The 288,358-nt window shown below is 40.1% G+C and overlaps 1 protein-coding gene across 2 annotated transcripts; it reads left to right on the top strand.

The window, feature by feature from the left end:
- Nucleotides 1–157,913: 157,913 nt before the first annotated feature.
- pcdh11 (protocadherin 11) lies at nt 157,914–282,033 on the top strand. 2 transcript variants are annotated; one of them, XM_070963513.1, is made up of 7 exons: nt 157,914–158,645; nt 164,231–164,811; nt 171,041–173,548; nt 210,174–210,233; nt 233,633–233,668; nt 239,043–239,241; nt 280,443–282,033. In XM_070963513.1, exons 2-7 carry the CDS (start codon nt 164,272–164,274, stop codon nt 280,901–280,903), a joined length of 3,804 nt encoding a protein of 1,267 aa, XP_070819614.1. In that variant the 5' UTR covers nt 157,914–158,645; nt 164,231–164,271; the 3' UTR covers nt 280,904–282,033. The 2 variants fall into 2 exon arrangements, with proteins under 2 accessions (XP_070819614.1, XP_070819615.1); XM_070963514.1 differs by lacking the exons at nt 210,174–210,233; nt 233,633–233,668; nt 239,043–239,241; nt 280,443–282,033 and adding an exon at nt 178,146–180,301.
- Nucleotides 282,034–288,358: the final 6,325 nt, after the last annotated feature.

Genomic DNA, 288,358 nt, shown 5'->3' with positions numbered 1-288,358 from the left:
AAACTGCGACAGCTAACTAAAGCAGAGGTAGAAGAGGGAGAGACAGTTGTGAATCGCAACAGTTCATTGAAAACAACACCTGCAATAAATTGATCTTCAGAAATACATCCTGTCTAAAATTCAACAGTATGGCTGAGGAAATTCTCCCAAAAATCTTCCCCAAAGCTGAACACACCCAACTCTACAGATATGTACACTCACACACTGACTGAACATGAAGCCCAGAGCCGTCTTGATCCCTTCACACTCACTTATACACACACTTCCATCCCCTGCTTTCATCCTGCATGTGTTTATCTCTTGAATACATTTTTAATGTGGAAGTGTCAATAATTGTTACAATGCACAGCTATGGCAGAGGGCGCAGAGAGTTCACATCTCACACATCACGGCTTACTTATAGGTCAGCTGACTGTGTTTGACAGTGATTAGTACGGCCTGTCTCCATGCTGTGGCAGCCTCAGATTCTTTGTGTAAGGTCACGTAAATATGGACCATATTAATGTAATTATGCAAAACCATCGGGTGCAAAAGCTGTCCAGAACTGACATATCCCATTCAATTAGAGGGTACACTGATGTAACTGATGTACTTACTTCCTAGGAAGTGACACTCATTCTCAACAACAGATTTCATTGCTGTGGGCCAATTTGATACACTTCCAGTTTTGCAGTGAGAGAGCATGTATGGAGTGACATGCTGCAGAAGAACCCAGTGTGATTCTGAGAAAGCACGGGATTAGTGGGTTTTCTCTGCCTCTGTTCTTAATATATCCATCAGTGTGCAGGGGACATAATTATTCCTGAAAGGTGGAACAAGGAAGTGGCTTTTACGCTTGCAGAAAGCATTCCTCAGAATGATGACCGAAGGAAGTGAGATCAGAAGCAATTAACTACTGAGGGAGGAAAGTCACAGGGCTCTAAATCTTATTGCTACGCAGCATTTGGGTTTGTGTTGTTGTTAATTAGCAAAGTAGCTCACACAAGTGAAAGAAAATCAGCATTTTTCTTTCTTTCTTCTTTTCTTTCTTTCTTGGTTTGTCAATACTGGTGTATTTTACAGGAGAGCACAGTGGAGATGCAGATTTTACGCAATTGTTTTTTTCTCATAGCAGGCTGAGATAGCAACTTTTGACTTTTCTCAGTTGAAAAAAAGGCCAATTTAAACTGTGTGAAAGTTCATCATTCCTAACCTCCCACATGAAACATTTTCAGGACTGCTGTTGTAGCCCCGATACCCTCTGTGGTTTAGATTGACAAGCGTTAAATAGCTTGGCGGCAGCTCCTATATGCTCTATTATCACAAGAGGACATATCGACTGTGCCTGTTTAATGCATCAAGACTCCTCCTGTAGCACCCTGTCTCTGGCCTTCATCTATGATTCATTTTTATTACCCATCATTCCTGGGACACAGGCCCCCTGAGGCTTCTACATGGCATGTGGGGCGGAGCGGAAGTTAGCTGACACCTAATCTGCTCAATGGTGGACCGGTGTTATTTATTAGATCTCTCTGTGAATCCTGATTCAATGACAAATGGGGCTCAGAAGAGATCAAGCATTCAGTGTACGTAGACAAAACACATGATGTGGTGAATGTAAGGTATGGGGACGGTTCTGTTTGCATCCTATATTGAAAAACACAATTGAATAGAAATTCATAGCATCCCTATCGTACCCCCCCTCCCCCCCCCCCACCCTGTGAATATATCGGAACAAGTCAAAACCCAGCTACCAAACACTTCTGTATTTCTCAGATTACTTTAAACAAAATCACTTTGACCAACACACACTGATTCTCTATGCTGACAACTCCCCTGCAGATAATTTCCCTGTGTGCCTCTGTGTACATTTTCCCTTTCTTCGCCCTCTATCAAATTTAATCAGTCTCAGCTTTCCTCACAAGATGAGGCGGCATGGCCAGTAAAAATGCAACACGACTGACAACAGCAGACCTCTATTAATTCCTCAACCACCATGGCTGCTGGTCCTGTGTAATATTTGTCTTAGCTTGGAGGGGGGAGTAGGGTATGTAAATTGGATGGAATATGTTTCAGAATATCAACGATTAGAGATGCTTTCCCTGTGGCAGTAACCTCTTTATCTATACTGTACTGCATCTGTGTTCCTTTGCTCAGCGTGTATTTTCATTTTACTCAACGGCAGAGGTCCGCTTGTGTACGAAATATGAGATATTTGGCATTTTTACAAACAGTTTCTTTCATATTGTCTTTATGAACCATGTTGCAGAAAAAGGGATTAGATAGCAAATACGTGGATTATGGGATAAATGTATATATAGATACATATATATATATTCACATATGCGTACATGTATAAATGTATATACATGTCTTTTTATATCAGAACTTACTAAACCTTCCTCTTTGCAGACTGTTCCAGTTGTCATATCATATAACAGCCTGCATCCTGTATGACATATTAATTCATTGCTCCATACAAAGGCACCTTAATTAATTAGACACGGTCAGGCATTTGGTCAATGAATGGCCAGGAACTGTAAGCCAATCTCCAAACCACACTTTGCTGGTTTTAACTAAATAATTAAACCTACCCTCCCACTCTCTCAGCACACACACACAAAAAAACTCATATGCTGACATTTCCTGACTTACAAACAACTGCTAATTTGTTTAGTTGTTGTGGTATTTATTTCAACCTCCTTTTTTCAGCAGTTCATTGCGTGTATTGATTCATTGTTGCAGTCATTTTCTCTAATGGATATGCACCAGACTGAAATAACAAAGGAAAAATATCATCCTTTTTCCTCTAGATGCTGTGCTCTACTGTTTTTTTGACTGAAGACCATTTGGGTTAATGTTTGTCATCATGATGCATGTACTGTATGTACAGTATTTCCTGGACTGCGAGTGCATTTTAGGCTTTGACTCAATAAATGGCTTTCAGAATCATAAAATTTGTTTTGTGCTATGCAGTTAGGGGAATGTATATCAGGATAAATTGTCATGCTTTAGACTAAAAGCTGCGAATTAGTTTCACTAAACCCAATACTAATGCATGTACTGTACCACCTCACTCACTCACTCACTCACTCACTCACTCACTCACTCACTCACTCACTCACTCACTCACTCACTCACTCACTCACAACAAAGCCTTCTTGGGATAAAAGGTGTTCAAATGTAATTGAAATATGGAAGCACCCCCTTTAAAGTCACTCTTCAAGGACACACAAGTTTATTTCACATCTCTAATAGTCCCTCCAAGCTCAAGACCAGAAAGGGCACATATTGGGAGGATACTTTTGTCTAGAGTGTTTCAGGCTTGTCAGGTTTTGACAGCAGCAACAATGAAAACCAACCAGAATGGGTGCAGGGTGAAAAGAGTCTTTGCAGGTTTATACCTTCACTCTATCTTCCTCCAGAAGACAGCATGGAGGGATGGTGTGTCATCCAAGGTGGCTTCTTGCACCTTTCATTGTCAGATTAATAAATAATCTGTGAAAATGTAGCATTATTGAAATGGCTTTCAAGAAGCCTGGCTGTGATGCTGCAGCTGCATTGGCAATCTATCTCTTTAAAAATGAATATGTTAAAGAACAGGGGGCCATTTGCTGTCCTTTGCCTTTCCATCCCACCTTGTTCTCTATGCCTCATGCACTCAAGCTTAAGTGTTGTGCATACTCAAAAGCACCCAAAGCAGAAATCTGTGGGGCTCTTTGGAAGATTTCTTCAAGTTGAAGCGCTGCAAGAATGAAATCTGTAGTGAACTTTCAGCTATAAATGGCCTATTTAAAGCCAAATAATGATTTCATATGACAGGTGGTACCACAATTAACAGATTTGCTGGAGACATGCCATTTTGTCCCTCCGTGTGGAAACAGGGTTTGTCCAGTTTTGCGCAACAATGAACGTTTTCCTACAGCGAAGCAGCTGACTGTTCTGACTGATATAAATATCAAGCTTATGTTCTTTGATAGAAATGATGTGCATTAACCAGCGTGAAAAGCTGCGAACAATAGGTTTCCGTCAAGCAAACAAGAATAGAAATGTCACTCCTGTCAGCATGGATACTGACCAAAGTTCTCCCTCTGTCTCTCACTGGCTGGCTCTCTCTGTCTCCCTCTTGGCAGAAACTCACTTTGACGATTTGAAAGGAAGACTCTGTTCTTCCATTATTCAAATATTTCAGAGCTTGATATTAGTGTGAGACCCGAACACCCCCTTTATGTCAGTGGTGGCCCTGCCTGCATGTGGAAAGCCAGAGCCCAGAATGCACTGAAACATTTATGGTTGGTTATTTCTACTTCAAGGATTTTTTTCCCCCTTTTTTCTTATTATATTTCTGATGCAACATTGTGCAAATTCATCTGGCTGAATTATTCATTAATTGAAATAAAGTCACTGAACGCAGATCAGCCTGGCCTTCATCATACTATCTTAAACATTTATGGCACAGTATCTTATGTGTTTTGTGTGTTTTGCATTTTAGGAAAACGCCCATGCAACACAGTGCTACTGACATTAGGGAAAACATTAAGGGCCGGGAATAAGACAGTGGTAATTCATGAAACTGCATTATTATTATTTCTGAATGTTAAGTGGATGCATGCAGAGAAGCATCATGCTGCATTGTAACTTACATTACACCATTGCTTTTTGGGGAGTAATAAAGAAACATGATTAGTCCTGCCCCAGAGAGCTGACTTGGAGTTTTGCCTAATTCTCCTGTATGCTCGTACTGCACAGTTATCACCTTAGGGATGATTGGAAATGTTTCGTTTTTCTCTTTGGGCATCACAAATCACTTACGCAGTAAATTAATAGCACAACAGATAGTGAATAGAAAATGAATGTGCTCCTAACGCTTTGCATATTCATTTTCAAAATCATTTAATCTGCAAATGTGCAAATCACTACACTTGAATTGGTGAAAATCAAGCAAATTATCTCAACACCATCTGTGCTCATTCTTAAAACAATGCATCAAGCACATGGTGCCACATATCCTTTGTTCTCTTGGCTTGATGAGCATATAAATCAAAGCAGCACAGTATATGCAGGGTATGGAAACAGTGCAGTCGTTGCCCCTCAGACCTTATAGGAGGTCTGCAAATAAACTGTAACATTCAGTGAGAGATTTGAATTAACACTTGTGTCAGCAGCCAAGAAAAAAAAAGAGGAAATGCCTCACTCTGTGAAGTACATCATCAAATTCCTCAAAGCATACATTAGACGATTAAATGAAAATTACTGTAATTCTGCAAAGTGATTCTAAGGATGCTGGTGGAGGTGAGTATTGGTTTTGACAGACACATCACTGCCCCTCGTGGCGTTAGCTTTGCACAGTCACTCCCTTATCTCTCACAGTTTTCATCACGCACACACACACACACGCACACGCATGCACACAACACGCGTGCACGTAAAGCACGCTTGTGCTTTGAATGCTCCAATAGGCGAGGATAAGCTATGGTTTCTGTCACACATAACAAATGCTTGAAACGGCAACAGCAACAAAGGCTTGCGACATCCAGTTTTTAGTCTTCAAATAAGGATTTGACAAGGACAACAGTAAAGGGAGAGTGACAGGCGGAGAGCCACATGGCGATAGCAGGATAATTCTTTACAACCTTTATTATCTCAGGGCATATCCTTGATAAAGAAGATAATGTAAACTGCATATGGCACACATGTACTGTTTGATGTTCAAATGTTTCAATGTCACTATTCGGAGGTGAACCCTTGCTGCTAATTCATCAGTCAAGCAGAAAAAAATGAATATTAAACTTGTCAAGTGACTCACATGTGGACAAACGGACATGTTACATTATCATTCCTGTCTTCTCCGTTTGCTGTGGGGCCGTGGCTTGTTTACTGTCACAGGCTGACATGTGGGGCATCAGTTATTTTAATGAGGATTGTAAAATGTTGACAGCAATGTCATTCAGATAACAAAAATACTTTTTTTCCCCACACAAAAAGCTTGTTTTAGCATATATTTAAGATTCATCATCTAATAAACTGATAAAATAATAAAATGATGTTTATTCGATAGAATGTGCTCTCAAGTGTCATATTAAGATCATTTAAAACTAAATACACTAGGTAGGCAACTTTTAAAAAAATATCAAATGGAAATACGAGGCTGTTGTAAGAGATCATTATTAATGTCAGCAAATCTCAAATGACCCTGAGTGCAAAGAGCCTAATGGAGCAAAGTGCCAGTGCTTGATGATGATGATAACTTCAGAATCGAGCTAAAACTGGCATTAAAAATTAAGTGACTTACACATCTTTCACATTAGCTTCAGTCTCAGAACATTACCATGGTGATTTAAAGTGTGATGGCGTAGTGCAGCTTGCAGTTCCTGACCCTTTGTACATGGGAGTGTCAAGCCATCGGCTCACATCAGCATGTCTGATCTCAAGTTCATTTCGGGGAAATTAGCAGCAGTTTTAATAAAGCTTGTTTCCTGTGAGGTCAGTTAACTGTCTGACCATGCAGATGCGACAAATTTGCTGTCATTGCCCGCAAGCTGCTGCATAATGAGCAAGAATTACACCCAAAGAAACCTGCATCTGCCTTACCCAGTCTTATTAGGCGTACGGCTTCCTGCTGTATGTTACTTTCAAGGTGCCTTTCAAGACATTTTGATCCACGTATCCAATAAAGGCTCCTTGGAGGTTTCCTCCAGCAATGCATGAAAACAACTAATCCAAGCCAAAAATGTTGTTTATATGTGGCCACTGTGCAAGTGTGTGATCACAATCTGCATGCTGAATCCTGAGCTGTTCTTTATGCTATTACCAGAACTAAATGGACTAAAGTACCATACAGAACGCAGTCACCAGAATATATTTTGCTGCACGATTAAAGCTGAACTGCAGAATCTTCTATATTATCAAACATGGGCTCGTTGATGTGTAGCTTATGCAGACATGTAGCGTTTTAGGCCTCACTGACTGTTCATTGAAGAAGATTTTTTAGAAAATCTTGCACCATATTTTGGAATCTCAGTAGTTTAAAGCTTTAAAGCTCCCACAGGAAGCTTCACTTGATTGACAGGCAAAGTGGTCCAGATTAAAACTCAAGGTATGATCACTTAATCTGTCAGTGATTTCATTTTTCCCAAACAATACAAATTACTGTGTAACATCACACGACATAGAATATACGTTATACTGGATTTACATTCCATTAACAATTTGCTTTAAAGTGTCATTGCACTCAAGATGCATTTGCATGAGCACACACTGGTGTTAGGAAGCTAACTTACTACATTAGTATAGTAAGAAAAATACTACATGGCACAAATGGTATGTTGGTAGAGCAGGCAACCATTTTCCACAGACTTCTCTGGTTTTCAGAAAATGTCTTTCTTCCTAATCAACACTGAATATCAAAGTTTTATTTCACTCATGTCTCACATTCAGGTGTCTGTTTAGTGCCACTGTACTTATTAAAAGAAACACAGCCTTGAACAGTGAGTAGATCGAATCCCTCCTTCTTTAACCTCTTTGCTTGTAGTGTGCAACATGTGTTCTTGAAAATCACATTACTTGAAAATTTACTGAGGGGCTGCAAAAAAAAAAATACAAACCCCACAGATTTGTTTCTTTAAAGTGTCGCTGATGTTTTTCATTAAAGAGATTTGAAGGTCTGCATTCAACATTCATTTAGCTGGCTTTTTGCTCGCCTTCAAAAGAATAAAAATAAAATACAAACGGCGTTTTCCACTTTCATGTGAAGTACAGCAAAGGGAGTTTAGCACTGTACTGTACTGTACTGTACTGTACTGTACTGTACTGTACTGTACGTCGTCAGCCGAGCGTGAGCAAATCTTACATTTGAAAGGGAAAGCAGGTAACGAGTTAATGTTGGAAATGTAGGCTTGAAAAAGGCATTTTAAATAAAGTATGATGTAATGGTTGCTGGGTAGTTCGGCTTCATGTGAGCATTCATGCTTAATAACCAAGCGTGAATGGGAAACAACCAGCCTCTCTGGGCGCTTTGTGTGCCGTAATTCGAACAGATGATCAACTGCCCCAAAATTTAGCGACTGTATTGTTTTGCTTTGCCATGCATCTATTCTTACGTAAAGTATTTTTTCTGCAATTTGTTCTGTATTCTAAAACCACACTACAGTAACATCTCTGTAGGGTTTGCTTTCCATTGAGACTGCAAGGGCTCCCTCTTGCACCAGCTGCATGAGACCATGTCCACTAAACTTTCACATTTCCCCGTGACATGCTCTGGATTCACAGGCAAGACTGCTTGTAATGGAGAGGTGAAAATTACGGCCAAAACAGCTGAGCCAAGGCCATCCCAGTTCCCTCTCTGCAGCCACAATATTTGTACCGTTATCTGTCGCGCAGCAGACCAGTTCTCCTTCGCCCATGTCCCAGTTAGACAACAATGAGTGTAGGCTTTCAGCCAAGTGAGCTGCTGCGGGGATATCCTGCATGCATGAAGTTTCCAGACATTGGGACTTCAGGGACCAATTTCTTGTAATAAAGTGGGCAGACTCATGTTGGGAGTCATGTTAACACTGGAGCACATATCTGTTGTAGCAGCAAAAAGCAGATGTCTCCTGCGTACCTCTCTTTTAACCGTCTTCTCTGGTATTTGTGTGCTTGCTTTGGAGTGCTGCTGTCAGATCTGTGGACTGTGTTCTTGAAGGCTTCTCTACTTTTTTTTATATACTGTCTGAATGATGGGTTATCACAGTTTAAATATCCTCTGACTGCATTTGTCAGTGTCACCATTTGTCACTGTCATGTTTATATTTTATGGAGAAGGCAAATGTCTGAGCCACCTGTCCTGAGCCAGATGTTGAGAATGGCAATGGACTGTATTCCAAGATTGGAATAAAAGCCAGGACCTGTGCCAGGAGAGCAGTGTTACTTCCCAGGTCAGAGAGTAGTATATGTGAGTGTATTAGAAATAACATTAAAGTATAGAAAAGCCATTACAGTACACTTTTACTTTTTGTGCTCGATTCAAAGTGTGCTTGACATGTACTTTCAAAAAGTAACTAGATGTCATTAAGTTCCATTTAAATGTATTAAAAATGAATGTGCTAATACTTAAAGTAGTATTGCAAAGTATTAATAAAGTGTATTTTATTCTGTGTTTAATAAATTGCACTTAAGTGTACTTGTATTTATTTCAAATACTTTTAATAGTAATAAAGTATACTCATGGAAAGCCTACTTATTTTCAAATCCTTCCTAATACATTATTAGCATGCTTAATTAAAGTGCAGTCTTTAATTTCACTTCATTTTAAGTATATTTGAACACCTCAGTGATATAATACAATTCTACTGCAAGTGTGCTTTGAATGCTCATGAATCCTGATTTCCTCTTCAGCAAACTTGAAGTTCGTAAAACGTTAGCAGAATATTTGCACCTCAAGGGGCACCCAAGGACCACTTGAGTACTCTTAAATATACTTGAAGGTGAAAAAAATGGCACAAAGTGTGCTTCGTACATTCTTCAAAAAGTATAATTTAAGTGTAATATTTCTTCTGGGTTTGTATGCTAGCTTGATAGAAATGAATTTAAATAGAAATGATTAATCTGGATGTAACTAGAATGCTATTTGCAGGCATGGGCCACGTGTGTTGGATTCACAGGTTGACATTTTTAAAGTTCTAGCACAGAAAATGGCTTTAATGAATGTATGATGTCTTTATTTAAACATTTTCACCGAAAAGGAACACTTGCTCATGCACATCATTTACACCCCTGCAAATTCATTCACAGTCATTGTAGCTATTTTTGAGTCTGCAGAAGATCTGCACTGATGAAATGAATAAAATTTAAATGACAGCCAACAGACTAAAAAAAAAAAAGGGGGGGGGGTGTAGAATGATAATGTGGAGAATCGCGCTTATGATCATGAGTCTGATGCAAAATGTAACTGATGGTCTCCTCTGAACTCTGCATATAACGATTTGCTTTGTGAGAGCTGATGTGGCTCAGAAAACCCTGACAGTTGATGCTGATAGCTCAAAGAGGTTGTAAGTTACAATCCTGTCTGAATCTTCAATCTGTAATTGTCTCTTGAACAAAATGACATTTTGTACAAGATATGGAGAGGCCGCGTTATGCTGTGCATAAGGCGCCAACTGGCTTTAGTCACTTTTTGTGAAGTAACGTGTTGATTTGGGTATTTTGTCACACATGTCAGGGCAAAAATCTGTATTTTGTTGTTAGAAAAAAGACTGAAAAGAGTTTTTTTTTTGTTTTCGGCAGCTCTTCTGGGACATACATAAACAAAGCTTTGCTTCAGCATAAAAATAAAAGCTTCAGCGTACAGTTTTGAGCACAGGTCATCTGAGAGTGGGAGATGTCTCAAGGGTCACAAGGTGCCACTAACAAGAGATTTATTTTGAAGTTCTGTGTTCTTCAGTGTTTGTTTTCTCGTGTGTAGCTGCCAGACACATGACATGCTGTCATCTTTTATATCCTGTCAGCGTGATACAGGGTTTGCAAACCATTATGTCATTGCAGAAGCATCTGTGTGCCTGCCTCTGTGTGGATCATATTTTCTGTGAACGCGACAACTCAATAGACACATGATAGTAAGTGCCCTCTATAATGTAACCTCATTAGATTTTTGAGTTGCATTACCACATATACTTGCACAGGATGGATATGTGGGGGGAAATGTTGATTCATTCTGCAGATTGAACTCAAGAAGAGTATATGAGTACATGCTTTCACTTCTTACATCACAGGTAGCGTCTATATAATGGCGGAGATCTGATTTGATTCTTGAAGCGTCTTATGAAATAGATTTGCATATTAATGAAAAAAGGCAATCCAGTAGCTCGAGTGACTCTTATTTTTCCCACAGTACATACAAAATGAGACTGTCTCACCACAAACTTGTACATTGCTGTCGTTACAGTTCTTCCCATGGACTTCTGCCAGACTGCTCCGATGAATATTGTAACTTTTCTCGTTGTATACCTTTAAATCGTCAAACTGGCTAAAAGTACTTATTTACATGCAAAACACACACAAGTACTATCTCCTTATCTTATAGCCCGGTCCCCACAGAATTCCTCATTAAGAGTACATTTCAAGTAAGTGTATTACTAACATATTTTGCATTTTGTATGCTAAAATCACGACACAAGATGGAATTTGCGCACTAATTTGGAGGCAGAATATTGGCTCTATAGGAGAGCATAAAGGGGCTGTGCCAATTTATCAGTTTACTGTTTATCAGTTAAGAAAAATCCCGTAATGAATCTTTAACTACTCTGTGTGTAGCCATTTTAATTTTTCATTTTCATACCAGAAATTAGCTACAGCAACAACATTTTCTGTTTCGTGTTCTGACCTGCTTTGAGGTACATTACAATATTTATCTAAAATGTCCTGCAACATGTCTGTCTGACAGCCTGCCCAAGGTTGCTGCTCTTTAATTTGGCACAGACTGTCTAATCAGATCATTGTGTGAGAAGATGGCTGCCGCTGATGTCAAAGAAAGGACGGCTGACAGGGACACAGAGGTTGATAGACAATTGAAGGTAGTGAATAAATACTGGAGGCTTTTGAGAAAAATACGAAAAGAAGGCCACTGCCAACAATCACACAGTGCAGCCTGAAAGATTCATAGAACTGATATTGCTGTTTAAATGAATGCATTGTCAGTAATTTGCGGGCTCGCCATAACACGCATAGATGCTCGTTAGCAAATCTGTGCAAGAGCTTCATTTTCTTTAATGGAAAGAAAAACATTATGTCTTGATTTTAATGGCTCCTTATTGTAATTATTAAATGAGTTATAAGGACGTATAATCTGCATCACACTTTGTAAACATTCTAATAGCCCACATCGCTCCTGGTGTTTGTGTCAGTGGCTTTCAACATGCCTTTTGAGTGCATGCGAACCCAGCGATAACACATTTCTAAATGGACATTTTGTTTGCACTTGCATCGAGGAAAAGGTCGGTCCTGTTTAAACATTTCACACTCTGAACTTGGGGCCGCCTCTCATCCAAAATCCTGCAGTTCTATCACATCAGCAGACCGTATTACTATCATCTGAATCATTAAGCCAAATTAATGATGCATAATATTCAGTGTGCTTCTCTGTCCAAGGTTCTTTCTTGTGGAGGTTAAACTCTACGAATAATGAGTGTGTGTGTGCGTGTGTGTGTGTATGCGCACTCAAGTTTTAAAAAGAAAAAAAAAAAAAAACGGTCAAATCATGGATGGGGTTTATTAGATATTAACCCTAGGAAAGGGCTGATCTTAATTATATCTATCAAAGTAGTTCAAAGGATTTTTTTGATTTTTTTCTAATCTTTTTTTTGCGTGCTTTGGCCTATAGCTACTTTGTCACTCACTGGGAAAGTCTGGACTATAAGGCAGTGTGTGTATATGGCTAGTTATCTATGTATCTGGTTGTGGTTTTACATTGACACATATACTCAAGTGACCTCATTAGCGGTGCAGTTTCACCAGTTATCTGAAAGCCTGCCTTGTAAGAGATGTAGGGCCTAACACGCTGTATCATCAGCACAGTTAACTTCGGAAATGCCCCTTTAGATTCATGTCTCAGTTTGCTTTGCAAGTCAAGGTCATGTCAATGATAGATTGGACGGTGCTCTTGTGCCTGAATTTAGCCCCTTTATCTCTTTAAATCACTGCCTTAAGGCTCCAAATTGAGAAAACAGCCAGGGTCTCATTTCTAAAACCATCTGAGCATAATAAGTATGAGCTGTCCAATGGCATTTATGTGTCGATCTGCTGGAGTGCAGAGATGGAGTGCATGTGCCGCCAAGGACCCATTATTTCAGACCCCCACAGTTTCAGGGAATTGCGAAGGTGCCTCTCCACACACCTCAGCACATTTTCATTTGCTGCATTATCATAAAATGTGTGTTTTAACCCATTTGTACTCAAATGGTACTTTAATAGATATGTATGTATGTAAACGCGCTCAATGATACAGCATATGTTCAGTTACATGCATCTATCATTTGCAGTGTTGAATTCACCGTTTCTAAAAACATGTTCATTGCATATATAGATGCAAATGAGGTGATATATTAGATCCAATTTTAATACATCCCGTATAGTGACCGGTAAAATAAATCATGGTCAATATGGAGCTTTTATCAGGACAGCATAAACGGATATGGAGTCTTTATTTTCTATATAAAAATTACTCTATGTCCATAATTCCCCTATATGTGTTCCCTCAATCTCCTGTTCATTCTCAATGGAAAACACTCTGATATTGTCTTTAGGCATAACAAAAGACATACTTGAGATATCTATCCCGTTCAGATGAACTCTAGGTGCATTTTTTGCATGAATTTGTTCAGTACTTTTTCACATTTCCACTTCTTTCAATGAATTCTATGAAACAGAAGCACAACATCTTCTCATATGAATACTGGTATTAGTATTTTTATGGGCAGTAGTATTTTAATTTACATAGTTGATTTTTTACTCCAGGGACTGTATACCTTTTATCTTGACCCTTCTGTGCCACTGGTTTTGCTTTTTAATACTTGCTATCTGTAACTACTGAATTTCCCTGGTGTGGGATCAATAAAATCTTATCTTATCTTGTCTTATCTTATTGCATCTTTCAGGTCTCCAGTACTTTCTGGTTTGCTGTACTGTGTCTATATTGCAATGGGTTATATATAGTACAGAATGAAGATTCAAGGCTGATCAAATAATTCATAGCACCTAATCAGAGAGCACCACAGATGCATTATGACAAAATATTACATCAATAGTGGGTCTTCACATCTATGTATCTACTCTGTTTCAAAAGTAAAACTGAAAATATCCTCATCTGTTTTCATCTGTCCGTTTCTATGATTTTCTAATTGGAGTAAGGGTTTGCAAATGTTTTTCCAATTATCTCCATGATCCATGAATGGAGTATGGTGCTGTTATAACAACAACAAGCAACCCTACATATATTCTTAGATGTGATTCTTATCCCCTGACAAGTAATAGTGCTGCCCTGAACATTACAACATAGAGTGTTAAGTGGGTTACAAAGTTTTTTGTTTTTTTTTTTTCTAAATCCTGACACAAAAGGACTCACACATCATGAAAAAAATGCACACAATGTAGGCTGTAGTACTCCAACACAAAGAAAGTTATGACATGTTCTCTTTGGCTGCTGCAGAGGCTTTGACCCACCTTGCCTTGTCTCACACCAGTGGGTTCTTCATGTTACTAATGACAGGCCTGGCCTAAGAGAGGGTAGTTAACCAACAACTGGCATTTGGCACTGTTTTATCATTAGACACGCATGTCTCTAAAATGCAAGCTCCAAGGAGCAGAATAATTATACAAACCAATTCTGGCTGTTGTTAATTAGTCTGATCTAAGGCTGGGATGAAGTGTCACCACCGCAGGTTGGAAGATGCAACTTCCTGGTGGAGGTTGATGGAGAATCTCAGCATGCTACTAAGAAGCCGGTAAGTGGTTCTACAAGCCCATATGCTTCCTGAAACCATGTCTGACTCATCATTGTCAAAATCACATTGCAGGTGCAAGTTTTGTCTGGTCTCATGAGGGTTTTAATGCGATAAATTTGGAAATGCAAGATTACATGAGAAATTATATGATGGTAAAATGTAACTTGATCTGTTTTCAGTATAGTTTTGCAGTAACACTTATGTATTTAAGTTATATAAAGTAAGTACTTTATTTATTTATTTACAATTACAGCAATATGCAGAAATATTGTAATGAGTTTAATTCATGACAATGAGGAACAATAGCTCGACAATTAGGCCTAAAATCTTTTTAAGCACACTTGTCTTGTTTGCATAGTGGACCAAAGAGGACAAGCTCTGCATTTATATTATCACAAAATAATTGTTGTTGATCAACAATTATGGCAGGTGTTCAGTGGCAAATACATAATAATCCACTGTTATTACAAGATCACAAAATATTCATTTTGGGGATGTTAAGAAAACAAGTTGGTTACACTGAGAACATAAAATCACTTTTCTAAAATTATAAACAAAATTTGGGCTACAACTGATACTTATTTTCACCACTGATTCAACCAATTAGTTGGTCTATAAAATGTCAGATGATAGTGGAAAATGTCGCTAATAATTTCCCAAAGCAAAGAGGGGGTCTTTTTTTTTTTTTTTTCGTCCAATCAACAGTCCCATCTAAATGTCACTAGTTTATAATGATGTGAAAAAAGAGGGAAAAAGTAACGCGCCCTGGACTGGAAAGGTATGAACCAGAGAACGTATTATATTGTTGCTTTAAGACCTCAATTAATCGGTTGCCAAAATATCTCCTGACAAGTTTTTAAATCTTTGTTCATACTATAATGTTGAGCACTGTATAGTGTGCACATTTCTTTCAGGATATTCTGTCAGAAGTGAAGAATGCCAAATATATTTTGGATTTTGACTGACACTGTCTGCATTATACTGTAATGTGAGCACTGTATAGCAAATTTCTCTCAGGATATTCACTCAGAAGTCGGATAGCAAATATATTTTTGATTTTGACTGACACTCCATTCCTTTACATCATATGAATTAAAATTTGCCACGGTCATTTTCTGTTAACTCATATTAGCCATCTGAATAGCAGCCTTGGAACAATTTGCCCTGCCCACCTTTGTTTGATTATGAATTCAAAGCCTCAGTTGCTGAGCTGGTGTTATGATAATGCATGGCACCCCTCTGTGATATACAAAATTGGTTTTGACAACAGGCTAGCTTGTAGATTCACACTGCCCTCAGACCATAGATTTAACATATAACACACATCACACAGACTCCTCTCCCCTGGTAAGGGGGTGGGGGGTGTGGGGGGGGTTGTGAGCGGGGTGATGGGGGGCCTAACTATTCCTGAAAGATGTGCATGGCCAAGAAATTCATAAAACACTGTCGTTTTCCCTGACACACACACTTGCTCGCTTCTCCCTGCGGATCTCCCCTCTAGTTGAGGGAAATGTGCCCTTGACAGTCCTAACGTCAGCTGTGATTTTGTCACTCAGTGGGCAAAATACATTGTGGTGCTGCAAACCTCTTGGATGCTAATAACTAGAGGGGGCAGTCTACCCTCCTGATAACTCCACAGTCTAGTGAGAGTTACCAGCTCTTTAACAACTTTAACAAAGAAACCCCCACAGTATTTTAGGTGGAAAATGGTTCCAGTAGACTCCTCTACATCTGACTCTCATTATATTATCTGTTAAAGGCCATATAGTGTTACATGGAATCTTAACTAGCTCATTATTTTTGCAGGTACAGTGAGTTTCCTCTTTTTAGCTACAAACAGCTGCGTACTGAAGAAAATTAAAGCAACAGCTCTCAAGTGCATACACAAATGAGGTTGCTGACATCGGTGGAAGGGGATGTCTACTTCACTGAGCGGCAGAGGTGAATCAACAGATTTGGCTTCTAATCGAAGACTGAAAAAAGACAGACATATACAGACACGCCAACCTGTGAGAGGACATCAGTAATGGGCTCACATTTTCCTAATCTCCTTTGATGGATTCAGGCCATGATTTTCATTTAGTCCAAAAGAGATAACCAAACTGTCAGCTGTGCTGCTGCTTTGCTTTAATCTCCGCCTGCAGCCAATAATCACCCTGCAACCCGCAACCCTTTGTCAATTGTTAATCTTGTATTGAAGACATTTAGATGCCAGGATGGTATTCTGCATCCTAGGATAATCCAGGAGGGCACAGAGGAGAAGAAAATTGGATTCATTATTAAATTTTTCATTATTAAAAAGACAAATTAATTGAGTTCTCAAAAGAATTTGTGGAATCAATTTAAAAATAACCATTAAAATGCAGATGCATATAATCTACATCAGATGGACAGAAAGATTAGCAGAGCAATCTATGCACTTAAATTAAGGGTCCTCAACTACATTTGTCCAAGCAGACACTGTGGGGCCCAAAAAAAGGACATTTGTTTAGGCCTTATTGGCTTATTATTGTTTATGTTTTTCACTTTCTTTTCCATAATGATAACTATACTGAACTTGGAAATTATCTAAGACCATGAATGAGTCTTCATCTTATCTTAAAACTCCTCTGCAGGATCCCAGAAAGTAAATATAAATACTCGGTTTGAAACTCCATTCAAAAGTTGGCCAATGAAAATAAACCTCAGTGATGCCTCTCATGTCTCACAGACAAGCTCAGTGATTCTCTGACAACTCCAGAGTTACTACCCACAGTCGGGCCAACGCGCTGCTGTCGGCTCCAGGGATCGTCCAGCCTGGGAGCTGAGCGGCTGGGTGGGACGTTGTGGCAGGCCAGATGTGGCCACCAGTTGACGATCGCTTTTTTAAATACTTAAACAATCTTCACTGTTTACTAGAATTAAATGCAGCAATTTATCCAAAGGAATTTAAAACATGCTTATGTGTGTTAATTGTGACATCACACGTGTTTTTTTGGATGGATTTAATGGATTTAAATGACAGCAAATACTGTGTTGTTCCAAAGGAGATGTGATTCTCATATATCCCTGTAGTTTATATTATATATATATATATATATATATATATATATATATATATATATATATATATATATATATATATATATATAGTTAAAAACAATCTTTGGCCTTACTACATTTCTAACATATTCTACATTGCATTTGAGTGAGAATAAGCATTTGCAAGGTGTTAAATAAAAAAACAGAAGACTGGAACTTTTGTGCGCAAATAACACTGTACGGCTGAAATATACAATGTACTTGAACGAATCTTGACATTCACAGATAAAGATCTGCAGACATCCTACAAGTTTAGAAGTGCAGCCCATGTGCTTCAGTTAATGGAACAACAGTCTGTGGTTAAAATGAATCAAACAGAGATTGATTGGAGGGTCACTCATGGCAATTTCTTAGGTGATTGTATTATCAGAGGCCTTCACATTTAAATGAAAAATCTTAAATAACTTCCCATTTGCTATTTGCCTTCACTGTGGAGCATACAACACAGGATATGCCGAGGCATGCTCAAACAGAACAAAGGCAAAGGAGCCTGATTAAAGTTTATCTTTCAGGGCAATAAGTCTACTGGCATTCATTATTGCTTGTCAGATTGTAAATGGTCTGTGGGAAAGACATTATGCAAGCTCACACGCGTATGTTAAAGGGAATGATTTAGTCACGCTGTCCAACCACGCTCTAACCTGTTTGTCCCTGAGTGTGTCAATGATCAGTCTGACTGGAGACAACATCTAACAGGGGAGAGCAACAAAACATTACACATGGACGCTGTCTGCAAGAGGTGCCGTGCATCACATCTTATGTGTTTTATTCATGAGAGGAAATTAAATAATCTCTCTGTAAATTGGGAAAGCTTGAAGGAATTAAGTACCCATCCCCAATGACCCTAAAACAATTATTTTTGAGAAATTTATACCAAAAGGCCAGTAGCTTTATTATGACAGGATTATCTTTGTCAAACTATTAGAAAGTGCTAAGGGAATTCTACCCATGGATGTCAACCAATGAGTGAAAGTCACATCTGCACAGTATAATACTCTACAGGTGGAGCATTGTAGGTGGGTCTAATGGGCCTGGGTGCACGTGCATCAAGTGCTTCAAATAAAAAAAAATAAATAAGACATAGAATAAACATAAAAGGAAGAAAATAGAAGCAGCAAAGGTTTCCAAACAATCATATTCCCTCCATACAGTGGCAGTGAGCAATGCAAAGTAAAGTAAAAGTGAAAGACAACATATATTAAGGTACTGATACACTGCTGTGTGAAGTCTGGACCAATTATCCAAACAAGATAACATTTCCTTAAATGGAATTAAAATGTCAGTGTTCTGCATGAATGTATTGGTCTACACAATCTACAGCGAAAAGTAAACACAATCTTTCATTTCCACATGATCTGAGCAACATGTCTGCGTGTGCCGCTTGTCATAAACACAAACTGTTGCGGGTAAATAATAAGCGTAAAGCGTAATAAAATGTTTTCATACAAGATTTGAAAAGTGTCATGTGCAAGCAGGTGCACTTCCACAGCCATCAGTCATTTCTGTGTTAGCGAGACTACCAGCTGGAAACTGTCAATGGAGGGCAAATACCGTTAACTTCTGTTACAAAAAGATCTAGCCAAAATTTCTTTGGCCCATCCAAAATTGACATCCTGGCACTGTGCCTGATACTCTACTCTAAATGTGGTGTTGGTGTACAAAATGTTGTGAATTACCAAGCTATCTGCACCGAGAGAACGTAGAAAGGTGTGGAAAGGTCAGCTAGGACACAGTGTGCTCAATAAAAGTCAGTATGACACCAAGAATACTGTCTCCATGTTGTAGTCTTTCAATATTGTCATAGTTATTGAGCGCTTACCTTCAATTCACACACCGTTTACATTTTGGTTGGAAAGGATGAGTTAGCAATCGTTTTCTGATGCTCTGCTTGGTAGCATTCAAATAAAATAATATGACATTATATACACCTCAGGTGATAATGCTGATTTGCTTTAAAATATCTCCTTCAAATCAGCACTTGCCTGCATGTAAACTCAGAGTCCTGCAACCACCCTGCAAGTCTCTTCAATTCTACAACCAAGTGGATTATTTTGACTATCAAAGCAATGCATGTTAAATTAAATTCACAGATAGTGTCCGTCTGTATTTTTTGAAGGGTTCCCTGTGAGGAATCTGTTGGTGCTTGATCTGATACAGGAATGTAGTTTTGTGTTCTTGCCTATTTCCACTTTAAGTCAATTTCTCAAACTCAGTTGCAAGCCCCTTTCATTTGTGATTGTTAAATGGGATATAAATTCCATTTATGTTACACATTCCTACTGCTGTGATTGGATTCTTAGTGATTTTTTGCCTGTTGCATGGTGCTTGTTTGATGTCATATACAGCATAAACAACAGCATACCATAGCAGTGACAGCAGCGGTAAAAAAAACAAAACAAAACAAAAGAAGTGCAGTCAACATCCTCATGTGCTGTTGTTGAGTAAAGTGGCAAATTTAAGCTCCATCACTCCTTAAGCTGACAACAAAAAAGGACCAAGAATCAAAAACTGTCTGTAGCATCAAGAGGGGATATAAAAAATGTGTTAATAATCCGTGTGCTTGCATCATTGCTCAGACAACCACTGTACAGTAAATACATCAAAGAATTGCACAGCTGGAATGCACAAATCCCACCTGGTCACTGGCAGTGTGCACAGTGATGCTGAAATATTAAATCTGAAAGAACACGTTCTCTTGCTGTGCGAACATACGTTGCTTTGCTTTGTCCTGGAAAGAACAAGGTGACAGAAATTCTAAAATCCAACCTGGCCTGAACTGACTGGTTTTGATTAGCTGTGTCGTCTGAAGAAAGAGAGCTCCCACAGTACAGCTGCTTGATAAAATCTCATTGTCCCCAGGAACATAATGTTGAAGTTTACCCAGCACTCCGGTAGTCACTCTCTCCCATAGATTTCCGTAATGTAATACTTGTGGCAATACTCACATCATATTTGGCCTTAGGAAGAGACTCATGCATGTCTTTCAAAGAGAATTGTGCTTTGAACTTGTTTATTATGTTGCCTTGTGTGCTCCTTCCTTATAAGCTTGGGACCCACCTGCGATTAGTCTTGCAGACACTGTGTGAGTGTGAGACCCTGCTGAAGACCCTGGAGCAAGTCAATAAAACATACAAACAACAGGTCTGTGCTCTGATTATCGCTCCCTTGGCTTCGGGGGCATACAGTACAACATGCTGGACAAATGTTTTGGTAAACATTCACAGCCAATATGTCAGAGCTGTGGGCACAACATGTTGTAAAGAGCTACACCTGCAAATTTAGTGTTTTCTACTTATTTGAAAAGGGAATTTAGTTGTGGGACTGAATGTGGTGCAAGGATTTGACCACAGCTACAGGGCATCAACTGTAGAGTGTTTCATACAACCCCATAAATATCAATGAGGTATCATGCGGGTATTAGTAGACACCATGCATTCAAATTTGACTGCTTTCAGGCCAACACAAAGTCAATAAGAAAAGGAGTGCTGGGTATCTATTGGTACTCATTTAACAAAATATTTCAAACTGCTGAAAGTATTAATGGTCAAAATGAGTTTTAGCCCTAAAGTCAGAAAGGTTTCTAGATTTGAATCAGGCAGGAATTAAATAAACATAAACATTTGATAATTAGATTTGATTTTCTGTTTTAAGATAAAGTTTTAGCAGGTTATTATTTTTTTCTTTTGGGAGGTGACAAAAGTGGCCATGGACTAGGCTGAAGGAAACATGGCCACGACTGACGTCACACTCAAGGGGTGGTGGCTTTGGCTCATTAGGTGCCAGGACTTTGACCTGTGGGGAAGAGATTTCCGGGCTTTTGTAGGAATTGGACATGCCGAGAGGAAGACGCCAGAGGCAAGACATCGTGGAGACAAACAGTGAGAAAACAGAGCTTGTCTCACACCACAACAAACAGTTTAAAATATAAACCTTTTAAACTGAACATCCACAACCAAGAGCGGGATGGCTGACCAAACCAATGGAGTGGATTGGGGTTGAGAGAGTTCACCTGGTCTGAGGTCTGAGTGAGCAACCAAGAACTGTGACCTGGCCATGAGTTAACCCCACACACACACACACACACACACACACACACACACACACACACACACACACACACACACACACACACACACACACACACACACACCTCAGATAGAAACCTAATTAACAGGTAAGTGAGTGCATTTAAGACAAACTGTATTGACTCCACATTCTTGGGTATATGGTTGAACTACATTCCAAGGAGGTCGTGGTGCACAGGTACAAATGAAATAATATTAACAACTTTCCAATGGCAAAACATTCTTTCTAAAATGTTTAAAAGATGCCACTTAGGTGTTTTATAGTATGTAAAATTGGAGCTCTACAGATGAATTTGTTCATTGTGTGACTTAAACTGAGATTATACTGTGAAATGTAATCCATTATGTAAACATTCTCCTCTCTCCTAACTGCTCCAATCACTTCCTGAAACTGTAAACTGATATCCGTGGATTACGCCCCCGACCAGGTCAACAAAAAACCCAGCGCCTCTTTTCTCTTTACTCTCTTACTGGCTCTGATGGCTCTCCGTGTCCAGAGAAGACACACCAAAGAAAGGATAAGAAAGGAGAAAGGATTACAGCAGTGACAGGAAAGCCTGTATGAGGTTCCTGGTTAGCACTGTACTGCACCGTTAACTGAGATCAAACAAATTGAGCGCCAGCAGCTACCACACAAAGTCTGCCAGCTAGCTTTACAGGAAACATGAGCGACGAAAAGCTCTGAGCTTTATTGCTGTGAAACCCTTGTGGTCAAGTTGGGTTGAGTAGCTAAACTGCTAAGTTGATGTTAAGTTATGGTTCACACAGATACTCATAGTGGTGGAGTTACACGTCCTGCATGCAAACTATCCTACGCAGGTTTTCCCACTCCAAGCTCAAACTCCAAGTTCCCGCTGTGACATTTAGTGAGCCTCCGATAACCGAGCCAAGTGGTTTGATGGTGGGTCCACAGAATAGAGAGGATGGAGTTGGAGAATAATCTGATTATGTAGGATGGGTGAACTCTAATAATAATAATAATAATAATAATAATAATAATAATAATAATAATAATAATACATTTTATTTGTAACGCAACTTATATTCAGGCAATCTCAAGGTGCTACAGAGTAAAATTTAGCAAGTTTAAGATCAAATTCAAGGTCAATAAATAGTTTAAAAAAAAAAAGAAAAAAAACTTATATAGAACAATTAGTAAAACGCTTTTTTAAAACCATATGTTTTAAGATTTTGCTTAAAAACATCTGTAGGCTGTGGGGCCCTCAGATGGTCAGGGAGGGCGTTCCACAGCCTCGGTGGTACGGAGGAAAATGCCCGTTCACCCATGCTGTGGAGTTTGGTTCTGAGGGCTTGGAGAGTGTTGGTTGTTGCTGATCGGAGGGTGCGTGAGGAGTTCTGGGGGGTGAGGAGTTCCTGTAGGTAAAGGGGGCGTGACCGTAGATGCACTGGTGGGTGAGGAGGGAGACCCTGTATGCAATTCTGAGTGGGACAGGGAGCCAGTGAAGAGATTTCAGGATGGGGGTGATGTGATCGTACATGTGCACCCTCATCAGGATCCTAGCAGCACTGTTCTGGATGTTTTGCAGTCTTTCGATGCTCTTGCCAGAGATCCCTATGAGGAGTGCATTACAGTAGTCCAGCCTGGAGGAGATAAAAGTATGGACGAGCTTCTCTGCATCTGCCAGGGTGAGTGTTGGACGGAGTTTGGCGATGTTCTTGAGGTGGCAGAATGAAGTCTTACAAAGGTGTTTGATGTGGGTGTCAAATGTGGGTGACAAACTATCAATTGTGGACTTTTGGGTTTGTTGACCGGGAAACTATTCCATGAATACTCTCAGGATGGACTGGACTTCTTCCACTGGTGAATGACATTAGCTGGGCATGTTTTCTCAATTCATTAATAGTCTGCGAGCTTGCTGGGAAGCTTTGGCAGGCCGGCTGAGGTCTGCAGGCCGCGAGCTGACAATCCCTGGCATAGGAGTACAGGGGTAGGGTGTGGTTGGGGTTAGGGTTAGGAGAGCCCCCTTTACTGCAGTCATATGGACAGAAAGCTGATAGGTCTGGAGACCAAGGCCACTAGTTGAAGGACCACCCTCCACTTGATAAACGTAACTAGGCAAGAATAAAATCAAAGACAGAGAAGTAAAATAATAAAACAACAATTTTAAAGTAGAGTTCAGTTAGTAAAGTTTACTGTAATACGTTAGGTTGAAATAAATGTATTCATTTTTAAGCTGTATAATATGCTTACGTTTAAATTCAAAAATCTCATAGCTGCACTAGACTTCTGACATGAAGGCAGAAATTCTCTGAAATGAAAAAAAATATTTATTTTTTTAACAAACAATAGTGTCGAAACTTTCTGCTCAACCACCTCCGTCTGCAGCACACGTTAGCCTCTAAACAATGAAACTGATTTTCCATTACTGTAGAAATAACCTCTGAAACTTAAACAAACTAACACCCCTGCAGCTGAATGCACTACGCCCTTGCTAGTAGAGCTTGCAATGTTCCACAAAGACAGCTGTATGAGATTTGAATAGGGTACACTGACTGTCTTCCTCAATATCTTGTAGGAACCCATGTACAGTGCCAGAATTTAAATCAGTTCATGAATATGGAACGGTCCAGTTGGAATTTCCGTACGGTAAAGCAGCTTGTCACTCAGAACGTCAGCATCAAGTTTTGCCCTCACAAGCCTGAAATACAAAATTCAGAGACTATGATAAATCTGGCAGGCCCGGCTCACTGACAGCTATGTGGGGCTCCAGAAGAATGACCTGCTAACTGTGTACTGCATGTATAGGAGGTTCTGATCCACTGCCCCTCAGACAGAAGACAGAGACACACGCAGACAAGGGAATTGGGAGGGTCTACATGCGAATACAACAAACCAAGCATGCGTTCAACTGCATCCCTTGGGCTTGGAGGTTGTCAATGGGCTTGTTTTCCACCCTTCAGGAATGTAGTTTACTTTTTAAGATTAGAGAGAAATAAAATGGTGCACATAGAAAAAGAAAGTTGTATTTTTGAGTTGTGTTCTAATGTGCCAACTGCAGTTTCTCATAGTTTGATTCTTTTTTAGTTCCAAGAATAAAAATGACATTGGGAGGAAATCCTCGATTTTGACGTTGAACCTTTACGAAGGGCAGATGAAGGTCTATCCGAACTCCAGTATGCTACGGTTTGACTGCAAACTTGACTCAAGGATCACTTTCTTTCATATGGGGAGATGTTGCTTTCACAAGATAAGCCATGACGCGATCTCACAGAGTGAAACTACTGTACTTCCCTCTTCTTCGTCTAATGCAGATTATTGTATTTCTGGTTAAGACTGTCATAATAATTCCTCATGTCAATAAGATTACATTATGCAGCTGATCCAAGTTGATCCAGAAATCCTAATCCCAAAGCCCAAGAATGCTCGGTTTCTAACACCCCCAATCTTCTTAGAAGTAGTATAACCTACATCCGGGGCTGTAACAGGGCTGTGGCTGCCTGGTGGGAAAGCCAGTGCCTTACTTGTTCTGGGTCTTCTGGGTTGGGGGGGAGGGGGTCAAAGCATGTTCCGCCATTACGTATTCTGCACCCATCCGTACCCCAATAATTAGACTCATTCCACACCCTGCGAACTCAGAGTGACCTGTTTTGCAGAGGGAATCAAGGCTGTAGGTTGTTCTTGGGATATATCCAATCCAATTGAGTGGATGAGAAGTGACAGAGGCATAAAAGCCCAGAGAGCCATGCTGCAGATTCTGAACACGTAATTAGCCCTGTCCCAGGAGGACGTGCCGTGAGTCTGCTTATTCCAAACCATACATTAGCAATGACATCCTTCTTCAAGTAGACGGGCCAAAAATGAACATTCCTTTACAGAAGGGCAAAATATATAAAATAATTAGCACATATTAGCATGAAATTCAGGTCTTAGAGCCATAAAACTGAGCAAACTTCATATGAATGGTTTTGTTTGATTTTTTCTTTCCATGGCGTTCCTTCATAAAGTGGAAAATGGTGCCTGCGCTTGCACCAAAAAATGTGAAGAGCATAACAGATTGATTAACTGAGTGAAATTAAATCATTGCCACAGGTTTGACAGCAAGCTTACCTCCGAGATATGGCTCATTCTAAAAGCAATCAGTCCTTAATTGTTCCACTCCATGAACACATAACAAAAAAAGAAGTGCAGATTAGCATGGCAGCAACAGTGATTATGTTTTCATTAATTTTCTTTCATAAAACTATCTGCTTAATTAAAATGACTGGTTTCTTTACCAATCAGCCTTTCTAAAAAAACACCTTCCCCCTGTGTTTGTTTATGTTCACTGTATATTATGTGTTGTCTAATGTGAGTGGACTTGAAATAGACTGAAGTGGTCTTTAATTTGTGATTGTGTCTCAGTGCTCACTTAGCTTTTTGTAATCTCTTTAACCTGTTGTACTGTGATCAGAAGGCTGTTTCTTTGTTACAGCTGAGGCTTTGGCCAAGCTAGGGAAGCATCCCTCAGTTGGAGATTATCCTTTACCCTTGAGTGGTATTCTTCACTGGAGGGATTCAAAGACGGGGCTTGAGGGACACAGATTTCCATCTCGTTTTCAGCTCTCCTCTGCCCCTTCTCTCCCCTGCTTTCTCTCAGTTTTGTCTCACTTCCTTTTAACGTTGACTGTGAAACATGGAGCTTACTTATTCAACCCATACCGTGTATGAATATGTTTAAAAAGGTACATCTTTAATAATGCACACTAACGGCTCATCGAAAAACCAGCACGCGATAGAATTGTACTGTATATGGAGAATTCTGCTTAAATTAAAGAGCTCTTAATGCCTGAGCTGTATCTCATTTACATACTCCTTTGGACCAATGCCATTGAGAAATCCAGGCTGACTGCCAGTTCACAGCAAGCAGAAATCTGTTTTAGTGCAAATAAAGGTGTGAGTGAAAGCAAGGATATCAATGTGAACAGCAAGATATGCTTTTGCGTTTCAAAATAAGCTCCCTGAAACTACAGGCAAGTTCAAAACTGCTGCAATGTTTCAGTAAAGCCATACTGTACTACAAAGCATGCACCTTCTTTTTTTTTCCCGTTCTCATTGCCTGATGGCAGTTGAGGTTGTCTCCGTGTTGACGTTAATGCTAATCCTGGGCGTCAAACAAATTCAACTTACCGTCCACTGTACAGAGGGGGAACTAAGAATATTATCTCTCGACACAAACGGAGGTGCCACGGTGTTCATCAGTGTGAGCCCTGCTTAAATATTCAGTTCCTTCCCTGCACATGGGGAGGTTCGTTTGATGTTTACGGTAGAGATTTCATGTCATGAGCAGAGTATCAGAGGAAAGGTTGGCTGTAGGTAGAGCATAATAATAGGCATTATTGATTGTGAGCATATTGGTGGCAGTTTGAAAGACAGTGTAAGCATAATGTTTTTCTGCAGCAAAGACATCCAAAGATAGAAAAACAGTACACATGATACCCAAACAGTTTGGGCTTCACGCAGCAGGGGGCTGAAGATGCAAGACTTACAGACATACAAAGAAAATGCAACAGCCATGTGTGCACTCTCACAAGGCTCCAGCTTGCTTCTGAAGCCATTTCTAATGTGCATCAATCTGTGCAATCTCCAAAAAGTCCATCTCACCAAAAGGAGATGAATAAATGAGAGTGTCTGACAGAGCAGTCATAGTCAAGATCAAAGAAGAAGGAGATAATTAACAGCAGACTAATTGGTAACCACCCCAAGTTTTCATCAGATATGAAAAAGACTGCAGCTTTGCTGGGTATTAATTGGAGGAGAATGTGCATTAAATATGTCAGAGTGAGGCATTTTCAGTAGTAGATGGCTTGACACTATCACACTGCACTACAGTATCATGAATATTGAGTGAATAGGAGTTAAGGAAAAAAATCAATGAAATATGTCACAATGGCAGTACTAAGCAGTTTTAAATGGAAATAAATGTGACATTTTGTGTGCTAATGTTGTTTAATTTTACATTGCACAAGATATTACACGTCATGGCGATATAATGATGCGTGTATGCAAATATGTTTGTGTTGTTAGTTGGTAGAAAGCACATAGATTAGGGTTTGATATTTTTGAAGAATGCTGAGATGGCCAGAGGACACTTTTTTGTATTTACTGAATTATCTGTCATTGTCTTCAGATTTCTATGTGTCTTCTCACAGCGCTGCTCTTCAATAATTGTGGTAGGGGCATCTTGCTCTAACTCTCACAATGCAAAGCCACGCATTGCCAGTATATCGCTGTGTGTAGCAGTAGATGTGAGCACTGAGCTGTGTTAGAAATTTACAGTCCTCGCCAGTCATGCCATTCATCATAAATGTTAGCGAAATCTTGTAAAAATGTTAATGGACAAATTCATTTGAAATTGTGAGCTAGAATTGGAGGGTTTTGCAGTGTTTGCTTGCACCTTAAATAAGTGTGTAGAAGCTCCAGTGCATGTATGTTCTGTCTGACAGGTCCCACAGCACCGAGTACCAGAGCTGTGAGCAGAATGGCAGCTAAATCAATAATGGACATGACCCATGAGAAATTTTAAAAGTACTATGGTACTTTTGACAGCATGATAGCATATTCAGGAAGTTTTCCCTTTCACACCCAAGTGGGAGGAAGACACAGTTGTACATGAAAGGAGTGATCCAGTATATAGGCCTGTAGTATTAATGAGTCAACACAGGCCTAATAAACAGCGTGCATCAATTTATCATTTTATCCGGCAACATGTGTAGAAATACAGCCTGGGGGAGACAGAGCAACAGTCTCAGGTGGGACATTAAAAGCAGTATTTATAAGGCTGAAAATGTCTCATTCAGCTATGAGATATGGCATTGTTAGAGGCTCAGAGCAGCAGTATGCCCCGTGGTACTATTGTGAAGTAATGCCCCGCAAATAAAAGCCTTACATAGTAAGATCTTGGTAATCTATTATTACGTTGTGTGAGCAAAACTTACAGGGTAACTTAATCTTCTTGAAGACACCACTACCCTGAAAATTACAACACGTAGCCATGTATCAGGCCGCGTTTACGACCATCTTGACATACACCACAGGTCTGGTGAATGTAAGTCTCCATCTATAGATAAATTAATCTGTCTCTACTGGAACGTACTACTAGTTAAAACAAAATTATTACCTGTAGTAATGTGCATTTCAGAGAAAAAATGCATGGGCTTTGGTGAATAATGCTGGTATACATAATCATGCACAAAAAATGAAAACAACTGCAGGCTGGAACACAAAGAAGTCATCTGTACATAGACCCTGTATGTTAAGGACTCGGGCATTAACCAAAGATATTAGTCAAGTGCTTTTAGGAAAATACGGTTAACAATGTGTGTGCTTTCATTATTGGAAAAGAAATGAAAGAGAACAATCACAGTGAATATGTTGTAGATCCAATATGAACATGTTGCTGGCAATTATTATTCTGGCTTCACAAACGAGGTAATGTATTAAAGTTATATTTATATTGCATTTAATCACATTCACTGACTCTCTTCCTCACTCTATCATCTCATGTTGCTGTGTTGCCAGTGAAAGGCGACCAAATGAAACGTGCTGTTACCTTGAATAAAATTATCGATTTCTCTGAGCTTCAACATTGTTGGAAACATTTGGGATAAAGTAAGTACACAACTCAGCGACATATATGTCATAGATTTAGTCATTTTTAGATATTTTCATGGTGAAATGTTACAGTTTAAGATAACTGAAGATAATTCTCATGTTGCTATGACAATGTGACATGACTTCACAGAAATACTCAGTGATGATAGATTTTAAAAGTGTGACAATGCCAGAGCAGTGAAAATGCCTTCCATCATATCTATTCTGGTGCATATTTCAGCACCATGGACAGAGAGTAGAGGTCTAATTACCATTAGTCATTTGTTTAAACTTCACCAAAAATAAAGAAATGCATTGAATTACATGCTCGTTTGTTGTGTTGTTGCGTTCAAAACACAGCAGAACAACGGGCATATTTGGCACAAAAGAGGTGAATCTATTATAGTTTCAAAGAACTAAGGTCTGACTATGCAGCCTGATTGCAATCTTGCAACATGTTTCAATTCACTGGTTATCAGAAAAATCACCTACAATCACGCACATCGTTTGTAGAGGCTTCTGGGCACTTATCTCAAGCGGCTGGGAAAATGCTTCAATAACACACTGTCAGAAATCATAAAGGAATGAACAAGTTCACTCACTGACTGGCATATTGGACCTATTAGAAGTCTGTTTTCTTCTCACAGACAAATGGGCCTGAATGACTGCATATTGTGCATACAGTAGACACTGTATTAATACATGCAGACTATGACCACACAGTGCAGTACTTTCAGTTTCAGTCAGTTCTCCCTTTCTCTGGGACTCTGCACCCACAGTCATACAGTTCACAGTGCACAATGAAACAGGCAGCATAGGCCTCAGTCAGTCCAACATATTAATCACGTCTGATCACTTGCTCGCTTCTATTGCAACATCAGTATGCTTTGACTAAGCCAACAATGGTTAACTATAGAATCAGGCTGCTGAAGGCAATCATTTGCTCTTTGCACAATACAAATGTTAGTCAGAAGATTAGGGGGAGGAGGACATTCCCATCTTCTTACGTTCTGGTACTGTGTGCTGCTTTTGTGTTGCCTTAACAGGGCAAAGTCTGTTCCCAGACTATCCTTTATCAGTGTAGACTCCACAGCCGTAGGCATGAGGTGGGTAAATCTGTCATTACTCGTTGCTCTGAGTTTTTGACACATTAAAACAGAAAGCAATCTCATTTCATCTCGTTTGATGCTCATTAAATGCAAACTAACTAGCCTCTGATTTTTCTTCCTGCCACTAATGATGTATAGCTGCATAACATGTGACACAGTCACAAACATGCACACAAGCAAACACTCCAAATTTGTGATATTAGTAGACTACGTACATAAGCTGCGTGTGTCTGTGTGTGTCTTTATTTGCCTCTTGGGGATAGATTTGATGAACAAAAATGATCAATTTTAAGGCAATACAAGTCAAATTGTTATTGTACATATAAAGACTCCAAGACACCAAACCTTGCCATAACCAATTGAGTCCTCTGCGTCCATGGTGACGCTCTTTGTGGCTGCAACAACAAAGCCTCTACAGAAAAGTGAAGAGTCTTAATTCCAGGTGCAGGCTGTATTTGGCTTTTGAAGACTACAATGTCATGACCTCGGTGACTGTGCCATGGGAAATGTCAGCCACTTACTCTGTGCTGAATGGACTTGGTTAATATTGCTATGAAATATCTAGTAGGGGGAAAAGAGATATTTTTAATATTTTTTTTTTTAGTTCTGTTTAATATTTATCCTAGCTAATATTTGATTTTAAATTGTTACACAGCTTTTATGTTATCTTATTTTTGGCAGCGTTAGGATTCTATTTTATACAACAGACAGAGATGTAAACTATGCATGTCACAATATGCACAGAAATTAGTTCTAGCATTATAGAGGGTAACCTAATCACGGTATCATTTTTCTCTGCGTGACACGTACAATTTAGAAAACAATACCTGGTGGTTTCTTGTCATTTCCACATAATTACAAGTTTGAGGTAGCCATTAAGCCGGCAAGAACATCAAGCTTCATCACTGCAGGAACGTTGATCTGTCGACGCAGGGACAATATGTGCTTAAAATGGTTCTGGTACTCTTTGTCAAGCTAATAAATATAGTGACAATATTTCCTCCTCCTCCCTGCAGATGTGCACAAAACAAAACGATGATCAATTATATAAAGTAATATTTGTTTATGCAGCATATATAGGACAACTGCAACTTGTAAACAGATCATGCCTCCATGTTCTTTGAAATGCCTTCATTTCCTGAACACTTGCTTACAAGCCAACAGCGTAATAACTCTCCAGGGAATTCTCCTTTGCCCAATTGCAGAGGTAAAAAAAAAATGTTTTCAAAAATGTTAAATTAGGTATGTGGATTATTCAGGTAGAAGTGAAAGCCATAGTGCTTGTACTTGACAGTGAGTTATTTAGTTGCAGGTACACACAAACACAGTATTACACGCTTACAATCCCCACTGGGAGCTGCGGGTCTAAAAATGAAAGGCCTAACAACACACATTTAAATCTCGGAGGGACGCAGATGTCTCCAGTCTTTCTTGAACTGCACTGGGTCTTGTTACATTTCCCTCTGAAGTTGTGTAAGTCATTGTTTTCTGTATTTTTTATTTTTTTGTATTGTTCACAATATTATATAGCGTGTCTGAGCTGTGATCCCAGATGTCCCTTCGACGTGGTGGAGGTAAGGCCTCAGGGACCTTGTGAACTGATACAAAAACACCTGCTTGTTTGCACAGTTCCATATACAATTTACCTCTCCAGATATACCCACTGAGATTGTCATAAAAGTTCAAGAAAGCACTGAAGGGGAGGATTCAGGTAGTAGTTAGGATAGGATGCTACCTAGTTCTGGCTAGGTCACTGACTCAGTTCTCATTACCAACAACATCTTGCACAATCAAAGTCCATGTACACTGAATCCACACATACAGTAGATGCACCAGTTGTGAAGACTATGTGTTACATTTTCTCATCAAGTACTGTAGCTGGTCAAATAATGGCACGTAAGGCAACAGCAAACTGTTTGGCTACCGCAGAAATATGTTGGGTTGTGGAATTGAAACACAAGGCAGGGTCTTAGTTGGGTATTTCCAAAGATTTACTGAGAATATATCTATATAAGCCACACTATTTGCTGCATACTGCTTTCAATATCTGAATTCATATCCAATGAAAAATTGCTGTTTCTGAAGTATCCACAGTGCCCTGCAGTATAGAAAGAAAATATCAGCGCAGATATTGGAGAAACAGTCAAACAGACATGTTTAATCCAAGACCAGGACAGCAGAGCACTGTTTGAAGTCAGAGTGTAAAAGATACACTATTTAAATAGTTCAGCGTTTTGTGAAATGTGCTTATTTGCCTTCCTTTTGAAAGGGAGATTGGAAGTTTGATATCAATCTTCTGTCTGTGTGTTAGGTGAGGACCTGGTGGCAGGACAGTGTCAGCCGAGCTTACCGTAGCATCGATGCTAAAGTAGCAGGAAAAAAAAGCTTGCTGCTTAAAGTTAAAAAATGAGTGTAAAAACTTCCAAATAATATTTTTTTGTTTTGTTTTGTTTTTCAATCCATGCACAAAGACATGCTTAGAAACATATATAAACAATCATTTGTGGTGGTTAGGAGGCTACTGTAATCTGTCATAAACTGTAAAATATGTAAGAAACATTTTATCCATTCACCTCATACTTGTGTGCACTGTGTTGGTTGCCTGATAAAATCAGTGAGCACAGTTTTATTTTTGCATAGATGTCTGTATAGGCACAATGGCACCAAACCTGGCAACCTTTGGAAAGCTCCCCACAGTCACAGTGCCTGGCTTTTGCTTGTCAAGGAAAAATTACAAATTGCAACTCCCCCTAAAACTCAAAATGATCATTTTCACATTCATGAATTAAACAAACAACACCTTGCTGGTGTTCAGCCAAAGAGTTCATTTGCAAAACTTCTGCTGAGGCACATGAACAATGTCACAAGTTCAAAGCAAAAATCCTTGGCCTCTCTTGCCTACTACCTGGCAAATCTGAAATCAATCAACCAATCAAACAGAACAACATTTGCACAAAAATGGAGCTGATAGCTGGAGGCAACTTTCTCTGCATATCCAAACCTACGCAGCACATCAGAGACTCCTGTAGAGCTGCTGCCCAGTATTTTCATTCACATTCCCATTACTTCCTATTTCTAGTTTATTATTTAAAATGTTTTTGTTTTGTCCAAATTGCATATTCATTTATTATCTACTTCAACAAACAATGCTCCATTATTTTTCTATTTTTTTTAATTGACTATATCATGAGTTCATATTTGATCAACACTCATCTACTAAAAGAATTAATAGAATGACACCAGGCCCTCAGTTAGCCTGTTGAGAGATTAATTAGGAGTTAAAACTATCGCCAACCAACAAGACATATAATTTTTTATTTTTTTTTAAATCTACTGGGATATCAAAATAAGAATTCTACTATCAAAGTGCAATACACAGGCTGTTTCTGAACAAAGACTATGAAATAGTTAAATGTTCACCAGAGATGTTGGTTTGAACAGTGTGATGGAACGTGCCAATGTTCACAGATAGAAGACAAACAGTCCACCACGGCATTGTTGTCAACAAAACGGCAGCAAAAGCTTTATCTTTTCAAATGCCGGTGCCACGGTGAGGACAGGGCAGAATATGGAATTATAGCACAATAATACAGATTGGCTGGTAACAAGGTTAGAAGCTGATAGGATTTGGGGAGAACCTTGTGCTGCATTTCTGTGCAGGGGTGACTGGAGTATCATGCCCTGGTTAAGAATAATGGTTTCCCTTCAGGAGGATGTGAAATTGGATTGCTCATACAAAGTGCTTGCTGAGGATAAACCTGTGTTATCCAATTATCCACCTAAACTACATTAAAAAAAACGGAAGGTGTGGAGTCCTGGCAACACTGGTGCCCTGGACTGAAAATAACAGAATTACAGGAAAGAAGAGAATAATACACAAATGGAAAGCAAAGACTCATGCTTGCACATCAAAGTCACAGTGTTTTATATAAATAGTGAAAAATTACCCCTGTGGAGAATGTGCATTTACTTATTTTCTACAATGAATAATGTAACAGTCAGGTCGAGATGTCATTCTCTCAGTCTGTTTCCTCTGATAACCTGCTCACTGCATGTCAGAACCAATGCAGATAGCACCATTGCCCAACAGAGGGCAATAGTTTATTGCATAATGCATTTCACATCCGAGCACACATTTGTAAATTAATTTCTCTTTAACTTAGTAACTCTTATCTTCACTTTCAAAATGGTCATCTTTACAGCAGCTGTGACATTATGTGCAGACTCTCTTTGATTAGTGTTGCACTGCTAACAAAAGGTTGCTGCAATAGTACAAAACTGGCCTTGAACAATCTTTGCTTTTCAATGCAGCAAGAAATATCTGCTTTTACACTTAATATTAGATGCTTTAAACGTAGGCATTGATGTGACACGGCCGGGAGCATTGTTTGAGCTGTTGCTAACAGAGCCTCGTGTTGTTGCAGGGATGCGTGCACAGCCTCTGTCCTGTTGTTCTGACTGTCACTGACATCCATTTTTCCTGTTTTGATCCTCAGTGATGATCATGGTATCCAAGTGGCAAAACATCAAACATCAGATAAAGTGACATTGCCTGCCCTGATCCCATCACAGATGTACTGTGAAACAGCACATACACCTGTTGGCATAGTTTCAAAGTGATCAGCTCAAATATCCTCTTTAATGACAATTTTCTTGCCTGATATCAGACAGAATTGTCAACCGGTTACACACACACACACACACACACACACACACACACACACACACACACACACACACACACACACACACACACACACACACACACACACACACACACACACACAGAAAAATGCACATTTCTGTTGGGAGAGTGGGATTTTCAATAACCAATCACTTGAGACCAATGTATCAACCTGAATGTAAAATCATTTAAGTTGACACTTAATTGATCTTATGCCAACATCCTGGCTTTGCCAGGGTTTTAAGAGTGGAGCTGAGCAAAGGCTACAACGCCAGGTGAAGAATAGCCTCGATAGCGGCTTCTATCTTTTGTTTAGCTGCCGCTATTGTTATTACTCTTTCTTCGTTCTGGCGCACAGCTTGACAACCCTTGACAACAGTCCACAACAGTGTCAGTCCTGCCCATGGCGCTGATTGGCTACTTGTTAGTACCCCTGTGGCGCTCATTGGAGCGTCTTCTTTTTCAACCGAGGAATGGAGCTGTTTTATGTCATGATGCCAGACGCATCAGTCTACCCGGTGGAGTGGGCGGATTCAAAGGTCTGGACCCAGGAAACAGTCACCATCATGGAGCTTGAACTGTGCAAATGTGGCACTGTGATGATGTACATACATAGCAAAGCTGTTGTAAGTTGCTTTTACAGCTCATTTAGAAGAGGAATTTCCATTTCCTAATGAGAGTGATTCTCAATAGGAAATACAAAAGCCTTTCTACTTCTAAAACAGTCAGTCAGCACACATTTGCATAAAAAAGCCTTTGATTGCGATAGATATTGCCTGCAGCCTCAAAAACACTGGCCTGGGGTGGTTCTCCAGTCAGTTAGCCTCCAGTTATGGCTGATATTGTTCTCTGATATGAAAAATTATGCACCATGTTTCTGTGCTTAGAAATGTGGAAGTGACTCGCCTTACTCATGTTCAAATTATTGAAGATTACATTAATTAGATACTAAACCAAACACAAACACACAATTATAAAACTTTTTTTGAGTTTTTGAGCATTTGCACTCTAAACGATAAATGAAAAGATGCAATGAGTTCATAAAGGCATTTTTATTGTTGGCAGGATATATAAAACATCTAGCATGGGACTCAGCATCCAGACAGACGGACTAAGGAAAAGATTAAAAGTGAATCTTCTAATGTGGAAAATAAGATGAAAACCACTGGGTTCTGAAAAAGAGAGAGGACCAATGAATTAGTTATCAACCATTACTGACAAACCCAGCCGACTTCATGCCTCTTAAAACGCAAAGAAGACGGGAGCGGGGTGGGAGGATGAGGAGGTGGAGGAAGGGTGGGGGGTCGAGGAAATTAAAAAAATATTCTACATTTGCTGTCATGCTCTTTGGAATATATTATTAGGTACAAATGGGGAATGTAAAGCAGTGCAATCCAAGGAAGGCATCACCAAGGCAAAGAAGACCAAGTGCTGTAAGATGTTTTTTTTCCTTTCTTTTTTCTCCGTAAGTGACAGTACCCGTAGATCTCCCACTGCATAACAGATTGTTCTTAAATATAGTAATTAGTGTGTCTGACGCTGTGAATACACATTTATTAAATGTAGGAGGGCTAGGTTTCTGGGGAGCAGAAGTCTGGCCCTACCTAGGCCCTTGGCCCCCTGTAGGGGTGTAGAGTGTTGGTAAAATGCTTAGCAGGCATGGAAAGCACCCTGTGCCAAGGGTGGTCTGGTGGAGAGAGGCAGCAGCACTGCAAGGAGCACTCTTTGAAGGGCGCGGCAGTAATGACCTGTCCTCACTGTGTGGCCTCCAGTGGCGCCAAACCCTGCCATTCTGATGCTCCTTTCAGATTAGGCCTGCGAGTGCCACTGATGAAAGGGGGGGCAGAATCACAGGCTCCGGGTCACTCTTGTCACACTGGAGCACCGGGATCGTACTGGGCCTCTGACAGGTCTGGTGTAGGCGGAGGACATAGAGGGGAGTCCAATAGCCCGTTGGCCCCCTGACACCCACCACCACGTAGACCCGTGATTCCCTGCAGCAGAGGGATGATTATCTGCATGACAGAGGCTGGTGCATTTGCAGCCAGTGACTATGATAGTCCCTGGCAGCAAGCGTTTTTTAGTTCACTGTCTCATGCTCCTGTTAATTTGATGACAGGGAATCCTGCACAGCTGTAGGAAAGGGTGTGTGGCTGCATTTCATAAATAATATCACTTAGTTAAACCACTACATGGGATGGATGTAATGCAAAAAGAAAAGGATCACAACGAAATCCACCAGAATATGGAAAGGTGATTTAAATTTAATACTCCTGTGTCAGGTTTTTTAGTCTGCTGCTTTTACCCTGCTGGATAAAGAGTACAGAATATCTGCTGTAATGTGTACGCTATCATGATTCAAGTCCCTACAAACATAACATGGGCTCTCCAGAAGGGTGCACAACATCTTGGCAGCATGAAATTACAATGTAATGACTCATTTTCTGCCATCGGCTTTGTATAAGATAAGTATAATGGAGTTTTCATACCATGAGGAACACTGTGAGGTGAGGATGCTGGAATCTGTTGATTTCTACAGTTTTTCAGATATCCTTTAGACCAGCGTACAGAAAACTGGGAATGGATAACATTTTACAATGTTTACAAGTTTACAATGGTCATGCTCATCTCACATTCTGCATCTCATATTCTCTGATAAGAAAGAATTCATAGTGGCGAATCATCAGAAGTGAAACGAAGAAGAAAAATAAATGTCATTTTCTACAGTTATTCTGTCAGAATAAGTGATAGCAATTAAATAATAGATTGTTGAATTTGAAAGGAAATGGGTTCATTGTGGGGAAGCGTATGTGATTACAAAGAGATGAAATCTTTCTTTACATGAAATGAGAAGTGTCGTCACTTTGCCCAGGCTGCAAATCCTAGACAGGTCATAGCTGGAAAATTCATTTCCCCGCGTCCCAATTAGCCCGGAGGATCCCAAATCCTACTGTGATGTGATATGGCTTCATATGAGCTCAGAGGCAAGGCCCCATACCGCATACCACACAACACCCCGGGTATGAACAAAACATCAGCTTCTGATTATGCTTTCTGGTATTGCCCTGAGACAACTTGCAGTTCTTTTGAGGAGTTTTCTGGCGATGCAGATGTTTCAGTGCTCACGAAGCCTGCGGTGATGGTGTGAAAGAGGACTGAGCTGCCACCAGGGATGTAGCATGTTTTCTCTACTATACTTTGTCAAGCGCTATTTTGCATCTCCAATGCAAAGAAAGGACTAGTGTTTTAGACTCAAATTCAGATTCAAGAACCAGGAAATCAGCATGAACTGCATAGAAAATTTCCATCAGCACTTGATGTATTTTTTAAATCTGTTCCCCATGTGTCCCATGTTATCCCAGATTGAATGTGCTGCATGTGGCAGAATGACAGCATGATGAATTTAAAAGCACCAGTATATTGTCAACTTGTTAGACTATGATACATGTATATAACATATAGTGTATATGTACACATTATCTTCGCTGTCTTAGTATAGTCTAACACTGAACTGGAACATTTGTTAGCCAGCACCCACTTCACTGCTATTACTGTAAGAAACAGTGAGCGTACATAGTTGAACCTATCTTGGTGGACAATGCCAGTGAAATAACAGTTCTTTCTTTCTGCCTAATGGTTTTCAATCCTTCTACCCAATCAACACATCTTGTCGTTGAATGCCTTTTTTAAAGAGTAAGAAAGATGGTAACATCATGACAGCCATCTCCAGCGTGTGACCAGTGATGACGGTGGTCCTCCCCTCCCCATCGATTGATCTGTTTAGTGAACTGACAGTTGCTCAGTCCACAATAAAGAAAACCTCAACAGAAGCAACAGCCATTGAAGGTCTGCTCGATCTGTTCAACAAAAAAACCTGAAATGTGCAAATACGCATAGTCTAGACATCTAAAGCAATTTGATTTACTGATGCGTTTCTGTAACCTTTAGATCTTTCTAATCTCTCTTGATTCCACTGGACTACTTTCTATGTCTCCTTTTTGTGTCTACCAAGGACCAGTACAAAAGATATACAGCAGAGACCTTAACAAATCACATTTAAATAAAATCCTGTGAATGTTCAGAAGTTGAATCACATAAAAAGTGATTAAACAATGCCAAAAGTGACGGGGCTTTCTTGTGCATTGCTCTCATGTTGGCCATAAATAAACAAGCAGTGCTGGAACACAGGAATCAGCTGGCCGGGGGTAAAAAGAGTTATTTGTTGCTCTCTGAATGACAATGCATCTCAGACAACATAAATATGATTAATGTGGGAGACTAAAAGGAACACTGTCAAATGGAATGCCAATAACATTTCAAAGCAATTTCATCTCTTTTGTGCAGGATGCTTCAAAATACCATGAAGAACGTACTGTAGGTCATGCGTGTTTGCTTGCGTGTCCCACAATTACCTCAACAGTGATTTAACATAACAAGACTTTACTGGATGACATTTTTAGCAATGCAAATTAACAATATGCTGCAGAGCAATACTTTTGTTCAAAACCTGTCGAATCCAAGTGAAGATTGTTTACACTTTTAATGAAATTTAAGCGGATAATTAGATGTGCATGATTTAGTTTATTTGCCACTTAGTGTGTGCGGGGAGTTCAGAGATATCTGATATTCAGAAACTGAGAGTTTTAACATATTTTTACCATATTTGCATCTCAAGGATGTACTCTCTAAAACACTTAAAAGATCAAACATGAAAAAATGATTCACTGTTTAAGTTAATTAAACACTTTAGATCTCCAACAGCCTATTTTAGAGTCTGTCTCAGACCTACACTCACATTTGACTGGAATTCATTCATTACAGTTCATTTCATCTGGCACATTTTCAGCCTGCTGTCAATAATATGTTACAAATTTACTGGCTTGCGGTGTTCGGAAAACAAACCATGCTGATCAAATAAAAGTCTTACAAATCTATTTCCTAGGTTTTTCCTGAGAGGGATGTGGGAAGGATAGAAAGCAGAGAGCAGGTTGGCCATTGTAAATCCAGGACAGTTACTGCTTGATACCATCAACAGGGGCAATGGAGGTATAAATGGTCCCAATAAAGGTTAGAGGTTTTTTATGGTTGTGTCTATGGCAACCAATTGGTTACAGAACAAAATGTCTCTCATCATCTATGCTCTAGCAACACTGTAGACAGTTCCTTACAAACGGGTTTCTTATCAATTCTATTTGTAACAATTACCACTGTAAATGCTATACGTTGCTTCCCATACCTTTCAAAACCATTATGCTTTACTGATGATGAGATGTGTAAAGCTAAAACCTTTCAACGTAAGCCACTGAATGTATTTCACATCCTGACATGTCAGCGCTCTTAACACTTTCATGATGCATTGTCTGGTGAACTCTGTGGGATAATCTAGTGCTTCTAGCTAGCTGTGTGGAAAATGTGGCACAATAGCTAATATTCTTCCCAGGGGTTTAAGTGGGATTTGGAAGACTGGGGAACATTAAGAACCACTGGTGGATGATGCAGCGGGGGGAATTACTTACCTGAAAATAGCTGTTAAACTGGCTCTCACAGTAAACCCTGACAATATTGTAAAATATATTACAAAATGTTCGATGGGTGGTGTTTATTAGATTTCAGATCAAGTTCTTTCCAGATGCTGAAGAGACATGCGGGGAGTGGCAAATGATAGCATCATCACCCCTCCAACGCTACCTGGACCAATCACAATCACAGCAGTGAACTGGAAGGCATAACTACTTCAGTGCATTGTTCTAAATGACCAGTAAACTCAACGAGTCTTTCCAAAAGTCTGTTTTTTCTCACCAGGCTACTTAATTACAAATAATAATTAAATTTACCACATTTTTAATATGTACTCAAATGCACTATGTTTATTATGGTAAACCATCACCATTTAATTGGAAAAATATGGCGTCAGGTAATTGAATTTCAAAAATAAATTGAAACAGAGTGAAAAAAGCAGTGATTTTCTTTTGAGCAAATACCTTCAAGAATCACGCATTTCTTTATAGTGTTTGCACCCGTGTGTGAAACTAATTCGCAATAACAGTAAAAACTATTAATGCTCTTAACACAACAACCTATGGAGTTAATGTCAGCGGAGACTGTCCTCCCAAGATAGTCCCCTACTAGTTGCCGTAGTAATTACAACAGGAACAAAGGAGGAAGTAAGGCAATGTTGTTATTGAGTGACAAAGTCTGTTGTTGTTGGGAGGATGGGGTGGATGCATGGGTCAATACAATCAGACTTTAAGGCAGGAGGCTTCTCTAACCTTAACCATTTGTCTATTATTGTAGTCATGATGGCGGAACTTCCTTCACCTTCTTGAGACAGGCATATTAACCCAAACCACTATGTTTTTGAGCATCACCCTAATCAAACCTTAGTCAATGTCATTTATTTTTCATCAATGAATTGTTCTGGATGACACAGAGAAATGATTCATCCTGGATCAGATCAGAAAATGATGTGTGTCATTCAAGGGGGCATGAGCGAATGGCGTGAATTGTGTCTGCTAGCCAACGTTGCTCGTAAAAAAGCTTGTAAAAAATGTGTGTTCTGCACGCAGCATTTTTTGGGGTAGGTGGTGCCACCAGTAAGCTGAAGTAGTAGCACAATTCACTAAACACCAGCGACTGTGAATAAGTTACTATTATCCTACCATGTGTATGCAGAATTAGACACAAAGCAATTAGTTAAACAGTGCAGAAGATAGTAACTTGTACTCTGTGTGCTGATGATTTTGCAAAACGAAACCCTGAAAACTGCTGTCTTTTTGCAGGTGGGGAGCGTACAGTTAGTCATTATTGTGATATTGTGATTTGCTGAGCAAGTAAAGCAGCCAGAAGCAACTCTGGACTGCAGAATAGAAAGAAAAGGACATTATGAAACATTTTAGATGTATTAATCAAAAGTGTTGGAACAGCAACTGAAACGTGATCGTACCTGTTCAAGCGCAAAGTTGCGTATAGGCTGCAGGCCAGTGCTACATTGCTTTTCAGCCTTTAATTGTCTCCTTCAGATTGAAAACTGATGCTCATGTTCTCCCTGGTTTAAATGGGCCTTTTCTGCCGCACATCAGGCCTCTCTGTACTTTCAACTCTTATTGGGCTCAGCTATTGTGGCTGCTATTACTTTTCTGCAGTCTCATCTTGATAGCCACAGCTCACTGCAGGCTGTGTCCCTATGACATACTTGCACAGCAAATGGCCCAAAACATACCCCGAAACATCCCCAGTACTATTAAAAAGCCAATTCAGGCAAATGGGGAAACTTTGGCACACACAAGGTGGTAATCAGACACAAAGGGCTAACGCATGATAATATTTTGAGAGAGAGTGGATGGTGTCACTGAACACATCTCATCTATTTATCTATCTAAAGAGATTATCAGAGATTATTCTGTATCTGCCACATATGAGAGTTATCTCTTGTTTTCTATTTCTTTTATCAACATTTTCCTTACTTACACTACTTACTTAACTTATTGCTTTTCTATCTATCTATCTATCTATCTATCTATCTATCTATCTATCTATCTATCTATCTATCTATCTATCTATCTATCTATCTATCTATCTATCTATCTATCTATCTATCTATGGATGGGGTTATTATCTATCAGTGAGAACTTGACCAAGTTTGGGTTGTTTTGATCCAGCGTTAGCCATTAGCTTACTTTGTCTATTTGTGTCAAGGACTTGTTTAAGTAATCTACAATAGAAACAAAATGAGTAATAATATGAGTCACATGTAATTATGAATGATAAAAATAGAGTGGTGGTAAATTTAGCAGTGAGCAGGCTGACAGTTCAGTAGAAAATATCTTCTTTGGGTAGAGTTTATTTTCCTTTTGCTTTACTGCTATAATGGCTCCACATTGCAAAAATTAGACCAGAAGTAAAACATCATCTGAGCTTAAAAACTGCACAAAAGTGGGAAATTTGTGTAGTATGATTGTGTGTGCTTTGTGCTGCCTAAACCTGACTTTCAATGAAATTACATGAACTACCAATATTCAAAATAAGCATAATAAGCATCTCAAGTGCCTAACATGACTCATTTGCTTAACAAGACTTCAGTGGTGGCACAATGGAAAACATTAATTATTCGTAACACCTGAGCTGGTAATTTGTAAGAGTTTCTGTGTCTGGATTATGTTTGGCTGTTAAAAATACCTCAGCAGCTACACCGTACACACTGCAGGAGTGGATTTCATCAACATGGCCTGCTGTAAATCCATGGCTCAGCAGAGGCTACAGTTTATCACAAGCACAAATCTGCTCCCTTTTCTTACTTGATCCATTCACTGATACGCAAAGGAATTCAATCAGGCCAAGCCTCCTGACATAAAAAGGATTTCACATTGCAGTGGTGGGACTATAGTGCTGAACCGACTTCAATCGCTCACCAGACCTTTAAGGATGGGCTTTTGTTGCGCAACATTAAAGGTGACCCCACACCTTTATCCCTGTGATTGAGCAAGTGCTAATACTCATCACAGGTCTGAATTGAAAGATTGCTTGGTGACATCATACTTCATTGAGGACAAAATGGGCAGTATCCTCTTATTTTCTCAGTTCTCAACCAAAATGACTGCAACAGAGTGTCTTCCCTGATTTCAATCTGCAGAATTGCAATCCATTTAGGCCGGTTTCATTGTGTTTCCAGCAGATGATGTTCGACAGTTTACAGTAATACACTTCAAGTCATTTAAGAGCAAAAGTCAGTACAGAAGCCTGTCTGGATGAGATAGTTTTGTCCGTTATTAATAATTTGGAGCTTCTGTCCGGCAACCTTTGTCAGTTTTGAGATCCGTTCAGCTGCTATGAGTTTGCAAAAACCTTTGAATGACAGGGTCTGGAGTATGCTAATATAGAATGGTTACTGGACGGCTGTGGCTCAGGAGGCCGTCCACTAAGCAGAAGATCAGAAGTACACTTCCTGGCTCCTGCAGTCTGTACTGAGATACTGAACCCCAAATTGCACCCGATGCTGTGTCATTGATGTGTGAGTGTGTGTATGAATGTGGTGACGTGTTGTAGAGCACTTTGAGAGGTCATAGTAGACTTAGAGATGTGCTGCTTGAATGCTGTCCATTTACCATCTATTTCAGTTACAGGTTACATATCAGCAAGATGCAAAGGTTTCCCATTGTTCAGGAGTTTGTGAATAAGGTCATTGAGGCTATCAATTCTTAAACCTATCGCCAGAGAAGAACTTCAATATTGGACTATTCTGCAAAACCCTGATTTATGTATGGTATGGTTAAGGCTACAGACAGATTGTGGTTCTGGAAAATATGGGTATTGTTAGGGTTAAGCAACAAAAATGCTTAAGGTTAACATTAAAGTGTGGTTAGGTAACTAAAACATTTTGTTAGGACAAGCTCATGCTTATGATTAGCTTGACTTGACTGCAGGTAATGAGATGTAAACTGGTATTACATTTAACTCTGTACACGCCCATCCACTGTGGGAGAGAAAGCCTGTGTGAAAAAAAGTGACCTTTTAGATGGTAGATATGACATAGAAAACATAATAGTGCACTCCACAGTGGCTCAGTGTTCAAGAAAGTGTGATGTGCCTTCTAGGCTGCCATACATGCCAGAGAACTCTGTGCGCTGGTGCCCCACCAGCCTGGGCACATTAACACTGAATTAGACATTAACTCTAAAGGTTCATTTCAGCCAGGCATATCCAATCACAGAGCTATAATTCTGTCATGTACAGTGGGGGGAGCCAAAGATTAGGTTTTTGAGGAAAGTGTGAAACAATCTGTAGCTTAAATTCGGGTAAATTCGACATCGATGCCAAAGTGATGGACAAAACATTCAAGTGATTGTCATATTATTTAAGAGGGTCCCATGTTCAATGTTAAGTAACATTTACGATATGGGGAATACAGAACAGCAAAGACTCCGAGAACATCATTCACACGATACTGGGCTCAAATTTCATGATGAGAAATAAGGATTTAGGATGTTGAATCATGTTATGACTCCATAATTCTTAACTCCACATGTAGTTTATCACTATATTTCATTTGCAATAAGGGCAAGTTTCTGCTTATTACGCTCCAACATGCAACATTAACAAGCGTGATAGCCACAGGGAGAGCAATTCCAGTGACATCATGTTTCACAATCAATACACATCTGTGTTCCGATAGGTGTTTTGGGCAGAGGGCGATGCTTTTCATAGTGCTGCAATAGTGAAGCAATTTCCTGCTAGCAATTCAGTCAGGAAGGAAGAAGCAAAGGTTTAAACTGGATCAGTATCACAACAACGGAAAACATGCTTCCATAAATATTGATTCTTCATTTGTGGAATTCTACAAAACACAATTTAACTTTGGATGGATAAACAGAATAAACACCAGTGGAAGTACATAATCTCACAGAGACAAGGTACATTGCTGGGTTGAAATCTTATTTTAGATGATTGTGGGATGAGCAGGTCAACAAAAATGTAATGCTTTTATTCAGAATCATAAAAAACTTTGATTTTTATTGGAAGCTCATCCCACAGGTGTAGTTATGAGTTACAACTCCCACAGGCAATGAAAGTGCTGAGAACTTAGGTTCTCTTTTGTGTTCTGTACATAAAGCATCCCTATTATTGTTTCCTTCCAGGCAAAAAGGAGACACAGCTCACAAGAAACTTCTACATTCCAGCTACAAGTCCCAGCTCTGCCGACAGCTTCAAAATGAAACATTTCCTCTCTTTCTACTTTCATTTCATGCCTCATATTTGCATTAAGAGACACATGATACCTCATGTAAATATGTTTCTATTTCTAGCATTTCTCCCATGACATGACAGGCAAAAGTCAAATTCTTCTTTTAAAGTTTTTTTTTTCTTATTTCTGGTTCTGCTGATGAGCCTGAAGTTTCTCAACTTTTCATCTCCCCATGCTAATAAACATCAAGCCAGGTTGTGAAATTCGTTTTGTCTAGAACAAAATCATTAGCACAGAGGATGACTTCCGAGCTGCAACCGTCCACTCTCGCCTTTGATTAGGCAGAATTTCCAGTAATAAATTGGTGAAGAAGATGGATAATTCCCTGTCTTTTTTCTTTTTACGTTTTTTTTTTTTTTTTTTCTCATGTCGTTCTTTGAACACATTTTTGCCATTGAACTCAATAGTAAGTCAGGTCATTAAGAAATAGCAAGCAGTGCACAGGGCACAACTTGACTTCACATGCTGCAAAACAAAAGTAATTGGTGCTGATTGATATGAACTTTATTTTCTAATGTCTCCAAACTTTATGCACTTTTAATAGTACAGATTTGCATGTCAGGTTTGACTGCTTGTTATTGAGAGAAAAAAGGGTATGGACTTTAATTCCCATACTGCCTAAGACCTTGAGAGCATTCTGTGCCTGAAGCGTTCCTACTGTCTGTGGGGCGCCACAAATGCCAGTGCCTTGGACACTTGTTTTGGCCAAAGGCTAAATTGCACATTAACATCCAGATTTATTCACAGCAATGAAAATATTTAACAATGGTAGTCATGTTGACATTATAGCTCGCTCGCCCATCATTGATCACACCATTTATCCGCTGAAATGTTCCTCCATGCCTCACCTAAAAGAGGAACTTATCTCAGAAGCAGCGCCAAGTAGCATAATTTGATTGCATTAGTGCCTTGGCATTTCAAACTGCTTTCTTCTAACTTTCCCCTAAGCGATTGCATGCTGTGCGTGCATCTGTAAAAAAGATGGCATGCCTTAATACAGCACTCCTGTTTTTCATTCCTTTGCTCTATTAACATGTGATTCATTAACACACAATTTACCCAGTTTAGTGGGTCTCTAAGGTCATAGCACTGATCGTGAACCGCTGGCTACGGGGATACAGGCTGCACGCGACGGTGGCACGAGTGGGTGATAGAATCCTGCCATGATGGGCTTGAGAACAAAAAACAAAGTCAAGAGGTGTGGCTGGGGCTGAGGGGGCTACTAACAACAGAGCACCAGCCCCTGCTGTGGCCACCATGCTGGCTTTATTAGTTTAGCGTCACAAGTCTCGCTCCGTAGAGAGCGTGTATGTGGCAGGATGGAGGGGAAGTAATGCTTTGTTTGCCTGTGCCATTGTGTGTGTGGGTCTGTCTCCTCGTATATCTGTTTGTGTTTGTTACGGAAGAATTTGTGCCTGCTGTACAGACAATATGCAGTTTTGTGCCTCTATTTGTCTGTGTGTGTGGGCAGGGGGTTGCATGTGTGTGTGTGAAGGTGCATGTGTGGGTGTGTGCATGTGTGGACTTGTATTACTCACGCTGTGGGGACTTGTTTTTCTTATGGGGACACTACACAAGTCTCCATAATGTAAATCATTAGGGTCAGGCAAGTAGTGGTCATAGTTATCGTCTCCAGGAAATGAATGTAAGTCCATGTGATGTCCCCTAAATTGATGGAAACATGACTCTGACCCTATGATTTTCCCAGCCTGTTCCTCAATAGACATCATTCTCCAAGAAAATAAACAGTGACGCAAAGCCCTTGCAAAGTAATAGCCCGTGAGGCCCAAAACAAAGAAATATATATATAAAAACCTTTAAATGGCACGTTCCAAAACAATGCTCCAATAAAGAGGGCCGACCCACTGAATTCTAATTATTGCTTTAAAAGGCCTAATTTGAATTTCCTGCAACCTAGAGGTTGTTTTCTAACAATGCGAGGACTTAACTGCAGCAGCATTTCCAGATGCATACATCTTAGGGGGAGAGACAAGGCACCAAGTGCACTTCTTCAGGCATGAACACCAAATAAGAGAAAAGGTAGGGTAGGTGTTGCAAAATTGAACAGCTGCAATAGTAAATAAGGTTTATGTGGCAAGGGGAAAGCAGTCTCTCATCGGTCACCACGGTAACTGTGAATGTTGTTGATCCCTTGGGGAGGAAGAGGCGTCTCTGTCTTCACACCAACACGCTCACCTCCACTGCTCAAAGTAACGCTGCATCCAACTCTAATCTCGAGAGCTAAACAAAGGTTTCTTCCATAATGCAAACAATGCAAAACATCAGCGCTCAATTAAAGAGTTTTCTTTTTTTAATCTATGCTGTGAGGGAAAATGAAACAGGCAAATGTGTTTCATGGGATATAAGATTTGGTTGTTGACCGGGTGACAAGAAAACTAAGAGACCTTGATTCAAGTGGGCTTAAAGCAGTCAAGCTGATAGTTAAACACAGTGTTGCTGCCAGGAGAGAAGCAGTAGGGAGCCAGCAAACTATCTTCTTTTCAAGATGTTTGCCAAGGAACTGGCTTTGGACCAGAATCACATTCTTGCTGTGAATCTGAAACAGCAATTATTTTCAGTTTGCGGTGTGTCTTATCATGCGTACAGTGGTATATTTTCAGAAAACACAGATGGAAAGAATGAACTGTTAAAAGTTTTGATTTTGTTTCAATGACACCTTCTTTGCTGTGATTTTGCTTCTAATAATAACCGATTGTCATGCAACAAACACTGCCGTGTGTTATCCTTTATGACTGAAACAAATACAAGACAAGGGGAAGCAAAGTAGGCAAAAAGTTTGACTCCTAGAGACAAATTTGACATAAAACTATGTGAAGTTGCCTTTCATTCATTAAACGTAACAGTGTTTTGGGGATCAGCATTGACTGTCAAATCAGTGCAGGGGAAAGCAGAGGATACTGGCTAGAACAACTCCCCGAGGCGGAAACGAATGCTCCTCTTGTTTCCCTGTTGATCTCTCCCTGGTTGACATGTCCTGTTTTCCTCTCCGGCTCATTCAAAGGCTAACAGGCTCATTTGAGCCATTTCTACAGGGAGACATGGATGTAGTCATTTGAATAGAGTCGCTTGGACCAGACTCATGGTGGCATGGCTTCCTGCGCATTCAGGCCAATTCGTGATTGCCGTGCAGGGAGCCATTGTAGATTTCTCCACTATCTTTTTCATCCAGGACAAATCAGCCATTCAGTGAGCGTGCGCTTTTGAACTTCATTTACCCTTTGAAAAGAATAGATGCTAGAGGAACGTGCCACAATAAAATGAGCCTGTTAAACTATTCTGATGTAAATGATTCACGCTTTTACAGGCAGGTGGTTGTGTGGTTTTATTATTACACTTTAACAACAGGTTCAAATCTTGCTCGTGCCATTTTGTCTTGTGTTCTCTTTAACTGGATTCTGTCGGAGGGAACAGCTTTTGTTGAGTGCTATCTAAACTTGTAGTTTCTATGTGGATAATGTAGAATAATTTAAAATACTAGTAATTCCATCTAAAGGACTTGGGGCTGGCAGTGCACCTGAATATATTATTTCAGGAGGCCTTGCACCAGCTGACCTGACAGCGCTTCAAGAGCCTTTTCTGCTCTTTCTATCAGTTTGCATTTCATCATACACCATACAAGCAAGGTTATATTGAGAGCTGTGTGCATGAACTGACATCCTGCCATTCAAAATTAAATTTGATTTCTCGAGATGTTGCTTTTGAAAGCAAATAAACAACACTAGCCTCAAACAAGGCCTGTCACCCATTCTTTTGAGAAATATTATCTCTCTCCAGTGTGTTTGACTGAGAGTCCCTTGCTTTGGCGATGCGAATAACTGAAGTGACATGACAGAAAATCATGCAGACTTGTGTGGTATTACCTAAATGCAGTGGATGTGCTGCTGGACATGAGAAAAGTTTCAACCTGTAATGCCCTGCGTTACACCCATGCAAAACAGTCAAAGTAGCAAAGTAATGAGAAGGGAAAACAGTTGAAGTTTTGAGGGAAATGTAATTATCTTAATTCCTGGCAGAATTCCCTCCAAAACATAATGGAGGCTAATCTTGTTTATGCTGTTTTGCAAGAAAAGAAACAAAATTGTTGAATCATAATATTCACGGTTCATCATTACACTAATCATTTGCATACTCTCCTCTTTTCCAAGGTATTTTGCCATCAGCGCAGCGTCAAATATGTCTTACAAGGTCAAAGCTCTAGGCTACACCTGCGCATTTGAAGCCACATGGTAAGTAATTTATCATTATAATGATTCCTTTGAGATTACAAGCCAATGCATTGATAAATAATTTATTTTTGGTGATAAAATAGAAGGCAATGGGAAAAACAGCATTTTTGAGCATTTGGTTGAAGGACATAAAATAAGCTAGCTGCTCTGTAGCTTGTTTTTTGTGCCCCTGGCCATGTTGTAATGAAAGTTCTGGCGTTCTAAATATATGGTGAAGAAGAATTGTGATTAAAATTGGATGGTGGTATTTCAGTGTTCATCTGCTTCAGGGTTCCCCCACTCACCTGGACAACACTTTTGCTTTTCACAGTGGCTATCAAGGCCTCGTCTGGTGGAGCTCAAGGACTCACCATTGCCGTGCTTTGAGAGAGGACAGCACTATGTCAAAATTAGACACAAGAGGTCTGTTTTTTTTTTTCTTTTACTCTTCATCTTGGAATGTAGGTGAGATCATTCATTTTAAAACTGCTGCTACATCAAATATCCATCACAGAGTTTCCTCGGGATGTGAAGTGATGATCCTAAGAGGGAGAGAAGTCCAGAAAGCTGAGGCATATTGAGGAATTTGAGTGCTACATTTTAATAAATAATCAAGCGCTTTCAAGGTCATCCATTTACTTTCAACAGTTTTTAAGGTCTCACAACCCCAACTCCAAGAAAGTTGGGACACTCTGTAAAATGCTATCATTTGCAAATAAACTGTGTACGGCAACTGTTTTATGAAGTGCTCCCATGTAGAAATATCTTTTATCCAATCATGTGTTCACAAAGTGGTGAACCTCATTCCATCCTTGCTTGTGACTAACTGAGCCTTTCCAGGATGCCCCTTTCACACCTGATCATGATGCTATCACCTGTTACCAATGAACCTGTTTACCAGTGGACTGTTCCAAACTGGTGTTTTTGGAGCATTCCACAACTTTTCCAGTCTTTTGTTGCTCCTGACTGCTGGTATCAAATTCAGAATAAGCATATTTTTTACAAAAATCAATGAAGCTGATGAGGTAAAACTTTTAATACATTGTCTTTATACTGTTTTCAATTTAGTATTATGTCAAAAATGATTAGTAAATGTTTCACACAGCATCCTAACTTTTTGGAATCAGGTTGTAGTTTTCTTTAGTTTTTCTCAAATCTACAAACTTTCAAGGATTTTCAAAGCCTGTGGAGACCCCAAGATACTTTTGTGAGAAGAGGATTTTTTGTGCCTTGGTATTATTGTGTTACCCTGCTTGCTACTTTCTTGAAGTTAACAAAACAGAATGATATAAAAGTTTTTGTGATCTGTGAAATGAGATGGTAGAGTGTGCCAGCATGCATCTGAAGATAGGACCTGGAGCCTTGGAGATACGATCATTTAAACAGCTGATACTATTCCAGTCAGCGTTGTTGGAGTTAACATGCCATACTAGTCTTTCCTGATCCATCCCAGTTGTTTTATGCACAGTGGAAGGACTATACAAACTCAGATTTGCCAAGCATATCAACTTATCTTATACACATTCAACAAACTCATTGGAGCGTGCCCATGCTTTCATTATGGGTCTCAAACAGATTTCTGGAGAGAAAGCAGGGTTTTAAACAGAGTTCAAATTCTAATGCAAGCTTATATATTTTTGTTTAAGAATTTCTGTATGTGCATTAGCATAATACAACACTCTGGGTTCAACCCATTAAGCCACTTCTGTTCTCCTAACTCACTTTATCCCTGCAAGTCTGACTGTAGGATATTAACAATTAGGCAGAAACACAGGAAATAAAATTATAGCTTTTAATTGCCTTGACTTTATCACTGAGTTGTCGTCATGGAACTTGAAAGCAGAGTTTTAGCTGGTGCTTTAATAATCAGCCAATCACGGATAAAAAGCAGCATTCACATAATTTAATTTGTAGTTTACCACCAACTTATGTGCCTCTGACTGTTGCAAAATCTATGCTGCAGCTGGCTATATCATGTTTTGAGCCATCTTTACTCCACCTCACAGAATGGATTTGGTTTGCTTTGGTCAGTCTTGTTTTTCCCAGCTAAAACACTGTATGAGTAATTGGTTGGTAAATCTTTTAATGCAAACACCGGCTGCCTGTGTTCAAGCCCACTCAACAGAACGAATAACATCAAGCAATGTCAGCCCGACCTGTGATTCTAAAACTGAGTGCTCCAATCAGCCTTCTCATTACGAACTCTCAGCACATCAGAGTGGCTTCACAAACTCAGAGTTGAGAGGAAAAACAAGCAGGAACTCTTTATTTTCAGATGGCAATTCTGTGGAAATACTGAGCAAAGTTTTTTTGGGGAGAGGAAGGGGACATTTTTGCCTTTATTCAACAGGCACAGGTAAAGAGGCAGACAGAAAACACAGGAGGGGGGGTGTGACATGCAAGAGAAGTCACCGGATGGAATCAAAAAGCCGACGTTCGTGGCCATGAGGCTGCAACTATTTGGCTACCAGGGCGCGAAAAAACTTTTTCTTTTTCAGCGCTGGTTTGAGCTGAACTAAGCACTACTGTAGTTTTTCTGGCATGACACATAACAACAAAGCCACGGTACAAATAATAGTATACTGGCAGAAGTGGCTGACATGCAGGGTTCCACTTTAGAAAGCTCACTTCACTTCAGCCCCGAGGAAATTTTTTTAGGGAAACTTTGGTTTGACCTGATTTTAGTGTGAGGGAAACAGGAACAGTGCTTGGAGCCGCTCTTGAAAGTGACCTCTTCTGTTTCTGCTCTTCTTTTTTTTTATGATCCTCTCTCTTGTGAAATGTTTTACCGTCCCCCGCCACAGGGAGGTCAAAGGTCAGAGTGCAGGGTCAAATATAAAGCCATGGCCATGTAGTCGGGAGGATTCTGTGTCTTACTCGAGACACTTAAGCAGGACAGGTTACAGGGCTGATTATAGGATGGTCCCTCACCAACACATCACCGTACTGACCATAAAGCTTACAATGACCTTTTGGAATGTCATGCCCCAAACGCCACCACGGTGAGATAATGGCCAGCACTGTCAGAAAACTCAAAAGGAAAAAAAAAAAAAAAAACAGACCACAAAACAGCCCTGTAACAGGAAGCATGCAGAAATGAAAATGAACCTGTGCTGGGAAACATCAGCCAAAACGTAATCCTGACATGAATCAATAGTCAATCTGCCAATCACTCTCAGGATAACAACTCTATCAATATGCTGACGCTGACAATGATCCAGACGCTTGACCTTTTCTATGGCTTAAGTCTTGGCATGGGGGCTTGAGAGGGTCTGACAGTAGAGTGCGTCACAGAGCTGAGAAAGATGGGATGAATCACAATTTGGATTTTATTGGCAGGGTCAGAAATTAACAAGAGTGCCGGGGGGGAAAAAATACCCTTGAAAGTTCAGAAAATGCCCGTGAAATTAAAAATGAAGGGGAGGAACATGCCCCCTTGATAGTAATGGATACCCTCTTTTGTGTTTCGCCGCTTTCACATTATAGTCATTGAGCTGTCAAATATTCACATGTGAATGTGCCGACTGAGTCGTTTGTGGTGATTTGTAGCAACCTATAACAACGTGATTCTTTCCAGCGCAGCTTGGACAAGAATAATGGAGCTGTTTTTAATCAGAAAACAACAGAGCACACACAGATACAGCCTGCAGCGAATGTTTGATTTTTAACTGATGTGATGGCGTATTGTCATTTAAAGTGTAACAAATCTCAGTGGTACCAAATTGAATGTTTAATTGCCAATGTGCAATGCAAATAAACTGAAAATACAACATATCCAGTGAATGCATCACCGCAAAACATGCTGGTAAAGTGAAAACAGGCAATAAATAGCTCCTCATTGATTCTGCTTTCTAAATATACACACGTCTCAAAGGAGGGGATAGAGAATAAGAGAAGCTGACAAGTTAGAGAAAGACTTCAAGATTTGGATCAATTGACATGTATTTGCACAGAAGGGGTGGCAAATGAGCATCAGGACATTTCCCCTATAAATTTGGTCAATCATTGTATTATTTCATAGCTCACACAAATTACCCCTGAAAACGATCAAACGTGTGTGAACAGGGGGTAGTCAGATCAGATCAGATCAGATCAGATCGGCTCCACATGGGAGGGAAAAAGAGAGCGCTCCCTAAATCGACAAAAAGCCTTGAGAAGAATAGCAATGATTTACTATCACGAGTCCGGCAAACTGGGCCATCACGCTCATCACTTTTATTTTTACCTCCACATACAAGCTGTAATTTTCACCACAGTCGGATCTGAACCAGCTTGCTTTCATTATTCTTGTTTTTTTTTTGTTTTTTTTTTTACAGCAAGATCCTGTATGTGGAGGTGCATCAAGCCATTGCAGGTATAGTTTATGCGGTGCGTCGGCTGATGGATCATTTCTCTGCACAATTCAGTCATAATTAAACATCTGAATGCTAAACAAATGTGTGAAAAAAATGGAGGTAAATGAGTTCCAGCTAACAGCAAAGGAGACGTTACAGAAAACAGAGGAATATGTTGGCAACATCACAGTATACGTAAGAATTTGTGCAGCTTTAATCAGGCATTGCTATGCACTTATAAGTGCAGCATTTAGTGCTGTAAGTGAAGGTAATTTTATTCTTCCCACCAACATTTGCAGTTTCTTTTAAATGTTTGTGTATTGATTCTCAACATGTGAGATGCTCTTTCTTTCTTTCTTTCTTTCTTTCTTTCTTTCTTTCTTTCTTTCTTTCTTTCTTTCTTTCTTTCTTTCTCTGCGACCTTGAAAGTGTCGATGTGACAACATGTCTCAATCAAAGTTCCTTTGAGACAATTTATCCTTGGTGATGTTTTCTATTGCTCTAAATAGACAGGCAACCTCTTGGATTGCTCTGTATTTGTCAAAGGTCACTGAAGAATGTGTCATTAACCACATGTGAATATCCTGAATTTATTGCAATGCGCCTGCATAATAATACCTTGCTGACGGCGTCACTTCCAACCAGTTAACACGAGGCCACAAGGCCAATTTCAATACACTGGTTTAGTGCGTGCAAAGACACGTACAGCTTCACGGAGCACACACACACATACTCACAAACACACTGGAGGGCCACGAGACAAATGCAGGTGAATACCTGATATGACAGATCCAATCCTACTTGTGTAACATAAACAGGGATGGATAGGTGCAGAGCTAAACAAAAGATTAATAAAGAGTTGTGGTTCTGAGATGTGACGAGAGCTCCGGCATTACACTCATTCATCTTTCACTTTGCTTTTCCTCCAGGCCATAATATTTCTCATCAATCAGCAAGTTAGGTGTCAAGTGAGAACAATTCAGCACAAAGTGAATGTCAAGCTCTCTTCACTGCCCATTTTCCAATCTGGCAAATGAATGGCTCTCCGATGCTGATGAATATGTATCGATGTGTGAAGATGGTATGCAACAGGGGCCAGATGACCTGACATGCTAATGTGCAGGAGACATCTTCCCTTGGTAGAGGAACAAATGAAAATCTTGTCCTTTGCATGCAAAAGCACTTAACTGCTTCTGCATACATGCTAGCATCATTCCACATAATTTTCACTGAGAGTGTGTCACATTCTGTCATTTCTTTTTTTCATCACCTTTCGCTCGCTCTTAATTGCTGTTCCACAGTATGTCCATATATGAACGCAAAGCAACACGAGTGTGTCGTTGCTGTGCTCATTAGCAACTTTGCCCTAAAACAGTCATATATACAATGCGATACCTTCGGGATTACATTATTGTTTAACTTTTAAATTAGCAAAGCAGAGCTGGTTTGCCTCTCTGCTTGATCGTCACTTTTTAATTATGTTTTAATGTTAACAATTAGTACTGAAGTGGAGTCAGCAACACTTGATTGGTATCCTTCACAAACAAGTCTGTCTAAATACGTCTTACTTTTGGTGAGTTTTTAGTAATTCAATAAGAAAAAAACTTTTTTAACTATGGGGAATGTTTATCTATCTGACAGATGGACAAAAAACAGATGGACTATGTTTTTTTTTTTGTTTTTTTGTTTTTTTGCTCCCCCCCCCTTTTTAAGCAAACTCCGGTGTGTTTTGTATTCATTCATTCCAAATCTTCAAGATTTAATTTGTGGTGCATGAATACAGGAATGTCCAGAGTGATAAATGAAAGCCCTCTGAAGATGAAAAAATAATAGCACTAAGTAGGCTTTGAACTACAAGATACTAACACGCTGTGTGAATGACACGTAGTCATGACTAATGGACGACTGTCAGCACTTTGCAGAGCATATGAATTATTGTGCTGTTTACAAATCAACTCCTGACAAACATCAATACTTTATTACCTGGGAAATTATTTGCAATCTATTTTTATGGCGCTTATGCTGTCTGATTAAGCTAAAAGCTGCTGTCACTGGACAGCGGCCCCTAACATCTCCAGATGAAGCCTTTCATCATAGATCTTTGCTCTGAGATTTGCAGCAGCTAGGTTCAGTCCATCGGCATATCTATATAGAATCTCGGGGATCCCAGAACATGTATTTTCAAACTGCTTGCCATTTGTGAGCAGCACTGCACTGCCACAAATACATTTTTTTTTCAAAAGGGAATAATACTAATAATAATAATAAGAAGAATCTTCCGCTAGTCACATGATTGTGGATTTGAGGCTATTTAATTTGATTTAATGTGATCACACAGCGTTACGTCCTTCTGCAATCCTGAAATTATGAACAAGAACATGATCAAACAGCTGTTCACACGTCGACCTCAACATGGCGTCAGGTAGCTGCTCTCCACAGGTAAGTGATAACTCTCTTGTCGTGCGTGTTTAAAGGTTTGAATTATGAAGGCCGCATTGCATTTTTACATCTATAAAGAAAGATAAATACTTTTTGTGGAGAGTGGTTCATATATAAATCACAAAATGCATGAGTGAATCCTTCTGTGCACATTCATTAATAACGAGACGCATCTGATTCCATGTATGTCTAATCATATTCTATAGAAGGCTGTTCGCTGCTGCTCCAGTGTTTAGGTGTATATCAATATTAAATATCTTAAACCAAAGTGTAAGTGTGTATCTTGGGATAGCCTTAGCCTTGACCGTCTCATGTACGCCGAGCAGTATGTACCATCACTCTTGAATTCTATTTGAGAGATCATTTCTTGGCTGTCAGCAGCACTCTGCTCTGCTTTCACTCATCACTCAGAAACACATACATTGGGATAGTGGGAGAGGATTGGTCATTTGGCGCTGTCACTTTCTTTTTACACTGCCCGCTTACTTCTCACCACGTCACTCTGCAGAATAGCAAAGTAAGTGTCACCAGTCGAGTGTGTTCCTCTAACCTAACCGCACACCCACCGGTCCACCCACCAATCCATCTCATCCATCCATCCGTTCAGCCATTCAATATATGTCATGTGCAAAAAAAATAGAGAGAAGCGTCTGACAATGACATGGCGGCCATCTACTCTGTTAAAATGGAAAATTTATTGTGTGTGACGATGGAGATAGTTGTTAAAGTGGAGGTTATGGGCCTGTATTATCTAATTCAATCTTTAAGAGAAGTCAGTCCAAATCATTGTACAGCATAAAAAATGATCTATCTATCTATCTATCTATCTATCTATCTATCTATCTATCTATCTATCTATCTATCTATCTATCTATCTATCTATCTATTTGTCTGTCTGTCTGTCTGTCACAGCAAGCATGTCTGGTGTTTGATGAGAACATCACAAGTTAAGTCTTTGAGTGGAACCTTTTTGATGTAACCCTTGTCAATAAATGCTGGTGTTAAAAGACAGTCAAAGTTGTAACTGGTTAATTCAATCTGACACTGACATCATGATGAATTTAACGACCAAACCTTAACCAGACTATGACACCAGGGGTGGCTCACCCCATCCACCATGGAACACAGCATGAAAATCAAGTGGAAACATCCTCTTTGGGCTTTTATTTATTTTTTGCTTTGCTTTGCTTTGGCAAGTAATTAAAAAAAAGAATATTTCTGTTTTGACCAAAAGAGAAGAGAGGGTTGAATTTAAGTGATTTAAGAAATCATTATAGGGCAGCAGAAGTTAGCGTTGTTTATGTGGACAACTAAAAAGACGGATGCAGTGTGGGTGGTAATGGAGCAAAATTCATGTCAAAATGTACTTTTGGAATCTTCCATTCTTGACTGAGAAGTCACAGAGGAAACTCAGGCTTGTTAATGAATGGACCAGTGAAAATATGGTGAGGAGCACGAAAGAAATGAAAACTGTCAAATTCCATCACTAAAACAGCAACAAACCCAGATATTTTACCACCTGTCAGGAACACAGGTTATAACAAATGGAAAAAGGGAACAAACCATGAAGTCATTTGAACAACTTGCAAAACACCATTAAACCTACGACACAGAGGTAATTTGATTGGAAGGTGAAATTGTGGTATTTCAACACTCCATCCATCACTTCAATATACAGCAAAACATCTGAACTATGGTGGAAGGGTTTTGGACTGGTCTGGGATATTTTGGGAAATTTTGGCCAAAACCTCTGATTTTCTGGAAGAATTTTCAGAAGGAAATTAAACAGGTGTTGGGTATTAACTTTAGTTTGGATCCAGCACTGTTCATACTGGGTAGACCCCCCAAAAATCGATAATAGCTGATGCTGCAGCCCCGCAGCATAAGGCAAAGGAGAGTCAACAGAAATCAGAAAAAGCGTTATTGCCAAGTACGATTTTACACATATGAGGAATTTGTTTTGGTGAAGTTGGCGCATGACAAATCTACTAAAAAATACTATTAAAAAGTAAAAAATAATATGGCAGCAATACAGGTAACGCCATAAGTTTAGACAATTAATTTGAGTTATTTCATTGTTTTTATTTTTATTTCTTTGTACTTTCATTTTTAGTACTTTTGCTCTCAGATATAAGCCACACTGTATGTTTGCTTAATTCTGCATTCAATGTAAAAGTCAGATTTTTTGCTGTTCAAGTCTATGTACAAAAATGTAATTCTCAGATTAGAATACATTTTCTGCAAAACTTTGTTTTCAGAGTAGACATAACAGGTTTTTGTATTTGTGCTTGGTTTCCTCATCCCTGCTGTAGAAGCTGCTTTCCACCATGAAACTGCTGTGCTAAGTCTACCTGTGAGTACCTGTGGAAAGCAGCTCTCTCTGATTTCAACTTTGTTGTTTTGACCCACTGTTTTAGAAAAGTGTATTTTCATATTACTGCTCAGTTGTTTACCAAAACCAAACTGAATGCTGCAGACAAGCTCAAGTTTTGTTTTTCCCCAAAATAATAGCTCAAAACTGTAATGGATATACATACTGTTAACAAACCTGTAAGTTTAAAAAGAGCTACAGTAAATTAATTTGAGTTAAGATTTAAAAGCATTAACATGTACTGCAGATGTAATGCAGAATTGTCTCTTTCAGATTTGGAAGTACAGTAATATATATAGATATATAAATCTATATATATCTAAATGTAAATCTGTATATAGAGAGAGAATTATAATGTTGCAGCGAACTGAGGTGGAGCTCATTTTAAGGGTTGGAAGGGTTACAACAGGGCACAACATAAAAAAATATCTATCTATCTATCTATCTATCTATCTATCTATCTATCTATCTATCTATCTATCTATCTATCTATCTATCTATCTATCTATCATGTACGTATATGCTGTAATTTCATCACACCTCCTCATTCCAGCCCTTTAACATATTCGAGAGCTGCTGTCCAACCAGAAATGCAGTTGAGCTGGCAGTTAAAGATTAAGTGCAATGATTTTAATTCCATCAGGAAATGCTTGCTCTGTCTTTCCACCACGAGCAGTGCTTTTGATGGCCCATTTAATTTGTCACTGTTTCTCTGCGCTCAGCCAATTTTCATTAGGTTGAGGCAGTGTGGCCCCGGCCGACACGCGTACTAACACCCATTTCTTGTTGCCCAGCATGTCCGAAACATAAGCATCTAGTTTGTATTCCCTCCCTCTTGCCTCAGCGTCTGCCTCGCTCGCTCACTCGCTCAACCATGACAGACCAAATCCCTCGCTTTTTGCTCATCTTCTCCACTTAACTTTAAGTGTGAAAGAATAATTTGCATGTTTGAGATCAAGAGATAGTAGAGAAACTAAAAAAAAAAACAAAAAAAAAAACACGTCATCATTGTCATCTTATCCCAGAATACTTTGCTGTTGCCAGTCACCAAGGCAATCTTCCTCCTCCTCCACTGCCTCTGTGCTGTTTGACAGAACACAGGACAACTCTTTAACAATGTATAGTACTGACCAATCAGACCGTTCGTTAAAATCTGGGTATATTTCAGGTCATTTTCAGGCCTCTTGAAGGAGAGTGGGTCAGTGTCTCTCATTGCACTTACATTTTAATGAGACTTATTGATGACCATGCCGATGATATGTGCACAGCTCAGACAGATTAGCTACATTTTTTTGCAATTATGTATAGAGGACCTCTGCACACTTGTGTAACATCCTGCTGATCTGCGCCGCCGCTGTCACATTTTACATTCAAAGATCACCATAGAAACTGTAACTTTTAGAAACTAGAGTCACATAAATTCAATTAAACGGACCTAAAAAAAAAAAAAAACTATGGCAAATGGGGTGAGGATCAAGGTAAAATTGTGGATTTGTGGTGGTTTGGATCCAAATAGGCCATTACTGAAGCCAGCCATGGTAATGTGCTATTAAATTCTTTGGATAGCCACTTTGCATTTGGAGGAACTTTCTATGCATGCTTGTTTAGGAAACGCTTGTTACTGAGTGGGGTCATTAGTTCCAATGCAAAATAACAAGTGTCAGAGATTCATTATTATCTAAAAAGGAAGCACTGTTTATTTACATTAAAATCAAATATGCACAGAAAACCATTTTCTAATCAAGTACAACAACAACAACAACGAGCTGCATGCCAAAGAGGAGAATTCACATCTGGAGCCACAAAGTTTCGCCTGGGTTCGTGGGAGCCAGACACAATTTGGGCTTGAGTTTATTGTTTGTTGGGATCCCTATTAGTTGTTGCCAAGGCAACAACTACTTTTCCCTTATTCAAACAGGATACACAGTCCACAATGTTTGTGCTTACAGGCCATACAGCAAACAATACAGTTTCAACATTAACACTGTACCAAAACTATACACAGTCAAAACATTAAAACGACTAGAAAGTTTCATCTACACCAGGTTCCACTAACAGCCAGCTTCCGTTCACACCTGCTATTTACTACACGTTTTATGTTAATATTTTGATCATGTTTCATAATAGCATGCTTAAATTCTGAAAGTTGAATTAACAAAAAAAATCGACTTTTAGGTAGAAGTCACCTTTATGCCAAAAAATGTATTTTATGGCATTAATGTCTTTGTCATGTAATCCTCTTTGAAACAGAGGAGAGAAATTGAGGCAAAAGCATCTCATGAAAGCTAAGCCAATCCCATTGGGATTTTGCTTAAAACCTGGCAGGAGTCTAACAAACTCTGACTAATAACTGCCTCTTGCAGATGGAGTTTTTCGAAGGACAGCGAGTGTTGAAGGAGAAACTCACATTCAGCAGATTAAGCTCAACTCTTGAAGCTCAGTTAACAGTTCTCTTCCATTCCAGGAAATTTCACAGTGTAAAACTCTTTGAATACCATCTAAAATTACTTTACTCACAATCAAATGCGCAAACACAGCCGACCATTATCGGACTGACGTGTTTATATGGATCAAATGCATCTCTCAGAGTCGAAGAAATAAATAGCCTTCAAAATACTGCTTATAAAAAAGTGAGTTAACTTTTTTGGGAAAACTAAAGGCCTGCATATTGTTGTGGTTTGGCACGGTGCTTATGCAGTTATACGCCGTGGGCATGCTACTAGGCAAATATCCTTGTTTCCTGATGCCTTCTCTATTGAGCACCGAGTATTACAGCAGGCAAGGCCAGAGGCCAGGCAAATATTGCCCATCTAACCTATTCACATGAATTATAGAATAAATTCTGCATGAGCATAGCTGAGCTGGCTGATATATAAATTTGATGTGTAGTTCTTGGAGGCAGTTGTACAGAGTGAGAAGTGCATCATTCATAACAAATAAAGTAATGGGCTGAGTATTTAAATAATTGAAGTTGCTATCATCTCAAAGCTCAATTTTACTTCCTCACAGAACGGTGAAGTTTCCTGCCATTTGTAATTGAAAATATACCTCAAAGATTTTGTCAGAACAATACATTAGTGACATAAATTCACAAAAGGCTTTTATTAGAGGAAATAAATCAGTGTCAGTGGAGAGTACATGTACGGTAAAGCCAGATAGTACGTCATCAGCATATTTCCATAGGGAAATGAAATTGCTCCATTCTTCTGAGTTCTAGGTGAGAAAAGATAGAATTGAAACCTTCCTCTCTTTCTCTCTGCTTCACTGGTTCAAGATAACCATTGTGGAGGCCAGTGCTTTTGAAATCACCCTGGATGCCCTGTAAGACTACCAATACTGGGGAGTCCCTTGATTTAAGAGGTGACAGACAGTGAATAGAGCCAAGCCTCACTGTTCTCACTGAGCCCAGAATGGACAGGGCATAGCTGTGGTAAAGACAACCAGTTAAAGGGCTCATTAGCTCTCCATTGACTGGATTAAATGACTAATTTTCTATTGAAAAAACAAACATTTTTTTTGTAAGTGTTTTTTCCATTCTTAAACTAAAATGGGATATGTGTGACAAATGTTTGACATCTCCAGGAATCCTTGGTCGCTTACAGTAGCATGTCACATTTCACTTCCTGTACTGTACAGTACATGCACGGACACATTTCCTACAGTGGGGAGCACTGATTGGTTCCACACATCTGGTGACACGCAGTAATTCAAGATAGTTTCTTTCACTTGACTTTTTCTGTAACCATTTAACTCACAGAGTGCAGTGCATGGATTACAAGAAGCCTATCCCCACCAGAAAAATAGCCGTATCAGTCACCCGTGTACGTGGGTTATTGTGACTGATTAGGTGGCAGCCTCTAGTTGCCATAGTTATTAGAATGGGAGCAAAAGAGGAAGTCAGGTGACACAGCATTGAGAGCAAGAAAGTCTGCACATGAGAAAGGTGGGGTGATGGATTGGTCAAACAAAGATCTATGAGATCGATTTTTTCTCAACTTGTTTTGGTGCCAAAATGTGAGCAAACTGCGACCATTTCACAACGACAACTAAGTAAGGATGAAGGTCCGGCGTGTCATTGGTACTTTACAAAGGTGATTTAGTACGTCGTTATTGGAGTCAATGGCAATTGAGCTTTTCAGTAGTTCAGGTATGAGCATGTGTTGATTAAAACCGCATCGAGCCAATGGGTGTTTAAGGGCCCAAATCTACGACAAATTTCTCCCAGTATCCGGTCTCTTCCTCCTGCCCCCCCTGTCCTCACCTGCAGCTCATTTTCTCCAATAGAGCATTCAGTATATCCCCCAGCTCCCTTTCACTTGTTAGCTGCCAGATTGTCTAATGCGCTCAGCCTAGCTATCCAGCATTATCTTTGTTCCTGGTTCAGCCTCACTTGCCTGTGTTTGATCCCATTGGCCTGTTTCTTGTTTCTCCTGCGTTTGGTTGCATTTTGGACTGATAATCTGCTATTCTGAGTTCTGCATGCCTTGACCAAATAAACTGCACTTTTACACCACTATAAGATGTCCTTCATGCAGATACACAGAGCAGAAATGTTGACCTTGGATCTGTCGTTATGGACAGTACAGATAGAAAAGGTACAACAACCCTCGACATGTGTTTTTAATATAGAGAATTCATTCTTTCCTCATTCCTGTTTCTAATTTCTGTCTTTTCCTCTCCACATACAGTACAAGGGCACAGTGACATGCCCAGCCCCTGGGTGCACACCGGGACTCCCTGATTGTAGATTCAGCCTCACTGTATGCGAAAGAGGATATAGCCAATGCTGCTAATCAGCGTCAAACAGTTATATTTTTTCTCTGAAAATGAGCGAGCCAAGGATGAAGTGAAAAGAGCTCCTTGAATTGTTCTTGTATTCCAAGATTCCAAACTTCAAAGAATAAAAATCATAAAACAAACCCTAGTGCTTAAGTATGAGAGTGGTGAACACTCACAATGCTGCTTGGGAGCTGAATTTAATAAATTCAAAAGTTGTTTTGTTGATATTTGTTCCAGCGATGCCAGCCCTCCACTCGGCTGACTGGGGACAAATGTCAGTGTGCCTCCAGTCACCTCTCTAATGAAAAACACTGCCCTGAAAGCCTATTGTGATTTTGTAAGGTGTCTGAAAAATCACTACAATGTTGCATATTATTTTAAGAAAAAAATATTGCAGTAATCACTATCACTTAGCTTTGACTGAAAACACCTATAAAGAAGTCCCTGAGTTTGCAGATCTTTTCCTAGATGCTCTATTTCCTATTGAATGAATGCGTCCAATAACAAATGTAATAATTGTGTAATATCACAACCTCATCTTTTGTTCTTATGTATTCTGCTGTTCAACAATTCCAACTGGTGCAAGAGGATCTTAAGATATAAACGAAGGCAGCACTGAAAGAGTGCCTGAAGGAAATTAATGACAAGCTCATGGTATGTTGCTGCTCTGAAGCATAGACATGAGTGGAGAAAGGGAGTGTGGGAGAGAGAGTTAGATCCATCAGTCTTTTTATGTGAAGGAATAAGGTTAGATTATAGTTATGTAAGGGTCGGACCTGTTTGTGTCATGTTTGTAAAGTGCAGCTCAAATGTACTGGAATGGCAGCCAGGTATTTATATTCTCCAGCATGTACTGAAATGCACCCTTATAATACCACAGTAAAATTGTTGGGGTAACAGAGAAGCTTTGTCCTCCTCATAATAGGGTGACTAATTGTCTTCTGAATTTACGTACGCAAAATTACATCAAATGGGATTGTGTGCCCAGTGTGTGTTTAGGGTCTGTAAATTAAACATGTTCAGCTAGTAACGCCCACTTAGCCTGGCAGCCTATCAGGGCAAACTATTTGACAATCTTATCTCATCACCATAATGTATTTTTTGCAGAAATGATCAGAACAATCGGTAAGATGTCAAAGATAGCATATTGTTGTGTCTAACACCATCTGCCTACTCAGTTGGCCCGATGAGATTGTGCATGACCTGACAACTTACTGTACTGCCAAATCTGAGTAGCAAAGAGTGCCTAACATCATGGAGCATCACAATGAGGAGGAGAATACTGATGAGTATGAGGACTCTATAGACTTAAATTCCAACTGAAATCAAATACAGTCAAAAATAAGTAAGTAAATGGTGAATATATAGCGCCATTCTAGTCTATTTTGACCACTCAAAACACTTAACAAAACATGCCACATTCACACACACCGATGACACAGCATCAGGAGCAAGGGTTCAGCATCTTGCCCAAGGACACTTTGGATCGCACCACTGACCTTCTGAGCGGTGGACGATCTGCTCTACCTCCTGAGCCACAGCCAGTATTTGGGGAAATATCAGAAACGCTCCTTTCGGTCTCAGCCGACCAGAGGGGCGCACTGTGTTTGACTGACAGCAGCTACAAGAGTGCTGGCGTTACACAGTAGGGAAGGAAAGACAAAGTAAACAAACCTGCCCTGTGACGACAAATCAAGACGTTAGCGGTGCACTTTTCCCAGGTGAATGTTTGGTCACTTATTCAATAAGCTCAGGTTCAGGACAAGACGTATGTGCATGTTTGTAAGTTAGATAAGGAGTCTTAAGCGGGAAAGCTAAAGTGGGTTGTTGTTCAAAGTCTGTGGCTCTTGTGTTGCGTAGCAGGCTGCTGGGTCACCGCCAGTTCTGCTCAGAACTCTGATGACACTGCTTTATTTAAGATTTGATTGGCTGTAGTCTCCATCTACACCTAACTTTTTTTTTCTGTCAGTGCAAAACTAGGGGGTCCCAGATTTACCTATTTACAGATTTGTGCACAAGTTATTCTAGAGACACATTACTAACTTGTATGAGCATATGATAAAAATAATACTTAAAATAATACCTAAAGGCTATTGGCATTACAAGGTAAGGTTGGGAGGATTCATACATGCTACATGGTTACATGTTTCTTGCATTATTGTGCAGTGTTGAGTCTTGCACGCTTGGCTGGGTAGAAATGATAAGATATGCTGTAAAAGAAAATAAATCATAAACTTATTTTGTGAATCAGTAGCAGCCAGAATATCCCAAGCAAACCATGTATTTGAAGCCATGTGAGGAGTTGTGTCAGGGGGTTGAGAACTGTATAAATTCTCCATCAGTAATCAGTGAAATATTTGGTTTCAGTTGCATGTGGTAATCTCTTGTAGTGTGAGCCGGTCTGGCCTGTCAGTGCTGGAAAAAAACATCTTATTTTCTAATGTTGCTTGAAAAAAGCTGGTCCCAATGCATCATGTGGCTGTACTGTTTTAGTCCTGCAGCATGATTCGTATTGTACAGTGTATTTATCATACCTTCAAGTTACTGGACCAGCCTCTGTAGACTAAAAATACATATGTTATGCATGCTGTGGATTAAACTGTAAAACACATAGCTGCAAGTTGGAAAAGAAATTAAATTAAAAAAATCATAAACCACATTAGCATTCGCTAAAGAATTGAGAGGCATCATAATGGTGTTGTTATTATCTCTAACCTAACCTCCTTAATCAAACAGTGCTTCATCATAAAACAATAATGTCTGCATCCAACATCCAAGATGCACTGATGATGCTATTTTTTTATTACTGTTACCTTATGACCTTCAGAGGAGACCTGAGATGCATTTGCATTAGCAGCAAAAAGTAAATGCAGTTTTAATATATCTCCAGTTCACATAAGAGCTACACAATTAGAACATTCAGGGAGTTTTTGTTCCAAAACGGTGTACAGGTTATAAAGTGAGTCCTCAGAACTCGAAATCCTGCACTAGTCAATGAGTCATTGGTATCGATCTACAACCCTATTAACACCCTGCAGGTATATTGTGGTCAGCATGAAAACAGTGAAAAGTTGTTGCTCACAGCTGTTTCATCTGATCATTCTGCACTTGTGCTGTTAGCATTGTTCATCGCCTCTGGTTTACCAGTTGTTGCAAAAAGACTACCTGAGATTAATGCCATGACAGGAGTTAAGGTTGATTGATTGATGGGCAGAAACATACTCCACTGGATAATGACCTCAGATTGGCTTGAGTGTGTCGTGGTCTGCCATGAATTCTGCAAAAAGTAATCTCTTGTGACAAATGATCAGATGGAAACATCACGATTTATGCATCCCATTTTCCCACAGTTCCATAAAACTGATTTTTTTTTTTTTTTTTTTTTCATTTTTTACATTTGGATGTACACATTACATCCAGTTTTCCCTCACTGACCCCTCCTCCCTGCCCTTTCCCCTCCCCCCACACATGCTTTTACACACATGAGTGGAATAGAAAGTGACATTTTCCAGCAAGCTTTGTTACCCATCAGTCATTGTTAGTGTGTGTCATGGAGAGAAAGCCCTCAGAGCGCTGAGGGAGTCTAAGCTGGAGTGGGGAACCGGGGCCTTTGAGTGTTGGGAGGAGACAAAGGAACAAGGCTGGTTTTAACGTGTGCCAGCGTGCACATGCACACAGCCACCTCGCCAATTAAAATGCAGAACAGCTTTTGTCTTAAAGTAGAAATGCATTTGCCAAAATCACATTTTCAATTTGAAGGCCATCAAATAAAAACTTAAGTCTTTTTTTCACCAAAGTTGAAGAATTTGCAGTGCAGAGGAGTTTGCCTCATCAAACATTAGCTGAATATAATGCCGTGTTGACACCTTGTTAATGTTTAGCTTTACTGAATACAAATCACAGCTTTATATTTCCAACTAGCTACTTTTTCTTACTTTTTGTTACAGGCGCCGCCCCTTCAGATAATTCGCCAGTGACTCTACAGTATGGTACTTTTGTTAGCTTTATGTTGCTGTAACTAAGGCAAAGATTTTATGTCCACAATTAGAAGCTGCCCTTGTTAAGTCCATGCACTGATTCCAGTGATGGGATCCAACACCTTCACTTGTTTGTACAACCTATATAATGGCAAGTAAGCAAGGAGCCTAAGATATTATCCTCTCTGTCTACAGGATCTGTAGGCCAGGAAATAAAATATAGAGTGGTCTTACATTTTATGCACGTGGTTGTTCTTCTACACTTATAAGTTCAGCTTATCAATATATTATCAATCAAATGCATCAACCCTGCAAGCCATGTATATTTTACCAGAAGCAACTGTCCATAGAGAATCCCTTTGAAATGTAGAGGCTTGTTATTATAAGGTCTACATATTTCATGATATTCCTGCATATGCTGGGACCCACAGAATAGCATTTTAAAAATTTCATGAGACAAATCATATGTAGGTTTGCCTAATTAGTGACTAAGACTAAAATGATGCATTTCAGGTGCCCCTTTAATAAAGCATAACAATACCATGACCTCTCAAATTCCACTTGGTTCTCGCGCTGCTTCATTAGCATGAACAGCAGGCTTTTCCCCCTCAAACAGTGGTAGGCTAATATTGTCAAGTAACTGTCAGCAAATATTGGCAGCTTGATTGCTTTGATAGCCTCTTGCTTGTTCGTTCTTTCTTTGGTGTTCGCTCACCACTTCTCAAATGTGTATAGGTGCTTAACCAGATGAGATAGAGGGGGAGAAATACATTTAAGATTTGAACATGCAGGGAAGGGAAGAGTCTTGTTTGCACAAATAGGGGGGGGGGGGCTTTAGACAAAAAAACAGCATCTTTGGATTTGCACATTGTTATCAGTGGTGTCAGTGCTGTCAGTGCTGTGACTGTGACACAGAGAAGACGATGAAAATCTTTACTTCTAAACAGACACAGACATCCTTAAATTCAACTTGCCTGACATGTTTTTTTTTTTTTTTTTTCCCCTCCAAGCACACAAGTAAAATTTCCATCCACGATGATAGCTACGTTTGTTAGAGGGGTTCTGTTCTTGAAAATTAATGAACACCCTTCAGCCAATCAGAATAGCATATTCACCCAGGCCGTGTTATAATGTAAAATATGTTCTACAATCAATGCATATGCACGCTGCAATAACCATAATGAAAATGAAGATAATAGTTCAGTCTGGAATGAAGATGGTCTTCAGATTGCTGCCGGACCAGATCCTATCATCATTATGACAAGCAGCCAGAGAGTGAGATTGGGGGAATGCAAGAGAAATAGATTTGGAGAGACAGCGAAAAAGAGAAAGGGAAGATGAGAAGAGGGAAAAGGGGAGATCTACAGCATCGACATTATTGTTAAATACATACAATCACAGCCAGAAAAATGCCCAAAGACCTGCTGGAGTGTCAGTACTTGACTCACCACTCTTATACCCTCCATCCCTCCAGAATCACTTTCATAGCGGGTGTACTAGTGCATAAAGTCTTCCATGGCTGAGACCTGACAGGCTCAGATGCCAAAAATCCATCTTCCAATGCAATTTAGCACAGAGGGAGCTGGGAAGATGGGGAAATTATACAGGACTCGAGTCAGAGTTTTAAGGTAGCAGCAGAGGCCCACAGACACATTTGAAATGATGACAGGTTGCAAGAATCTGACAAGTCAAAAGTTAGTGACTCCAAAAATAAAATTTCAGTCACTTTCTTGAGGCCCTTGTGACAAGGGAAAGTATTGAGGTGCTGTCGCGCTCCTTGTCTTTGTTTCCGTAGGCTCAAGATAACTAGCCGCCTGGCCAATCTTTCTTTGAAGCCTTCTCATTTCTCACCTCAACTGTGGAAAATGACAGAGATAAAGTAAAGCCAATTGTTGAAAACTGACTCAGTGGAATCTTATTGTCAGTACAGTATGAGTGAATTATGAAAAAGAAACTGTATGAGTTCGATGTGTGGATGCATCTTTTCAAATGACAATGTGTTTTCAGGACTGTGTGTTTCTCAAGGTTTTGTTTAATGTAAGCTTTTCTCCTGTTTTGAATGCAGTGACAAGATTGGAGGCATAATGCTCGGAAATACTCAGATGCAGTACAGTTACAGTTACAATTACTTACAGTTATTTATCAATAACACCCCATTGTACTTGTAGCAATGAAGAATCCTCAAGGGTCTCTTACGACACACGTGAAAGAGGTCCTGTTGAGGGCCAAAACCAACTGGTGAGAGGACCCTTTTGTAATGCAAGCAATCATTATTCTTTCTTTCTATGCCTAAGCCAGTCACATTCCTGAGGGGCTTAAGCTGCTTGAATACTTACCAAACTTTGCACATGCATTAGAAGTAGTGAAATTATCTATTTTTATGGGTCCTAGGCATCAATGTGCCAAAATGGCTCGATAACACCCTCTACCAAATTTCAACAAAGAAGCCCTTGTGGTACATTCATCTATAGATTTATCATGTCTAAACTTAGAAAAAGGCCAGCGAGAGGCATACCCTAAACCTAACAGGAAGTCAGCCATTTTGAATTAACTCTGCAGTTTCTGAGCAGTTTTGCCATTTACCAGTAATGCACTTAAACAAACTCTTCCTGGAGAATTAATGACACCAACTTCAAATTGGGTCTGTGCAACGTTAAGACCCTCTCAATGAAAAGTTGTGAGAAAGCTTAGATTTTTGCTGAATGGCGTGGCTGTGGTGTGGCGTCAAATTTCAATGTTTCACCATGAAACAGGTCGCTGTAACTCACGTGTACATGGTGACGTCTGCAGCAAACTTCTACATCTACATGCCAACATTCAGTCGTAGTCAAGACGCCACCTACTGGCAACAGGGAATAACATGTTTTGTACTTTTATGCGCTCCTGCTAGCAGGTTGACCAGGTCCACCTCAAATCTGGGCAGAAAGACCTGAAGACCTTCACAATGCTTTATTGTGAAGCTTAAGTTTTCACCGAATGGCATTGTGTTGGTGACAAATTTTGTGTAAATTAAACAGGAAGTTGAAAACTCTTTCAGTGACATGACCCAACAGGCAGTCAGCCATTTCAAATTTCCCCGGAAAGACCTCAACAATGAAAACTTGTTAAGCTTCTGAACTTTTGAATTTTGATGTTCTGCCACAAAAATTTGTCCCAAACGTCATGTTTGATAAGTCTGGGCCTAAGGACAACGACATGTGAAGTAGGAGTCGTAGTCATTATGCTTCCTACAGGCGACAAAAAATAAGTCTTTTGTGACAATCATCATTTGATTTACATTATATTTTCATGATGTGGTCAACACTTCATATACTGGAACAAAATGTATCATTAGTGGGTGTTCTAAAGTGCCACTACCCATTACCCAAAGCATAATGGGAACTGCAGTGCTAAAGCTCAGAACACACTTATCTTGAATATGAAAAGAAGAAACAGGAGTGACAATATCCAAAAATATTAGGTTTTTGTGCTAACTACTAGCAGCAGATTTTTTATTTTTTTTTCTTAAAAGGTACAAAATGCATTAATTTATAACCAGGGATTTGCTCCATGTTGAAAATCAGTGAGAAAAAAAAAAAAAAAAAAAAAGGTTTTAGAACCACTAACATTTCAGTTAATGGTATTTCTAAGCAGCCCAGCTTATCCTGAAAACAACAGTGTATGATATGAATAGCTAATAGAGAGCACAAAGTACTTCAGGCCACTGTTTGCTGTTTGCTGCTTGCTGCTGCCAGACATTGTTAAATCTAAGACAGATTCAGGGACTGATCAGCCATTTCCTTAATTTTATGCATTAAATTGAAAATATTTCTCAAAATGTAATTATTAAAGTCTAACTTTCATATGCAAATGTCATCAAGCCCTTCATCTCACACCTTTGTATCTCTTCAGCAGAGAGTGAAATATTTTTCATTAAAATGTACAATCTTGGTGAAATCTTTGCACATAAATCGCTGTTGTTGTTTGATGTGAGGAAACTATTTTAAATATTTACCCCTTTTTGAAGTTTTGAAGAGAGCTCTTCATTAATTTAAGTCTTGACGCTAAAAATACCACTAGTTGAGTGTATTTTGGAACTCAAACTCTGTTTATTTCATTTCCGAAGGTAACAGAAATGATGTTCATTGCAGACAACATCTTGGCTGGTGTGAGTTGAGGATATTACTGCAGATCAGAGGGAGAAAAACACCTCATTTCACATAGTGGTGATAATGGCTGGGCACAGTCGGACTGGATATCAATGATACAGTGTGGTGGTCAACAGAGTAGACAAAACTGCTGAAAACAAATGGCAATTTACATTAACACACACTTCAATGGCTGTTAATTTTAACATAAAATACAAGCTTTCCTTCTGGGGCTCACCACAGCAATCTGTGAGAAAGCAAAGTGTAATGTGGGCAAACTGCTCGTGTCCCTCAGAGGAGCACATGATCCAACTGTCAGATGCCAAAATGCCAAAGGCTTGATTGACAGTCTTCTGTTAAACTGCATGTTTGAACTCATTAGCACATTAAGGCTACATGGAGGACCTGCAGTCATTGTGTATTAATGATGTCCTCTTGATTCTTTCAACTCGTCACTCAACACAGCACCCTTGTGGAAACATGAAAATGTAATGGCAGCACATTTTCAAAAAGCCTTCAAAAAACGTTAGTCATCGACACTTCTGACGTTGTATTAATTTCTAAAAGAACAGGTTTCGTGCCGTACATACACTGTGCATACAGGCCATTTAGCTAAGTAGAACAAACACACACATTTGCATACATACTGTTCATGCATGAAGTGGTGCTCGTGCCCAGATAGACACACACACACACACACACACACACACACACACACACACACACACACACACACACACACACACACACACACACACACACACACACACATATACACACACATATACACACAAAGCCCATCAGTCAAAAGTCAGCAAGGGTGCTTTCTTCACAACAGCTGTAATTCCAGTCTCAATCATAGCACAGTGCTGAGAGCTCAACATCAGTCAAGTCCACCCACTCCTATTCTCACATCTGTCACATCAAACAATCATGTTGAACTTTAGGGTTCAAAGAATCTTTCAAGCTTTGCTACAAAAAAAGAGGCTTATCCAGAACTGTAAGGGACATATAAACATGTGTTCGTGCCAGGCTTGTGTTTGGTCACAAAAAGGTTAGCTCCGGGACAGAAGTGCAAAAATATGCTAATGCACCTTTACTGTGACGAGTAGACGGTAATACCTTGGCACGGCGCAGGTTACAAAAAGGGGTTTTCAAAGATGAGTGCTTGCATTTTCCTTTTTAAGTTGTGACTGTCACCCTGATGCATCTTTCATAAAAGTGATTGACGTATGGTCTTATCATCCTCAGTGGCATTCTAAAGAGGGCTAGTGGCAGTCTCAATGCACTCTTCATTTTTAACTAATAGGGACAGCACATAGCTGGAAGCTGTCGCCTTGTTGGTCCCTGTTTGACAATGATGCATTTCTATCCCAACTGAAAAGGCTTGGTCAATAGCCAGCCTCTGTATATACTGTAAACTGCACATACTGTAAGGCAGCTTTTTTTTCCATTGAGCTAATTCCTCCTGTGTGCAAATACAAAATAAAACCTTGTCCTTGTATTTTTTTTGCAATATGAAATATTCTACTGTCGATGATTTTTCTGAGGAGGATGCTCAGACAATTTAGTCCAGTGAGTGACAAGAAAATGCCCTTTAGCATAATGAGATGTTGACAATTAAATTCTACTCTGACACACTTTTCCACACAGGTTATAAATAATTAATTTGGAGAAGTAAGCAGTCAAGAGAATGTCATATCTCATTTGGCTTCGCTGAGTGACAATGACGAGCCTGAAACATGTGGCTTACAGGATACTGGTGGAAGGCTGTTCAACATATCCTGTTTCACAGTGATACAGATGTGTTAGTGAATCTCCGTAAGAGAACTGATGTTCAAAGCAAGGATTTTATTTTCTTTATTCTGTTTGCTCACATTAAGCATTAAATGTTTCATGTGTGCTCTCACTTTTCGAGACTCTGAAGCAGTGAAAATGAGTGACAACGTCACAGAGGAATATGTCAGGAAGCTGCCAGTAGTTTAGGGGAGATTGAGTACTAGAAAAGGTACGTGTCTGATTGATTAAGTGTAGTCCAATGTGCCTCAGTTGTCAGTGGTACAAGCATATTTTCCCCATACTTAATATTATTATTACTCATTCTGATTAGGTTTTGTTCTCCAAAACAAGAGATGACCTCAAAGACAAAAAGACATAATCAACTGAAATGGTGAGAATGAGTACATACACTCACCTTATGAGCCTTGACGAGTTGTTGTCATGCAATTGAAAGCATGTCAGATGCAAATGACTTGCGCACTATTGTCTTTCACAGTGGATTTTCTCAGAGCAATTCAAACAATCGCTCTTTGAAACAATCTTTTTCCCAAAGATCTTGGGAGTAGGCTGACTGTATTGAGCCTTCAGTATAGATGAACATCCCTCTAACCCTCCATTCAAACTCACTGTATGATGCAAGTCAATGCAAGTCAATATTTTACGGGATTTCACTGAAATTACCATGCACGTCTTACAGGGTCAACATACTCCAAAAATCCTGAGCTTTCCCTGCCTGTGTGAACAGCAGATTCTCCCTTCTACCCCCTGCAATTTGATGATGGAAATATATTCCTCTTTCAGGCTGACATAGAGTATCGTACAGGTCATATCAGTCTTTTGATCCAGCAGCCATTAATAATCATGGGGCATGAAAAAACTAGACTTGCATATAGTCGGTCCCATTAATAAATGATAGCTCTGATCCAATTAAAAGGCCTTGCAAAGAAGGGTTTCTCGGGGTGTCCTCACAGAACATTTTGTGAGGGCACGCAGGCCTGTAAATAATCAAGCCTGGGGCGATCCAGCCCTCAGTACCCAGGAGATGCAAGCTGTGTCAACAGTGTGGCACTGCGCTGTCACCACATATCACTCCTGAGCCCTCTCACAGCCCTCAGCCGTGTGAAAACACCACAGCACTTATCTTTTCCCCCCTTGCCATGCCGCCATGTTAGCTGCAGAGCATACACACCGGAGCCAACCAACTATACAGACTCCCGTTTTTCTTTTTTGTTTGCCTGCTCCATTTGGCTTCCATTCTGTGGTGTTTTGAGCTGTGCAAACAGAACACAGAGTTTTGAATTGGTGGATCACCACGAATAAGAGGAGATATTGTACAACTTAGCAACTTGTCCCTCTCTATTACAATTAATCCCTTCCAAATTTACAATAAAATTTGTAAATGTAATACTGTTATCAGTCACTCATGAATAAATACATTGTTCTGACTGTGTCTAAGCCACTAGTCTTGCTGATATCCCTAAGAGCTTTACCCAGAATATAAGCTCATCACTGTTCTTGCATCATCATAAAACACTTTTCTTCTGCCATATTTCAGGATTGAATTAATGTATCAGACTCCTTTTAGCTAACAATTATTGTCAACCACTGAATCTGTCACTGGATATATGTGATTAATGTCACTGTGGCTGTTGCTGGTTACGCTTCTTTTTGCATCCAGTGCACAGACTGGTCCTTTAATAGGAAATACATGGAGATATGAGGACTAAGATGAAAATTCATGTGACTTGCCATCATTAGTGGAACGGACACGCTCATCCAGGTTGGCGTTTAGCTTCGTGCCTGAGGCTCGATGATGCCCTAAAATATGAGCCATGGTGTGTGTAGAGCAGGCTGTGACCTTCTTATACAGAAGCGTTAATACTCCACAACAATATGATGGAACATGGGAACAAAATGATCTTAATTAGGAAAAGAACTCATTCTGTCTGACACCAGCAGAGCCACCAGTCAACCAGTCCACTCTCCAGCACCTTATTATCACATAATGACTTCCATTGAATTAAACATGTCAGCCCAACTTTAAATGCGGAATGAGAGACAATAGCAAATATAATGGACTGGTTGGGGACAGTGCATTGATGCTGCAGCCAGGATTGAAAGTGATTAGGTATGAGGAGTTTTGTGTTTTGCTCTCTCTCACTGAATGAAATATTTAGCATAATATTGCATTTATTTCACCATTGTCAAATCATTAGCATTTCTCACTTAACAAAACATGAAAATCTATATTTTGAGCTGTGAAGGACTGCCACTCAGGCATCAATTTGACAGTGTCATTACTGCTAAGAGTGGCCTTGACTTTCAAATTAATAAAATTCCATTTTGATGACAAGCAAGCCATTAAACAGCGCACGTAAATGGTAGCCCAGAAAATGTTTCATCTTTGTAATGTGCCACAAGCTGCTGAGCAAACCCTCAAAGGTAAAAACAATGACACCTTTGCAGAACGAATCATTTCATTGCATTGACACAAGTTCATTTGTACGGAGCCACTAAAACCTAAAATGAAAGTATTTTCAGGGTTATGTAACACAATGTTAATAATCAAAGCATCGCCTTCATGATTCTTATGCTTCTGCTATATTTTAATAAGTGCTGGATGACAAGGATGTGAGCACTGCAAAATACATGTTGTTTTGGATGAATAAACTGAACTCTGGACAACACAGCCACAAGGGCTGGGGTTCTCTCTCTCTCTCTCTCTCTCTTTCTTTCTATATATATGCACACACACGCACGCACGCACGCGCACACACACACACACACACACACACACACACACACACACACACACACACACACACACATATATATACACACACTTCGAATCATAACACCTTCTAAAAAAATCTGCTCTCAAATTTATGCTGATTTGATGTGTAAACAACAACATATTTTAGCTCTCAATCAAAATTGAAATCACCTTTTTCTTTTTTTTTTTTCCGATACTTACACCAGTGTAAACTCATTGAAATTCATGTGATAATATACCTGATTACAAGCACACACAGTTGCAGCCAGGTCTCCAGTACAATTAAGATACTTGCTCTTGATGACTTATTTGCCCCATACAGTAATTGACATATCTGGTAAATGCAAGCAAGGCATTAACTCAGGGACAAAAATAGTCCTGAATGCTATGTATGTATTGATGAAATGATCATCAAGCTGCAGTTCATTAGACCCTGCTTTATGTTTCAGTTTTAATTATTGGCCCTGGAAGATGTAACATGACAGGATCTTTAATCACCTGAGACAGGGGCTTGCTTCAGAAGGACACCTTGCTGACACGCTGAGCAGGGAATGTGTCTGCAATGCAGATTCACTGATCTCTATGAGTACATGTGTCACATCACCTTGATAATTAACAAAAGGATGTGTCAATTACCACCGGGCAATCAGGAAAGCCGTGCCAGCAGGTGGGTTCTAAGGATGGGAATTTCAATCGCAGTTCAGCCATCGCTGCTGCCAATCAAAGGTGAAAGGTGTACTCACCTCTCTATACAGGGGGGCGTGGGGTGGGGGGCAGCAGCACCAGCAGCATTCCCACAGCAAATATTCAAAGAAGGGCAAATTGGACTCAGCTCAGTGGAGCAAAGAGGGCACACAGAGAACCCTTCTACTGCCTTATTGTGCACATGCGTATTGCATGTCTTCTGTTCCCACAGAGATAATCTGCATTTCAGCCTCATATGACTCACCTAAGACTAGAGGTACACGACAAAACCTATAAATCTTAACCAGTTTTGAAATGCATTGCATCACACACAATGAGACATTTCACAGAGAATCACTGTGAGATTTGTTGTTGTCTTAAATATGCTCGCACCAGAAAATGAGCTGTTTCTGCTGTCTGTACCTGTCACTGATGATCCTGCTGTGACTGTTGACTGTCTAGCAGGAGTGCGCCTGATCCAACATGAATAAGCATATATTAGTATGCACTTCAAAATGAATATGGAATTTAGGCTAAGCTTTGGCTAAAGAGGCCCAGTCAAATGTGCACATTTCAGTAGAAGTATAAGGGAGCAAACACAGAGGAACGAAGGTTATAGTGCTGCTTTTAAATGCATAGTTTACGAGTTTTAGGGAAGGAGTTTCCAAATTGTTCTCCCTTTTAATGTAATCATGATTAGAATTGTGACTTAACATTTCTGGGTCACTTCATTCTAATCTGGGCTCTCATTTGCTGTTGGCAGTCCTCACTGAAATAAATCTCAGACCAGTGCAGAAATGGGCTGCAAAGCTTGTGACCAAGGCTCCAGCTGAACAGAAATACACGGTATATCACACTGTGGATTTGTCCAGGCAGGCTATGCACTCTACAGGCTTGGCCACCTACTGTACTTATGCAGTCAATCAGTGTGATTTTTTTTCCTCAGGACTGCTGCAACCCCACAATGTAGGCAATTTTCATCCAGAGCAACACAACATGGAGACATTTAACCCAAGTTGAGGATGACCTCATCTGAGGTTCATGTAATCGACGTGATCTGTGCATGTCGGTGCCCCGCTAACTTCCTTCAACTCTCAAAAGTCGCTGCAGGTTACTGAGGGCAGCTATCGGGCATTATGTATTTCTCTACCAGTCTAGATGTATTACTATGGCGCCAGTAGATTAGAGTAGTAGCGGTGTGATGTCACAGTCTTTAAACTGCAGGTTGAGCAGTGTGGGACCCTTTTGCCTCTTTCCATGTCTATGCTGTAAAAACGCCTGTGGTCGTTGAGGCATTAGCTCTATCTTATGATGCAGTGCAGTTGAGGGCGAGCCTGCGTGAAATAGGACTTGAGCACATCATTTTGTGAAATGCTGATGAATCTGTCAAACTTGTTGGACACCAACTAAAACCCAGTAAATTCTTTCCATTTATTTTTTAAAGATAGAGGAGGTATGTATTTTGTGTATTTTAGAAGCCTTTTTTGTTCCATTTGCTGAAATACTTCAGAATCTGTCTCACTGTCTGGTTTCTCCAACACTACCATTTCCAGCTTCAAGTGACATGATGTATTCTGTCTTTGATTTCCTATCTGCGTCTATTTATTCACAAACGTCTGGGATGAGGAGATGTTTCAGCAGGTTGTTCTTCAGGCACTCATGAGGCTGCAGCATCATTCAGGTTCAGTGAAATATTGCTTCACTGAGAAACTGTGCCACACAGCTAATTAAGCCAACATCAAGTCTGGTTTGATTTTTGTCAAAGCGACATGATTCTTGGATTGTAACAAAGTTGAGGGAGTGGACTAAGTTTGGTGCCTTCGCTTGCTGCTCAGAAACAGCGTTACATTAATTAGCATTGCTGTCACACGTTCAGCCTGTATAACTGTTAAAAGTGCATGTCACGAAACGGATTATGAGTCATAGTTTTGCAGATCTACAACTTTACACAAAAATCAAATTAACATGATTTCGCCTTAATGAGAGATTTTCTAGATGTATTTGTGTTAAATAGAAGTGAGGGGCTGGTGGGTTGGATGGATCAAGCAGCCGCTGTGGCAGCATACTAACGTTTAAGTAACTATTAATAGTTGACGTGTATTTAGTTTAAAAGATGCTAAGTGATACACGAGAGAAATCCCTTCCACTATTTGAGATGTTGACATTTTCAGCTGTATATCTTAGGGTTTATTTTCTATTTGACCCTCCTGTCTTTTTCTTCCCAGAATGCCTCTATTTCCCCCCAGGGACTGTTAAAGTTTCATCTCCCTCTTTCTCTCCTGATCTCGCCATCTCTCCTTCTTTTTCTTTCAAACAATGTTCAATATTATTAGTTTACTGCCATGGATTTTTATGCTGGCTCTGAAAATAAATCATTTTTATGAGTGGGCTCTTAAACCATTGATGACAACCAAGCAGGCTAAGTTAATTTAGAGTACAGTAGCTATGCAAGTACATAGACTGGCAAGTAAAAGCCACATAAACGGCCCAAAACTACTGCATAAATGAAATATGTCTACTGAGGACATGAGACTCGTTCATTAGCCACTATTTCAACAAATAATAACACAGAAAGATAAGAAAGGCAACATCTGATTCATGAAATGAAAAAAAGTAAAATAAATAATTTCAAACTTCAGTATGTATGTGCTGGAAATTGTGTGAACCAAAGAAAGGGTCTTGTTTCATCTCATGTTCCATATTACATCAGGTCAATCAGTGGATTGTGTTATATGTGCTAAAATGCTGAAAATAAATCAAAAAGCATTGGTAAAAAATATGTTTTTCATTTCCTCATCATAAATTCAGTTCTATTTGGCATTCAATTAACCAGAACCCTTTTCTATGAACATTACAATTTACATTGAACATTACAAGTACATTAAAAAAATACAAAGTTGTAGCACACTGTTGCATTAGCAATAAGATCAAGCAGGTCAAGCATTAAATCAAGACGGCCAACTGGAAGGGAGCGTATGTGGAAGGGGTTATTTTGAGTTAAACAAGTTAACTCTTTATTTTTTTGTGTGTTGCCTGACATCCATTTGCATTTCGTGAGAGGGCAGCACATATTTCTGGCATCCGTGTGGGTGGATGTGTGTCATTGATAAACCTCCATGACATATCCTTCACATTCATTCGAGACTTGAATGAGGGGGGAAAAAAAAGGAAAAAAACTTGCAACAGTGCTGTGTGACAGCCAGTTAAACAACATAATTGACTTGAACTCTCACGTACATAAAAAGCAGGAGGAAGTGCTGGCATACCAACTGGTCTTGTTAATTGAGTGAACTTGTTGATCAGGTGTCAGAGGCACATGTAACTCTACAGTTTGTGGAGAAAAATTATATTCAGTCTTATGAATATCATTTACATCAAGCTGTATCAAGGAAACAGGTGCATCCAAGTGTTTATTTCCATTTATTTTCTGCAACACTCAGATGCATGCTGTCCAAGAAACTTGAAAAGCCATTTACTCATTTTAAGCACTTAAAGTCACAAATCATAAATCTTTCACTATCAAACAAGATCCATAATTCTAAATGAATCCAGCTCTGAGATACATTACCCAGAGTCCCCAGCTGAAGGCCTGGCTGCTTCACAAGTGGAAAGCTGTATCTTTGAGGAGAACACAGCCTCCTGTACTCATTCTGCTTCAGGGGACAACAGTGAGCTGATGCAGTTCCCCATCTGAAGTGACAATCCTGACAGAATAAAAGTAATGGCGGCTCTAAACAGTGGGCAATGGATCTGACAAACATTTAGATGCTATCTCCCAGTTACAGTGAAAAACTGCGCTGCCACTCCTACCACACCAGTGTAGCCACTGGCAACACCAGCCAGACATGTAATCCCTTTGGACAAGAGAGCACCTCATCAAGCACAGGCCCAAATCAAAGTAATTGACAAAAGCAGGGAAATAATTAATAAACCGCCAGTGGATAACCAAGCATTTTTATTGGAATAAGGCCTTCCGCTGCGTGTGCTGTCCAACTCAACAACAATGAAGGCAGTGATTTGGGAAGTTAAGATGGCCAGAAGTGTAAAAAGATCTAAAATGTAAACATGTCTATTCATTTATATTTGCCAGACAAAGTATTAGCAGTTATATATGTGTTAAAATAAAATACATATTCAATCCTGTATTTTTATTACAGTGTTGTCTGTTTTTTATCTTTTTCATACACTGTAGTCTTGATAAATGCAAACAATCAAGTGAATGTGTCGGGCTAAAATGGCTTTACTACTGCATTCTTTACTTTTAGTCCGCTTGTTACCCTTATTGTACCAAGCAGTTGTGAGGCACAGCAAGCCTAACAGTATTTCCTCATCTCGTTTATGTCCCCTCTGGGTCACACTGAGTATCTGGGCAAGGACTTCATCACAAACACAGCCTATTTACAGATGCAATTTTATCCCAGCTGCTGCAAAGATAACTCTATGTTGCTTGCTTGATCGTGTTTTCAGATCCATTTTCATGTCTGCCTGTGTCGCCAACCCCCCTCTGTGTGTCAGCAAGGCTGAACCGAAATTTTAATGAGGTCAAAAAGTGCATCGCCTTAGAAGGGGATTCTGAGGTTCCTACCTTAGAGACATGTTGGCCATTTAAAACCAATTTCCTGCTATTTTACAATAGACTTGCATATTTTATGTCCATCACAACCTCCAAAATTGACTTATTGTGTAAAAGTTCGAGTCGTCACATCAGCCTGGTGGTTTGGTAATTGGGGTGCCAGTTGTTTCTTGAAATGTTTTAATTCTCTCTGGCACCTCTCTGAGAGTTAGGCTCTATGTGGTTACATCATACATTCGTGTGTTAGTCTTCAAGAAATCACGGTCCAAGTTTTTAGTCCCAATCCAATGTGTGCTTGTTCTGAACCCCATGCAGTAGAATGAACCCGCTCTAGACTGGTATGCATGAACCCAGCTTTATGTCCATAGAATTATCTTCATTTTCAGCTATTTTGCACCAAAATAGGTTTTGGTGGAACGCACCCCAGTTACTTTTTATCAGGCAAAATCTTCACTGTTCATGTTTTCCAATTTTTTCCAACTATGTAGTAGAAATGTATCATGACTTTTCCCATACTCATGCATGCGGACATGCTGCCTTGTGGTCGTGCCCAAAACACTGCTTGTCAAAACACCGCAGTACCCGCTTAAGAAAATGTTCCTCCACAGGACCAATAATGGGGAAAAGCTCCACAGGGAACCTTGAATGCCTTAAATGTGAAGTCACTCTGCTTTCAAACATAATCCAGTTAAGACAGTAGACAAGCTAATAAAACAAAGCTCCACTCAGTGCAGGACATAAAATAAGAATTAAATTACACCTAGATTTTTCACAGCTTAAATAACATATCAAATTCTTTACCAGGGTTAGCTTTCATTTTTAGATTGAAAATATTTGTGTCTGCTAATAAATTTTTTGCAAAAAACTCAACTGTAGGGGGACTTCAGGTTGGACCTCTCCTTCAGACAGAGACGAAAGATGCCGAAAATAAAATAACCTTGAAAGACACATCTAAGTTTCCACTCAAGGCAAGTGTAGAGATCACACAGGTTGAGGTGTCTCACTTCTTTCTCTGGCCTCAGTGTGGCTTTCATGCAATGTTTCACCTCATTACTGTAAATGTCCTCTAACAACTTCAGCAATCAACCCATATCTGTCTCTGTGCATGCACTGGTACGGTAAGTTTCATACATTTCCCTTGCAAAAAGCTCATGTGATACAGTTGCCTAATCTGCCCCAGTTTCAGAAGTATCACTTGATGGTCCAAAGTCAGTGAGGGAGAGGAGCAGAAGAAATGAAAGAAAGCATCTGGATTCAGCTTTTATTTTCTTGTTTTCTTTAGTGAACTTTTGCAGGGAGAGCAAAATGAACTAAACTTGTTTACCTCAAATGTACAGCCGCAATGTTTGTCCTTGAGGAGAAGACAGCTTTACTCATTTTGCACATTCCAGGCACTAGCGCCTCAGTCATGAGACCAGCAGTCCAACGACTTCACCAACATATCAACACCTCCAACAACTCGGCCACATATGTGTTTAGCTGCGTTCAAAACTAAAAATACTTAATTGCTGCAAAGAAAAAAGGCTAATAATGTGATTGTTGAAAAAGTGCATTAAGGATTATAAAGGTAAACATTTAAATAATATTTCAACGCAGGTTAAATGAAAACCATCATATGTAGTGAAAAATGGTGAAATCATGATGGCAGATATAGAGCACCTCATCAATATTGTGAAGTCTAATTTTGTTCCCATAATAGGATATTAATTCCAAAGTGGACAGATGGCACCATTTGCATGTCTACCAGCACTCTTAAGGATCAAGCAACAATTTTGCACTTCACTGCAACTGTCTCATAAGAAGGTCATCCATTAAGTTATGCAAGACTTTAAAAGCCTTTTCATGTATTATGAAATTAATTTTAAAAAGGGGGTAGCACGTGTGTCTCATTCTTCACTGGACCAGATATAGCTGAATTACCACATTTAGTTGTTTTACACTGAAAAAGAAACCGTTATTATGATAAAACCATTAAGTTATTCAGTATTAGAAATTATCTTTATTCCAGTATCCAGTGACACACCAGCAATCCTTGCAAATAGTGGGTGCGCTCAGGAATCGAAAACACCACCCTGACCTTGAATAGTCCTTTCAGCGCTATCTATACCCTGCACCTCTTTGGGGGTAATGTTGAGGACTTCAGCTCATTGTCATTACAGAGGGGGAAATGTTTGGGGGATCATCTACAGCTCTGATTTAATGATGCATAGTGAAATCTTATGAGAGTCACTTATGTCCCATAAAATCCCTGGACAAAGCTGTAAAATCAATGACCTGTTTTGTTACTTAATGAGTAGCTCGACGGTGGAAAGGTTGGACCTCTGTGATTCTTTTGCTCCGCCCCTTAAAGTATAAACTTCCAAAATACATTATTATTATTATTTATGTTTTCAACTGTATGTCTTGCCTTTACCAACACTTAAAGGCACATTACATTGTAGTCATAAGATTGCATAATTGCACAAATCTTCAAGTGATATGGTACAATTATTTAATCATTTTACCTATTAGAAATTGTATAAGCAGGTTTGGATATTTTGCTGGCCATTGTACTACAGTGCTGTGGATGTCTTCCATAATATTGTACCTGCTAATCTCTGTGGGGTATTAAAACTGGAATGATTGGTATGCAGCCTTAATGTGGGAGAGTTAAGAGTTAGGGGTGAGAGAAAGGATATAAAACCAACCAGGGGAAAAATTAATATGAGGCAAGGTAGTGGAACTGATAGTATTCTATAATGTGCTGGCACCGAGATTGGAGGAAAAAAAAAAAAAATGTCACCAAATATAAAGTGATGAAAGTTTGTGGATTGCTTGGAACATTTTCTTATAGCACAACAGAAGATACTATGAAGCTCACCAGAAGGGAAACTCTAAACTGCTAAGCTGTTTGATGATACTCAGCGAGCCTGTTTTCAGAAAATACTTTAAAACAGTGAATTAAATTGTTTTTCCCCCCCCTTTTTTTAAACTTTCATGGTGGAGGTAAAGGTCCGTAGTGAAGCTGTAGATCCAGGTGAGGAGTGATTATGTATTCTACCCCATCCTTTTAAATCCATAATCATTAACATCTGCTCTAGCTTTCTTTATTGAACTATTTCGCCCATGTGTGGTCCACTTATCCTCGTTAACTCCACTTTAGCCAACTCAGCACATAGATCGAAGGAGAGATAGAAAGGAAAAAGAGGGAGAGACAAACAGGGAGGAGAAGGAGGGACAGGAGGGCACCTTTTGGAAGATAAAATAAATAACTTCTGGCTCTATTTTAAGCTTTTAGGTCCAGGCGTGCTCGCTACAGACAAGGCTTACTTGCCTGTATTTTGTCCCAGCAAGTAATTCCTTAGCCTACTGTATTTTGACCCATGGATTTGCTGTCTGGTTGCAGGATGTCTTGAAATAATATCTATAATTGCCTCTCTACAATATTGATTCAGACAAGGATAAAATAAGAGCACAGCATGTATATTGAGAATTTGTTGACTGCTGAAATTAAAAACTCATTAGAAACCCCAATGACCTTGTCCCAAAGATAACTTTACGGTAAAGGCAGCGTTTGGAGTCAAATACGTGAAGTGATGTCCTGTTTTATTATTATTAGTACAAGTAACAACAGCTGCAGTAAATGTCAAAGTAGTAGCACAGAGGCATTGTACAATGAGTAAGAACTAGTCACCTAAAGAACCAGTCAAAGGTCACTCCAAACAAATGGGAGCAGCACATCACCAGAGTAACTGCCAACTGTTCACCATACTCTCTGCTGTGGCTACTAGCTGCTGTTACCTAGTAAATTCACTTAGCCATGCAGCTAGCAGTCATATATGAATGTATGGAACAATGTGAGAGTCAAAGTGTAGCTGGAAGGTGCAGGTACTGGTGTTGCTGTGTATGCATTTGCCTTTGACACCTGCATCCTGGCTTTGTCTCATACTGGCAGTCAGCATTGACATTTTCCTTGTTTGTCTATGACCCTAAACTTTGCCTGACCTTGACCAAGTGGTCTGATTGCCTAACCCTGTGATGATGCAGTCACAGCAACTGAAAAATTCAGGCAGTCTGGACAATGCGAATTGCATGTTTATTATGTTGGAAAAAACACAACATGGGTTGCACTAATTTTCCAAACACATGTTGTAACAAAGGCAAAATAAATGCATATGTATTGACAGTCAGGTTGTTCAGTGAAACCCCTCATTGTGGTAGTATTAGGGTTTAGAAAAATTATGGATATTACACTGGACTTCCAGGTGACCTTTGGGAAGTACAGAGCAGCACTTTGATGTTTCTGCTTTGATGTTGCTGGACTGACCAGGTTCAACAACCCCACATAAACAAGTATGGGCTGTTGTACTGACTAGATGTAACAGAATGATAGCTGGTGCTCATTGAAGAGACACAGAGAGAAAAACTGCAAAACACTTATTTATTGTAATAATGAAGTGGCTGCAGCATTAGCACACTGCTGTTAATAACTATATTACTGCCGCAACTCATAACGCATTAATAACAATAATAAAGTTGTTTTCACTATAGCTAAGAGACGCGTTGCTTAGACACTGTGAAATGTAATATATGAATTCGCATTATTCTGGGCTCAGTTTTCACAATTTATTTCTTAACAATCCTCTATTCATGATGCGTTCACGAACAGAATGCATCAGTTTCTATGTGATAGTGACTTTCTGCTATTGAAGACCCAACCGATAACAGCACATGTGAAACCCTGATCTGACTACAAGCTGAATGATGTACTGCGCAAAACATTTATTTATCCAACAAAATGTTCCAAATTATTATCCAATTGTTAGAGAAAGAACGAGTTCCAAACAAGTGACTGCCGGAACTATTCAGCCATTGCAATCACAAACACTATTTTAGGGCACAGACCCTCGATACATCACAATTTTCTCGAATGGACAAAAATGTTACACAATTCAACCTAAAAGGCTAGCTCAGTATCATTGCACTTTCATGTACACTTCTCCTAAATTGCCTCTCAATTCACCAAAAAAACAAGCTTTGAGCGAAACACATACGTGAGTTCTCTTCTCTCCAGCAGCCCATTCCTGCCTCTCTCTCACTCTCGCTCTCATTCTGTCTAGCAGGTGATCAGGGCCATAACTAGAATATTATTTACTGGATTGGCAATGTTAAAGTTAATGTTGCAAAAATTCCCTTTCTACAGTCGGATTCCGGCTCTAATGAGGCTTTACTGATACAGCGTTGATGGCTCTGCAGAGGAGACGGGCGCTTCTGGAGGAATGTCAAACACCTACCTCTACATTCTTGTGTATCATCATTAGGGTCATTTAGTATTTCCATTGGATCGCACAGCAGAAACCAGTGGCAGCAAAGAGCAGCAGGCCCATGAAAAATCACCTTGCACCTTGCTCGTGTAAGGGTCTCAAAGTGTATTTGCATGTTTGAGAGGGAGAGTGGACGCTGTGTGTGCCTTTTTGAGCTTTTAGTGCACCCGAATGTATTGATTTTAAAGTCATTTCAGTGATCAGAGTCACTCTCAGGGCAGCATTACATACCATGAAAAGCTATTTTGAAGTCGTCTGGTGTAGTAGAGGAAGGATTCTCGCTGAAGTGATTTTCATGTTTTCAATCTCCTGGTTGCTTTTAGTGAGTTTATATTCAGTGTTGGTATTATCCTGCTTGTGTGGTATGCTCTTTAACGTGACAGAAAACCTTCTTTGAAAAGGTTTTCAGGTATCATCATTTATGAAAAATCCACTTGTTTGTATTAGGTTTGGTCCATTTGCTCACGTGAAGGCATTTTAAAGGCAGCGTTTTGACATGTCAGGCCAGTCGGACAGTCATAACATTTTCTCCGCGCGTGTGCTGAATCTGTGAGGAGGATTGCGAGGCCGTTGACTGACATTACAAATTAGCAGCGGCTGGAGGAAAACACCTTTTGATGAAAAAGTTAAGTGGACAGTCAGGCAAGTCCTCTACAAAAGTAAGGCAGTCTCCATCACTCCTCACTCTATTTTGATTGACTTTGAGATTTCATTTTCTCTTTGCTTGATTTTATCAAATCCATTTGAGGATAGGAATGTCTGTCTGCGCTGAACTCCTGCTTGTGTGTGACCCAGGGACCCAGTAGTTCAAAGAACAGGTGAGATTCTCTACTTTATTTTTTTTCACAGGTATGATGCCATTTAAAGGAAAATGTAATTTTCTGTCACCATATCTCAGCGCGGCACAGCGACATCGCGCCGGCAATGGATTCTAAGAACCAATCTCATCAAAACGGTTTGAAAATCAAAATTATCAGTGAGAAAATTATATCTTATGCCCCTTGTATCTCGTGTTCCTTTGAAAATGGAAGACCTGGACCCCTAAGCCACCCGTAAAAGACCCTCCCATCCTACACACATCTGCATTTTCTCAATTGCAATACCTTAAAATCCATTGAAATGACCACGCTCTGTTGTGCTACTGCAGGTTAGAATGGCAATTCCTGTTGAAAACCTGCCACTAAAACCAGACTACAGGTTTTCATCTTGATAGAGTTTAATAGGGAAATGTTGTTGGTCATTTTCATGCACAGTAACTTGTGTGCCAGTGTTTCAGAACCCTTTTACGTGGCATCTAATTGATGTGGCCATTAATAATATCTTGCCAGTGAATCATGGATTACACGATAACTCATAAGTGTGTTCAATCTATATTAAATTCAAAGTCCACAAGTCATAAAATTTGCACAGCTCTTGATAATGAAGGGGGCTGGTCTCCATTGATAAAAAGCTCAGGATCATGTGTTTCATTAATGATGATTTCAGAATATCAGAGGATTGTGCCACATCTGTAGGAGGGGGACTTTGATGGAGGTTGCGTTATGATACAGTCAGGAAACGTTTCACCACCTTCAATGAAGCAGCTAAAATCCATATCCCAAAGCTCTCCAAACTTTTACCTGCTGGGATCTGTCAGAAGTGTTTAGAGTTTTAGCTTTTACACTTCACAGAGAATTATGCATGGGGTTTTCAACAGTGTAGGCTCAACATCATACAGGCCTAATACATCCATGTTAAACAGTTGTCAAGATTAACACTGCCAAATATGTTTACATATCTTGCCTTCGGCGGGGAGAGGAACATCTAAGCAAAGGTTTCAGTGTGTGACTTTGTGATGCCTGTGTGATATTGCTCGGCATCATGGGAGCTCCTTGGCCTGTTGATGAAAAACTGCCAAATCTTTCATTTTCCTCTCGAAATGCACGGGCCTGAATTTCCCCTTCACTCTTTTCATGTTGTCTGGGGGACCTGTGGCCAAAGTGAATGATCTTGCCTCGAGGCAACATCTTATGCTCGTGGAAGTTTGAAACTTTTCACTTGGCAATAATTTTGTTTTGGACAAGTTAATTTATATCCTTGAAATCAAGTTTTAAAACCCATAAAAGACTGTAACTGTCAGCAGGGTGTGTGTTTATTGTGCATGCGTTTGTGTATGTTTGGCTCTCTGATGGTGTGTACATGTATCCCCTACAAACACAATTCTCTGATGCCTCATATGCCCAAAAGCCATCATCAAACTCTTTGTGTGTACTGCATTGTCTCTGTCATTAGTCATACATTTCTATAAATATTCAATCAGCTTGACTAGCAGCCGAACACCAAGTTTCCAGAAAACAATCTCACCACCCGCTACATTATTTATTTCTGTGCCCTCTTATGAATTATTTTTCTTGTTCAACTATCATGCCTTCCTATTTTATGTTGTACTTTGTTGAATATAAACCTCAGGAAAATAAAAGCATGCTCCAGCTTATAAATTCGGTCATAAATTCACATGTTTGTGTGCCTTTGAATGTGGATGCTGCTCTGCAAGTTTACATGAACTTTCTGATGTACACAGGGAGATATTTGGTTTACTGGGGCACAGGAAACAATGCTCGACTATTAATATTTGACTTGCAAAGGAGTGAACATAAAGTGAAGAAAAATAATAGAATATTTGATTTTGGAATGTCTCCCTTCACGTATGCCATATCGTGGATAATGGAACTTTGAAGGGAACCTGAGTATTTGGGTACGTTTTTCCGTTCTATCCCATCGTATTTAGCTGTGAATTTGTAGAAACAAAGAAAGAAACAAAATGCTCATGTGTCATTTAGCCTGACTTATTAATACCTTCTATAATATGTCAGCCCTTTGAATACTATTCGCCCTTGTTTGCTTGTTAGGTCTGTGCTCCATCATCAGTGGACCACAAACATGAGCCCATTGTTTAAGTCTGCTATTCAGCCTAGCAGGTCATTAGTCCCTGTCTGTGTCATTGCTCATATTCAAAAACCCATGTTCTTTTCATCATTCAGCCCATTTAAGCTCCATTTTCCTCAGTCATTTTTGGTGATGAATTGGCCCCAACAGTGGCACTTCAATCAGGCCTGATTTTCTATAACACGTTAGAAAATGAGAGAGAAAATGATATGGAAATAAATCACATTTTTCTTCTTGATCAGAACCACAGTCTGAGCCTGAGCTGCTCTCTGCCTTGAGTCAATTACTCATTACACACAGCTATTGACCTTTCTTCCAACAGGAAGTTCAGTGAATATCTCTGCAAGGATTGTAATTGACAAGATGTCTCTTTTAATAGAAAAATGCCCACATTTCTTCACAAGTTAATTATAAATTCAATAGCGGACCCAACGGCCACAGCCACTGAGAAAGGTTAGTGTAGACATTTGTACCTGCCAGGCCACCCATACATGAACACATAATTTATTCCTGACAGAGAACCCATTAACACATGTACTTTTATGCCATTTAATACTTGACAGTGTCACAATTTGAAAATCTAGATCCACATACAGTACATAATTCCAGGAGCATGTGACATGAAAATAGACACTTTTAAGTAATTTGTGCACCACGAAGTAGCAGACATACTGCGGCCATGTTTAATGTTAGACTGAGTGGGCTTGTCAGTGCAGTGCATACTTCACAGAGCTTCAATTTCCAAAGTGAAAATGATGTAATCGCTGAGCGATTTAAAGCCGCATTATGGGACAATTTAAGAATGGCAGTGCATCCATCAACATAAGAAAAACATGACAAGTCCCTGCTATTATGCACATAGATGTGCCCTTCATTTGCCCTGGAGCCTCTCCACGAACTCTGCTGAGCAGTATAGGAATGATCAGCACTCAGATGGTAAACAATTTCTTTGAAAGCAGTTCATTCTTATCTGTGAAAAACTTGTGTCGCATCCTGACACATGAACTCCAGGGGTGCCTGGATGTTTCTGAAATCCCATCGCCTCAGACATCTCAACCTTCACAGCCCTTTTCGCTTATCTAAAGTGAGGCTGATGGGACAAAGGAGGAGATGACAGCTTGTGCATGTCTCCTTTAAAAACAATACACAGACATTCACAAAAGCCTGAATTTTAACATTTTAAAATTAATGATTTGACAATGTTTACAAGCAAATGAGCTTTTTGTCCGTGCACCCTTTTTGTCTATTAAAGCAGAAAGATATAAAGGAGCACTTAATGGTATCATGCTGATGATAAATGAAGTCAGCCTGAAGACTTGCAACTGGGAGCCACTTTGCTGACTGGCACCTCTGAATTCAGTAAGAGAAGAGAAAAAATAAAAACTCAAACTGAGCCAAAAATATTTTACAACAATGAATACGAGCCACGTAGGAACGCATGGCATTAATCATCCTTTTTGCTGTAATCACGTTAATGGATGACACTGAGCTGCACTGCCAATCTTCATCATTTCTCTTCTTGTGACTCACTTAGACATTTTCTCAGCACGTTCGCCAATAGATGTGAATTGGTCTGTGTAAACTCTCTGTTACTTTCTGCTTCTCACATTTTAAGATTTCATTCTGCTTTATCAAATATCCCACTGATAGATATCCGTGTCAATCTGCAGCCATAATTCATCCGTGCGATTTGAACAGTGCTCCATTTTTGTAGCCGTGTGTGATGGTTTACCATTCAGGCAATAATTTTGATATCTGGCTGCAAATTCCAACTGGCACATGAATCAAAGACAGCAGCAAGAATAATATAATTCATTTTGGATTTGATAGCTGCATTTGTGACATAAATAGTGCCAAGTGAACACAGATTGCCAGCTGTCATTTGTAAAAGTGTGTAAAAGTTTTACCTAGCCGCATAAACTATCAACCACAGTGTCTCTGTATTTGTATGGGTATTTTAGGATAAAATATAACTGTAGCCAGTAAAAAACATTCCTTCAATATTAATCTACATTTTAGTGAGCTTTTCCACGAAAACAAAAGGCGTTGGAAAAATGACATAACCCAGTGATGCAATACAGCCATTGGCCTTATAGAGTTCTACTTCTTTCAGCTGAAAGGGTTGCTGTGGTGGAATAAGGAACAAAACACTCCACTATGATTGGAAATACAGATGAAACTTGGTTCCTGCTGTTCCAGACTGATGAAAAGACTAGAGTATGGAGGAAAATCCACATGAGTACATGCATCAATCACGCCACACATCAGGCCGTGGCACTGTGATGTGTGGTCTTTTTTTCCCCGTGGCACATATTTGGGCCCTTGATAAAAGAGAAGCGATGGTTCAATGCCACAGGATAGCAGAGTGCTATTGCCAATCAGGTGCATCCATAACAGCATGGAAGCACTGCTGTGGGAGGATTTTTTCAGCAGGGTAATACCCCATACCACATGAACAGAATTGTCCAGGAACAGTTCCATGAACATGACAGTAAATTCAGCTTACTGCAATAGACTGCCCAGTCACAAGATTTCAATCCAATTGAGCATCTGCTGGATGAGATTGAACATTTGGAGTAGAGATCTACTTCCAGTCAACTTGATGCTACTGTGGGAAGCACTGAAGTCAACATTGGCTCACATCCCTGTGAAACCCTTTTGACAAGATGGGGAGGTTATTACCTAATAAGCTGACTCTGTGAAGGGGAGCAAGAAGGGACGTGAATCTAAATCAATATCGTCTTCCAAATGTTTGCACCATCTATAAATTAAGTAGTGGAAACACATGTCATATAACCAAAGCGTGTGATCCCCAAAGGAGTGTTTAAACTACTTAAAATAAATAACTTGGCATTTTGGGAAATATGAGTTGTCACTCTCTTGCTGAGTATTTATCTTAGTCGAGCATTGCCAGGCAACCAGTAGACATTCCAGGATATGCAGCAGCACCCCCATCACCACCACCAACTTTGGACAGAGTCAGGGTGGTGCTTATATTCCCCCGTTTCTGGTCGTTATGCTAAGCTAACTGGCACAAACATCAGAGCAACATCCATCTTCCAACTGTCACTACGAATGCGAATGAGCGTATTTCTCCAAATGTCCAACTGTTTCTTCCACGTTCCATAAAGCAACCACATGAGAAGTGTTTCTTGATTAAGAATGTGTACTCATGTACATCTGTAATGGATACTGATATCCCAACCAGAACAATAACAACATTTGCTCATAATAGTGAATATGCTACAGCTGCATTATCTCAACAATATGTGCTGTGCTTTTTTTATAATAATAACACCCAATAACAGAGACTGTCTACTCTCAGTCATTTAAGTGCGGTAAAGTGATGATACATCAACATTAATCTTTCTTTTCAATCGCATGCTCTGGAAATGCATCTCTTGGGATGTTTAGGGAACCTCTTGACACGCTGTTTCCTCTTCATTACCCAACCAGCTGTTGTTCCTAATGAGCCTAAAGGCAATCTCTCATTCTCTTATATCCATGGGTCCTGTGCAACTGGTGACATATATCGTCTGCCCACAGACTGAGGACCAGCCACCAGAAAATGAAGTTTGTTGTCACCACCAGTTTGCCCACATTTTTCTTGAGTTTTACTGAAGCGCAGCAAGAGGTTTAGCAGACGAGCTAAGTACAAGCAGTGTGGATTTATTCAGATGTATTCAAAAGACGAGGACATCTGTTGGATTTTTAATATTTCTTTTAGAGTTTGGAAAGACTTTTCTTGATTATTTTGCACTATGTTTATATATATGTTTGGTGGCACGGTGGTACAAGCTGTAACACTGTCGCCTCACAGCTAGAAGGTCCCGGTTCGAATCCCGCTGTGGGTACCATGCCTTCGGTGCCTGCTGCTCGAGGAAAGGGGCCTTTCTGTGTGGAGTTTGCATGTTCTCCCCGTGTTCACCTGGGGTATCCTCCATAAAATCCTCCTGGTCTTTCGCAGAGGAAGGACGGACGAAGGATGGGCAAGTGCACGTTGTGTGTGTTGCTGTGTTCACTGATGCATGGCATGTTGTGGGGTGATCAATAAAGTACGGATCATCTTATCTTATTATCTTATCTTATAAGAGAATTCAATGCACTGTAACTGAAGAAAACACAAATTCAGACAACCCAGCCAAATGCATGCACTGCAAATAGCTGCAAAAAGAGAAAAAACAACAAATACTAAAACACCGGTGTTGTGTTTCCAGTTGTTACCGCGCATGTCTGTATTTGGTTGTTTCCTGTCGTTGCAGCTTTTTTTTTTTTTCTTTTTTATGCTGTACATGTGCTGTCAAATAAATGAGGATATTTTCTCCATTTGCTTGTGTTTATCCTATTTGCACGTTTTCTCAAGATGCAGCGCGTGGAGCTTTCAGGGCCACCGTATATATGTGCAGTGTGGCTCTGAGTCACGGTGCTACTCACTGTTGCTAAAAGCAATTCTGCAAGCAAATAGCCCCAACATCATTGCAGAGTAATCGCTAACAATGCGACAAAATTAGTAAATGATTTGCAGACAGTGTCTAACAGCCCATCTCAGCATACTGAGATAGACAGTACATCGGTGCACAGCCAGTTAAAGCAAACTTAATTTTAAGGCTTTCGTACATGAGCGCGATCACTTTGTAGTGTTGCGCTCTGAACGGGATATCCCAAATCATAATGACTTAATGCTGCATGTACAAAGGGAACTTTCTCACCTGTACAACCTGCATTGGGAATATCAACACCTGAACAATTTATCTGTACTTAGTCACACAACTCTTCGCAAATAATCAGCATCAGTCCCTGACATGGGGCTGCAGGTGTAGATTAGCTCCCACTCAGATTACAGCCTCATGAATCCTCATAGATAGAGTATGTACCCTGACGCCGAGTGAGTGAAAGTGCTTGTGGTGTGCCAGAGGAGAATTACTCCCCTGATGTATCACATTAATATGTGATAAACAACCTTGCATTGCCAGATTACAATAAATAATTCACTGCCCTTCAGAGGATGTGATATGTGCCTGCACAGATTATTTACAGCTTTGAAATTATTCTTTTAATCTCGTACAGCAAGCTGCCAAGGTGAACCCGGAGTAAATAATGCATGGTAAAAGTTTATTCCTGCTATATATTCTTTTTTTTTTTTTCTTTTTTTTGTCTGGCTATATTTTCTATTATTTCTCAGTGAATGGGTGAATGGCTGGAGAATTGTGTGCAGGGTGTTTTGGGTTGTTCTGTTTCTAATCGAGTTTGGGATAATTTGAGGGTTATTTAATATTCTTCCAAGTTACTCCACAGGGTTCATGCTCGGTCCACAACTAACAGAACTGTAGAAAGCTGAATACAGATACTCTCTGAAAGAAAAATGTTTGAGATTCTTTAGCAGAAAGAGACCGTTGGGTTTCTAAGAGTTCAACCACAGAAGACGCAAATATATACTGTAGGTTCAAGTATGCTGCATGTAGACCGTTTATCTGGAGCTGGAAGTAGTTGCTTTTTGTACCACCCTTATTGATGGGGTAATTTTTTAAAGCATCAGAGAATCTATGAAGTGCTTCTGATTGAAGCAGATTTCAATGCCTATTTTCAGCCGGTGGGGAACAGCGAACAAGTTTAAGTGCAAAACATACAACATCAAGTAAGCAGGAGGGACATGACATGTGGGGAAACCAGAAGCTTTCCTCTTTGCAAATGAAAATGTTATCCCTTAATGAGCAAGTTCCACACATCAGTAGACTTTTCCACCCATCTTTAAATGACAAGCTTCCACCTCAGGAGTGCCTCTGTGAACATCCTGGGGGAAAAAAAGGAAAAAATGTTGTTTTGTTCCTGTTGCGTCCAGGAGAATGGAGGCCAGAGAACAGCTGCTGCCTAGCAGTATGTTCTAATCTCGAAGCTCTACTGCAGACGTTATGATTCACAGCTGGATTGCAACATTTTCAGCATCCTCCCGCAGTAATTAAGAAAGAAGTGGAGTCTGATGAATTTGGATATGTGTTGCCAGAAACAGGACCAGAGAAAAATATTACATAGAGGAGTTGGCGACACTGTGGTGATTGTTGCAAATATCAAAGACAAATGAAGAGGGTTGTTTTTCTTCAGTGTTTGAATTTACTCCATCCTGTATATCCCATCTGAAAAACATGGTGGACTGAGATGTCAGCAACACATGTAAGTGACCAAATGCTGCTAAATAAATTGAAGTCCTTGTAGATTTTTGGTAGCTCAATATGCGACTGAAAGTGGGTTTCTATGAGCTTTTACAGGAGCTTCCCATCAAGGTTAAAGTAATGCAGCCCCTGGTTGATGTGGGTTCTCCATGGCAACTGACATGAAGTACATTCGCTCTAAGAGATTACACAGTGCAGTACATATTACCATTAACTTATTTGTTCTGGGCACCTTATCAATACACTAACAAATCAAATGGTGTATAAACGTAGTTCTGTAAAAGCTTTATACGTGTATGTTTTTGCTGTGAGTCAGTGATGTATGTTGTTAGTTCTGACTACCTCTCTTCATTAGGTCAAGTTCCCGCCGCAGTATTTGTCACTCATCATGGAGAGCAGCTGGAGGCAGAGGCATCCACAAATCCACCTGAAGTACTGAAGACAATAATCACATTTGGGCTCTTTTCTAAAAGCATGCTATGACAGATGGATGCTTTGATCTATCCTCAATAGTGAATTTGCTTCCCTACGGGCTACATGCAAATAAGATATACACCAAATGTTACTGAAAAGCCAATTTTGGATTAAACATTTTCATATATATGGGTGTATTCCGGTAGCATATTTTTTATATATGCAAAAAAGCAAAAGGAAAAATTCAGAAGGGTGATCAAAAAAGCTTTGCTCTTACGTGTCGGTAAAAGTTCTTGTGTCTTATAAGGTGGCCCGAAGATTTTCATGGTCCACAAGTACTCATTAGTTCAAGTCATTAGTGGACTAGCCGTTGCACACTGATGATATCATTTTATTTATTTATTTTAATTATTTTAATATATCATTGGGGGGCATGCACAAAGTGAGCCGACAAAGTTAATGGTGAAAGTGCACTGGAGCAGCCAGCAAGGAGAATAAACATTTTGTTCATTTATTTTGACACGGTAGATCGCACGAAACATGGCAAAGACATAACTTCCAACAAATACTTGCAGACTTAACAATACGATCCTCATCACTCCTCTCCTGCTTCACATCCCTGTCCCAGCCTCAACCCGCCATGACATGGTCATCCTTGGAGTCAAAGCCACTGTGAATCACCTCCGTACTATATTCCCTGGTTCCGTTGCCCCCTCGCCCGCCTCCGGCTCTGGTGCTCATTTCAGCATCAGCATTCCCCGCTGAGTCCCCCCACCCTGAAAGCTGCTGTGCTAGTGGTGTAAATACCAATACAGTACTCCCCCTGATTAGCAGCAGGGCAAACTGAGCTAACTAGCAAATGGCAGTTTCCCCATGTTACAAGAGAAAAGGTCTTTTTCGCAAACGTCCACCTGCCGCTTTTATTCCGGCCCTAACGACCAGGCTCGGCTCCTGGATGGAGTGTGAGGGTTTTTTGCTTCTTTTTTCTGCGCCAAACTGACCAATGAAAACTTGGTTTGGTTGACTATCAGGGGACAGCCCAAGTGCATTAGTTAAACTGCAACACTAATGGTAGTAATATACTAAACGTGCTGAAAATAGTGATTTTTACATTTATGTTTGATGTCATCATAAAACCAGTAACCTTAGAGAGGTGAGACTGACAGGTGGATAAATCTGAAGCTTTACAGCCACCAAACCCTTAGGCTACTTAGGCTACTCATATCATCCTCCCCATGAATCTGTAAAGCAGAGCACCTTCACTGTTGCCATTTTTTTATGTACAACCACCTTGGTTGTTCGGTGCCTTAAGCTACTGTGTTTTAACTTCAGGAAACACTGCTGCCATGTTTCAAACCTTTCAGATGGGAAGATTAGTGTGTTAACGCCTGAGGATTACAGTCAGTGCTCCATCAGCAGTTTTCTGTCCATAGCTATTCACCTGCATGCTATGGCTGTTCCTACCTTCCACAAGAATCCACACAACAACAGATTTTGAGAGGGAGGAAGCTGGGTTGCTTTATCAGTAAAGGAAACTGTAAATTAAGTGACTTACAGCGCATCAAAACTATATATGTTCGAGTTAATTATCATTATTAACATCTGTTAAGAACTGAAAAAAACGATTAGATTTAAGACAATAACTTTTAATGTTCTCACTGTTGCCCTCATATTTCATTTTACATAACAAATTGCTTACATGATGTATGACAACAGCATTAATTCTTAATGCACTTGTTCCTTCTTCAAGGAATGTCATGCTCTCAAATGTATGCATTACCAAAAAACAGCTGTATCAGATGCCCAAGTCTAGATGTTTTACATACATAATTCTTTCTCTGCATTTCAGCATAAGAAACATTTGTTTTGTTGGAAAACTTCACAGTTTAGATTCTCATTTAAAATAAAGTTCAGTACATCTGACCTATGCCTGGCCATTCATTTGTGATAATGATCTGTCAGTGGGAGAGAAGAAGTTGAAGAGTTTATTTACTGAATGGAAAGGTCCCAAGGACGTCTGCAAAAGATACTGTGCATGTGTCAATGACTCATTCAATTGTATTAATAAATGAAATGTATCTAAATAGAAATCATTTCTAAACAGAGAGATTTATTTCATTAAAAGGCGTCACCATGGCTCACTGTGTTGCCATAGGGGTCTCTGTTAACACAACCCTCAAGCTCACAAAAGGGCAGCAGTGTTGACAGAAATATTTTGTAATGAATGCAGTAATTAGCTTGATCAGTCGTCTAATTATCTTAACTAGTTCAGCTCAATATGATCTCCATTACAGGACATTACAGAGGTGAACTGTCTTTTAGCAAGTTAGTTTAATTAAGATAATTCTCAAAAAACTTCAGTAACGGTTGTTAGTTCCAATGCTTCAAGTGAAATTGTGTGAATAATTACTGCCCTATTAAAAGCGGCTGTAGTATGATGTTCTCACACAAGGTAAAGCCTGTAAAACTTCTTATGCAGGAGGTCAGGGTGGATGATTGGGACTTACCTCACATTAGCAAGATCTGCAAGTGCTGCACCTGTGCAAGTCTGCATGATAAGTGTGAAACATAGAAACAATTAGACGTGCCAGTCTTTGATACTTATTCATCAGATGCTGATGTGAAACATCAATTCCCATTGCCAATTTTAATTAGTAATCTCTCTTAGTGTGAGCTCTGATATTGCCGTATGTCTCCTTTATTAATTCACATAGGTTCCTCTAATGTCAGCATATAAAATCTTGACAAGGGAGTCATGTTTCAGTGGGGAGTAAGTCAGACAGTTATTAAAGGGACATCATTCATATTGTCAAGTGGTAAGAAATGTTAATTCAGCATTTGGTACATAATGAAAGGTAATTTATTTTATTCAACGGGCAGTTCTATGATGGTAAGAAATCTCTGAGGAAAAGCATTCAGTATGTGGTGTTTTGGTAGTGTATTGTGTATTTTTGTAGACACTATTTTTCAGAAGCGGCAGGTGTATTATCTTTGTGGGACGTATTCTTTGGCTCAGAGATTACCTAAGGAATAATGTTCAATGATTTCAGAATTTATTCACACCCAGATGCAGCCAGAGAAGGCCACGCCACTTCAGAAGACAATTTGCTCGCCTTAAAAAGAGGAGAATGGTCACATCTCCAAGGGCTTGACTCCTCACCGTAACCCCCAAAAATGATGACACAGTAATCTACAGAAAATCCCACACCTCAGCATTTTTCTCAGTGTAACTTCAATTTGATGGTAGCCTTTCACACTGTGACAATACAGCAGAGAGGGATTCTTTAAGATATGGAGATACGAGGAAAGGGGAAAGAATGGGATGTCAGTGATGTACAAGCACACCTTTGCACCCAAACTGTTGTGGATTGATAAAATATTTCATTTTTTTTTTTAATAACCTCTAAAGAAGACAACTTTGAGACCACAGTGCATGAGATAAAGCCTTCCAAAAGCATCATACCATTATTTGTCCAGCAATTTAAATATCTATTCCATTTGCCATTAATAATGTTTTCCATCTATTCATCATCCCATCATGTATTTCATGAGTCTCAGGCCTTAGGGCAGGTGAAGAAGGCTGCTCTCTGACAGATGATTAGCAGTGCTTTATCCCTCACAAATCCATCTTCCTCTGATCAGGGCAAAATGTCTGCTGCATGGGTTTACAAAGGGTCAATTTTATTCTTTTTTGTGGGCACTCTTTCAGGATCATTAACAAAATCTACTCTAGAGTAGATTTGGTGAAAAACAGTTCTGCACAAGACAACATTTCCATTCAGCGTGTCCGCTTCAGGACAAGATCATTTTTCCAAAGGTCCTTCACCCGTAGACATCGTGCCGCCGCAACTGATTTTAATCACCACATTTCATTCATACAACAAAATCATACAACAAATGGATCGATGTTCTGCGCATGTCAAAGCAAAAGTTTCTACTCTCCTTCACAGTCGCTGCCAGGATAAGACGGCTGACGGCGACAGCCATACAATCTTCAAGTACAAATACAGCTAAGCCGCTAAGCTGATGATTGGTGTGGCAACACAGTATGTAAGCAAATGACTTTGAGGAGGAGGAGAAGGGCCCTGCTGATTTCTCAATTATACTTCCTCCTCAGGCTTGGGAGAGACAAAAAAGCTAAACTGCATCATTGACAGTCAACTGGGCCAGACCAAACTCTTACCCTGAGGTATTGTGGTCCAACAAGAAAGAGTAATAGAGCTTGTTCCATGTGAGGAAGGCTCACACTGCTGCAGGACCACAGAGAGCAAGGTTACACATTTAGACAATGTGACAACGGCACACACTGGCTCTGGCTTTAAAGACAACTTTCATCTTTTGTGGAGCATGAAGATGGAGTGATGTGCGGATCTGACGCCGTTTCTTCTCCATGAAATAAAAATGCACAAATATGTATCCTGCAGTGTTTGTATTGCACAGAGTAAACATACTGCATGACGCGAACACAGACGACGGAAGCCATAAGACATGCAATTACCACATGAAACGCTTCAGCGGTTAGCGTACACAACCAATTGTTAAAAATTGAAATATGATCATTTATATTTTTTGGTTTCTTTTTCTCTTTTTTGCATCAGGTCCCTCCCGAACAGAGCCATATGTGCTGGGAACAGACGTGTGAAATTCAACTAATGTTTTAAACATGCAGGCACACTGTAATAAACATCAGCATTTGCATTCATACTGTGGTGATAAGTAGGTTACCCTAGAATAGGAATACATCCTCTGTGGTGCAGCATTGTTGTTAAATACTTAATGGCGCTGCCAGTATCTTCAAGGAGCACCTGTCCCGTTGTTTTGTTAGTCTGATTAGAGTGTGAAAGAGCTGTAGGGGAAAAGAATCAATAGGGAGCTCCGTGTTAAGTCAACTCTGCGTGAACATACTTTAGAAATGGCATATTTGTTTCTACAGAAAAATGGCCCCACGAGTGTTTTTCAGCCATTATCTCATCAGGTGCTTAACTACGTTAGCATCGTAAGTAAGGAAAGTCTATCCACTGAGTGATTACAGTCCTGAAAATTATTGATCCAAAGCAACTTAATCTTAGTGCCTCACTTGCCTGAAAATGGCACACGCGGAATCAGTTTGTGCCTTGTGATGTTTGACAGTGTATACAATTACAATTAGTCATTTGGCAGACGCTTTTATCCAAAGCAATGTACACACATGAATTTACACACCGATGGGAAAGCATCGGGGTTCAGTACCTTGCCCACGGACACTTCGGCATGTGGACTACCGAGGCCAGGGATTGAATCGCCAACCCCCTGATTGGCAGACGACCGCTCCAGCTACCAGTCCATGCAGTGGAGTTGCTGGACGTATTTTCCTCTTGCCAACTCAGTGATCACTGTGTATTGTCTAAATGACAAAATGATAACATTCACAGCACTCGGTAATACACGCTTTGGAGTCACATTTAATTACACACGTGCTCTAATATTCAGTGATAGAGTGCACTGTTGCTATGAATAAAGCAATTAACAGAGTAGTGATTTCTACCTGAGGTGCACTCTACACGGGTGCAACTCTTCAGCAGAAAAGTATGAAAAGGTTCAGCTCAAAGCAACACTCTTTGAGCAGAAGCTTAGCTGTTATATTACATTTATAATCCCAATAGTAACAGTGAGATTGCTGCTGCTGTTTTTTGTTGACACTGAACTGTACCCGTAATACAGCGCGGATCTGATTTTACAAAGACAACAAAAAACAAGTGGAAGGAACAAGACTGGTCATGGTCAGCAAGCCGTTTTATCAGGGAGAGATGAACATCTCAGCCATGGTCTCACAGTCAAAGTGCAAATAATGGTGAGTTATGACCAAGACCAGCTTACTGCAGAAACTGGGTTAAGAGCTGAATTCTAATGTAATGCAGCAGGGTAACAGCAACAATGAGCTCATATCTGAGACCTAAGCGGTCGTCCAATGGGAATATTCTTTACGTACTGCCTCAGACTAATCCCAAATACCTCTTTCAGTTTAGCGCTACCCGTTCGAGTGTGTATAGACATGTGTTTGTTTCTATTGAACAGATCAAAATATCATTGAAGTGCGCAGAGATGCTGTATTCAGAAAGGCACCATTCAAACTCCCGGTAGAAAGTACCTGTCATTCTCCCTCTGTGAAGGGTGTGGGAGTTCTCTCCCTCCCTGCTGAGCTCTTGTCTATTTTCAGTGATATGGTTTCCAAGCCAGCAATCACATAATTAAGGCCCTTCATCATATTTATTCATCCTCAAAGGTTTCTGACAACCTACAACTGTTTTCCACCCCCACTGCTAAACCTTGTACAAACACGAATACCCTTGGCAGTATTTGATAATTTGATGCATTTTGTTTTTGGCTTGATTCATCTTTAAGAGAGTGAAAACACTCACTCACACTGTATATTGACAGCACTGATAAATAAATGAATGAAGGCTTTCTTTCTGTTGTCTTATGCAATGCACAGTAAAGTTGTGTAGTATATGCATGACAAGACTCACCCATTCGCAGCTTCAGCTCTGTGCAGGCAGAACCTGCTTCGCTGAAAGCCTCACACTCAGGAAGCTGCAAGTGGTTTCAGAACACGACTAAGACCTAATCATTAATGTATAATTCCAGTATCCCATCAGAGTAATACACTATCATTGTGCTTACTATTAAAAGTTTATAAGTCTCTGTCTGTGGCCACCTTAAGAGCTTTCATGGATTATTTAAGAGTTACCAAGGAGCAATATAAAGCCAAGCTTATCAACTTCACTTCACACGGTTGTATGGTGTCCATCTGATGCCTCTCACATGTGAAATATTGAACTCAGTTTATAATAGACTCAAAGCAGAGTCCCCAGCAACAGCCAACTCCAATCTGTGCATCTTTTATGTCTGAGTGCTGTGAAAACCGAGACAGTATGTGAAAATGTATTACTTCCATTTTAGGTCAATTTGAGGTAGAAATGGGGACATTTTATTAAAGGGAGAGTCAGCAGTGAATGGGAAACCTGTAGGCTAAATGGGTGTCGCGAAAGCTCTTCTTAATGCTCTCCTCTCCTTCCTTTTTTCTGATGGTCTCCGGTCCTGATGTGAAAACGTTCAGATGTCCATCATCATCATCCATTTACGTGTGTGTGTGTGTGTGTGTGTGTGTGTGTGTGTGTGTGTGTGTGTGTGTGTGTGTGTAAATGTAAAATAGCAAGGGCTCTGTGCATGCATGTGTTCGTTATATGTTAGTGTGATTCATATTGGCCATCACACAAAAGACAACTGTTTTGCAAAGTGTATGGCAGTGTTTGTAGAGCTGCAGCATTAGTACAGTCAGAGGACAAACTGAGTTGGAGATGTGGGACACCCCAGTCGAACTGTAAACCCAGTGCAGCTGCATTTCAGTGCAGCACTTCAATCATCTGTGAAGCCAGTGGAGTAAAGGCCTCATTTATATCATCTAATGTAAACAAATTAAAGCCCAAAGAGCAAGTTTGATATAATTAATCTGAGTAGATCACAAGAAAAATGCTGCACACACAGCCCTAATGACTGTGGGGTAAACGACTAAATAAATATGCAGCGTTTAAGAACGAGAGTGGGTTCACTTCCAGTTTTCTAGTGTGGTGCGCCATAGTTCTGGTGGCTAGGCATGCTGCCAGCACAAACTCATGAGGGTGTTGTGTCGTTAACAAACAAGCCCCACACAGCTCCATTCTTTGCCTCCTACAATTTAAAACACAAGATGGGAGACTGTGCCAATGACAGAGCAGGGAGTGATGCCAGCAACTGCACAATGTGGGGGAAGTGCTAATGATCAACAGTCCCTCCTAAAACACGCAGCTGGAGCGGGAAGGGATGGGGGGAATTGTGAAAAAAGAAAAAAAAAAACTGTCTTGTTCTGATCTATGAATTTATTAACTATTCATTGTGAAAATGCTGTCATTTCACAATATCTATCTATCTATCTATCTATCTATCTATCTATCTATCTATCTATCTATCTATCTATCTATCTATCTATCTATCTATCTATCTATCTATCCTTGCTCTCTCTGTCTGCATATGCATTGTTCGTGTCCCTTTAAAGAAAGAAGAATTAGGAGAATGGGGACATACATATTAAATATTTTACCGTTTCAGTTCTTTCTTCTTTTCATTCTTAATTGGCTAAATTTCAGCCAGGTTTGCTATAAAACTTTCTCTTATTTTTGTTTCTTGTATGTTGTGATTCCACTTCAAACCCATGAATTAGAAGCTGAAGACGAGCAGCTGCCCAGACTCCTGATCCTAATTGACCTCAGCCTCGTCACATATCACTTGCATTTGTCATCTCTCTCTTGTCTGGAACAACCTGCTATTTGGGGCAATTACCCCAGAGGACAAAAGTGTTTTCCAATACAAAAACAAAGTGAATTGCCATTGTTATGAACAATTTTCCAAAACATCTGATGCATAAACACAAAGTCTATGTATAGTCTTGGGCCACTGACTATGCAGCAGGATTAATTCATCCCAAACTTCAAGACAAACAGCATTCAGAAATATGCACACACAACAACTGACATTCACATACTCTGCTGTCTGGGCTGAAGGGAAATTACTATTGTGTGCTGAAAGCAATTCTTGTTATTGAGATGAAGTTAATTAGAAACAAGTCTTCTGCAAACAATTTTTCACTGTAACTGTGCTCTGCAAGGGACAGCCTTCACACTCGAAGGTTTTACTTTTACTTCAGTCTAAAGATGTCTGTCACACTACTACCTTAATACAAATCATTATGGAACCCTCAGCTTCACACCGGCAGACCAATAATGTGTCTGGTGAATTTATTACCATGATAAAGTTCTTGAGTTATCACGTTATCTGTAAAGATCTGTATGTCTTCTTGGTAAATCAATTCTGTGTCATTAAAAGTCACTCTGCTTGCTACTGTGAGATGCCTCCTAATATTGCATTTTTTAAAAGTCAGTTACGCAATCAATAATGAGAAAATGTTTTAAACGGGATATTAAGAAAGATAAGATGCCACGCTGTCAATATTATTAATAAAAATTTTGACCGTGTCCCTATGGATATATTGTTAAACGCGCTGAAATGCTCATCTCCAAAAGAAGATTCTGACACAGGTGGCAAGTTCTGTACACTCTGTGTGGCAGCTCTGCTGTGATTTTAACCGGGGTTCATATAACTGCTGAAGTCAGGCTTCTTCCAGAGCATCAAGTTTAATTAGTTGGCTGAACAGGGGGTGAGGAATGAACTTGTGTTTAAGAGTAGGAGTGTTACAGTGACATGCTCCCTGATCCCTGGCCCCAGTCATCACCTGAGGGAGTCCCTTTCTAAGACACAGGAGGTGAGAGAGTCTACTGATTGCCCTCAGGAGGATCATAGCGCTCTGCCTGCAGCACTGGACATCTTGTTGAGGCTCAGTGGCTCACGGTGGAAATGAATGGCCCCCCACACTTGAGTGGGAATTTCAGGATAGGACCATGGCTGCCTAACAAGCCAATCACAAAAGCCAATTAGGGCCGAGGCTTTGCTTTGGGGGATACAGAGATTCCTGGGCTTGGGGAAGAGATTCTCGCACTGGCCCCAGTCTATAACCTGGAGGAGAATTTCAGTGTTGTCTGCAGGAGAGCAAACTCTTGCTGTGGATCAATCTCACCAGTGGACCGAATCAGATTTCCCTTGGTCCAGTGTGCATGGACTGAATGCAACATTACTTTACTTAACTTAGTGTTTTGACAACTTTCCAAGGCTTGTCAACAGGATCTTGTCTGTGAGTGTACAGGGGTTCTCAGTTGGTCTCTCTTTATTGTTGAAGGCACTGCTGAAGAAAGTACAGTGAAGTTTACCTGATTTGAACATACAGAGTAGAGGGGCATCAAAAGGGATCATCAGAAGGTATCATGTTGATCTATTTCCAGTCTTTCATTCCTTGACAAATCATTTGTGGAATTTTGTGCTGTTATACTGGAAGTTATTTTGACACCTATCACCTCTATTCAAGATTGTCCTGAGGGTTGCAACTTTTCTGTGAAAGTCTAGCCTCCTAAATATCTGTGACACCTTCTTGGGGATCTCTTCACCTTGGATGTCTCTTCAAGCTACAACAGTGGGCACAGTGGAGGAAGAGTTATGGACAGATAGGTGTAGTGTGTTTGCAAGTAGATATGCTTTAGAAATTTGTTAAAAAAAATTCAGAAACAGAAAAAGAGAGAGAAAAAGAGTGCACAGAAGCCAGAAAGCAGAGCAAAAACAATATTTACAAATTCTATTATTTATTAAAATATACAAAAATAAAAATAACTCTATTTTTTAATCAGTGACTCTACTAATTTCCTTCAAGTTGACTACAAAAACATGAAAGATTATGTGTAAATTTGTTTTCCTGTTTCAAGTGGCACATATCTGTATAAAGAAAGAGTTTGAATGGGTTTCTTAGGAAAATCACCAAAACAGGTGATCAGCTGTAAAAAAAAACAAAAAAAATCTTGCCTGTGATTTGTAGCTGAATCGTTTTAAAGGCAGGGTTTTGCCTGAGTACTATTTTCAGACATTTATATAAGATATTAGGCAGGGGAAAGGTGATATCCTCAACTCGTCTGTTTGGTGTATAATCCAACTGCACATGGGTTTCCTCTTTAAAAGCCCTGCCCTTGTAGTTTTTCAAATGATAATCATTTAGAAGAGGTGAGGTCGACTCATTAAAAAACCTCAGGGCAGCAGCATTTTGGTGTGATTTCACAAAAGGCTTGTTATAAATAAAGACTATACCTGTTAAAGACTCAAGGACTTATTAAAATTGTAATACAGAAGTGGACAAAACAGGACAAGACTTAAATCGGCAGTTCAATTAAATTATGCAAACACAAACACACATACACACACAAAACGTCGCGTTTCCATCACTTTTGGGGACCTTACATAGACTTGCATTCATTTCCTGGAGGCTTACCTTCATCAGAACCATAATAACCAGCTGTTATTTCATAACCCTAACCTTTAAACCTAATCTTACACTAACCATACCTAAGTCTTTCAGCTAAAGCGGAATGATTTAGATTCAAGATTCAAGATGTTTTTTTTTTCAAGATTCAAGATTCTTCATTGTCATGTACTTGTGACTATGTAACATCGTCACCAGTAATGAAATGTTTTTGTCCTTAGTGCCAGCTCAACTTCACAGTGCAATCTCATAAAAAAATACATACAGTACATATAAATAGAGGTAGCATAAAAATAGAATAAAAATAAAAACAGAATAAAAACACTTGAGTAATAGAGGTAGCATAAAAATACACTAGAGTAATGACAAGGTGCAAGTGTGTGTGTGTGTGTGTGTGTGTGTGTGTGTGTGTGTGCGTGTGTGTGCGTGTGTGTGCGTGCGTGGCAGTTCAACTGTTTAGCAGTCTGATGGCTTGTGGGTAAAAACTGTAGAGGACACCAAGTGACGGCAGCCATCCTCACCGGCACCATCTTGAATGAATTAGATTATGGGGACTTGCGTTTTGGCCCCATAAGTAATACACATCCACACACACACTCACACACATGAAACATACAGCATAATATCCAACTTTCCCTTGGTTTCAATGCTTTCAGTTCTTGTTTTACTTGGCCAGATGTTAAGATACCTTCTACTGTAACCCCAGTACAATTGAGTTGAATTAATGTTCATGTTGTTCAAAGCCTTGCTAAAATTACATTTGGAAAACTTAACAGTGATGTGCCATTCAAGAATCAGAAATGTCACAGTTTGTGCAAAATCATCTGCAGACCACTATTTCACGGGGGAACTATTTTCTACGGAACATAAAAACTTGTCATCGCCACAGCTGCTGTACCCTCTCCTCCATTCTCTGTCCTCACTCCTCTCTCCGTGCTCTCTCTGACTTTGCTATCTGTTTGGTTTTTTCTGGCTTAGCCATTCCTTGGTCTTTTCCCCTGTCCTACACACCTGTTGCTCATTCTTCTCAGGGTTGATTTGCTGCTTGTCTTCCCAGCTGCTCCTAATTTTTAATTAGTGTCTGTGTGTCTGTGTGCATGCACAGGCGCTTTTTGTGTTGTTTGTCACACCGCCTGTCAGCATGCTGTGTTACTGTTTAACTATTCCTGCTTTCCTGAAGCCTGCCAGTTACCTGCTTCCATGTTCTGATAACCTGTTGCTGCTGACCCCCTTCCTGCTAAGTTCTCTGCCAGCTCTGTGCTGACTGTGAATTAAACATGGACCATGTTGTTTGCCTTTAAACAAATCCCCTGTGTCATTGTGTGCACCACAGTCCACTCACCTGTTGCGCAGTTCGTGAACTGTTAAAAAAACAGCGAAAAATTACCACAATGAGGTTACGCAGAGAGCAATGGAAGTAAAGTAAATAATAAAACAGCAAATTTATTACACACAGGACTTAGTCGAAGTCACAGGTGAAAACTAGCAATTTTATTCATTCTTGTTTATGCAAAATGTTGACTTTTGCCCTCTGATTCTTCAGAGCCTGCTGTTGCTTTCCAAGAGCCACTTACCACAGGAGCAGGCAAAGTGATGAATGACAACTATTGACCACCTGAGGTCAGGGTGGAACTCACAATACTATTATTGCTGCCTTGAGTCGAAAGGTTGAATAGTGCAGCATTAGGTGTAGCATACCTATTTTCTACTTGAAAGTACAGTACATGATTGACCTATTGTCTAGATCTGCTCAGCTTCATCCTTAGAATTATTTTCACAGCCTGGGTCATGCTGTCATGTTGTCACTGCTTTGGCCAAAATACTGGTAAGTTTGCACTGTATCAATGCCCCCCACTATCATTGTAGAGATTGCAGACATTCTTGGTATTGTCTACCTATGGTATGTAGAATTTGCTGCCGTCTAAATAACTGCAGAGTGAACTAAGCGGTATTCCTAAACCCCTGTTGCTACATATGCATTCTTTTGTAGAGGTATGCTGGTACTTAAAAATAGACTCTGGCATGGGTCGTCTGGGAGCCGGAACTGTGTGAAGTGGTGCTACAATGACAATTTGCCACAGACAGCCAGTAGAAATAGCCAACAGAAGAAATGAACCATGACAAAGAACAACAGTGATGTAGTCTATTGGTTTGCCAACTATCTCCATACACAGTTTGTAACTGGGTTTGCTTTGTCTGAGTATTCTACACACCTCCCCTTGACAGCATGACTTGGTTGACTTGGGATTTGTTAAAGTTTAGACATAATTTGAGGGTCAAAACACAACAATATTTTAGAAAACACAACATTCTAAAAAGTACAAATGTTGTGTTATCTGGATTCTGTGCTGTTTTGACCCTCAGGGTCACCGTACTACACAACATAATCAAGGAAGGACTTGATTTCATACTGTAACATTTTTTTCTTTGCTTTTTCTTCATTAAGCCTTCCTACTTGTCCTCATTCCACATTCTGAGCATAACTGAAGCGCCGGCCGGTTATCATGCCTCCATTCATATTGCAATATACTGTGTCTGTCGTCTCAGGGTGAACCTCTTTAGGGAAGGCTGTGTTTATGTTTGGAATTCCTTAACGTGAAGAGCATTTTCATGAAGGGATTAGAGGTGATTGAGTCATCTGTGCCTGCTTATATTATTCACTCAGTTTTTAGTTAAGACTGGGGTAAGATTTTCAATTTGGAATCAGCTGAACTAAGTAAGACAAGCATGGAGCCCTTCCTGCTGATGCCACACCGTTACCCCTGTTCTGTCTGTCGTATTATCCAAAACTTTGTTGTTGACCATGAGAGCAACTCAATGTTGTCATCGCTTGTGCACCAACATCTACTCAACAAAAGACTTCCAAAAGCCCTTGCCATGGTTCGATCCTAATAGTCTTAGCAGCATTAGACTGAGAACAGCCACAAAAGGAAGATCACTCTTCCCACCCCCACAATTAAAAAAAGATTAGGGGCATGCAATCCACTGCATGGCTAACATGTGAGCCATGCTGAGTGTGCCTGCTGCACTGAACAGAGGAACCTCACACCAAGACAATGTCGACATGTTTCTTCTGAAAGAGATGCCACTATAGTCTGATGTTATGAGTTCTTCCATGTATTTAATTACACACTTGGTTTAACAATCACCCGCTTTTTGTCTAAACCAACAGGGCATAATGGCCAACACTACAAACCTGGAACAAACCATTTTATTTTATGCTCATTGCTTTTATATCACCAGGAAAATTGACCTGTGTGAAAAACAATAGACGTACTAGACCAGTTAGCATGTCAACAAACAACAGTGTTTCAAAAAGAGAAATCTCAAACTTGAATGTGAAAGACTGATAAAACTATAACATTATAGGTATCAGGAACAGCGCCACACTTCATACAGCCGTATGGGACTTAAATATTTTAAATTTTGTATACATGGTGTTTGAATCTGATGATCACTTAAATCTCTACGCGTTTAGTGAAAAGAGCTCTGGGGCATTTTAGCTCGATGTCGGGTCGGAGATCATGGGTTGGCAGTAGGTATAATGTAATCTGTAGCCCCATATAATAATATAGATAACTGAGCACATTCTCATGCATAAGCAGAATACAAGCTTAGCTCTGTAGAGAGTTGGCTATTTTGGCGAATATGCTAATGTTTGCAGCTTACTTTCTGGCAGAAGTTACACTGTTTTCTCCATCCCTGATGCTTATGCTCTCATGTTTTTGGTTTTAGAACCATGCATGCCAGTTTTGGTATGTGGAGAAATTAAAAGTTCGACAGGCCTGCCTTGCCTTGTTACAATTACATGGCTATGACTGAACCTCGTGTTTATGAGGGCAGAGTTTAGAGAACGTCTGTCACTTGGTAGAACAGTGTGAATAAAGCAAATGAATACTTTTTCCAAGAAACTTGCCTGATGATTTTTACTTGATTTTTAAGGCATGGGACCATAGTCTGTTTTAAGTTTAAGGGCTTTAGTATCCATACAGAAGCCTCCATCAAATAATTATTTCTGCCTTCTCTGGATTTATAATGCAAAATACGATTTAAAACCCCATAACCACAAGACACACAAGAGATCTGATGCCAAGTAGAGACCAAGCACACTGTGCACACTGACGTGAGACCCCCTACACCAAAAGGGTGTACGAATGTAGCCATAGATAAATGAGATAAAAAACAGAATGATGAAAAGTGACAGATGGAAAAAAATCACAAGGCAGAAGAAACAAGCTGAAGTGACAACACAATTTTAAATGAAATGAAAAACAGTTCTAGACCAAGATAAATTTCATCTAATTTCTAGTGAATGCAAATTATCGCAACGATTCCAAAGCACCAAGCAGCAACCAAGGCCATTATTTGGCTTCAGCTGAACTGGGCCTGATGAATCATTCATTCATGACTCAAAATATAATGCTTTGTCTATTTTAAATGTAAAAGAGACACAAATGAAAGCCAAGTTTCCCAAGACGATAAATAAGCTGTAAGCACAATACCATTTTTGCAGATTAATCATATAATGAGTGTAGGTTCCACAGAGAATCACAAGTTGCTTTTTCTTCCCATGTTCACTAGTTTTATCAGAGGTGTTCCGAGATAATCACAGATAATCATCATGTAGCAATTGGTACTTAACTGAAATAGTGATTTTATACGTTTCATGTATAAAAAAGCTTTTTTTATAGCTTTTGCAGCAAATAAATCTGAGCATTAGTGACTCCAGCAGTTTAAAATTCAATTAAATGTGTCAATCAGATGTTTTCCTTTAAAAGTTTCAGAGGAGCACCTGTTTTTTTTTTTGGTTTTTTTTTTCCAAGTACACAATTAACTGGAGGGTACATCAAAACTACATTGTCCTTATTCAAATCCTATATAGGGAATGTCCTTTTAGTGTATCGAGTGTATCAGGCTGGGAAAATTAAGCTTTCTTTCAAGTGGCTGCGGCTGCCTCTGTCTCTCCGTTTGAGCAATACAAATTCACAGGTGCTGCTCTTTATAATGCAAGCCAGCAGTACAACAGAGGAAACATCAAGGGGTGTGAACAGCTCACATTTAATTGAACATCATTTGGACCACAGTTCACTCAGTTTGTGTGTCACACGGCATGAAAACCCAGGGCAATATCTATATGTCTAAATGCACAAAATGATTCCTTCTGCATGACAATTAAATGGACAAGTTGTTCAGCAATACTGGGACGAGGGCCAATATTATATATTTCCAGAAAAAAGCCAATATGTAAATAAATATTTTATTGATCAAACATTGTGTAAACACAACAGTGTATTGTGTTGGGGCTCATGTTTTGTCTAAATTGTGTGTGTGAGAATACTATACTCAAGTAAAGTAGCCTGAGTGGAGATGAATTGACACATTAGTGCCGGGGCTCTTTAACGATTTGTCAAAGGAAATTAGAGCGACTGCTCTTTATGATGGTGCTGCATAGCAAAGTAACTGGGGGAGAATAATTCAGTCTCAATTCATTTTACGCTGAAGGCAGGTCAGGGTTGAATTGCACCATTTGGCTTTCGAAACTAATGTCCATGCATATCTTGATTGCCTGAACAAAAGCGCAGGGTGGCCTTTATGGGTCCTAGAGGATGGGTGTGGGGAGGGCTTAGCCTGTAATGCTCATTGCAGGAGATGATCACTGACAGCTATAACCTTAAGGCACTATTACCACCAGCAGCAACCATCATTTGGTTATTACATTCAACAATGTAGTCTAATGGGTATGCCATTGTAGCTGTGCTACAGTATGCTGCCTTAACGGGGAAGGGATTTGCTGACAACTTTGTTCCTCCATACTGAATACCAAGTAAATTAATGATATCAAAGACATTTAAATAACAACTGAAATGAAGTCCCACATTATGAAATTACATAGTAATGGACCTCCTGACAGCTGGTTTGCTGGTTGCTTGGTAAAACTGTGCTCAGCTTGTGAGTCAACATAAAAATTAAATATTCTGTAGGCGACATGAGCTGCTGTGAGGACTGCAAGCTGTAAAGCTTTGAGAGAAGACATATGGGTTTTCGATGTTTGGATGAAACAGTCAGAAATGTTGTTGCATATTGTAATGCTTGACTAACCAATTACGTGTCAGAATCACAAATAAAACTGAAATCACTGTTTAGAGACTCTCTCGTGCTTTAAAGCCTTAGCATTCTATATTAAGCAAGTAGATTTTCAAGTATTTTAAAGGCAATGGAGGTTCTTGTTCTTTCTGCTTCAGCACATTTCATTTCGAAGATGAGAAGACCAATGCGCCCACTGCAGTCTACGATTAGAATTCACCCTTCACATGGTACAGAACTGGGTGATATTGACTGCTTCCACTTCAGTGGAGTTAGTTGAGATTGACACATAATGAAAGCACAGCAGGGAAGAAAAACGAGGAGAATAGTATACATGCTGTCTGTGGGTTTGCTAGCATCTGATTTCTATACCGTTAAATGTAGTTCAAAAAATGTTTACTATCATTGTGAGCCAACCCCCTTACTCCTGCCCCAGAATGCATGCACCAATGCAGACTGGTACTGATTATATAAATCGTCATATTATCCCCAAACCAGCATTAACAGAATCAGAACCTGGGGGATGAAGATCTTATGAAAAGAGGTTACAATGACCAACTTGGAAAAAGGCATATGCCCTTTTACCTTGTAGGGACACCAAAGTAGGTCATGTTAACAAGAACCATCACATCTCAATACCTCCTTAACAGGACAAGGTGCAATTGGGACTACATTTTTTGTGGTACCTGAAAAGTACTGGGCTGTTGGGTACACACCACACCAAGAAAAACCTAGAAACACTACCTACTTGGAGCGGTACATTCAAAACATGGCCAGCAGTGGTCATCAATCATGTTGTCGTGCAATGAGGTGGAAGCAAACGATCTTAGATCAGCAAGATTTCACAGTTGTCTCAACCACGGGTCTCTTTGAAACACAATCCATCCTCCTGCAGTGGAGAAACACATCACCTGCCTACCTGCAAACATAGAAGCACTGAGCAGGTTCATGTTGCTGCAGGCTATAGCTGTGTGGAGGTAGAGTTTATTCAGATATTTTATCATCTCTTTATTACATTACTGCTGGAGAAGCAGACCACCTACTGCCTGACCAGCTAGCTGTAGTAGGGACAACATGCACCACACCTTTTATCCAAATAATCAATACCAGAGTGGAATCTGGATTTGCTTGTCAAAAACCCAGGTTGGATTTTTTGTGACCTCAATAGACATTGAGCTCACAAAATTCCAACCTGGGTTTTTTAGCTGCAAAGTATCCTGCCAGACTTTCTTGACCAACTGTCAAACCTTGGCCATGAAAGGAGCATGAAACGCCAACATTTCTGAAGTCCGTCTGAAGTCACATGCACCCAGAAACATGGGGCGCTGTTCGGACAGAGATCTATATGCTGGCATGAGGAGATGAATGCACTCTGCCGTTGCTGAGATATTAACTGGGAAATCTTTTTGCAGGGACAGTGGGGGAAACTCTCTGAAATCTTCAGTGGGTACAGGAGAGGAAGGGTGCCTTGCAACTCACTTCAAGGTCATAATCTTCTGAAGGCGACTGGAGAGACAGCTGGATGTTGCCAGCAAGCACGTCTTGTGGAGAGGCAGGGAGCTCAGTGTCGTCACCGCTATGCCATAAGATCTTCAGCATCAAAATCTTTGCACTGCTGCAGCTGATGAATGTACAGAAACACCCTGCAGTTGAGGCAGAGAAGACTCTACAGGCAAATCTATAAACCTCTGTTGGAGGGTGAAGCCTTTGTGAAATAGAGCTGCCATAAGTGTCTATGTGATTGACTCTGGTAATGTACAATGTATGTGGGCTCAGAAATCCTGTGCTGAAAAGGATTAAATCCTTAATACAAACAAAATGGATTAAGCATTAAAAGAAGTATGCCTAATTTTTCATTAATGTTTTATCAGTCTATCAGGAAACTGACCTGCTGTCTCAAATTACTGCAGATGATACAGTCTGAGGTGTAATTAAAAAACAATTAGGAAAATGTGGCAGGCTAAGAGCACCTTCACCTCCCCTCAGTTAAACAAGGTCATTAAGCATGCTGGATATGACTTTTAGGCAATATCCAGGTGTGTGTAGGCAGGATCCATAACAGTCCAGCAAAGAGCATCTAGCGTTCAGTGCCGCAAAGCATAAATATTATGATGGGGAACAGACAGAAAATGTGTGAAAACAGTTGATGAAAACATAATCATTGCAATGAAGAATGCATTTTTTAACCTGTATGTTTAATTTAATTTAAATACATTTGGTTTGATAACAGCATAGGCAGTGCAATTACAAAATACTTTTGTTTTTTCTTGTTCTTTGCAGTGTGTCAGCATTTGTGTCAGCACAATTAATGATTAAAACATGAGAATTTGCTGCTTTTCTCTGTTTTGTCACTGTAAACTGAATATCTTCTTAATTTTTGAGTCTTGGACAGACAAAACAAGACATCACCTTGGACTCTGGAAAAATTTCATTTAACGCTCTTCAGATTTTTTTTTTTTTTTTTTTTTTTTTAATACTTTATAGCCCAAATAATCTAGAAAATAATGTGAGAAAGATATTAATTTAGGTGACAGCCTATTCCGTTTCAGTACCTCAACAGTGACTTGTAACTTCCAGTTATACTGCAACTTTTACATTTACACTGGGGGTTAGTGTTGGAGTTAGGCTTCTCCGGACATTAGCTGTGACAGTTACATTGACCAGTGCATGGCATGTGATAAATCCTGCAAACACTGGATGATGAACAGAGCTTTTTCCAAAAGCACCACTGCTATGCTCTTATCAGGACATAAGATGTAAAGATGCATATCCATCCATCCATTTTCTATATAGCCTATCCCTTTTGGTGTTGCGGGGGGCTGGAGCCTATCCTAGCTGTCAACGGGCGAGAGGCGGGGTACACCCTGGACCGGTTGCCAGTCGATTGCAGGACAATACACAAAACAAACAACCATTCACGCTCACACTCACACCTAAGGACAATTTAGAGTCATCAATTAACCTAATGAGCATGTTTTTGGTCTGTGGGAGGAAGCCAGAGTGCCCAGAGAGAACCCACGCCTGCACGGGAAGAACAGGCAAACTTCACACAGAAAGGCCATGCCCGGGGATCGAACTGGCGACCTTCTTGCTGTGAGGCACGTGCACTACCTGCTGCCCCACCGTGCCGCCCAAAGATGCATATCTTTTTCCAAAATTAAGCAATTATTTGTATAAACAACACATTTGATCAGACAGATCATTATTTAGAGTAGTGAAGGCACTGTTGTGATAGTGAAAAGCATCATCAGTTAATCTGCCAGAACATGCTCTGCCAGCTAATTTTTGTTCTCATGTGTAAAAGATAGTGAGGAGCCCTCCATGTGCTACCAGCACAAAGTGCAGACTCTGCCTTAAGGGCATTTAATTTGTATTTTGGTGTGCAAGTGAAAGAGGCAAAAAGTCTACTTCACTGAAAGTTTTTGCGAGCATGCACAGTGCCAACAAGCTTTGATGTGTGGTTGGAATTTGCACAAAACTCAGATGGAAACACGATTCTCTAAATCCTCCATAAAACAACAGAGACATTTTTTTTCTCTCCATTCAATTTTGTGTTATCCATTGATATCATTTACAGGTTGGTCTTTCAGCACTTGTTTACTTTTTGCTGGATAGTTTTTTGCTAAGGGCAAGGGTAATTTCAATGAGTCACTTCAGGAAAATAATAATTTTTATTTTGATTTTGGATCGAAATTCATTCATATACTTCAGGTTTTGGCTATTAAATACAACACTGTTTCACCTTTGGCATCCATGAACCATATACATGTGATGACAGATTATTTCTGTCAAGTGATTCACACAAATTATAAATTCAAGGGTGCAAATTAAGCAATTTCAGGGTACATATTATCACCTACGCCCAAATTATCAAGAAGTTTACCACTAATACCTGCCAGGCTTTGTATTTTTCTTCTTTTTATAACTTCAGACAATGAAAAGCAGCTAAAAATATAAAGAAGCAGTCATATTACTAGTCACTCTTATGCATTGCTTGGAGGCATTTTAAGAAATCTTTGGAGACTTTCTGTTGAAACCAGCTTCCTTATTGCCCTCCTTGTTTAATTTCTCAACCCAAGGAGATGAAGAGTAAAGGTTTTTTTTTAATTCCTCTTTTGTCTGTTATTTTGGTCGGTGTCTATACCCTCCAGCTCCAGTAAGGTCCATAATTTCACTGGTGTATCGCATAGCCTTCTCTGTTTACTGGCAGTTCTTTTAAATTAAAAGTCACAATCTGGCTGTCAAGCAGTTGTTTCTGCCTTGTAGCAATAAAGTCATCATTTTAAGTGAAGATGCACCCTGTTCCCTGTAAATGGCAATTGTCTTCCAATATTACTTTGCATATAGTCTTTATTTGGTTGATCACAACATGCTCACACATACCCAGGCGCAACCTGGCTCCTGTATATGTATCCACCATGCCTTGCAATACTGTACTTGCACTATATATCTCACACAAGCTTGTTTGATTTTGATGGATCACAACTTTTGTCAGTGATCTGTTCGTGCCCTTTAAGCCTCTATTCAGCCACACAGTGTACAGTTCAGACAGTGTAGTGACATGACAGTGACACAGCTGGTGTTTCACAGCAGGACCACAGGCCTACAGGGAAGCCATAATATCACTCTGATTTTATAGTCAAAATTACTTTGAAGATGAAATCCATGACTTAAACATTATCAGCTTTTAGTTTTCTGTTCTTGTTCAGTGCATTTTGGAAACTCTATGAAGTTTGAAATGATGTGGTAATGATGATATTAGTGCTCCAAGTAAGGATGTCTAATCAAAGACTAATGCAAGTGGATTCATTTAATGATATTCATTAAGAGTTATGTTTCAGTCACTGCAGTCAAACTGTTACCCAGTTCCATTTGTAAATACTAATATATTGTTATGTGAACTACTTCAGAGCCAGACTGGTAGGTTATGCCATAGGTGACATTCCTGCTGGAACACATAATTTCATGCAGTGTACTTTTAAAAAACAACATAAACTTTGAGATGATCTAGTCAGTCCTCATCATAAGTGCCATGTGAGGGTATTTTCTAAGATTTGGAAAAGAAATCATATATACTGTGTATACACCAACACACACACACACACACACACACACACACACACACACACACACACACACACACACACACACACACACACACACACACAGGTGTGCCATCAGCTTCCTTTTAAAAGACTCCTCAGAATCAGCATTTCATAGTTTGGGTGCAACGGCCTCAAACGCTCTCTCTCCCTCAACTGACAGCGAATTTAGCTTATTTGACCAAAGACAGCAAGCGGATGTGTAAGGGTGAAGTAATTGAGCCATATATGCAGGGGCTTGGCCATGCAATGCTCTGTAAGTGAGTGAAAATTTTAAGCTGGATCCTATACGCAATGGGGAGCCTGTGAAGAGATCTAAGTATAGGGGTGATGTGAGACTGTTTGACCTAGTGAGTAGCCTTGCGGCAGAATTCTGGATTGCCTGCAGACAATCAAAAGCAGACACAAGTGAGGAAAAAAAGTGTTACAGTAGTCAGTACAAGATGAGATAAAGGCATGCATAAACATCAGTTCAGCAGCTGAAACCACAGATGTCACTTTCCTTTGTTAAGTCTCATTTCTTTCGTGGAAAAAACAAAATCTGGCCAGCTGCTTACCATGGCTGACTAAGGACAAGGATTTATCAATTATCTCTGCACAGGTTGGTGTGTGCAGTAGTAGCAAGCAATACTTTGCATGATCATGGGGGCTACGTTTTCTAGGGATAGTGCAAGATCCTCCATAGGATAGTGCAAGAAGTGTCATCTGTCTCAAGTAACAGACAACTAAGAGCCTGAAAAACATAAGAGCCTTATTAGGTTTGAATGAAAAGTGGCATAGGGGCCCCAGAACTGAGCCCTGTGAGACACCACAAGACAGTGGAGAGGAGTCAGACACAAGTGATACTGTCAGTGAGGTAGGATGAAAACCAGTCCAGTGCTATTCCTGATTTGCCCACCCAATCAGATAACATTTCAGGCAGGATATGATGGTCTATTATGTTGAACAGAGATCAAGAAGTACTGTCACACAACAGTCACCCACAACAGAGGAGGTTAGAATATTGTTAGATACCCTCATAAGAGCAGTGCCAGTAAAACGCTCTTTCCAGAACCCTGAATGAAACTCATCATAAAAAGTTTAGATATAGTCCTCTCCTCTTCAGCAAAGCACGTTCCAAGTTTGTCTTTTTTAAGTAGGGCTGGAAAGTGCCATGCTAAAAAAAACACAGGGACACATCCTAAAAAAAAAAAAAAAAAAAAAAAAAAAAAGATAACTGAAACACAGGGGCCAATAATTGGCATTTAAAAGTAGAGAAGATATTACATTCAGAGGGCTGGAAGATAGCTTTATCTTCTTAATTTAATCATGTGAGCTGATGGGTTGGAAGGAGTCAGGAACAGTAGGAGATGGAGAACGGCTAGAGAGAGAGGGCAAGTCCCATGATGAATACAGGACCCAGTAGCCATTACCCTATCAATAAAGAAGGTAAAGTACTTGCTACAATTGTCACATGATAATGTGGAGTGTTATGATTGTTATGATTTGTTGCACTTGTTTGGTGTATCCTGGATGCTGTGTGTCATCCTGGGCACAAGAGGGTGTGTGTATGTGTATGTGTATGTGTATGTGTGTGCTCTACTCTCTCTGCCCTTATTACAGGTCGGGAGGCGTGATTGGCCGGTGCTGCTACTTAAGGGGGAGGTCGGTGGACCGTCTCCCTCTCCTGCTTATCCTTCCGCTTCCAAGAGAGGGCTGTGTCAGATGGTGTTGCTGTGGCCGGTGGCTGAGATTGTGTGTGTTCGTCAACTGTTATTGTGATTATTGTAAATACTATTAATATAATATTAGTATTATCTTAACGGGGTGAGTCGTATAGTAGCTGTAGGGGAGGGAAGCCGTTTAAGTTTACTTGATTTTTCTCCTGTTTTGGTTAGGGAGGATTAGAGTTTTGTAATTTAATTTATTTTACTTTGGACAGGTAAGATTCAACAAAATGGAGGTCTTTTGTTTGTTATTTAGACTGCAGAAAGTTGTGACCGGCCTTTCTTGGGAGCTGGGAGGAAGAGGGGAGCCCTTTTGTGTTGTGTCCTGGTTCCCCTAGTCTGGGACATAACAGGAGAGTGGTGGTGAAACATGTTATTAATAGTACTGAATATGATCTTAGTATTTCTTTTTGAAGAAGAAATTGTTAGCAAAGTAAACAGTCTGTGCTTCCATTACTAATGCATAAAGGAATATCAGAGATCATGTGGCAGTGCCTCATGAGCTCTGATGGTCCAAAGAAGTGAAACGTCACTTCAGTGTTAGCCCTTTTATAAGAGGTGTTTACATAATCATATGCGCTGCTGCGGGTGTTGGTGGTGGTGTTCAAATGTGACCGGCTGCCAATGTGTCAAGTTTGGTTGTTTGCTGGGAGATGATATAACAATAAAATGGCTTAATCAAACAGCATGCTGCTTTGAATTACATAACTTTCTTTGGTGCATAAATACAGGCAGTGGATTCAGGACGAGCAAAGGCAATACATGTGTTACCATGGAAACCCTGCAAACAGAGAAGCACTGAGGAAGTGAGTGGGAACAAGAGAAAGTACTTTATCTTGTCTCATTTTCCCTTTAATAGGAACCTATAGCAATGTTAAAGACACAACAAGCTGCTTCTCAAGGTTCTAGGGCAAGGCCACAGCAGAATATTCTAAAGCGTTGGTGAGTCAAGGCAACACATCTGGGACGTATGTTTTGACCTAACATCTGGGAATCTAACAATCCCAGGACTAACAACAAAACAACAGGTAGTAATTATAAGTCAAGTTGAAGAAAACACACAGGTACGTACGTCATGTTCTGCAGCTAAGTATAGATGACACTAAAAGCAAATTCCCAAAGGGAACACGTTGTTTTATTATCGAAGAGAAACAATGGATTTTATTTAGTGCTGTCAATCGATTAAAATATTTAATCGCGATTAATCGCATAAATGTCATAGTTAACTCGCGATTAATCGCAAATGAATCGCACATTTTTATCTATTCTAAATATCCCATTAATTATCATTTTAATGCTCTTATCAACATGGAAAAGTGGATAGGCTTGCTTTGTTCAAATGTTTTTTATTGAAAACAATGTGTAGAGTTATATTTCACACTAACATTCTCACTTTGAGCAGTCGTTCACATTTGAATGAATCAAATCTCACTCAATTTAACACTGTCAATAAACAGATGACAAAAAAAATAAATACTTGGTTACAAAAAAGCCCCATCAACAACCCTTTCTAAGGGATCAAAACAGGGTGATACAAGATAAAGTTACAAAGTGCACATCATTGTAAACTAGGACTACAGTTAAACCATGGCTGAAACTTTCCTTTCTTAAGTTTCCTCTGAACATACAAGCAGTCAGACTATGATGCTCTTCTGTTTATTCACCAGAGGCTTATCAGCCCAGCCTCTTATTTCTCTCCAGAAAGAATGAACATTACTTGTCTATGGCTGCAGTAAGCTTGTTTTTAGTTGCGGTATCCATATGCCTCTGTCCAAACTTTGGTCTTGTCAGTCGACCCATCTGGCAACATTTTGAAACTAAACTTTCTATTCAGAATCTTGTTCGCATCTATTTCAGCGTTTCGCGCTTCACATCCGCCTACACTTTCACAGCTAGCGAGCAGGCGAGACCAAAACATGCGTGGGGCGTGCCCATTATTTTGTTTCCGGTTTACAATCGGATCCTGTAGTTTTTGTAACGTTACTAGCAGTGGCCACAGCTTATAAAAAACTACAAGTTCACTAGGTCACAAAGAGCGTTAATCGCACGATAAAAAAAATGACACCGTTAAAATGGATTTGCGTTAACGCCTTAATAACGCAATATTTTTGACAGCACTAATTTTATTATATATTGTTCAATTGCCATTCTAGAGAAACAAATATGTTGTAGAATAAAAGAGGCATTCCTTTTGATAATTGGGACTCCAAAAGCATTACTATGCAATTGAGTATCTCTGTATCAGAGACAATTTGCTGCATGTGCTTTTAATTCCCCTCAAAATGTACCACAGACTGACCATATTAATGTACAAATTGGGTTATCCTTCTTTCAAGGTCTCCAGCCTTAAATTAATATGACATCTTTGGCAAGGAAACCAGAATGGCTTTTAAAAGAATTTAATAAAAAGCATCACTGATGAAATTAGCTAATGCCCATTGACATTTTATCGTGAGCATTATAAGAATAACTGGATCCAGTGATCATATTGCCCATGGCTTCTGATGCTACCGTCTGACAGATTTCAATTTAATTTGAAAGTGAAAAGTTAGTCTTAAGGTCAGGTGTGGCACCAAGGCATGCACACTCCATTTGGAAAAATATATATGTATGTTTATATATAAATTTGCCCTCTCTAGCAGTAGATCCTAGTTCTGAAATATTGTCAGGAAAGCATTTAGCGGGGTGATTACCCAACTTGGAGACAAGATTTTCAAAAGAGAGCCTCACTCTGTTATATTCTGATCTCCAATAAACAGTAACATGCATTCACAGAGACGGCTCACAGCAAACAGCAATTACGAACATGGGGTCCCTGCCATCAGTCGTGTCTTACATTCTCCACGCACTTAACAAAAACTAGTATAAACCCTTTTGCTTGTTTTATATCACATGTCAGCTATAATGATGGAGGCCCACACAGTAGATTCCAGCAGACAAAGCAGTAACCGTATGTCTCGGTAAACCCACGAGAGCAGCAGCCTGTGAAACATAGCAGCTTTCACTTTTATCTCCTTTTTTTTCTCTCTGTGGTTGTTGGGTATAGTTGCAAGTAAATTTGCCATTAAAATGGCAGCAAGAACCATAGTTTTAGAGCTTCTCAATCCATTTGAAGAATTCTTGCTGTGTATAATGGTAGGAATGCAAGGCTTTTTATATGCAATGCTGTTGCTCATGGATGGATGAAAGCACTGGGTTCTTAGAACTTTATTTATTTCTTTCCTTTAAAGGTCTATTTTTCTCTCTTATTTATCCATAAAAAAACAAAAACATGATGCATGCTCCAGCTTGTTTACTCTTCAAAGACGCAATTGTTTTACTGTGATTTAACTGGATAAGGTCATGATGACGACAAGGCTGAAGGTGATACATTCACGCCTGCTCGCTTTATGCATGTCATGCTCATTTGATGACACATCATCCGTGGCCTGTAATGATGCACCATTGATGTCGGTGTCACTGTGGTGTTGATGTATTGCTTCTGTACTTTTGTGAGGTACGCTCAAACTTTTTTTTTTTGACACTTAATACAGCGTTGTTCTGAGTCAAATGACATATTGCCTTAGTATAATACAACTTTACAACTCTTTTTTTTGCTTCAGTATTATTCCTACACTGACAGTGTTGAAAAAGTAACAGTAAGTTTGTCGCTTTTAAACAAGGAGGAAAATCAACACTTTTCTTGTAATAGTCTTCAAGGAGACCTTATTAAAGCACACTTCAACTGTATGGTTAGCTGACTTTGAGCCATCGTATCAAAGAATTTGACAACTCTCCTCCAAACCTGATTCTACATTCACTGTCTCACTGAGGTCCAATTAGTGAGAAGAAAAGAATCCTACATCACACAGTCAAAAACAAGCATTGTATTACTGAAGGGTAATAATATGTATTCAGCTGTTAAAAACTATTTTATTTGTTCATCTTTCTAAACAGATGGCAGAAATTGGCATCTTAGCCGCTATGTCCAGGCTGTCTGTGACTATTGAATGCACAAAAGTAAATCTTATGTATGTAGTCGTGGCATACATTATAGTAACGTTAAGAAGAGTGGAGAAGTGTTTATTGCGCTGAAACGAAAGATGCTTCATGCATTTAAAATATGTCTGAGAGAGGAAAAAAAAAATAAACAAAGAGAGCCAGCTGCTCGTCTGGCTGTGAACTGAGACAGGAGCGTTTGAATGCCTTGGTTTTATTGACTTGTATCGGGTGTCATTATGAATAACAAATATGCAAATGTTAAATTAACACTGAATCTTTTTGGCCAGTTTTCCTGGCACACAATTTCTAGTTGACCATGTCTTGGCAGGTGAGCTAAAAAGTTAATTTTGGACACTGTAACTTGCCAAGTTCATCCAATGCCATTATCATTAACCTCAGCCATCTTTTATGACTAATGTATACATTGTGTAGTATGGTCGTAACAGCTACTAGGGACAGGAGGGACATGGCCTAGACGCACGCACACACACACTTTTTAATCCAGTGAAACCCCATGGTCGCTCTCTGGCATCTGATATTTTCATGTTGGGTCCACATGATGAGACTACCATCCCAGTGTATACTATATTAATTTGATGAGACAGCAGGTGCAACACCAGCGTATGCCAGGATGACATGAACATGGAAAACATTTGCCAAGAGTTAATCTCTGCAAATGAGTACAGAAGGCATGTTTTTGCTTGTTTTATGTGAGGAGAAGACAGAGGACAGTATGGAAGGATTGGTTTCAGTTATATAACATGTTTGATGGGAGGAATTGGGGAGGAGAAGAAAGAATCCTCGTAATAAGTAAACTAGATACTGGACTTAAAACAACACAACCAAAGCAAATGCGTTCATTTACACTCACCTTGAAAAAAAAACTATTCACAGGCTGTGACTTACTATGTCTTCTATCTTAAAGCTGGTACAGACCCATACTCTTTATCTACAGAGACCCAACACATGCGTGACATGTGTTTTGAGTATCATACTCTCCGTATCTGGGTGAGCATTTATTTATTTACTGAGTAAGTGTTCAGCTGACACAACAACAGCTCATAAGCATTACAAGCAATTTGTGCAGCATGCATAACCCTCTGCTCTGATAACAAATGCAATAATATGTTATCATGTAAAATGAGAGCTGCATCCCTTTCTTTCTTTTTCTTGTAAGGTTGGCACAACAACAACATTAAAAATGCTTAAAATTCCTACGTTCAGACATGAGGTTTGTAATGAGCGTTCATGTTAGTGTTAGTGGGTTTTTTCCATGCAGCTCACGTGCACTCCTGCATGTCCATATTTGTCTGTCAGCGTATAAACCATGTGATAGACTGGCAGCATATTCAGTATATGTCATGAGTGTGTGCTTACCTTCTGTCCGGTGCATGTTCCACTGCTTCACAGCCAGACCATGAATAGGAATGAGCATGTAAAGGAAGTGAAGGAACATATGTGAAATTTTTGAGGATTTAACATAAGACTCCCACACAAATAAGGCCATTATGTAGACAAAGGTTTCTTCCAAAACATATTGTTTGCTGTGTATTATATCTATTTCTCCATTAGGATATTGTTCGACAGAATCAGAATCAGAATCAGAATTCCCTTATTGATCCCCGAGGGGAAATTGTTTAACAATTCCAAAGTGAGAAAACAAACCAGAACTCCCTCGGCCAACATGTTTGGAGAGGGCACAGCTTCAAAATGACGGTCATAAAATTGCAGGTATTAATATTAAAGAATAGAGCAAAAGAATTTGTAAAACTAAGAAAAGAAACAAGAGCAACTGCGACAGGCTGCATGCACGGTCGGCGCATGCGCACTATTAACACTGTCCAGCTGGGTGACTCTTCCAAGTGTTTGAGAAATGCATCATAATGTGCATACTGCACCCAAAAGAGCAACGACAGCTGTTAAAAACACATACATACATTCATGAATAAGGTTATGGTTCTTGTTTGCATGTTACACAAAGAAGAGGAGCAGCCGCACATGTGCCTGTGAGGCCATGTAGAAACATAAATCAGCAATAAATAGATTACTCTGCAGTAGCACTTGAGCTCTGTCTGGCTCTCTAGCACAAGACAACACATAATTAACACCAGTCACAGAAACCAAGGTACCCTTACAGCTGTTATTATTGTTCATGTGAGCACATGCACCCATCCAACCAGATAAAGTGTCACCAGGGCAGAAATAAGTGGTGAAATGACTTAAGGTTCACAGTGAGGTAAGGGACACATTTCTGTTTATTATGATTCCAAGAATAATAGTCACATAAACTCTGTGATAGCCACCTAAAACACCTGTAGAGTCAATTTACCAATTATTCAGCAGAAAAGCATGATGTAGTTAAAATATCACCATGTAAGTATTGGGGAGGAGGTTGTGGTAGATGGCTAGCTATATGAATTGTCTGATTTTTGACATCAGAGACCAGAGGCCTCATGTGTAAAAGACTGTGCAGCTTCAATACTGAAAGATGGCATACATGTGTACAGACGAGTGTGAGATCGGGTTGCTGATTACTGATGTAGAGGGTAGAAAAAATTTATTATTTTGTGGTTTGTAGTTCGGAATAAGTAGCAAAGACAAATTGACGGAGTGGCAGTGTCACAAAGGCTGTCAATGCTACTGCCTGAGAGACCTGTACAATGGCTGAAATTTAAAAAAAAAAGTTTTGACATCAAAGTGGTTGTCAATTGGATACCACACGTCAGTAATTACACATCATCCACCGGATCAACTATGCATCATACAAGACTTAGTTCGTATGTTCTGCCCACCCAACACTCTGTTTTGTTCTCAGGGGAGGTGGATTTGCGTGCCTCGCCTCCTGTGCGTCACGGATGTCTGTGCACCTCCGCAACTGTGCAGTACCTGACGTGTGTTAACATCCACATGTCACATGAGCAGAGAAAACCATCCCGTTTACTGGCGATCCTGGTTTTGGCACAGAGAGTAGGCATGTCATCTGCGTGAAATTAGTTTCAATAGGTTTTCATTGGACTCAATAAGCCAGAGGTACTGAGGCGAGGCGGAGGGCGCTCAAGCCATGGCAGCGACATAGAGGATTCAGACAGCGTTGCCTGTATCTATTTCTTAAGTGTCTTTTTCATCAACTTGACACCCTCATACAGTATTTAGGAATTTTTTGGAACTGATGCCATTTGAGATTTGGCCTTTCTAATTTTAAACATCCATGTAAATAATCATTCTATTAAGGTGTATCAGCAGATATAAGTATGGATCTACTTCATTGACACTGCCAAATAACTGGAGCAGAAACTTCTAAGTGCTTCCAAAGGTGACATTTGGTGAATTTCAGTATTTAGGCTCTGTCAGTTGGTGAAGCCAAACCGACAAGAGTTTGCAGGACGGGCTGTACATTCTCATGTTTTATGCATTCAGCATGAAAACCAACATATGCAACCTTTCAGTACATGCACACTGTTTATACAAGAAGCCCCAAGGCCTTGACCTCCCCCTAATAGTCGGCTCATTCTTTTATTGATGATTCGAATTTAATCAGGATCACATTTTTAGTTTCAGTTGTCCAAACTGTAGAAATGTTCAGCTGAAGTGATGAGGTTAACAAATCAGTAAAAGTTTTATTTAGTTCATATTGGAATGCAATGAAAAACAACATCCAGTATTTTGTTTTCTAGATTTGACAGACTGCTAGTTTTCAGAATTAGACAAGCATGTGTGTGTGTGTGTGTGTGTGTGTGTGTGTGTGTGTAAGAAAGTATGAGGGGCCGTACAAGCCATAATTCATTCTGGTCCTCTCACATACACATATTTTCTCTCATACTCACATACATTCTCCTCTCACACACATACGTTCTCCTTTCACACACTCCTATTTTCACGCTCACGCACACATACATTCTCCTTTCACATACATATATTGTCACTCTTGCACGAACATACATTCTCCTTTCACATACATATATTGTCACTCTTGCACGAACATACATTCTCCTAAATAAAAAAGGCATATATGTATATGTACAAATAAAATATATGCATGTGAGAGAAGAATACATGTATGTGAGAGAAGAATACATGTATGTGTGAGAAGAATACATGTATGTGTGAGAGAGTATAGTGGAAAAGGAAGTCTGTATAGTGGAAAAGGAAGTCCATCATTTATTGCGCGGTGATTGGCTGAGAAGCTCAAGCGGGTGGGTCACGTTTAGGTCACAGTCAGCATGGAAAGTGGAGAAGAGTCTCGAGCAGGGCAACAAGCCACTGGGGTTTTAAGAAATATTTCATCATCCCCAGAAACGATCGCATCCATATCCTCGTCGCTTGGGCGACAGGTGACAGGTTCATCTGCACCAAACTTTACTCACAGCACGGTGGAAAGTGAGATGAGACAGCTTTTCAGACCCGCAAACTTCCAAGTCGCTTCAGCAGGACGCTAACGCTAACACAAGGCCAAACTGGAGGATTAAGGCAGCAGTCTTTGCGATATCAGACTCGGACACACTTCGGCAACTGGAACTCCCGTCCAAGAAAAAGGTGAGTACAACGTACTGAAAATTTAACTGCAAGTTGTCAGTCTAACTAATGCAGGCGGAAGGACCAGCATGCAAGCTAGGCTTGTCACTACTAAGGAGGAGATCAGCAGCAAAACCTGTTTTAGTCATATAACTAAATAACGACAAACCTAATAAATCAATCTTAATGCAGGGTGACCGCGGGTCCTCCTTAGTTCGCGGGTCTGAAAAGCTGTCTCATCTCACTTTCCACCGTGCTGTGAGTAAAGTTTGGTGCAGATGAACCTGTCACCTGTCGCCCAAGCGACGAGGATATGGATGCGATCGTTTCTGGGGATGATAAAATATTTCTTAGAACCCCAGTGGCTTGTTGCCCTGCTCGAGACTCTTCTCCACTTTCCATGCTGACTGTGACCTAAACGTGACCCGCCCGCTTGAGCTTCTCAGCCAATCACCGCGCAATAAATGATGGACTTCCTTTTCCACTATACTGACTTCCTTTTCCACTATACTCTCTCACACATACATGTATTCTTCTCACACATACATGTATTCTTCTCACACATACATGTATTCTTCTCTCACATACATGTATTCTTCTCTCACATACATGTATTCTTCTCTCACATGCATATATTTTATTTGTACATATACATATATGCCTTTTTATTTAGGAGAATGTATGTTCGTGCAAGAGTGACAATATATGTATGTGAAAGGAGAATGTATGTGTGCGTGAGCGTGAAAATAGGAGTGTGTGAAAGGAGAATGTATGTGTGTGAGAGGAGAATGTATGTGAGTATGAGAGAAAATATGTGTATGTGAGAGGACCAGAATGAATTATGGCTTGTACGGCCCCTCATAAGAAAGAGAAAAAACAACTGTTACAAACCTAAATTAAATGAACTTTAGATGCTCTGATTAAACATGGATAATCCCCAAACCTTGGTTTGGTAATCCAATTAATACCACTAGCGATTGTGCTGAAGGGTAATTGGTCCCCTTTTGTTAAACATTAAGCATGGACTTACAGTACATGTTTCAGTGCACTTTCATGAGCTATTCTCTCAAACAGCACTTGTTAGTGAAGATAGCTGAAAAAAAAAACAAAGCCTAAAATCTTTAGACTTGCCAGCATGACAAAAACCTAATGTCAACAAATAAAGAAAACTGTGACTGTGTACAAACACTCGATATTATTTCGGGTCTGTGAAATTCAGAGGATTAAAAATATATGTTTTCCTTGAAGGGTCAGTTATTTATGAGGATAGAAGGCACTCCAGATACACTTTAATAGCACATTTGAATTGCACTGTCTTTTCAAGCCATGATATGTGAACATGCATGCCAACCAGACTGCTGTCAAATCTGAGAACAATCTACTTGGTGTAGTGCATGGGTTGTAGTTGAGAAATAGTGCAGATAAATATAGATGTTAGCAACAATGTACCCACACTGTACTATTTGAACTGGTTTGCAGATTTATTATTGTTTGGCTTATGTACACTAATCGAAAAAAAGATTTGCCACACAAAGTGGGATGCCAACAAAATGTGACAGGCCTCAAAGTCAGCGGAACACTTTTGGACAGTGTATGCAAGTCAGTTTACACTTTATACTTCTTGTGTGTTTGTTTTATTTTTTAAAAGACATTTCAATCCATTTGCAAAATGCAGGAGGCTGAGAAACCCATAACTGGACATAGAGTCCTCAGCATCACAGAATTTGAGGTCATCTTTCATTGCGCTTCTGTTGCCCTGGTTTCTCAGGAAAGCAGATGCCTTCAGAATCTGCTCCAAGATACCAGGCATGAAGGTAGTGGTAGATTCCAGAACATAAATTACAAGGAGAAAAACATTATAAATAAATAAATAAATAAATAAATAAATATATATATATATATATATATATATATATATATATATATACACACACACAGAGAAAAAAATAGCAAGAAAAAGGCCTCTGGGCAAATGTCTGTTTTACACAGGCTGAACCTCTGGGTGGCTGCCGGCAAGGTACTTGACAAATGACAGCACTTGGTTGGTTCTGAAGAATCGAGAATAGTTGCCTTCATGTGACAGGTTGTGTATCCATCTCCACATTCTCAAGAAACGACTGGCTGTAAGCATTTTTTGGACACAATTAGTGGTAAGATGGCACTCTGGCAGATCTGCTTTGTAGTTTGTACTTTTGGGCGCAATTGCCTCATCAGTTCTTTTCTGCTGTCTACAGGTCAACAACGGGTACAATGTCTACCATAGAAAGCCCGCCCTTACCAGAAAAGCAAGGTCAACTTTGCAAATAGGTTATTACGACCTGTATTAATGTTTATTGTTTGGAGGCAACCTCTATTGCTTGTAGTGATTATGGTGGGAGCAAAGGAGGAAGTCAGGTGACATAGTGTGAAGAGCAAGAAAGTCCACATATGGAGGAAGGTGAGGTGCATGGATGGGTCAAACAAACACAGGACTTTCACTCAGGACGTTGCTGTTCGTCAACATTTACCCATTTTAAGTTCTATAATGTACCTCAAGTTACCCCACATACATTATAGTAACATGCTTAATTAAAAGTAAGTAGTTTTGGTGCCTAAACCTAACATCTTAAGACTCTAATTAAGTGGTCCGCCCATCTGTTGACACAAATGCTACATGCCATATGACATTGGAAAACTAAGATTGTTGTGGTTTGATTGCTGCAAACCATTTCACACAACATCAAGTACAGGCAGCACCAACAACAAACAAACAATCAATTATAAAATTCATGCAACTCGCCAATGAAGTCTCCTAGTAATCCACTGATCAATAACATTCTGACAAAAACCATCTGGTCACACTGGCAAAGCTCCAGACAATCCAATCCAGTAAAAAATTTAGTCTAAAATCCTTATTTCAAATTAGCCAGCCAAGGGCTAATCTTCCACATTTTGTCTTTTTATAACTAGCAAGCATGTACATGTAGGCAACATGTTGGTCTCAAACTGGTCCCTGCCCTCAAACTTTTTGATTGACACCTTACTGAACCAATTAGGGTCATTAATGTCTTGTTCACAGTTGACAACAGCCAATGAGAGTCTGCACTGAATTGAAGTGCATCATTCTCTTCTTTCATGTAAAGATCACAGCAATTGCAGCTGATTTTCACGACCTTTGCCCTCACGTCAGCTTGTGGATGGAACTCTCCAATAGTGATAAATGTCATTTTAGGGCTCACTGGCCAACAACCTATTAAGTTGCTTAGGTACGAGGCTCTGTTGGCCATGGATAAGGGATCAGGTATTTTCAGTATTTTTAACACTACAGGTCTGTCTATAATCTGTAATATTTCTACCTACATGGATCACATGTGCTAATCAAATGAAGAGACAAGACACTCAAACCTTCCATCTGGTGAAAGCCCATAATTGAGAAGTTTGTATTATGAATCTGGTGCACCAAAGGGAACAATTCATTTTGCCTTTGACAAATCCATTCCCTTGAGGCATATTTTTAATCACTAGTTGAACAAAGAGTAGAGCAGATGCCTGCATAAGACCATCAGATAAAACATCAAATTGCATATTTCAATCAGTTTTTCAAACATTACAGAATCAGGCGCAACATTAAGACAACACATATGGTGCCATGAAGAACCACAAAAGGATGCGTCAGGCTGCATGCACAAACAGCCAAGTGCTTGAAAACTCTATAGAAGCCAATAGCAGCTCTTAAATGGGACACTGTAGGCACCAACAGTGACCATCCACCAGCAAAAAATTGAATCAGTGAGGCATTGTTCCTTGGAGAAACTCTTTCTGCTCCTGTGCTTCTGTCTTTTTGGGGACAAACACTAAATTTTATGACCTGGCAAAGGTTCTGCAAACACCTCCCCTCCAGTGACTCACTCACACCCATGCTGTCTGCAATAAACAGGACAAACAACAGCCTGTAGCAAGTATGTGCTTTGTGGTAATTGGCTGTAATCATAAAAAGTATGTACATCTACATAGGGTAACAATGATGCAGTACTCCAGTATATTTACTAGCTTGTCTTTTGAGCAAACACATTGCTGCATTCTTGAATGCAGAAGATTCTCTCTAAAGATATATCATTTCAGCTTTTCATTTTTCAAAACTGATGCTATTATTTTGAATCCAGATGCTAAACCTTAACACTAACACCATGCTCTACAATATGTATCTAACAATTACCTGTTCTTATCATTAAATGCACAAAATGAAAATTAAATGCTGTATTAAATGTATGTAAATTCAGAGGAAACTGACTAATCAGTAGTATGATGATGACTGGCTGATGAGTGAAGTGAGAGATCAGTCAGCTCATTCATTTCTACACTATGGCCGCTGTATATCGCCTGCTGTAGCTGGATAGGGAATTACCCATCAGCAGCCAGCTGGTACTCAGCTTCTGACCCTGTGCTCACATCTTGCAGTGTGGATGATGTGCCCTCTCTATCTGCAGCAGTCTTCAGATTTCTATCCTCCTACATGTATATTATATTCATAAAGCTCAGGCACATGCATGAGTGCTCCAGACTGGCTTTTGCACATCTGTATGTAAACCAGCAGGGAAGGGCTCAGATGCGTAGATCAGGCAGACGCACTGTAGCCACTGTCACAGCTGTAGGCTGAGTCCCTTAGGGAGCGCTCCACCAGCCACCCTGTAAAAAAGTGCCACAGCACATCTGGGTCCCAGCAGGTGCTCTGTAGTCCCATGATAGATTGTTGTTTGCTACTAAACCTTTGGACTGGTGTGCTTGCGCATCACTATGGAGCTTTACATTCAGTGTGGAATACACCTCAAGCATTGGAATAAAGGCCAGAAAATACAGGATGACATATGCATAGAAGTAAGTACGATATCAGCCAATAAGAACTGTAAGTGGAAATGTATTATTAAAGGAGTAACAAAATATCTCGATACTAAAGATGTGATTGTGGATGGCCGAAGGCAAATATCAGTCCTTGGTGTGTTACAATGTGTTTTTTTTTTTGTTTTGTTTTTTTTTGACATGTTTTTCCCTTATTTTCTCTACAATTAAATAATCAAATATGACATGCTGTCCCCTACCATCCATCTATGTAAATCATAATACTGTTGTGTCAGGAGTTTTTGGCCTTTAAGGACAAACTGTAAACATTGTTTACATTTTTATTGAAGTGGGGAAAGGACAAAAGAAGGATAGCCAAATGTCATCTTGTCTCATCATTATTCTGTGCTTGCCATGTGCCAATATCATCAGAGATAAGCAAGCGCAGAGTAATTGCAAAGATAACTTCCATGTAAGTAAGCTCTAATATTCGTCTGTGGCTCTTAAGTGTAGATGTGCTCTACAGAATGTCACTGACCTTCGTATCTCCTATTATTTATCGGTGAAACCATCAAAATCATATTTGACAGTATCTGTGAGGAGCAGTCATAAATGATTGATTCTGGAGTCACAGCGTCTAATTACTGTCTTATTACTAAATACTGAAAAACAAGAACATGTTTTTGGATGGTGTGCAAGATACGCTGCTTAAGTGAAAAACACACCTCTTCCAAAATGTGTTATTTAGCTACGTCTTATAAAATAACAAATCTGTGTCAGTTTTTTGTTATCTTTGTTTACTGACAATCACGCACCAAAACCTGGATGCTGTTTCCATTAACAATTAATTCACGAGTTCAGAGTGTTAATACGAGTGCCGGCTGTGTATGGGGCTGAATCTGCTAACAAGTTGATTTTGAAGTATACAGGCATCTGTAAGCCCTATTGTACTGTTTAAAAATGCATAAAATGGAAAACATAAATTAATCAAATGGCACAGAGAAGCATTTTATATCCATGCACACACACTGAGTACATTATGAAAATGTAAACTACAGCCAGAGCTTCCAGCTTGCTGCATTTCATGTGATACATATAAAGTATGTATTTAGGGGAAAACAAATAGTTCAAGACAGACATTGCCCTTAAGCAGAAATTAGGAGCCAGTCTGAAGTCTCGCAAGGCTCTTCTTTCATCAAATTAATAGTTTTACAGGAGACTTCCGCTGGCATTGGGGAATTCCCAATGAAGAATTAGTCCGAAATCAAAAAGAAGAATAGCTATGCAAAATATAAGGAAAGTGAAAACAAAACATGGGAGGAAGATGCATTTCTGGCACACAGTTTTTCAATTAGGAAAGACAAAACAAGTAAACAACAATGCAGATGTTTCAGCTAAATAATTCAAAAGTCTTTGCATAATTTCATCGACCGTACTGATGCCAAAGATACCCCATGGGGGCTTTGGACTGCTGGCAGTGGGGTGAAGGTGTGGCAGAGCTGCATTTAATACAATGACAGTAAATATTCTTCTCTTAGGTTGGTCATCGGTCGTCAGAGGAGCCTGTGAACTGAAGGTGGCGAACCAGAGAAAAAGGGAAATCAGAACAAGATTTGTGATTTTGATTGAAAACACCAAATGTTTCATTAATGTAATAATAGCTCTGCAGTCTATTTCTTGTCATTATCCCAACACCATTGAATTAAGAGAGAAATGTCTAAAGATAATCATCAAACAGCTTCATCCTGTCCAAACTAAAGAACCAAGTGCAGTTCTGAGTCTTATTATAAAATATAAATAGAGCAGTTGTGAAGAAAACTATTAAACAAAGTGAAGCTATTTGAATAGAAAATAATGATGAGAGATTCAGGATTTTGTGAATGTTAAAAAGTCTCAACAAAAGTATGCTGTTTTCTTGTGACGTGCCAATTTTGATACCTTAAAATACTGCACATGTAACTTTTCAAATGTCCAGCATCAAACTGTGGCTCAGATTTAAGAGTGCTGAGGCTTGGAGGGACATGCTTATGGACCTTTTTAGAGTTAACATCACAGGTTTACGCAAGTGGGTCAGTCACAGGCTCGGCCGTCCCACTTTGAGGGAGAACAAGGTGTTGTGAAAAACTGTTTTACATTGAGAGCAGACCCAAGTTTGAAAATAGCTAAGTGGAATTTGATTTGAGCTGCGTTCTTCCACCTCCAGGTCTGCGAAAAACACAGTGTGTGTTTGTGCATCTGAATCCTCTCCCCTTCAACTTGTCTGGGCTTTGATTTCTTGACATATTCCCTTGCTGCTTTTTTGCTTCAATGCTCCGTGCACTGTGTTGTCTCCCATCTTCTTGTATCCGTCTCCTATCTCATCCCACATGTGCTTCCAGGCAACGCAAGGCTCACAGCCTGCTTTCCATAAAGATAACATTGCTGAGTTAAACAGATGGGGTATAAATGTTCTCTCAGTGATAAGTATTGGCTTAGATACACAAAGAGATAGAAAAGATTATTCATAGTTTCTTGAATTTTCAATAAAAATATGAAATCTTGAGTACAGTGGGGGGTTAGGACATGTGCTTAACGCATGTAAGACATCGTTTCATGTGGCTGCTTTCATCGTGAACGCAAGCATACATTCCTTATAGTGGAACACGCATGCTCTGCAATGTGTCTGTCATCCTGAAGGTGTCTCTTGTAAAGCTAATGGCCATAACATAGCTGTAATTTGTAGTGTTTTACCAGTGCATCTGTGAGCCTGTACATCAGTTTGATACCATAAGGAGTGGAATTTTTTGCAGTAAATGTCATATGTTATCTATCATAAAATACTGAAGTGAAGAATAGATGTGGCATATGCAGTTTAAGAAAGAAACATGTAAAACCTTGCAAAAGCCAATAGAATTTGTCTCAATCAAAACTAAACATTTGGGGGGAAAAATAAGAATTTTTAATTTTTTCTGATAAACTGTTCATTCATGGGTCAAGAAAATCCTTCTACTTCTCCATCTACATGAACTATTTGAAAGCCCTCTTAGATTAGCTGGAAACTACATCATCACAAATCTGACTATTTGGAGATATGTGGTTCTCACAGCAACACCGTCAACGTATAATGATTCTATGATGCATTGCTATAGTTTAAAGTACCCACAAGTATATAAAGTTGTTGAAAAAAGATCAACCTTAAACATCAATAACACTGACAGGGACATTTTTTCTCCATTATGAGTACTTTTTTTTTTTGATGCTTTAAGTACATTTTAATGTTATACAGGCTTTTGCCTCAGTGAGGTGATGAATGCCAGATTTTTACTTGCAGTAGAGTATTTTCACATTAAGTCCTTAGTAATTTTACTTCAGTAAATTATCTGAAGACTTCTTCCATCACTGTATCAAACACTGTTAGCAACCCAGAATCGGTCAAAAAGCAAGGGGGGGTAAATTTAAACTCGTGTAAAAATACATTTTTCTGGTTTCAAGAAGTTCAGATTAGATGGTCATAGTGGTCCTGTATGAATTAATTGATTAATTAACAGGATTTTTTATCTGAATCATGCTCATATCCATACAGATCCTGTGCTGTGGTTCACTGCTTCAGAAATATAATCTCAGCTAAAACGCTTATTAAATACGTACAGTATGTACAGAGTGGGCAAAGGTCACATGACCAAACTGTGCTTTTCCTAAATCTCTGCAGTAGTGGCATTTTTATTCCACCCTGGTAGTTGCAACTTAATTCTAAGTGTTACTGAGCTCCCTGTCAAACATTGTGTGTTGATAAATCTCCTAGTTATACCTAAATCAATATGGGGGGCAAGGTGGTGGGTGAAAAACCTTTATAATCCTTGCCCTCAGCAATCCTTTGCACGCAGGCCAATTTCAGTCTGGTTTTATCATTTGAACCTGACAGTTTGCAGTATGTTGAGTGGACCCAATCCATATTGTTTGATACCACTCTTGGCCCACATCCATGAAGTATTCCAATCGAAGTTGCTGGAATGTGATTTTGGTGTCAGAGGAAAACCTCGTTTGTTTATGCACTTGTAAGATTTCCACATGGGATATCAATGTGGAAGGCAATTGAGCAAGTGCTAATCAATTTTTACGAACATGAAAAATGTTACAGTAGCCTACTTAATGACAGGAAATATGATTACATTCTTAGTGTTATTATTTAATTACTTACGAGATGTAGAGCAATGACACAGAAATGAGAATTATCTGTAGAATAATCTGTCTAGCTGCTATCTAGCCACTGGATGTTTTCTTTAATCATCCAGTATTGTGACTTTAAGCTTCATTTGTAGTTTCCCAATCAGGGTTATCAGTGTAATATATGTTAAGTGCCACAACACTGTGTCTTATCAGTCTTTGTTACAGCATCTAGATAAATATGTCAATAGTTCATGTTATTTTCTCAGTTGGGCATTTATATTAGCAGTTTAGCATGCTGTAGATGCTGTATTTTGAAACCCAGAATCCAGATGGTTTTACTTGCTATCATTCATGATATTTTCACCTTGTAAAATTGTAATGGGTTGTAGAAGGGCCAGGTAAATGTAATGCAATTTGCTGCCAAGCTATGGTATATCAAATTAGAAGTGAAGTGAGGCAAAACGTGATGTGTAGAATTTTAAACAATAAGATAGTTCACAGTTTACTAGCACTGATCAGTTATCCATAAAAGTGTATCCAGTGCACCGAGATATAAACGTGGGGTAAGATTGAGAGGGATGTGAGAGAGTTTGATATTTGAGGGACTGAAAAGGGTCTGTGAATTATAGATCTCGTGGCACAGCAGGGAAATCTGCAGCAAAAGGAAAGCTACATGGGTTGAGCAGAGTGAAAATGTCAAAATGAAAAAGTTGTAAACATCAAATGTATTGATATGAGGTCAGGAAGTCAAGTATTATGCTGCTTCCAAATCATCTGCAGGACAATCTCTTATATAAGTTCGGTGCGCCTCCTTTCAGACATGAGTGAGTAAATGAAAGCTGTAAAGAGAATGTACTAAGGTTCTGCAGAGGTTCAAATCAACATTTATGGCATTTTTCTCCTCGTACATCATGTTAAGTGACAACACCATCCCACCAGATGTCAAAATCAGACGATTCTCCATCTCTTCTTTCTCATGTAGATTATTTGCAATTTGGCCAGGCAGGTGTGCATGTCTTCAAGCTGCTGTTCTGAACATCATTGGGACATCTTGTTAGCATTTCTCCAATTGAGGCCCTTCTCACAGGTTGCAGGAGACAGAAACAATCTTGAAAAGCTCCTCCTAGGCTGCAAGAAGCGGCATCAAATGAGTGAAGGATCAGCACACCAACAGTTAGGGGGAGGCCTCAGGGACATGTATAAAATTGGATCTGCCATTTTCTGAAAAATGTGCTGTTGATTTGATACTTTTCGAGTCCAGGTTTTGTTCCTGAGGATGTCCATAATAGTTGATGAAGACAAATTACTGGTGCTTCCCTCTAAAGAAAAAGAAAAGGAAAGGAAAAGGAGAGAAAACAGCTCTCAGGGGAGGTCTGTCTCATCTTCTAAAACATTCAGAGAAGACTGTGCATATACTGTACACACAGCATGAGTCCATAACAGACCGCATCAGATAAAAAGGTTTACTAAAGTATTCATAGATTATTTTGGTGTCCCAGGACAGTTCTCTCGATATCTGTGAACTCGCAACAGTCTTTCCTAAAACCAGAAATTAGAGGCACAACCAAAGAGTTTGTGATGTCATTGAGGTGTAAAATCTGGGGCTGGGTAATGATTTGTGGGCACTGACTGCGTGCAGCCAGACAACGTTCAATCCAAAATAAAATTAAAATTCTAGCTCTGTGAAGCAGAATGTGAACCTCATTTGGGCGTGAAACTCTAAAAAAAATCTTATGACTGCACAAAGTCAGCATTCCATTTAAAGTCAGCTTTTGACTTAACCGTCCAAGGGCAAAGAATAACAAGCACTTTGGAAATTTCTAAAATGTGTGGCATTCCCCTTTGAAAATCACAACCATAAAATTAGTTTGTTAGCTGTTTGTACAGTTGAAAAGCACTACGCTTCCTTTAAAGTGGCGCAGTCCAAGCCAATGGGGGTTAAATTAAAGAGATGTGATGCCCCTCTGATACTAAGCTAAGACTGAGTTATTCTTCAGATGGGAATGTGTCCGGGAAAAGCAGAGAGCTCACAAATAAATGCAGTTTTGTCTGCTTGTGCGTTGTATAATTTCCAGTGCTGGTGTGTTTGAGAGTCTGTGTTGTGCTGTAGTGGTGGCTAACGGCCTTATTGGCATTTTCTACGGTGATTTCTATGAGCTTGCTCTATTAGAATCACAGAGGGCTTCCATCTAGTCGGCAGCAGTCTGCATGCAAAAGAAGTGTCCCTGGAGCCTCTGTTTACCAACCAAGTCGGATTTGCTGCTCTCATACACAGCCAGGCTAAAGCTCAGCTACCCAGCAACCCCCTCCAGTGTCCCTCCCTCTGCCCTCGCCACCAACACCCCCACTCACATACACACACACACTCACACACCCCCACCCGCCGGTCCTTGAGGCTTTCATTTGGTCGCTCATCCTTAGTCTACTTTTCACCAGAATCTGTTCAAAACTTTCCAGACTGCGGGCTTTTTATGTAAATCTTGTGGTACAAAAAAGTGAAGCCGTGGTTACAAGCCAAATCTGCATGCTTTAAAAAAAAAAATAGAAAATAAAAATAAAGAGACACTTCAAACAGAATTGTTAAAGTCTCAAAATAACAAAATTGAAGGGGGATTGTATTGTTGCTTTGACAAAGTAGAGGGAGGGACTTCAAGAGCCTGTAAATAAACACTGTATGCAAGCCATTTCGCCTGAGTCTTCAGCCTGCGTCAAAACAGAATAAAAATGTTTAAGTTATTCTTCGTTCATTCACATGTTTGAAGAGTTTTAGCACAAGGAAGTTTTGTCGTGCTTTTATTCTTTTTTTTGTTGTTGTTGTTTTTGGCACTTCTCAGTGGGTGAGTGTGAAATAAATTGTTGTCTCTGTGAATTGTTTCTTGATGACAAAGAAAACAAAGACAAGACAACAAGGGAATGTGTCTGTCCGTGCACTCGGCTCTTCAGGGAAGGAACTTCCCACTGTTGATGAAGTTAGTCAACAACGCCGTACTTCTGCTAATGTTAACGTGTCATATTTTACTTTTTCTGTCACAGACATACTGTATGTACGTGAAAGGCAGGGATGTACCAGCATTTTAGTACTGAAAGCGTGCTCTGACTCTTTGCCTTTAGTAGGGCCAGGCTTCAAAGACACCGCACAGTAAACTGCTGGAGTTAATATGACAAGAATGAAAGGGTTAGATTTTGGAGTTTATGTTCTAAGTTGGGCTGCACAGTGGTGCAGCAGGTAGTGAGCGTGCCTCACAGCAAGAAGGTCGCAGGTTCGATTCCCGGGTCGGGCCTTTCTGTGTGAAGTTTGCATGTTCTTCCCGTGCATGCGTGGGTTCTCTCCGGGTACTCCGGCTTCCTCCTACAGACCAAAAACATGCTCATTAGGTTGATTGGTGACTCTAAATTGCCCCTAGGTGTGAGTGTGAATGGCTGTGTGTATGTGCCCTGCGATCGGCTGGCGACCGGTCCAGGGTGTACCGCGTCTCTCGCCCGTTGACAGCCGAGATAGGCTCCGGCCCCCCGCGACCCCGAAAAGGATAAGCGGCATAGAAAATGGATGGATGGATAGATGTTCTAAGTTTGACTACTGCTTGTGCTCAATGATACTCTGTGGTAGTGTAATATTTCAGTATTAATCTGCTGGGTGTTGAGGAGCATGGTTTAACTCTACAGCTGGTGTTGAGTCACAGTGTTTCAGCTTTCATGGTGTGCCTGCCGACGGTCTTCTCTCACGTTAAAGTGCCAGTTTACTTTTCAAACTATGTCAATGTTTGGCTCTTAGGGACTTTCTGTCAGCATCACAATATTACTATTTGTATTAATATTTGTGTATTTTTTGCTCAGACAAACTGTATGAGACAGCCAAGGTTAGCTAACATTAGCAGCTGAAGTTAGGTTAATGTTAGCTAACGCTAATGCTTGCCCCAAATTTGAATATAACTCAATGGCTTCTCCATTGTACTCGCAAGCACCTAATGCAAGAAATTAACACAAACCTGTAGTCCTCACCTGTTTCAATGTGTTATGTAATTAAGTTAGTCGACGTTAGCTGACACTCATAGTTTGTAGCATTAGCTTTAATAAACGTGCTGCTGCTTCCTTTCGATTAATGTTATGGATGACTGCACAGCACGGAGACGCGGGACCTTGCATTGAGGGAATGTCGACAAAGACATGACAGACGGATTTGTTAATCAAAATAAAAATTAGCAGTAATGAAGATGGTGTTTTGTGTAGTCATTTTCACCGAAAGTTTGTGAAGTTTGTAATTCTGCGAGTGTTAAAAGAAACTTTTAAATGTGAACTATTAACACTTATTCAGTTCCCATTAAAATTAACTTGAGGCAAGAGTTGCATTTACTCTGCATGGGATTAATATTTTAACTCCCACAAGAGTAACTTTTACTCTGCCGTATGTGATGTCTCATATGTACCCTCAAACTGAGTTGATTTTAACTCACAGAGAATTTAATCCAAAAGCCAGGATTTGCTGTGTGGATCTTACATTTCCTATAGCACACCTTGATAGCATCTTTCATCAGACACATCACAATGACATCATTAGTTTTTTTGTTTGTTTGTTTGTTTTACTGTGGAAAGTTTCCTGTAGAGCCTCTGCGTACCTCTTTATTCAAATGTGAAATGTACATTATGCTTTGATTACAAAAAAAAATAAAAATAATCATGCAACTAACAGAAACAAGCAGAATAATGGCACAAATTAATTCCACACTTCACTGTAAGCTTCATTTATCGCTTCTGTTTGGCAGCCAATATTTAGCATTTAACTCTGAAACTCAAACTTGGCTCTGTGTTTATATGCCCTAGCCTCTCTATTTGCCCTCATTACAAAGGTCTGACCTGCCAACACATAGAAAAGAGTAAAAAGTGAAAATCAACAGTCAATAAGCAACAGGGATGGCAGCAAACCAAACGTGAAAACAGGACAAAACTGATACCATCATTTTTGTTATTCTTATTTTTTGGTGTTGTTGTTTTTTCTTGGCAAGAAGATTAATGCGAATATTACACAGAGCTGTTGTCTTGGCATCAACGACTGGCAGACTGCCACAAACCTGGCATACAGCTGTCATTCTTGTCAAAATGAGCTAGAAGATAGTTATGAGTTCAGTGATGCTAAGTTAACTAGTTGGCACACAGTGTTTGCCTGACATTGTCAAGAGGAAATTATTTTTCTGTCTTTACAATAAACATCTGCTTGATAGTGTCTCCATGAACCTTCAAAGCTGTTTCTCTTTTCAGCTTTTGTCTGTCACCAAAACAGATCTGAGTCACTGACTGTCACTTCCAGCTGCAGTCTGTAGGCTCTCCAGACATGAAATCAATACTCAACATTTTCCTTCTGATGGACACGTACTGGGGACAGACAGGTTCCCCTCACCAAGACTGCACTTGATTGAGCCCCACTTACAGTAGATTGCTAATGTGACTGATGGGCTGGCGCAGACAGCTCAACAGGAAGTTACTCCGTGATCTGTTGTGACAATCTCTTGCTGACAGTGAGGAAGTGTGTTCCAATGAGTTTGTAATGTTGTCTCCAAACGTTAAATGCTTTTTTACTTTTGTCCCTAATGTTACTTCCTTTTCAAAGGTCCACATCAGGCCAGGACAAATGATATGGTTCAAAAGCGGAAATGTCAAATCCAACGCTGTGTTTGTATAATTTTTTTTTTACCACTGCTTGTCTTTCATAGATATAGCATTTAAAAAAAAAAAAAAAAAGACTTGAAAGACAAAATGCTCTAACAAGGGAGCATTTTTAGCCTCATCTAATTGGTAATGAGTCCAGAATAAAGAACAAAGAAGAAACTGCAAAGAATAGCACGTAACAATACAGGTGACTGAATTGCAGAGTAAAATCCATTGTATGCAGCATTCATTAACTACATCTGGCAGTGTGGGATGAGGCCATGATCATGTCTATTAGTTGATGACATGCAACAAATTTTTTCAAATGTTTTCAAAAATGATATTTTTTCTCTTTTTACACTTCTTCTTACAAATAAGAAGACAAAACGCAGGAGAATGAAGTGATTTGAAAGAAACTATATAGCTACGAGATGAGAGCTTTATGTACCTCAATATGTTGTGTGAAAAATACAGTCAAAGAAGTTATGTTTGTGTGGTTACAGTAGTAGCCCTGCGATTGGCTGATGACCTGTCCAGGGTGCCCCCTAACTGTCTTACATAAAACAACAGGAAAGGAAAAAAACAAAACAAAACAAAAAACTAGTGCAGTAGCTTTGACACGAATCCATGAAAACTCTCAAGAAAGAAACAGGGTTGAACATCACCAAAAGATGACACAAGTGACACACATGCGTACAGGTTTACATAACGTAGGTTCACTTAAGTAGATTGACTTACATCATTTCCCTGGAAACCAGAACCCTAAGCGGTGCGTGCATAAGCAGGCATGAGAAGATGTTTTATGTAAGTGGAGCTGCCAACTGAATGTATATAAGTGTGATGACACGTGCTTTTAGTGTAGAATAGGGGCTCTGTGGTAATGTCACTTGTGATGTGTCTCATGCACGCTGTTCCAACAGCCCGCGGATGGGCCATCTGAGAATTCATTATTGTTTGTCTATAATCATATTATACACCATTTGAAACATTAGATTCTCGTGAATCTATTGATGCAAACCATTTCAAGATACAATCACAACAGGATGCACAATAAACACCGACAGCAGACAAACAACCGTTTTTAAAATTGACTGACTACATCTCTCTGTGATCTATAGATTGATAACACTCCGACAAAATATTCTGGGAACATCAACAAAAGTCCAGACAATCCACTGCAGTAGAAACACTAAATCCAAAATATGATAATAATCGACAGAACCATGCTTTCTCCTTTCATATTAGCAGGTTATGGGCTCTCTCGCTTGTCTTCTATGTTTTGACCAATCACAATCTGCCATAGCCTAGGGACCAGAGAAGCCAATAACAGTCTGAGTTGAACAGAACTGCCTCCTTCTCTTCTTCGCCACTCCAGCGCACTATTCAAAGCTCCAGACACATCAAATCAAGGATTTCAGTGCTAATGGGGATTTTACACACAATTTGAACCATGCATGCACTACAGATGGTTCAAGAACAGCTATTACTTTACTTTGTACAGGCATTTTAGGCTAACTTTTATTGGACTGGTTTGAGGTTAAAATATTTACTGTTGTATCTAAGAATCCAAGCATTCGCCAAAAGGGGGGCTGATATGCCACAAGATGCTTTAACCCTAACCTTAACCAGCTCTACAATTTAATGGTTGACATTGTGTTAAGCAACTTTTTGAGGGAATCTTCATAATGTGCCTGTGAGCTCCATTATCGTGACTCAAGTACTTTGGTTTGATTTTCTCATTAAACAGAATCAATGCATGTACATGTACATTCATAATCTACAGTGCATTGCTTCCCCTCTAGCATACCATAAAATGTCACACAACCAGAGTTGAAAAATAATAATTCCATACAATTACTGGTTAGCTGTAATGTGACCATAGCTTCATTTAAGCTTTTATTGTGCACAGACCAAATGTCTGCAATTACGGAGATGTACTCTAGCCCACCATCAGGGTGAGAGACATCATCAAGAGGCCTTCAGCAAATCAAAATTTCTTTTAAAAGACAACACTGACAGGGGCTACAACCAATCACTGTGTCTCATACCTCATGTAGAGATTTAAATACTACATGTACCTTTTGGTTAAGTTGACCACAATCAACACTTTTATCTATGTGTGTCATGAATAGAGTTACATTACAGAAAACACTGTAAGTCATAATCACTATCCAGCAATCAGCTCCTTACTACAACCGTTGTCATAGAGTACAAGTTACTGCCAAAAGCAAGTAATTGTAGCATCCCGACACTGCACACAACAAAACTTTGTTTGGACTGCACACAAAATATTTAAACTGTAGGAAAATGTGAGCTGATGAACTGGCGACCGGTCCTGGGTGTACCCCGCCTCTTAGGGTGGTGGCAGGGATGGGCTCCAGCACCCCCCGCAACCCCGAAAGGGATACACGGTATAGAAAATGGATGGATGGATGGATGGATGGATGGATGGATGGATGGATGGATGGATGGATGGATGGAAAATGTGAGCTGTGATTAGACCGTCACAAGGTAGTTTTACCATACTGACGAAGTTGGTTCAAGAAAGCAGGATGTTTACATTAATTTGTGCATACCTTCTATCTATACGTGTTCAATCATTCTATGGTTTGGAGTGACATTAACTTCAAGGAGCACAACATAAACACAGCACACAGATCACACTTACGGTTGGCTCTTAGACTTTAATTACAGTGCATGTGCATACCATCAGTTCCTATGAATTGAAAGCAACACAGATGGCAGCAGTGGCCCTGAAGCAAACTGCTGTCTGCATCAACAATCTGCAAACGCCTTTGATAAGGACATACTGTATTCATTTGGACATCAATGTCCTGGCTGTGGCATCCAACCTGCTGACCTCCATCCATTCCATTACCATTCCTCTCCTGTTTGTCATTGGCCACCTGTCTACTTTTAGACCATGTCACATTAATATGGATAGTTTTGAAAACATGTTTAATTGTTTGTTTGTTTGTTTGTTTTGGATTTCGTTCTCTATAAGCTGTGTTTTGTACAATAGCGATTGTATCCAAGGTCCTAAAGCAGGAGCTCAGTAATTGCAGTTTGCTTTGGCTATGAGGAACCATTTCAAGACCCAACTAGAAGGATATGTCAAGGAAAATATCTCTATATGGCATTCCAGATAAAGCAGAGAATCAGCCTTGTTTTTTTCACCCAGCTTGTGCCGTTTATTCATTTTCCTAATCCAGACAAGCTATAGTCTTTCTGTCATCTCTTTATTAAGAGTACCAGTAACCAATGAGCATTCTCTTTGATTTAGAAAATAAAATAACAACAATGCCCTCTGGTGACTTGCCAATAGTCGAGGCCAACTTTGTCCCAGCCTCATGCTATTTTGAAGTTGCCCCTTCCTGTCCAGGTCTCATTCTGGCAGGTGATCCTCATCTGGCCTGCAACATCTGCCTGAGAGCCCAGCTGATGCTGCTGGTGTCCAGGACCATTGAGGTTGTTTGTGGTGCAAGATACTAATCTGTGTCTCTTGCCATACCCTGGGACCCAAGTGGTGCGATATAACCTGCAGACGCACCTCAGCACTTGAGAATCTTTCGTCCCTCCCGACAACACCAGAGTAGCTGTTACCAGACAAAGAATAGGTGGGTGAAAACACCAGACAAGCCTGCAACTTGGTAGAACATGCTCTTGCAAATGTGAGTCTACATGTCCTTCTATTCACATTCCTGATGTTTGTATTGTCTGCCCGTAGCTTGCTATTTTGCAATCCCGCTTGGCAGCAGCAGTCTGTTGCAAGCCGCTACTTTCCCCAGTCTGTGCTACCATCAGCCGGAGCAGGAGCAGGTGAATCCAGCCATTTTGTTCGAACCCCCTGCTTCTGACAAATTTCCCCAGCTGAGGCAGAGTGCTCATACCCAGACACTGTGAAACGAACATGCTCTTATTCTTCCCAGGAGAAACTCCAGACTGCAGTGTGACACCCCAATGGCTGTTTCACAAAGCAAAGCTACTTGGTTCCAGAGTTTTTCTTACAGCAGAGACATCTCTACCCATTTGCTGCCATCAGTGGTCTGAACAAAAATTGACACAGGCAATGTGTGCGTGTCCCACTCTGTAATAGGCTTCAACTTTGTTTGGCAAATTTTTCTGGCTCTGTTTTTCCTCATCCTTGGAAAGTTTCCTTTGAGGACTACTGGTGAGTACCTCCATTGTTCACTCTTTTAAATCCCTTTTGGGCTCTCTGTTTAGCAACCCTCTCTGGCTTTTCTTTAACTAGAACTTGTTTGTTGGCCAAGTATCTCAAGTGTCTACTATTTATCTCCAAGTTGCTGATAAATTCACGTGATGCAGCCTTCCTCTCCTTTCGTCCTGTGTAGCAACATTGTGAAGCAGCTTTTCCTCTCTTTCCCTCACAAGACGTCATGTTGTAAAGATTTTGGGAAACAAATCTCTCTGTGATGATATGCACACAGCTTTATAGCCATGGCTGCAATTCGACAATTCTGGCACAACAGGAAAGATGCCATGTCTGGATCCGCCATCCATGCTGGGAGACTCAACAAACTGGGAAATTTGGATTTGCCCCTCTTAATTTTATTGCTAAAATATGGTGCACCTTTCCAAGCTTGCCTCTTTCCCACTCGCCTCAGCTTCACAAGTATTTTCTCATCGAAGTTTTCTTTCTTTTCATTTTCCATCAATACTCTATGCTGAAGGTGTAAAAGGCAGGTAATTTCAATAAAGATGCACCTACAGCTTCCACAAGAGGATTTGCACTAACAGCGCATCTGTATCTAAGTCTCATGGGAGCTGTAGTTGCTGTGTTCAGAGGAAGAGGCCAGCATGTGTTGATGAAGGTGCTGTGCAAGACCCTCTATTTGTGCATTATTTGGATTAGTGAAGTGCTTAGGTGGCTGACCACTGTGGAATGGTATTTTCCTTGAAATGGCAATGTTGGTTATCTTCCTAGGTCAGTGTTTGCAGCTTTGAGGGCACAAATCCATGTGTCAATCAGGCATGTTCTCAATGGACTGGTACATATTAATATGTCATGTTGATGTCACAGCTGGAGGTGCCAAATGCCAGTCATTCTCCCACAGGCTGAACTGAACCTGTTAGAGAGCAAAAGCTTGGTGAAATAAAATTAAGCTCACCCATTCAAACCTAGTCCATGAGCACATGTACCAGCCCTCTACTGTACAGCTGTCACAAGAGAGGATGAGGCATATTCTGAGGAACAATCAAGTTTAAATGGGGTTTCAGCTTGGGTTCAGAGAACTAGTGTTACATTGACTATGTTTACATGCACACTAATATTCAATTATTATTTCAATTCAAATAATTATTTAAAAAGAACATCATATTCCAATTGGATTTTCCAAATTCTGAATGTAGCATTTTTCAATTAACTCGTGGCATATGCTGATATTATTTGGAATATTAGAGCATTCTTTGGACAAGAAACAATGCATTTAAAACATGCCTCTAACGTGGGATTTCTATCTCAGTTTGTGACTCGTGGCCTCTTTCCAGTTTATGGTCAGCTCCGTACGTTGCCTCACCAACAGTATGCAAGACTGAGGAAAAGATGCACAAAAAAAAGCTCAAATTTCTGGTCAGAAGGAGAAACACACCCACTTTTAAACATGACCAAAGACTTGGATGTCAACAGGTTTTTGGATATGCACAAATATTGCAACATCAACCTTTTCAAGACGGTGGTTGAACAGATGAGAGTCATATCACTATTAATGCAATTATTTTGATCGCTCTATGTACGGCAGTATGTAAATGGGAATATTAGTGGAGTATTCATTTTAATTATCCATGCCAAGGGCTTAGTAGAAATATAGTCTTTTTCGTATCCAAACGTAGTCATTATGTGACTCTCACACATCTATCTAATCACTCATACTAACGGTGGCAGTACTGTACCACTTCCTTGCCAACTGCATTTATCTAAAGGAGAAGTGATAGATAATTCTTTTGTATTGTTCTGGTCCCTCAATGTGGAAGGGTTGGGGAGGGAAAACATTTCAACATGTTTATCCACATTAGTGTGGACGCCACCAGTCCGTGACTCACTTATGTCAAAGAGAGTTCAGCAGGTAATAAATTATTTCCACACAGCTTTACTTTATATTTCACCTTGGACTGTTTATTTACCAAGGGGACTGTTTGAGTCTTTCACAATCTCAAAGAAGAAAAAGATTCACTCTTTGCATAAGGGGTACATAAGTGAATTTTATGCTGTCTTTTATGAGATTTTACATGAAGATTTTATAGACAATTTAGAAAATTTTACAATCTCCATCCTTGTTAAACACAGATTACTTATATATTACATCAAAATGCAAACATTGAGGCCACATTTGTTCTTGTCATTACTATCCACCTTGAATTTAAGATTAATTGGAAATAAATCTGCATATTTTAGCGACTATATAAACTACACTTCTTCAAACCTGCTGTGCTGTCACTTAGCCTTTCTGCTCCACTGATTCCCGTCAAGGAACGCCTGTGCACTGTATCTCTTACGTGAATTTTCTCTGACATACTGTAGCAGGGGGATTCTTGCACTGAAATAATTCCACCTTAACTGTGCTTAGTAATAATTTAACATCATTGTGTGACAGTGGAAATGGGAACAGAAAACAGTATATTAGCTCGGGGGCCATTATCAACTGTGCTTTACATCAATAACATTAAACATTAGATTTAACAGGCCTGTACAAACATATACACAGCACTACTCATGCAGACTGTCAAATTTCTCATGGAAACATCTACTAGCTCCAAGGGGAGCATTAGCTAAAGTGGTCTGAAACTAGAGAAAATAAAAACACATTTCAGAAATTCTGAAGTGTACAGTGTGCAAATTACTACAATACTGCGCCAATGATCAAATTCAACTATTTGATTAGCATCTTTTATAGCAAAAGTGTACTTTGGTTCATACACTCACTCTAACTGCATCATTCTCAGCACCAAACTGCTCCAATGCAAATTCAAGTGAATCCAGAAACACGGCATCATCTGCAAAAAGCAGACATATTGATCCAAACATCACCAAGGCTCTTCCAGACCTCAGCAGTACTTTGATATTCTGTCCATGAATATCCCACACTGAGGCAGCAAGAGGTGTCTCATCAGAGTCTAACAGCTTCTGAAGAATATCTGGACACACTGTAACTTGAATACGCTGAAAAAGTAAATATAATGGCAAAATAAATGCTTAACAGCATACTGAGTCATTCATGACGACTTATCTATAAAACTAGGGCCATATTTTTGTGTTTCCAAAAGCTGTTTGCAGTTATTTAGTACAGTACATGGACAAAACTATGTGGACCCACAAACAAATTATGTGAACACCAAAACATTATACTTGTGTAACTATTGACGCTTTTCCAAAACTATGGGCCTTGATAAGCTGCTAGAACAGCCTCCATTTCTCTTAAGATTTTGGAACCTGGCTGCAGGTGGTCGCTTCCATTGAGCTACAGGCGCATTTCTAAAACCATTGCATTATGTTAGGCAGTAAGGCTAGAGGTGTAGTGCCATTTGTTTAAGCACTGGAGCGCACCTATGACAAGGTTTGTGGCTCATTTCTTACAGTTGCAAGTTTAAAGTTGTTAGGAATAGCTTCATCATATTGAGAATATTACCTGGCAGTCAGCCTCACAACTAGCTAAGCAGTATGAGTATGTGATACGCTGTCTGTAGTAGGTTGTTATTAGTGTAGCATTAAGCAGAAATGTGAATGAACACAAGTAGTTGGTGTTTTGAGTTTCCTTTGCTTACTTGTGCTGAGCAAATGAAGTCACATTAAAAACATGCATTCTGAGGAAAGGCTGCCGCGAAGGCAGAGGTCACACTGATCTAACAGGCTATGAAAACGTAGCTAAGCAAGCTTTTATTTCCTGCAGGCAATGTGGATGCAACATGAAAAAAAGTGGTGGTTCTGGTTCACTCTGGCAGTCACAACGTCTTTGAGCCTGGCTAGCAGTGATGTTCCAGTTCATCTCAAAGGGGTTCAATAGGTTTAGGTCAGAGCTCTGTGCACAACAGTCAAGTTTTCTCTAGAGTTCACTTTGCAAACTGGAGCACTGTCATGTTGGAACCGAAAAGGACCTTCTCCAAACTGTTGTTACGTTGGGCAATATGATACAGTTACAAAATCCGAGGCCTGATCCAAACCAGTAAAAGCAGAAACAGTGCAAAAGCAATCAGAAGTATTCATGTAATGACAAGGATGACTTGTTCTACATCAACTGATGTAGATTGGACATGTGCTGTCCAATCAGAAAAACACACAGGACAAGCTAGAAGGGGTAATATCATGTAAATAAGCTAATGGTTAAAAAAAACAAAAAACATCTGGAATGCAAACAATCTGGAAGCAAACTGCAGTATCTGTAACCTCAAGGGTGATGTAAAGGGCCTGTACTGCACTGCTCGCTGCGCTGCCATCATGACCTTTCCCAAGACAGCAAAATGGATGCATGAGTGGATAGACAGATGGATGGATTAGTGTGAATCAGTGATTCAGTGGTTGGAAGTTGATTGATCGTGGTAATGCTTTATGTTTTTTCTGGTGATTCTCAAAGCACTTATCTCAGTAAGAATGTCTGATAAAATAAAAAAAAACATTGAAAAAGAAATTAAAGAAATGTAGAAGATTTTCTCCCTGTGGCGAATGGCAGAGGTAGTCATGACTGATGAGCAGAGGGGATAATTTGCACACTGCAAAGACATACAATGCCATCTAATCTGTGGCTTATCACGGTAGTTTAACATAAAGCCACTGTGGTAAAACGGTTCTTTTTGTTCTACAATAAAAGTTTTCAAGCTTTATAAGTTGTCAGTTTTTTTCACATAATACAGTCCGCTTCCTCTCTCAAGCCTCAAGCTAAGGAGCATGAAGTCTCGAGAGTGCAAAAGAGATGTCTGCACACATTGTCTTTGCAGTGCCATGTCTTTGGCAAGGGGGCATCCACAGTTTACAAGGCTTGCCTTCAATTTTACTCATCAAACAATGGTTGTGTACACAGCCCATTCAAGGCAGGGAAAATGCAACACAACGTGACAAGAACATCAAGCATTCGGCCATCTGGGAAGGAAGAGTGCCAAATAATGACTCCTTAGTGATTATAGAAGCACTATTCTTTTTCTCTCCTGTCACACCCCAAAAAATAGTAGAAGGAGAAATATGTGTGAGTATTGATCTCGCCATGTGTTTCTGTGACACTGGTCAGCTTCTCCTTGCCTATGTGAAAAGGAAACAGCCATGTCAAATCTTCAACATGGTGGAGAAAAAGCTGCCAATTCAAAGATGCTGATTGATTTAAAACCCCTCCACCCACCCTTAACTCACTCCATGCAATTTATTTTCCACTTGCTTTTGTTGCCACCAGGGCCAGTCTTCTTCCTGACCTCAGAAAGGCCTGTCATTAAGATTGAAATCTTCACCACATAAAATTTTATTTGAAATCAATTCGGTGACCTTCACTATGCAAAGGCAAACGCATTATCAAACACAGCCCGATGTAAGGCGCTGTGTTCAACAACTTTTGTAAATCCTCAATAATCAGTCCTTTGTGAGTGATATTGAAGAGGTTAAAACTTCATCATGATCGTTTTTTCGCTTCTAACGTGTGAAAGAGCCTTAACCTTTGTGAAAGAGAATTTTCATCAAAATCTTTAGTATTTTGCGAGTGATAAAAATCAACAGTTCAAATTGCTTTTCTTACCGATTTTACTGTTTTTCCCAACTATTGGACGAATACACAAATGCACATAAGGGAGGAGCGGGACTTCATTCAACTGAACGTACAGTATACAGCCAAGCAAACTATTCTCGTCTGACAGTGTTGCCCCAGGCTCTGTTTCACAGCAGACAGATGGAAAGAAACATCACCACAGCATGTACAATCGCCGTTCATCAAACAACACACAAAGGCTGTTTTAACAGTCAGTTACTTCTTAAGAAAGCTCTCCACGAAAGCAGAATTGATAGAGTTTAGGCATCCATCTTAAAAAGGAAACACTGTCACGTTGATATCTGTTGATGTTCCACATGTATTTTTGAGCATTTGGAATATTTGTGTTTATTTTGAGCAAAAAGTGACAGATAAAAGTGAGTAGGTGAAACATTTGTTCTTCTCTTGCACTACAAATTGATCCTCTGCTGTTCTTTTGTTACAGAAAGCAGATGTGTGATGTACATGAAACAGAGCAGAACGGCAACACACGATGACTGCTTCATTATTAATTCACACACAAAGCAGAGTCCCACCGACGTATGTTGTCATTAACTGACACTTTCACAGCCAGGCTTTATCAAACAATAATCACACTTTGTTTGCACTATTTCTAGCAGTTATTTATGTTTATAACATACGGTTTAAGCACAAACACCTTCATATGTCAGTGTTGTAAAAAGCTGATTCATAAATTATTAATGGACATTGTTGGTTTCACATTGAAAGGTGTTTTTTTCTTTTTGGTTAAATCCTACCATAACCACATTTTGTATTAAACCCTAAAAGGAAAGGTTTTAAGGTTATTCTTACAAAGAAAATGCAAGAGCATCAGGACAAGAGTACCCTAACTTGTTATTGTGCCAAATGCAATTAGCAGTCTAGCACCTGTCAGACACACATGACAAGACAAAACCACAGAGAAGTCAACCAAACCCATGCAATGCTTGTATATGCAATTAGTAGATTTCTACAAGACATTAACACACATTTGAATCAGCTCTTGTGTAACAATAACATGTGCGCCCCCTCTCTCTCTCACACACGCACACACATATTAATTTGCCAGTGGAACATAAGGTGAGGACATGTCAACTGACAATAATGGTGGTTCACAGTGCTGGCTGTAGTCTAATTGGTATGTTGCAAATACACGTCACTCAATGTTAGACCCTTCATTAGCCTCAAGAGTTCTGTGCTTTGTGATGAATTCTGCCTCATCCTGCTTTGGTCATGTTTCAGCTTCATCTGACAGGATATTACTGACAGTGCTCTTCTCAACAAAAGAGTTTCGTGTTGACATGAGGTTGACTGCTGATCAAATACAGGGACATGTTTAATATTTCATATTCAAATAAAAGTGTGCTTAGGGCACTTGTCCACATGCTGCTCTTGGTTAATAATATAACGAATAGTAACTAAACCCTCCTCTTAACGTGGACCCGCGTGGAAAAAAAAATATCCTAGAGTTTTGATCAATTACGATTTCTATAGGTGCAGGTTTTAGTTCCTATAAAACATCACCCATTGTGGGACACAATCCAGAGACTTTTTAAGTGCTTAATTGACTAAACTTGATAGTGCAGCTTCTGGGAAAAATGCTATAATAGCACAGTCTAAAGAAATGCCATTTAGTGGTCAGTTCAACGTTGTGTTTCTTCCTAATGCGAGTCACCACTAGGATGATTTGCAATTGAACACTTAAAGCTAAAAGCTAAAACAAACTAGAAATGTCATTTTTCTCAAATGTGGATACATAGTTTGAATCATTGACAACAGCCAAAGCAATAGGCTGATATGTGTGACCCTCTGAGATCCTTTTTGTCATTTTGCCCCAGACATGACAGACTGTAATCATCTTGCCTGAATGCTTCTGTTATCTTCTTCACTATCTACTGCTCTGAATGAAATTACAGTCATGCATGCAGCATATTCACACTGTATGGAAAAGTTCAAATATTATTTCATTCGGGGTGTCTTTTGTCTATCTGCTTTCTAAGCCATTTCTCCAAAAATCTTTCTCTGTTGCCAATAAGGTGAAAGCAAATATTGAATTGTGGTCGCTCTGTCCACTCCATCTTTCTCAAATCTTTTTCTTTCTCCAGAGATCCTTGAGAAAGTGGGAGAGAAAGAAAGAGACACAAAGAAACGAGAGCAATAGAGATAGTTTCGACTCATTGTGGTAAGTCTCAGCGGTTCTTGAAAGTTGCCATGGATACAGACCCAGCCTGTATGGATAAGAAAAAAAAATGTTTTGTCAGGATGTCTCCAACTCTTCAAAAATGTCTGCTGTATTTCTACAGAATATTCTTTGGACATACTTGCACTACTTTCTTTCTGAGTGACTGATTTATTTTACTGCTACAAAGATCCACTATTAACAATTGTAAAAATGTAAAAAATAATAATTGAGTAGAATCTATGTTTTCTTGAACCCTCTAGCTGTTAATACATGGCAACCTTGCAATTTAGGTCTGCCACCCCTTCTTTCACACATCCCCCTGCCTGTACATTAGTGAATATGCTCTGTCTTCCAATTATTTCCAATTTTTTTCTTTTATTTGTGTGCATAACAAGTCATGGATTCAGTGGGAGGCCAACAGCAAGCATGATTAAAGGCAATGTTGTGGAAAAGGTCTATTTGATCATATCTTTAAAACACAAAAGGAAGCCTCGCTTTTCTCCATATCTGCCAGCGATCCCCTTAGCATGGCGCAGTTTTGATTTAACATTGTGGGAAACAGTTGTTGCATTTGACCGTTCAGACAGACGACCCAGTCAAAAGTTTTATAAATGTCTTAAGTTAGTTTCATGCTCATTATCCTGTGCAGTTTGTGAGATCCGGAAAGGGAAAAATAATAGAAACATTGGCTGATTTTGATATAGAGATATGTGATGGCACTGTCACATCCCCACATGAACTAACTGTTGATGTTTTGAATCTCAACCCTGAACTGTGATGACCTCCAGAAAATAACAAGGGGCTGGGGGAAATTTAGCACTGGTGCTGCACACAAAAACAAGAATCTGCGGAAGAATCGGTGAGTGGACCTCTAAGCTAATCTGCTGCTGCGGTTAAGCTGCTGCAACATTATAAGTAAAGATTTTTTGCCATGAATAATCAATCAAGGGTAAAACAGTAATCTTCACCAGTGTCAGACAAGTTTTACACACATAAATAGCTATATTTCATGTTGAGGAGTTCTAACAGGTTTTTGATGCATCCTGTAAAATTGGACACAGTGCGTGTTGTAGAGTTCTTCCAATTTATTAGAAATGCCAAAAGTTTCCTCTGAAAGTTAATTTGAAAATTTCAAAATAGCCACATGCATCATGCATGAGGAATTCGGTGCCTTCTGCTTTGTGGCTGTCAGATTCTATGAAGTCCTTATGAGATCCTCAGACACTGACTGTAAAATGAAGAAAACACATATTGTAGTGTGCTGTGTTTTCTCACTGGAAACTAGACTAGTCATTTTCTAGGCAATTTCCCAGCAGTCGCCTTCAGACTTAAGTGTTGTGTGGCCTAAGAAGAGCCCCTACCCCTACACCTTTGTCTTCAGGGATGACCACTGTGACGTGAAATAATGTGAAAGGAACTGAACAGGTGAAGGACGCTGTTTATGAAACCTTTCCGGGGGCTAAACTTGTTAAAATGCAAAGTTACAGCCATTTGTTGTACAAGGCAATGGCAAAGGGACAAGAGTAATCAGGTGTAACATGGTGGCGGTGATCGTTTGACCTTTGTGTGACCATAACCCTTTATGACCCCCATAAAAGCACCTGTTAGAATCTACTCCAGGCTATTTAGGGATGGAACACCCATTTAATTTGCAGCAGCAGAAAAGTGACAGCTTGGTGATTTGTGATCAGTGATTTTTGAGCCGGTCAATATGTCACATTGACGCCTGTCTGACATTGCTGCAACCAGATTTGTTGATGTTTCACTTCAGTTGGTTTTATGGTCATAAATACACGCTGCTTACAACTTTTTAGCACTTTGCTGATAATGGATATGTGATTCATACCTCAGCATCATTTAAATGAGGCATTTGAGCTACCTTGTCAATTTTTATACTATGCCTTTCCCCTCAATTTTCCAGGCAATCTCTTGTTGCATTTCATCATTTCTCGCATTTCAAGTGGTCATGGTAATAAGCTGAACTGTGATGAGCTCCTACTGTACAGCATAAATTATTTGACACCATTTTATACATGGAAACTGTGAACGAACCCATTATCGGGCTAATTTCTCCTCTCATCCATGGTAAGAGCTCTGCCACAGCCTGTTGACACTCTCGGGAATGTCTGAAAAGAATTTGAACGTGGTGGTTATTCAGAGGTGTCGATGATCCAATAGACCTAATTGAGAATGAAAAACAGAAACAAAGCTCGGTATAAAAGTGAACAGTGCCCCCCTCTTGCTTTCAGGCGGATTTCTGAAGCAGTGCTGCTACTGCAAACGGCAGAGGCGTCTGTGGTCCACACACAGCCCGCCATCCACCTACATCTCAGCGTAAGCATCTCTCCAACGCAGTGCGGCTTTAAGAGGACCGGGGCTCTTAAATCTGCGGTTGGCTCCTCCTTCAGCCATGATGTCAGTCGGAGGGAGAGCGAGAGGGAGAGAGGAGGGCAGTATTGAGGAACTGAGTTCATACAATACTACTGAGACATCTACAGCTTAGCAGACAGATACGGTGAACCGCCTATCCCGGCTCCTGTAAGTGATGCTGCACTGAGGCACACTTTGATCCAACTCCATTGGGGGGGCGATGCGCTCTCTGCATCCCTCCTTTAAGAGTTTTTGGGGAGTGTGCACAACCTTGAATCAGTCAAAACAAGTGGTTACAAAATAAATTTGGTTTAAGCTATCAGTTTTTCATCAGAACTCCTTTTTTTTCGCTCTTGGATTGAAGTTTTACGCGCGGGTCAAGACGCCTTTAACGCACACTTGTAAATTTGGTGCCAGCGGTTTTAAACTGGTCCGATTAAGTAGGAATTTCAAGGCAAACCTAGGCTAGGGATACAAAGTTAATGTAAAACAAGCTTGGATCAATGCGTTATCTCCGCCCGTGGGATTGCGAGTCCAAGACATCCGAAGAGGAATTACAGCGTCCCTTTCAAAGTTGATCGCTGTGCGTGATTTTTTTGCTCTCCTGCACACGAGGACCTCCGTTTTTTTAGCGCATGGATAAGTTTTTGTAGTGGATAACATTTTTTTTTCTACTTGCAACGCATTTTGCTGCCGCTTCTGATGAGGATCTTTTCTCCCCCTTTCCCCGACTTCAGTTTAATTCGTGGCACTTCTTTTTTGTAAATCAGTGATGTCTCTACGCGACGGCACTCACGGCTGATTTTTCATCCCATTCGAGCGGAAAAGGTAAGCTTTGCCCCTAATCATGACTTTACCGCTGAGATCAAAATGTGTTTTACTTTGGTGATCTGTGAGCAAATGCATACTGATGACTGGTCTGCCTCCTGAGCGCATTCAGAAACGCCGGAGAGCGCCCAGCAGCCTAATTTATGTGCTCCGTATAAAATCAAATTGATGTCCCAATACCGGCGCAACTGTGCTGTATTTACAATCACTGGGAGCAACATTTAGCTTGGCAAAATTCTAGTGATAGTCCACAGGGCACTTGGATGAATCAGTGTGTTGCGATGGTGGGTCATTTAGATGTTCCCGTGGGTTTTCCTAGAGCTGCTCCAAAGATATAACAGGCGTCCCCGTGCACCTGATGTAAATAGAAATTATCCACGGACATGGTGCATCGTGGAGAATCTTAAACTGAGCTGTCGCATTATGAATGTGCACCGCGCGGTTGGTCACGACTTCGGGCGTTATTTAGTCTTGCTCAACACTGATCGCTGGATAGATAGGCCTACTTTCCAAGAGCATCCAACTGCAGGGACTTGTCAGTGCAGGTTTCTCAGCAGCTTGGCCGCTAAACTCGGTGCGTGGGTGCGCGGTAACAGCGCGCTCCTGGTCAAGCGGTTCAGCTGTCACAGACCATAACCTGAGGGGCTATCAGTCTGTGCGCGCTCAGACTCGAGGAAAAAATAAATAAATAATTGCTTTCTCCAAGGAGTAGTTCAAATAGTCACGATGTCAATCCCCGCTGGCTTCAAGATTAACCGCCACAGTTGGTTGTTTGGGTTCCTGATATGTTATACCTGCTCAATATGCAATAGATTATTATTGGGCCCTGTTTTTTTAAGACTCCCACAAGGCCCACTGAACTCTATTTGCTGGAGAATTAAATCAAATGGTAATGTGAACCTTCCCAATGTGAGCAGCATATTTTTGCTGTGTGCTGAGGCGTTTATATTAAAAGAAGAGGCGGTGAGTGAATGGAAGTATGGTGAGGGATTTGTTTGATTCCAAAAACACAGTAAAACCATTTGCTCAAGCACATCCGCATTTCAGATTCACCGGGTTGGTCCTACAGAAGAGCTGATCGTGGTCTGCAACATCCTGACGTACTGTACTGTTGGTGTCACAACCATATCCGCAATGATCTCTATGGCTTTGATAAATTCAGTTTAATAGTGACTGATCTGGGAGATGTTAACTTGTAAGGGAACTTAGTTTCAACTTAGGTTGAAGAGTTCATAGAGAAACAAACCTCTAGTCACAGGGATGCTTCCCAGGTGTTACAGATGTTGCTTTGCTTTTAGTTTTCATCTTACAGTAAATGTTTGGTTGTTCCACTAAAGCACATTCAGGCTCCTTCAAAATCTCTGCCTCCGCAGTCACAAGTTGTTTAAGTAAAAACTCAGTTTAGAGTTTTTCTGCCAGTTAATGCCATCTTTGGTTTTGGAATAGCATGTAGGTATTCACAGTATTGCAGTAAATGAATTCACTTCCCATAAATGATAATAGTGAACAAGTTGAATGTGGGCTATTTTAGAGTCCATGATGGTGTCTCCAGCACAGTTTTCACCTCAAACATGGCCACTTTTTATTATCTGAAAATGTTCTTTAAAATGTTTTCATGTTTTTGTTTTTTTAACCTGTCCACAATTTAGGATTTTGTCCCATTGTCATTAAAAATATTGGATTTTTCAAACATGCCATTCACAACAACGAAAAGCTGAATGATCACATTCATATTTAGCATTAGGGTTACATTTGCATGCATGGACTGCCCTCTTGAGGTCTATGATTACAACGATGTAAATGAGTTCGTCATTTTGCTAATGCAGAAGGGTAAGAAATATTACCTAGCGACCATTTAATTACACAAGTAGTACAACTTTTCATAATATGAGTCTATCTAAGAATCAAGAAACTGATTGAAATGTGAATAGCCAAATAGCTTTGCTAGACTTAATACAAACACTCAGCTACAAATTACGTGACAGAATGTTGATATATCATCGATTGCCTTTTTCAGTCATAAAAGACAGCGTGATGCGCAAATCCCAGTGACATTTGAACCTCTCTTTTGTCAGTAATAAGATATTTTTAACATTATCAGCATAGCCATTTATGTGGAGCATCATCTTGTTGCACTTTCTCACTTTCAGCACAGTGTTGGTAATATAGTCATTGTTGAAGTTTCCCCAAAAGAAAACAACTTTTATTCCTCCGCTGTGTAAAGAGAATTGTTCTGGCTGCGTGGACTGAAAAAGAACCGACTGATCTTGACAGAAACCTGGTCTGTCAGGCTGTCAGCGATCCTTAAAGCTGTTAAAAGAGAAAAAGTCCAAAACAATCAAAAGTATTACTTCTACCAGTGCCTTCCTTTGAAAATCTCTTTGGATCCACAAGCAATATTGATGGATACAACAGTAGTGAAAACCTGCCTTTGACAGTTAAAGGACTCCAAATGTCTTAGGTCCCAGCCTTAAACTAACTACACTAAAAGTTTCCAGTTGATGGTCGAGGTGAAGGTAGGGGGTGACACGACATAGTTGTGCGTCTCACCTCTTGCTGCTACCTTCCGTGGGTGCAAACACCAGGAAGGCCTGTCCATCATACTGTTGTGTAAAGTGATCCAGGGCCGTCCTGCTCCTCTTCACTCTGTGACTCCCAAGAGGGAGGCTTGAGTTTGCCTACTGGATTCAACCTGCTGTCTGGGGCTCAAAATAGCATTTCAGGAGACTAGTGAAATGTAAGCAAAGGAGACACTCTGACTGACACCTAGGATTTCTCTCTCCCTCCCTCTTACTTTTTTTCCCCTCCAGCACAATTCCTTCTCTCACCTAGCCTATCCCTCATGGACAGGCTTATAAAGAATTGTGACAAGTGAAAAGCCATGCAGATTTGGGAAAATCATGGTCGTGAGAAAAGGACCCACATGAAGTTAATAGAATGAGAGGAATAAACAAGATAGGCTGCAATATGTCAGGACAACACAGGGCTCCAAAAAATATCTTAACTTGATCATTTTAGCACTGTGTTTGAAGAGAAACAGCTCTATATATCGTCTGCCACAGTGTGTGTATGCATATCTCCTATACTGTGTCTTACCATCACATTAGCATTGCCAGGGTGCCTTTTTGTTACTGCATTTGTACTCCTGCGTCAAAAACATACTATACCCCTTCATCCTGCGGAACATTATTGTCACTTACAAGGGAGAGGAAATTTAGATCATGCTTTGATCTTTTCTGTTTTTTCACTTGGGCGAATCACATCCCATTTAAGGATGTAATTTAAACTTCATTATGCGTCGAGCGAGCTCAGCCTTGGACTGCCTGGCGATCATCACAGTCAAGCAATTGCTGCTCACTCTCAGAAAGATGCACACTTCAAAGTGAAGAGTGTCACAGTCACTAATGGGATATATCTCATCAATATTTTGACATGACAGTACGACACTGACTGTATGTGTAGAAAGAATAACCCTCACACTGATCAATGTCAGCCATGCTTTTTTCTGCCCAACTGTTCTTTAATGAGTCTCATGCGACTGCTTTATGAAATGTGTGAAAAGAAATCTGTCTTTACAGGCGGCGTGAATGCCTTGCAATTGTTGCTGATTCAAAACCAGCTTAATTAAATTCTTATTTTTAATCAATTCCCCTTTGTCGGTAGGCCGAGAGCTTCAATGGCTATGAATGTGGTTGCCTTGCCAATTTAGAGGACCCCTGTGGTGCAGTTCAGGTAGTCATACCTTCCCTACTGGATACTGTTTGAATCATGGAATTTCATAAAGAGGAAATATTACGGTTCCCAAAGAGCTATTTATGGTCCCCTGTTACTGCAGGTATGTATGCATTTTCAGCAGCAGCTGTACACCGTTTCTGTGATGGCTGTCATACATTTTTGCTATTCTTTGAAGGAAATGGACATTTGATTTCAAGGCAGCTGCCTTGTAAATACAACCCAATATCTTGAGGAAAATCATATGAGGTTGATAAACACTCAGGGGCTTGGTAGACCTAAACACACAGGGGAATACGAGCAATGAAATTATATTAGTCGTTAAATATATTGCGCTGGAATACACATGGGGGGCCAGAATTATTATGAGAAGTAAACATGGCTGTGCATTGGTGGCTTTATCCTGAAATGTCATTGCTCACTAAAAACAATGTAAAGACAAGTAATGTCATTCTGTTATAGTGAAAATACTACTGAACAGGGATCCACTTTTATAATTACACTGCATTACCAACACTGTAATGTCAAAAGCGTGTGTCGTCAAGCCTTTATGGAGACCAGTGGAAATGTGGAATTTTGTGTATTAAAGATATGCAAGAATGGATTCAACAAATGAATTAGTCAACATGTCAGCTAGCAAACCACAGGAAGTAACTTCCTTAATAATTGACTAAATAACCTACTAATTAACTGGTGGAAAGCAGTCAATATTTCTTGCTAGCATATACTGGCAGGGAAGGCATTGCAGTATCTGACTCCTTCATCATCTTCCAGTGACCTACTTGAGTTTTGGCAATTGGGGTTCTTGCCCTTTGGCAAGCTTTCGCACGTATAAAACAATTAAAGATTTTGTAGAACAACAGCATCAAATGAAGTGGCACCCAGCACAAGACGACTTATTAATGAATAATGTTCTGTGGTGGTGAAGCCATCTGCACTCCGTTTTCTGTTAAGGATTTATCACAGGCATCATTCAGTGCGAACAGTAAACTGTATGCTGTTTAAATTTGATGTTGGAGTGAACACATTCGTCTGGATGTAATGAAGTTATGATTAAATTTCACTAATTTGGCTGATGGTGGCTCCCACAATAAATTATTTCACACTGTTGTCTCTTTCCACCGCAGTTGCTCTAAACAGTGCTCTTATCATATTGCGTGTGTTTACACACATGGGCGTTCATGAAATATTTGCGAGCTCAATTGTTTACATTCAGGGCAAATGAGGTTGTCCATTAATAGCTGCTGTCAAGCGGTAGTACTGCAAGTGTAAGTGTGTGTGTGTGTGTGTGTGTGTGTTCATGCATGGAAGCACCAATGCTTAAGGCTCAATTCTGCTCCCTCCAAATCAGCTGAAGTCTGGATGTGAGGTGCAATCTATGAAGACACCACTGCACCATATTGACTCACATTGACTCAGATATGAATTAAGTTCCTCTCTGTGCCGTGTCCCATTTTTTCATGCACAGTAGTTTGTGAACAAGCTTTCAAAGCAAACAATTTTATTGCAACAGTGATCTGAACTGCTTTCATACTTCTCAATAAAAAATATGAAAGGGTTCATTACAGTGATGAAATAGATTGATGGAATACGTGAACTGCTAACCTTTACGTGTCCGCTTGCTCAATGGATGTCATCAAAGGTTAATTGTGTAAAACCGCCGTTAATTTGCTCTCAAAGACATGGGAAGGATGTGGGCTCATAACTATTTAGAATGAATAGGTCAAGTTGAAAACTCTCTGTGAGGGAAAATAGTACTAATTACAGAAGAACTTGAATGCCATGTAATTTTGTGCACTGACATTGTGTGTTCTGTCTTTCTCTCCTTTTTTTCTCTCCGTCTCTTGTGGCAGAATTGCTGCTGTCGAAGTGAAGCTCCCATACACTCTTGAGTATGGACTTAGCAAGTCAGGCTCATGTGCTGGTGGTCTTGCTCACCTGTGTGGTCTTGCTATGCCGGGCCCAGGAGAGGGACTACACGGTGAAGGAGGAGCAGCCAGAGAACGTCCGCATCGGGAACCTGCGCAAGGACCTGGACCTCAAGCTAGATCCAGACATCAGGCTGTCCTCACCGCTGCAGTTCAAGCCTGTGTACAAGACAGGTGACGTGCCTTTGGTGAGGGTGGAGGCCAACACGGGGGAGATCTTCACCACCAATCACAGAATCGACCGGGAGAAGCTGTGCTCTGGGGTCTTCGCTGAGAAACGCTGCTACTATGAGATTGAGGTGGCCGTGCTGCCCGATGAGATCTTCCGATTGGTCAAGATCCGCTTCCTGATTGAGGATGTAAATGACAACGCGCCCCTTTTCCAGTCTACTGTAATAAACATCTCCATCCCAGAGAACACAGCCATCAACACCCGATACCCGGTGCCCTCTGCATTTGACCCTGATGTGGGAATCAATGGGATCCAACATTATGAACTGGTCAAGGTGAGGCTCATTCCTTTTTCATCTCTTACATACTGTATACTGTATGTATATATACTGTAAAAAAAATAGCAGATATTTTGTTATGGTTCTGGGTGACCTCAGTTATCTTAATTTTGAGACAAGACATAAATGGAGGTGGGGGGTAACTGTTTGGAAGCACATTCACAATCACCATTGAAAATGTGTGTGGTTGCAAACACAGGGCTAGAGCTCATATGTGGAGTTGCTTAGTGAAACTGAAATTTTCTACATCATAAAAAAAACAAAAACAAAACAAAACACAGTTTGCTAAATCACTGTGGGTTTGGTGTTGATATGAAGCCCAGTTTTGGAGGTCCATTTGCTTCATTTATGAATGTTGAAACTGCTCCAGTGTCTGAGTGCATACCAGCCATGACTCCTATCTATTTTTAATTTGATATTTGCTGAACTGTCAGTTGTAATTAGATAATTAATAAAAAAAAAAAAAAAAAAAAGTATCTGAAGCTGAATTTCCAAGCACACAAAGAGTCACTCCACTAAATCTGAAGTTGAAAAAGGCTATTACTGTATGTCCCCAGTCTCATGTCTAAACTAAAAGCCATCTTGTACAAATTAATTTGGTTCAATAGTGAATGACTGAAAGATATTGAAAGCGAAAGATGTGTGCCTGAGGCCTCCTGATATTAGTGAAGTCTTCGAGTTATTGGTTTGTTTTATGGACTTAATAGAATAAATTGCATTTTGTAAAATAAATAGGCTTTTTGGAAATCCAAGCACAGAACAATTACATCCATGCCTTTGATAAACCAAACACCACAGTGGCAATCTGTCTTAAAGAAACACTTTCAAAAAGCCAAAATGGGATAGAAAATATTAAATGTATTGTTTTATCAAATGATCTAATGGATGACAAGTAGAATATTATTAGTTAGCACACATAGTATTGATGAATCACTGCTATGCCTGCAGCATGCCACCACCTGTCTATATCAAGTCTGATTATTTAACTATTAATCAGGAAGTTCTCACAATATTTTCTTGGCCAGATTTTTCACCCCATATGGTGTAATATGATTCATATTTTGCATTATAGCTTCTCCTGTAAACCTGCTAAATTGCCATAGAGCTGTGGTGCACATGCATATAGGAAATTAATTTGGACTCCTTGAAAATATGACCTACTTTTTCATGAAGGGGAATATGTCATGAAGCCTGCTATGTTTTATACCAGCCATTAATATGTCCATATGCTTTATTTAATTATGAGAGAAGGCTGTAAAGATGGGGAAGTTTTCACCATGTACAGTAATATCAGGGAACACGCACTAAAAAGTGCACACACAGCATATACTGCATGTCCAATTTCCAGCAACAGGTTACATGTGCTAGTCGATCCAAGCAAGTGAGAAGGAATGTACTATATTATGTTAATAGGTGTCTCATGCGGAACTAGGAAAAGCTTTTCTTCATCATCTAATTGATACTTTATTAAACTGCAGTGCAATATTCTCTGTTGCCTAATGGAGTAAGCCCTAAATCTTGAAATGTAGGATAATATCATGCATTCTTCATTTATTGTCTAGACAACATTGTGTGCTTTGCGTATAGATGAATATTGGAGATGACACAAGCTGTTACAAATGAAGTGTAATTAAAGAGGGAGATGCAAGCACCGTGGAGGAAACCCTAAACATAATAAATAAAGAAAGGTTACTGGATTTGAGAGCATGCTGCGAGACAGAAATGACAAGTCCATCTTGAAGCCTCAGATGAAGTTAACACTGGTTTGGAATGAACAGAATCGTAGCTGTCTGCCTTGAATACCAATTTGCATTTTTAAAGAGCCCCACTGCCAAGGCCTCTCCTGCGCAATGTCCTGAATTGTTTATGCCTGGAAAATCACCAACCAAATGTTCTGCTCATTACGATGATCATCTGCAATCATTTTTTTTTTTGCCCTTTTCGCAATATAAAGCTTTCTAAAACCCTCGCCTAGACTGTGGTTGGATTATCTTTTGCAGGAAATTCTTCTCAGAGCATCCTCGGCACTGCGTCCCTGATTCAGTTTTTCTCGATTCATTCTTATTGTACCTGATTAATTTCCTCGTGTTCCAGTAAAACACAGGGGAAAGCGGGAGCAAGAAACATTTTCAACCTTTGGCATCTTTTATTTCAGAAGTGCAGTTGAAAGCCAAGGGTTTAGTGGGGAAGAAATGTGCAAGCACTTCCTAGAATAGCTCTTGGCCACTAAGCCACCCTTGGACTATCTTTGTATGGTCCTGTGAGATTTGTCTGAGAAGCTCCCTCAGAATGATAGTTTGCCCAGTTTTCTTGTGTTGTGCTGGGCACGGTGCTGAAATTGCGACCATTGTGTAGCACAGTGAGCCATACTCAGTGGTCTGCCTCTCCACATGTAGCATGCCTGAGTTGTCAACATACAGAACAAATGAAAGAAACATGCTAGCCTCCTTTTGTACAACTTTGTCCTTTTCCGAAGCTAGCAGGGACAACAGGTAATTTCATCCTACACAGTGCTGCAGCCCCACACTTAATGGGTGGTAATCACACTTTGAGTGAATCTCTGCCATCAGTGTAGTGCAGTGGGGTGTTACGTCACCTGAGCTGCAAGGAAGGCGTCCTAAGAAATGGACAAGGTCAGAGAAAGCAATCACATGCATGGATGGAGGAGGATCTCCCATGAAAGCAGATTCAATCACTTTACATATTCACAGGACAACTCAGAGACCAATACAGAAATATTCTCAAGACTAACAGAGATTCTGCTGCTGTTTGGCCCCTTACTACAGTGATGTATGACTTTGCAGCATCTCATACTACATTAATCCAAGTTGCATCTATGTCAGCATCTTCAGACACATTGAAGGTGGGCGTCTTGTTCAAGTCATTTCATGTAGATCAATGTTCAGCTGCTGGCTGCGCTATGCCTCGCTGACAAACTGGATGATGAAGTGGGTGTCTGTATTTTGGTTGGGCAATCTGGAGGGCTCTCAGACTTAACCTTTTGCCACCTCCCTGGGTTTTTCCTTGGGCACTTAACAGTCCACTTGGTTGCAACATGTCTATCTGAAACATACCTAAGATTTTTAAGTGGATGGAGTGGTCTTTTTGCTGGTACTCCAAGTCTGAGCTTGAATAATTTTATTCCTAAACCGATTCTAACTTTGCATTTAAAGATGCTAAATTTATTCAAGCTTCGTTCCCAAGTAGCAAGAAAATTTTCATTAATGCATTGCATGGTGCCTATAGGCAGTGAATAGGACTTTTGGGCAGGGAGCTCACAGTCAAGCATTTCCAGTTTTCATTAGCATCCTATTTTGACACATTATCCTCTTCTAGGGGTTGACAAAAAGAGACAAACAATTCCCAGCTTCTTTTGTCTTAATTATATGCATGAGATCATGGCCAGGGGCAGAAGTGTATGAGGTATGGAGAAAAAAAAATGAGGGAGGAATGAGAGAGAGCGGGGGACAGAAAGAGAGGGAGTTTCTATCAGCATTATAAAGAGGTGCTATAGCTTGTGATGAATAGCCCTCCCCAGTTAGCCCCATCCATGGGCATCACCGTGACTAGAGTCCTCCTGATATATTCACAGCCCAATCTCAGTCTCCTCTTAGTTTTAATAAGGTCATCAACTTGACTGAAAGATGCATCCACTGATAATCTGAGGAGCTGTCTGCAGAACAGGGTTCAGAGTCATCCTCCCCTCATCATCAGCCACCTCTGCTTCTGTCACTGTCTCTCAGTCATTTTCATATAAATTAGCCAACTCTGATTGTGTGCCACACACATCCCACATATACAGTACCCTAATCCCTCGCTGATCACTGCAGAGACCTGCGGCCCTGTAGAGTAGAATGAATGGCAAGTCATCAAAGTTCATGAAAAAATGTACCTGTACAGTATGTGTATGTTGAAAAAGTGAGGCATGGTATAAAGTGCGCACTTAGCCGTTTAGACAGCTTTGTCCTTCTCGCTCAGCCTTAGGGTTTCCAGTGAGTGATTCATGCTAGTATTTGGCCTTTTCTTAGCCTGCCCTAGATCTTATCACAATCCACCAGACTAATTTTGCATTCAGGAGGATGCACAGCCTGAGAGATAGCTCTCTTCAACTTATTGAAATGCGCTGAGTGCTGTCTTGTCAGTTTTAAAATTGTGTGAAACCAAGACAAAAGCATAGAGGAAATGCTGGCTCATAAATCATCGTGCAGCATTCCCTTTGACACATCCTAACTCAACATCCTACTATTAACATCAGGCTTTGCCAAATATCAGTGTGCAGATACTGAGCTACTGTGCCGAATCTGTGAACTATTCAAACAACTGAGGATTGAGGAGCTTTGTGCGGATGGAGTAGTGCTTAGCAATAGAGCCCCCAGAATGTTGTCTTGGACCTTTCAGTTGTGACAGGAATAGTTATTCAATGTGCATAAAGATTCAGCGCAGCTCAGCCATAAAGCAGTATGTCTACATTTCTACACATAGTTTTATATGCTGTGTCCGCTCATCCCTATATAACTTTTTCTTTCCAGAAGGATCAAAAAATAAGGTCTGAAAGATCAGTGCTGCAGCGTTGGCCGGTTTAAGTAGTTCTGTCAATCACTGACATGTTGACAGCATTCCTTGGCAAGCAGTTTTTCACTGTACACAATAATTTACATGCTGCAGCTGCACGTTTCCTTGTGTCGGCTACAACACTGTGCTGGCACGAGAACGGTTCTAGATTTTAAAACCTACTGAGGACTCTTGTGCTCACAATTTGGTTGAAATGTTCCTTCCTTAAACGAGGAGAATGTATATATCTTAATCTCATTTGATAGCTGTGCCTAGACAGAGTAATCTCTTCCAACATTATGTGCAGCATGAAGCTTATCTCTTTAAAGAGGATGCTTTTTCTTGTTTTACCATGAAACTGCTTCTGACTGAAAGAGCTTCAAAGGGCTTCTTTGTTTCATAATGTGCATGCAGCTCATTCATGGGCTTGATCTTCTTCTTATTTCCTCCCCCTACTCTCTCTTTCTCTCCTTTTCTGTCACTTGTCTCTCTCTTCCTCTCTTGCTTCCCTTTCCTTCCTTTCTCTTCTAATTTGAAAACATGCATGGATCCATACCATACCCCATCTGAAATTGTAAATATCAGTGCTAATTTTTTGGGTGGAAGGCAATTATTCTTAACAGCCAGTGCCAGTTCCTCTGGTTTCTCATGGGGATTACTTATGCATTTGTTTTCATTTTCCTCCGGCTTTACTTTTGCCTAGATTTAGCTCTTCTCAAGCAAAAAAGCCTTTCTAATATGCAGGATTTTTCACTTTCTCCTTTTAATCTATGGTGATCTGGTCTTGCAGCTTATTTAAAATGCGAGCTTATTGGTGTGTCTCAAATTCCTGATGTCTGTCTTCCATTATGAAGCTGCAATGTGGCATGGCTGCCTAGTCTACTCTAACCTGACGTGAGATAGGAAGACAGAGCGAAATCTCGTTTTAGTGAGGGCAGAGGAAACCTGATTAGAGGGCTAAAGGGGTAAATGAATCACTTCAAGCAGTAGTTGTAAGAGTGGAAGGGTGGAGTTGATTGGACTGTTTATTACAATGATCGGCCATATTTTTAAAATGATATATAAACTGACATTTGTTATGTTTCTGGGGCTTGTATAGAAGATGCAAGAAATGAGTAAAATTTTGAAACAAACTGGTGATTAGCGTGTTTAAATATGCTTTTGATTTGCGGGTACCCAACTGAGATGAGCACAGCAGAGCCCAGAACCAGCTGCCTTGTTTAAGAATGTCCTGAGCCGTTTAATTTGCTCTTGACATCCATCACTGTCTAAAAGCCTGATTTAAAGAAGGGTTTCAAATGAACCTGAGTAACCTAAGGAAATACCTCGACAGGCTGTTTGGTTTTATAAGACAAGTGAAAAATCTACAATTAAAGAACAATAACAATGCCTCAGAATATAGTATCCATCACAAGAGCAATCTGTACCGTTATTTGTTATTACCCACATGAAAAATGTGACATTCTTACTTGTGGTATTAATGTGCCAGTCAAGACTTTACAATTTACACAACATATGACACCCTCTTTCCTTATACCCTTGAGTCAAGGAAAAAACTAAGAGAACAATCAAACCATTTGTGGGGAAAAAAAATCATGTATGTGGTATTCACATATGAATACTATGAGTACCAAGCAGAATTAACATAACTTAAAATGCTGTCTTGTCTTTGCAGAGTGTCAGCGAGTTTGGCTTAGACATCATTGAGACTCCTGAAGGGGATAAGTGGCCGCAGCTTATTGTTCAGCAGAACCTGGATCGCGAGCAGAAGGACACTTTTGTCATGAAGATAAAGGTGGAGGATGGTGGCAACCCTCCCAAGTCCAGCACTGCCATTCTACAAGTCACCATCTCTGATGTCAATGACAATCGTCCCATCTTCAAGGACAGCGACCTGGAGGTCACAGTACCAGAGAATGCCCCCATGGGGACATCGGTTGCACAGCTTCATGCCACGGATGCAGACCTGGGTTCCAACGCACAGATCCACTTCGCCTTCAGCAACCAGATCTCTGCCTCAACCAAACGTCACTTTGCCATCGACAGCTCCACAGGTCTGATCACTGTGAAGCAGCCACTGGACCGGGAGGTGACTCCTGTTCATAAACTCATCGTCCTGGCCAGTGATGGCAGCTCTACCCCCTCCAGAGCCACAGTGATTGTTAATGTTACAGATGTTAATGACAATGTTCCCACCATAGACACTCGCTACATTATCAACCTGGTTAATGGGACTGTTCTACTGTCTGAGAACGCACCTCTCAACACCAAAATAGCCCTAATCACTGTTACTGACAAGGATGCAGATCTTTATGGCAAAGTCGCTTGCTACACTGACCATGATGTTCCTTTTCGGTTGAAGCCTGTCTTTAATGATCAGTTCTTACTAGAGACAGCTGCCCCCCTAGATTATGAGACGACTCGAGAATATGCAATTAAGATAGTGGCCTCGGATAGGGGGACGCCTCCTTTGAACACTTCAGCTATGGTTTTAATTAAAATCAAGGATGAAAACGACAATGCACCCATCTTCCCCCAGCCGGAAATCCAACTTTCCATACCAGAGAACAATGACCCTTCTACACAGTTAATAAAAATCAGCGCCACTGACGCAGACAGCGGACATAATGCTGAGATTATTTATACTCTTGGCCCTGATGCACCTGATGGGTTTAACATAGACAGACGGTCAGGAATCCTCTCAGTTGGCAAACGGCTGGACAGAGAGAAGCAAGAGAGGTACTCATTCACTGTCATAGCAAGGGACAATGGCTCCACGTCCCTGCAGAGCAATGTCACTGTCAGGCTAATCGTCCAGGACCTTAATGACAACAGCCCAGCTTTCACACACCCTGAGTACAACTTCTATGTGCCTGAGAACCTGCCTCTCTATGGAACAGTGGGGTTAATCACAGTGACGGACGCAGATGCGGGAGATAATGCTGTTATCACGCTGTCCATTTTGAATGGGAAAGATCATTTCATCATCGACCCCCAAACTGGTGTGATCAAACCCAATATCACCTTTGATAGGGAGCAGCAGAGCTCCTACACATTTATGGTGAAGGCAGTGGATGGAGGGCAACCTCCAAGCTCCTCCTATGCCAAGGTCACTATCAATGTTGTCGATGTGAACGACAATCGCCCCGTGTTCGTCATCCCATCCTCCAATTACTCATATGACTTAGTGCGAACCAGCACCACCCCTGGCGCTGTGGTGACCAGAGTGTTTGCCATTGACAATGACACAGGTATGAATGCTGAGCTGCAGTACAGTATTATCAGCAGCATCATCATAACATCTAGGGTCTCCCCTCGAGGTCTCTTCGCCATCGACAAAACAACGGGTAACATAACACTGCAGGAGAAAATAGTGTCAGCTGATCAGGGGCTGCATAGGCTGGTAGTCAAGGTCAAAGATCTAGGCCAGCCTGAGTCATTACATGCTATCGCACTTATTCACTTGTTTGTCAATGACACTGTGTCAAATGCTACCTTCATCCAAGAGCAGCTGAGAAAAAGTATGGAGACACCCTTGGACCGTAACATAGGGGACAGTGAGGTAACACCTCAAGCCAACGGATATGTGATTGTTGTCATAGCTATCATAGCAGGGACCATGACTGTCATCTTGGTGATATTTGTGACTGCCTTGGTGCGGTGCAGGCAGACACCCAGACACAAAGTGGTACAGAAGGGCAAGCAGAGTGGCGAGTGGGTGTCACCCAACCAAGACAACCGTCAGATCAAGAAGAAGAAGAAGAGAAAGAAGCGATCCCCCAAGAGCCTCCTCCTGAACTTTGTGACCATAGATGAATCCAAGCCTGACGACCCCACCCATGAGCATGTTAATGGGACACTGGATCTCCCTGTGGAGTTAGAGGAGCAAACCATGGGGAAGTACAACTGGGCCACCACGCCCACCACCTTCAAACCCGACAGCCCAGATTTAGCCAAGCATTACAAGTCAGCGTCCCCTCAGCCTACATTTCAAATCAAACCGGAGACTCCAGTGGCCCCAAAGAAACACCATGTGATCCAGGAGCTCCCCTTGGACAACACGTTCGTGGTGGGCTGTGACTCACTCTCCAAGTGCTCATCGACTAGCTCCGACCCGTACAGTGTCTCAGAGTGCAGCTGTCAGGGGGGATTCAAGACTGCAGGGCAAATCACCACCCGACAGGTAATTCATGACTTCCTTTTTAAACCCACCCACACTAGTCCCCACTCACACTCCCCTGGCTGTCCCATGGTAGGCGATGTGAAAGGGGGAGGGTGGTGGCATGGAGGCAGGGGATTTTCCCACACAGACCATGACCATGTCTACATGAATGTCATTTGCACTGAAAAATGAGAGTGCTCAAGACTTGCAATGAAACAAAACAATAAAACGGAATTTGTTGTAATCAATACAGCAAACCTTTCACAGTGCTGATTGTCATCAATTCATGTATTCACCCTCCTTCTCAAGCAACTATAATTGCCTAAACATTTATAAAAATACATGTGCAGGTTAGTTTGATATTCAAAAGCTTGAGCAATGGCAGCAGTGCAATTATGATGGCTAGCTATTTTAAACTTCAGTGTGAGTGGTTGGTGGCAATGTAGCCTGATTTAGAGGAGCCTGGGATAGGCGGCAATGATTGAACTCTCTACTGATGTATTTGAGGTCAAGGGCGAATGATGCTGTGTGCTAATATATTTGACTGACATGTTTAAACAAGGCGAGCAAAAAATAAATATGACAGCCAGAGTGACGATTCATCAGGTATTCATTTTCGCAAAAAGTGTGAAGGTAATAGGACAAAAAGAAAAAAAAAGAAATTCTCTTGACGTGCTAAAACAACTTGATAAATAATCCCACTTTTTGTGGTTTCTGTACTCAAAATATTAAGTGCTGTCTTAGCTGTGCCAGTGAGGCTTTGTGGAAGAGAAGCTCATTTGAATGCCAAGGTACAGCAAAGGGCTTATGATTCCCTAAGAGATATGTGCCAAATGCGAAGTGCCCCAATAAATAAAACCTGGCAAGGGAAATAAATGTAAATCAGAGGTAAGGAGAGGTGGCCTTGCTCAGTGCTGACAGCCAGAGCCGAGCGCTGTGGGGAAGACTGAGTACTGCTCGGGGCGGGGGAGGGGGTCACAGGGATCAAGGTGACGCACAGCCTTGAGACCAATATACTTAAACACCAAGGGAGCAGTAGTCCATAAAAAAGCCTGCCCGACCGACGTTGCATTTAGCCCATAAATGCTCTACCTTAATGACCCCAATTATTGTTATAAATGGCATATGTAGATACACATTCTTTAAATTAGCTTACACAGGAGAGGATGTCATGACATGACAACAAAGGTTTGCTGCTGTAATGTGTTGTAGTTTGTGTTAGAGAGGACATTGAAGATCTTTGTGTCCCTAATACATGACAGAGTATGTGCATGTTGATATTTGACCTGCTATCAGCAGCACAATGGAACTAATCAAGGCTGACTAGTCTGTGCATGGGGTAGCAAATTACTCATACTGGATAGGTGTGTACCCATAGATTTCACCTAGTGTCACACATCCAGGTGAATTTGCTGGCTTTTTCTACCCTTTTTTGTTGCCTCTTTTTTTTTTCATTTTGTTTCTTTTCTGATTTCTTCAGGGTTTGGTTGTCGCTTGGTTGCATTGGCTTTCATTTCTGTTACTGTTTTGATCATAATTATCACAACTGCCATTCATCCAATTCTGGGTCAATTTCATGATATTGCATCAATAATTGATTTTGTTTGATGAGGTGCTTGCTTTTGTTTGTGTCTAGCCTCATATTGCACACAGTTTTCAGATCTTTGGTTCATTTCTGCCTTTTTGCTCCCAGTACGCTTCTGAGTGACATCTAGCAAGCATTAAAATTCCTTATGGCATAGTTTTGGTAAATGACTGTTGATCCCGCAAAGTATTGTGCTTAGGATAATTTGTGAAGGCACCCACACAGATTTGATAGTCATTCCCTTCAACCACCTTTTATTTAAAACCCTGGTTAAGAGCTATGCTCTGCCATGGTACATTATACATAAGCCTACTACATGCCCTTGGTTCCAAAGATTTAATTCAGAATGTGTTTATACGACACACTGACGAGTTGTCAGGATGATTTTCCTGTGTTACTGGTAGTGACTGCCCTGAAATATGCAGAAATATTCAGTCAGTGTTCTACAATTCGGAATTATTATCCGTCTTGAATTTTATGCATCAAGAATTGAAATTGATTTTCACTTATGTTGCTGATCAGAGTGGAGTATTTTGGTCAGAATAATTTAAAATCAATGAATATGTGATGAGTAAACGTCCTTCCAAATCTTCAGTTTTTGTTTGTGTCAGGTTATTTCTGTATATATTCATTTCTCTAAGAGTGGTCAGGTACAATCTGTATAACATTCTCATAGTTCGGTGTCTCATACTCCCAGAATTTGAATATTATCAAGAAAAAAAATCTGGCCTCATTGGTTCTACTCAGCAACCGTATCTTCAGTGATGTTAAGCGGATAATACATCAAAAAATTTCTGTCCCCTTGAGCAACTGACAAGTGATGCCTCCCTCTTTAGACATTAGATTTCCCACCAGTTTTAAGTGTGCTTATTTAAAGCCTATGTCATGGAAAAAAATAGCATGAAGCTTTGCCTGATGAGAATCGGTGGCTGCAAAGGTTAATTAAATGCACTAAAGGGTTAATCACTCGTAATACAGTATGATTAAAATCACTGTAATTAGGTTTCGAATGAGGCTGATAAGAAAGAGGAAAAAAGGCAGCCATCCTTTAAGATTATCAGTGATGCCACGTACTATCCTTGGGTGAGTCACGTCCTCAGGATCCGAAATGACGGGACAATAAATGACCAGCTGTCCTGTTTGTTGAAGCCCTATTATAATTCATCTCTGTTTGACTTCATCTTTGTGTTTCTTTAAAGAAAGCCTATTTTCAAAGTCTACAGAAGAACACTTAAAAAAGCACTCTTTCAAAAAGTGTCATTGCTTTAATCGGAGGAGGCAAAAAAAAAAAGAAAGAGAATATTTGAGCGCTCTAAAATTTGAGATCATTTAAGTGTGGCTATTTAAACAAAAGCTGCATTTTGTCCGTCAGTGTTAGCGAGACAGTCTCTCTTGAGCCCAAAACCTAACACCCGAGGTCCAAGAGGAAAGATCACAGGCAGGTTGTCGAGGTTTCCTTTTTTGTTCATCAAAGTGACAGATGGTGCTTTACAGTGATCTCTCATTGCCCCACACTCCCCCACACACCTAAAGCAGCTGAAAATAAAGCGAAGACAAAAAACCCACCCTTGGAATAACAATGGGGAGGGGACACAAGAGGAGATGATTATGGTTTAAGGTCACCAGAATGTTTTCAGGGACTTTACAGATGTAGCTGATGAAGAGCAAAGCTTGTAAAAATACTTCAGAGACTACAGATTTGTGCCACCATATGGCTTCATTATACAGCGAGAGCTGTATTTGCAAATGCTTCCTCCCCTCCCTTCTCTTCTCAGTTTTTACGCATCTCATCATTTTCTTTTAACCCCTACCCCATGATATTAGAGGTCAATCTGCCTCCAGTGATGAGGAGCTCTTGTGAGAGTATGTGCTTTAGCGGAGGCAGATCAAATGAGTACCACCCTGCTTGAGTGATCTCAGACATCACCATGAATATGCAGGGAATAAAAAGGCTAATACATTCTTTTGTTTGGCCCATAATTCTGGGGCCATGGAGCACGTGGGGTCACGGCTTAACGAAACTAACCTCCTATGACTCAGTATAGGAGAAACTGCTGTTACTGTTTTTGTAGTATCACAAACGCACACATTACAGTTTGATTAAAAAGCCCTCAGACAACAAGAATGCTGTTGTTGTTATGCCTTATTTATAATGCAATTTATGGTCTCATCTTTATAAAAAGATCATATTATGAGTGCATTAGATAACAAGGGCAGCAGCGAACAAAATTTTTGCATATCGTCACTTATTTGTGTGGGTGACAGTACGGGCCTTTCACACCAGCTACCCATGGTCTGATGACAAAGCTCTTGTGCTGACTCATAGTGGGTGCATAGCCAGCGGGGAGAAGCCATGATTTTAAAAGGCTAACTACGCTTGTTAATCAAATCTGATGCCGATATTAAACCCAAGCAACTGATTATGGCTTTATTTTACTTTATTATCATTGTTTTCATTTTTTTTAATTTATTTATTTCTGTTGAGTCATTGCATCTGTAATCACTGTGCCTTGCTAATGTAAGCACAATCAGGTCAGAAACATCCTGATTCAGATATTGGCAGATGTGTCGCTTACGTTCTTAGGAACAGCAAAATGTCATATTCTGTACATATCAGAGGACCCACTGGCAAGGGTCCGAAAGAAAGAGTGGGCCTAAATTGATCCAAATGGCTTTTGAGGGGAAATGAAGAGTGCTGCACTAGTGTGGTGGGAGACAAAAAGACAAATTGGGAGTGATAATTGGATAAGATTGCATGCTCTGATAAGTACAGGAAAAATGCAAGCTTGTGACACTTGTAGCATTCTTCAAGGAAACCTGACAAGATAATGACTTGATTGCCAGCCGTGCCTTGAAGAATGCTGTTTTTTTTGTTGTTTTTTTCTTTTTTAATCTTCCACACTCTCTTCAGAGTTTTTTTTATTCAGTGTTCAGTGTAGCCTCACACTGATAAGGCTACAGCTTAGGCTGCTCAGAGCTCGATGATATTGTAACTACAATCTCCCTATATCTGTCTGTCTCTCTATATTTCAGGAGACGGCACTGAAACCACCACACTATGGCACACTCTGTGGCACAGGTACAGCTCGCTCCCACAGGATTAAAATCAATCTCTAGCTCCCACTACCTAAAGAGAGAAAAGAAAGAGAGAGAGAGAGGGAGAGAGAGAGAGAGAGAGAGAGAGAGAGAGAGAGAGAGGGCAGAGGGAGGAAAGAGGAAGGCGAGAACTGAAGAGGTGAAACAAGTACTTTACTGTCTCTACAGCCTCAAACCCCACCTCTTCATACAGTCGAGAGAAAAGATGAACTTGGAGGGGGAGGAAGGGAGGGGGGATCTCAGAAAAAGAGAGACACTTCATGTTGCCTGCCTGAATCTTGACAAAGCTCCTCCTGTGAACCTGTTGGAAATTTGAAATGCTTTATTGAGTCCTATGCTATTACTTACCTGTGTCAGTGAGGATGGTGCTGTATGCCCTGAAACCTCCTCGGAAAATGTCCCTCTCCAGCACCCACTCTGTAAAATAGGTGTCAAATACAGTCAGTAGATCTGTAAAGTATGTTTATATGTATGTATGTATATCTATCACAGAGTTGATGGTGTTTATATTTATTGATTCCATTTTCTTTGCTTTGTTTTCAAAACTGCCTGGTGGCCATTTTATTTTCTTACTTTGTGATTTTTGTATTATTTGACGTTGCTCTATCTGGGCTTGCTCATGGAACTAATGACTTCTAATGTATTTATGCTGCAAGGTCTACAACCCGTAGGCTGACATTCGTATTGAGCCCACATCGCAGTGTACCTTTCCAGTCAACTCTTGCCTCTTTCTGTCCCACTTTTGATGCCACTGATAGCATTGTTAGTGAAGAGCGTGGCTAATGTTACAGAAATATGCATGGCCCCCACAATACGACCACATTTGTAGTGCTTTACAACCGTGCTACTGATCGCCAGGCTGTTATTACACTGGGAGGAATGGTAGGACAAGTTTAATATGTTGAGCTAAGCCACAATCACAGGGGACTAACTGCTGGGGTTATAATCAAAAGCTGTTTATGTAGGGCAGATTTGAAGAGCACTAAGCCTAACCTTTTGTGTGTCGCTTCTAGTTCGGAAGTGATTTAACCTGTGACATCCACATTAAAATGACTCCGGATGATAAAAAAAAAAGAAGAAGAATAATCCTCAGGCAGTCTTTAATATGAGTTGGTGGGCTTAAGCAAAAAAATGACTTGACTTTGTGCACTTATTTACACTGACAAAAGAAATTTTCTGATGAGAGGAACACTGAACACCAAAATGAAAAGGTAATCCAGGCTTCAGTTGGAAAACAGCAATAAGTTAACATTTGGCAGAAAATCCACAATGGTGCACTTACTACTTCTTAGGGTTTTTGTTCGGAGTATCACTTTGCTTCTACTGTTTCTACACCTATAGAATCATTATGGTACAATATGTCCTGGCTAGAATAATTTCTGTCTACATTATACACCAGTTACTGGCTTGATGGGTTAGCAGCATTGTTGTTCAATAGTCCTGTTAATTGGTAAGATAAAGATTGCTTTGATAGGTAAGGCCTAAAAGGCACCTACAGTACATACATATAACCATAGAATTAGACTCATTAAAATGGACATAGCCTGTGTACTCATTAGGAAATGTACAGATGGACTGGACCAGAGGCTGTTTCCCCTCTTGTGAGAGACTATATATAGTTAATGAAATTATTGCACGGACCGGAGGACTTTTTGATTTAAGTCCAGTCTTAATATGTCATGCTTCTGCAGACTATGTCTATTTTAAAGCTTTTAATTTTATGTGTGTTGCCTCTTTGTGAGGCAGATTGTTATTATTGAAGGAGGTTATATTCATGTAATTATGGTATCAAATGTATTCACTACTGCGTAGGAGCCACAGTATGAAATATACATAGCATCCTAGCACTGTGTAATGATTAGATTTGCCTGATCTTTGGGGAAAAGAAAAAAAAAAAACTCATACATGGGGAGAGCTTTTGTCCTTGTAAGGGAGACAGACAACCTCACTTTTATTCAATGTGAAGTACAATATGCACCTTACATGATCTTTGTAATTGACTTTGATTTGCCAGTGTGGAGAAAACTGTAAATGTTTTGTTTATGTATGTGTGCGCTTCTGAAATTTATTAAAGTCTTTTGCATTGTATTGCATATTTTGACGACTCCTCTTATTCATTGTTTTTGCGCATTCAACATTAGTCTGCATCACTCAGTTCAGTTTTCTGCACACTATACTGCATCTGCTTTGTGGGAAAAGTAAGACTAAAATGAGGCAAAACACATGCTGTAGAATAATCATTTGTTTTTCTCATATACAGTTCACCAGCAGCATACAGTGCATGTCAAACAGGCTGTGGCCTGTAGACGTATGTGTGGCTGTGTTGGTGTGGACACCATTAATTGGCTCATTTCAGCCATAGAAACACTGCCCACACCTCCTTTCTTCTACATTTTGCAACTGTATAGCACTTAGCTGGGAGGAAGGAATGAAGAAATGTGTTAGATATACATCGCTCATTAGGAACAGATTACAGATAAAAAGTTATGGAAATTTGGTGGGAGCACTTCCTTTGAAGTGCACAGACAGAAAACAGCAGAACAGAAGCTTTTTTTGGAACACAACTTTTTTTTTTGTTTGTTTGTTTGTTTTTTTTGTATCTCCTCTATGAGAGCTGATAATGATGATTTGATAATGATAACCCTGCTATTATGATGTACAGTAGTGCACAAATACAGGGTTTTACACATCTGAGAGGAGGATTGATGCTAGAGGGTACAATAACCACCTCTGTAACATTGTGTTGTGCAGTTTTTATGCGGATTTGATCCAAAAATACAGACTTGAAAGGCATTAAACAAAGCCAGAGTCAAGACAACAGAAAATATCTAATTGCTTATCAAAGTTACTTCATATTGTAAAACTGAGAAAGAGCTAATCAGTCCCCTCGGGGAAAGTGTCCTCTGTGATTTGAGAAAATGGTGCACACTCAAGTAGAACGTTCTCATATAGAGAGTGCATAAATGTCAGCTTTCTATTAATAGATAAATGTAAACCTGCTAAATGCCTCGGTCTTACTTAAAAAACACAGAGCTTGGGAAGATCATAAGGTAGTTGTATCTCTTTGAGCTAGATAGATTATGATTTGATTTTTCGTGTTATGCATAATTAGGTAATGAAGTGTTTTCAAATGAGCCAGAAATAAATAATAATAAAAAGAAACCTCGAACAAAGCCACAGCATTAATGAGTCTTAACATTTGTGCAGAGAGATAGAGTAGGCGATAAATGGATTTTTCTTCGGCTTCGAGTGCAAAGTCAAAGGTGAGGAAGAAGGGATGGGAGGAAGATTTAGTGGAAGCAGGAGTTGCTGGTCTGGTTTATAACAGAAAATGTCTTTGGTATGTCTTTGGACCACTTTGTTGTTGCCCCTCTATCCCCACAGAAATGTGCAGTTTTTACGGGTCTTTGCAAGCACTTGTGATTTTGGTGGGCTCACATTAAGTGTATTCCCCGTGATTTTATCATCTATAAAATGTCTTTTAAAGGTTGTCCCATGGTTGTATTACAGTATGTCACTGAGGGAAGTGTTTCCGGAGTTTCTTTGCTGACATACTGATTCATGATTTATGAGGATGCGGTATTCAATTTCATCTAACAGTCCAGGAAGCTAGCTATATGTATCACATTTGATTACATTTAATGCAATAATATGTCTGCAGACGGAGCAACAATCACAGTCCTACACATGGGAGCTTACTCAGACACACAGGCAGCATTTCATTGTGCTGTGGTAGTGAGGGCGATCCATACGGTCTTCCTTAATTGTATCCTTTTCTCTTTTTTTTTTATTTCTTTATTTCACCATTTACAGTATGGCTTAAAAGGCTGGTTCAGTAAAGCTTGTTATATGCCGCAGTTCCGTGTAAAATAAAAACCTTTTAAAGGCACAGCAATCAAGCGTAAATGTTTATTATCAGTTATGGATCATAAACTCCAAGATGAACTGGAATCTGCATATAAAGTTTGTCTTCCTGAAAAAAGTGCACTTGTCTGGCCCGGTGACTTTTCCCAACCTTGAGAATGTAATCAGTGCAATCAGTACTGCAGCCCTATTATCAATACTTTCCCTCTGATGACTGTAATATGAAACTACATCGCATTCGGTATTCATGTGGATGACATTGCAAAGGAGCTCCCGAGATGGCAAATCCCGTATTTCTCTTCACATTACATTGATTTGACAAGTTACTCAGATTCTTCCAGATCACAGTCATCTGCTGCAGACAGTATAGAATGACAATTCGAGATAACAGGTGGTTTAAAATAAAAAGATCGCTGCAGGTGCTTTCTCTGCGAATGTATCAGATGCGATGTGCATTGAGTCATCTGAGCACCATTGTGGGCATTTTTCTCTAAACTTGTATAAAAGGAAATCAGCGACTGAAGGCCTGTGTGGATTTGTTTTTTCTCAACCTTGAGTTGTGAATTTGAGTGTGATAATTCAGTCAGCCACTGGCGTCTGCATAAAATCCTAACACACCTGTATGTTTTCAACGGTGACATCAGATACATAGAGGTGCTTCAACTTGTATTTTGTGCTTTTACTAAAAACCCTGCCTTTCATTTAAATGTTCGAATATATCTACCCTAAGTGCTCTATATTTATCATTCAGTGTCTATGGGGAGGGAGGTCAATTAGCCAAGCAGCAAGCAGGTTCAGGGTATGATGTGAAGTTTTCCTGAAGCGATACTGACTGACTGTCTAAGCAGGGGCTATTTATGCATGTGTTGTGCAGTGGTGCAGGAAACAAGAAGATGCTGTATTTCTGTTGCACTCCACTCGAGGCAACACTCCACACAATTGCTGCCAAATCTCTGCCAAACTGAATAATTCAATCATCCCCCATAGCTGCGGTGGTCTAGCTACCTTTGTGTGTGCAACAATCAAATCAGTGTGGAAGCCCGCCGAGTGGTTCTTTCTGAGACACTGAGTAGCTCTACAGCCCGGAGATTGTTTTCATTGAAAACAATTCTGTTGATTAAACGAGGTGTGACTGTGGAGCGGGGATCTGAGGAACATCGATTGCTTGTACAATTGTTTGTTCCTTGTTAAAAGTGTGATCTAAAACAGTAGTTGCTGATAGTGTGCAAAGAGCATATGGTTTACTGGTGTGCCTGCAAGACAGTTAGCGTGTCTGTCTACCGTAGAATATCCCAGGTACAGAAATCCGCCATGATCGTCCGTGCAGGATTATTTAATGCGCTCACAATTGATACCCACGCAAATGTTTGGAAATGCCGTTGCTGGTGCTTTGGCGTGGCTTTGTCAGTGCTTGATTGCTTCATTGAATATATGTTACTGCAGTTGTAACAGTAGGGATAAGGGAGCTTTACAAGTATTCTTTAGGAGACACCCACTCTCCCCATTTCCCTCACCCCACCCCTCTTTGAAGTAATCACAAGGTTACAACCTTAGTTTTGCTCACGCAGATTTAACACTAATCCCCCCTGAACACAAAAACAAATACAGTATAATAAAGAGAAGGCAACATTTATTTAGAATTTTAGCTGCGATGTCACTGGTGGTGCATCTGCATTCTGTGGACATCTGCAACTAAGGTACAGCCACATAGAGGTTGTTTGCATTGCAGTTTCTCCCTCATTGTACCCTCTTTGAAGCATACAGTGGAAAACCTGTCCAGCAATCTATCATGTTGTTGGCCCTAATAAATGCAGTTTTCAAACCTAGCCATGTCCCACTGTGGGTCATTGTTCACCACTGTGTGATGCTGCCAATGTTGTGCAAAGCAGAGGCGCTTTTCTGAAGTGTAACTGAGCTCAACGGCTAAATGAGCTCAGTTTTCGTCAGAGTGGGATGCATTTGAACACAGTGCAGTGCTTAAGATGTCTTGTGTGGCAACATGTTAACCACACAAAACCAAGCATTCCTGAAAATGTTCAAGCTCAAGAGAATTAACCAGTGTTAAGGACAATGCCATGACAGGATGCAGTCGTTGCATGTTTGCAAGCTGAAGGTAGACAGACAGAAAGGCAATAACTTAAGACATTGTCCAAGGAGGGCCATGTCTGTGTCCTCCTTAATCCTCGTAATCCCTGTTCAGAATTCTTCATTTGCTTTTGTAAAAGAGATTTGGAGATGATAAGACGCTCGTCTGCCTCCTTAGAATAGCTGATAATCTGGTTTGAACAGAGGACTCAGGGGGTATTTAGCCTGCCTTAACATTTGCCCAAGCAGATGGCGCTGACGGGGGAAGGCGCAACCTTAGCCGCCAACCCCCCTTCCTCTCCGCATGGTCCACTTCAGAAAAAAAAAAAAAAAAAGAACAGTGGGATGATAATCAATGTTGTTTATTTTGCTGCTTGACTCTTTAAGTACTTTCAGACAGATTATAGGCTTTTGCAAGGGATAATCGGGAAACCGCAGACAATTGCCTTTTTCCATCCTGACAGTATCCCCCCACGAATGCGTAAAGAAGGCGATTTAAAGTAGATGCCGACTCTTAATTCCTGATTAGTCCCTTTGCAAACCCTGTTAAAATTAACCGGACACTGCGCTAATCATTGCATTTCAAACACCCCCCGCTCTGGCGCTGTGGATACGCCGTATCCAGCCATGAGAAGACATCCCCTGAGTGATTGAGTGATATCTCCATAAGCACTTGTGTTTGAAGCTGCCTGTTCCTCAATGTGATGACACACACACTATGAACCCGGAAATCTTCTCCAGGGTAATTGTAACACTTCAGGGCTGAACAGTGAGTGTGCTGACCTCTTCTGACTACAGACAGAGGCAAACTCATTCTCTTCTATCTTATAAAGTAAAACAGACCAAAAAAAAGAGAGAAAGAAAAAGTGGTTGCTCTTATTTCAGCTGCACATAGTATTGGCCATGTTGGAGATCTCTCATTAGAGCTGCCTGCAAATCATTTCACCGCAACATCTACAAGATGCAGTTTCATGTCTTTTGAGTGACTGGCAATGCAATACCTCTGATCCCATGCAGTGTGTAAGCATGACATAAGCCATTAAGTCATTTATATTGGTTTCCTAAGCCCACCTCTCTAACCTTATGCCTCTGGCAATCTTCTCAGCTCGGACTGGACACCTGCAACAAAAGCATTTCTCTAATGAGATCAGCCCATTAACTAATTAGAGCTTTACATGACATAAGTAAGATGACCGTGGAAAGGTTTGCACATACTGAGGGACTGTTTAAACAAAGCATTTGATGCCTCTCCTTCTCTCTTTGACTGTGTGGTTGTGTTCTATAACAGGATATTGTGCATAGCTGTCAAGCTCAATCTGGGCCAGAAACACAAAAGACAAGCAGAGGCCCCAAATGCATCCCGCTCAAACATGTACACAGTGCAAAGTTAATCCACACATACACAATAACATGCTGGTTTTCTTTCTGTGCTCTCACTTCATCCACTGACAAGCAAAAGGGTTCAAAGTGAATGCTTGAAAAATACTCTGCAACAAGCATTTGAGGGAAATGTGAATATCTGATTACATTCAAAGCAGTTTGTATGAGACCCACGAATGTTATACGTTATAATTGGAACTACATCCACAGCTTGATATCTTTGTCATACTTGTTATAATTAATATAGTAATTTCCTTTTTTCTTGTCATCAGTGCTGTGCTATGTAAGTGCATGCTCATAATGGAAATACACAGCATGTCACAAGCTTCAGATTTGTATGAAAACTGGTTGCGTGTCAGCAAAGAGGTATGTGTGGCGTCATTAGCAGAGGATAATACATGGTGAACCACAAATAAGCTAATGCCAGTCAGTGGTAACGCACATATTGCAGCTCATAATGGCTTGGGTCTGTACCTGCAGCAATGTTAGGACACTGCTGGCTCTTTGAGTCGAAACCACAGTATTAACCCAGATAGCAAACAAAAGCAAATATCTCTAATCCTTGAACAAAGTTTAAAGCTAATCATGTTTCTCCTTCAGAAGCAGCTCTGCTTTCTTTAATGCTTTGCCTGAATAACATGTTGCTTTTAATATATCGCAGGCAGTAACGTAACATATCGTTATAGCGCCGGGGATCATATTCCACAATGAAGTGGAAGGATAGCTCGAGCTGGAAACATGAAAGGATAATAGAATCAGGGATATTTTGAAGAGTCTTCTTAAATAATGCGTGTGATATTCACTGATGGTCATAAAGAATTTATGTGCATGCAGTCTTCAAAAAGAGCAGCAACTCATTCCCAAGATCAGTCAGACAGATTATTACGTGTCATTTTGACAGTTTTTTGTTGCAAAGGTCTTTGTTGCTTGACTGGTCAGACTGTCATTATGAAGTGATATGGCTTCACGTCATGCTGTGCCATGAATTCTGAGGGAAATTGGTGCTGTTCACACACCCCTTGAGATGCCCCGCCAACCCCTTTTTTAACACCCCGTTGCAGTTATGTCGTTTTTAAAAAGTACTGGCTTCATTTACAGTCTCTCCTGATAGGTTATTGCAGTTTCTCTACTAACTTTTACAAGTAAAACCAATGACACAAGAACCTGACTGCTTTCACAGTCATTTTGATTTAAGGTCTGCCTTTCCACCGAAATAAAAAGAATGTAGCCAATCCAATGTGATTAAAATAGTTAAGAGGATCGGAACACCTCAATCCCATTTGCCCACAATCATTCCCCCCCCCCTTTTCTCCTTCTTATTTATAAAAGCCCATACAGACTATAGCCTGGAATTTCCACTACGCTCTCTCCAAATCAGTTTTTCTCTGCCTGTGTCTTGCTGTGATTGGGGTTACATTCCCTGTTTTCAGAAAAAGAAAAGAGCCAAGCATCCTGTTAAATTGCACACACATTACAGACAAATTCACTACATATATTACCTATGCTCCACACATATAGACAGGCGCTGCTTGTGATGGAGCACATGTGTTCAGGCCTAGAGGTAATGGACAGCACTTCAGTGAATTGTGCCGACCTTATTGTATTGTGCGGATGATTGTGTTATGCTCCCTCAGATAACGACTGTGCCCTACTTTGACTTTGAGGCAGTGACCTGAAATAAGGCACACAAGTGAAATCCGAGCCTGGATGAACCTGGAAGTGATTAAGGTCACCCAGACACACCGCATTTGTTTGACCCCCCCACACACACAAGTGACTCACATCGACCAATGTCTGCAAATCCTTTGGGAGTCTTTTGCGGGATTCCTTCTCAATGAAAACATTGGCCATTGATAACATGTTTGAGAAGAGTGTTAGGATGATTAAATACACCTATGAGAACAGGCTCTAATTTCTCATTACCTTATTGTCCAAGGAGGTGCATGAAAGCATGTTGTTCCCTCCTTACCTGATGTAAAGTCTTCAGACATCTGCTGCAAATTGTGTTTGTGTACAAAAGTGTATTTATTCCTGCACATTATTCTCTGGATGCAACCAGCCCTTGCAGATATGAGCCACAAGACTCATATTTTTACGCCTCAGTTGGCCTGAAATCATGTAATCGATGAATGGTGCCCAGCGTGCTGCTACTCATGTGTCCAATATCGCTCTGCACTCGCTATGGGTGCTGACTGCACAAAGGGAGAGTTACTGAGGTCATTAATAGTTCAATGGCAACTATCAATTGAAGTGCGCAGTAATGTAGTGCAATGTCAGTGAGTCAGCGCAATAAGATGAATAAAGCAATATGCATATTTTCTTACGGGATATGCAAATCCGTCTTAAGTACTTAAGTATGCATTGCATATAGGGGAAATAAAACACTAAGTGAGTGCATCAGAAAATATGATGCAACACTGAATCCTGGATTCATCTCAAATCAAACTCTGTTCGGCTCCTTGATATATTATTTAACACGGTGACTGAAGAGGCTGAGTTTCTTAGTCCAGGTCTCATTGAAATGATGCATATATTCCTTAATGCTTCAGGGGAAACATGGATAACATGAGATCATGTCTGCCTCTTGAGGGTTGGATGCACTGAGTGGATCTCTGGCTTGTTTTTGCATCTTGCCATTCTGCTGGGGATCAGTACACAGCTTCTCACCACAGCCATGACGCTCAGATAAAAATTACTCTTCCTCTGGTGTGCATGTTAATCAGAGTGGGGGAATATAATGAAATAATGAAGTGTGCCTCTGCTTTTTCCAAGAGAGACCGTTGGGACCCACTATTTTTAGACACAACAAAGAGATTGCCAGGGGTGTCCAGTCTCTCTGGTTAAGTTATGGAGTTTTATCCACTTGTCAACGTACAGCCGCTTGTCTCAGGCCTTAGATACATGCTGGGAAGAAATGGAGGCCAGTGTCTCCCTCCAGTCAATGTCAATTAAGCCTCTGTGGGAGCCACTGGATGGATGTGTCCAAGCATGGTCATTCTTTCCACCCTAACAGATGATTGACATCATCAGTGAGATCAAGAGAGCTGGCTTTGAGTTATGTACAGTACGCATCCATTGGACACATGCATGGTAACCCTGTAAGATGACCCTGCCTGCCAGCAGGAAATGCTTTGTCACACAGACAAATGTGGCAGATGAATACTCAGCATGATCCTGGGGTATTTGTCATCTGGTGTTCTCTTTCTAATGGGTTTACTGCTGATGATCCAGGTCAGGGAAGGACAAAGTGCTCCACACCAAAAGTTAAGAAAAGAATCTTAAGACGGATCACAAGACGGACCCTGACCTCTCGACCTTGCAGATTTCATAGTCTAAATGTTAATCTTGTTCTGGCTGTACCTTTAACCTGAACTCCAAACAAATCTTCTCCCTTTTGTTCATGCTGATCTTTTTATATTTCACCAAGGTTGTTACTGTCTATACCACAGGGCATGCTGGGTTCTCCCTACTTTTATCACTGAGGACCGTTCAACCGTCGATTTATTTGGCTGGAACCGTGTAAGAGATGTATTCCCATAATTTATTGTAACGCCATTATCTCCCATATTCTCGATGCAACATTTGACCTTGAAAATGTGAATTTGCAGATGCAGCGAGACTGGATCTTTGCAAAGTCAGATATTTTCTGGCATCCTTGGCAAGTAGGAGGGGGCAGTAATGCTTCCATGTTTGCCTTTTGGAGATAACACCTCAGAGGTCATTTGAATGACTTGGTGTAATGTGGGTCGCATAGCCTCAAACACACTGAGCAACCGACTTCCTGGCATGTGAGATATTTCCTCTCTAGCAGGTTTTTATCATATGACTGTGGCTGGTTGCTTATGTAGGCCTATGTATGATCACTCTGTAGACTATTTCCAGAGTGCAGGGCCACACATATGGGGATGGGCGATAACACAAGGGCCAACCTGCACACATCAGGTTGGCTTACTGTGGAAGTTATAGCAGCGTCTGTTCTCCTTCTATAAGATTTCTCATGAAAAAAACTTTATGTCACAGAAATGGAAACCCGTAAATGTATCCTTAACATTCAGGATTAGAATGCCTCCAAAACTAACTGTCCTTGACTACTTTAAAAGGAAAACTTAAAAGGCAGTGCATGTCAAGATACACATTCCCCAGCAAAGTGAAAATTCCTGCCTCTTATCTGTTTGATTTTGCACTTAGGGATTTTTTTTTCTTCATCTTTTCTCTTCAAACATCAAGTACCAAAGTCATTTACATGTGCTAGGGGCAACCAGAGTTAAAACACAGACATACAACTTACTGCTGTCTAGAGGCAGTCTCTGAAGAAAATACGGAAGTTGTAAGGGGTGGGTAAAATAAGGAAGCAGAGGAAGGGTAAAATGAAAGGAAAGAGAAAAGGAAGGGAGGAGGAGGAGAATGAGGGAAATGAGGACGGTAGGGGGTGAGACCAGTGAAACACAGAAAGGGTAATTCAATTTGACTAAAACTCTCTGTCGCTTCATACAACTGGGGGATTGGCCTAACCACCGAAATGAATTAAAATTCATGAACTATTCAAGAGTGAGCTGCCAGTAGAAAGTGGATAGCATGATATAGTTTTAAAGCAGGATATTATTTTTTTTCTAATTACAAATAAATGAAGCTATTAGTTTACCTTAAATTAAAAGCAGAAGGGCTCCCACAGAGATATCTGATCCCATGTGTAACTCATTTAAGACTGATTTGGGCCCCTATTGAGCTGGCAGGCGAACTGAAATTAGGCGAGCAAAGCATCTCAACTGCATAGTATTGTTGAGAACCTGCTGGCTCGATGCCTCGTCTTTAGCTTGGAAACAGCTGAAGTTTCTGTACTTGAAAACCATATCTGCAAGGTATAGTTAGGTATTAAGAAAAGGCCAAATTTTTGGCACGCTGAAGTTTCCTCGCTCCAGTTTGTAATCTTATACAGATTCATGAATCTACTCTGTGGAATATGGCACAAGAGGAACACACGCAGCCTGTTGTTCATAATGCTTCCCAAACCAGGCAAATCAAAAGAAAATCCAGTGTTTGACTTTCATCCATCCACAATATAAATAACTAATTTATCAATTGTGCTTAAAGAGGCATACAATGGGCAGAACAGAGAACATTGTGTAGCTGGGATAATCCCTTAGAAGATTTATCCTGACGTTGCCTTGAGGGGAATAGTGTGAGCAAGAAGCAGATCCTATTCCCTCCCTCTCAGTCTCTCTATCTCTCTTTCTCTGGATACATAGTCACTATCACAGCTCCTGATCAGCCCTGTTTAGTTATATTGCATTGTGTTCTTTGATATTCCAGTTAATCCGTCAAGTAGAGAGATTTAGCCCAAGATTACAGTGATTCAGTGAACTTTTGATGATACACGACTCATGTCTCTAGCCCTAAGGCATTTTCGTGATGCACATTATGTGCATTTGTATGTACGTGTGTGTTTATGTGTGTTTAAGCAAGGTGGCTGTCTTCATCTCTCGTGTGGGTGACTGTTACAAGATAGCAGGAGCATTGCCATCGATGGTGTGACAGCCCCACAGCTTCCCTCAAGCTACTGCGGAACGACTGTAGGCAGTTTGCATTCTAAACATGAATGAGAAAGCATTGACATTCTCCAGGACTGCTTTATTTTTCTTAATGTTGTTTTAAGTTTCGAAAAAAAAAAGAAAAAAAATCTATATGCCTGCAGAGGAAGAAAAATGAGTTTCAAGACACCTGATTCCCTGTTTAGATAGAATGGAGCCCTAATTGCAGGTTCAGGCCTGAGCCAAATTGCTACCACCAGTCGTGAGCGGATTAGTTTGTCTGCGGTCTGGGAAGTGAACCTGGTGACTTGATCTATAGGCCAAACTCCTACAAGCAGACCACTGAAGTGTAATTGCACCTTAGGACTGCCCAAGCCCATTTTACAAATTTACTATGCATATTCTAACCCGAGGTGAGCTGCATCGCCTGGCAACAAAGCAAACAAGCCGGCACAGATTTGGATAACATCTGTTTTCAGTTCATGAATTCTATCAGTGGGAGCATTCTGTACGTGCAATTACTTGAACCAATCACATGCAAAAGCTTTTTCAATCTGGCTCCTTGAGTGCTGTCACTAGTTATTACAGTGTGTGCTATTTAGCAAAAGTGCATTTGCAGTTTGAAGAGCATCCCGAGATATTAGTGGCATCTAATTGCATTACCTGAAGGAGACTGATGGCGCCAGTTAAAACGGCTGGCCCCTGTTCAGGCTGTGTTGATGGCAAGTGCTTCTTTACAGGTCATACGTCATGTTTCTGACTGGAATCTTTTGTCGACTAAGTGATTTTCTGACAGCTCTAAGCCTCCACTTGCTTCACCAAATACCCCCATTCCCTAAGCAATCGTACATCTTACCATTAATCCACTTTCATCCATGTGAAACTAAAACTATGACAGAATGATAATGGCAGCTAAGGCGGCCAAATTTTGATTGCACAAGTCAGATTCGATCTCATTAACTTGTTCTGAATTGATTCATGCATTCATGCTTGTTTACCTAGCAATAGTGTAAAATGTCCCAGCAGTGCAATCCATATTCAAGCAGGCCAGCTGTGAGGCTCGCTGCAGCACTTGTCCATTTCAGCCCAGATTTCTTTCCTTTTTTCTTGCACTTTACATTATTTGATTGCTTGTAAATAACCACTGATGAAACCTTTACACCTCAAATTATATAAAATAAAGTATTTTCTGGATAATAGACAGAAATCTCCAAGGTGACAAAAATGACACTTTAGAATGTACAGTTTCCATAGGAATAATAAAAAAAAAGGTCATTTTATGGGTGGCTCAACATCATTTTCCAAAAGCCACAGGCAAATCTTGATGACTGAGAATACAATAAGGTGAAAACTGCCAAGTGACCCTCACAGGATATGTTTCTAGCACCTTCTGTCTTCCACTTCTAGATTTAGTAGAGACTGGAGGGGTTTTTACCTCACAGTCCTCACGTAGTCCAGTGGGACTCTCATCTTGGGAATAGCATGCCAGTTTTATTGAGCAGGGAGTGGCAGTGGAGAGAGACGAGGGCCCTCAGAGACGCCTGGATGTTTTCCATATTAAACTGCAGAGAGATAGGCTTAAGATCTCACCGGTGAAATGACTTTCATTTTAGATATCAAAATGCCACTTAAAGCAGTATAATTATGGAAACTATGACATATCTATCTCTGTTGTTGGTTTCAGATTTTATCCTACGTTTGCCATCCCACTCCCTACACTCTTATTTCACTTCTACCCCACCTACACACTCCTCTCTTCCTCTTTCGCCCTCCCTCTTCCCCCCTGCTCTCTCCCCTGCGTCAGTACCCTTCTTACTAATTCCCCAACCTCTAACTCCTCCTTTTTTCTGCCTCACTTCCTACGGAGAGTAAAATGTCTATGGGCATTTATAGTCACATTAATATGAGCAAAGGATGTGGGGTAATAAATCGCTTTCTTTCTCCCAATGAGCCATAAGAAGTGGTGATAAAAACAACTTTTCTGTTGTTGTGCGCTTTTGCCTTGTGAAGGGGAAAAAAAAGCTGTGTTTGAAGTTGAGATTAGTCTTCAGGGAGTCCCACCTATTGGGACTGTTAACCTTTAGCCATTCAGCTATAAAGCAAGTGAGTTCCATTAAAATACATAATGCATGAAGTGCAGAGATTGCATGCCATTGATCAGCACTTGAATAAATTGAGTTGAAATCCTATTAACATAACCAGTTACACATAAAGTGAGATGAATAAAGTGCAGTATAACACCTGCAAAAATTAGCCAGAATCAGCCACGCTTTTGTGATGGTTGAAGTGGTCAGGCTAACTGAAGGCAATTTAGAAATAAACAGTAATGAACTATAATTCTAGCTATTGGGGCCACAACTTGCCCCCTGCTTACCCTTCTGCTGTCTTGCTGCCTGCATTTAAGCAGCAGTTCTTTTTACCACAACAGATACTAGTGAGGGTTTGAAATGGTTTCATATACAGTACATTTGTATGTCAAACACCCTCAAGCCCTTTGTCATCCTTAGCCTCAAACAGTTCCTGCTGTGACAGTGTCTTCAATTCAATACAGGACACAGGTTTTTCCCAGTGTCAGTAATGTGTGTTCTTAAAAATCATGTTTCTATATAACAAATTTCTAACAGCAAATACATTTTGAGGAAAATGTAATGCCAACCAAATTTTCTGTTAACATAATGAGGAAATCATGCTAATTAACATACATGGCAAGTTGCAAAAACATTGATATTATTATCGACAACGTATCTCATTTGTTTTCTGCCAAAATAAGCAGTCTTGCAATGTACAAAGAAATTCGTAGGGACTACAGCATTATTCAACTTCTATATGGTCATGTTTAGGCACTGGCAGCACTTGGCTAAGGATAGGAAAAAAACCTGATCTATTATAATTCCCCAACCCTGCCTGCGACTCCAGCGTGGTACATAATGTGTTTCATTTGCTCAAAGGAACGTTGACCATAATCCAGTTTGAAACAATAACTAAATATAAATGTGATATACAAACTTAATTTCTAGGAGACAGGGTTGAATGAGTCACAACAGCAAAAAATAATTTCTGCCAAGTGTTTTAATCTTTTGCTCTATGTCTAACTGGAGATGCATAACTTTTCTGTTGCTGTTTATTAGTTATTGTTTGTCCTTTTGGCCAAGACTGAAAACTTTCCATGAGAGACACATAAGAGCAGTTTAGTGCAGTGCTGTTGCATCCAAGGCAGCATCTTGACTCATGGCGCCTGTCTGCTTCAGTGTGTGTGCATGTGTCTGTGGTAACAAGGATGACCCCCACCCCTCCTCCCCCGACAGCCACATTCCACCCTCCACCATAAAGCATGTTCATCTTCCCCCTTTTAAAGCAATTAAGGGTTAACCTGTCAACTTGACAGGTAGCCTCCATCTCCCCAAATGCATGCGTGCCACTGCATTACATTTTTGTAGGAGGAGCACGCCGTACTATTTTTTAAAAATGTTCTTCTGTGTTCAACCCCCCCCCCTTCCCTTTGTATCAGGAATAATTAGGGCAATTAATTCAGGTGGATACCCAGAACAACATATGTGTTTTCAGATTGGGTGCAGAGGAGGCTCTGTCACCCGACCCCGTGCAGACTGGGAGATGACCCAAATTAAAGCATGTTTCCTCCCCACCCATTGCTCCCCCTTCTTCCTCAGACCCCCCTCCCTCCTGTGCCACCAGCCCCAAACCATCATCCCCCACCCTCCTTCCGATGCCGTGCCAGCCTCCCCACAACAATGCCAGAGAACGCCTGCCAATGGTAGCAGCTCCTTAATGAAATAGTAATTGTGACTGTGACTTGCATGCATCAGTTGCTTTCCTGTCCTGTTCTGTTTCATTACACAGTACAGAGAGGAGTCCACTGAGTTCCAGCTCTGTAATTTCATTAATGCTCAGTGTTGCACCTCTGCATATAGTTTGTTTTCATTACAGCTTAACATTAGCCGTGATTGTTTTACTAAGTCTGTTGCCTTCTTGTTCAAGGTCTTAACATCTTAAGAAACGTTAAGTGAAGTGTACCACATGCACCGGCACGCCCAATGAGTGAGATGCATGAAGTGCATTGAATATTCCCTAAAGAAGATGCGTAATGAGATTTTTGTGTGGTGCCAGTAACAGCTGTTCAGAGAGGCACAGGAGTGTGGAATATTTAAGATCAATATATCATTTATTTCACTGTGAGTCTATAATGGGCCCGCGATCGTACGCTCCATTACTGGACACAAGGGCCTAGACTGCTGACCAATCTCGTCTAATGAAAACAAATGTACTGGCAGGCTGAAGAAAAGAAATACACTACACCACAGTTCATGTTCCAGTGTCATTTGGTATGAGGACTGTGGCCCCAGTCTATGCAGAACGGCAGGCTTAACAGCTCAAGTGTGTCATTATGTGTGGGCAGGGAGAGGGAAAGCCAAAAAGTGTCCTAATAGCAGACCTCTCCTGACACTGAAAACCAGATTGCAGTCATTTCTTTGGCCTGTAGCTGCAGTAAATAGCACTTTTATTACAACTAACAGTGTAACAGTGTTCAAAGCAAAACAAATATATTGAATATAATCCATCCATTTATCCATCTATCCATCTGTTGAGAGGTTTCAGTGATAGTGTCTTTTATAGCTGCTTCATCAGAGCAAAAGTGAGATCAGGACTATTACTTCCAAAGTGCCCACGCTGATCTAACATCAGTTTTAGCTTTAGATCATGCTGAAAATGGAAGAAAAACAAGGACATATTTAGTGATCCCAGATCAGCACACCTCCTCTGAGAGGAGTCTGATGAGTGCAGCTCCAGATTAGATTAGAGGCCTCGTGCTGATGAATGTAATCCATCATCTTGTAAGCAACGGAAATTTATGACAATTTAGTTTCAGTAACTCTGTCATAAGCCCTTAGCTTTTAGTTTTCAGAGTAGCATAACTACAAACAGAATAAATAAGTACAAATGAAGGCTCGTGGGGCTGCATGTTTCATAAAACTTGGGGGATTTTGATTTGTGACCATGACAGAGATTGAAAATGCATCTTTCTACGTTGAAAGTGCCTTTTTTCTATTTCTTGCTTTTTGTTCCTTTGTTTCACCTTTTGCCTTTCCACTGCAGGCAAAACAAAATGTGTGGCGGTTCCATTTCATCAACTAAACTTGAAGATAAAACACGCATAAAACTGGATGTTTTGTGAGCGTTGCACCACTTTATTCCAGTTTGTGAGACGACAACTTCTTTGAACTTGTTTTTTTTCCCCCCTCGGTGCAGCTACTGTGCAGCCCATGAAGCAAGTCTTCTTACTGGGCACCGAGGGAACGAGCTGATCAGCCTCTCAACACAAATCTTTTGTTTTTGTTATTCGTGTCATATTTCTGTCAGGTGTGGCAGCTCATCAAGCTGAAATAATGAGGCCATGTTCCATGATTAGTGACAAGACTCTTTAGATATTTATGCGATGATAAACTGCTTCTTTTGTCAAATAGTTGGTTGTTGGGATTGTTTTGCCAAAGATCCTTTTACCATGTGCATCACTTACACTGAGAATGCACAGCAGAATGTAGTTTGGTGAACTACAACACTGTATTTTTACATTACACAGGCTCAAAACAGGGAATTAAGAACAAAAAAAGCCAAAATGAATCACTAAAAATGTGTATGCGTACTGTAAAGGTTGAAACCATAAATTCAGAAACCCAGTTTATAAGTGGGCGTATTAATTTAATTGAGGCAGAATCTGTTGGGTGACATGATAGAGGGATGTGGGTGGAGAGTTTTAGCTGCAAAGGAGTTTAAATGTTTATGCTTTTTTGGTTTTATAATTCCTAAGACCCATTAAGTGACACGAAATAATGTCATTTGACAGAGGAATAACAATTTAAGTGTTTAAATACCAAGTCTTACTTCCCCCCTGTAGTGATTATGGCGCACATGTTGTGCAGATATTGTATGTATAGCAGTAATACACATATTACAGCTAATAACATTACAGTTCATTTTAAGCTGCATAGAGTCAGATGACTCGGAGTACAACACTGATAAATGTTGGTCGGTGTTGTCTCCAACATATCACGAGCGAGTATGATAAGAACAGCCAAGCCACATATCCATCCAAGTGCTTCAAAAAATAAAGTGCAGGTTTGGGATGAACTCTTTGTATGCTGCCTGCACAGACAACAGCTTGACAGTTGGTTTCAAAGAACTTCTCAGCACCTGAAGGGAGGTGTGCAAGGAAGGAGAGAATCACAAAAGTAGTTCAGTCATGCACATCACAATGTTCTTGTTTTTATTAATCCCTACTGTACATCTCCGCAGCACTTAAAACACACTTTAGCTCGCACCCTCCAACTCACATCAAAGTCAACACTTGTTTGTTGTGTCATCCTTAGAAATAGACATTTGCCCAAACAACTGACAGTAACACTCCTTATTATGCAAATAGGCAGGTAGGAGCTTGCATTGTTCTCAGCGTAGGGGAGTACTGGTTTCACATCAGGTTACAGGTGGAGGAAAAGTGATCTCAGTACAGGCGAATGAGATTATCAGTTCCAAAATTTGATTTCCACAGTTCCTGCTGACCTAAAAACAGAAATGATGTAATTCAAAGTAGTTGGCCACGTGTCAGTTTTAACTGCTGAAATCTGCACCTGGTTTCAAACAGCTAAACTGTAATTGTACCTGAATTATATTGAAGCAGGCCGTTCTGATCCACTCACTCCTGTTTGGATGGGCTGTATGCATTGTTTTTTGGTGCCTGTCTGAACCATTTTACCTTTGCATTTTACAAGACATTGCATTGAAATGTTTATGTAATTTAACTACGTATGTGTTGGCTCCTATTCCAATAACAGTTGATTTGAATCATTCAGTTTGGTGCACATGTCACATTAAAACTTAATTAACTCTCCATCCACCACTATGAGGAATGTGATGTGAGTTGAATACCGATAAAGCACAGTAGGGAGAACTTTGCAGAGCACGGCGTGCTAAAATCACACTAATTTAAATAATTGACATTATACATGCTGTGTTGAATAAATAATTAAATAAATAAATAACACCTCCGGATCATAGCTTGGGTTTCTCATTAGAAGGCAAGCTGTGCAACTCCGTGCTCAGGAATGAAAGTCAAGTGAAGCAATTGCAATAATTACAGCAGCAAGAAAGAGTGTGCGTGCACGTCGGGAGGGGTGGGGGCTTTACAGAAGGCAATGAGGGGGGAGGCGCTGACTGTCTACAGGTGCCTCTGATTAAGGGTAATCTGGCAGCCCTCCCCTTTCTTATCTCTGCAATGAGCCCTGCTGCCTCTGGATGCCTCAAGCTCCGTGGCTGCCTGGCGTAATGAGCTCCACAGCCACACAGTGGATGCCCTGCAGGACAGTCCCTACAGAGCCATAATGAGCACTCCAGTGTACCAATTCCTGCTCCCCACCAAGGTGCCCCCCGAGCCTGCCTCCCCTCAGACATGGGTGGGCACGGCTTGTTCGCCAAACCTTCCATAGCCGCCCTCCACTTCAACTCCCTTTCTGAGGTAACGGCATCCCCTCTGGGTTCAGTGTGATGTCCCTGCGTGTGTGGTAGGAGGGATGGCCCAGAGCCCAGGCTTGGCATCAATCACTTTACATTGAGAGTGAGGCGAAAGGCAGAGGCGGCGATAGGGATTGAGTTGCAGTAAAGATAGAGGGGAGGCACGGGACACCGGGATGGAGTGCCGGGTGAAGAGCGAGGACAGCTGAAGTAGCCAAGGATAGAAAAAGGTAAATGATGGTAGAGGAATGGAGAGGGTGAGTGAGTGTGAGAGAAGCAATGAAAGATAAATTGTATAAGAGGGAAGTGTGGCGAGAAAGAGAGAGAGAGAGGAGTATCCGGGTATAATGAGGTCTATGGAGGAGGGTGGATAATGAGGAGGGGGGAGCGTGTCAGAGTCCAAGGTGAGGAAAGATAGTGTGAGAGTGTGAGAGAGAGAGAGAGAGAGAGAGAGAGAGAGAGAGAGAGAGAGAGACTCTTTTGCCAAACAGCAGTCCCTCTGTTGGTGCTGGGGTGGATCTGTGTGTTTAAGAAACTGCACCGCTGTGCTTTTGCTCTCTTAAACAACCAGGAGGTGGGTGAGAGGATCGACGGGCCTGACCATGGAGCAGGGCTTTGAAGCTGCCTCACGCTGAGAGAAACTGTATTGGATTTAGAGAGACTGCCTTTCAAAAAGCAAAAGAGGAGAATGAAAGACAAGAAGACATAGAAAACCAAAATAAAGGCAGGGAATCAAAGAGAGAGAGAGGGAAACGGGCGACGCACATAAGCTTGACATAACTCATACATGCAATTTTGCTCATCTATATTTATCTGTTTGAAAGATTAGCATGACAATTAACATTTTCCACCAGCCTGTATGCAGATAGCGAGATGGAAATCACGAACATGGTGTAGCATTCATTAGGATTATTCACCATCATTAATTGTGGTCATGAGCAATTTTCATGGTTAGAAATGATTCCATCTGTTTCTCGAATTGGTTGTCTTTTGCATTAGAAAGCAGCGCGTCTTCAGACGTATGTTTGCCTGCATTTTGCATTTGGTGGGTGCGTTTCTCTGTGTGAACGCCTGCGCATGTGTGTGTGTTCTTAGACTCTTGTGAAGTCCAGGAGTAAAAAGGCACTCATCATCTTTCATCTGTGCTGCATTTATTCCACAGTAGCACTGCAGCAGCTGTTGCAGCCATATTTTTTTTGCCCCCCCCCCAAATGTTGTGAAGTCAGTATTTTGAAACTAAAATCTTGTGCTTCTTCAATGGCAGGTAGTCAGATCACTAGTCACACCTGCTGGGACGTGAAAAGAATAAATTTTCATTTTCTGAAAAATACGCTTGGGGATAGAGTAAGAGTGCGGCATTGTATACTGATACACAATAGATATAGTAAAATGAGAAACTTTTGCACTACAATAGCTACATCTGTATCAGAGAGGATTAGCATGGTGGGTTGGATTGGGCAGTGTGTCTTATTTTAATTGCCGTGTATTTAAATAACTTCCCATTGCTCTTCTTCTTGAATAGAACCTCTGCGGGGCCAAAAACCGTCTTTTCAGAAAATGGTTCCATCTGGGAATAAGGATTACATTATTATTATTATTATCTTGTGAGGGATTAAGGATTTGTCTCAACCAGTGAGTGTTGCCCTGAAAAATACAAGTAAATCACAACACAGTGTCACAAAGTCTATTGTTCAGATCCTGAAAATATGTCATTTAATGTCAACAAAACAGACATTAAATCCTGAAAAGGAGAGGTTTACATCCTCTGAACAAGGGCAATGTGCTGTTTTAGCTGTCATAGAATTGAGGTTTGGAAAAAAAAAGTGTCAGAATGATGTTTGGCAGTTCAGCTACACTCCCAGTAACAGTTTTCTAAAGAAGATATTGAAATTACAAAACTGTCACATATGAGTTCATCTTTCACAGATGACAGATAAATCGACTCAGGAAGTTGCAAGCTGCTTATTAAAGAAGCGTTCTGACATTTTGTTTCCACTATCAACCTTTTTTATTTCATATTCATTATATCATGTATTATGTACATGTGTTAAAGGGCGCAGAAAACATGAACGTATACATATTAACACACTGTATATGATGTAAAAATAGCAAAATTCTGTTTCTTTTAGATATTATAATGAGGACTGGTGCTAAAATGTACACAAAATTGATGTTATTACTTGTTTTCACATCTGTCACTTGGCTCCAGTGCAGTATAAACAGAGAGGACACCATAACAAAGCACTGCCTACAGCCACAATTGACCTTTGGGGTCCTGATCCCTTAATGTGTTCTCTGTGTTGGTGCTGATAAAGCCTTCCTTCGCCTCTGTCCAAATCTATAAAGCTTTTTCCAAAGATGCTGGTAATGCGGAGTGAGAGACACAAATATCCCCCCCCTTCCATGGTCATAACCTCTGCCTCTGCCATCGATAGCTCTAATAGGTGTTTAGAAGGCCTCGTATGTGCCTCCGTTTGATGGCTGGCTGATGGTTGGGCATGTCATTCAGGGAAAATGGTTTGTGTTGAGGGGGAAGGGCTGAAGCCAGACCACAATTATTAGTGTGGTCCGCTGAGGAGGTCTGGACAGCAGGATGAAAACATCGATTCAAAGGAAATCTCTTGTAAATTTGTAATACCACAGATTTGCATAATTCATGTATGTCCACCTGAAACTGAAAAAAGATTAACTCTCTGTGTGATTAGAACATCCTAGTTCCTACGTTAGAGACATGTGGGGATTGACAGGGCAGCCTGAGGAGATACTGGCTGTAAATTGATCCCTGTTCAACAAGTTATTGACCATGTCTTAAAGACAGTATTTCACTCTGAATGACTGCACTCAGGAGTTTACTTTTACATAACTTCCCTGCCCCCAGTTGGGTAAGACAAAGACATATTGTAGTTAGACCATGCTGATGTGGGGGAAAAAAAACTCATTCAAAGCAAAAACCTTTAGCTGTATTGAATCAAAGGCAGTTTAACATAGTGAGTGTTTTTGTTCAAAACCACCATTTATCCAATTTCTGACTTTGGTACCTCCAGTGGGAGTTTCAAAAAAGACTGTGTAACAAAAAGCCTAGCAATTGTGCTACTGCAGCCTGTGTGGTGGCTTGTTTGGTTATAGGTTTAGTGATTTTCATCATGGTTGAGCTGCAGAGCATAATATTCTATTTGTTAAAGGAGCGGTCATAAATTCTGAACATATTTGCAGTATGTGTGTGTATGTGGCTTATTGTATGGTGATGATTTAAAAACAAAGAGGAAAGCAGTTTCTGTCATGTAAATGATAATGATGATACTGTGTGTAAGTTATCTACTAAATGATTGTGACCTCTGAAAAATGTTGGTTCTGGGACAGTGACGTTTAGTCTCAGTTTGGCTGTAAGGAAAGTGAGTTTTTTTTTAGTCTTACATTAAGACCAGACATTCTTATATTAGCAATTATCACCAAAAGGATGAATTCACTCATTAATGCCGATTCATTATGAGATAAAACTGAACTTAAAACACAGAAGACACAAAGGTCAAAGTTACAGTTGTAATGATTATTTCTACATTTTCTATTTATTTATTTAACATATATATTTAAGTTGTATATAATATAAAATAATTATTTTATTTAAGCTATATCTTATTAAGACCACTGCCGCTGGTCTTAATAAGATATAAGTGGTGGTTTATACTATAATTTTATTTATAATTTATAATTATAATCTTGTAGCACTCTGAAATGACTGTTGGAAATTTGTGACCATAGTATCTATGTTACGCAGATAAATTAAGAATGGCTTAACTGCATTCTTTCACTCAGGAGGAGCATTGGGACTCACAGTATTAGTTACCTACTGTCTTACCCCCTGCCTGTTACATTGGGCTTCTGCAGCCTACTGCTGCTTGGCCAGAAAACTCTCCACTGAGGTTTAACGAAACCAATGAGATTATTTCTGCTTGCGTAGCAGCTCTGTCTCTGAAAAATGTTTGTATAGCTAAATCCCCAATCTGCCTACATGTCCTGCTTCATGTGTGGCCGCAGCTCCCCAGACTGGAGGTTTGGTCGAGGCTTCTCTGCCTGCTAGTAGTGTGGAACACATGCCTGGCACATCCAGTGCCATGGGAGAATGGCACACAGCTGGTTTGATTGGGCTCTGGCCATAATCGCTCATGTCTCTGCCATCAGTGCTCAAGGAGCAGTCACACACGTGTTAACTGTGCTCATACAAGGGAAACTGATTGGAACCTTCCAGATCCATTCCCAATCAAATACTGAATGACGCTCAGACAGATAAAAGGCTGGTGTTGCTTTGTGAGATGGGTATCAATGTCTAACAAGAAAGCTCGGGGTAGGCATTCAGCGCGCTGCTTTATGTCTCAGTTCTCATTCAGACGAATGAAGGGGTCTATTTGCAGAGAGCTGATTGTTGGGTGCAGAAGAGTGGGCCTCGGTGCTAAAGATAAATGCATCTACTCCTGTGGAAATGCATTAGCCATGCATAGTTTAATTCTAAACACAGTTGCAAAAGGCTGCAACATGAAAACACAGGGGTCTGAAAGGTCGATGTTGAGCACCTCTGCTGAGAGGAGAGCAGGCTGCTCGGCGAAACAGAGCAGCTTCTCTGTAATTTCAAAAACAGAAAATGATTAGCATGCACGTGTCAAATTTACCCCCAAATAGTGTTCCGGCCTTTTGTTCTTCAAACGTATGGTTTTGCATCACCTAAATCAAAGCTACAGAGATGTTTATCATTCATGACCTTTCCTCTCAAAAAGGCAGCAAAATGAAAAGTCGTAGAGTGGGTTTGCTAATGCATAGCACGTGTACTGGGTAATTTAAATTGATAAGATGGTATTTATTTTCATTTATCAAAATAAAGTTTTGCCTCACTGTGAGAAGCAGTCAATAACAATGTGCAGCTAATGTAATTTTGAATACACTTAATGCTCTGCTCACCCGACTAGAGAGAGAACTGCAGTAGTAAATTGGTTGACTGTTGCTGATAAGCTTAACAGCAAAGCAGCATCCAAGCATTTGAATGAGGGCATTAATGGTTGTTTAAAACAGGAATAATGAAGTGACGACGACAGTGTTGTGTTGCCTCTTGCTCTTGAGAGGAGCGTCTGCCAATGGGGGAAAATGGTGACTTCTAAAGCAGATCAGCGGAGAAGTAGTAGGTCATCTGAACTTTGAGAATACCATAATTGCGAACCAAAAAAAGGAAAAAGGGCTCAGCCTCATTTCATGATAATTGTATCTTTATATAAAAAAAAGCAGCTTCACACACTCTCACACATGCACACACAGATATACTCAGTCATGCACAAACACTCACATACGAATGCATACAAGCACGTACGCATGGACGTCTCTTAATCTTTCCGACACACGCGCGTGATCATGCACACTTGCGCCTGAAATACACAAACGAGCACAAACGCGGTGCGCAAACACAAAGCAAATGTCCTCACAAAGTAGATGAGCTCCATTCTGTGTCGAATTGAAAGCATCTGCAAAGCCAGTTCCTCTCGGCCGTGGAGGCGTGCATCAGCCGGCAGAAGCGCCTGCTTGCTGTCCCAGAGTGGCTCGCGTAACACTTGGCCTGCTCCCTTGCCACTGCCTGGATCAGAGAGGCCCGCTGCTATCATCTAGGCGCTGGCAGCAGTGAGGCTAGGCTTAGAATGACAAATTGGTTAGAGGGAGTGAGTGACGAGAGCAGGCCAAGAAATATACTTTGAAGAGAGAAATGCATTCCGGGTTGTGACAAGCATGCCGCATTATATGGTCAAGTGTACAAGTCTGACGCCCACCATGCGGATTGATCCGGATCCCAAAGACACTTAAATGAGGCGAGGCTCTCTCATCAAGACAATGCCAAAGTATTTATCTTAGAAAGTCACCCAAAATATTACTGGATTAGAGGGCTTTTCAGTACACAGTCTCTCGTCTCGTGGCCTCAATTTGTTTCAAACTGCCCCTCCTCCCCAAACTATCTGAGCAACAATGATTTTGTAGTGTTTGCCTGCTAGCTTATGTTTTAGCCCCTGACAGACTATAATAATCACACGTTTTAAAACCCACATATAATTATGTACAACTTAATCCAAGGAGACCTCTCTCCTTACAAATCAGAAAAGAACTCATTTGAGACAATTACACAAAATTCACATTGTTTTGATAATGCCATGCTGATATGACTCTGGCTGATAAATAATTGATTCAGAATGTAATACTCAATTCACTATTTAAACAAACTGATAATTTCCAAATGATCTCTTCCCCCTTGTGATCTGTCATTACAACTAGTTAATAATGCTATCTGTCTTTTCAGATGAAACATACTAGGAAAGAAGTACTGTGTTCAATAAATGGCAGACCAAGGTAGAGAGAGGTAGAGCTTGAACAAGAGTGCATACAAGGTGCAGGCATGTGGTTTTTGTCAGAGGTCAAACATGTTCTCACCCAATGGCCATGTGCTTGATTCTGAAAGTTTGAAACTAAAAGAAAGTAAGTAAGGCGCTGCACAACCATTGATTTGAAAGCAATTGATAGATTTGCATGCAATTGACAGAAAAGTCTTTGTCGCGCCACTACATATGTCATGCATGTATGTATAAACAGCTGATCTATTGCTAAACTTAAAACAGTATCAGCCTGTGAAATTGAGTTCCTTTCTGCAAGTATCAGGTGTCTGAAAACACATTTTCCTTTTCTAAAGTCAGAGCAGTAGGCAATAAAAACAATATCAAGCTACCTTGATGAATTTTAGATTATTATAAACCCACACGGTATGAAATCCTGTTCTAGTTAATCCACAGCAATATTGCATTTGTAGAAACAATCCATGGTACCGGAGACAGTTCAAACAGGAAAGAAAAAGGAAACACTAAATCTCCTCTGAATGAGGACTGGCAATCGAGAGGATAGTGACTGGCTGTTACGTTGGAGGTGTACCGGACTCCAGTCTATAAAAAGTACTGGATGTTTTACATGAAATATATTCAAACATGATATAATAAACATAAACACATCCAAAACTGCCTCTACAGTTTACTCTTGATTTGAGTGTTTTAAAAATTTATGAGATCCAACTATTATACAGAATATTGTAGCATTACCACATTTTTTTAGTCATGCCCATTTGGAAGACAGGCCGATTTACTCATATGTAGTCCAGAGTGAGTTTGTTCTAAACACAGCAGCTTTGTAGGTTGTAATTACATTGTTTTTCTGCGGGGTTGTTGGCACCTTGGTCAAAGGCAAGCTCCTGTGTGCCTCTAGGACTCCCTCTCATGTAAATTAGGCGCTCTTTCCTTGCCAAAGCAATCATGACATTGCACTGGTGCAATGCTAGGTCTGCAAATAAGCCATGTCAGAAGCACACACACAAGACACCGGATGTAACCCTCTTCAATTCCCTCTCCGAGCAAACTGCAGAGCCGTAACAGTTGGCATCTCTAGAATTTGGTTTGAAGTTGTAGAGTATTTTACTTTTGTTGTCAAATTGCTTTGCAAATGAGGCCCACCCTGGCACAATTTCAAAGAGCTTGTGCTATATGTGCAGCTTCCTCCAGGCACTAGTTTCTGAACCTTCATCATTCTGTATGCATATGCACAGTACTGCGCTAAGCTCACATGGAGGACTAGATAAACATGCCAAGCTGGGAGGAAGATGGAAGGCAGCATGCTTATGTCTTGTCAGCCTGTCTGTATGTTGTTTCTATGTTCCTCAGCTTGACTGACATGGTCTATCTAATAACATGGCAGGCAGACAGTATGAAAGCCTTGTAGGTTTTTACCCATTAAAATGATATTCAATCATTTTTTGATGGGCTTTTTTTGCCCGAAACCACGCCTCATAATGATTCAAGATTCGAGTGCCATTCACATTGAAATGTTGTGTTGCTTGAAGCCAGATCAAAATAATTGTTTTGATATGTCCCGTTTTTGTCTTGGCAATGACATTAATAGGGGGTGATCGTACAATGAGGATAAAGAACATTTTTTGAGGTTTGTGGACTAAATTTGAGCCACGGCTCCCCTGGCTCACAGTTACAGGGTTTTAGTTTGGGCATCGTGGAAAAGACATTGCTTTACGACACAAGTGTTGCACATATTGCGTGTCCCTTTGATTGCATGTCCAAGTCAGCCACTAAATAATAATAATCCAGGGATTGAAACACTGCAAAGTAGCCCAAGGCTCAGAAATTGCTAATGAACAGCAGCAGGGTGCAGTTGTGGGTGCGTTGGGGGGTTGAGGCATCTCAGACCTTACTTCCTGTTTTCAAAGGCAAATAATCTATGGTCGCTTTGTCTCTACTCAAAAAATCTGTGCCATTGCCTCTACCAGGGGAAAACATTACATGTATGAGCAATTCAGTGTGTACTGAGAAAAACTATGAGACAGGACTATGAAAACAATTTGGGGCTAAAATAAATATACATCTTGTTCTTCTTACATACCATAAAGTGTTACCCAACTTCAACACAAGGCAGCTTTATCTTGCATAGCACTTGTGTTTTACACTTGTTACACTCTCTTCTTTGACTGGCTGTCAAGAGGTCTTCTCACACTGCAGAGAACCATCAAGCAAAGGGAAATCCATGGAGAGCGATAGAGACAGAAGGCAAGAAAAAGAGAATATATTTGGTACTATGTGCAGCAGATCAAAAACATGGCAGTCACATGATCAAAGGCATTTGATAATCCTTGAACTACATTGCTCCTTTAATCCTAGTGAGAGAACTATATTTTATTGGAGGGGGAGGGGGGAAACAATGTTGGGGTGGCAAACAGAGCTAGAAAAGCAGTAACTAGCTGCTGGAAATGCATTATACTAAATGTAGCATGGCACTTTGAGGGAGCCGGTGAAGACGACAGTATAAAGCCTCCTTGTGTGTGTGGAGAATGGAGGCTGAGCTGATGGGGCTGGAAACACAAATGTGCCACAAGTCCCTGTCCACTCAGCACTGAATAGTGCTCTTGTTTTTTCATGGGTCTTGTTGGGGAAGTTGGCTTGTAGAATGTGACCAGACTACTATATACTTCATCTGGCACATAGAAACAGAAACCAAGTTACGCAAGGTTTGGGCTAATATTCTTTTTAAGCAAGACAACTTGAATGGCTTCTTTTATACAGTGCATAAATAAATGGTTCTCAATGAGGGTAAGAATTATGCTTCAGGAAAACAAAGCTCAGGTAAAGCAGAAAGGATCTTTGCTTAGTCAGCATGTCTCCAAGAAAACAGACAAAGAAACATCATGTTTCACTTATCTTTCCGTTTCCTCAGAAAACAATTTTTTTACATATATATATATATATATATATATATATATATCATAGCATTGTGCTCTCTGGGCCATGTCAAATTACAATAACCACCCCGAGCACTCTGAAAAGACAAAAACATCAATATGTGGTGTAATCCAAGGCCCTCTGTTGCAAGCCTTGTCAATAGTGTTTCCCTATCAGATGCAAAATGTTCCAGACCAAAGGTGAGTTGAAAAATGACAGTTCTCTTTTTTCCTTCCATGTTTTTCTATTTCTGATTCCTCACCTGATTACATGGCCATCATCACATTTGTGTTTTCTATAAAAAGAAATGGAGTGAGTTATTGCTCACAAAGCTGCGTGGTTTCCACACTGATGAAAAATTAATGACTAATTATTACCTATTGCGTATGTGTGTTACAGTGGAGTGTGACAAAGGAACATGATGTGAATGAAAAGCGCTGTTTTGTTCTGCCTGAAGAATAAAATGAGATTGTATTAAGAAAAAAAAAAAACAGCAAAAAAATAAAACAACAGTGATTATAGCCTAGAGAGCTCTTGCTATGTGTTTGTGTGTGTGTCCAAGAAAGGGAAAGGGATTTAGATTATCTATGGTTGGTATCAAGCTTGAACAGGCCCCTTTATTTATGTGAACTAAAGCACTGAATCAAGGCAGAGTTTTTAGCAACACAGTGCATTTGTTTTTGTAAACATTGTGTCTTCCACATCATTTGTGCTGTCCAATTAAAATGGTTGTTGAAGATGGAATGCACACCCTATTGTTTACTTTCAGTTTCAAACAGACGTAAGATAAATATAATGAACAAACCTATTTTTTGCTCAGTGAATTAAGCATACTTAGCTTCTGAATTCATACTGTGATTTACACAGAAGATTTTGACCTATTGATGTTTTTATTAGCACCTCAAATGATTCTTGCATGGTAGGGAGTTACCAAATGAACTTCAGCTAGCACAAGGAAATGCATGTTGTGAGGATTTTATAGCTTTCCATTTTCAGTGTTGTTACGTTTGATTAACCTGGTGGTACAGGGCAGAATCATCTGCATATCGTAAAAGCTGTTTCATGTCTTTCATTCAGCACCAGTTAAATCAGCAAAATGCCACAATGTCATAATTTTGAAGGTGTTGCTTAAAATCTAGGTCATTCTGTTTTCCCCACTGGATATCACACATCATTGCAACATGCACAGAAACAAATTCAATTTCCTGCTTTTATCCCCAAAGATCATAACTCGTGTTTATTTGTCACATCAATTAAGATATGGTTATATAGCCTACTCGATCTGGTGGGAAAATTTTGTCTAGTAATTCCATCGTCCCAGTAAGACCCATTTATTCATTTATATTTCATGATGTGGTGTTTATGCAGTGAAAGCCAGGCTGTTTTTTCTCTCTCAGTCGCCTTGGCCAGTGAGGTGTTCTCCTTCTACGTTGCAATGAAATATAGATGTTAAGAGTCTGGAGAGTTGAGTGTCTCATCTGTCCTGGTGATACCATAAGGCAGCCATTAATAGTGTCAGGGAGCATCAGACATACCACAGGCACATAATTGGATATGAGGGCATAACTGAAAGCACCTGCTTGGAAATTATCAGGGCCTTCCCAGGAGGCAGGCCTTTGGTAGATTCCCAAAGAAGTTTGCAGAGCCCATCCACTTCCCTGCTGGGTTTACTTCAACCATTGCTCTTTTTATTTCTCACTGAGGTCAGCTCAAGATGGCTTCTCGTTTTCTTTTTTTGCGATGGCATTGTGAGTATGCAAATACTTTGGGTCTTTGCATAATCACAAGCAGCGGGACCATCTGTTGTTGCCTTGTTGACTTACCTTGCGTCTGCTTTTTAATGTTGTTTTCTTGTATCCGAGTGATGTATTGGTGTATTAACAATGTGATAATCATTTAACCTCAAAAAATGCATTCCGGCTTGTATGCAAAAGTCTGAACATATGTTCAGTGAAATCTTCCGACAAAGAAGGATTTATAATCTTTGTGGAGGGATAGAAGGAAGGAAAACTGGAAAACAAAACAAAATACATCATTATATCCATTCACATGATGTGCGATGAGATGATATTGTCAAGATAAAGATTTAAAATATGACTGTCAACAAAAACTGTGGTCTTGGATTAGTGGGCTGCAAAGACCTGCTTGTTGATTGAGGGTTGCTGAACCCCTCTAAAATATATTGCAAAAAATGCTAATGGAGAACCAGGGAATAAGCTGCAACTTCTGTCACTAAAGATTTGCTGGGAGATGCCCTCCACTGAAAACATGTCCCTGATAATGTGTTTTTCTTGTAGAACCTGAGCCAGACACCAGAGAAGTCTTTTAACTCACCACCCCCCATTTGTCCTCATAAGGTAAGCCTCCAGCTTGCTTTCAGGCAAGGGAAAAACACCATTATGTGAAATAATTGCAGTTATTTTAACAATTTAATCTTCTAATTAAGTTTTAATTGTGTAAATTTATGTTTCACAGTTGTAAAGTAGCTCTTCGTCATGTCAAGTATAGAGGACTGAAACTGCCAAATCATAAATAAATACATAACAAGGTGAAAAGCTGAAAATAAGTTTGGGGATATAAGAGGGAAAAGCAAAATAATACATAATTAAATAAATAAGATTAAAAAAAATGAATGAATACATTGAATGGAAAATTAAATGAGTACAGAAGCAAATTCAAACAGAAATGTCAAATGATCTATGAATTAATAAATGCCTACATTTATTTTAATGTTATTTTTCTGCATTCAATGACATATTAATTTATTTGTTAAGTTATTTTATTTATTTATTTATTTGATTTTGGCAGTTTTGGTCCTCCATAGTCAAGACCTTTCTCATCTTTTCACATCTAGGGTTTCATGACCGCCAAAAGGATGTGCAAAATAAGTGTTCTGTTCCTGCTATTTCTCTCCCTGCATTATGTTACGACTCAACATTTATGTGACAAGATGCGAGAAGGACAGATTTATTCAATGCTAATTAGCGCTGCACATGCACAGTCAAAGTCACCACTTCACTCCGATGGTCTCAAGTCATCGCCTCACACTGACTGAAGTACAGTAACTTTCCCCTTCAGTTCCTGCTCCTGCTGCATGCTTCTTGCAAATGTGATAATGTGCTATGTAGTGAAATTCACACAATTTCAGTTCACTTAGCACCAAACGTGTCAAAAATGCCTGTGTCCTTTTCTGGATGAATGGCCGATATGGTGGAGAGTGACTTATTGCTAAAGTGGACCTTAGTAAAAGGAGCCCAATGGAGGGAAGCTGTCTGACAGCCTGTCATCAACTGTTCAAAGCTTAACATGGCTCTACGTCACTAATGCACAGCTAGCTGTCGAAAATGACTTTGGAGGTATTGAAAGCTGCAGATGGTGGTAGCGCAGTAAATAATAATAAAATATGATTCTCCTAACCCAATGTCATGTCAAATCACAAGGAAAGCAATCAGGTTTTGTTTGGAAGTCTGTCAGTGCAAAACAACTTGTATGTCCTTCGCAGAGGACCTGAACTGTTCATATTTAGGCTGCTGTTGATGAGAAATTAGAGTCTGGCTCGGTCTTGTATTGGATGCAATGTTGCAGAAGTTTGAACACGTCTCTCCCTATGCGTAGCTCGACAGAGTGTGTCTGTCCATGTCCCTTTACATTTCTGTCTCATTCTCTCCCTCTCTGACTTGCTCTCGTTCCGTTTTCACACAGCTGATCAGGGCTGATGTAATGGGGAAACACCGTGGGTTTGCGGATGGTGTTATTCACATTTTAGCTGTTAGCGGCGGAACATAATCTCCCTCTAGTCAGCTCACATTAGTCTCCATGATCCGCACCAACCCAATATGTGCAGCGAATGCAATGGGCCAGCTGGGCTAATTTAGTATGTCAGTCAGCTCAGGAGGCTGGTAAAATGAGTAAAAGGCTGGATGTGATTTATACGAAAAGAATATTCAGATTATAATGGCTCTCAGAATAGAATATCCTCTGTCTTTTTACACTTCTCTTCATCTGCATTGTATGCATCCCCCAGATAGATAGTGAAATGAACAGAGGGCTTTTAAACTGACTGCTCTGTGATTATATTAAGAGTGTGAGAGTGAGAGAGCGAGGAAAGAGAGGGGAGGGAGGAGATCGGGTGCCCGAGCACTAAGTATATATAATTGCTTCTTGACACATTGGCCAAATTCTGCAGTGCCAGGATCTGAGCGAAGATGATTAACGGCTGTCCGAGTGGGTGGGCACTGCAGGTCTTTCAGGGCCTTTGGTTTCCATAGCGATTCCAGTATAAAGGCCATATATTGCATATTGAAAATCCCAGAGGTCCACACATTGTTAAACTACAATTATAACTCACATCGAGAGCATTGTCTGTCCACCGCAAACTCTCTTATTCACCTGCCAAGCGGCTTGCTGCATTTTCTCTCTCTTTTCCTTTATTTTCTCCTCTATTTTTCTTAAGCGGTCTCCTCTAGCTGGCGAGAAGATAAAGAGTGAAAATCTTGCATTCTGTGAATAATTGATGAGTGGGCTCACCTCAGAGCATCATTACAGTACGGCAGTCAGGGTAAGAGGTGAGGGTAAGATCATATTTCTGACACTAGGCTTCAGGCAGTAGAAAATTGTGTCAGTTTTTCACAAGGTTTTATTCTGAATCTACACCATGAAAAACTGTTTCTCATTATAGCACAACAGGAGAGGAATGAAATGTGAACATACATGTTTTTGCACATAGACATTTGCAGCACAGGTGGCAAACTGCAATTTATGAAATATCACAGGGAAGCGCATGTTTATTCCTGTGTTCGACAAGCTGTTATATAGTAAATAGTTCAGGGTTCTTTGTTATTGGAGAGCAGCGTTCTGGCCGATACGATTGTGTTTGTGTGTGTTTGTATGTGTGTAAGAATGTGTGTGCATGCATGCATAAGTACATGTTCTGCGTCTATGTGAACAGTGCAATCTAGTTAGGTGACAGATGGAGAGGGCAAGGATGGGGGTGGGGATCAAGCACCTCTGACAGTATGGGGCCTGCACTGCACCCTGTTCCTGCCAGCTCTGAAATTGCTAAGGTAAACCAAAGCCGTGCAACTCCAGGACGCCATTTCACAGTTTTACTTTCCACACAGAATGAGAACTTCACCTGTGAAATGTCCCCTGACAGTGGAGAAGTTGAGTGACAAACATGCTGGACAGACAACCCGCTTCTCGAAGCACGCAATCCTGTGAAGTTCGACCAGGATGCAAATGTAAACACGCTGATTGCCACAGATAAAATGCTTAAGAAATCTTGTGAGCAGCAGCATTTTTTAAGCCAAGGAAAGGCCACTGAATAAGCACATCTTAATGATGATTCACTCTGTATAATAAAAGAAAATCCCTCTGGCATCCAAACAAGAGGCTACTCATTCAGCAATTAAGCTTAGTTAAAGGCATCAAGCAGACTATGGGTGGTTAGTGAGGCATCTTCCTGAACATGTGCGTCCGCATGCACGTCCTTTCACATGCAAGCACACACATACACACGTTCACTCGCTCAACTCCTCTCACATACACACACACACAATTCATTTGAGGTAAATGTGATCTCAGAAGACAAGCAGCAACAACCCACGGCTCCGTCAGGGTGCCTGGGGTTGCATTGGTGGCCATCGTCAAACAAATAATTCTTTGTGACTGAAAAAAAGACAATCCAAAAGGTCATTTGTGACCTCTGGGACCAGTACTGTGCAGCATCTGTCACTAGCAAGCACCACATGTCTGTGTCAAATGGCAAAAGGTATGCGGTGCAGTCAGCTTGCCGTGTAATAAAGGCAGTAGGCCTGTATGTACGTAGCATCAAAACCACAGTTGCATTAACAGGGCTCTCAGGTCTGCTGGATTATCCGCAGAACATCCAACATGTCGTACTATATACATTACTGTCCAGATAGCGTGAAGGGCTGGTCACAGCACGGCTATCATGCAAGCTTTAATATTTTAGTAGTTGTTAAAGGCACAGATGGAATCCTGTATAAATAAATATGATTGCATTCATATTTGTAGTGGAAATTTGACAGAAAAATCCTCCACTTGTATTTGATGTCATCAAAGAGCATGTTTAACTGCTTCAAAAGTACTTTTCAATGACATCTTCAAACCTTCAGATACATGCCTCACATAAAGATGCGTATATATAATTTGTATTCATCATATCATTCGTTCATTCATGTTTGTGTGCCCTCTCATGCAGTGCTCTTTCTATAATGGTTTACGAGGTTGTGGTAATCCTCAGGGGAATTACTGACAATGTCTAGCCTCCGTGTTTGATGTTATCTCTCTTGTCACACGATTTCCACAACAAGGGTTAAAAGCATCAAAAATTCAGGTGAAATTGATGAAGGAATATATAATCCATGCCTCCCTCCCAACTTACCATGCTCATGTATCTGCATCAGACCACACCTGCATGTGGAACAAATCAATAATACTCCATTTCTAACCAAATTCCTCTTTTTGAATGGTGAAATCCAATCTTCACAGACACACTAACAAATTGGATATCCTGACAGTTGCATTAGAAAAAGAAACAGAAACACAGAGATGACACAGGTGGTTCTGTGAAAAAATATATACCATGCACAGTGTGTGTAGAAATCGCATATCTCACAAAATTTCATTCTGAGTTCTTTCAAAGTGCAAATGAGGCAGAGTTCTGTGGTGCATTTCCCAGATCTCCTGCACTGTACTCTCTCTCTGTCTCTCTCCTGCTGGCTGTCCTTTCCTCTCACTTGCCACAGCATATCTCCCCCCTACATCCAGCTAAACCAATCAGGGATTTGAGGGCCTCACTTCCAATCAATTACCACCCAAATCAGTGCAGAGGCCTTTGATATAGAATCATTTGTCAAATCAGTGCAGATGGCTGGGGGCAGGTACCCCTGTGCCATAGGCCATATCCACATGGAAATCTCTGCTCAGGGTGGGCTCTCCCGACGCTCCCCAACCTATTAATGGCAAGTCATTGTGTGCTCCAGGACTTCAGTCCAGCTGCCTGGTCCCCTAGATTGTTAATGTATAAGCATCTTAGCCTGACCGGTGGATAATACTAAGTCCCAGGGTCTACCGTAATAATTTGGACTATTTCTAAGAAGAGCGAAATGTGACTTTCACAGATCCAACGTGAGGTGCTCATATGGTTTCCATGAAAGCTGTAGAAGTGTATGTGAATATGCATTTTTAAAATGCATGAATATTACGTTTGATCTGCTGTGACAAAACATACCATAAGTCATTCCAGTGAAGCAGAGGACCCAATAATACCAAACAGATTTCCCTCACGTGAGTGTGCACGCTGCAGGTGTGTCCATGTGCACTTTTACCATGTTTGCTCTTGTTAACATTGAATGGAAAATGTCATGATAAAAATATACATCTGAGCTCAAGACACACAACGATTCAATAAAATGAGTCCAGTAGAGACTAAAAGAAAAAATATACACGCACAAATAAGATCAAGAGTGCCTGTCACAACAAAACTTCTAACACCTGAGGAAGTGGGGAAACATTTAGTAACAGTGTGTGAATTGAATGTTTCTAACTATAATTCATTAATTGCCAATGCAAAGATCTGAATACTCAGCAAAGGGAGAAATTAAAGGTTTGCTTACTATGCAGGAATTGTCACTTACTATTTGTAAACAACCAGCTGGATGCATCCTGCTTATGTTCTGGGACCTGGTCGCTACCTTTCTTGACCTCACTTGAACACTGTAATTGGCTGCAGGCTATACACCAACTGCCCAAAGGTTGCAGCCCAGAAACAAAACAGCCACAGCAAAATGAGCCTCTGCAGATAAATACACCACCACACACATCCAGTGGTCACAAATGATGATTGAGAGGATTACTTCTTTCTAAGTGTTTACATTGATTTTTAGGAAAATCCTGTATAGTATACCTTGAAATAAAACTGATTATAGAAGTGACAGATGTATCATAAATGAGGAGAATGTAAACTATAATGTCAAATGAAAAGAATAGTACAACTACAAGAATCTCAAAGGTTTTCATTTGCACCACGATTGATGTTATATGTGTTGGAATCCATACCATTAACGACTAGAATTGCCATCAGTTACTCCTCTTCACTGCTGCTCACTTTTTTTTCACAATATCAACGGCCAATTCTTTCACTCACAAACTGCAACTTGAGTGGGATAACTTTCCAGACATGAAGCACTCCTCCATAGATTGTGCCATTAATGCGTGATTGGTTTATTCATTTAACAGACTTGGGAGAAAAGCAATTTGCCAGTGTTGATGTGTCGAATAGTGGGAGGAATATTAGACGTACACTCTGCTCATACTGTTGGAGTTTTTGCCATAAAAACTTTAACCAATTTCATCTCAGTGAAGAAAAAAGGGATATGAAGTATACATTATAGTGGTGCACAGTTAATTGAGTGAAGTCTTCTCATCTCTCTTAATGACTTAATACACACACCTGTATATACATGGAATACAGGCTTTGTACATGTAATGCAACTCAGAATAAGTTACTGAGTTACATTTTAATGCATGAAACATGCAGTTGGTCCCATTTGTCACATGGACTGATGCTGTGTCAGCTACAGTACACACATATCAGTGAATAAACTCACTGTGCTACTTTTTTAGGGTTCGTGTGGCAAGGCCTGGTATACATTATGCTGTGGGATCCTTCTGTTTTGTGAATGCACAAGCAAGGATTTATGTTTCATGTAGACTTCCGACCAGGCACAAGCTTGGTTTTTGCTGAGATAGCTACAGGTGATATGAAAAAGTAGGGTGCATACCCTCTTCTGGTGTGGGGCTGTAACTACAAGGTATAAAAGCTGACTAAACGAAATCAATAAAAACCTTCTTTATTTTGATGGCAACATTTTAGCGTGAGCATTATATATAACACGGTTGTTTGTCAGTACACTGTTTGTGTATGAGATACACAAGAAGTGCATGTTGTGAGGCATGAAGGATCACAGATATAAGTGACCCTTGATGGTGGGTTAGGTATCCCTACTGCACTTCACCTTGTCTCAAAAAAAGAATTTCTGATTTCTTTAAAAATGGCCCCAAAGCTGAACAGCAAGAATCCATACCCTGCCAGAACACAGTTGACTACCTGCCAGCAGACCCCTGTCACTCCAGCAGTCTGAGGAGGAGAGATCAGAGCAACAGCAGCAAGCTAACATCAGTACGAACGTCAATGCTACCTCCCCTCCAGATGGCCCTATGGCGGCTAACAGGGATGTGTGTGTGTCCCTGGTCTCAAGTTCTCCATACTACAGGTTAACAGTTGATGGAGCAGCTGATGTTGCATTAAAGGAGTAGACTGACAAGAATGTCACACAGAAGAGACAAATTTCAGGGCTTTATAATGCACCAGACTCTGCATCTGTAACAAATGAAGTTTTCCTGTGTGAAAGATGTATTTTTGCATTTGAACCTACACTACCTCTGAGGTACTGTTTTAATGGTGCCAACACACCCAGGCAGTTTTATAGGGTGCAAGCAGGACTCAAAGTCATTTGTCCAAGCTCATTGTTTGTCCACTGCTGCAACCCCGACCTACAAGAGGTTGCAAGAGAGGTATCACTAATAGCATACATGGTTCAGTTTGATCAGAGTCCAACCAATGTCATCTCAACAAAGCACAACACCACCCATGAATCTTTGGACTGTGTCCAACAAGGTGCTGTGTCACAACCAACGTGATTTTCAGCCATACACGTGGCCCACTTCTCCAGACACTACACACAGCAAGACTGCAGTGTACAGTGAAATGAGGACGAAGATCTCTGGGCTTCTAAAGCAAGCGAAGAAAGCGAAAATGGTGTTTGGCCTTTTGTGCTGCAAAGTTCTTTTTAGTCCACGTGAAGCTGTGGCTAAAGTCCTACAAGATGAAAAAGCAATCACTGCGTGAAGACCTTGAAAGGACGCATACAGACCTGAGCTCTCTCCAGCTGCCTGAAAATATAGATGTCTCTGGTCTTCACCAGCAATTGAGGATGCCAGGGAACCTAAGGAGGCAAGAGGACTTTCGCACTGCTCACAAACTCAAAGTACATATATGTCCAATATATGTCAAACACAGGTACTCATCAAAGACTGCATAACACAACCAAGAAAAGAGACTCACACACCTGGTCTTACTGCAAATGCACTAGGACATTCTGGACACACTGGACATTTGTGTTCTCATGAGGGAGTTTATTCGTGCCACCTCTGGGTGTAAGACCATCTTCACTGTTCTATTGTCTGCTCAAGGTAAGCAAATATGTTTTTATTATGTTCCCTGGCGCCATGCAGCCTCACTTTAGTCTTGGTTTCCACATTTATATTATGTAAGGGTTCGCTGTAAATTGCTTCGTGTGGTCCTTGTTTTAAACTTGGCGTGGTGGTGCTGCTGGATGATCAGTTATGCTGCTCGCTCTTTGTCTCTCAATTTCCTGTCTCACTGGTTGCAAGGCATTTGGATTGAATATATAATTTAGTAAGTTACATTATTTCTGCTACAGATCTGGTAGTGCAACATTGAATGACAGCATGTTTCTGTAGTGTAGAGTTGCATTTTGGAGTGCAGTCTTCAATCAATTCAGAGTTATTAGGAATGTTTTCGTTTGCTGTGTGTGTGTATGTGTGTGAAAGAGAAAGAGAGAAAAAAAAGTTTTGGAGTTTTGAACTGGCTATGGTCTGTTCGGAGTAATGTTTTTAGTTGTTCTGTGTGTGTGTGTGTGTGTGTGTGTGTGTGTGTGTGTGTGTGTGTGTGTGTGTGTGTGTGTGTGTGTGTGTGATGTAAAGTTCATGTGCTTTGCTCTAATCTCAAACATATAGCATGGCTGTGGCTCAGTTAACTCATCTTCTGATTAGGAACAAACCTGCAGTCCATGTGTGAACTGTCCACAGCTGAATATGGTACTGTGCAGCTTTGATAGACATCATGTTGGTGTTCAACTTTCCGCTGCAGAGTAAAGTGTTCTGAAACTGTTGTAAAACAGTGTTGGCCATTCAAATTAATACAAAAACCACGAATGTTGCACAGCATTTAAAAAGACTCCCTCAGCACCCCAACTCTGATTGACTTCCGCTGTCCCTGTGATGAGGTGGATATGGAATACAGAGATATAACCTTAGACATTATTTATTTACGATGTTTGCAAGTTCCACTGATTGCGTTCTTATTTCTGCAGTCTATGCTGCATTCTGTAAAATGTCTCTCAAAGGGGCATCTATAAACACAATTTTGACTTATTCTCAGTGATGAATTTTACCATTATTTTTATTTATACTTGAGCCACAAGGAGCCATCGTTGTAAAATCTGTTTCAATATGAGCTCTACAAATTAATCATTGATCATCCTCTGACATTTAATAATGTGACTGAGATATTTCCGCAATGATGGTTTACAGGTACGTCTGATGAATTAGTGATACGGGCATTATAAATAGCCACAGCTCTGCGTAATGGCTGTGCGTAATGAAAGCTGCTCTGGTGCTGCTGAGAACTTTGGCAATGAGACACAATCAGTGGGAAATCATTTCTTCTTCTCATTGATAGGTCTAATGAGTGGTGGAATGGGCACAAGTATTGATATGAAGGTGATTACAGGCATTTATACATCAATTTATGGCTAAGTATGGGAATGGGGCTCGTGCATGTGTGTCCAGTGTTCCATAGTGATGAGATTTAAATAACACTTATGGAGTTTTATGCAACTGGTCACTGGTAGGTTTGCCATTTCTTGTTGCAAGACATTATATAAATAGAAACTAAACTACGATGGTTTTTTTTTTTAAACAATATGTGATGTAACTTCATATTACTTAGAATATATATAGTATAAAGCTAGCTTTGAAAAAGAGTTAAGATCAGATTGTCTGCAGCTTTAACACTGTCTTGATCCACTGACTGAATGTCCATCAAAAGAATGATGGCCAATTAGAGGAGATACAAAAGCTTTGGCATTTTCTTGATGGGTTGTAAGCTCACAGCCAGAGGGGAAAAATGCCAAAAACAGCAGTGCACAGACCGGGGTTAAAAATGTAGCTCGAGTGGAAACTAAACACTAACCTTTTAAAGATTATTAAGACAAATCTTTTGTTTCAAATGCTGCAGGTGTTCAGCACATGTGTGAACTAATCTTTAACATTTAACAGTCTTCTTCTTAACAATCTGGACTGATTATACTGTTTCATTGCTGTCACTGAAAGCTGAAAAGAATGGAAAATTACAGGAAAAATCACAATGTAGTAAGTTCCAGGTTTTAGCTGCTGAGCTATTGACCTCACAGACATTGTGTTGGCTTCGCTTTGTAATGAACAGACTGAACTGACTGTTGAACTGAAGATAGTCAAAAGCAGAGCTGCAATGCTGTGAACAGTAATAGGATTGTTTCTTGTGTGCAGAAACTATACCACATAGTCAGTGACTACAGGTGTTTGAACTGAGCTGAACAAATCAGCAAAGTCATTAATAATCTCAGACTCTAAATGCTGGATGCTGGTGGCATTTTGGCACCTAGAGTTTAAATATGTGAATATTTTGTCCAGCCTACTATTAAACAAGAGGATTAAGAATCAATGAATGAATCAATGTCTTTTTCATAATGATAAATTGCAGATACGATTAATATCATTTCACAAAAATCATCCAGCATCTTGCTGCCAACACTATCTTTCCATGCTTAATTTATATATGCCCAGGATAGCAGATCGCTTCTCTGAATTGTGTTGTGTTTAGGAGAGTTGCAGGTTGGCAAATAAATGAAATAATCAGTGTTACACATATTGCATCTGTCCTTTAATGCAATAAATGAGGTTGTTGCATTGGCAAAGATAAAACACTCCATCAATCTATGAGGTAAAGAAACAAAAATTAAATGTTAACAGAGAATAGCAAGTTGTTTAATTGACGTCCAAATGACTTCAAATTAAAATTTTAAGACAGAGAATGAGGATTTGTGCGACGATAGTCAGGAAGGCTGGCAGGCTTAACTGTTCAAGAAAGCATGACTGGGGTCATTCATGTTTTGACATGTGTAAACCTGTAGACTTTCATATGTTAACTGACCGGTAATAATGGAAAAAAAATAGCCCAGCCCAACACTCGGTGGTGAGTGGGATTATTTCAGTCTACATACAAAGGTTATTGTTTTTATATATATATTTATTTTTTCAAGAACAACCAGTCAAGCATTTCAAATATTTGGACAGGCATGAAATTCCCCTGGCTGAAACATAAACAATGCAACTACATTATTTTTCTCTGACATTAATTTTCTTGGCCAGGTTGTTGTCATGTAATTGCTTTCCATTAAAGAAAACTGTGTAGTTAGATTTCCATGTTTAATGACTTAAACAAAGCCTTCGAGGCTTCATTAGTTTGCACAGTGGTGCAGCCCAAACTAGATGTCTAAGAAATAGATCTCAAAAGTTAAAGCTAACAAAACTTGTGTCCTCAGGTGATCTGGCCTGTCAAAACAGAAATAAAATAAGAACAAAAATTAGAAATAAATACATATATAAATGAAAACCATTGACATCTATAACCTTTAAGTTATAGATGAAGCAGTAATCATAAAAAGCTCAAGATTCATCATCATGGTCCACAATATAAAGGAGGCGATCTTAATGATTTTATTCATGAGCAAAGTATTATTCAATACGTTCATATTTCAGTGATGCATCCTGGCTGCTTATTTTCCTCTCCTTCCCATTATAAATCAGTGTGGTGCAATGGGATGCCAGCCCTCAGTTCTATGTGCGAGGATAAGTTTTATGCAGTGTTTGATACTCTTCTGGAATCTGTCTTCAGATCATTGCAGTACAGCTGAGGCTCTGACACAGCAAAGATCGCCCAAATTAGAAATGAAAAATAAATCTTGAACAAAACTCCCAAGGAGGCAATGACCGCAAGCACACTAACTGAAACGACCTCAGTGGCCGGTTGATATCTGCAAACGCATTCTACCCAAAGCCATGTTTTAGCAGCAATCAACATAATCACCAGCAAGCTGCATTTTCAGATAGCCTAGTGGGTGTTTTGTCTGTTCTCCAATTTCACAATTTATAGTGATCACAAGCAATACATCATACAAGCAACACTCTCTACTGTAGCTGCTAATCAAGCTGCATTTCTAATTCATGTTAATATGTCAAGTGTTTCTCTGGATGTCATCACCTCTTTGTTTTCTGAACTAAAGAGGTTATTAGGTTTTAAACATAACCAGAACAGAGCCTCACATCAGCTAAATTAACTGCAACCATATGACGTCTTGTCAGGTATATCCTGCTATACTATTAGAGGTGTCTCAATGTGCCTCATTATTGTTCCTCCTGATGGTTTGCTTTATTCGTTGCAGTGTAATTCACGCATTATAGCCAAAAGACTGTTCAGACAAGACGCAGTGTCATCTCCCAATTTTGCACCAATTGTGAAGGACACTGTTCTCATGTCTTTTTTCAGACATAGGTTTCATGATCTCTGAAATATCTTGTTTTACTTCAGAAAGAAAAGAAAAGCAAAAAAAAAACAAAACGAAAAAAAACAACGAATGGAATAATGAGAGGAAATTGTAGTTTGGAAATGATTACAAGCGTGTAAGCTCTCTAGGCAAGAACATGCTGCATTGCTCAGGATATTTTTCTCACCCTCTGCCTTTGAATATTTCACACTGGCGTAGTCTTTGGAGATGTAAGTCATACTGAGAGAATTTGACTCTGCATGCTAAAAAGGCATAAATATGGGAGGAAAAAAAAAACATAACCAGCACATGACCTTATTACACTCAGTGTGTACCATGCAGTAGCAATATTGCCTTTATTTGTCATTATTACCACCCGCCATTACTGTGAGTGGGAGGAATATCAATTTGACAAAGAAGGCCTCTGACTAAATGTTAAGGAGCCCCCCTGTCATGTGAGACACCTCCCTACTGTTCTGAGTGGGCAGATATGGCTGTGTTTTACTACTTATGGATATTCAATGGAGGAGCTCAGAGCCGGTCTTGCTGTAATAAGGCATTTACCAATGCAGAGTAGCACTGTGCACTGTGAGAACATATGTTAATGCACTTAGCTTTGGCCAGAGAAACAGCAAGAGGTTTGGGAAAAAAGCACATGGGACTGGCCTCCTGGAGCACACGTTTGCCTTCTACAAAGATATTAATATGACTGGTGCTCAGTGGTGGAAGAGGAGGAAAAATTACCCTGGCAGTGAGGAGAAGTTTGTTTTGGTGATGGTGATGGACCCCAATTGGGTGAGGCAGGCTGGGGAAGAGAGACAGCTCTGTGCTCTGTGGCTTTTGAATTACATCAATGGCACACTTTTAACTGACTGCGCTGCCAGGAAAACTGACATCAACATATTTGAGGAAGATATGCATGGAGCAAATGGGGATATGACTGTGAGCCTTGTCTCTGTGCTTTATCAATGTTTTACCAAGACTGTGCCACTGGTGTTGCAAGAAGGATTGTCTGTGTTCCTTCTCAAGAGCTGACAGTTACACTATATATTGGAAAGAAGTTGTCAGTTGAAGAAAAATATTTAATAAAATGTATGCTGTACATAGTACAAGCCACCATTAGGGAATATAGATGGGAAAATGATGTCCTGACCCAGTATTTAATCGTACTGCCTTTTAACTATGTGTTCAAAAATGCTCCTATTCCAACAACTGCCATCGTTTTGCAGATATATAGACTTAATGTAGACAAGGATTCTCTGCAACCACAGACAGTAAGTTATTGTCTTGCTTGGTTTTCACATTCATACCAAGCAAAATATTCATGAACTTGGCAATGGTCTCACTGGAGATGGTGGGAGAGGCACGGTCCCAAATATTCCTAAATATTGAGTATGTTGACTGTTAATTTTTTATCAGTAGCAGCAGTGGTCACAATTGCTCTTGTGTTCTGGATGCAGTGAATGTGACTGTATCTACTGTAAATAGCAACTTAGGTGCAGCCACCCTCTTTAAACAGTCATGTCGGCTTGTTTTGCTGCCCGTTCTTTAGCTTTTATCACCATTTCACTGGTAGAACAATAAAAATATGCCTGGGTGTCATGAGTTTTCTCTGTTAGTTTGTTCATAGTAACGAGCAAATAATTAAAAAGAAACACCACACAAAAAAGATCTAATTTACAATATTTAAAACCTACCGACAGTCACAGTCTTTTTCAACTGTCGAAACTCAAAATGTTCATGTGAGGTGTGAGAGAGAGAAGTGTGTTACTGTTGAAGAAATTGATAATCAGTATTGCTGGACTATTATAGTGTAGTCTTTCAGTTGTACTGAACTTGTGTAAGCTGCTTCATCTGAGAAACATTCCCTTCATTTAGTCGTGGCTGTTACAATTGCTGTCAATTGCAATCAAACAGCAAAAGCTGTATGATGATTTATTTAAATGGGCATTTAAAAGCTGTTTGTCTTTATTCTGAGATACAGTAACATCTTCAGAAGTTGAGGATGAGATTCACTCTGCAGATAACAGCAATGATGACATTGTTTGATTTGCAACTCAAAGTCAGTTGTTTTACACATATCCCAGACGTGCATTACGTCTGATAAATTTGATCTCTTAAGAAAAAAAAAACCTGATGTCTGTGTAGTGATCAGATGACATATAACTAGAATAGGAATAAATGCAGTCTCTTTTTCAGTGAGACCTGTCAACACTCAGCAGGGAGAAGGCTATTATTCTTAGAGACATTAATAAAGTATTATCACTTCTCATTGAAATTTATAACAAGACCACAGTCACTTGGATTTTTAATGTTCCACAAGCTTCTTTGTGAAATCCTTATGCTCGTGTTAATGTGTGAAGAATGACAGTGAATACATTGTGAAAGCCAAATGAAATGAACTGAATGACATTGCAGCTACCCATTTGGCTATCAGTTGTGTTTTTAAACGCCAGTCAGAAGAAACTCACAGTTTTCAGGAGATCGTTCTGAAAATCATTAATCAGTATCATCACCGCGCTTCATGTTTGTCAGTGAATGACAGTGACTCTGGATCTTTGCTTCAAACATGAGCCTGTGATACTGTATGTCACTGCACATCACAATCTATGGACAATGCCTCTGCCAGCCTCAATGAAGAGAACTGTCAGGCGTTTCAATGGGAGGGAGATCAAACAGATGAACAATTCACATTACTGGAAACTCTTGATAAACTGAATTTTTGACACATCAAGGGGCTTTCCAGTCTCTTTTCCACCATGTTTCCTCTTTGACAGTACACTTAATGGCCACTTTATTACACTTAATGCATCTCACTCCTCCAGACAGTGAGTCAAGCCTTTGTGACTCACTATGCAGGCTGACAGAACATGCAAACAGGGTTGAGAGGCTCACTTACTGTCCAGCTAAACCTGTAGGCTCAACATGTGTTACCAACATCTGCAACCCAGTCTTTACTGATTCTCACTCAAGGCATCCTATTTAGTGCAAGCAGTTGTAGTGTTGGTCAGTGTGGAAATCTGTATACTGTGACATATTACTGAAGCTTAAGTGTAGGCGTGTGATCATCAAAACTGAATCTCTGAAAAGTGTAGAATGCTTGACTTTTCTTACAAAGCCTTGTTTGTGTTGCAACATGCAGACAATCAGAACTGAATTTAAAGTCCATGGATCTATCCCCTGTTGTTGAGGTTACTGCGATAATGTGGTGGGCAATGTTTTTCTTGGCACAATTAGGCCCATAAATATTACATATTCTTCAAACCAGAGCATACTTAACGGATTACTCATTCAGCTCTAATGGTAGCAGAAATGATTAGCAGTGCAATAAAAGAAAAAAAAAAAAAAAAAAAAGGATGCACCCCAAGTCAAATCATCTGTAACGTGACCGAGTAGCATCGACGTTAAAACCTCCAAAAATCCTCCTTTCTGCTCCTGCGGCAAACCATGTATAGAAAGCTTGTGGGTGTAGCTAAGTGTTTTGTCAGCAAATAGTAAGTGTAACATTGTGAATAATATTTTAATGCACAGGGGCCTAGTGAATGTACTGTTTCTAGGGCTCCTACTTTCTTCCTGTCCATCCCACCCCATTGGTTTGACTCCGAGGCAGCTGGGCGGCAGGTCTTCATTTCTATGAGATGCAAACAAACAAGACCACAAACATATGAACTGTAGCAGATTCATATTCAAAGTGAGCATGTAGTGCAACGCTTGATTCAAGTCTTTCACTTGATTTCCCCACTCTGTCCTGCTACAGCTGAACAAGAAATGTGTTACTGTACTGCAGAGACTGTCACTTGTAAAGTTCTGGATATTGTTACGCATCAACAGGATTATCATCATCCACTGTGACAGCTACAGCTGGCGCGCTATCGCCAAACAGGGGAAGAATCAAGTCAAGTAAAGGTGCAGTAGGTGGGATATGCTAATTCAGAGAGTGAATCTGAGAATAACAATTATGCTTTTGTCTGTCAACAGACGTCAATGGTAGAAATAATAGGACAGCGGCATATTCTTAAAAAAGTGCAGTAGCTGTTTAGTTTTGTGTTGTAACAGTAAATCTTTGTATAGACCTTAGACAAAGCACCAAGTAAAAAGCTAGCATGCTACAACATTAGCCGAGGTGAGCATATCTAGGGTGTGCTGGTGATAAGGAAGAGCCAAGTATTCATTCTGCATAATACTTGATATTGTAGGGAACAAATAAGAGCTTGACTGAAAGCATAAAAATGCCTTTTCTCTGCCAGTACCTGCTGTATTTATTATATTTTCATACATACAGCCCACAATGTTGCTGACCAGGTGAAACCTTTCATATTGACAGTGTACCGTTTTTTCGGAGGGATTTTCTGGCAAGATAATGTGTCATTGTCTCTAGATGGTTCCAGGAAATTACTTTACTTTACTCCAATGGTCTGCACAGCCCCCAGATCACAGGCTAATAAAACACTTTTGGGATGAGGTGAAGTGGGATGTTCACAGCATTCGCACAGCTGAAAAACTGCAAAGACTATGCTGTCAAGTCGGTATAGATCAAAATCCCAATGGAACATTTCTGACACCTTGTTGAATCACTGCCTCAAAAAGATCCTGGTTGTTCTGAGGGTCAAAGAGCGGCCTGCGCAGTAATACCAAGGTGTACCTAATAAAATTGTCAATGAGTGTATTTACAATACTGGTAAAGGACTACACTTCAGTCAGAGACCTCCGGCTCAAATATTCCTTCCCCTCCTTGGCTTCTTAGCATAGACACCATGACATCCTGAATTTGCATAGTAGTAAAGATCAATGTAGCTCTTGGAGGCTGGTGTGACACTTATTCAAAACAGCTCCCCTTTTTCCCTAGTGTAGTCTGGAGCAAAGGGGGGTGAGCAGGCAGTGAGTGATGTGGGTAAAGAAAGCCAGACACTTCCTCAGCCTTAGTCAACCTCAAAGAGCATTTTGTCATGTATCTTCACTTGGTGAAGTACCTGCAACCCTCTTCACATCACCACTGAATCAAGGTCTGTTTCACACTATTTGATGCCGTTTGATGTCAGTTGAGATGTGAAACAAGAAACAGAAGAGTAAAAAAGCACATCTCTAAAACTGGCATAGCATTTTTGTCGTTTTTTTTCCCCATCATCTTTTAGCAGATGAATGATTTTTGGTAAGAGATAATTATTAAGTTAGATGTCACCACATTATGAAGGATGTCCTTCAAGCCGCGCCTGATTTCAAGGGACAGCTTGACAAAACTCACTTTGAATTTGGTTGAAAGCATGTCTAATTGAATTTTGATACGTAATTAAATCAAGCAATAAATCAGCCCAGATCCCACTGCAACCGACAATTCAACACTCCTGAGCACCACAAGCTAATTATGATGAAGTTATTATCTCAGCCAAAGGGAGTACTCTGAATGGCTCCTTCTGCATCATGTAGAATCTTTTCAACTAGAATGTACTCAACCTTGAGGAAAGGGCATCTCTCATATTAAGGATCCAAAAGATCCTATAAATGTCACTCGCTTGGTTGGTAATGTACCCATGTCGAAACATTGTCCCACTTTAAAGCAGGTGATTACTTAAAGCAGTCCAGGTGAAATGTTTTCAGTTCACTCGTACGCATAAACACACTGATGCACCGAGGCAGAAATTATCTGATGTGTTGTAAGTCAGCAATTACAGCTGGTAGTAATTTCTCTCAATAATCCCTTGATGTGTAGGAAGTGGCTATATTGATTTAGCATGGATTTAGAGCATCATCCTCATCATCTGGTTCCCAGTCTCACATGGTTAATCAATTACATTCCCCTGTGATTTAAGTATGCTTTAGATGCCATGCACTGCGCATGTAATCTCATGACATAAGGTATTAAATGAGGTCTAATTATAACTTTGCAGCTATGTGTCATATCATACTCTTTTAATACCTTCACTAAGAAGACAAATTGGTGTGTCAGTGAAGAGGGGTGTAAAACAACATTCAGAAGTTAGCTGTGTCTGTCACATGATCCTTGGAAGTAAATACGCATAAATGAATAAAATGTGTTTTAATGATGAGCCTGCTTGAAGCTGCGAAATCTTTTACAAATAAATAAAGAAGTGAAAAAGGCACAATTCTCCAACTCCCCAGACAACCTTACTAGATCCTGCTGGTATGGTTTTCGTAAATGAATCCTCTGCAACAATTACTGAAGTAGCCTCCTTCTGCATAATTTGATGAGCAAAGAAAACATTGATGAACTTTTTTTAATTATTACGCCGCCTGGGATTCTGACACAAGTGCCACAGAGAGGGAGGAGGTCCACCACCACGGCTGCTATGAAGCACCCCCAACCCACCTCCCTTTCTTCATTTTCCACTTCCTACCTCCCTTTTTTTAATTCACCCAATTTGTCGGTCCAAATGAAACAGCAAAAGGTTAGAGTGTGGAGTAATTAACAGCAGCTAGCCTAATGAAATCAGGAGGGGCTGGTACACTTGGAGGATCAATACCTCACTAAGAGTGAAGCAAGAGGGGGGATTGTCCAGGGGAAACACACATATACAGACCACTTAATAATAATAAGCTGATGAAAAGGCAACATGTTGTCCACTTGTAAATCAAAATTGGTTCGAACACACTGTGACATTATTGCTGTCTAGTAATTGTGTGAAAGGAAAGTTGCTCCTGAGCGCACTCAAGAAGTGCACTGGATTTACACCACTCTGTGTGGTCTGCTGAGAGAGTTTCCCTTTATTGAATGTCAATAAGTACATCAATACACATTGGACAACTGAACACCAATGCAGAGGGAAATGGGGATTCTATTTATCTAAGGCTACACTTAAGTATATTGAAGACTTTATTAGCCCCTTTTGATGAGGAGGTGTTTTGTTTGCAACAGTTTTATCACGCTGTCTAAGACATGCTGCGTTCGCCAGAAATACAAGGGATGTAAACTTGAACTCTGCCCACTGTTTCTTGGCGGAGACGTCCGCGTCTCTCGTGCCTGCACATGCGAGCAGATGGCGCGCATGTCCAAGTTTTCCACTGAGAATATTTGTATTATTGGTGCATATGTCTGCATGTGTGTGATTGTGACACGGCCACCTGACAAAGCTGTCATTTTTCTCTTACTGATGAATTCAGCCTCATCCATCTTGTCCGTAGGGATAAGCACTCCACAGCAGCATTCTCTGAATAGTTGTGGACTGTGGCACTGCCCTGACATTTCAGGAATACCGAGCAGCCCTGACAAGTCCTTCTCGGCCATTATTTTCACAGACTTCATGTAGAGAGACTAGCTGAATAGAACAGCAGCACACTATAGTGAGCCTCACCAGTGAACCCCTAAGTCAGAGTCAGAACAAATGTGAAATACGCAGGGGCAAGCTTTGGCAGCCTAAGAGGCTAGCTAGCACGCTTCCTGTCTCTCTGCCTCACTCTGTGCTTCACACCACCTTCAAAGGTATTTACGCTACGAAATAAACTGTAATGTGTGGAGGCTGTAGAGATGGGAGCAGCAGATCTCATTAGTGTTAAACTATTAGGTGCGTGGGGACCCGAGGGATAGAGGGTTTTAAGGTTGTCAGCGTAGCTTGAAGTTATCACATCATACACTCTTTAAATTATTTTCACAAACTGCAACAAGGCGTCTGGGGGCGCCCGTTTTTTCTAACTTTGAATTTACTGCTAATGGGGAAGAACTCCGCAAAGCTTTGTCTTGCGATAGTGTTCTATTGCCGACAGATTGCAGAGGTCAGCCAGTTCAGTTGGGGCATTTGAAAAGTGGTAAAACACAGACTTTATGATTATAATATAGTGAATTATATATTATATAGTGAATCATTTTGACACCAGCCATGGTAATTGGTGAAAATGAGAACAAGGAATATGAAGTTGATTGTTATTCCTTCATAATCTCGTTGACAGACCTCTGTGTCATCAAGCTCATGGAAATCAGGAGGAAATATGATCAAAGTAACTGGAATAACAAGACCGTGGAAATCCAGAGGTACTTATTTGATTGGCTATGTGTTTAGAGATGTCTGTCTCTGGAAACAGCACCCCTGGCTATTTTTGTTTGGGTACAGCTAAGTTAGATTAGTTTTATGTATAGCGGCTGGCAGCTGTGTTTTCCAATTCTGCTTGAATTCTGATGAAACAAGGGCTACACATCATGAACTTTGCATTGGCTGAAACGGCTCCACAAGAATTGTCAGTCACTGACAGGAAGTAGGTTTGCTGTTGCCTCCTCACCACCTGTGACAAATACTCATTGAGAGATGTGCTGTTCGCTCAGCCCTTTATTTTACAGGATTACTGCAGCCACACACCTCTAAGATGACTAAAATGACACAAAACAAGGATTTCTTTTAATCCTGAGGGGCATGTACAGTAATGAATAAAGAACTCTTTGGTCTGGTGTTGTAAATTGGAACTGGAATAAATCTTGATCAATTTAGATTAATTCTTATATTCTAAATGTAAATGTATATGTACTGGGGGAGATTGATTTACTGTCCTATGCACAAGTGCTGGTGGAAAAATTTTCCTTTTAATATCCCTGGTATGCACACAGTGGGCTCGGCTTTCTCTTGCATTGTAAATGTAACATTAGCTTCCCTCAAGTCACCTACGCACAGCTGGAATGCACTCTCACCTACCTTCTGTCTATGACTTTTGATTATTACCCAGTCGCTCTACCTCTGTTCCAGCCTGCCATGCCATAGCTCAGACCCTCATTGGAGAAAAATGGTTGTTGCAGCACGTCAACTTCAAACTGGAACTCCAGGGAACGCAAAAGACTTAACTGTAGTCAGAATGTGCCTTACACATTACAACAATGCCAAATTTAATTATTTGCATACATGTTGCCAAAGAATGCCATGCAATGATAGAATATGCACTACATGTTCCTTTCATTTGTACCTACATTTGTTATTCATTCATTGTGCAGCTACTGCATTTCAAAATTGCGATACGTTTGGATACAGAAACAGAGCACAATAAGGTCTGGTGTTTTTAATCAATTATTTATCCAATATTTTAATGATCACAGTGCCTGGGGTGATCAAAGGCTCAGTTCGAGCTCCGCTGCCTTTGCTCGCTAAGACATCCCTCTGTACTTTGATGTGGTTCACCAACAAATGCACTTATCTTAAGCATAACTCTCTCCCAGGCTGCATGTGGGTGCTTTGAAACCGCTAGTTTGAGAGGCGTTCATACAGAGAGAAGGTCACTGACCAATCCATACTGAGGAGGGGAAAAAAAAGAAGAGAAAACTCACTTTATGGTCTTCAGCAATCACATGTAAAACTACTGTTTTGAATGTCATCTAAATATGAGACAACCATAGGTCACCTTCTCAGATCCCTCATGTACATTATCATATATTTAATTGGTTGGCAAGGTCTCTAACTTGAAGTGTGTGTCACGAGATGTTGAATAAAACATTACTTAGAGAAGAAACAACTGTCTGATGGCAGTCTTGAGTAAAATCCTGCTTTAAATGACCAGTCAGTGGATGCAAATGAGCATCTCCTCAAACAGACCTGACAAATGTCAGTGTGCTCAAATATGCAAAAAGGACGTATTTAAAAAAAAAAAAGAGAGAAACATCTATTTTACAATTACATTTGTTTAAAAAGAAAGAAAGCAACATTCTACTTTGCTTATTCTCATCAATTCATTTGTAGGGGTGCTTTTGCAGTTCAAACTATAATGACAGTCTGGTTTAGTAATAGGCACAATATGAATTATAAGATCTATTTAGACATGACCTCTATATGGCTCCATGTTTAGAATACAGCGTTAGAATGTGTCTGCAGGCAGTTTGTGCATTGTTATTGCAAACATTTTAGCAAGTTGTCGCCAATCTACATATCAAGCACAGCAAAGCAAGATTGCCATTCAGTGGGACTTGTGTCATTCCGTGTTCATGTAAGTTCAACGTTTACCTTAATCTGAGCTCCGTTTGGGTCTCCACCAACTAACTGGCCCTATGTTCAGCTGGTCACTAACATTATCTGCCATTGGCTACTGCTTGGGTTGGGAGTTTATTTTTTGCTTAAAACCGCTGCCTACTGATGCTGGAAAGGACTAAAACAGTGAAGTCGCTGGCCTTAAAACAAAACAATTGGTTGAAACATTGCTAACATTACATTAAATGCTGGCATTATAGCAGATCGCTGTAATGGCTACAAACGGTAAAAATCTAAACCACCATATATACAAACTATGGACATATTGTTGATATTATTCATTGAAAATGCAGTCAACCAAATACAATATGCATGACTTTATTTTGTGCAACTACCTACTTCATGTCAAGGCAGGTCATTTAATGGTTACCTACATAAATGTCTTCAATAAGACCCCAAACAAACTTTACTTATCAATATTATACAAGACAGTTATTTTACTGTGCCAAGCAGCTATTTGTCAGAAGTTTGGAAACCTTACTTTTTAATTTAGTTTAGTTGTCCACTATGAAACACCATTTTGTTTTTGGTGAATAGCTTTGGGTGTACTGCTCTGTCGCTCAGTCAGTACGAGCATCCCTAGGTGAACAATTATGGCGGGATAATCTGTTGACATGAACTTGTTTCCTGTTCATTGTTTCACCGTTCCACCCCAGCAGTCCGCCCTGCTTCTCCCCTGTCTAAGTGCCTCCTCACTGCCAGATTTATTCTATTTTCTTTGCAAATCAAGTCATGTACTCAGATTATTATACACAGTACAAAGAAAACAAAATTGGTGATTAAAAATTAAATACTCTTATCTCTCTGTGAGTTATCTCAGTCCCCAGAGAGAGGATGCTATTTTGCAGGCTTGCGGGTGTCTTTTGTTCCCAATTTAGAAGCTTGTCGCTGTTTATTGTTAATTTTTGATGCTTCATTTGATATTCTGTTCACTTTCCTCCCTGACATGCAGAGAAAACATCTTTATCAAAGTGTCAGTTGTATGGCTTGTGTTGTCAGGATGTCAGGTTTGCCCTATTCTTTACATTTCTGGGGAGAGGGTGTGTACACTGCAGCCCGGTTTGCTGGCGTGCCAACTGAGCGCAGAAATTTGCTTTACAAACTCTGCATCTGAAGAGGAAATCAATATGTATCCTAAATCTCAATTCCAGCTTTTAAAAAGATTTTAAACACCCAAATCTATGAGGGTGTCAATTGTGAACTCTGACTGACTTCAAGAAGGCTGGAAGACTCCTCATGCATATTGCTTTATGTGCTCCAAATATCCAGTTCCATAGTAAATCCCCTGTAGAGTTACAGTCAGACAATGATGCGACTGTTCTTTCTTTGCAGGAGGCCTGTCAGCTCGGCAAGATAACCTCTGTGAATGTAAGTCTTACACTCTTTGTTCTCTGCTCTTCCTTGCATGTGCATATATAGAGCATGATACTATGCATTTTTTTTCCCTTATCTCTATATTTTACAAAGGTTACACCTATACAATAACACAATAAATCTGCATGTGACTTGCAATCTTTCTTGCAAGAAAATGTTGTCGGCATCTGGAAATCTAAAGTTCAGTTGAATAGCCCTGTGGGTTAAATGTTCATAGAATTAGAGTGATGAAAAGATGTGAAATTTTCATCCAACAGCAACCTTCTGTTCTGTAAAATTTGTTACTGTTGTCATTATATTGTTACATGAATCTGAGTGAAAAGTTGCGGGGGGGTTTTTGTCAGACAGTATTTATTTTTCTTCAAATTGTGTAGTATTTTATTGGAATAGCAATAGAAATGTGTTCTCAAACTTAACATTTTTCCATTAAGAAGAACAGGCTGTAAGAATCTAAAGCTTCTTCTCATCCATCTAAATGAATTTCTTTCTCTTGCCAAGGCAGCTGTACTGTAAGGTTTGGCTGAGAGAGATATGAAAATGCCTTTACTTTCAATTATGTGTATTCTTCCATGTTTAACTGAAACATTCCTCTGAGCTCAAGGGCATATCACTCATGAAATAACACAGTTTACCATTAAATCCAGTTGTTTTGTTTTGCATCTTGACCGTCATGGCCTCTTTTTCCCTTTCAGTGTTTTGGTTATTCTCTCTATCTTCTGGTTCATGTCTGCAGCACCCAGGCACATAGTTCACTCGTCTTTGGTCAATGAGAGCAGGACTGTCAGAGCACTCCCTGCGCATTGCACGAGAACATGCTCCTCAAACTATTTCAGTTTCAGCCGAGAACGCTCTTGCTGTGAAATCCTGCACATTACAGCTTGTGTGTTTAGTCCTAACTTCAGCTTTTCTAATATTATCTGTGGTGGATTTATAATACAACTGGCACATACTGTGTCTGTTGCTTATTCATATCAAAGCCATTATGTTGGTGACATTTTACTACACATTGTTAATGTTTTTGGGGACTCACAAGTGTTTGATCACAGTTCAGTGTAAGCGTCTGGACTAGGGGGATATTACCAATGCTGCCATAGTTGATGTTGCACAGAGAAGATCACAGCAGATGACTCAGTAACAGATGAAATCTGTAAAAAAAAATTTGTTTGATTTGTCAAAAATCACCCAGTAATCTCTCAACCCACTTGCTAGAATCACCTCCTTCTTGCATGTTCCCGCTAACTCATCATTTTGCACACAGTGGCATATCACCTCACACATAAAAGGCAGTGCTGGAACAGCATGTACAAAAAGAAAGGACACACCCGGCAAAGTAAAAGCAGATGGTCTATGATCTTGACGTAAAGCTGAATAGGGACAAGTGAGACTGCGTTTTTTGGATAAATACCTTGCCATTGCTGTTGTTTTTTTTATTTTTTCCCCCCGCTCCACATAAGACATGCGCGACTTGACAAATCACCATCTCCGCTGAAGAGATTTATGCAGGTCTAGGTGTGCCCGCAAGCTGATCCTTATCTGAAATGGCAGAGCCAGTCTCCCCTGATTCACTCCTAAGTGGTCCCTGTTTATCACTCAAAGTGAGGTGGTTGTCAGCCAAGTCCTTCTCTGTGCAGCGCTGACTTCTTATGCTGCTTCCAGAGAGTGTTAGTTGGTGAACAAGTATATAAAATAATAAAACTCAAAGTGATGGGGCTTACCAAAGGACAAGGTTGCAGCCACTTGGCCTCTCCTCCTCTATATCTAAATATAACGGACTTCTAATCCGGTAACCCGTGAATCCGGCCCCACACGCCTATTGTCTGGGTGGTTACCAGGGGGAGGGTTTTGGATTGGCTGGCTTGTTATATGGTAGAACTTGGCATGCATCTCTCCTGTTCATTTTATCTCTGTGTACATACTTCTCAAGGCAGTGTTTTATCTGGCTGAACGGGCTTTGTTTGGTCTTGATATCTCTTACCGCAGCTTGTCTTTGCTTTATGGATTTCTGGCAGCTTCTTTAAATAAGTGATAATGCCTAGCAAAACACTCACCTTGACTCCTCTGTGAATGTTTGTTTTCTGTTTGTCATGTTTGCCTTTCAACATTAATGTTATATTCACATTAGTCATTACCACTGAGAGCAAACTTTTATTTATTTAAGACTCATTAATGGTATTTAATTGTAATTAATATTGTAGCTCTAAACAACTTATTAGTGAGTGCATCGTGAAATCAAATTAGGCTTTTCGTAACATCTGGCACAAACTTGAATGGGCTTGGATAAACAGCAGCACTAAAAATGAAGACACTCCCTTATGCAAAATGACTGTGTCCTAATTGTCACAGACAGCTGTTTGTTCTAATAGATTTTGGATGCCATTGTTGGAGCAAGTTTCCAATAATTAGAGTCATGTGGAGAAGAAGCATGCTTTTTGTAGAGCTGCCAACCCTCCATAAGTGGGCTCTTTCTTTTGCTGGAACCTGGACTTTGCTTTTGCGTGCATCCTCCAGTAATTTGAGAAACAGCTGCCAACACTGTTTGAGAACAAGTAGACATTTAGACGACTTGAAAGCGTGGGCAAACGTGGCACATGGAACTATATGATTTTGCCAACAAGGTATTCGTCTCTTCTCTGTCTTAAGAAATGAATAGAAGAGAGGGGGAAAAACAGAACTTTAGAAATACTCCTCATCATTTGGCAGCAGAAGATGCCACAACACATGCAGAAAAAAAGCAGGATTAATTCTGAAGAGTCGCACATCATATATATTTATGTGATTAAGAAATTAGTGCAGCGCATGTTTCCTTTCTTATTTTCCTAACAGAAACAACAGCAGCAAAAAGCTTTTCTTTCTGAGCAGTTATCTCTCACATGAGTTGAAGGTTGCGTGTGTGCTCCTGCTCTCTGACTACATGGACTTTTCCCCGCTCCTTTTCCCCTCATGTCTTATCTGTCTTTTTCTTACTAGCATGCACTCACACAAACACTCACACGCAGTCATTTGTGGCCTCGGGATCTAGATGAATCAAGTAAATAGAATATTTAGCTAGCTGTTTCAACACCACAATATTGAAAACCACTCACTTGTGCTTTCAGGGTGCTAATTGTGTGGATTTAGGTTAGTCAACCCTCTCTGATAGTTTTTAAATGAAGCTTTTTGTGCACTTGTTTTTTGGCAGTTTGTCCTTCATTAGCGCCAGACTTTATTTCACTCTCCCTCACTCCTATTTTCCAAGCCTTATTTAGCCTTATCAAAGAACAATAAGTGCTTTATCTACACTCTATACTGGCAAAGGGAAAACGTTTGCACAGAGACATCTCCTCCTGAGCTTAAAGGAGCACGTGTTAATGATGTTTTTAATTCAGGACTTGCATATTGCTTTTATTGCTAGAGCGATGAAGAAAATCAAGATAGTCATATTCGCTCCAGTTGTATTTGCTCTGGAAAAAAAAAAAAAAAAATCTCTTATCAGTTTGAATAATGGGAGGAATAAAATTCACCGCAATAACCGAAGCTGAGGGCGTAATTATGTTTTATGTGTTTTATGCCCTTATACAGTGTGATGCAGTGTGATGTTATTCAGGGAATCATGTGGAGACATGAATTCAAGCTACGGCATATATCACTGTGACAATGCTCAGTTTTACAGATATTACCTCAAAGCCAAGTCTGATCTCCTCACTCCTCATTTTTCTCGTTGTCATGCTCAAAGCAATATATATATATTCTAAAAAAGGAAGTGAAAAATTTAATCAGCGATGTGTCCAGATTACCCAGCGCGCCTCACAATATGACTGTATGAATGACTGTAACTGTGTGGTTTGTTTTGTCGGGGAATTGCGAACATGCACTACATAGAGCGTGTTTTCTTTTTTAGCTCTAAAGAAAGGTCGCAACATGAACTTCTGTAAACCTCCAGAGAAATCAAAGAGGCCTGCACCTTTCAGAAGAAAATGCCCACACTCCTGTGATCCCCAAGACTTTCCAAATCAAAGTCTCAGCCTCCACACACATCTCCACTTCTTTTGTGTCTAAACTGGGTGAGAGGGAAAACTAGGACATAGTTCAACCTGCTAATACACATCCCATCTATTATCAGGCCAGGAAGTCTCAATTATAAATCTTATAGTCAGTTTATTATCTGAAAAGTAATTCGGTCGACTCAACAGACCAGAAATCATTTTTGGGTTATGAGGTCAGTGTTTTCAATTAGTCCCCCCTGGTGACAGGATGCGGTTTTGGCATATTTTCCAACGAAACGCAGGTAAAGATGATGGATGCAGTATTGAGAATGTAACAACAACACTTTATACAATTAGGCAAAGATTTCCCTTGTAAATGCCATCTCGTGGTGTTCATTCGCCCATAAAAGAGCATTGTTGTCACCACTCATGATGATATTAATAATCTTTGTTTGTCAGTGGTGGTGTGCCAAGACTCTCTCTGGGAGCAGAAAGAATACCAATAGAGGATACTTTAAAAGCAAGGTGCTGGAAGAACAGACTTTTTAAGGACACAATTTTAAATATTTCTGCTAAATGAGTCAGTGTTTTGATAAGAAAATGGAAAAAAAAAGTCTATGAATGGATGATTACATCGGTTTAGTGACTCACTAAGACTTGGCTCAAGGCTGGTCAGTTCACCCAAACAGGACTCTGCCTTTCAAGATCTCCCTCTGAGAGTAGATCCTCATCTCAGTACAATGGAGGTGGAAGAAATTTCAATTGTCAAAGCATAGAAATATTATATTTTTTAAGAATTCAACGCTGGTTTGCTCCAGAGGGAGACATCTTTGTTCATCTTGACATTTCAATGGACCTTCCACGGCATTGTGTTTGATGGATTACCCTGACAAGCACAAACTTAACACTGCTTTGAGATGTAATTCTACAATGCTGTGAACAGGACAAAACTCCATTAATCTCCACAAGGTCTAGAAACCTGGACCTTTTATTTATTTATTTTTATTTAATTTTTTTTTTTTTTTTCAATACTTGGATGAACTAACTATTCTGAAACAACAAAAGAGCAAAAGCAGTTTTTAGGATTAGAGTAGCAAAAATTTGATGAAATTTTGTTTAATAATTGACTGTAGTGGCTCTCAGACTTATCTTTTACATTGCATTTCTATAGCTGACCCTTATTTCGCAGAAACTTTTACCCAAAGCAATAACTACAACTGTTTTTTTTTTTTTTGTTCAAGGGCAGATGAGTTTGTGTTGTCTAGACGTCAATGAAGAGCTTATTCCACCATTGTGGAGTCACAGCAGCAAACAATTTAATGTTTTGGGGGTTTTTTTATACACTACATCCATTTGAATCGGAAGCGTTTTTAATAGAACATTTCTTGTTTGTTGGTGTGCTCTAGACCCAGCGCCGTGTGACGTTCCATCTCCCAGACGGTTCCCAGGAGAGCTGCAGTGACAGCGGGCTGGGAGACCCGGAGCCGAGCAGCACGGCCAGCACCGCCCAGCCTCTTCCCCTCAGCTTCCCCCAGGAGGAGTACTATGAGCAAACATCACCTAACAGCCGCACTGAGGGAGATGGAAACTCAGACCCTGAATCGAGTGAGTACTGAACTCCCTCTGCTCAGACAGCAGGCGAATCTGTTAATTTCTGTCTTTTCATTATTATCATTTCTGGTGATTTCTGTGGCGGACGTTGCTTATTGCAATTTACAGGTGGCCATCTGTGTTTTTAGACAGTGAAATCGTTTACTGAGATTACAGCTGTGATTGTCATAGCAACAACACAGCCTCACAAACGCTTAACAAGAGACCATTTTCTGTCTAACAACGGGCAACAAGCTAGTTCCACATAAAATGTGCTTTGCTGTACATGCTGTTTTTTGTGAGGTCATTCTTTATATACAAGCAGGACAACGGTTTTGTGGCACAGGAAGTCAACCAAGGAGGAGCTGAGCTGCTGAGAGGGAAATAAACTCCTGTTCCATGTAGCGTGTCTATCACTTTTTCATGTTGAGATTTAAAACTGAAAATCGACTAAACTGGATTTGATCAAAACAAGCAGTTAATCCATTGTCACGGGAGCGCAGAATAATATTAAGGGTGTAACTTGCACCATTGTGCATTTATTATTGACAATGATTTTTGTAAGCCTGAATATTATGAATTTTGTCCAGCACTAAGCTGTATGCCATAAGGGAAATTTTACCTCTGAAGTTGGAACTCTGTTGCTGAATTTATTCAAATGATTCACAAGACAGCTGTCACTGCATGGCTTACTGCCCAGTGATGTTCTCCATAAAAAGCTCCACTGAACGCAGGGATGCACAACTCCATCCTCATCCATATACAACAGATTTTTTAAAATTATTGCTCAAATAACTGGCTGAGGGGAAGAAGAAGAAGAGTGCTTAAGACACACCGCAGAGGACCCTGGGTTTTTCACCAGTGGTAGTGTGGATCCAAAGCCTGCGCACCAGCAGCATGCCAATGCTGCTGCTGAAATGATTTTGCTCCACCTTAACATGAACAAGGCTATTCTGAGTCCCCTATCAATGTGTCCTTGTCACATACCACCACCAGACTTTAAGCTGGATATTCTGGTCCTGGTGCATCAGATTTTATTTTCTGGAGGTAAGCCTGCATCAAATGTTGCAGACTGGATCGAGGCTCAGCTCGGTGCAGACCTTCACTCCTCCTGTGGCCCCTGTGTATCTCTGACAGAAATGCTTTAGCCAATACTTGGAGTTACCTGTCAAAAAAAAAAGTCTTTTTTTTTATATCCAGCTGAGAAAATCAACAGGACAGGTAGAAATAGATTGCCTTGCATACACCTACGTGCTGTATAGCCATTGTGTCATAGCTGTAAGTGAGACAACACTCCTCGGTGCATCTTCCTCCCCAGCAGCTGCGCTGACAGGTCCGGGGCCGGGGTGTCAGTGTGAGTGTGATTGTGAATGCATTTGTTAGACGTTAGACAGGATGGGTGACATCCTGGTGATGGCTTCCAGCTCATTTACATGCAAAGGTCCGTCCCATTTGTGATTGTTCTATTTTTGATAACAGGATATTGCAAGTTACAGCAAGAAATCTTTTTTTTTTTTTTTTTTACAAGATAGCCTAAAGCAGCTGACCTGCACATCCCCTCACACTCACACACATCTGTACACTAGGCACGTGTATGAACTCGCATATAAACACATACATCTAATGATCAAACCTCGCCTTCCCCAGCTGTTCTCTTTAATGTATTCACTATGGTGACAGCAGTGATTCATATATGTGATTCATTCACATACAGAGGCAATTGCTCATCATCTCATTAATATTCAGTGACATAAACATCTCATACTTCATAAACTTACTCAAATACCGCACTTATTACCCACTTTCCCTCCAGGGTAATATTTGTTGAGGTGCATTAGCTTTAGATAGAAGACCGTGCTAATGTAGTAACTGCATGTGTACTTTTACAAATTGCTGCATTAAAAATCACAGCAGAGTGAGAGTGTTAACAGAATAACTGAGAGTGTAATACTGGAATCTAATTTTGGTGGATTGATATTAGAAAAGTCATTTTAACTATCTGACCACACAGCCCCCTTTAAATGCTCTGTTGTAACCTTATCACACCAAATGACATTAAAGCTAATGTAATTCTTAGGAGACCTGATCATATTTGAGGTTGTGTAAACACCATATGAAGTGATTTGATTAATCTTATGATAATGTATATTCTTCCCATGAAATATATCTAGAACTATGCAGCTTTCAGATTGCATGTCTTCGCTGGTTATGAGAAATACAGGAATCTCATGTTTAATATTTGTAGAATTTGATTAAGAATATGCTTTCAACCCAATGCATTCTCACCTACAGTGAAAATCCCCAAACTTTTCTTTCATCAGCTTTGAGATGCTGCTGATTTAACACACGCTTGCACACACACTCTCACATCATTTGCAGACAGAGTGGAAGTCGTCTGACTCATCCGGCTCCATTTTATCCTTCCAGAAGTTTAAAGATAAACTCTGACTCTGTGCCACTCAGTTCAAAAAGAGAGATGGATCCTGTGCATGTTGACCGTCTCAGAGATGAGTGCGTTGGTGACAGAGGGGGGCCTAAGATGGATTAGATATGGTTTTATCAATGAGCACCAGGCTGGCATGGCGGTGGCAATCTCTTATCATGTCGTCTCAATTTGTAAAGCAGAAAGAACAAGGAAAAGTGGAAAGAGGGGAGAGGAGATGGAATGACTCCAAGTGAAGAGGAGGAAATAGAGCTCAGAGATTGAAAGACTTAAGCGACGGCAGAAAGAGAATTTCGTGAGTCAAACGCAGTATTGTTTTGTAAAGGTGCTTCAGCTTGGACCTGAATGTCAACTTGCCCTGAATAATTGTCTGTGCCAAAGGCGAGCCATGTGGCCTTCTTATGACAATGAATTTCTCAACTCGTCTTTAAACCTGCATCTTTATTAGACCACCCACTCTTGAAATAAAGTTCATATGACATTTTATGTTTCTATTATTTATGAGTTAGGCGGCTGTTCATTTTATGGGCTCTTGCTTCCCCCTCCAGGCTTACTTCACCACCCCGCCATCAGTCTTCTGCTGTCACCTCCTTTGTCACACATTGTTCCAAAGGTTTTGATATTTCCTCCTCTGTCTCGACAAAAAGATAAAAGCCGTGAATTAATATCATTAGCATGTGTGTTTTTAGGTCCAGCCCCCGTATGTCTGACAGATGGCTTTTACAGAACGACACATCCAGAACAATTAGGCATGATGAATCGTACCTGTCCCTTTTGGCCAAATTGCAACAGTTCATCAAAACATCAAAAACAGGAATGCATAATGATATGCGATGCATCTCTTCCCTCAAATAAGACAGATGCACACTGCTGCTTCAGATGACGGCCTCTCATATAGTGACTCAGTGCAGTGGCTTCCTCAGTTTTCAGCACAGTTAGAGAGGTTTGCCTTCGACTGTCGACATCAGAAGTGACTTACGTGTCCTGGAATCACTAAGAACACTGTTTTACGTGGAAAGCTAAAAGCATCCAGTTGATGAAAATGTAATTCTTGACCCATCTTGGCACAGACATTGTGTCCTGTTGATTCTGTGGTTGTTGTTGCTTTTTTTTCAGTAATGATCTGTGGCCTTGTTCTTAGTGATGTTCCTGCACTTGTGATCAGTTAAGCTTTGTTGACAATGAATAATTAAATCCTGTGTTTTTCTTTTTCCGCATTTATTAATTTTGGACCGCCTGCGCCGTTACGTTGATGTCGTTTCAATGATGTCCTGAAAGGCTTTTGTTGAATGATGGGAATCATCATGTCACGAACAGCGAACAGTGCTAAGCCCTCAGACAAAGTGCAGGAAAGTGGGAACAAATCCCTGAGTCTAAATCCTTCACATTTTTCAAACAATACGCAATTTTGTTCTCTGGATGATTTGTAATATACTTATTTCTTTCTCCTGTTGTTGGAGTTGGGGGATTTAAGAGCTTGCGCTTTTGCCCACTTAGAAGCAGCTCACTAAAGGCAGTTTTGAAGTAGTGCATTAGTCTCTGTAAGAAACATGAAAAAGCTGTACAGTATAGTGCTGTATCTTAATCTGTGGCATATGGCTTTCAAATGACCAGCTTACACCTTGTCTGCCTAAGATCTAAATCTGCTATTAAGATAAGCCAATCCTTTTTAAACACTGCAAGTATAATAAGATTATAGTTTTAAACATGCTTTACGGTGTATTATAAAATTACAGACTATTTACACGAGGGAATTTCTTTATCAAATAACAGATTTCAATACATTTTTTTCTTTTTTTTTTCCACTTGGTGCAATTTTGTGTCCCAGGCTTTTATAGCACATTATAGAATTCCTGATGCCAGTAGACAAATAATCTGATTAAAGGCTTGCTGAGTTCATACTTTGTGGGGGTTAGGTTCTCAACTCTTTGATTTCTGTAGTTCCAACATTTTCATAATAGCTTTCAGACTGAGTTTCCAGTTGACTGATTCTCAACTGCCCTTTTTCTTGTCTTTGGAAAAGGCCACTTGACTTGATCTAGAGTGCCAAACACGTTGGGACCACTGGGAATTTTTAATACTTCTCAAACCTCTGACTCTACCCTGTATGTCTAGCAGCCAATGCCAAGCTTGCACTAAGATTGGAATTCAACTGTCTAGACACAATCTGCCCATGAATAAAGGGATTTCATGAGAAAGCACAAAAAAATAGCTGTATTGAGAACTCTACAACCAGCCTTGGTGCGAAACTGCAATGCTAGGTTTTGTCATTCATACCAATACTTTAGCACATCATTATGTGACGGCAACAACGCCATAGTGTTCAGTACAGTTAGCTGCATTAATTATTCATATGAGTCCAATCTCAGTTTCACTTTGAGGGTTCTCATATGCAATTAGAAGTAATGAATGTGCTTCTTAATTACATTCATTTGTGCAAATTTCCATTCCCCATTGAATTTTTCTGTAGAAACATTGTGACACTGACCAATGGCATATCATTTGCAATGTGACTAAATCCATTCAGCATAGAACAATTAGCTGTAATTAGTGTTACAATGTCATCAGCGACCAGGGGGAAAGACTAAGCTGACATGCAAGAGAGAAGAGGACCCTTGTTCAGAGAGTCCAACATTGTTGCAAGATCAGGATAATTGGCTGACCACAGGTTAGAAAGATGATGAACTGCTGTAAGACTGTAAGGCTTGATTTTTCCCCCTCAACTTTTATTCATGTAAAGTTAGCTGAGCAGACGTTCTCTTTGATAGAAATGCCCTTCTGCACATTTACACACTTAGGGGCTGCCAGGGCAACCTTTTACTTGTGCCAGCCCATCTCATCGTCTACTGCTGCTGACAAATGAGCAGCTTCACTAAAGTAATTAAGAATGAAGTGCCTTGCTTGAGGATACATCTTGCTGGTGGTTGCTGAAAGATGGGGGGGAGGGGGGGCATTTCTCATTCATTTCACATCATGACCTCACATATTGTCATGTTATCAGAGATATTTCGGCTGCTGCTTGTATATTTAATTCAAGCTGCACATAAAATGGTAATGCAGCATATTCTTTTTCTTGCAGTTATCCTACAATCTACAAGATAACGTCTTCAAACTCCTTTATTTTTCACATCATTTGCACCGTTTGCTTCGCGATATATATTCTCCCTCATATAAATAAATTAAAACCTTTGTGCCTTCTGGCTCCCAGAACTTTTTACAGCCACCCCAGTGGGCTTGCAACAGAGCTAAATGAAGCAACAGTGAGTATTAACCTACATAGATTGGACTTTTCCTTTTAAGATGATTTTAGATTTTTTTTTTTTTTTTTCGCTCTCCTTTTTTTGACCGCCGGGGGTCTATAGCTGAGTCAGAAGGGGATTTAGATGGACTCATCTGTATCCTTCTTTACCGATTGGGATTTGGTAGAAGTGCTCAGTTCTCAGAGGTGAGGTGGAGGGGAACCCTTGTTTTATCTGGTTCAAATGCCACACCAGTTGTCTCGGAGAGAGAGACGAGCTATTGATCTGCAGGAGTCAACTCAGCTAGCAGAAATCTCTCTCCATCCTCCTTCAAACGACTGAAAAGTGTCATGTTAGAAACCTCCTTTTCCAGAGTATTAGGCCTTGTCTTTGTTACCCTGCCAAAGTCTTCTGTGAAGTTGAGACAGGAGCTTTCTGGTACAATCATCCAGATCTCACCAGGACAATCCCAAAAAATATATAAGAAGATCTTGGAACAATCAGTGCATGGCATTTACTGTTCACTTTTCATACTATTGGAAGTGCTTCAATGTCACGACCACAGGAGAAAAAAATCTAAAATGGAAGTTGAACACTTTTCTGACAGTGCTTAGAGCTGACTTACAAAATAATTTCAACTGAGAAGCAGTGTTTAGACTGAAAGCACAAAACCACAGCCTACAGCTCATTATGAGTGACACATCCTTCGGTATTTATTTTTAAAGTATCCTACTATCCTTTAACGCTTTTATTTCAACATTTGTCAACGCTCTAGTGTGTTCCCATAAATGTGATTTGAATACTCAGAGTTCAGCTCGATTTTTAAGAGAAAAATAAGGAAATTGGCTGGATGCACCATGTTTGACTGTCCAACAGTTGTTACTTCAAATTCACTCAGCAGCACTGTGACTTGAGTGGGCTTTTCAAAGACATGTACAATTAAAATACTCATTCCGAAGTTGTTAACATGTTCAGTAAGTCTTGTGTCTGGTTTGGGAAGGGATCAATAGCTGCCAAGTTTGATCGTGTCTCTGGACAATGTATTCTGAACTCGGCAGGGATAGAGAGAGACTTCAAACAAGGATAGAGGCTCAGAGGCCCCAGCCTGCAATTCACTTTGTTCCATTTCACTGACTCTGTGATTCCTAAACTGGAATATGGCTCGGACTGCATATTAAACCTGTGAAGTGCTCAGTTCGAGAGAGGTGAACTGCTTTGGTCCTTGATTCCATCTAGCTGATATGATCTCTGCGGCTTCAAACATGAATCATTAAAAACAACAACAACAACTCTCCTGAAATCAAAAATGGACAAGCTGTTTATTGGATGCTAATGGTTTTTGACATATGGTGCAAAAAGACTGTGTAACGAAATGATTTGTCCTTGTTTTATGTAACCTGGTTGAAATCAAGCAGCCAGTAAACACGATTAAACCTCTAAGCCAGAGCTCCTCATATAATAACTTAGTTGAACTTTTACACTTTGAAGAAATCTCTCTAAAGATCTGGACACCACAACCCTCCCCACTTCGAAAGAATCACGCTGTCCTTTCAGTACGATGAGCTGAGGTTATACCTGCCTGAAAGAGCAGAAACTTTCACTCCCTTCAGAAGCGGGAGGAAAACATGGGAAGCTATAAAATATAGATGTGGTGATGTTTTATTCAAGGCCATTTGTTATAGATAGCTTTTTACACAAAATCCCACTACTTTTCATTTTTAGCTTGAGAGTTTGTGTTAGCATTAACATTTTTCCTTGCGATTTAACTGCTCCTGTCCCACCCACCAACCCCACCCTGCTCACACAACATGTACACTAACGCACATGCACACACTGTGTACACAATGTACACACCTGCCAGCTCAAACTTGAGCCCAAAGCAGTGCACAGTGGATATGCCCCATTTAATTTCCCAGCATTAAGTCTGTATCTTTCAAATGGCGATGGATCTACTTTGGCTTGTGCATATGAAAATGTGAGAATAGAAAATCTCCTAATTTGAGATTTTATGTGTGTCTATAAATTCTGTCATGAGGACAGAGGTCAGCCGACTTCGTATTTCAATAAAGCCATTATGCCCTGCCTTGGAGGTGTTGTATTTCAGTGTAACCAGTGGTCTGGTTTATTGTTAACAACAGCATTAGTGAGGCTGAGATGGGGTTAGAGGAAGTGCATCTCTCTCCTTTCTCTCTCCACACACACTCCTTCTCTCCTCTCATACCCTCCCTTCAAGATATAGCGCCATAGACAGATTAAAATGCATGGTCTCATCCCTTTCTCATTTTTCACATGCAGTCGGTCTCAAGGATAAGGATGGCCTCTGCTCAGAAGGACTTATTGACCAAAATAACTGTGCATCAATATGTCTCCTGAAGGCTGAGCAGACCACAGCATCACAGGGGTTGTATTTTCACCAACTCTCCCAGCCTTTAATGTTATTGACCTGGGTTGTCCTGATATGCTGCAGAACAGCATGGCAGGCTCGGACCATGCAGAAAAGACATGTTAAAGCTTCATTGTCCCGACAAGAGCACATGTATTGACGCATCAGAGCAAAATGAACATTACAAGTATGCTGACGGATAGGAAGGAGGAACAAAACAAGAGAAATTTTCAATTTGCGAACGGCTGCTGTGACCAATGTAGAATTATATTGCTGCCTTACTCTGGCTTATTTTTCAATAAGAAATCACTGTGGGATAAACTGCAGTTTTGATGAGATTCAATTTACAGTGATAGCTGCAGTATTGCTGCAATGACATCAATGATATGATGACAGACGGCCACAACTATGATGCCATCTGTCTATATTTCACGTATTAGCATATTTCTACTAAAATGTGTCATTCACGAGAAATGCAATATTTTCCTGTGAAATCATTAATTTCACAAGCACGGGCATAAAATTGCAATAAGTCTCATGCGTAATAGTTCACACACACCCCCTTATGCGTGCGCGCGCGCGCACACACACACACACACACACACACACACACACACACACACACACACACACACACACACACACACACACACACACACACACACACTCTCTTTCAAATTATGATGAAGTTACTAGTAGTTAATTCAATTGGTTGGAATATAATAAAGCATGCAGGTTACAGTATGTTTTTAATCTGCATCCTGAGTTACCACTGTGATTTAATCCAGGTGTTGAATGCGCACACATGAACAGGATTACTCCCCACCGTACTGTATAGAACCCTATCCCCATCCGATCAATGTATGTACTGACTGGCTGATAAATTGGTATTCACGGACAAATGGATCACTTCAGAAGCCACTCACAGGCTGGTAACTCTGACAAATGGAGTGAGAGTGTGGCAGGAAAAGAAGAAGGAGTTGTGCTGAATGAGTACAGAAAGAAAGAGAGGAGGAAGAGGATGGGGTTTTCGGATGGGACATGCTGAGGGAATAGATTTTCAGGTAGGCCTTGCAGGACATGTTTGGCCAAACACAAAATGACAGGGGGCTTTTGAGGGGCTTGACACCAAACACTTGAACCCGGTTGTTGTGTACCCTCCTCAGCAGGCGAGCCGAGGCATTCATCACATTCACCCTAGTCAAGTTTGCGAGGCACTGCTACCCGGGCATCTGTGGGGACCTGAAGGCAATGTAGCACTCGTGAGGTCAGTCAGCTGTCTGCCAGTCCATGCATAAGCAGACCTGGTGCTCAAGCCTTGCCAGGAGCTCCGGCAAGCAAGCAGGCAGACTGTGTCTCTTTGTCCCTATTTCCCCAGACACCTGCGTGATTGCATTGATTTGTCCTGGTTTCATTCAGCCAGGGGTCCTGCTGGATTTCAAGTGTCAAACATCTGTCATACAGAGGCTCCCCTCTACTGATAGCAAATTCTTCACAGAACTGATTGTGAATAAGTGCCATGAATTGTACAAACTAAAGGGAATTCCCAATAGTTTGTGGGAAATTATTTTTCTGTAATGTTACTGGATTTATAATATATAAATGGTGTCTTAACATAACAAAACACATAATCATAATAATACTGTGTTGTCGTAGGAGCATGTATTTGCTTGCTTTTTAAAAATGTAAGAATATCAACTCTGACTCTTTTCAGAGTCTCTAAAATATATTTGTAACTGTAGTGGCTGATGTCTTCACAGACATAAATCTAGATTCTTGGCTGTATCCCTTGGTGTTCATTTTAGATAGAATGGCAAGAGAGTGAAAGAAAGACAGCGTTAGAAAGTGTTAGACAGTGAGTTCAAAGTGTTAGCAGAAAATAGACTGGAACGCCTCCTGAAGCCAGCTACAGGCAGCAGTGCCGGCAGAGTCTTTGTTATGATAAAATCAGGGACCTCTACGAGCATGCCCTTGATTCTGCAGTTGGCTTAACTCGGCAGGTCACCAAGGGGAGGCAGATGTTGTCTCGAGGCATGTCCCACTGCCTCTGCGAGAGCTCCGGCTGGTGTCGCTGAGCTCACAGGTGCAGAGGGGATGGTAGACGGGGGGACTGGAGGTGCACTAAGCCGCCGCTCAGTCGCCACAGGCCAGCGCTGCGGATGTTGGAACGAGCAGATATGCTCATTTTGATCCACTGAGGTATAATAATTGATGATCAGCCCTGCTGTCACATCTGGGAGTCACTGGTCCATGCCATAATACACCCTTAATACAACACATGGTGGTTTTGACAGAGGTGCCACAGGGTCTCATGCTGGCTTCTATTTCATGTGGTAGAAAGGATGATTGAGGGAATACAGGTCCATATAACACACCATAGAAAACCTTCTCTTGCAACTCAACTTCTTATACATGTTGAATGCACGGCTGAAATCATCCCTGAAGGAACTGAATAAATTTGGTAACTAAAAGCTCCTCTTTAAATTTTTTGTTTCCTTGAAGCTTTGTTAGACCTTTTATTGTTATTATGCCTGTCTAAGCATACAATGGAGAGGAAAAGCACAAACAATAAATGATGAGATGAAGAAAAGTAGAGAATAAAGAGTAAAAGGAAGAGGCAGCTGCTAAAAATGCAGGAAAATGCCAATTTGGGACAATTTTAGGCTTCAAGTAAAACAAATGCTGCTCTGTGTGCACAGCACAGTGTAAAACTGAGCTCATGGACCACACGTGCGGTATTTGTGTTCAGTAAAAAGAAGCACTGTTTCCTAATTGTTCCTTTTAATAAAAATGTCGAGACTGAAGGAGAAATGGTGGTAAAAAATGTTCCGTTTTAAAGTCCAACTTCATCATACTTGAAGCTTAAAACCTGACCTACTTTTCTCCCCTCTTCTGTGTAGCTGCTCTTGTTCTATAAAAAAAAAATGTTAAAAAAATCCTGTTTGGTTTTTGGTTGCTTGATTAATCACCATTATTTTCACACATGCGCAGTACATGCAGAAACTTCACACACCAGGCAGACAAAGAAAGCACGCATACACAAGCACATACATACACCTTGATCTGCATGTAGCTGAACAAACCTCCCACGTTGTACAACTACAGCTAAGATCAGAAATCTGGAGCACAAAACACTACCATTGACAACCTAAGGGTCTTTGAAGGCCTCTACTCGCTGATCCCTCTCCAGTGCGGTTCTGCTGCTGCAAGGGATCAAACATGAACACAGCAGCCCAACACGAGAACATTCCAAAACGCAGCTCGCATAGTGTCACTGCCTCTTTTCAAAATTAATGTGAAGCACTGAAAATGTCGGGGGCTGGAATAAACTCTGAAAGGATCAATAAGCCGCCATTATCCTGGCCACACTGAACAACATTTAAACCACTGAGAGGCTTTGTCTGTCCAAAAAAAAAGGAGTTCTGTTCCATGTTGTTTGTTGTCATTGTTGGTCGTCAGTGATCCGATCAAATTTTAATACACTATTCAGCCTCATTGATTTCAGTTTACCACAGATTGTGTTGAATGAAATATTGTTCTTTTTTTTTCCTCCATCAGCGGCAATTACCCAACAATGAGAGCTTGATATCACAGTGCATTAGAAGGCATGGTGCTTGTGAAATGCTGGGTTTGGGCTACTTGTCAGCTGCTGCCTGGATTTGGGTATAACAGACATGCATGCATACATAATCACATGTGCAGCAGACACATGCCTGCGTGCTCTCAAGCAGGCGCTCATTTACTTTAATATACTTATACACCCACACGTCCCCCCGATCATGCTGCAGACGGCTGCAGACAGAAAGACAATCACACACATCATAGGCAGTGAATGGATGCTTTTTCTCATGTTACATTGTTTCAATGATTGCTCAGAGCCGGAGAATTATTTTCAGTGTGCTTTGTCTTCACGGTTCATGACAAAAGAAGCCGTACACTGGGCACTAACAGTCTCTTTATGCTGCAGTTTTCTGAATGGTCTTCAGTGCTGAAGAGAAACAGTCCCAGCCTCTGGTTCAAATCTGCACTCCCATTAAATTCCTTGAGAATATACTGTTCTGTATATTCCGGCTCTGTAATGTAACGGCTCCAGTCTCATTTTAAGTTTTTGTTCTTCTTTTATCATTCCCTCCTAGGCATTACAATTGTCTTTGTTGTATTGCAAATGATTAATATTATTTATTTTTTTTTCAAAGTGAAAAATGTGCATACTTTCACAGAACCCTGGCAAAATCCATCTGTCTTACCTTTGGAGCATCTGCCATCGCTTACAGGGCCGTCCACCTCACGAGTCATAGGGACTTAGGGACATCTGTCCCAACAGATAGAAAATCAGGATAGGGCCATCCATTCTGTTAACGCTCCACTGAACTCTGCGTTATGTTCACCATAATTTGCTTTTGGTTGCTGCAGCATCCTGGAATATTGCTTTGCAGCAGCTCAGACAAAGTCGGCTGGTTGTAATGCGTCCCTTTTCGGCCATTCTGCAAGCAGATAATTTGATAAACCCCCAGACGTAATGGCTATGCTGCATCCTGATAAATGTGGGTAATATGACAGGGGACAGAGGATTTCCCTAACAATTTCTGAAGAGAAGTTTGGCTATTAGGATGATTTGATATTTTCCATAGAGAGTACATTTGATCTGAAGGGAATGTATTTTGTTGGCATTCAGTGTAACACTGGATGACTTCTTTTTTTTTGTTACTAGAATTGATGCATAAATTGTCTGTTTTCTTTCTAAGCTTGTTTGTGAATGTGGATGTAGATGTTGTATTTATTCAGGCAATATCTCCTTTCAAATAGTTTTTGCAGTTTTAGATAATATGCCCCTATTCTGGGGTGGGGGGGGCATTAAGCAGGGTTACATATAGATGGTGTGACACTATTTCCGATCTCCTATTATAGCACCATATGTTCTTTCACGTCTCCAAAGCAAGAACGCTCTCCACTGCACACATATTATTCATAATTCCCTCTTATATATTCTTGAAAACACAAATCAGAATAAAGTTAGTGAAACTGACCATGCAGTGACCCAGAAGCTCACTCAGCCATTTCTCCTTCTCTCATCTTGCTTTCTCTCAATCTTCTGAGGGTAAACGCGTCAGCTATTCCTCATATGGTAAAATATGCAATCTGTGCCTGCCAGTCTATGAGCGAGTTTTGGGTTAATCCTCATGAATACGTGACTTTGTCTGCATGAATAAATAAAAACCTGCTCACTGGGTAATTGAGGTGCCGTGCCACTAACAAACGACGACACAATTTGTAAATGGGATTTTTTCTCCCCCTGATCTAGACTCATGGTGTTTTATATTACATTAAGGCGCTTACCAATTCCTATTGAGACACTATACGAAGTAAATATGACACTGAAATGTTGGATTTTCCCATGAGGACTCTGCAAAACTTCTATTATGTGTCTGTTATTTTATCATTTGCTTCAATTTTGTTGAAGCTCAAGTGTGAAAACGCCACAGTGTGTTGATGGCTAAATTTATTGACTGGTGGCAGAAAATATTGAATAAGCCGTGATTTGAAATGACTGAAGCCTACATGAATGGCTGGCAGTCACTGAAACTCTGTGGAGTATGATTCCATGTATGCTTAATGCACATTTATTTTAATTCAAGTAAATATTTAATGTATGTATGTATGTATTTACATTCATGTATTCAATTTAATATGAATATCATAATCTATGTTGCAATGTAGCGGTCTTTTAAAAAGAGGATATAAAAAAGTGCAACAGAGTTGGATAAAGAGAGAAAGCCAGAGAGAAAGAGGGATGCAGCAGACAGCGACAGTCGAGGTCACCCGTGATTCCATCATGGCTGGTTGCTCTTCAGAAAGTGTTCCATTTTGTATTTTAAGTGGTCCCAATTATGGTCAATTTTGTGTTGTGTGCGTAAGGGATTCCATATGTTGATCCTCTTTACAGAAAAAAAGCTGTCTGTCTAAAGGAGATTTTGTGACAGAGCACTTTGCAATTTCCCACAGCAGCGCCCCTGGTAATTGAGCCAAAAGCCCAAAAAGGTTTCAACATGTCACTTAGAACCTCAGCAGCCAGGTTACGTAAACATTTATAGAAGAGTGTAGAGCTGGCAAATTCAAAGCAGTTATCAGGCCTGCACAGTAATTTGGAAAATAGAGAGCATTACAACATACGCATCACAAAACCTTGAACACTTTGCACCTAATTAAATGTGGAATCATTTAGTTTTGCTCAAGTGTGCAAGGTTTAACATTAGAAAAAGACTTTTAAGAGAAACCTGTATAATGTGTTCGATTTCTTTTGGATTTAATTCACTTCCTTTGTCTGTTGAATGCTTTCTCCAGGACCAAAGAAAGCATATGGACATTTCTTGCTTAAACAGCTTGGTTGTATGCAACTGTAGCCTCAGGATGCTTTGCCAATAGTGTGAAAGCTTGAGGTGATAGTCCCACCTGACACTCACACAAGTGACTCTTCTGCATACATCTGAAGACCTGACTGATTCAAACATGTTTTTATGCATTTAAAGTGGTGTGATGACAATTCCTGTATTGATAGGATAGGATAGGATAGGACAGGGGAGGATAGGATGGCTTTGTTATTGTTATTTGACTAGGAGATTTTTTTAAAAAGGCCTGGCAATACATTTTTGTGTAACTCTGAGATCTTCTCTTGTTCAATTCACTTCCACATAGATGAATGCGTGGTTTCATTTCCTGAACTGTTTGTATTTGTACTGGATTGTTTAAAATGGCAATGCTACTTTTAATAATAACTTTGCTATGGTGCAGCTAACTAGTTTTCCCTGGTTGACTGATGATCATTACCAAATTACAATAAAAAAATTAGTGCAAATTCTTCAAATGCAAAGCAATTAAGAACCTTGGCTGGTTTTCTTTGAAGGGTCAAGGCTTTCTATCAAATGGTCTTACTAATCAAAACACTGCTACATCAGCATGTGAAAGTGACAATAAAAGGCCAGAGACTAAAAATATGAAATTATATCGTTTTTCATGAGTGTTTTTTGTTTGCTGTCATTATGTTAATATCCCTGGTAATTGCTGTGAAGGCCAGCTTGCATTTGCTCAGGGACTGACAGAACAATTAACTTCTTTAACACCAGAACACTAGTGATGTATCATTCCTTCTATCTTGGGAGACAAGTGCTATAATGGACGACAATTTAGGTAGCATTTACTGTAACAGCAAAAATACACAACTATTATGATACTCATCTCACACGATGTGACGACGGAGAATGCCTTGGGAATGATATAATCAAACTCAGATAAGCCACCTCCAGCTTTTAGCCCGTCATTTACCACCACAGTGCACTTTTCTGGTGTTCGATATCCCACCAAAGCAAGCTTTGAGAATTGCATTGATTTCAGTGGGGTCCTCTTCACCAGTCCTGCCCCTCACGCCTTGTGCTTGACCCACTTATTTTCTCATCTTTCCCTGTTTTCTCATGAGAGTTATGCTTGTACACTGCTTTTCCCATTACAGTGTGAGTGGATGCAGGCCAAGTACGATTGCATTGCATAGACTGTCTCTCTCTCTTGCTCATTGTCTCTCTCTATGACTCACACTAACACACACACATGCACTCTGTCTACCTGAATGAGTTTGGTGATACCAGCTCAGTTACCTAACAAATAAATCACCAGACAAATTGACATATATGCCACAAGAGAGACCGTCTTTAAAGGAGTCATTGAACACTGCAAGTGCTATAAGAATTTCAGCCATGATGGATATCGACAAAACGCTGAAACGCTCTAAACCAAGGGCTTACACTCGGAGCCGTGGACCTTCAGGATCCTCAAGACAGGGTCAAGCTGTGCTACTTGAGAATGTTTTGAGAAATAATTGGCAATACTGAATAATTACAGATTATCAAAATAGTTAAAATAATAGCAAGTGTCATGGTCAATGCACGTTACCTCCTCGACCCATGGGTTTAATATAAATGGAGCTTCCAGCTCAAGGTAAAGGCTTTATTACGAGCTTCCACTGAGCACTTCTATATTATAATGAAACAGTAATATCACACTAATATTCTTGCTGCAAAAATGTATATAGCTATGCTGTTGTGTTTTCTGTAAATTCGGCTATCATGCATATTTGCATATGCACTTGTCCACTGCGTGCAATTGCGCCTGGTGGCTGCAAAACAAATCTTTTTGTGTCACTGAATTTGCTGGCAATGACGCACATACGTGTGTGTGTGCATAGATGTGTGCCTGTGTGCGTGCATGCCATATGTCCGTGCCCTGCCACAGAGCCAGAGGTTTAAATAATGTAATGTAATGTATTTGTGCAGTTAAAATATTGTGCATATTCAGATATGTTCTTGTGTACTGTAATCAACAGCCTTTTGGATGTGCTAAACTAAGGCTTGGCCATTTGTTCGTTCTGGCCCGCTGTGTGTAATAACCTTCAGATTATAGCAGCCTATGTTATATTACAATGTCACATTGTGAATTTTCACAAAAAACTTGTTAAATTTGAATGCATTCATTCAAATTGTATAAGGTGCATAACAAACCTTCAGGTAGCACAGAACCTTGTATCCTTGAGGTTTGACCTCTGACGGTCCTTCGTGTCTGCCTTCACTCTGTCAAAGAGATGAATTCGGGGTAAAAAATGCCACCTGATGAGCAGCGATGTTATACCGTAACATCTGTTCATATCTGATTGAATCTCCACATAATTTCTCTGATTGTTGCTAAAAAGAAAAGGCATAATTTAAACAGTGAACATAAAGTGCTGGATAGTAGCAGCAGCCTTTATAGCCGCAGTTCGGCATTGATGCATCAGGTATAGATGATGACAACAGCTTAGCCGAAATAGCTAAGAGGAAGGTTAACTTCTGAATCAAGATTACTGAGCTGCATGCTTTAAAAATACCCAAAAAGCAAAGCATATATCTGCAATGCTTTGTGTGAAGTGTTTGCTACAGTACATTTAATGACGCCAAGTCCCACAGTTTGCCCGAGGCAGCTGCACATATAGCTTGAAGCCTGGCAGAGCAATCTTCTATGCAGCAGTGTTTAGGGACTTGGTTTGGTGGTGTGAGATCTGTGTTTTCACCTTGTTGGAGGTACATCCAGAAAACGAGAACTTTTAGGCATTTTGCCGATCTTGTAAATCATTACATAAACTCACTGAAAGAAGTGAATTTTGCCTGGTGAGCTAAGGCTAATGCTCCCAAAACGGGGGATAGGGGAGTTGCAAAAAAGATCAATTCCATCAAATTCACATTAGAAAAAATATTAAACTGTAATCTGTGTACCTCTTAAAGTCTGTCAAAGACAAATCTTTAATTATCAATTAGTTATTTGACAGGTGCTCTGAGATTTTCATTTTGATGTTTCAGCAAGAGAGGATGAGACCAGGGAAGGCATGCAGGCAGCAGAGTTTAAGGCCGGAGGTTCGGTTTCTTTGGAAGGCTGCATAATATTCCTTAATAGGGTTGAAAGCAGGCTTGAAGCAGGTCTGTGGAGATTCTCCTTTCCTCTCTCGGATTATCATTTTTAAGCAGCTTCCTTGGGAGCTTCCAGAATGAGTATTATAAAAGGCAGGGTTGGAAAAAAAATAGACCTAACCAATTTAGTTATTTCTCCAATTTACTTCCTTTCATATGATTTACAGAAATTACTGCTCACCCCCCATTCAAGCAAAATCTGGCCCATTTTTCCCAAAAGCAAAAGTACCCAGAGTTTGTGCACACTAATGCTGCAGCTTTGATATATTCGGTTTTCCCCATCTGACACATTGAGCCTTGGAACATTGTTGTCACATCTAGGTATTTCAGAAGGACTGAGTAAGAGCTGTCAGCAGGATAATGCAGACAGAATCCCTTGCTCTTGATTTTGTTTTTATTAATGATGAGGGAATAACAAAGCAATATCATACCCAGTGCTGATACAAAGATGTATGTTTTCATTTTCTTAAAGAATTCATATAAACTTCAGTTTTCAGGAGACCCAGAACTGAGTTCATGACAGTACAGGAAAGACTCAATTTATTATTTATTTCAGTGTCCAAAAAAAAGGTGCAATGATCTCTCTATGGAGATCAGAGAGGGATCCTTCTTATTTCTCTATTATCATCCATTGACCAGTACATATGCAACATTTATATGGAAATTACAATTCAGTATGGATGCATCACTTGTAGTGCAGGTGCATTTTCAAGCTAATGTGTCCAGGTCATGTCACCTGCAAGACACAGCCTGGCTGCAATTAGACGGAAAATCTGAACTTCTTCAGGTACCTCTTTCTGATTTTACTCTCACAGCAATAGCATTTGCATTTTTCAACAGAGGCAGGATTTGAGCAAAGAGTGTGATTGCTCTCTTTGCTAGTTAAATGTTTAAAGAAGACATGCAATTTGAATTGCTGCAGAGCTCATCAATATGAAATTGGACTAGTGGAGGGAAACAAAATGTGAGGAGGGAGCCTAGCATTTGGTATGCCCAAATCCAACACTCCATTTTCCAGCACAGCAATGCAGGGGTAGACTTTCAGGAGAAAAAAGAAATCCTTAGGCTACTCTACCTTTTGAGGGTTTTCCTTGTTATCAGCAACAGAAATGCTTGGAATATATGTCAGAGCATCTGTGGCGTAAGAAAATCTGAGAAGAAAACAGAATGGCTTTGAGACTCACAATTAAGAATTAATATTTCATGCATATTTAAAAACATAGGCTAAGCTCAGTTATTCATTAACCAAAACCAATGAACAAAGTGTTTTGAAAGTCTATTGATGGGGAATTCACTGCGTCAATCAATCGCACTTCCATGTTTACAGTCAGGAGATAATGTTGTTGAATGGCAGGAATAAATAGGTCTGTTAACTAGTTTAAAGCATTCTATATCCATCTGGGGAAAACTTCATTCGGCCTCTGAGCTTGTTATCTGTCACTCAAAAAAATTATCCAATATCAATCATAATGCTGCTAAAGCCCACCTGTTGTTTTCTGCCCCCAAATCCTGCTGCGCTCAAAGATGTGTTTGCAGTGACAAATTATTAAATTGTATTTCTCATTCTCAAGGGTTGTCAGCAGCCTTGCAACAAACAGAATTTCCCAATATAATTATGATTACAGGAGAGAAGGTGAAAAGGAAGATCTGATATGAGGTAAACGGGGATGCTCGCAGCAAACAAGGCGTTTGACAACTATCACCTAACCAGTTCTTACTCTTAACGTCACACCAGGACCAAATTTGACTGATAATCAAGCTCGGTCCTAACACAAACGTTGCTCAGTGGGAAGAAATCATTTGTATGGAGAGACAGTCAGAGTTCAATAGACTTTCTGTCATAGACTCCTTCAGCTGATAAAACACACAAGGCAGCAGGGTGAAAGGGAGCCATTTGCAGAGTTGACAGATTCCATCATGGATGACTTTAGCATACCTGAGCGCTGCTCTTTCCCTGCCTTCTGCATGCCCTCTGCAAGCGAAAGGGGTGATGAATCAGGCTTTATGGGCCTTCGGAATGCCAGAGAGGTCAATCTGTGCGAATGGCTGTTGAAATCCGACATAACTTGACCAGGCCCTTTTAACAAGCTCGAAGCCATTCTACACCCACAGTCCAGGCTGAACATTTGTATCATTCTCTAATATACTTTCCCTGATATGCTGCTCGCTGAGTTCCTGAATAACAAACTTAGCTGCTACTATAAGTTGTAGTGGAAAACAAATATTTCTCCCTGCAATTGAGTTTATGATCTGCCTTGACTTGCTCCCTGACTTTTCACAGTTGCTTGTAGTGATGGAAGAACAATAACTCTGATCTCATCCTCAATTATAGTGGGCTTTCCTGAAACCACTGTTTAGTTCATTGGCTGTTAGCCATTATACCGTCTATGCCCTGCATTCTTCCTTCTCATAAAAGGCGAATAAAAAAAAATAAATAAAAGTCAGAGACAGAGACGCAGAGAGAAAATATAATCAAATTACACAAAATATTCTTTCCTGATATCTAATACAGTGGCTGCAACAGGAGAAGAAAATGATGTGCTATCGCATTGTTTCATTATTATCCAAAGCTGATGAGTTAATCTCTTTGAAGTTGTTTCCCTTTCATTACAAAGGCCCCTAAAGCACTGCAGGCAAGCAAAATATATACAAACACAAATCACAAAGTGAGGAAAATTAAAAATGTAAAAAGTGGTAACTTAATAAAAGGAATTAATCAGACTACCACAACTGAGGAATATGCATGGAGTTCGCTCATGAGATAACACAAATGAAAAATGAAAAACTGCTGTTCGGCATGTTTTCACCAAAAATTCTAAATGACTGTTGATATTTTAGTGCAGTGTTGCTGGTACTAACAAAGGTGGCTGTGTTCTGCCCTCACATAAACACAAAACATCCCTGTGGACAGTAATGAATAATGCTTTGGTTGTTTTGCATATATGTGTGAGACAACAGTATGAGTATGTCCCTGTATTTTTTTTCACAAAAAATACAGAATTTCATAATGTTGCATCAAAATTCTTCCCGTTCATTTATGTGGTCAGAAGCTGCAGTCCATCTGACTTACTTTGAAACTGCACGCCGAATCCTTATTTCTATCCCTGTCCTCCTCTTTGTATGCTTTTAGAGTGACCTGTTTTACAGCATCATACTGAGAAGTTCTTGTAACCCTAAAAGCCTCTTAATTTTTATTTTTATATGTCCATCATGTTGCCTTGACAACAGACTTGGCTAATCCACAGTGCAAAGAGCACAACTGCTAGGCCCTGGAAAAGGGCAGACTGATGCAGAAAAATGGTAATATCACCTGGACTTGAGTGTCTGATGTCTCTTCACTCTGATCTTCCCTCTGAATATTTTGTTGATGTTGTGAAGTCGCATTTTCACACTGCCTCGCCACGTGCATGTGTGTGGTTTGTGTGTGTGTGTGTGTGTGTGTGTGTGTGTGTGTGTGCATTTTGCCAGTGGACTGGCAATCATGGGGAATAACACAGCTCCATGATTGCACACTGCCCTTGAAAAAAAAAAAAAAATCTATTCCCAGTTGAACTCAGAACAGCCCGAAGCCTTTCTCACCAACTCAATATTTTTCCTGTATACATTCTGCTATAGGTGGACAAGAAAAGCATATTTGTGGCACCGAATTACAGGAGGGCACCTACAATATAACATACTCAATTCACCCACGTGCAAAATAATTTCATTATAATGCACTGAAATAATTAGCTGAGTACTTAGTTCCACTGAGTAATTATAAGATTACAGGAGCACATAACAAGTGTGAATATATGTATTAGGTCAGGTCAAAATAGCATCAAATGTACAGAATTAAATTCTTTGTATTCTGAACAAATGCTTTAGTGCATCCCAGGTTAAGTGCTATTTTCATCCACATGTCAGCTGGTTTGGTCTTTTTTTCTGGGAGCAGTTTAGATCTGACGTGCTTTTTCTTCTTGTTAAATGTCACTGACAGGTTTTGACATGAAAACTTAAGTTAGCAGTATCCAACCTGTCATACTGTATTTGTAAACAGCTTACGTTTCCTTCTCCGAGCTTAGGGGAAAGGAGGTGAAGCCTGACAGCAGACAAGGGTTTTTAACAAACATCCCCACATGCATACATAATGCCCCATTTCAAAAAAGAGAAAGTTTGCCGCTTCATTTAATGCGTAGTATTTCTCTGAATGCCCAGAGGATACCTTCTGTCCACAGCTTCTAAGGGCTGAATGCGCTATACTTAGCAACCCGGAAACTAACTGTATGGCAACACAGTTTACCGCTCTCCCTATCTATGCATGAAGGGAATGAGTGATTTAGTGTAATGAGATTATGCCTCCTGAGGAATCCATGTGCCCATGCAGAGTCAAAGATTCTTTGAATAATCCATCTCATGATGAATTACCTCGAGTTTTCGTAGGATGAACTTCGGTTCGCTGGACAAACTTTGGGCGTCGTGCATTGGCTACATCAGCTGCAACATGCTGTGTCCATGTTGCGTGGATATTGATTGATGTAGCTAGGTAGTACGATTGCTGTCGTACACAGCAGCAGACACGGCTGATAGAAATCCTGTGGATTTCTACGGCTCAGGCAGGTTTAACTCATCAGCAGAATAGGAATCTCTTGGGCCCTCAGGGAGTTGGGCTGGGGATACATCAAGGGCAGGTGTGAGGAGACAGGTGACCCATGGCCTTTGCCTCCCACTACCCGACCTTGGAACGAGCTCAGGCTTAAATCTTCCTCACTAGATCAATCTGATGATGTATAGAGGGTTAGGCAGGAAGCTTGGGATAGGAGCTCAATATCTAAGTGTAAAGAGGCACATGGGACACCGTGTATCTGTTAAGTCACCTCTCTGTTTCCTATACATTTTAGATCTGCTTAACTCAGCAAAAAAAATGAAAAAAGGTTCATTATGTATTGTAGGGTGAAATGCCACAACTTGGCAGTACATAGACAGTAATCGTGATCAGTGCATGCTCATACATTATTTGCTTAATTGGCAGCTTGAATCAGCTGCTTACATTCAAAAGATGAACCAAAGGGTGTGAGGAGAGTTGTTCTACAAAAGTGTTTATTGCTTAACTTGCAAATCTGGGCAGCAAATTCAGAATTATTGAAATATTCTGTGTCTTGTCCATAATGCTGAGATTGCAGAAAGATACTGGTAGTGTTCCAGTGCTGCATTTTGTCCAAGAGCTGAATAAACTGTTATATTTGTGTATATATAGAAAAAAAATTTCATGTATTTTTGGGCTCTCAATCAGTTAATTTTGAAAATATTTGGGGGTAGAAATGATGATTACTAAACCTACTTCACTAAATTGTGACATCTTTTTTCCAAGGAAACATGGTGAACTGTACAAGATGCAGCGTTTTACAGACAGATCCGATTAATATATTGTCTGTAAACTCCACTGCCCACCCCCCCAATGTGCCCACACAAACACACACAAAGAGAAGAAAATTGGTCACATTGACTTGGCAACTGGATGTGACTAAGTATTAAGGATGGCTTGCTTGTCAAAATGCAATCTCTGAACACAGTGATGATCCATAGGCAACAAGACATCCGTTCAAAGCTTGAAAACTCTTGTTCCCTCTGTGAGCAAGTGTGTGACCACAGAGGACGAGCAGAACATGAATGACTGGACACATTATGAATGAGCCGAGCATGAGTGAGCAAGTTTTATATGGTCACTTGCTTCATTTCAGTCCTGCTCAGCTCTTGCAAACTTAAAAATAGTCATTCTGTTATGCACCATCAAAGGTTAAGTATTAGAACAATATTAAGACTGGTAAACACATGTAGCCTTTGGCAAAAGTGTAACTACAGGACACATGTTTTTTTTTTCTCTGTGTAGCGACAGATATTAAGTTTGCAGGTGACTTCAAACTTTAACTTTTACATGTCATTGCAGGAGTTAATATCATGCAAGCACTTAAGTCTCAAGGCTGAAGACAGTATCAGTAACTTAAGACCTGTGTTCATCATGCACATAGCTGTTTCAGTACCAGAATCCATAAATAGCTTTGAGATCTCAGTATTAATGTGGGTGGTTTGTTAACTTATATCTCAACTCTGAATAGCTTCTTTAATCTCATTCCATACTTGAATCAGCATGTGACATGTTTCTTTTTTTCTTTTTATACTTTGAATCTTCATTAAACCATAAGTAGAAAAATCTGAGTTACTTGTTGTAAACTTTAAAATAATTCAAGATTTTCATTGTTACCACTTAATAATACATTTTTGATAGCTAAATTGCTTTTTAGCTATTTTCGATTCAGAATGCTTTTATTGCTCATAAACATTCTATTTTTACACAATATGTACACGGGCACTGGTGGCGAGGTGGCACGCATGGCTAAAACATCAACCAGGTGGTGGTTTGAAATTTCTCACCTTTGGAAGGAGCAAAAGCAAGCAGATGGCAGGCCTTTAGGGTCCATAGCACATTGTCGACAACGAATTACAGTCCAGAGGGGAATGGGATGGCTGATAACCTCCATCCCATGGTTCCATCTGCTGAATCCTAAGCAAGACAGTGCATGCAGACATGCAAACCCAGACACTGACATCTTGTAAGCCTGATGTAGAACTATATGAAAGGTGAATGCGGAAGAATTTCTTAATTGTTTTCAGGATGTATTACGCAGCTGTCCTGGAAAATATGTATCTAGTTTTAGTGGTTCAGTACGTCATACTGGGGAAAAATGATATTTAAAATTGGGTAGAATTGGCAGTCATCCTTTTGTTGCAATTCTGTGAAAGGTTGTTAATTATTCAGAAAAAAATGTAATATTTGTTAAACAAAAGTTCCAAATAGTTTTTCTGAGTAAGAATAAGTGTATAAAAGGTCATAATAAAAGAGTGATGATGTAACTAAATTAGATGGTCATTCAGAGGGATTCAACCTGGCATTTGTACCTTCCACACAAAGCAATCTCCTGACTGTTTTCAGGACACCCATTCAAAGCCCCTCTTTGGGGTGATCTAAAAAGAAAAGCCTTAGAAACCGCAAGCAACGCCAATTGTTGGAAAACACATGCCAAGTCTGTCTTTTGTCCTGTTGAAACAAAGTGGTTCGTCACATTCTGTACATTCACCAGGTTTCAAAATAGGCTTTCATTACAATTGGGCTATCTAAATCCTATTGTAACAGAACAAGGCAATGTTCTCAGAATCAAACAGAAAAGGAATAATGTTGTGTCTAATTGCAGTTCCTTCACTATATTCTCCAACTGGGTTTAATCTAGCTCCATTCATGTCCATGCTAATCACAACATAGTCTGTGCTACAGAATTACCGCCAAACATAATTCAGGCTATTATAATTACACAACAGGCATTGGCAGGGGCCTCCAAAGCCATCAGTATGAGCTACATAGATACAGTTAGTTGTTTTCAGTGATGTCTTCATATTAGAGGGCTTCAAGGAAGAGAGGACATCAGATGTTACTATACTACATCCAGCTCCCTGCAACCAGTGCTGCAGCCACCGGCTCACTCTCTAAAAAACCTGCTGCCCACACAATGTTGTTCAGCCTTTTTGTATGTGACGGGCGGTCCCCCCTCCTGCCACACTTCTATGAGGAGTGGGTACAGTAAGAAATCAAAGCCTCTACCGAAACAACAGCTGTTTCTACTTATGTAATGGCTGCAGGAAGACTGTTCATATCCTGGCTTGTTGAAGCTGTCACAAATCATTAATCCTCGGCCTGTCTGTGGGGCCACGCTGTCAAGTTGTTTTGGACATCTGTGGCTAGACAGAAGCAGGACACATCATTTAAGCAGGCACCTCACACCTTCGCAATCTTGCGAGATAGCTTAAAATAATCTGACCTCACCTGCAGCTCTGGCGATGTCAAACTGAAGTATGTTAATTAAATGACACTGAACCTCTTTGTTCGTGTGAGGCTGATAAATGTAAAACCTGGTCTGTGCTACTCAATGCATGTGTCTTAGTAATGGATATAAGGGTTAAGTAATGTCTCTCTCTGTCTCTCTCTATCGCCTTCTTCATCTTCATCAGCATATGAGAAGAAAATACTACACACAATACATATCCTGTTATTTTCTCATTTTCTGTTCGAGGACTACAAAAAAAAAAAAAAAAAAATCCACATCCTGACAAGTGAGCACTGAAAAGAGCCATTTTTTGATAGAGGGGTTCATGTATGTCTGGGTGGATGTATTGCTGGTAACACACTGCAACAGAGAGTCCTGCAGAGGTACCTCAGACCGAATAGCACATCAAGGGGCTTAGCTGCAGCATTAGTGAGGTCTTAAGTAACTTTTCAATACAGCAAGACAGTGAAAAGAGACACTGAGGGAGACTATATGCCCTCTTCTGGTGGATAAATGCAAAGAATTGAGGAAAGTTTGGTTGAGACTTTCTGAGACCCACTTGAGATAATGTGCTTAATATTACTCATTTATATGACACAGATGTTATGTATAAAATGTACGTAAGTAAATAAGTAATGCATTTGCCTGTAACGAAGCATCAGAATGTTGCAAGTTAATACATTAATGTCAGAGGAATGACTCCAGGGGTAAATGTGTTTTGTGTTAAGTAGATTAAATTATTGCAAAGGTGAGTTATAATAGGCATTTAATTTGAATGGAATGTGGAGATGAAGGCACATTGTCCAGGATATAAAGATTTTCTTATTTACTTTTTGATCTACTTATTGCTGATATTCTGCAAATAAGACCAAATGAATTATAAAGGTATTGGACTGTTAAAGTGAGATTTACAGTTTGGCCCAGCTCATAATTGCTTTTTCAAAGACTAGCCTTGGAAGTAATTAGAGGTTGGGGTAAAAACACCAACCGTTCAGATAATCAGCCTGCCATTAACACCTTAGGGGCTGTATCCGTTATTAGCTTGACCCTACATGGAAAATACACTCTCCTCACCTGATCTGCAAGCTTAACTCTTCAAACACAAAGTGTTTTGATTAGTGGATTGATTAGTACAAAGGTCATCATGTAATACTTGCAGTATATTCGTGGCCCGGGAAGTTATTGACTAAACAAAGTGTATGGCGTCATACTTTTCAGCAAGACTCGTGTTTAGCTGCCCCATGTTGAGCAGTGTAAACTCATTAGGAAGCCTCTTTTTTCCCCCGAAACAAAATGTCCTTTTATTGCTTGACCTTTCATGGTGGCCACTGACAAACTTGGGATTGAGTGAATTGTGTGAATTTCATTATGGAGAGAAACTCATCTTTATTGATCAAATTAAGAGGCAGGTTGCAGGAGGGGAGGAAAGGCTGACAGGTGTATTCTGGTGATTATAATCCCAATCATCGAGCTCCAAACCACCATCTCAACTCAGGAATTTCTCATTTTTTCAGATTTCATTCTGAATTAGCTTTACTGGACAGGCCTGATTTACATGGATGAGAACATGTTCCTGTTAAATTCAGGGAAGATATGGATTAGATTCAAACCCTAAGACTGTCAAAAGACTTGTTGTTGCTTGACCATATGGTCAATGTTCATTTGGCAACAGGTATAAGGTGCAAATAAGTGTGAATAATATGCGCCTGCTTTCACATGCCAGTGCCTTGACAGCTTTAAAAGGGAAACAATACTTTGCTTTCAGTGGGCAGTCATGCAGTTTTATTTATGGTTAATTTAATTTATTTACAGTATTTCATCTTCAATAATTGATGCACCATCCATGGATCATTCCTTTCACAAGGAGGGAAGACAGCATCCTATTTAATTTTGTTATTTTCCCATTAAAACCTGAGAAAACATCAAAGGCAGAATGATTTAATTAACAATGTGGAGAGTCTGTGTACAGCCGTCTGCATTTTGCAAATTACTCTTTGCTGAGAATAAGAGACTTATCAGGCCCATACAGACATCGCTGCACACCTCAAAAGAAGTTGTGTTGACACAAGGAAGGGGAAAATACATGTCTCCCCCAGACAGAATTATCCACTTCACAGGTATTTTCAGTTTACACTTTCCAGGTTGGAAAATTAATACCCTTTCTTCTTCTGCCAGTAGAGTTTACAATTCTTTGTTGTGTTCTCTGTGAAGTGCGGACTGAACGTGGAGTAGACGCGGAGTTAAGTGTCGTATACGGAATATCATTGTGATTTGCTCCTCATAGCATTTCAGTTCTTGATAATTGTTTTTGACGTGAAAGCGTTTCTAGGTAGCTGTTTCTTAATGATTATTCCCCTCTTGCCACTTGGGTTGGGAGCTTTCAGTCTGTTTATCACAGCTCGTGGCTAAGATGTACAATATAGTCGAGAAAACCTAGAGAAGAGCTCTCAACATGTTAAATAGTGAAAATGAATAATATTTCAGATGAAAATGGAAAGAAATATCAGCTGGGGCATGTTAACCACTTAAAATGGTAATTGTACCACCTTGCTCTTTAAAGACCTATATGAATCAAAGAGCAATTGAAATGAAGGGGATGGGAGCCGACATATTCCTCACAGTCTCTAAGCACCGAACACGTTGTTGAAATTGTTTCAGTGGTGCAGATGGTTTGTTTAAAGGTCTCTCATACAATACTGTAGCATGCAGTCTTCTTTTTTTTCTGAACATCTCAGTGTTATCTTAGGCGAGGTATGATGTCTGATTATATTTCCATAATGAATTATGAATAGAGATGACTGGGGTCATATGCTTACAAATTAGAAAATTAGTTTATTCTCCTTGTCAAAGAGATGGATGCTTAACACCCAGCCTTCCTTAAGTCTGACTTCGATATGTTGACTGCCTGTAAATAAGAGCCACTGTAAATAAGAGGGGATGTGTGGGTGAGGAGTGGAGGAGAGATAATGAAAGAAATGCTACAAACACTGCTGTAGGAAACCATCACTGGATGGTGTCCAACATAAAGCCTTTCCTTATTGTACGGACAACTTGCAGAGGAAGTCGCCTGATCCAACGTGTACTTTAATTATAAAGCAGAATACCTACACCTGTCCCCTTCAGACGAGAATGAAATCTAAAAAACAAGCAAACAACGAGAAGAAAGCACATAAGGGAAAGAACACCAAGAGGTAGAGACAGACAGAGAGTGGAGGCAAAGACAGAAGGAGGAGGAGAAAATAATGCTATTTTCTTTCTAGGGGTGACACTTGTAGCCAATTCAATATCAAACCTATGTTTTGTTGCAGTGTTCCTCCTCCTGTTTGACATTTCTGGGTTAGAAAGTGCCTATTACAGCTCACCATTGCCATGTACCACGTAAATTCACATTAAGATACTTCCACGGAAATGATCCTTTTTGCTGTCGAGGAGTGATCTTGTCCTCTTATTCCGGTCATGAGCAGGCCACCACAGGTGAAGCGAAGGTAGCGCACGGCAGAGCACTGGCGCAATGGAAATGTCACATTTGATAGAATCACTTTAATTACACACGTGCACTAAATTGTCCCTCAGTGCCTGTGCATTGTATTGGCCAAAGCCGCTCTTTGAATGGCATTCTAATTCACGTTATTATTTCATGGGACAATAAAGAGAAAGCATGTGGTGCTTTATCATTTATTTTAATAATCCTTTTAATTATAGCTTGAATCAATCACGGACGACCTTTAGTAATATTGGATGAGGAACCGGTTTCTTGCAAAGAGAAACAATTAAGCCATCAAAACAGGGTGACAGAGGCTTTAAAACTAGTTTGGAACAATGTTAACAAAAACAGTTTTACTACTACTACTATTACAACTACTACTAATACTAATAAGAAAATTTACTGAGCTTGCTTATTTCTTCTTTCTTTCGCAGCCTAATTTTGTCTTACACCCTGACTGTTTATTGCAGATAATGCTGGGAGGTGGGGGTGGGGTGGTGGGGGTGAATGTCATCAATCAGCATTAACCATCAGCTCTGAGCTATTGACTGATGATTCACCACGGCAGAATCTCTTCTGACTCTAAAATGAAAGGCAGCAGCAGCGGCGGCAACGTTAGGCAGAGACACTCAGTTGATTGGCACCTCATTGAGTCTGGCAGGGGAGCCTTTGATTGCGCTAGCTGTCAATATCAAGTAATTGTTTTTCTTACATACATGGTGCCCTCTATTTTTTTTTTCTTGCAGGAGGGTCTGCTTTTCCATTTACCTGCATGGCACTGTGCAGCCTTGTGGAAGTTTTGCTTTTTTGGAAGAACCACATTTTTGACACTAGTACACACATTTGCAGCAACTATTTTATTTTTACATTTCCCATCTTGTTGATACTGTAAAGAATACTGTTCATACTGTTCTATTACCCAATATGTTATCGTAATATTGGTGCATTAGGATTCATAACCCATACTAGACAGCTAGATTAGCTGCATATGGCTGTGAATCTGTCCTTCACAGCTACCCTAGGGTGTATCAGAGTAGCCAGTTATGCCTTGAAGCTTTAATTGGGCCCTTTTCAATTATCACATTCAGTGTGTTTCTGGAATACATACACTGAGCACACTTCTGTCTTGACAAGGGTGAACCCAGCGTGTATTCTCTGAAGTCAGGCTAAAATTGAGTTTAAATTTCTTCTTAAATGGCACCCATAACTGGTCAGGGCTAAGAGCGCAACCCTGTTCTCCACCCCAAGGTCGGTGGAGAAGACAAGATTTAATTGAAATTGAAACTGTCTACCTGATAGTTTGAAATAATTAGTAATATCAGAGTGGAGCGAGGACGAGTCTGGGATGATGAAAAATAAAGAGAGCATCAGCCCCAGATAAAAATGGCAGACTGGCGGCAAGTCATCAATTCTAGTGAATTGAATGTCACTGTGATTGACTGGACTTGATTCTGGATGTCACACATGAAACTCAATCAAGTAATGCAAACAAGACATATGATACTGAAACTTTGCCGGGGGTTTAGAGAGGTGACCGGCCATTTTTATTTTCTTCGATAAGGCAGGCGTATCGTGGGAAATTATACGCTGTGACTCATGAGTCTCATGCAATGGCTGCTAAATACTCGTAGAAACTGAGCATCTTTTCTCTGGCAAATACAATATTATGGATGCATGGATCCCAAAATCATCTACCCTGTACTAGTAGCTTTCTCCTCCCACCCGTAAAACAAACTCTACCACCCCTCAGCCCTGAAAGACTTCAGAAGTCACTTCCGCGGGGCCCAACATTTCCGCACCAGTTAATAAAGGGGAAATGAATTGTATCAGTGTTGCTGTCTTTGCTCATAGTGAGTAGGAAATTATCATAGAGATGGGTATTGGTGCCTTCGCACACTGAATTACATAGAGAGCGAGCCTGTTTCTCTCTCTGTCACATATTCACACAGTTGCTCGCACACGTGCACACAGGTTTGCACGCACTCACACAAACACAGCAGCCTGAAATGAACTGCAGGATGAAATTGGCTATAGTGATGTCATCGCCACAGCAGTGGCGCTGGTAAGACAGGAAGCCCTGGCAATTTTCTTCCGCAATTCTACAAACACCCGGACATGCTAGTGACATTTAGGATTTTGTTGTTTTGGTTTTTTTTGCTAACTTTCTCTCTCTACATGCCATCCCCAGGCTCTGCTAAGACATGTCAACATTAGAGTGGATACTAGATGCCAGGCAGAGGAAATGTGACATACCCTTGCTCTTTGTGGGTGTTTGTCGTGTTAGAGGAGGACGAAACAAGTGACACAAAGAGGATGGCACCCCGAGACGATATATACAAGCGTCCTCGGGGCCTGACAGGCACACAAAATCAAAGACGTGGGGTGTTAATATCTGATAGTTAGCGCTCGAGGCTAAATGGCATAAAAGACATGGAGGTCAATGGGTTGCTTGCAGTCTCTAGAGCACAGTAGTTGCGTGGCTATTTTCACCATCTCCTCCTCTGTGAACTGTTGTAGCCACTGGAGCATTCTCTTTATCATCACAGACAGAACACAGTCAGCGAACCTACTTCCTGCTCGTGTCCTTTATTTCAGAGAAATAATAAAGAATTTTTCCAATTGAAACTGTTCAGAAGCCAAAGAGAAGCTGTTAGACAATGCATTCAGATCAGATATAACAGGAATACAGCTAATTATTTTTAGGAAATAGGTATGGCCAATTGTTTATTACAATCAGTTATTCAGTATTAAATATGTGTGCAGTTAGTATATAAGCAGAATTTAACTGAACTAACTAAATCCTCATTACATTCAGTTATGAATACCTTTATATTTACATTTATACATTGTTATACAAAAAAAAAACCTATATTGAATAATATTACCGCTCATCTTTATTATGTGCTACAGTTAACAGCACTGTGTCACACTGGTAATGCAGGCTGCAGAGTCAGATAATTGTGTTTATGTAGGAGTAACAGTGTTTATGAAGAGACAGCCTTATGGTTATTTAGTCTGAGAGTTTGTTTCACTTAGAGTGCTGATGCAAACAGCAGCAAAAACTGGACTTTTTCTATCCTGAAGTCACTACAGCAACAGTTATTTTAAGGCCAGACACTACAGGCAAAAACATTGGGTTTTCTTCATGCTCTGGTCAGTTTTGAGAGATTTGGCTATTCTTTCAGATGAGTGAAAAGTAAATATCCAAAATATACATTTAGGTGTTAAGTTCAGATTTCTGTTCTGGAAGTGTGTTCAAATTAGAACATATTTGATTAGACGATGCCTCATTTGCATATTTAAACATACCATTTCAGAAAATGTGTGATACAAAAAAATAACTGTCCAAATGTAAGAAACCCATAGGTGAAGTTTCATGGCGGTGAGGGAATTTTTAACCGTAACTATCAAATGATTTTAAGCATCACAAATGTTCAGCAGTTCTAGTTGATTTCTGCGTTTCTTCCCAGATTTTTGAAACACGTTCCCGTGTCTTTGCATTATTTATGGGCTACACTTTATGTCTTTTTTGCTTATGTTCCAGCAACTGCCATTTTACACACTCCCTCTCCCTCCGTGTGTGTATCTGTATCTGTCGCTCTTGCTGTTGTGAATGTTAGTTGACAATGCCTGCACTCAGCACACCCCAAATAAAGTGCGTAGTGACAGAAACATTAACACAAGCCACTGAGTACCTCTGTGATTTCAGTGAGAGCATATCTGTCAGCAGGGCCCGGAGGAGTAAAAGGCATATATCTGAACTTTCAACGGCTGGTGTTTGGGTGGAGGATTGTGACAGTCAACATCAAAACAGTAAAAAAAGTAAAGCTGTGATTTCTTGAATGTGCCGCTTGTGTCTGCTTTCATGTTTGCCAGTGATACATTATATGACTTTTCTTCTGCTTTCAAGAACATGGCGATGCGGATGAATTAAACATGTTAAGCAGGAACAGGTCTTTCTCTGAAAGCCTTACCCTTTTCATGATAACCCCTTTTTAGACATTCAGTGGACTTATCACAGCGTATAAATAGGACAGAATTCATTATTCAGGGGAGGTTTCAGTGAAAAATTAATAGTTGTCCCCGGAGGAGGGTCTGTGGCGCTCCGGAAAAGGAAAACCTTTAAAGTGTACATGCACAGGGGGATCTGGAGAGCGTCTGCCCCTCATACTAAAACCTTTACCATGCTACACTTCACACTGATATTGCAAATATAAGTTTTCTCAGCACTAATGACTGTGACTAATACCGTATACAGTCTGCATTCATGCCTAAGCTCTCCTCAAAATATTTTTAAGATGAGGAAAGAAAAGGAAACAGAAAAGGGAAAAAGAGTGTTTGCTCCTGACACTGACACCTCATATAGATTACACATTTTCAGCATTGCCAAGTAGGACAAAACACAGAGACTTGAGCTGTTGACATCTGAGGAGACTCCTCTTTTTCGTGACTACACTGACTGATTTCACTTGGAAATACCTCACTGTACAGTAAGCACACTCCTCCGAAAAACACAACAAAAACTGTACAGCAGGTCCCCCTCTCAGCTCTGCCATACTATAAGAGATTACAATTTTCAGCATGCCCAGATCACTCATGCACTGAATTCATGCCGCCGCTGGTGCTGAGTGGTTTTCAGCCTGCCAGTTATCCGTTGAAAGATGGGCTTCACGATGCCTTTGTATCCACTTCCTATCTGCCCGGCCATGGAGGCAATAACAGTAATGTATGGCTAAGGGAAAACAGAGCTAATCATCAATGACTGCAAGATATATAGCATATGCAGTGGCACCTTGTTTATTACCCTCTCCTCATGCTGAATCCATCGGCTACACAGACAGGCTGCCAGATCCGAGAGCTTCTTCAATGTTAATTTGATTCATTCTTGTTTTCCATAATAATTGGGGGCAATGGGTCAGTGTGATGAATTTGCTTGTTACATGACACAGGATGTAGCACAGTGGTGGCTGCTGTACAGTTTGTCTCTCCAGTCCCTCCTCCATCAATGGAAGCGGAGGCCTAGTTTTTTTTTTGTTTGTTTGTTTGTTTTTGTTTGTTTGTTTGTTTGTTTGTTTTTGGGGGGGGGGGGTGTAACGACTCCTCGCGCAACAGGTTTAATTCTTTGAGGACCTGTTTAAGCTTCAAATCAGCTCCTAATTTGATTTTAAAAGGAAAGCTAAGAGTGTCATAAGTGACATTTACAGTTTTAGATCAAAGTCATTTCCTAAAAACCATGGTTGTTTAGAAAGTATTCCTGCTGGAACAATCCAATCTTCTTGCAAATATCAGACAGCTTTGTCAGGTCCCACTTAATCAGTCTATTTTACTTTCTTTCTTTATCCTTCTAAACTATTTTCACTTCCTTTTCATTCCACGCTTTTTATTTTCATTTCCCAGACCTCACATTATCTACACCATATGGAAATGTTCAGACATTCATCCGTGTGCAATGAATTTTAAGGTGGATTCACGTCCTTTTTTTTAATCTTATAAATATGCATTTATGTATTGCTTCCTTGTCAGCGACGGCACACCTGCAGTATATGCACAGTACTGTCCAACGTTTTTCAAGTAGACTCACAAAGGAGAGAGAGAATGGATGTGCATGTATGAGATTTTAAACTGAGAACATGTGTGTGTGCGTGTGTGTACGTGCATCTACATGAGCATGCCTTGTGTTTCTACCCCCCATAGAAACCCTGCGCCTCCTCTTCTGTGTGTCACTGTGGTGATGAGCGCTGATTGCAGATTGTTATGGTGTTTGCACCTCTCATCTATCTGGCCCATGCTGGGTATTTGGCCAGGCCTGATTGTGTTGATGGTGACACCGGCATCTTGTCCTCGGGAGGGGAGGCCCAATAGTGGTCCAAACATAATGAAGGAGATGTAATCAACCAATGTCACACACGAAAAGTCAAGTGTCAAGAAGAAAACTGTTTCTGTGTTCTACCTTCCCAACTGTGCTCTCTGTTGATGGAAATCACACAATTGCGGCTGTTGATGTCTGGGCTTGCTTCTTTGTAAACACTTAGGAAAATTTGAGGTGTTTTTTTTTTTCTTCTCCCTATCACAACAAAGGTGATCTCCGAGGTGAAGAAATTTACATTAAATTTAGTCTATACATTGTGTTTGTGTTGTATATTCTCAGTGGAGAAATGGTGCTTCAGCCTGCAACATACTTTTAATCAATGGTAACAAAAAGAAAGAAGCAAGCGCTTGGCACCGGGCTGTTCAAGAGATCCTTTCTCTCTTTGTGCACTTTGTCCTCTCGCTGTGCTTTGTCATTTGTTTTGGTGTTCTAATCTCAGCCAAGTCAATAATATTCTTTGTTGTCTGAAATTGTGTGTCGGGAACAAAAAGGCCTCCTCCTTTTGTTGAAAGTACCTGTCTGTGACTTTTCACTCTCTCTCAGACTCCCAGATAAAGTAATCATTAGATGTTGTTTTCTGCTTGCAATTACTTTCAGTTACAATGAGTCAAACACGAGAAAAGCAAAAGGGGTCGAGAGCAGACAAGGCTAGATGGATTACAGGCGAGGAACTGTATAGGTCCCCCAAGTGCTGATAAATACGTATGTGACTCAGAGACTCACCGTGTCTCAGTAAATACATCAAAAGTAATTAGTCTAGAGTATATATGGACAACCTTGCTCCCCTCTTATCTGCGTCGCATTGTCTCCATAAAAAAAGGCCATTCATTGCATGTGGCACTATTTGTTTGAAAAGTTGAAAAAGACGAGCAATGGCCTTGCCATTTCTTATACCTCACTTTGTGTCGCTGCTGCAAAGAGTTGCTGTGAAATTTATGTCTCAGTGAAAAAACCCACTACGCCATTATTGTAGGTAACTCATTAACATTCACTGGCATGCAGCTCTTAGACCATGAGATCACTGATGAGGATGGCCATTAGATGAACAGAGTCACACACAGACATTTCTATTGCTTCCTTCCTCATTCTAATAAAATATAGTTGATAAAATCCCACTGTAGACATCTACCCCAACACGGTTTCTTCTAGATCTTAATACACATCAGCCTCCTACATGGCACCACTGACCTCTGCAGCACGGTTGATCGCTGCCTTCCAAAGAGCACGGCAAGTTTTTATTGCTACAATGGAATATTTACTTCCTCCTCCACGCCCTTGTCAGCAGTGACAGTGACAGCTCTTATGGCCTTCGCTGAGGGATTATACTGTACCTTCTCCTGATAAAAGTGAAGAAAACCAAATAGCATTAGAGTCTGACGTGCAGAGAAAAGTTAATTTTCAGATTCATTGCCATAGAGACAGGCTTTTTTCCAGTCAAGTCACAGACCTTGTCGGCAAGCCAGCATATTCTTATTTCATTGTCAGAATAATGTAAATGCAGGACTTGTAAGTCTTGCATAGAGCTTTAATTCCTTCAAAACTATGAATCAGTCATATGTGTACAACACAAATAGGAGCCTAAAGAAAGGAGGAGGAATGGCGAAATGCATCAAACATTTAAGCATGCTGTCTCATATTTGTAATTCTGTGAAAGTGAGACATTAGTCTCTCCTTCAAATGATGATTGCCAGAGCTGTGATGAAAGTAATGGCATCTCTCTTTTCAGTGCAACACCAAGAGGTTTTAATAGCGCTATTATTATTAATGACCATCCATTTGCTTATACAGATTGTACGTTTGGAGTGAGTATAAAGCCGAGTGAAGTGATAAAGTCTTGGTAATTACAAACCCAATTATTTCCACTGAGATTCTATTTGTTTGAAAGAATCTTCCATATTCTTGTGTTTCTGTCTTTTGGTCTCCTTCCAGAAACGAGACACATGCTCATGTACCCTCCATGTCTCCTTTTCTCTCACTCCCCGTCTCATCTCATCTATTCACACAAGAACGCATATGATAATGATAATACTTTTGCACTCATGACAGCTGTAGTAGTACCCTAGTATGGTTCTATAGCTCATGATGAAAGGCAGGTTCTCCATTTTTAACATCTCATACTGCCAAATATAAGCTAGTTTGCATTTGTCTTGTATTTCCTGACACCATTAAACCTGTTGAGTCCGAATTCATTGACACTGAAAAGGGCAGAGCTATAGGTGATAATGCTTTGGGTGGCTGGTGGTTGTTTTTTCTTGGCATGGTTACATTGTGGAATATGTATAAACTCTCACACTTTTGTCAATGCTGTGTGAGTAGAAGAAAACAAACTTTTGAGCTTTCTAAGTCTGCAGAAAATGTTAGAAAAGAAAACAACTACACTGCATAGTGACAGCCCATTTATCACAACCTTAGACAATAAAATGAAGAGAGTCCAATAGATGAAAAAAATATAGATTTACAAGATTTCAACAGTGGCGACCAGACTGCAGTTATAGGCTGGACGAGGACCCTTTTAAATCATTATACAGCACACATGTGACACATAAAACAAACAAATATAATTTAAATATGGCCACAACCATACATGCTGACACAGAGGCAGTCTGTAAGGTGTGATGAAGTTTTCATTTGACAGTACATGAGTTTGATGCATATATGTTTCAGGCTAAAAAGTCTGCACCAATTAACGATGTAGGATGAGGCAGGGGCCTCGTCCACCTTCCTGATGGCTGTTTGAGGAATTTAATGTCCTAGATGCATGCAATTATCCTTTTAATTAGCAATAATGAGTTTGTGCATGCTGAAATAATAAGTTGAATCGTGATGTGTGCAGACCTTAATGTGAAGCTCATCAAGATGTAACTAGCTCTGTCAGTAAATATCATCAACTGTCATGTTAAATATCTCATACTATTGTGCTAAAAGCCCTGATCAGCCAGCTAATATGCATCCTAGCTGTGAGTGCGTGTGTGTGTGTGTGTTTCTGCCCATCAGAACATGTATTTGCATTAATGAATTTGATGGCCACCGGGGAGAAAAATAACTGAGATTGAAAGCATACCAGTATAATGAAAAGGTAAAATACAATGCTTAGACACAAAATGCCAACATTCCAGACATTTTAAGGAAGCACTTCAACAACCTCTCGCACTTGCACTGTTTATCATGGCTAAATCAAAAAATTACAACATCACCGTGATGCCAAAATGTTACCAATTATCATTATATTGCAGACTTTGTACAGTAACCTCGCCATTAGTATGCTGCAGCACGGGCCTGAAAATTTGAATTACTGCTCATTATTTAAACATTTCGACTTGAATTAATATCCAAAACAAGAATCGCCACACACAACAAATGTAACCACAATGACCTTACACTACTTTCACCACCGTTGTAGAAAACTATATGGGAAAGACTGGTGCGCAATGGATGGCAGTTGATTTCAAATTAGGACATTTGTTTTTCACATCAGCTGATTGGCATTTTACAAAGTGTGTTTGAACAGTGGACCTAACAAGTGAAAGACGTGCACTTGCACGTGACTGGACTGGCTGATGTCTGTTTTTGTGTACTTGACTGAATTCGACTGAAACATGTTTACGTGATATTGGTGTTAATAAGCAACAGAAATAACAGGTCCAACCCCCTTACATGTTTAAATTAAAAGATATCAAATACTCGCAAAATAGAGAAACATTTGCACTACATTAATATCACCTTTTGTGCAGCTGAATGGCACACTTTGATTTGTCCTGTATTTCTATCTATTCCAAAAAAAAATGCAGTTTTCTCATACACATGTTGTCTTACACATGTTCAATATTTATACAAGCTGTAATGTCTGACCGCGTGAAGGGAAGGTCAGCTGAAGGTGGATGCAGCAGTGTTCGATCTGTGGCTGGCCAAAGGATGTGTTGATGTTGCAGAACAAGATTGCTGTAGGCTTCCACTGGTATTGACCTTGTATATGACTATAAGATCAACTAGAAACCCAGAACTGTGGCAATCCAGGCAGTCTAGAAATACACAACAGGACCAGTGATAGTAGATTACCTCGGTTCGGTCAACCTGCAGGCTTTATTTATTTTTTTTTTTTTTTAATCGAAACATGAATTGAATACCTCCTAATTTAGTCAGTTAATTGAGGTTTGCGGGAACTTGTATTAGATGTCAATAGTAGACAGTAGCTAAACAGGTATCACATTTTGGTTTCAACCACATCACAACCGCTCAGTGAAGATGAATCAACTCAAATGTGAACAGTAGGTCTGATCCCAGTCATGCTGTCTATTAAACCCAATTGTTTGCCATTATCCCCACTTGTCTGCCATTCAAATTTCCTTGAAGGAAAGTAGAAAAGAACATTCTCAGCATCAGGGGATCCGTGGCGTCAGTGATGTGTGATTCCTCCCGAAAGCTCCGCGGGGTACAGTTGTTTCCCCTGAATACAAAAGACAGCGGCATCACAAGCAGGCTGCGGCATACCTCTAGCTGACGAAAGCAGCCAGAGCTGTCAGCGACATCACTCATGCCGTGCTCCCACCCTCCCAAACCCGCCACCGCCTATCCAAACTATCCCACTGGAATAGAAAATAGTACAGGCCTATGTCTTTTACAGAGGCGAGATGTGAAATATTGCATACAAAATTTGGAGACACTGAAGGCTGTTGACACAGAACTGCTGTGAGCTCAAGCTGTGTGAAGTCACGGAGCCACAGACTACCTTTCATTTGCAAAGTACGCTATGTTTAAGACAGCTTCACCTTTGGCTGCGCTGATCATTTAAAGTTGAGGAGGAGAGTGGAAACCTGGCAAAGACGCACTTTTGAATGTGTGTGTTTCTGTTCGAACCCGGAACTTTTATTTGTGTGTCCAGGAGCATTCTTGTGAAATAAGACGTTCATGCTAACAGCATTACCTCATCAAAAACGTCTGTACACTGAAAAGGTATTGCCAACAGCAGAAAACCCTCCGAGAAAGATTGAGTCAGGGCACGGCCGAGACTTGGCCCGGCCCTGTTGTGCTAGCTCAGAGAATGAGAAAGCAGCATCCATTTTTGCCTTAATGAAGTTAGTGACCCTCTGAAAGGTGACACATTTACCGCCCAGGGGATTTATACACTCCTCTTCCAAGGCTCCAGTTCAATATGGAGAGGACAGATTTGACTCCACGTGAGCACTCCAAATATATCCTCACAATTTATACCAGGTGATTCATTTTCAGACACTGCTCTCATAATTAAAGTTGACGCTGTGCTATTCAATCTGCAGTGCCACAGAAATACAAAAAAAGTGAGTGTGTTGGAATGTTATGCGACAATCTAGATAGTTTTGGGAGGTCAGACTGGTCTCACTAACGCAGACTAATCAGAATATTCATTTTCATTTTGTAGAATGCCATAAAACAGTAAACAAGGTGGCCAGAAGATTTGCAGATTTTTGTGGAGCAGAATTACACAGGGCATGCAGAACTTGTGTGCATGAAGGAAATAGTCGTCCCTGTGTACTAGGGTCTAAGGCCGCTTAATTATTTATAGCATTCTTACTTATGCAAATATACTAAATAATTTCTACATGACAGCTTGAAGCTGAAGCCTAGAGGAAAGATGTGATGTTTGAATGAGGACCTCTCTTTCCTTTGCATGGCCTAGGAAACATAACACTGCAGGCTCCTGGTTGCCTTGGTGCACACTGTTTTACATTCTAATTATCTGGCTTGACAGGCTTTATTGCTGAGGCTCAATGCTGAGGCCTCATTCCAGACTCATTTCACATGTGATGTCAGTGCCGGGATAATGAGATAAGATAGTCTGAGTGCTTAGCCTTGCCCAGTCACCTCCTCATTCAGTTTTCGTTTTTTCTTCCCTTCCGTGCATGCCACTTGAACACTGCCACAATTAGCCACATTTATTAATTGTACCTGGATATGCTAAAGATGCTCACAGGAGTCTGGGATAATGGTATTTTTCTCCCTATTTGAGTTTTCTTATTTGACCAGATTTATTTTGGATTCTGAAAGATCAAAAGGCTTTAAGGTGTGCCACATTGACAGTGATTAAAATAAACAATGCTTTGTTAAGATGTTCATTAAATATTTAACATAGTAAAGCCAATCCGAGACACAAACAGCAAGACATTTTTTTTCTCACTCTAATTAAGCTACAGGGAATTCCTTGCATATTGTAGGTAAACAGACAGAGTCATGGGAATACCAATGGAAATTAAATGCTCTGCTGGTGTTTTTCTCATTACAAGATGAAATGAAACATTTATCACTGACTTTCATTTCACTAAAAGGCTGACATTTTGTGGGTCGACCACTGATAAGGTGACAACTTTCTTCTATTTACAATTCATTCAGTGCTTTTACAGCAGCCCATCGCATTCTAGCTGCAGTCCCTGAATGTTCTGACCTGTTGGATTAACTGTGTGGTTTTCCTCTTTCTCCTGTTTTGCAGCCATTGAGGTGAACCTGCAGAAAGCCTTGGCTGAGGCCTCTGAGACGTGTACCCAGGAGTGTCTGATACTGGGCCACTCCGACAGCTGCTGGATGCCACCAGCCTTGGCCCAGTTCCAGGGTCCTGGTAGCAACAGCCCCACCTCCACCCCTACCACCGCTGCTATCACCGGTACAATGCCCTCTTTTGGCTTCCAGCAGAGCTTTGCCCGGGGAGCCAAAGCTAACATGGGCAGCATGGGGGTCATGGATGGTCGCCATACCCTGGGTAGGTCTGTGCCCAAAAAAGATGAACTGGACAAAGGGATCAACCGGCCGCAGTTCTACAACACCCTGGATAGACACTGCAGTAGTAAGAAGGAGGACCCTGTCAAGGTCATCCCCCTTGCAAGTTTCTCCTCCCCTGGGCAGCAGACCACTGGTGGGGGTAGCGGCTCTTTCTTACATGAGCACCAGCTGTAAGAGTAAAAGGACAGATCTTCATAGCCCTGACATACATGTGACTCTATCCATAGATGGCTCTTTGTCAGTGACTTGATGATCAGTATATATGCGTATGTGCGGAGGTACACATAATTTGAGCAACTTTGACCAGCTCCAGCTCAGTTTTATTAATGAAGACATCTGAGAGTGGATTCGATCATGATGATGATGTTCAGGCAAAATCATATGGGATCAGTCTGACAGCTAAAGCGTTTGAAAGGACTGAACGTCTTGACATAGCAGGCCCATGTATAATAAATAAAGGTAGTTCTATACCAAAGTAGTTCCATCACAGAAGAAAAAAGAACTTTTCCTTTCAGTTTGGTGATGTTCGCTTAGTGAAAGGGCAATGTACACTTTAAACTCATTGGGCCCAGCTTTGTGGAACTGTGTCCTAAAAGACCATTTCCTCATGCAGAAAAACACGCAGATACAGTACTTTGTGTTGAGTGAGCTAAATTGGGCTAAATGTTAATTATGAGCTCTGGGTGGATGGTATTTCTGTTTAAGTTCTAGTGAAGTATTGCTCTGAATAACACGCAGCACAAACTCCTTTGGTGGTGGAAGATATTTCTTTTGTCTTGCTTGAACGTGTTTCAGAAGTCTATTTTGGTCAGGGGACTGCAGAAGGATAAAAAAATGTCTACAAAGCATAACTAGGCCAATGGTAGACAACACCGGTAATCTTTTCCTTTGCTTTTTCTACATTTTCACCATGGATCAGTATACAAATTATAACCAGAAAAAAACATCCTATAGCGTATACAAACACACATACCCAAGATGTTTTCCATATGGTGGTTCCTCCATTCCTGCCAACTCCATTAAGAAAGTGTTCACTAACTATCTCAGTAGCTTAGCCTTGAAAGGCGCAGACAAATGCGCTCTGAAAACACACCCTTTGTTTCCTTCTCTTTGTTTCTATTTCTCACATTTTGCTGCTCAGAAACACTCACATGATAACAGCTATGGAGCCAATCATGAAATTCTCAGTCTAATTACTTGGTGATGTGTGATCTCAGTACCTATCCTCACTGTGGTTCAGAGGTCTGGAATGGTTCTTTTGGTCAGCCAGAAACATGCTCTGCTTGTGCAGGTGCAATGAAAAGGTGAAATAACAGCTTTATACGCTGCCTCTCTTCCCACCATATCATTAATAACACCTATTGTTCCTGCCATTAATTATTATTGTGTGTTTTCATACAACTCATTTTGGATGTGAAGTTTCTATTATTAGTTTTACTAAGTGTTGATGCTGGAATAATACACCAGGGCCAAAGAATTTCTTCAGGGCCTGAGTCTAACTAAATTATTGATCTTAACGTTTTTTGGTTTGGTTTGGTTTTTTTTGCAGTTATCATAAGAATAGGCATTGACATCATTTGAAAGGACCTCCCTGCAGGCTGCCCCTCACCATGGTTTCATCATACACACACTGCATCAATGCCTGCATGTGTAAATTGTACTGATGATGATAACTACTTCAGACTAACTTGCTCCTGTAACAGATTGGGTGCAGTATAATCTATTGCTACAGCAATAAGTGACTTTGCTGATATCCATTTTTCTTTCCAGTAACATCCAAGCCAGGTGTCTACATCATAAGGTATATGATTCATGCGAGTCATTTTCTTGTACCATCTTGCAAATTGGGAACAGGCCTAAATCTATAGTGCAACGTGGCATTCTCTAGGGAAAGTGCAAGGCAAATTGTGTTTGCATGCTCTTAGCTACCACACCTATTCTCTCTGATACTTCGGGTCAGGACTCTTATCATAGTAAAGAGGATTTATCTGAGGCTAGTTGAAATGATCACTTAAAGGAACAGTCTGTCAAGGACACAGAAAGGGGCAATTCAATTTCACTTTGGTCAATTACAAAAATGAAATTAATTCAAAACAAGCAACTTGAATAAATCGCCCCATAAACATTGGTAGATAAAAATGTGCCTGTTTGAGAAACCAATTTCAGCTCATTTACTAATATTGTTTTCGCTCTATCACTTTTCATCTCATTTCATTGTTATAGTCAGACCCAATGGAATAAACAATACATATTTAATCAAAAGGAGCACATATCAAAGGGAACATACATCATGATGTCACTGGAATTGCAATTTTATTTGTCTGACAACTGGAGATCCAACAATTGTGATATGATCCAAAAGTGGCCTCAAAATCCTCTTTTTTTATTTTCTGTCTCTGTTTACAATTATGTGAAAAAAGTAGGGCAAATAAATTCCTAGTTGGATCATTTCAACAAAAATAAATCTGAAAAAAAAAAAGAAAAAGCAATTATGTTTTATAAGAAACTTTGCCATTCATCAACAATAAGAAGTTCCGACAATATCTGTCATCTGAGAGAATATCCATGAAACATGTATGGGATAATACACTGTCACACTGGAAGAAAAAATGTGATTGTTTGAAATGATCTATCCAATCACATGTGTACAGTAAGCACAATATTACCTATCTGTAACCTTCACTGTGTTTTAACTTACTCTACCTACATCACTCCAATTTACTGTAACGTTGCAGCAGGTACATTAATTGAAAGATTATCTTATAGAGGGAATAGTATAATAACTGCATGAATGTACATCTGTAGGATGTTACTTTTGATACTTACATGACCTTTTTTTGTCTACTGCAGTCCTGTTTTGTTTTACCATGTGCCCTCCTAGAGGTACAAGTAGTGGTGTTTTATTCATTTATATTTCAAACAAAGAGCATACGATATGAATGTGCATTTGGCTCCTTTGAGTAAGTACTGACGCTCTGTGTCAAAGGTTCATCTTTCATCTTACGCAAAACACGGTGAAATAGCCAAAATGTCAAGGCTGATCACAGGTTTTCACTTTGCATGTTTCTGCTCTCACTGTTATTTTCATATTTCTAATTCCCTCTGCCCTGAAAGTACAGCTAGTATACATAAAACGGAAGATTGCGTTTTATTTTCAGACTTTTTTCTATTCAAAATGTGTGTCCTGATTACCATGTCAACCTGTGTCTAATTTGCATGAACTGTTTGGACTTCCACAAGGCATTTTGACACTTGACTGTGTAGTCCATGCTTCCATCATTAGATTCAGTGTCAGTATTGATGTTTACTGCTCTACCTGTTTGTCTGTCTTATGGAACAAAACAAATGTTACACAGTGTACACATTCAAACTTTGTAAAGTGTGCGTACCACTTATGCCTCTACGTACACACAAATATCTATACTGTCAGGTAAACTGGATTTTAAACTGTACATAGCAGTACCCCGAAGAACTAGTATAATGGTTACAAACCGGAAAGACACATTCAGTAAAATCTAAGGCTAAATACTGGAATTCGCAATGTTGATAAAAAGGAAAAAGGGAAAACATAAGAAGTGATGAGATGACAATCTCTGTTGTAATGTTAACGGATACATATGCATAATATTGATGAGAGTTTGTTTGAATGTGTTTATCTGATTTTGTATGTGTGAAGGACTGTGTGACCAGCGTCCCCTTGCATGTATGAGTGTGTGTGTGTGTGTGTGTGTGTGTGTGTGTGTGTGTGTGTGTGTGTGTGTGTGTGTGTGTGTGTGTGTGTGTGTGTGCGCATGTGTGTGTACTGGCACGCACTTTGCCAGAATATTTTATGTGCACAAATGTATCTTGTACAAAAACTATATCAAAATATAAGACTTAAGTATATGCTTGTAAATTAGTCATCAGTGAGTCAGGTCAAGTTTGCTTTGAGAGAAGGCTTCAATGCTTGCCAGCAAATCTGTATTGGTCAGTTAAAGCTATACAGTCTGTGTTGTCATGCCTTTGTAAGATATACCATTTAAATCTATGAAAAAAATGACCTTCCATATGGTGAAATGATTTTTCTTGTCATTGAATTTTACTTGAACCATTAAATATTGAGTCCTCAAAGTACGCATGGATCACGCTTGTCCTTCACTTTACATTGTTGTTTGGTTCAGTTGCTCTGAGAGCATTGTCACATCAGTGATGTGACATGAGAGCATATTGTCACTGTATTCCAATTATGGCAATTTACAAGCAAATGATATAAGACCTATCAAATTGGACATGGCATTTCACCTTCATCATTTCTGGAAATGAATATGCCTGAGGAAACAATCCAACCTATGCACACTGAATATCTGTATATTTATTAGAAAAGGGAAAAAAAGAACTATTATGAAACACAGGAACACCATGGAGAGTAAGCTCACGAAGGGGGTTTACTTCTACTTATATCGCTGCATGTCTGTTTTGAGGCGCATGTGGCTTTTTGTCATAATTACAGCAAACAGAATCCATTAGCCTCTCTGTGATACTTATGAGGTAAGTACCCTACTATTTTTCTTTTGTATTTAATGATAAATTGTCACTGTGGTGATACACTGGCACATAAACGGACATCCTACAGCTATTCTTTTTCCTTCTCGATGGGCATCAGCTATTTCCAGGGTTGATAAAATCACATTGGACTTAAATCTTAAACTTTCCTGGAAGCTAAAATACGTATAACTTTGCACCAGATATGTATATCAGTGTCTGAAATGCAAACAAACACAGATGCCTCAAGTGCATCATTCAAGGTTGCAAGTTTAACCCTTTACCATTCCAGTAAAATTTGCCTAAAACTGCAATAACTAACTTTTTTGGCCATTTGTGGTCAGCAGAACAAACAGTGATTAAGGTAAAACCCACATAATATCACCATGTACATTTCTAAGATGTTCGTATTCGCATCCAACGCACTGAGCATTCATTTGTACTGGTGTCTCGTGCCATCTGGTGGATGTACTGTAAATCCAATACTCTCTTTTTAACTCCGCATTTGGTCTCCACCAACTCCTGATGAAAGTACCTGGATGTTTAGCTGCTATATTCTCCACTATCTTCACCAGGTTCGTCTTACCAAATGGCATATGAATAATCCCATGAGATCATGTTGGTTCCATTGCTACCTTTCATCCCACATGATGCGACCATGGCATCTAACTACAACTTTGCTCAGGATATCATGGAACAGGTATTTTGACACCATCCATTATATAAATAGCAACCTAAGTCCATGCTCTGGATTTAAAGGTACCCGATCTCTTACTGAAACTCAAACTGCTGATTTTTCGTCAATATAGCACACCAAACGCTTAAGTTATATCAATAAAACTCAAATTTACGTGCTGACAATTGTTTAGGTCTTTAAAATAGCACATGGCGCCTTTAGAATCTAAAGGGCACTTTGATGTTTTCTGTTTAGGAAGGGCAGAGTGCTCATCGATCAATTCCGACAATTTTGATTTCAGCCAACAATACAAATCAATGAGCTTCCCGTCACAAGGTCACTCCTCTACTCATTAGACTGTCCATCCATTATCATATCAGCATAGCCCATAGACTCTAGGAAGTAGCCTATAAATTTCAGAGGAAAATCAATACATGACAATAAACCTTAAGTTTAGCCTTTAGGATCTCGGGCCAAGACGAAAATGTAAGTTTAAGACAGGAGTGGACAGAAGTATCTACTCATTCATGTGCTGTGACTGTTCAGAATGACAATTGTGATTTACTTTAGACTCACTGTATATGATCATTTCTCAGTACCTTCACTGATACCCAGAGGCTGTCTACTTTACCTGTGGCCATTTAGCCTGATCTACAGTAAAGTTACAAAAACCTTTTTTTGTAGCATTTTAGCTTTCATTTTTGACCCCTTTTTTGTACTTTATTAGACTTGCATTGTATATCTTTTTATCTATTAATTCATCCACCCATCCATGTAATCCATCCATCCATGAATGCATCCATCCATCCATCCATCCATCCATGAGCTTTGATGCCTCTAAGGCAAACTCTGCAACAGCTTCAACAATCCCCCTGGGCTATGTGTCCTACCTGAGGCCCTTTTGCCTCAATGCTTCATCCACTGTTCTCTTATGAATACATACAAGCCCTGAGACAGGAAGCTTACAGTGCTGTGCAGGGGTTGATGTTCACGACAACAGGACATGACAGGATCTCTCGGCACTGACTCCTAACTTGTGCGACACAAAGAGCCATGTCATGTACCTCGTAACACGCCAAAGGCTTGCTGGACTGTGTCATCTTGCCTCATCTTCAGCATATGTTCAGTCCCCAATCTCCTTAAGAGACCGGCTGTGACCTGCCCCATTAGTTTTCCATGGTAATGGGCTAATAATGACACACTGACAGTGCAGAGGATGTCCACACTGTCAAAACACAAGCATACCCAACTACACCAATCTGCATTTCCAGTAATTACTGCATATTTGAACAGAAAAGACTTAACAGCACACTCAGTGCTTGTTGTCCCCCCACTGCACACTCACACACATACACACCCTCCATCCCCATGTGCTAACAAGCCAACTTATTGTAAGCCTACTTAGTTCTCAAGGTGTCATCTGTTGAAGTGTCAGGAGAACATATAGAGATTGTCAAATAGTACACTCATTTCAAATTGTAATTAAACTGGCCATCAGGTACCTTGAGGCTGTTTAGTCAACAGCAGGGTACTAATTACTATAAGATGACCTTTGGAATAATATCTGGTGAATTATTCATAGTTGAGAAAATTGCTTCGGAGACATGCCAACGACATCCAAGGGACGGCAGAGTGTACACACACAGAAAATTCCACTCAAAGATTTCTGGCTGGAAATGAAAATGAGGTCAGCAGATGGATGAAACTGTAGCTTTTTCTTTTCTTTTCTATTTTGAGAGAAAACGAGATTAGCCCTGAAAGACAAAATGAAAAATTTTCCAACACAAAGACAAAAGTTACAGACGTGAAAATAGACCTCATGTAAAGGATTTTGGAAAGAGAAGATGGCCTGCCTTTGGGTGGCTTAAGAGTCAATATTATCTTGCTGTGCAAGTTTACACTTCTTTATCGTGGACTCCACTCTGCTGTCAAATAAAACCTTGTAACTTGACAGTTGTACTATCACAACTTAACAAGAAAAAAACTACATTTTAAATCAAGTTAGATCTTACAGTTTGCATGAGGATGTTAAAAATTTTCATTTAACAAAGCTACTTGGAGAAACAATGCATATTATTTTCTATTCAATCTATATTTAAATCTACATTTGAAACCCCATTGAGATAAAAATGGTCTTTGAGAGAACATAAGACAAAAGAATGTCGAAGAAAATGCATAATGTTACATAAAAGAGAGTAGATGAGATTAAAGACAAAGGGAAATACTAAAAAAGAAAGCGATGAAGCAGTGGCAACATATTTTTTTTATTTCGACAGATTCATTCTCCTGTGGTGACTTTCAAAACCACTAACAGCATCTACTCCCTCATGCTTTAAATGTTTCTGTGGGGTATTCTGCACAAAGAGGGCAGATGTCCTGAAGAGTTTCTTTCTCATCTCTGCTCAACCTTCAGGGACACTTTGCAGAAATTA

The sequence above is a fragment of the Chaetodon trifascialis genome, chromosome 5 (genome assembly GCF_039877785.1).
Source record: "Chaetodon trifascialis isolate fChaTrf1 chromosome 5, fChaTrf1.hap1, whole genome shotgun sequence".
NCBI classification, from domain to species: Eukaryota; Metazoa; Chordata; class Actinopteri; order Chaetodontiformes; family Chaetodontidae; genus Chaetodon; species Chaetodon trifascialis.
The sequence above is the reverse complement of the archived record's forward strand: the minus strand, read 5'-3'. Positions and strand labels throughout refer to the sequence as shown.

Bases quoted from the DNA above. Each gene is read 5' to 3' on its own strand.
- pcdh11 (XM_070963513.1), top strand. From the start codon at position 164,272: ATGGACTTAGCAAGTCAGGCTCATGTGCTGGTGGTCTTGCTCACCTGT. The intron at 173,549-210,173 runs GTAATTCATGAC...TTTTTCTTGTAG, and splicing joins GGCAAATCACCACCCGACAG to AACCTGAGCCAGACACCAGA. The intron at 210,234-233,632 runs GTAAGCCTCCAG...CTTTCTTTGCAG, and splicing joins CCCCCATTTGTCCTCATAAG to GAGGCCTGTCAGCTCGGCAA.